Raw genomic sequence first — 283,814 nt, 5'->3', positions numbered from 1 at the left:
GCAGAGAGGCCGGAGAGGTGGGATGGAGGGCGGAAGGTTGGGAGCTGGACAGACCCCTGGGAAGCTGTGGGGGTGGGAAGAGGAGCTGGTGGCAGCTGACAGGAGTGAAGGGGTCTAGCCTCTGGCCCTGATCACACACCTGGGTGAGCCCAGCTTGGGGCTTCCAAGATGACAATGACCCTGCGATCCCAGCAACCAATCCTCTTAGGTCTAGTTCATGGAATACTCCAGGCCTTAAGGGCCAAGAGGTGTGCTGGGATCTGGTAGGACAGAAGGAGACAGACCCTTCCCCAGGCTGCAAACCCCAGGGCACCTGCAAAGGAGAGGGAGGGAGGGAGAGAGGGCAATGCTACCAGCAGGACCCCAGCTAGAGGAGGAGCTGGGGCCAGAGCCGGGCCAGCTCTGCAGGGCGAGGCAAGACTCCGCAGCAGGCAAAGGGGTCCCGGGCAGGGCAGCAGGAGGGGAGGGGAGGGCGGGAGCCACCGGGCATGGGTGGGTGGGTGCCTCTAACTGGCACCCTGCCTCCTTCCTAGTCACCATCATCATCGCCCTCACTGCAGCCATTTACTCTGTGTTAACCTTTAACCTTCGCACACTGCCAAAGTAGAAATGCTGGCTCCTCCCATGGCCTCTGGTTCTGGAAACCAAGACCTGAAAAAGCTAAGTTGCCTGCTGCCGGCCTGGAGGAGCCGTTCACAGTGTAGTCTAAATAAATGGGTCCCCTGGAGCTGGCTCTGAACAGTCGGCTTGACTGCACAGGACCGCACAGGACCGCCCTGTGTCCATGGTCACAGAGGAAGTGGAGAAGCTGGGCTGGCCCCCGGGGCCTGTGGCTCTGTGTCTGCTGCCCTTGCCACTAGGTCACAGGCCACTCGGAGTAAAGACCCATGACTCTGAGGAGGCAAGTAGGTGGACCCTTTCCTAGGAGGCCCAGCTCAATTCACTGTGACATTTCATCCCTCGATCTGAGCCATAACTACAGGGCATGCACTATACACCGGGCTCTGTGGGAGGAACGGGGGGCTCACTGAAGTGATTAAAGTCACTGATGTCATGAAACTTACAGTCTAGAGGGGTGACACAGGGAACAAACACAAACATAACCGGAAAATGCACCCTGTATCGGGTCAGATGATAAGGCCCTGTCTCTACCCACCAGTGAATGCACAGAAGGTGGAAGAAGCCTGTCCCAGGCTGGCTTTTGTCACCTGATGGCCTCATTGCCTGGAACACTGCGGGGGCTGCCACTCTGCCGTGAGGCTGGCTGGCCCAGAGAAGATGCACAGGAACCAATCAAAATGTGAATGGAAATGAGAGCCAGGCACCTCCTGCCCCCAAAGGGAACTGACGTGGCCTCCTGTGGTTTCAACGTGGGCAGGAAACCCTTTTCCTGGAGGCCGGGACAGCTACGTGCAGCTTGCAATGGTGTAAAATGCCTCGTCGGGACAGTCCGATGAGTTAGTTAGTGGACAGCTGGGACTGCCCTCTGGGGAGGGGCCTGGGGGGGGTGGCGGAGGCAGGCAATCAGGTTCCCATGACTCCACCCGTGGGATGCCTGTGGCTGGCCCTGTGGGGTCTGGTCCCCATCTCCTGAGGGGAAAGGGAATTGAAGGTGGCAACCTGGCTCTGCTCCGGGGTAGAGAATGGAGCAGCAAGGCCACCTGGGAGAGCAACACACTTTGCTGTTGGTGACACAGGAAGCTGAGGTGAGGTCACTACAGTGGGCATTGAGGAAACCTGGTTCCTGTCCCAGGTGTCCCCTCATGAGCAGCATGGTGGTCAGCTGTTTGCAGAAATGGTCAAGCTATTCCCTGTCCCACATCAATGCCCTCTGCCAGGTAACTGTGCAGCTAGCTTGTCCCTCATTCTTGGTTGGCCCTGTGACTTGCTGTGGCCAAAAGAATGTGGGGGAGGGGACAGTGGGACAGTTCTGAACCCCTGCTTCAAGAGGCTGTGTACCCTTCCACTCTCTCCCCCTCTCTCAAAGCCCTGCCACTGTCACATGAAGAAGCCCATGGTAGCCTGCTGGAGGGTCAGAGGCAAGTGGCCCAGGCACTTCATCACCCTAGCAGCAGCCAGCTGACCTCGAGAGCAGAGCCATCCAGCTCACCTATAGCCCCCACATGCAAAAGGGGGGCCAAAGGACCACTCTGGTTGAGCCCAACATATGTTTTAGACATGCTGCATTGTGAGCTAAACAAGTGGTAGGTGTTTTAGGTCCTTCAACTTGGGAGTAGTTATTACGCAGCAATAGCTAACTGATACGATGATGACCTTAGTTAGATAGTGATAATGACAGCTACCATTTGCAGGTGGCCTACTGTATGCCAGGCCCACGTCCCAGCTCTCGACATAGGTCACCCTATTTAATTCTCCAGCAGCTCTGAGAGCTGGTATTTGGACCCTCACGTTATAGACAAAAACTGAGGCTTGGAGAAGGCACAGGCCTCGTCTGAGGCTGCCTGACAGTAAGAGGCAGAGACAGGGTCGGAACCTCAAGTCTGTCTTTATGGGCTCAGTTCTAAATCTCCTTCGCAGACAAGCCTCAATGTCAGAGAAAGCCGGAGAGAGTGTAATGTATTCTGCACACAGGGGCTGACGTCATTGAGAATGTTCTCAGCCTTCCCTGCCCCAAGAATTATGCCATGTCTCACCCTGCTGTTCTCTCACCCCGGCCCATGCCTATAATTCCCAAGTGCTTTTAGAAAGAAAGACAAAGGCACAGATGTTGAGATCACTTTTTTTTTTAATTCCACCTCCTAGTTAATCAGTGAATATTTATTGGGAGCCTGTCCTGTGTTCATTTCTATGTTGATCTTTCTTTTGTGACATTTCCTGGATTCCTCTTGTGTACCAGGCCTTCACTCGGCACACGTAATCCTGACGGCAACACCAGGATAGTTAGGATCATCCCCCCTTTATAGATGGGGACACTGAGGTTCCAGAGGTGTGACATGACCACCCTGAGGCCACCTAACTCATAAGCAGTCGGGATTGAGTTCTGTTCCAGGTTGGGTGGACTTCAGGCAGGGCTTCTTCTTTCTCTATCACCATAGTTGTGGCTTTTTTAAAAGGGATTTTGAAATTTCACCTGGGTTCTGTGTATGACAGGTAAGGGGTGAGGAGGCTGAGAGGAGAAAGAAAGGGGAGTGGGGGTGTTGGAATGTGCTCCCCAACTCCGAGAGCTGTTAGCTCCCTGCCGAGATGAGGATGCTGGGGTACTGGGTCATGCTGTGAGCGGTGGCCGGTCGAGGAGAGGGTGGCGTGTGCTGGAGAGGCAGAGGTGACACAGGCTCCATCCTGCTCCCCATTGTCTGTAGCTGATGACACACAGCCATCCTCCACCCCACCCACCTCTGTGCCCCTCGGCTGAGCTGCTGGACCACAGACACCTTTCACTACCAGGCACCTGGCTGAATTGTTTACAAATGGGGATTTCATGGCCAGTCTGGACTGTCTCTTCCTACCAGGATGATCACAGTCCTGGAGTGGTGGGGGGGGGCAGGGAGGCATAGCCACAGTCCTCCCTAAAGTTCCCAGAGTCCAGCTCCACCAAGGCTGCCTCCTCCAGGCTGGCAGCAGGCCCCATCCTGGCCAGTCAGAATCTAGTTACCAGGGGCCTTTCTGTGGTCCAGGAGCTCCAGCAGATGTGTCTGTGAGAGCAGGAGAGGTACCCGGGGAGAGGCTAGGAGGCCTGAGGGTCTTCTAGGCTACAGGGAGAGTTTGTATCCCACAGCTACGCCACACATGGCTGCCCTCCTCTGGGACGCCTCCTCTGGGTGCCACAAAAATCCCTGCCCGGAGCTGAGAAATTTTAAACAGGTCACTCTGCAGCTCTGGCTCTCCGTTTCCTCGTCCTTAAATTGGAGAGAACGCTCAGAGCCACATACCACAGATGCTAATAACTAATGTTTCGTGTCAGCCCTCTGCATTCATTATTTTACTTATTCCCCGAAACAACACAAAGATCTAAGAATTCTTAGCATCATCCTCATTCTAACAGATGAGGCTGTAGCGAGGTTAAATAGCTGACCCAGGGTCATACAGCTGGTGAGGGGCTGGCCATGGGGCATTTGTATCCCAACCCTGGGCTCAGCCTCATGGCTGTTGGTCTCTGCAGAAAGGAGATATTTACAAATGCCTGGACGAGGCCCTGCCAGATGCAGCAGCTGCCGGTCAGGCCGCTCTCCCATGCATCCTTGCTGTACCTTCAGATCAGCCTTCTAAGAGCTTCCCTGACCACAGCCCGTAATGACATTGGAGGCTTTGCTGTGCCCTCCCATGGCCGTTTCCTCCAGTGCTACCTCCTGTCAGACCCCACATGACCCATTGGGTTCAAATCTGGACTCTGCCCTCCCGAGCTCTGTGACTATCAGCAAATGAGTTAACCTTTTAGTTCCTCCTCCCAAAAATGGGCGTCAGGATAGTCCCAGCCTCACAGGGTTGCTGCAAGGACTACCTGAGTTAGCATGTGGGCAGGCTTAGGACCCCTGCCTGATGAGCAGCAAGCTCTCAATGCTTGATTCCAGGCACCGTTCTCCCCATCAGGGCTCTCCTGGCAGTAATTATGATCGCTGGTTAGGGTTTGTGGCATCTCTGCTGAACCCTTGAGGGCAGGGAGGGCTTCTGGCTTGTTCCTTGCGCTGCCCCCAGCTTGGAGCACAATGCCTGACACATTAAAGCCATTTAATGCATATTTGTTGAATGAATGAATGAATGGATATAAAGGATCTCATTCTCAGTGCCAGAAGGAAATAAGGTGATGCAGAAAAGAACTTAGGCTACAGTCCTTCTAGCAGTGCCCCATGCTTGCTGTATTTAACAATCATTTGAGCTTTTTCTTAGAAATATAGTTTCCTGGGCACACCCCTGGGGAATCTGGTTCCTTGAGGGTGAAGGGCTCTGGGAATCTGTGCTTTCAGTAAGTACCTCTGCTGATTCCAATACATGGGCAGCTTGAGAAACACTTGCTTAAAGTAAGGCTCGGAGAAGAAATCAGCAGGAGGGGGGAACAGGTACACCACTAACATGTCACAGAGGGTTGGGGTCAAAAGTGTCCTGCTCTTTGAGCAGAGAGGCAGGAGGAGGGGAGCCTGGAGGGCTTCCTGAAGGAGACGGCACCAGAGCCAGCCTGAAGAATGAAGAGGGGAGGGTGGGGGTGGCCCAGAAGGAAGGAGCTCCAGCTCCCTCCTCATAATGACCACATCAGGAAGGCAGAGCAGCGTGGCTGCAGCCCTGTGTGTGCTAAGTCCAGGGTCCTGTGAACTGAGTTGCCCCCAGGAAGCACGAGGGAGTGAAGTCTTCCATCTGCCCTGTCTAGAAGGGGTGGGGGCAGCACTAGCTCAATGAGACCTTACATGGAAGAGTCACCCTGGGCTCTGGCAGGGCTGGCAGAGGGAGACGAGGTTGGTTACAGTCAACAGTCCCCATGTCTATCATGGTCCAGAGGAGAAGAGACCCACACAGAGTTACGTGGTAGGCATTAGAACTAAAATTCGGTGAAGGCATGCGGACTATATCCGGGAGCATGAGGAAGGTGAAGACACCATCTGCGCTAAAAAGAGTGGGAAGTCAGTGAGAGCGACATTTTAGTGCTAGGTTTTGGCCATGATCTAGGGTCTCATGAAGTCCAGCCCCCCAGAAAGCCATTGCAAGCGGAGGTCTTTGTTCAGGCCCAAGTCTGTGGGTCTGTGTGTGTGTGTGTGTCCCCAACAAGTACACTGTAGGGCTCCTGAATATATGGAGGGATGTTGTTGTTTCTTCACCACCATGTCCTGAGTGCCAGCACAGGGCCTGGCATGTAGTAGGTGCTACACTAATGAATGGCTGGGTTTCAGTGTGTCGACATACATGTCATTCCTGTGATCCAGGGTCAGATGAAACCAAAAGCTATCAGAGAACTCCAGGCAGGACAGGACCTGCTCATATTCTTAGAGTGTAGACTGTTTGGAGAAACAGGAAAGATTTGCATGTAGGAGATAGAGAGCTGCCCTTGACAATCAAGGGTTTCGTGAAAATGAGCAGTATTAGCCAGGCCCTGGAGGAGAGAGAAGGCAAGGGACACTAAAAGCCTAGAGGTGTGAGATGCTCCTCCAAGGAAATGGCTGGGGCAGGGAGCGCAGAACAGGGGACGGGGGAGAGGGGAGGAACAGAGTGAGTGAGGACCAAGTGAGGATGGGGGGTGGGGTGTCAGAGGGACATGACCATATCTGCATCTTTGAAGAATCACCCTGGTTGCTGTGTAGAGGACGGGGCCTGAGTTGGGGCAGGGCGACCAGTTGTCTGGATAAGAAGTACTTCCACCTGGGCCAGTTGCAGGAGAGCAGCGTGAATGGGGCGACCAGCCATCCAGTTCTGCCTGGGACTGAGGGACTCCCAAGGTTGTGGGACTATCAGTCCCAGGCAAATGGGATGAGTTGGTCACCTCAAGACAGGAGAGTCCCCAGAACAAGGGGACTGATGGGGTTAGAGAGCAGGGGTCAGAGAAGGCTCCCAGGGTCCAGTGTGAGCAACTGAGTATGATGAAGCCATTACAAGCTTGGGGACCATGGTGGAGGGGCATGACTGGGGACAGATAAGGGGTCATGCTGGAAGGAGAGCCACAGAGAAAGCTTGGGTCAAGAACACGTTGATGACATGCTGTGCTGAGGGTAGCAAAGGGTCGGGTGGGTACAGAAGAGGAGAGAGATTTTGTAAAAGGGCTTCTTTGGAGTGAGATATGGGGTGCTAGGATTTCTGTTCTTACAAGGGGGGTTCAGGAGGGAGCTCCTGCCCCTCCCTGTGGCTTGGTCAGTGGCTGCCCAGTGGACCGTGAGAATAGTTACATGTGTCTCGAAAGGGTCAGGCACACAGTGGCCTGGACATAGTTGGCTTCACCAGGAAAATCGAAAGAGGTCAGAAAAGGGCGGCTACCTGCTAGGGATGAGCAGAAGGAGGCATATCTGAGGTGGGATGGGTCGGGAACCCCAGAGCCGGTCAACCTACAGGACACATGTATGTGTCTGTGGCCCAAACATGGGCCTGTCTGCCGAGAAGTTTCACAAGACACAGAAGGTTGTCATCATCATCGGGGTAGTGTGGTCTAGTAAGTTTGGGGAACAATAAATGGTTCTCGCGGCCCTGGATAGCCAAAGGTAGATTGGGGAACAGTCACATGAAGGAGGTGCATGGGCCATGTTGTGGGAAGTACAGCTGAATGTTCCTCAGTGGGGAGGGGGCCTGAGGACCCCCGGTGTCAGTCTTACTCTCTGCCGGGCCCTGGGAGCAGAGGCCAGCTCACAACAGGACTGAATCAAGGCTTTTCTTCCCTTGACTTCTCCCTCCTTCTCTAGGTCCTGGCAGCCTCAGAAACTGCACGTAGCAGGGTGAGAAAAGAGGGGTGAGAGCAAGGACACATGCAGGGGTGAAGGGAGTCAAACCCCCTTCCCCAGCTCCCTGCCTGCAGAGGCGAGCAAGGGCAGAAGTATTAACTCCAAACCAAGTTCCAAGTTGTGACTATCACCTGGGACTAGATGCTTTTAATTGTCCATCTGACTCTGTGTTTGCAACTTCCAGTGACCTAAGAATTTTTGTCACTAACAGAGGTCAGAACACCTGTGGGACTGCCATAGTGTTCACCCAGGAATGGAGAAAGACTTCCTTCTGAGAATGAAACAGACACAGATGCCAGGAGGCAATAATAAAGCGGTTTTCCATTTTCAGCCCGTAAGTCCGGTTCGTCCAAGGCATTGGTTTCACTCATCATGGGTATGAATCTATCTCACCTCCGAGGATGTGAGCTCCTTAAAAACAGGCCCTTGTCATATTCAGCTATGTCCCTCGGCACCTGGCCGCCTGCAGATGTTCATTTTGTACCTTCCTTCCACCCGACCCTGGTTGTTCGGAAGGGCTAGCATCAGTCACCTGTGAGAGGTTAGCGAAAGGTCTCACAGACGTGGACAGAGATTCGGGCCACGCCTGCTGACATCTCCAAGTATCAGTCGCGTAAATCAGACAGTCCACCAACCAGCGAAGAAAGTAAGTAATCAGGCTGTCAGACAGTTGGGCATCGATCAAGGGACAGCTGGCCACTAGCCTGGCCAGTTACACAGACAGACAGACAGCCGACCATCACTCCACCCTCAATGTGATACCGACACTGCTTTCTAGAGTCCCCTCCCAGGACTCTGCAAACGTCTGTCCTCTGCTGGAGCCCCCTCTCCAGGAGGTCTGGTCCCGGGTGCTCCTGGCACACTGCCCATTCCTGATCACTGACTTGGCAGCCTCCTAGCTTCTGGCTCCAGCACTGCCCCTCCTCCTTCCTCTCCCTCCCAAGGTGGGAGCCTCAGGCTGTGCCAAAGCATTACTAAGAGTTGGGGGTGACGTCACCCTCCCTGGTCCCACCCCATCCCAGACCCTGCTTACCCTTCACCCTTGGCTGCCCCTGAGAATATGACACATCCTGGGAGGGGGAGGGGGCCATCCCTTGGGACAGTCACACTCAGGCTGCCTTGTCTCCCCCTGAGCTGGAGGCAGCTCTGCCTCACAGAAGCCAGCTCTGCCTCGCTAAAGTCGTCCTGGTCCCAGACACGAAGGCAGACAGACCCTAATGCACACACAGGTTCCTCCACTCACCAGCCTTGACCTCCTTGGGCCTCCTCTCTAGAATTCAGCTAACAATCAGATCTGCCTCAGAGAGCTGGTGTGAGGCTTACTTGAGGTCATGTCCACCAGGACCCTGCCCAGGGAAGGGAACTTGGGTCCATCTCACGTTTGCCTGTGGGATGCTTATTCCTAAGAGACACAGCAATACACACCACCCCCAAAACTAGGAAAAGAGTAGGGAGGGCACAAGGTCCACTAACCTTGAGGAATGATGCAAAGAACCTTGCCCACATACTCCCCATCTACCCAACCACACCTAAGTTTCTCACAATGAACACATCAAGTTCTCATTGGTGTTTTTATTATAAAAATAACACATGATTACTGTAAAAAGCCACAGTGGAGACAAATACAAAGCTGGGGATGAAGTTCCTCAGCTCACTTAAAAATATGAACGAGTAACAAGAGCCCATACAAATTAGATAGATTTGGAAATTGATCAAATACAACTTCTAGAAATCAAAAAACATCATCCTTGAAATTGCAGAATTCAAAGCCAAACAGGAGATTCTGTAAAGCTGACAACATAAGTAGTAAAATATAAGAGCTGCAGAAATTATTCTGAATGCAGCTCCAAGAGAAGAACAGTTAGCAAATATAAAGGAGACCTAAAAAGATGTATGATCATCTAACATGTTTAATTAGAGCACTGGACAGAAAGGGAAGTATAGGAAAGAGGGAATATGTGAAGACATCATAACCCAACATTTCAAGTGTTGTGGAAAGACAGCAAACCTTACACCCAGAAAACCCGGTAATCTTTAAGCACTAAAAGTGAAAAGGAAGCCATCTCTCTCTCTCTCTATATATATATATATATAGAGAGAGAGAGAGAGAGAGAGAGATTGTGAAAGCAGAGAGATGAAAGTCATCTCTAATGGAATATTATTTCAGCAGATGGCTGACTTCTCAACAGCAATGATTCAATCCAGAAGACAGTAGAATGATATTTTTAGTGTATCTGAAATTTATATTTCTGAAATAAAATAGTTGTTAACCTAGAATTCTCTATCAATGAATCTACTTTTCAAGAACAAAAATGTAATAAAACTGATAAGAATTACCACCATCAGACCTCACTACAGGACATCCTCCCTAAAGTCAAGAGCAAGAAAGACATCTCCTCTTAACACTTCTATTTAATATTGTGCTAGAGGCTTTAGCCAGAGTAATTAGGCAAGAAAAAAAATTTTTAATGTTCAGATTGGAAAGGAAGAAGTAAAACTCTTTATTTGCAGATAAACATGTTCTTGTATATAGAAAATCCTAATAAATTGACTCAAAAAAAAATTAGAACCAATAAACAAATTCAACAAGGTTGCAGATGTAAGATCAATGTATAAAAATTTGTAGTATTTCTATATATTAGTGAAAAATAATCCAGAAATGGATTTAAGAAAACAATGCCATTTAGAATAACATCAAAAAGAATACTATACTTTGAAATGCTTTAACAAAAGAAGGGCAAAAGTTGTGCTCTGAAAATTATAAAATAAATAAATGAAGGGAGATCTAAATAGTCAGGTTTCTCCTATTCATCAATTTGAAGACTTAATATTGTTAAGATGGTAATACATTCCAAATTGATTTATAAATTCAATGCAAACTCTATTAAAATTCAAGCTGGTTGTTTTACAGAAATCACCCTGATCCTAAATTTGGATTGATCCTAAAATTTATATGGAAATTTAAGGGATGAAGAATAGCTAAAACAACCTTGAAAAAGAACAAAGTTGGGTGGACTGCTGGAGGGAGAGGGGGTGCTGGGGGGGGGAATCAGAGGGAAAAAAATTGGAACAACTGTAACAGCATAATCAAAAAAAATACAAAAAATAAAAAAATAAAATAAAATAAATTCAGAAAAAGAAAAGAACCAAGTTGGAGGACTCACACTTTCTGGTTTCAAAACTTACTACAGACTTACTAAAAGACAATATAGTACTGGCATACAGAAAACATATAGATCAATGGAACAGAATTGAGAATCCAGAAATAAACTAGTACATTTATGCAAAAGGGAGACAAGGCAATTCAATGGCAGGGGTAGGGGTGAGGGGAAAAGTGTTTTCAACAAATGGTGTTGGGACAACTGGATAGTCACATTCAAAACAAAGAAGTTGGAACCCCTTCCTTACACCACATGAAAATTAACTTAGAATGGTTCATAAACCTACATGTAAGAGCTATAACTATAACACTCTCAGAAAAAAACATAGGTATAAATCTTAGTGACCTTGGGGTAGACAAAACCTTCTTAGATACATCACTAAAAGCACAAGATGCAAAAGAAAAATTGGATAAGTTAGACTTCATCAACATTTAAAACTTTGGGGCTTCAAAGGACACAGAATGAGAGAATTGCAAATCATATATCCGATTAAGAACTAGTGTCCAGAACGTATAAAGAACAATTGCAATTCAACACTGAAAAGACAAGTAGCCTAATTTAAAAATAGGCAGAGGACACACGGACATTTTTCTAAAGAATATGCAACTGGCCAATAAGTACATGAACACATGAGGATATGCTCCACATGATTAGCCATCAAGGAAATGAAAATAAAAACTGCAATAACATACCATTTCACACCCACTAGGGTGATTATAAGGAAATTTTTTTTAAAGAAGAAGAAAAGAATAAAGAAAGAAAATACCAAGTATTGGCAAGGACGTGGGGAAGCTAGAACCCTCCTACATTGCTGATAGGAATGTAAAATGAAGTAGTCACTTTGGAAAACAGTTTGGCAGTTCCTCAGAATATTGAACATGAGGTTTCCATATGACCCAGCAATTCTGCTCCTAGGTGTATACTCAAGAGAAATAAAAGCATACATCCATATAAAATTACATACAAGTGTTCGTAGTGGTATTATTCATTAAAAAAAAAAAAACAGATTTCCTTTGGCTGATGAATGGATAAATAAAATGTGATATATTCATACAATGGAACATTATTTGGTCATAAAAAGGAATGAAGTACTAATATATGTACAATTGTGAGGAACCTTGAAAACATTAAGCTGAGTGAAAGAAACCAGTCACGAAAAAACAAACAAACACATATTGCATGATTCAACTTATGTGAAATGTCCAAAATAGACAAATCTATAAAGACAGAAAATAAGTTAGTGGTTGCCTAGGGCTGGGGTATTTTGGGAAAATATGAAGTGACTACTAGTAATTACAGGATTTCTTACTGGGTTGATGAAAACCATTGAATCGTACCAAGTAAACAATGAATTATGTGGTATAAAAATTATAGCTCAATAAAGCTATTTCCAAAAATGTACCCTAGGTAGAAGGGAAAACGTCTCAGAGCTAGGAGACCTGAGAGGCAAGAGAGAACGGTGCCCAAAGGCGATGGTTAACAGGTGGTTAAATTCAAAACACAGTGACTGTAGTAATGTCTAATTCAGGGGAGTCTAATAAAATAGAACTTACTTAGCTTTGTTTTGCTAAGAATGTGAAAATGTTAAGGGTAACAACTGAAAGAATAAATAAAGAAGATAAAACTGCTTAACTAGCAAAGGAAGAGATGAAACTCAATACCTGAAGAAATCCGGACCTCATCTTATTACTGTTCACATAAGCAGGTCACAGAGCCGAGTGCTGCAGCGAAGGCAGAGCCTACGTCAGGGTGGTCAGATCTTCCCAGCGCTGGATTTGGGGGATGTTGGCGGGTCACATTACTCATTGTTCCTATTGTTTGTTTTTCTTCTGTAAATATGTTTTTCAGCAAGGACTAAGTCCATTTAATTCAAAGCGAGGCAAGAACCAAAAGAAACAGAAAAAGCTGTACAAATAGAAAACACAAAATAAGACGGTAGAAACCAGCTCAAATATTACAATCAATATAAATGGACTAAATGTTCTGCTTAGAAGACAAAATTTTCAGACTAAATTAAAAATTAAATTCCAGCTCGAAAGTAGTTATTTTTAAATCTTTGAGCCCATGTTTGTCTGTAATTTGTTTCTTTTTTATTTTCTAATAGCAGCTTGATTTAGATGTGTTTCACATACCACACAATTTACTGATGTAAAGTGTACAATTCAAGGTTTTTATTCATTTTTTAAAGTATATTTTATTGATTATGTTGTTACAATAGTTCCCTTTTTCCCCTTTGCTCATTAGTCCAGTACCCCCCTTTCCCCAGCAATCCCACCCCCTTTAGTTCATATCCATGAACTAAAGTTCCTTGTTTCACCCTTTCCTATATTATTTTTTTAATTAATTAATTAATTTTTTATAACAATAAAAAATAACAATTCCTCCCTCTCAGACTTAAGACCCTTTATAATCTTATAAAGGACAATGGGTGAAGGTCTCGTGCTCCTCTAGCTGCTTCAATCTGGACATGGTCGTCATCCTACCCACCCTTGGGTCCAGAAATCCCTAATAAGAGTGGGAGTGTGGCAGGGAGGGTGGCCTTCCCACATGGGGAAGGACTGTGCAGACTCCAGGTCAGTTGGCTGTCCCTGGACAATGGCGTGCTTGGTTTAAGAAGACAGACAACCCAATTAAAAAATGGGCAAAGGACCCAAACAAACACTTCTCCAAAGAGGACATACAGAGGGTCCAAAGGCATATGAAAAAATGCTCAACATCACTAGCCATCAGAGAAATGCAAATAAAAACCACAATGAGATACCACCTCACACCAGTCAGAATGGCCATCATCAGCAAATCAACAAACAAGTGCTGGTGAGGATGTGGAGAAAAGGGAACCCCAGTGCACTGCTGGTGGGAATGCAGACTGGTGCAGCCACTATGGAAAACAGTATGGAATTTCCTCAGAAAACTAAAAATGGAACTGCCTTTTGAACCAGAAATTCCATTGCTAGGATTATATCCGAAGAATCCTGAAACACCAATTCAAAAGCACCTGTGCACCCCTATGTTCATAGCAGCGCTATTTACAACAGCCAAGTGCTGGAAACTACCTAAGTGCCCATCTGTAGATGAGTGGATCAAAAAACTGTGGTACATTTCCACAATGGAATACTATGTAGCAGAACAACAGAAGAAACTTCTACTATTTGCAACAACATGGATGGAACTAGAGAGAATTATGCTTAGCGAAATAAGCCAGGCAATGAAAGACAAATACCATATAATATCACCTGATACAGGGGACTAATGAACAACACAAACAAATGAGCAAAATTGAACTGGAGGGCATAAACCTATGATCTTATTACCAGAGTGATTGTCTAATACAACAAGGATGCCAATTCAAGGTCTTTAGTATGTTCACAGAGTTGTGCCACTATCCGTGTGAGAACAGTTTCATCCCTCCAAAAGACACTTCATGCCCGTTAGCACTCACTTCCCGCTTCCCTCAACATCTCTCAGCCCTAGGCAGCCACTACTTTCTACTTTGCTTCTAGAGCTTTCCCTACTCTGGACATGTCATGTATTCAATAAATGGAATCACACAAGATGTAGTGTTTTGTGATTGGCTTCTTTCACTTTGCATAATCTTTCCACGGTTTACCCATGTTGTAGCATGGCTCGATATTTTTTTTTATTACAAAATAATATTACATTGTAAGGATATTATCCATCCTTTTATTTGTCCATTCATCAACCAAAGGACTTTTGAGCAATTTTTACTTTTTGGAGATTATGAATAATGCTGCTATGAATATTCATGCATTAGGCGATTTTGTCATGCGAGCACCTTGAGTGCACTTACACACACCTAGATGGCGCAGCCTGCTATACGCCCAGGCCGTGCGGTATAACCCACTGCTCCTGGGCTACAAGACTGTATAGCATGTTACTGTGCGAAACAACATGAGATTAAATCAGGCTCAAGAGAAAATGATGCGATTAAAAGACACAGTAAACACAAGATGTACGAGGCTGTTGCAGCAAACTTTTTCTGATAAGTATAAAGAAACAGCAAACTATAACATAACGATTAGCCTTTGCTAATTGGGGTCACAGGTTCGATTCCCAGTCAGGGTACGTACCTGGGTTTTGGGCCAGGTCCCCAGCTGTGGGTGCACAAGAGACAATCACACATTGATGTTTCTCTCCTTTATTTATTCTCTAAAAATAAATAAATAAAGTCTTTTTAAAAAATTAAAAGTGTAGTAAATATGTAAGCCAGCACCATAGTCATTTCTGATAATTATCATTATTAAGTACTATGTACTGTACATAACTTCATGTGCTTTACTTTCATACAACTGGCAGCTCAGTAAATTTGTTTACAACAGCAGCACCACAAACACATGAGCAGTGTGCTGTCCTAGGACATTACGACAATTACAACCTCTCAGCACCATTAAAATCCTGTGGGACCACTGTCACCCCTGTGGTCCATTGTTGACTAAACTGTCGTGATGCAGTGCATGAATGTATAAGCTTTTGTGGGGATGTGTTTTATTTTTCATGTTTTGCATGGGTATCTGTTTTTAGGACTGTAATTGTTGAGTTATACGGTAACTCTGTGTTGAACCTTTTGAGGAACTAATAGATTTTTCCAAAGTGGCCGCACCATTTCATATTCCCATTAGCAACACGTGAGGATCCCAATTTGTCCACATCTTCTCCAACACTTGTTGTTATGTGACTTTATTTTTAATCATACCTATTAAATTGATAATGTAGCATGACCAAGTAGGGTTTTCTTACAGAAACATAAAGTTAGCTTAACATTCAAAAATCCATCAATATAAGTTATCATTTTAAAAGACTAAAATATAAAAGCCATTTGATCGCCTGAATGGAAGCAATCAAAGAATTTGCCAAATCCAGCATCCATCCCTAATAAAAACTCTCAGCAATAGAATCAAATAGAAGGGAACTTTCTCAATATGATAAAGGGTCAATATACTAATCCTATAACTACCATTACCTTGAGTAATGAAGACTGAATGTTTTCCTTTAAAAGTGGGAAAAAGTCAAGGATGTTCACTGTCATTCCTCAATTCAATATTGTACTGGAGGTTTCTGGCCAGTGCATTTAGGCAAGAAAAAGAGAAAAACACATCCTGATAAGAAAGGAAGAAGTAAAACTGTCCTTATTTTGCGGATGACATGATGATCTATGCAACAAACACTCTGGAATCTACAAAAGTACTGTTCTAACTAACAGGTAAGTTAAGGAAGGTGACAAGATATATAAGATCAATAGACAAAAATCGATGGTATTTCTACATACTAGTCACAAGAGGAGACTGAAACAAAAGTTAGCATTTACAATCATATCTAAAAATATGAAATACTTAAGGACAAATCTGAGAAAAGATGTGAAAAACCTGTGTGCTGAAAACTATAAAACATTGTTGAGAGAAATGAAGAAGACCTACAATGAAGAGATATACTGTGTTCATGGATGGGAAGGCTCAATGTTGTTAAAATGTCAGTTCTCCCCGGATAGCTCTACAGGGTCAACTCAATCCCAATACAAAAATCCTGGCACGCTATTGTTTGTAGAAATTGACAAGCTATTTCTAAAATGTATTTGGACATGCAAAGAACCTAGAACAGCTAAAACGATTTTGAAAAAGAAGAACAAAGTTGGAGGACTTACACTACCTCACTTAATATAAAGCTACAATAATCAATACAGTGTGATACTAGCAACAAAATAGACAAAAAGACCAATGGAAAAAAATTAAAGGTCTATAACTAGACCCATATATATATATATGGTTAATTGAATTTGAATAAAGGTTCAAAGGCAAATCAATGGAGAAAGAATAGTTCTCGGGAATTTAGCTAAGCTCCTCTGTGGTATTGCTGCCTTGGCGTCCACTTTGTTTGGCCAAGTGGCCTTCAGGGGGGCCTTAAATCGACACTAGTCTCCTCACGCAAGCACATGCCCTAGGATCACAAGCAGATGTAATTTCCTGATGTGGTCTCCTTAACAGCCCTTGTGATCAACAGTCTTCCCAGCTACCCAAGGCCTTCCCTTGTGTGCCCCTTAAACACGACCCTCATAGGGCTTATCAAAATCTTGCTTTTTAAAATTTGAATTGGTGATCCAGCCTTAGGCCAGGAACTCCAAATCACACCCATGGACCCAAACAAAGGCATGTGCTCCAGTGTCTATTCCTCTATCTTCGCTCTGCGTTGACCTCCACATGGGGCTCCTCTACGCATATGGCATACTTCCTCCAAGACCTGTGAATAACAAACTTCTCTACTTCCGTTTCTCTTGTGATTTGCTGTTGAACCTTGACTCCCCCTGTGCTCCACGTAACAAATGCTAATTTAATGAAGGTAGAACAAGAGTCTTGTCACTCATGGAGCTGAAACAATGGGATGTTCATATTTAAAAAAAAATAACTTTGATCGGTATCTTACACCATATACAAAAATTAACTCAAAATGGAAAACAGACCTAAATGTGAAATATAAAATTATAAAACTATGAAAGAAAACATAACAAAAGATATGTGTGACCTTGGGCCATTAAAGAAAAAAACTGGAAAACTGTACTTCATGAAAATTGAGAACATTTGCTCTTTAAAAGACATTGTAAGAGAATGAAAATACAAGTCACAAGCAGGGAGAAAATGTTTGTCAATCGCTTATCTAATAAGGAACTTCTATCCAGAATACATAAAGAACACTTAAAACTCAGCCAATAAAAATGAGAAAAGGGCAAAAAATTTGCAGAGACACTTCACCAAGAACGATATACAGGTGTCAAATAGCACATGAAAAGATGTTCAGTAGCTTTGGCCAGAGAGGGAAATGCTGGTTAAAATCACAAGATACCATTAGAGACCATTAGAAAATCTAACGTGAAAAAGACTGATCATACCAAGTGTTGCGAGGGCACGTTAGAATTCTCAGACTCTGGTGGGAATGTAACATGGTACAACCACTCTGGAAAAGTTTGGCAGTCTCTTGAAAAGTTAATTATACATCAATTACACAACCTCGTCATTCCACCTCTATGTGCCTAGAAATAAAAGCATATGTGTCGTTCCAAGCTTTGTACACCAATAGTCACGGCGGCTTTATTTAGAGTAGCCCAAACTGGAAACAGCCCAAACGGTCATGGGAAGGTGAAAGGAGGAACGAGCGGCAGTATAGTGGACTATTACTCCACAGCAAACAGGGATGAATTATTGATACACAGCAACTTACATGAACTTCAAAATAATTATACTGAGTGTCAGAAACCAGACAAAACAGTGTATGTATTATTGTATGATTCCATTTTATAAAATTCTAGAAAATACAAACAAAGGCATGGAGATATAAGGCAGATCACAAGGTAGTTACCTGGAGGGGAGGTGAATGAAAGGGCATGAGAAAACGTTTGAAGGATGATAGTTCTCTTCTATCATTAAAGCGGTCATGGTTTCACAAGTGTATATGAAACTGGAAAAGCCGGTGTTTGTGCTGCCTGTCACCACCAGAACCAATAAGCAGAGACAGGTGTTGAATCTTTATGGGCATTTTAGTCTGATGGCCAGAGTTCTGAGAAGATGGCAGGCTATATACCCTAACAGACCATCTTACTTTCCATTTCAAACTGCCCCTTTTTATAAGGAGGAGAAAAGCGTAGGTAAGGGGTTAGGAATTCAGGGAAAAGGTTAATCAGATAAAAAAGCTGCAGCAGTCTTTCATCTGCCAGCCAGTGATTCTTTATCTGTGTCCTGGGTGGTAGACGTCTTACCCTGGAGTGCAATGGCTCAGCTACCATCTTGATTGCTTACAGTCCTCTTGGGGCACAAAAGTGGAACTGCCTGTGGCCTCCCCGAGTCAGGGTGGGTCATACCTCCAGTTCCTGAAGCAATAACTTTTTACACGTATTCATTACTAAGCTTATTGACTATTACCTAAAACTAAACTTTTCCAACTCTTGAGTCCATCATATACATGTGTCAAAGTCATTAAGTTGTATGCTTTGTATATGTAAAGTTAATTTGTCAATTACACATCAATTAAGCTGCTAAAATAATCAGAAGACATGATGAACTTTCCCCAAACACATATTCAAAATCATGGGACAGAAGTAAATTCTTAGAAAAATAAAACTTAAGAATTGGCAAAAGAAGAATACTACGCAAAACGGTGTCCTCTAAAGTTGGCCACGAGGGTCCCACCAAAGACACTGGGTCCAAAGTTTCAGACTCTCCACAGTTGAAAACCTCAGGCTCAGACAGTTTTACAGGCAAGGACTACTGAACAGTGAAGTTTCAGATCATGCCAATTTCACACAAAATACTCCAGAGATCAGAACAAAGAAGATAATCTCCGACTCATTTTTATGACATCAGTGGAACCTTGATACGATGGAAAAGGAAACTATCCCACCCGTGAACGTAGGGACAAAACTCTGGTCAACACGTTAGCAAACAGTCTTCTAATGGATACAAGTGACAACATATCACAATGTGTTCAGTTGATCCCAGGAGTGCAAAGTCGGTTTCCCTTGGGAAGACAGGTCAGTGTGATGCTCCCCATCAGACAAGTCAGAGGACAGCAGGTATGTAATAACCTCAACAGGTGCAGAAAAAGGGTGCAATAAATTTCAACATCCACTCAGGAAAAAGTCTTAGAAACCTAGGGAGAGAAGACATATTTTTTTAGCCTAATAATTAAGTATTTTTCTAGAGTGCACATTATAAAGCCTGAGAAAGGGCTGAAAACTTTAAAATCAGGCATAAGACCAAGATGCCACTTCCAGTCAGCATTGTACTGATGGTACCAGTCAGCGCAGGAAGACAGAAAATAAGAATAAATTTAAATTTTTTAAAGCTTAAAGGATATAAATATTGGAAAGAAAGGAAAAATAATAACTACTTGCAAATGATGATGGACCACCTAAGGAATTCATGGATACCGTATTAGGATTAACAAAAGAATTTAGCAAGGTTGCTGGTTACGAAATTGACATAGAAAAAGCCATTATATTTCTTTGTCTCAGTACAAACAATTAGAAAATGTAAACAATGAAAATGATAGTGTTTACAGCAGTTGTCTCATCTGTAAAGTGTGCAGGATAGTACCTGCCTCCCCATATTTGTGTGAAGATTAACGAAGTAGGTAAGTATGAGCAAAGGCAACGTTACTAAATGAGTACAGGTGGGCTCCTCTTGCTCCTCCCCGATGCCCTGGGTTAGGCACCTTCCGGGTACCACATGGCAGGACTCAGCTCACATCTTGGCCTCAAGAGCTGCAGGAAGGCAGCCATGACCCTCACCCAAGTATCTATCATATAAGGCAGAAAATGACCAGTGCCTGGGAGACAAGGTACCACGGTACCAGAGGATGGAGAGAGAGGTTTTTCATCTGGAAACACTTTACCGGGGGCCTTGGAAGTGGGCAGAATTTAGATGCTCAGAGAGAAGCGACAGAAGGAGACCGATGCGGACAATGGCTAGGGGCGGGGCTTCGGGGCGAGGGGCGGGGCTGCGGGGCGAGGGGGCGGAGCTGCAGCCAACACCTGTGGTCGGCTCCTCCTCCCCCACTCTTTCCTGTGCCTGCCTCGGAGCCCCACCCGGCCCTGCTGGCTTCCCCGGAGCTGGTGGCCTCTGAGGTTTAGCGAGGGGTCTCCTGCCTGGGGGAAGAGATCTCTGCAAGGTGTTTACTGCAGGGACCCAGGTGGCTGCGAGCCAGGCCTGAGCGCTGACTGGGGACTTTGGAAGGAAGAGGGAAGAGGGAAGAGGGCCTGGATGTTTGAACAGCTGGGCTGGATCAGGGGCCGCGTCCCCGTTGGCCTCTCCCACCCCCTGCTTCCGGGCTCAGGCTTGGATGCCCCTTCCTACCTGGGGGTCGGCCTGTGGAGCAGTCAGTTACCGGGGCTCTGCGGCGGGAGGGCGTTTTCTGCCCTCAAACAGGCAGACTGTTGAGGGCAAGTGTGCGTGTGTGCCCCTAAGCGGGTTTGTGGGTACGCTGTGCAGGCGCACAGGTAGGATTCTGCCATGGGGGGTCCCCAAATGCCTGGGCGGGAGACCCAGCCCCAACCACACACAGTGACATGGAAATCGTCACAAGTTCAGCTAACAAAGGATCGCTTCTGAGCAAAGGACACAGGAGATATTGTACTTCCTCTAGGAGACAGGCCAGGGAGGTGGCACTCAGGCCTGGAGGTTACGGGGAGTGCCCAGCCCCAAACTCCAATCACCTCTCCCAGAGGTGCCAGCTGAATCCTTTGCTCGGCTCAACAGCCTTTTACAAGCCATGTCTCCTGAACCTAGTCCTGGCACATTTCTTTGAACGGTGCCAGCGTCATCTTGCTTATCCTTCAAGGAACACATCCTGAGGACCGGGCATCTTCATGGACGGCCACTCTGCAGCCACCTGCCCGTGAACACACACCCTGCATTCTCTCCTCTGTGACCAGGCCTGGGAGGCACGGACCCCAGGAAGTTGTGTTCAGGTCATCCGTGTTACCCACACAAAACCCTCTCAGAGCATATGCAGTGACCAGAGTGGCTTTCGATGAGAGACCTCAGATGACATGATGTGAGACTCTCCAGGAAATTTCAGAGGCGGTCCAGCAGAGGCACTTGGACCCTCCTGGGCTCAGAACAAGCAGCAGGGCCTTAAGAAGTTCATGACAGAGAGTAACTTACACCACCCCAACCTAGGTGGGCAGGCTCAGACCCCAACCACCCCACTCCCCCACTGTGTAGTCTCACTGAACCTCAGTTTTCCCATCTGTAAAAGGGACGTAGTGACTCCTACCCATGGGGTTATTGTGAAGATCAGTGAGACGTAAAGGGCTTATTACATAAGAGGTTTGCTGAATGTTCCTTCCCTTCTGTGCCCCCACCTTGCCCCCCAGCTCAGTGGTGGGTGAGGGGCAGTTTTGGACATCCCCATGGTAGGCGCTGGCCTGAGAGCCGGTGTCCCTGCCTCCCAGCAGATTGCTTCCCTGACATTGTTTTCTGGGGCTTTCTAGCTCCATAGCTGCACGTAGCCCCTGGGGTATGGGAAGGGGGTGGCTGCAGAGCTGTGGGTGGATTCTGCTGACCTTGCCTTTCTCCTGCACTGGACCAAAGTGGGAGGAAGCTCCACAGGAGGGAAGCCGGGCTTGCTCTCTTGGTGTACCTGCCAGAGACTGTGAGATCCGCGGGGTAGAAAGTGCTTGGAAGCTGGGTAGGAGGAGAGGCAGGATATCATTTCCTGTTCAGGTCAGGTGTCTGGCTCCCCCAAAGAAACTTAAAAACCCGGCTCTCTTCATGCCTTTCCTCCTGCACACCTTCCCTCAGCAGGCAGACACAGTGGTAATGCTCCCCTGTGCCCTCTCTGGGCAGGCAATCTTGGGCACATGCAGTGGGTTAAGCTGGGGGTTCCTGCCTCCTTCCTGCCCTCCCTGGGGAGGAGGCCACAAAAGTGTGTCGCTGTCATCAAGGAACTTGGAGCCTAACGTCTGTGAGACATGCCTCCTGCTTGGGGCGCTGGGTGAGAAGTGAGTGGGCAGGGGCTCCTGGCAAAGCCAGGGCCTCTCCCGGGGGCCTTTAAGGCCTGGGAATTGGTTGTCCTCTCTCCTCTGGAAGCTCTTCTCCTTCCTGCTGACCCTGGCGGGGGGTGGTGGGGGAGGCTTTCCTGGCCAGTGCCTAGTGCTCACCCCTTGCCCTGTCACTGCCAACCTGAGCTTGCTGGTGCTGGGCACTGTCATTCATACATCAACATCAGACAGCACAGAGTACGGTAATGACAAGAGCCACACCACTGGAGCTGTGCCTCAGCTTGGCCTCTGTCCAGATGTGTGACCTGAGACAAGTTAGTCAGCCTCTCTGAGACTCCATCATTTCATTTGCCCAAGAGCCATGAAAATATTCAGCTTGCGAACCGAGAGCTAAGGTACAGAGTGAGCCTGGCCAGAAGAGCGCTAAGGAAACGGGCCCCATTGTCATGGTCTCAGCTCTCACCCTGGGCGCCGTGGTCCCTAGGGTGCCTGAGGAGCACGCATTGCCATTGCCAAGGGCCAGTGTCCGTGCTGTGGTCCAGGAGATGTCGGGCAGACTGCTATTCACTTGGCCCATCTCCTAGCTGGTGAGGGGTCCCCTCTTACTTGGCCGAGGTGCCTGTCCTGTTGGACCACCTGGGTGGAAGAGGGGACCTCAGAAGCCCACCCACTTTCCCACCCCATCCATGCCCAGCCTAGTTGCCCAGGTGCAGCACAGGGGACGGAGGAATGAGAGGACTAATGTCACTGTGTGCCTTCCATGGACCAGACAAGTGCTTTATCACATGTCCTCCCATTAAACCTGTGATGTAAAAATTATCACACTCATTTTACAGATAAATACTAAGGCTCAGGTTGTTAAGCCTCCTTGGTCTCACAGGCTGCCTTGCCATTTTGGTGGCAAAGCTGGGCTCCCAGCAGGGCTGGTACTGAAGACCCTGCAGGCACACAGGAGCCCCTTTCCAAATGGCGCTTGCAAATTCAACTCCCAAGAGTAGGAATGAGTGGCTGGAATGAGTGGCTTAGGCCTGGAGCCCAGCTCCATCCTTTCTCTTGTCCTAAAAGGTCCCCACCACCGCCTATGCCCAGGTTTCCTCTCAGTCTCTCCAAAGCCAGGGCAGAGGCATGGGCTGTCTTAACATCTCTTGAGTCCTGGGAGTCCCATTGCTTGTTCAACCCTGGCCACAGGCTTACTCATTGGGAAGTTTTGGGAAATTGCCTCATTTTTCCTGAGTTTCCTTTTTCTACCTGCAAGTAGGGGTAAAAATGATGCTCACCCTTCAGGGTGGTGTGGATTAAATGAGATGGTGCCTGTCAAGTCTCAGCCCCTAAAACAGAGGTAGCACTTGTCACACATTTGCTTTTATTATTTGATTCCCAGATTCTCCTCCTTCCTTCCCAGACTCCTATGTGGCCAGGACAGGGTTAGTTAGGACAGGGAAGGCAAGAGAAGGAGGCGCTGATCAAACCTGGGCTCCCCAAGTTCAGTCAGTACCCACCCCACCCCCAATCTCCCCAGCCTCTTTACCACATGGAGGAAGAAATCAGGTCAGGAGGGGCTGGGTGAAAGGTTGATGCTCTTTGGAAATTACAGCGATAATGCTCGTGGGTCTTCAACTTTCCAGCAATAGGTGTCCATACTCTGCTGGTGCTGAATAATTTTAATATCACCCTGGTTATAAGACTGGTTTAGCTAAACTTATTGCTTTCCCATTGTGCATGTGCTGATGTTAGGTTTTGTGTGTGTCTGTGGGTGGGGAGACCAAGGAGACTCAGACAGTAGGTCCCTACCCTGCTTAAGGAGCTCAGAGGGAGAAGACAAGAACACAAATCTTTCACTCAACGTATCTTCAGGCAACAGAGAATGTGGTATGTGTAAAGGGTGGTGTAAATAAAGTTTTGTGAGAGCAAGGGAAATAATTTAACTCTTGCTGAAGTTGGGAGAGATGGGAGCAATCTTGGAAGACCTCCCGAGGGAGGCATTTTTGGAAATGCATGTTAGTGAGTAGATAGGATTTCTTCTGGTGGAGAAGACTGGGGGATTCTGGGCTGTGGGCAGAAGTGAGAGCAAACAAATCAGCCTTGAAGTGTGGACTGTGTTTGGTGGAATATAGGATTGACTGGAGGAGGGGCGTACAGTGAAACCAGAAAAGACACGACACAGTTGATCCCCAAAGTGGAGCTGACAGTAGAGTCAAGATGCACTCAGATCTCCTTCCTGTACCAGGGCCTCTGGGCCCAGTTCCTCAGGCATCACGTGGGGTAAGTCATATCCTTCTGAGAGGACTTCTAGGAGGGAAAAGGAGAGAGGCCCCCAGCTCCCTGTAAGTGCTCATAAGAGTGGGGTTCTTCTAATGTCTCCTTTCTGTCCACCTGCTTCCCAAACACAGGCTCGGTTTCCACTGCAGACTCAGTTTCCACTGAAGATTGTTGTGGACTTAACACTCCCTGTAGTGAAAACTCTGGAGTGCGGGGCGCCATTAGGTCTAGTCAACAAACATGTATTGAGATATCATGGTGCGCAGCCCACTGGCCCCCTGAGGAGATGTACTGGTAGTGCCTGGTTCATTGAGAGCTCTCAGCAAGTGGACGGAGGGATGAAGGGGAATGGAGAGAGATGGAGGGGGAATGTAGAGAGGGCTGATTGACTAGATGAAGGATAAAGGGATGGTGGAATGGGCAAAGGGAGAAGGGAGGGAGGGAAGGAGGGAGGGAGGGATGGATGAAGAGATGGGCGGAGGAATGGAGAGAGAAATGGGTGGATGAGGGATGGAAGGGTAGGAAGTGGGTGGAGGAATGGAGGGATGGAGAGACTGAAAGAGGAAGAGAGAGGGATGGATGGATGGGTGGATGGATGATGAGATGGATGGGTGGTAGAATGAAGGGAGAAAGGGAAAGATGGATGATTGGCTGGATGAAGGGATAAAGGAGGGAGGGTTGGGTGGAGGGAAGAAGAAAGGATGGAGGAATAAAGAAATGGATGGACAAAAAGATGGAAAGGTAGAGAGGGAATGGAGGAATGAGCGAATCAAGAGATAGGGGAAGAGATAGAGGTGGAAAGAGAGAGAAGAATGGAGGAAAGGGTAGAGGGAGGAGGAGGACAGAGGGAGCAATGGAGAGGTGGGTGGGTGGATGGAGAAATGGACAATGGTGTGGAGACGTGGTGAATCCATGGTCATCCACTAAGGAGCTCACCTTTACCTGTCCCTGCAGCTCCTGGCAGGGCATATGTGTCTGATTTCTTGTTGATATCAGGGTATGCATGTTTGTTTCATTGAAAGCAATGCATGTGGACATTCTTTGGAAAGTTTGGGGGCCCCGCAAATGCTACGCTATCCCATTTTAATTCTTCCTGGTTCGGGAGGGGAGGTCCTTTGAGAAAGACAAAGAAAAGAGAGGCAGGGAACTGCTGAGGAAGAGGAGGAGAGGTCAGTTCAAATGTTCAGTGTAAACATCCCACCCTGATGGCATATGGGGAACATGTGGCCCCCTCCCTCCAGGCAGCAGAGAATCATGATGCCAGGGCTGCTGGCAGCCAAGGGCACAGAGCATTCCCGGAGGGAACTGCTGGCCGTGAGCAGGAGGCCTGGAGCTGGACTCTGGGGAGGGCCCTGAGGGATGGTGGGAAGCTGAGAATAGGTGGATTCTGTGCTCTTGCCCCACAGTGCTCAGGGAGCAGTCCCTCCTCCAAGTCTCCGGCAGGAGCCCAAGGGACCAGGCCCCCACTTGTCCAGGCCCTCAGAGCCCATCTAGCTGTGAGAAATCAGCGCTGTGGAAAGAGCCCTGGACTTGGAGATCACTCTGCCATGCATTTACCATGGGACGTCAAACACGTGACTCCTTTCTGGGCCTCAATTTCCACATTGTTCCAAAAACCATTCTGTACACACAGTCAGTCAGTGAGGAGCTGTTAATCAGCCAGTAAGGAAAACAAGCACCCCCACCTGGTGCCAATTCTTCCCATCTTGAAACTTGCAAAAGAGACATCAGGACTAGCGGAGACCTGCCAGCCAGCTCAGCAGTTTCTTGCTGCCCCATTCCCCAGCTCTGCGAGGTCTCTCCCTCCCAGCAGCTTGGGGGACGGGGAGCTGCAGACAGGCAGGGCCCAGCCGGGCTCTCTGGTTTCCTGGATCTGAGAGTTTGCACTCATTTATTATTTAGCAAATATATCTTAATCACAGACTAAGGGACGTGTAAAGCACCCCAGAGGGTGGGGAGGGAGTATGTGTCTTTGTGTGTGTCTGTGTGGTTGGGGAAGGGGTTCTGAGAGGAATCAAGTAGAGTCTCTGTGCTCCAAAAGCTCCAACCGGTATGTACGTCAGGAGGCTGGTGCATTTGCGGTCACGGTCATAGGACCCAATGTCGTGGGTGTTGGTAGAAGTTCCTGCTATGTGCCAGGTCAAGATGTTGCCACCCTGGCCTGTTTTTTTTTTTTTTTTTCACAGCACATGTCAATATCTGACATTCTATATATTTTTCTTATTCCTCTTTTTAAAAGATTTTATTTATTTATTTTTAGAGAGAGGGAAAGGGAGGGAGAAAGAGAGGGAGAGAGCCATCAATGTGTGGTGTCTCTTGTGTGCCCCTAGCCCGCAACCCAGGCATGTGTCCTGACTGGGAATTGAACTTGAGATCCTTTGGTTCGCAGGCTGGTACTCAATCCACTGAGCCACACCAGCCAGAGCCAGGGCTACTTTTCTTATTTCTTTATTATCTTTATTTTGTTAGAAGTTCCACGAGGACAGGGATTTTTAATTTTTTTTGTTCACTACAATTCCTCAGCACCCAGGAGGGTGCCTGGCACAGAGGAGATGCTCCTTGAAGATTCGTTGAATGAATGGATGAATGAATGAGCAAATAAATGTAGCATTTCAGCTTTGAACTGGACTACCCCACAGTGTCTCTGTAAAGAGCTGTGTCCTGAATGAGGGAGTAAGTGGAAAGGTTGGAAGCGAGCCTTGCCCTGAAGAATGTTAGGGTCTGGCAGGCAGGCCATCAGGAAGGCCTTCCGCTCCAGCAAGGATGACAAGGACTCACCTGGGCAGGGAAGCTGGGGGAGGGGCTCCCAGTCTCCAGCTAGGTCTCCAGACACTCGGGATGTGGCTACCCTCTACGCCATTGCCTGGGGCTGAGGACAGGCCTCGGAGTACCCCTTGCCCAGGACCATGGGTCCCAAAAGGTGGGACAACCTGGGAAGGCTATCCGCTCTGTGCCCCTGAGCCTCGTTATGCCTCTATAGCCCCTGACTGCCCAGCGCTGGCCACACCCCCATTACCACAGACTGCCAAGCTATGGGTCTCCCCATTTTGGGGGGGGCAGGGACCAGGGCCGATGGGTCATCACTCACCCAGGCCCTAGCATAGAATCCAGTTCTAGGGCCCCAGAGGATGTTGGAGGTGTGACTGCAGGAGGAATAAGTGCCCCCATCCCCCAAAACCTAGACTGTCAGCCTCGCACCAGCCACCTCATCTGGTCTTGCTGTCTGCCTCCTGCATCTTGGCCACTTACTCACTCAATGGGCAGCCTCCAGGAAGCTCACAAAGGCCCATCTGTGAGCACAGACCCTGCATCTTCTCCCCTCCCTTTTGCCTCCCCATCCCCAGGATTGCTCTTAGGCCCTCTCCCTTTACCTCCCATTAAAATAAACATTCATTTACCAGGATTTCCTCAGGGTGCCTCCCCCTCCCAGGGCAGCCTCAACCCTGGCTTCCTGCCTCTGGGTTTCCCCTTAATTGTCCTTTTCCTTTTCCTTACTGGGGATGGGGGTGGGGGTGCGGTAAGGGGAAAAATACAGCTGGGCTAGTCCAGCTGTTTCCCCAGCAGCCTGGAGCTGCTTCAGAAACTAGGTGACAGCTAGCTCCACCCCTCACCTCCCCCAGCTCCCCCCCAGACGGCTGAGGATTAAGTTAACAGGCTGCCAAATGTTCCTGGGCCTTGGGCCACCTTGCTCCCTGCAGCCTGTGGAGTGGTGAGAATAGGAGAAAAGGGGAGTCTGCCCCAGCCCAGTGAGGGCCTGACATGTTGCAGAGCAGGGATCCCTGGGATTCCTTCCAGCTGTGTGCCCACCCCCATCCCGCCCTTGATCTTGTTTCTGCTGCAGCTTCAGTCCCTAGCGCTGCTCTGCTGTGTGACCTGGGCAGACCTTCTAACCGCTCTGGCCTCTCATTTTACCTTCTGGAAGTGGGGGGAAATCACGAGGCTGAAAGCATGTTGGACTTCCACCCCTGGCAAAGTCCCTTTGGACTCTGGGATCCATCTATCAGTCCCTGCGTCCTGCATTGGTTCATTTAGCAAATGTTTTCTGGGCCTCAGAACGGGCCAGACCAGGTGCTGGGGACACAGGGATGCACGAAGCACAGAAATACACGCAGGGACGAAGAGACAGAGAGCTCAGTGTGATCAGGGCTCCTCACAGAGGGGACGCAGAGGGGTGCAGACACAGAGTGGGGTGTCTGCTCCAGGTGTTGGGAGACCAGGGGAGACTGAAATCTGAAAGACAGTCAGCAGTAGCTGGTAGGAGAAAGTCCCCATCAGACCTAAAACTGCCCTACACTATGGGTAGAGTGCTCATGCAGCTTCTCCCTGGAGGCCCACCTGGGCTTTCTGGTCTTCATCTTGCCTGATGAACAACCCCTGTTACAACCATCCATGAGCTTCACTGGGGTCTTGAGGGTCCTAATCCCTTGTATTAGTCAGGGTTCTCCAGAGAAATAGAACCAATAAGAGATAACTCTGTAAAAATAATATATATGCTTACTGTAAAAATTAATTACAGAATACGGACCTGTAAAAATGTAAAAAAAAATCACCTCAAATCCCATTACCCAGAAGCACTGTTATTACCATTTTGATCAATCAAAATTCCAGATGCCGCTTTATATATACATATGGATAAAAGGATGATAGATAAGAGAAAAAAGAGAGTAGTGTACTATAATAATATGGGAAAACAAATGTCTTATTTTAAAATTAAAAGTACTGCAATTAATTTTACTTAACTTTAGCAATAAAAAGAATAATAATTCAGTGAGGAAAAAGGAGCTGACCTAAGTAACTTAAAAAAAACAACAACACAATTTTGATTGGATACTAAAGCTGAGGAAGAAACACTGCACACAGACCCTGTGGTCTCCATAATGTGTTTCTCAGGGGGGCCAGGGTAGCCATCCTAAAAGTATAATAGTTTCCATGTACACTAAGGCAGAACAAATAAGTATATACATTCTAGATTATTAGAGCCAGGTTTTTCTCTGCCTAAGAAAGAAGTCACAAAGAAATAAAGGGGGAGGCTAGAATGAATGCTGTAATGATGGATTACAGTCAAAATGCCAGTACAAACTTGTTTATTAGAATATATACACAGGTAGGTACAGAAATAGAGTTATGTGTGTATACATGTTTTCTCTAGTTCTGTCTGCTGAGAAGACCTAGAACAGTGACACCCAGGAACAACAAGCATACCCAGCACCCAGATTTTTATCTATAAATACCATCCTCCAAAACAAACGAGCAAACAAAAAACAGGAGTCCCTGAAGAAATGGCTGATTCAAGGGCTGAGGGCTGAAACAGAAAAAATGTGAGTCTGGAGCATCTTGTGCCAGAAAGTAAGAAAGCGCTGACAAAGAAAAACTATGTCGTAGGAAACAAAAGTTATAAAACATCATAAGTCATTAGGGAATTGCAGATTAAAACAACCATGTGATACCGCTGCACGCCCATTGGAGTGGCTAAAGTCTAAAATACCTACAACACCAAACCGAGAGGATGTAGTGCAGAGGGAACCCTCATTCATTGCGGGTGGGAATGCAAGACGTTATAACCACTTTGGAAGACAATGTGGCAGTTCCTTACCAAGCTAAACATAGTCTTACCAAAGGATCCAGTAGTTGTGCTCTTAGGCATTTGCCCAATTTACTTGAAAACTATGTCCACACAAAAACCTGAACACCAATGTTTATAGTAGCTTTTTCATAATTGCCAAAATGTGGAAACAATCAAGATGTTCCAGACTTCTGGCCAATGTGGAGGCGTAGGCAGACATGCTTCACCACCCTCCACAATCATAAGAAGAAATACAACTACCTTGAAACTAAAAACAACCAGAACTACCAGAAAACTGAACTGCATGAAGTCCAACAGACAAAGATATGAAGAAGAAATACTCACGCACAGGTAGGGTGGGTGGAGCCGGGGCAGAGAGGATGCGGTGTGGCAGCAGTGGCAGTGGAGGCGGTGGTTGTGGCTAGCCGGTGGAAAGCACAGTCACACATTATAAAAGTAGGGAGGGACACCTGGGGAGCAATCTCAGACCCAGACCAGACCACAGAGCTCATGGTTCCAGCACTGAGGAAAATAAAGCCTCATTGCTTCTGATTGTGAAAACGAGTGGAGGTTGGGGCAGTGGAAGAAACTGTCAGTCTTTCAGCAGAGTTCATTTGTTTAAAGGGCCCCCACATGGTCCTAAAACATCTGCAAATCTACCCACTCTGGAAACCACCACCAAGCAACAGCTAGAGGGCTGCCAGTTCCATATGGGAAGTGGGTGAAGTGCCTGGAAAAGGGGCAAGTGCTGAGCAAGCAGCATTGTTCCCTCTCAGATTCCTCCCCATATACAGCACCACACCATGGTGAAACGAGTTGCCCCACACTGACGAATACCTAAGGTTCCGTCCCTTAAATGTAACAGGTGCGACAGCTCTACCTAAGACACAGATGCAAACACAGGAACCTGTCAAGTTGAGGAGGCAGAGAAGTATGGCCCAAAAGAGGGAGTAGATCAAGGCTCCAGTGGGAGAACTAAGCCACGAGGAGATAGCCAACCTCACAGATGAGGAGACAGCCAACCTAACAGATGCAGACCTCAAAACACTGGTGATAACAATGCTCACAGACTTGACAGACATGCTTGAGTATGGTGAAGGCATAAGGAAAGAAGTGAAGGCTAACTAAGTGGAACAAAGGAAGATTCACACAAAAACAATGGGGAAGGGAAGGAAGTAAGGGTTCAACTCAATGAATAGGAACATAAGGAAGAAACCAGTACCGAATGAAGAAACAAGAATTGAAAAAAATTGAGAAGAGGCCTAGGAACCTGTGGGACAACTTTAAACATGCCAACATCCAAATCATAGGGGTGCGAGAAGAAGGGAAGGAAGAGCAAGAAATTGAAAACTTATGTGAAAAAATAATAAAGGAAAACTTCCCTAATTTAGTAAAGGAAATAGATATACAAGTCCAGGAAGCCCAGAGTCCCAAACAAGCTAGACCCAAAGACACATCATACTTAAAATGCCAAAAGTTCAAGATAGAGAGAATCTTAAAAGCAGCAAGAGAAATACAGAGAGTTACCTACAAAGGAGTTCCCATAAGACTATCAGCTGATTTCTCATAAGAAACTTTGCAGGCAGGAAGGGACTGGCAAGAAGTATTCAAAGTGATGAAAAGCAATGACCTACAACCAAGATTACTCTATCCAGCAAAGCTATCATTTAGAAAGGAAGGGCAGATAAAGTGCTTCCCAACAACGTAAAGCTAAAGGAGTGCATCATCACCAAGCCATTATTATATGAAATGTTAAAGGGACTTATTTAAGAAAAAGAAGATCAAAACTATGAACATTAAAATGACAACAAACTATCAACAACTGAATCTAAAAAATAAAAATAAAAACAAGCTAAGCAAACAATCAGAATAGGAACAGAATCACAGGTATGGAGATTATTTGGAGGCTTATCAGCTGGGAGGGGGAAGGGGAGAAATGGGGAAATGGTGCAGGGATTAAGAAGAATAATTGATAGGAACAAAATAGACGGGGGATGTTAAGAATAGTATAAGAAAGGGTGAAGCTAACCAAAAAAAAAAAAAAAAAGAAAGGGTGAAGCCAAAGAACTGACATGTACAACCCATGGACAGGAACTAAGGGAGGTGGGACTGCTGGATGGAAGGTGAGTACTGGGTGGAGGAGAGCAAAGGGAAAAAATTGCATAACAGCATAATCAATAAAATATACTTTAAAACACTCTAGGAAAAAAAAATAGATGTTCCAATAGGTGACTAGATAAGTGAATGGATAAACAAAGAACAGAATATTATTCAGCACAAAAAGAAATGAGCTGTCAAGCCCGAAGGAGACATTCAGTAACTTTAAGTGCAGATTGCTTAGTCAAAGAAGCCAATCTGAAAAGACTACATACTACATGTTTCCAATTATATGACATCCAGGGAGAGGCAAATGATGGAGACAGTAAAAATATCAGTGGTTGCCAGGGCTTAGTGGGAGAAAGGGATGAACAGTTGGAGCACAGGGGACACTTAGGGCAGTGAAACAGTAATGAGGGACGCATGTCATTATACATTTGTCAAAACCCATAGAATACACAACACAAAGAGTGAACTCTAATGTAAACTAGTGTCTTTAGTTAATAATAAATTATGTGTCAATATTGTCTCATCTGCTGTGACAAATGTACCACTCTAATGCAAGATGTTAATAATAAAAGAAACTGGGCGGGGGGGGGGAGGCAGGGGTGACAGAGTATAATGGGAACTCTCTGTACTTTCTGCTCAATTTTTCTGTAAACCTAAAACTGCTCTAAAATATGAAGTTTATTAAGTTAAAAAGAGAGAGACACTGGACCCAACCTGATAAAGCTCCCAATGGCCAAGACTAGAATAATTTGAGCAATAAAATAGATGATAGAGTTGGTTATACCCCAAAGAATAAAATAACTATTCATGAGTCCATATTGAAATAAACAAATAATTGACTAAACAAATAAATGGAGGAGAAGGGAAGAATCTTCCTTATAGAAAGTTCCAAATAAGAAATGTAGAAGGAATGAGGCCAATAGAAAATTACCATGAGAACACAGAGTAATAATCACAGCAGGCAAGTTTCCCTGATGAATGTCCCCAGAGTATGTCTCCTAAAATATTTATTAATTGATTACTGTGGTGTTTTTAATATATGTCCACAAATTCTTTCATCCTCCTCCCTCTACAGGGGTCGGGGCTGAATTCCTCTCCCCTTCAGTAAGGGCTGGGCTTAGTGACTCCGTTCTGTCAAATAAAGGATGGAAAGGGATTTCTTTTCACAGAGAAACCTGGCAGACCCCACCTTAACCAAGGGATCAAGGTCACTATCACCAGTAATAAGTCATGTTGATATCATATGTGACCTGATATGCTATGAGAAGAGCATTTTAATTTTAATTTTGGCATTCTTCCCCAAAATCTATGTATAGTGTCACTCTAGGTCATGAGAAAACACCAGAGAAACTCAAATTGAGGAGCATTCTACAAAATAGCTCACCAGTGCTCCTCAAAAATGTCAAGGTCTTGAAAGACAGGGAAAGACTGAGAAACTATCACAAATTAGAGGACACTAAGGACACATGGCAACTATATGTAATGTGCTATCCTGGCTTAGATCATAAAACAGCAACAGAAGATTAGTGGGCAGACTGGTGAAGTCCTAATATAGTTAATAGCATTGTACCGCTGTTAGTGTTTTGGTTTAGATGAATGTGACATGGTTAGGTAAGACAGTAACCCCAGGAGACATTAGGGAAAGGGTGTATGGGGAACATTTTGTGATCGTTTTGTAAATCTAAAATTATTTCAAAATAACAGGCTTAAAAATAAATTGGTAAACTGATGCCCTGGCCGGTATGGCTCAGTTGGTTGGGTGTTGCCCTGCAAGGCATAAGGTCACTGATCTGGTTTCCAGTCGGGGAACATGCCTGGGTTGTGTGTTCAGGACGCCTATGAGAGGCAACCTATCCATGTTTCTTTCTTGCATCAATGTCTCTCTCCTTATTTCTTCCTTCCTTCCCCTCTCTCTAAATATAAATAAATAAAATCTTAAAAATAAATAAATAAATGGGTAAATGGAAGCAGAAGAAGTTGCTAAATTTTAGATTAAATGTTTTTAAAAAAAAAAAAAAAAAACACACAACTGATATTAGTTCCCATCAGTCCCTTTAAAGTTAAGAAACATAATTGTGTAAAATATTAATTAGGAGACTGGAATAGTTGTTATTTTAAAAATGATGCATTCCAAGTTATCCCAAATATCTATTAGTATTTGCTATGAAAAATGAGAAAGTTAACACATTTACATTTCTTGCCACCTTCTTGCCTCCATCTTCCAATTCTTGTTAGTCATATTAATATTATCATTTTATTGTTGCTATTTACAACACTTACACTGAGTTCTATGCTTCAAACTTACAGAGATTTTTATTTTTATATGTAAATGGACTTGTTGTTTATCACCAATATGTTTACCCTGGCTTCTCCATTCTGAGCTATCTATTTTGACAAAATCCTTTGTTGGCTAGACTCCATTGCCCACTAGTGTTTCAAGAAGAGCCTAAGCGGTACTCATTCCCTAAATTCCTGGATGCTTGGGAATGTCTCTCTGGGGCCTTTCTATTTGAAGGAAATGTACCTGGGTATAAATTCCTTGGGTCACAATTTGCCCACTGACCCAGGCGCAGCACAGTCTAAAGAGAGATGTCTGCAGCCAGCTTGGTTCCCCCCGTTTATGTGACTCTAGATTTTTGCCTGGATGCACATATGATTCTGTCTTTCTCCTTGAAGTTCAGTAGCTTTATTAGCATATCACACTTGATGCTGATGGCCCTGAATCAGTTTTGTACCTCCACATTCAAATCTTTATTCTGGGAAAGTTTTTTCCCATTTTGTCTAAATATTTTTCATCATTGTTCCATTTGTTTCTTCAGGAACACTAATGGTGAAGCTGTTGTTATTTCTTTGGTCTGTCTTCCATGTCATTTAGTCATCCCTGTAACTATTTGTTATGGACTGAGTTGTGACCCCCCAAAAGCTACATTGAAGTCTGTACCTCAGCATGTGACTTTATTGGGAAATAGGGTTGTTGCAGATGCAATTAGTTAGGAGGAGTTTATACTGGATTAAAATGGGCCCTTTATGCTTATAAGAAGAAGAGACACAGAAACACCGAGAGAAGAATGGCATGCAACGATGAAGACAGACATTGGAGAGTCCCAGCTGCCAGCCCTCACCAGAAAACTAGGAGTGAGCATGGAACAGTTTCTCCCTCGGAGCCCTCAGAAGGAGCTCACACTGCTAACAGCTGGGTGCCACACTTCTAGTCTCCAGAACTGTAAGAGAATAAAATTCTATCGTGTTCAACCATCCAGTTCCTGGTACTTTGTTACAGCAGCCTGAGGAAACTAATACACTATTTTTATATGTTTGTTTTATTGAAAATGAATAAGGGAAATCTCAACTAAAATTGGAGTTGGGAAGGGCTATGGAGGAGGCTCTCATGTCCTACCAGCCATGTCAATTACACTAAAGGAAGATATTAATACTGACCCCAAAAGGAAGAGGCTCAATAAAAGACCCCAGCAGGAAGAGATGGACCTTGTAGTCCCAAACAGGAGGTGCAGCTACTTACTACTCCAGCAGGTGGAGGAAAGATTTTTCTCTTGCCCAGCAACAAGCGCAGCCGATCGACACTCTGCAGCTCAGCCAATAAGAACCTACCATCACCTGACCTCTTACTTTCCCCCAATGAACTTTCATGTTCCTTTGACTGATTACGTCTTTGTCCCACCTTCCTTTCTATAAAAGCCTTCCCTTACGCATAACCCCTCAGAGTATCTCTCTGAGTGCTAGGTGAGATGCTGCCCAATTGCGAATTTTTAATAAAGCCAATTAGATCGTCAAGTTCACTCAGTTAAATTTTACTACCAGCTTGTTCCTTCCCATTTATTTTTGTGTGTTTTTCTCCAGGTGTTGTTTTGTGTCTCTGCTGATTGAGTTTTTCTTCTTTTCAATGTGTCTTTTAATTTCTAAGTGTCTTTATTTGTTGCTTTTATTTCTTTCCTGAGTGCTGCCAATTCTCTTCCGTCTGTTACTTTTCAGTCTCTTTGAGGAACCCTTGACATCTCTTAGCTCATTCAGAGAGGTCAGACTGCCTGCAATTTCGGAGTCCACAGAGAGCTGTGTGCTTGAACTCGCCCTCAGTTTTTTTGTTTTTTGAATAATTCCTCTTGTGCTGTAAGCTCTTTCGTCTTTTGCTTATGTTTCTCACCTTCATTTTCCTTTTTTTCCCCCCAGTTCCTTGATGTTCCTTTGTGATTATCATTGATCTTGGAAAAGACCAGCCATTTCTCGAAAGCTGATGTTGAAAAGAGCGAAGTAGGTATAATGGGGAAGTGATTAGCATTTGCGCGCTCCAACACAGTCTTACTAAATCCTTCATTTTCTTTCCCTGGAGTGCCCCCCCCCCCTCCAGTTTAAGCCCTAAGGCCTAGGGCTTCTGAGAGTCTCTCCAAAGGCCTCTAGGCTGCAGGGCTCTGGTGTTGGAATTTGCAACTTCTCACAGCATCTAACAGTCTTCCCAGGGCTGGGAGGTGTTGGATGCTGCCCAGGGAGATAGCAAGTCACAAGCTCCCTCCCTACCCCCATACTGCCCTGTGGCATTGAACTGGGTCTGAATGGAGACCTGCCTGGTGCCTGATGTCACCGTGGCCCAAACTCGGCCCAGACTCTGCCATCCACTGGGCAAGCCTCTCACATGTGCATTCTGGAGGGATATGCATGTCTTCCTCAGGGCTCTGTCTCGTCTCTGATTCGAGATCATATTTTACAACATTGAGCAGGTATGCTTTCTGGTTCAATAGCAGATGGAGGTCTTGCTCTTTTTTTTCTTCTTTTTCTCCTCCAAATTCATTGTTGTTTTCAGTGGGTCTTGGGTTCAAGGAGCAGAGTAAATAGGACTTTGATCTGCCATTTTAAACTCCTGCCTTCTTGGAAAGCCCTTGGCTCCTAGGACCTGAAATATATGCCTACTTTTCCTCTTTTATTGAAGATGTCACTTGACCTCCCTTTCTCTATCTTTCTCTATCGGGTCATGCAATGTAGACTGAGTGGAGGTGACTCGCTGAAGGCCACACAGCTGATAAGGGGAGAAGCCAGGATTCCAACCCCAGGCACTGTGGCTCTATCCCTAAGAACGGGAGCTTTGGGGGTATGAGTTCATTTTCGCTGGGCACTGCCTCACCTCAGCTCCCAAGAAACCACTATGCCATCCTTGCTCACGTCTCAGGTCAGCGCCCCAGGGGCTTGCACGGTGAAGAGGGGCTTATTTCACTTCCTTCCATCAGCTTCAGGGCCTGGGGTAGGTGATCTGTCAGCCTGGACATTGACTCCAGGAATATTACAGGGCTTGCTATGAAAGGACTATCTGTTTCCCAATATAAATAAGCTCTTGGGAAACTGTCCCCAGTCATGATCCCTCTAAGAGGTGTCAGGGGGTCCTCACCTTCCTATCTGGTGCCGGTACTCAGCCAAGGAACCGAAAATAGGGCCCTATGGCAGTGAGGATGGGGACAAACCCCAGAGCCTGAGACCTGCATCGAAGCCCAACTCTGCCACTGATGGTCGTGGGGCGCATTGAGTACCACAGCCCCCTCTTGCCTTTGTGTCTCCATTTGTCCAATGAGGGGGGTGGCCTGAAGGACCCCTGAGTTTCTGCCAATGTAGATGCTCCAGGATTCTGGGCCCTTCTCCAAGGGCTCTCCTAGGGGCTTACTCTGCTCCCCATTCCTCTTCTAATCCAGTTTAAGCAGCTGCATGGAGGTTATTCCCAGACTTCTCTAGGGTGTTTCTGAGAAGCCTTTCAGGGCCTGAGGCTAGGACCAGCTGGGCATTTGTTTCTGACACCCTCAGGCCACGGTGGCCATTCACTCTTCCTTTCCAGTGGAGGAGAGACTCAGGACTTCCCTTTCCCAAGGAGTAACTTTAGGGTCAGTAAACTGGGAGGTCGAAAGGCTTTGAGGGCACCTCTTTGGCCAAGAGCCCTTTTCTGGCCCAGTATTTGGTCCTTCAGGTGCTCCAAAGGAAGATTCTACTTACTCCAGGGACATGACCTCAACTTGTCCTAGGGACAGCCAATGGGAGGCTAAGTTGAAGCTTGGGCTGTTGTCAGAGGCTTGGGTGACAAGCAGACCTTCAGTCTTATCTCTAGTCACTGAAATATTTTGGTCTTTTTTGTCATTCTCTTGCCTCCCTTCTTCTGTCCTTACTTATGGAAGGAGAGGATAGCTTTTCATCTATCCATCCATCGGCTGTTTATTCAGTCACCCCTCCCTTACTCTGTACATCCTTCATTCAAAAAACCATAAGCTTAACAATAACAACAACAATACCACTATGAACAATAATGGCCACTACTACTGAAACTGACTATGCGTCAGGGGCTGTGCTAATTGCTTTATCTGCATTATCTCGTTTACTCTACCTTTTTCATGGATCCTTCTTGTGGAGCATTTGTTTTTGTTTTTTAATAATAAAGACAAAAAATAATAGTAATATCTCTATCCAATGGGTGCCATGTTATAGTTGAGGAAACTAAGATAGATACTCACCTAAAAACTTCCCTGGGGATACAAATCTGAAGAAGGCACTGTTTCTCTAGCTTCCTGTGCTTACCATGGAGTGAAGGAGACTGGTTTTTCAAAACACAGGGTATCCTTAAAGTCTAGAAGCATAGATGATATTTATTTATTTATTTATTTATTTATTTCACACATTGAAGATGTCCTTGACAGCATTCTATATCTGTATCTGTACAGTAGAAATGCCAAGTAATAGATGCTCCAACAGGACTTAAATAAAAGTCTGCACAGGCACTGCAAGAGGAAATGGGTGTGGGCAGGAGAGAGGGAAATCAGGGAAGGCTTCACTGCAGAGGCAACATCTGACTTGAGTATGGTGTTGCTAGGCAGAGAATGGCTTTACGAGTAGAAGGCACATCAAGTGTAAGGGCACGGGAGCATGAATTGAGCAGACCTGGTGGTTTTCAGTGTTTGGAGCTGAGGGATCATGTGAGAACCTGGACAGTGTGAGGCTATCAAGAGAGGCCACCCTATGCTGTGGGGTCATTAAAATGACATGGCCTCAGAAATAAATGCCCCAGTGCTGCCTGGCTGCCATGCTATATTTATGGAAGTCTATTCATTATTATCCTATTTTATGCTATTAAGTACATATATGTTTATAGGAAAAAAAAACTGGAGAGATATTCTAGAATCTTAGCAATGGAAGTTTCTGGGTAGTGGAATTTGGGATGGTTTTTATTTTCCTCTCCATGTTCTTTACAATGAGCATGGTAGAAGGAACCTGGGCTGGGGGCAGAACACCTGAGTTCGGGTCTCCTTTTGGCACCCGACTTGCTAGGAGACCTTGGGCAAGTCCTTTCACCCCCTGGCTCTCTGCTTCCTCATATGCAGAATGAAAATGGTCCCAGTGCACTTGAAGATCCCATCTGGACTGGCTGCTCTCAGATTGGGGGACTGGAAATGTGTTCTTGGGCATCCTTGCATCCTATGACATTTTTCAAAAAAATATTTGCCTGCTTTCATTTTGATGAGAAACTCTAAGAAATGAGCTTATACCCATGAAATATCAAGAATTATGTCAGGTTACGCAGTAAACCCTCCTTATATATGAGCTGCTTTTACTTTGGAAAAATGCTATTGCCATTCATAGAGAAAATGCCTCTCTTCCACAGTGATCACTTACAATGCAGAGACATTTTCTTAGACAAACACTTTGGTTCTTGGGCCAGTGTTTCTCAAATCAGGGCCTGTGGACCTCAGAATCCCCCATGACACATTTTCTCTCATAAAGGGGGGTACACATGAGTCAAGCTTGAATAAGAAACACAGGTTTGGAGGCCCCTGAAGAACAAGGAATATGGGTTCTGGATACCCCTCATCTCTGCTTTTACAGCTTCCCTTCGGCCGGGGTGACTTGCTTTTTCCTGACGCTGGCAGAGCCCCTGGAAACACACATACCTTCCCTGGGAAAATGAGTCCCTAGGGAGGTCTCCGGGCCCACTGGCTCACTCCAGCACCTGTGTTCTGTAACGTAGCCCTAATTGAAATCACATTAACATTATGATTCCATTACGATGAACAAGAGGCTGGCTGCAGGAACGTGCCTCATGAGGCCTAATCAGCTGGACTGGATCATTTATAAAGGGCTATGCATCTGCTTGGAGCTCAGTGTTAAGTAAGGCAGACAGGGGCCTATTCATTATTAACAAGGCTTTATACGTTTGGCCAGGCAAGAGTACAAAGCTGGCCGCAAGGGGCATCTGACAAAGAAGCATTAAGGTAGAATTGCAGCCCCTCCCCCACCCCACCCCATCTGCCTTGCCCATTGGGGGAGCCCGAAATGCCTTCACCGAGGTGGTGGTGACTCCTATCCCACAAGTCTTGCCTGTGGCAGCCCCTCCTACTGACGGGAGAGGCTGAGTGACTTGCCTGAGGTCCCAAAATTAATGGCAGAGTCAGAATTTGAACCCAGGCAAGTTGCACAGTCCACCCCTTGGCAGATCCCTCTTCTCCTGGGTTATGCCTTTGACCATTTATGGTTCCAGAAACTTCAGATCCTTGAGGCTGTGATGTAAAGGAAATAGCTCTGGAAATCAGGGTGTGTGTGTTGGGGGCGGTCAGAAAATGTAATTGAAGGTCAGCTTTTCCACTCATTTATTTCATTTCACTCACTGCTCTAGGTACCAGTCCTGTGCCAGGCACTGTGCTCAGTGCCACAACTGAAAAGGTAAGTGAGAGCCAGTCCTTGCTCCAAAGGAGCTCAGAACAACTTGGCCATCTCCTGATCTCTGTGGGAACCCTGTGCACTTAGCACTGTGCATGCGTGATCTTACCGAATCCTTAACTACCACAAATGAATCCTTGATTATAATGTAATGTGAAAGAACCATAAGTGAGAGATTGATAAGCTATGAGTATTCCACTATGATATTTAAGTATATAAGACTAAATACTAAGATAATTAAAGATGATTGGAGGCAATATTACACATTATTTAGGATTACAGACTCTGGAATCCGACAGACCTCATTCTAATCCTGAATTTGTTGCTTACCTGTTGTGTTGACCCTGCTTATGTAATCTCCCCTCTCTGCACCCACCCCTGCCTATTCCATCTGCCTTGACTTGTCCTGGGTATTGGGGGGTGAGGTAAAAAGACAAGCAATATTGACATCTTATAGGAACAAGTGTTATATGGTGAGCAAGCATGGCTTTGGAACTGGGAAAGAAAGTGTTGGTGAGTAGAGGGTGGTGAGTTCTGAAGGTTCTAGAAGGTTCTGAAGAATGGATCTGGTCCCAAGTCATGCCTCTGTTCTAATGACAATATAACCCTGGGCAAATAACTCTATATGAGGACCCTCATTTTCTACACCTGTAAAATGGGACAATAGTAGCACTTACTTTACAATGACATTAGAGGATTAAATGAGATGATGGATGTATAGCACATAGCACATGATCTGAGGCACAGTAGGGGTTAAAAAAAAACACTTCAGCTGTCACTCATTTTATAGAATATCCAAGGGTGACGGGAGCGTACTTGGCTCTCTCCCGCTGTGTGACCTTAGGCAAGTCTTCTGGTCCGTGAGAGCTGGGAAACCGGAAGTGGTAAAGCCAGTGCTATAGAGTTGAGAGGCAACAACAGATGTGGACAGGTTTTGTAAATGGTACCACCATACACAAATGTGCAATTCTTCTTATTGAGCACTGATTGTATACAACGCCGTGACTCAGATGTGGGAGACAGGGGTAGACATGGTCTCCCATTCTCCAGGGGTACCCACCCAGTTGGCTGGGGGGAGGCATTGTAGCAACTCAGACTGTTCTGTGTGTGTGTGTGTGTGTGTGTGTGTGTGTGTGATAACTAGGAAATGCAGGATCCTGGAGGGAAGAGGGTGAGCCTACATCTCCTGCCGATAGCATTTTGGAGGCAGTCTATTTAGTGGGTATAAGCGTGACCTCTCCCATGTCTTTTTATCCATCCTACAATTTACCTTGTGTGTGTGTGTATGTGTGTTTGTGAAGTTCTCCTCACTGCGAATTTCAATTATACAGTATAGTATTATCTACTCTAGGCACCACATTTTACATTAGATCTTCTGATCTTACTCATCTTATAATTGAAAGTTAATACCCTTTACCAATCTCTCTCTCTACCCCACCCCCCAACCCCTGGCAACAACCTTTCTACTTGGTTTCTATGAGTTTTCAATTCCAAATGTAAGTGATACCATGCAGCATTTACCTTTGTCTGGCTTATTTCACTTAGCATAATGCCCTCCAGGTTTATCCATATTGTCGCAAATGACAGGATTTCCTTCTCTTTTAAGGCTGAATAATATTCCATTGTGATATAACATTTTTTTGATCCATCCATCCATCAGTGAACACTTGGATTATTCTGTATCTTGGCTATTGTGAATACCCCTACAGTGAACACGAGAGTGCAGATATCTCTCTGAGATAATGGTTTCATTTCCTTTGCTTGTATACCCAGAAGGGAAATTGCTAGATCTATTCTTAATTTTTTTGAGAAGCCTCCATACCATTTTCCATAGTGGCTGCACCAATTTACAGTGTCACCCACAGTGTGTAAGGGTCCCCTTTTCTTCACATCCTTGCCAGTATTTGTTGTGTCTTGTCTTCTTGATAAAGGGCATCCGAACAGCTGTGAGGTGATACCTCATTATGGTTTTGATTTGCATTTCCCTGATGAGTAGCGATGTTGATTACGTGCCTTCTCTCCACATTTAAGGACAATTTGTTTTCCTTCCCTCCAAGGTGCTAAGGACCCTGACCTTGTCCAAGGAATAACTTCTCTTTTTGACAAAAACCACCCTTTATTATGAGCCCTTTCTAATGTAAGGCCCTAAATCCTTTACAGGCAACCATAACAGCTAGGCTGGGAGGAGCCCTACAGATGGAGAAACAGGCTCAGAGAGGTGCAATGACTTGTCCTGTGGCCCGCGGGTGGAGGCTGTCTGATGCCAAGGCTCCAGCTCATATTCACCAGGCTGACCTGACCAGGGCCCCCTCCCAACCCCAAGGAAACATTTCATGACTATGCGAGGCATCTTCCCATGGCGTTTCTTACTCTGATAATAAGATATGAAGGACTGGGATCCGTAGGGGTCCAGCTTACAACACCCTCCTCCCCAGTTCAGATCCCACCCTATACTGGTGACTTTGGAATGTTCTCATGAAATAACAACACTAACGATAACAGCTACCATCCACCCGGTGCTGACTGTAGGGCTGACACCGTGAGTCATCCCCTCTCCAGATCCTCACGTTCATGGCGTAGGAGGTGGACACAGTCAATGCGCGTATCTTACAGGTGAGAACACAAGCTTGGAGAGGCTGAGCCAAGCTAGGCTGTGCATCCAGGCAGCCTTCCCCTAGTATTTCAGCTCAGTTTCCCTTAACATTCACTGAGCCCTTCCTCTGCAGGTATAGCGTGTGCCAAACACTGCACATACTTGTTCCCATTGAATCCTCAAAATAGCTCTGCAAGGTAGGTACTGCTGATGAGATTCTGCAACATTAAATGATTTGCCCAGAAATGCATTCATTTAAGTGGCAGCAGTGGAGCTTGAACGCACCTCTTTCTGAGGTCCAAACCATGCTCTCCACCTCTCTTGCCTGAATAGCATGGGCTCCTGGTGACCTTTCTCATGCCGGGCTGGAGAGGAGAGGTCCTGGGGACAAGGCAAAAAGCAGCACAAGGAACACAGAGGCAGGACCTCCTTTCAAAGCAGCCCAAAGGGACCAGTGGTCTCCACTGAACTGTCCCTGATTAAAAATAGAGCCCATGAGCCCGCCTGGCTGCTCAGCAGCCGATCCGAGATCAGAAACCATTTCCAGCAAACCTGGGTCTTTTAAGTTATTTATCCATCTGCATTTTTCATCATTGGCCATTGATTTGCAAGGGCCCTTCCTGAGAGACCTTCTGGTGCCCGCCTGGCAGGGTAGCTGGCTCTTTGCCTCCCTCACCCCTAGGGTTCTCCCCTTTTCCTGTAAGGCAGCCCAGCACCAGTTGCCTGCTCAGTGGCCTCCCAACCTGGAGCCTCCATTACCAGAACTGCCCAGGGCAGAGGGGCTTTTGTCCCCCTCGCCCTCCCTGCACCTCCCACAATGTGAGGGCTTCGGAAGTTCTGGGACAAGGGGGTCTAAATGCAAATGTGATTCTTGCCTTTCTCTCTCTCACACGCACACACACACACACACACACACACACACACAAACACATGCCTTGGGAGGCTGACCTCTAAGGATTGCTTCCCCCAGGCTGCCTCACTCTCTTGATCATGGCTGACTGTAGGTAATGAGGGACCTGGCTGGAGACCAAATTCCACAGAGGTTTTGGCTGCATCCCTCCCCAGTGGCATCTCCTGTGGGTGGCCCCTGTCCCACACCCCAGTCCTTGCTGAGCTCTCTCCTCTGATGCCTTCAGACCCAGGGGAGCAATGGCTTCCCGCTACTGCTGACCCATGCGTGCCTCAGCCTCTATTGTGAGTTCCCTTAGCCCTGTCCGCACCTACATGAAGTCCCTTCATTAAGACCTCCTCAAAATCTTAGCTGATATGATTCTTTGCTTCCAGCACCTTGTGTGATCCATAGGAACCCCTGGTTCCATGAAATGTAAATCATGAATAGAACTTAAAGCTCACAGGGTAAGGCTGCCAGGAACCCAGGAGAGACTCGCGGTTTTCCTGGTTAGAGGAATAAACCCCACACCTTAGGTGGAATACCTTTTTTCTTCTCTTTCTCTCTCTCTGATGGATAAACAGGGAGTCCCTATTTTATCAAAACTCTTTTGACAGCAGCTATGTCTAAAAAGGCCTGAGGCTGGATTTGCACCTCCTGGATCTAAGGGACAGAACAGTTGATCAGAGAGTGGGCTGGGGTCACAAAGCTCCTCACTGAGGTTGTAGGTTTTCCCTGTCCCTGGCCAGGGTATGACTTAAGCAACTCCACCACAGACCTCATGGAGTACCTCATTTGCATACTTTGTCTGCAAGTCATGGAAAGACCAATGAAAACAGCTTGTATAGTGAGAAATGTATCTACCTAACAAGTGTCTAGAATGAGTATCGCTGAGCTGGCAAATTCCTCAGCTCAAAGGAAGTAGGACTCGCAGCTGGCTTTTCAACTATCTTGTTGGCTTCCCCCTCATGGTCACAGGATGGCTGCCACAGCTCTAGACATCACAGCTAGGTGTAAAGCAGGAAGACAAGATACCCTGTATTAGAAAGGACAGCTACTGTAACAAGACGCAAAATAGCAATGGGTTAAACAGAACAGAAATTTATTTTCCTGTCCTTTTAAAAAAATTTTAAAGTATATTTATTGATTATGTTGTTACAGTAGTCCCAGTTTTTTCTACTTTGCTCTCCTCTGCCCAGTACCCCACTTCCCTCCAACAATCCCACCCCCCTTAGTTCATGTCTATGGCTCGTGCGTTTAAGTTCTTTGGCTTCACCCTTTCCTACATTATTCTTAACTTCCCTCTGTCTATTTTGTAGCAAGCAATTATACTTCTTAGTCCCTGCACCATTTCCTCATTTCTCTCCCTTCCCCCTCCCAGCTGATAACCCTCCAAATGTCCCCATACCTATGATTCTGTTCCTTTTCTGGTTTGCTTAGTTGAATTTTGTTTTTGTTTTTTAGATTCAGTTGTTGATAGCTGAGACTTTTTTGTCATTTTCATGTTCATAATTTTGATCTTTTTCTTAAGTAAGTCTCTTCGACATTTCATATAATAAGGGCTTAGTGATGATGAACTACTTCAGTTTTACCTTGTCTGGGAAACACTTCATCTGCCCTTCCATTCTAAATAATAGTTTTGCTGGATAGAGTAATCTTGGTTGTAGGTCCTTGCTTTTCATCACATTGAATACTTCTTGCCAGTCCCTTCTTGCCTGCAATTTCTTTTGAGAAATCAGCTGATAGTCTTACAGGCACCCCTTTGTAGGTAACTCTCTGCTTTTCTCTTGCTGTTTTTAAGAGTCTTTTTATCTTGAAACTTTGACATTTTAATTATGATGTGTCTTGGTGTGGTCATCTCTCGGTCTAGCTTGTTTGGGACTCTCTGTGCTTCCTGGACTTGTATATCTATGTCCTTCACCAAATTAGGGAAGTTTTTCTTCATTATTTTTTTCACATAAGCTTTCAATTTCTTGTTCTTCCTCTTCTCGTTCTGGTACCCCTATGGTTTGGATGTTGGTATGTTTAAAGTTTTTCCAGAGGTTCCTAAGCCTCTCCTCATTTTTTTCAATTCTTGTTTCCTCATATTGTACTGGTTGACTTTTTTTTTTCCCTTATGTTCCAAATCATTGATTTGAACCCCAGTTTCCTTCCCTTCACCATTGTTTTTTTGTGGATTTTCCCTCATTTCATTTAGCATAATCTTCACTTTTTCCCTTATGCGTTTGCCATACTTAAGCATAGCTATCAAGCCTGTGAGCATCATTGTCACCACCATTTTGAACTCTACATCTGTTAGGTTGGCTATCTTCTCTTCTGTTAGGTTGCTTATCTTCTCGTCACTTAGTTCTCCCACTGGAACCTTGATCCATTCCCTCCTTTGGACCATACTTCTCTGTCTCTTCATCTTGACAGGCTCCTGTGTTTGTTTGCCTCTGTGTCTTAGGTAGAGCTATCGCACCTGTTACATTGTAAGGGGTGGAGCCTTAGGTATTTGTCAGTGCTGGGCGACCTGTTTCACCACGTTGTGGTGCTGTATGTGGGGGAGGGGTCTGAGAGGGAGCAATGCCACTTGCTCAGCACTCACCCCTTTTCCACTTCCGTATGGGACTGGCACCTCTCTAGCTGTTGCTCTGGCCATTGTTCCCAGAGTGAGTGGGTCTTTGGACACTCCAGGACCATGGGTGCCCTTCAAAGAAGCGGACTCCACTGAGAGACTGGCAGTCTCCTCCTCTGCCCCAACCCCTGCTAGTTTGCATAGTCAGAAGCAATGAGGCTTTATTTTCCCCAGTGCTGAAACTGCGAGCTATGCAGTCTGGTCTGGTGCTGGGAGCACTCCCCAGGTGTTCCTCCCTAGTTTTTAAAACATGTGACTGCACTTTCCGCCAGCCTGCTGCTGTCACTGCTGCTGCAACCACACTGCATCCTCTCCCCCCCAGCTCTGCCCCTCCTACCTGTCTGGATGAGTATTTTTTCTTTATATCTTCATTTGTTGGACTTCAGTGCAGCTCGATTTTCTGGAAGTTCTGGTTGTCTCTAGTTTTCAGGTAGTTGTATTCCTTCTTAGTTGTAGAGGGAGACACAGTGTGTCTGTCTATGCCTCCATCTTGGCCAGAAGTCTGTTTTCCTGTCCCTTTATAGTCCAGCCAGTTCAGGGTTTACATGGCAATCCAGAGGTATTGAAGACTAAGTTTCTCTATCATGTTGACCTTATCTGCAAGGATGGAGATAGTTTATCATTTTGTAAGTAACCTAATCATCAGGAAGGAAGAATAGAGGGAGGAGAGGACATGCCCCTCCTCTCTTACATGCACAGCCATAGAATTTGCTCATGTCATTTATATCATTGGTTATAACTTGGCTGTGTGGCCATATATAGGTGCAAGGGAGGCTGGGAAAAGCAGTCTTTAGCTGAATAGTCATCTGCACAGCTAAAAACTTCCCCTACATGGAAAAAGGGTAAAAAAGATACCTGGAACCACAAGCTATCTCTTCACAGACCCTGTCTCATGCCCCCTTTCCACAATAAGGAAAACCGCCCAGGTACCACCTATTACCACCATCAGACTCTCCCTTATATCTCTCTGGCCAAGGTTCATGTTAGGCCAGTTCCCTACCTGCAAGGAATCCTGGTTGGGATGCAGGAGGAGCAAGAATGTCTGCTGAGTAATCAACTCAAATTGTCTACCAAATGACCCAGCTAACACCTGAAAAGCAGCTTTATTCTTGTATTCTTTTTCCTCCTCCCACTTCTTTCTCAACTCTTGTTCTTCCTGTGGCCAACAGCAGAAACTGACTCTGTTTAACCAGAATGACAAAAAGAAGGCCTGACACATAGGAAGTGCTCAAACCTTGTTATTATTTTACATAAGGTATCATTGAAGTAAGCGTTCTATGGCTAAAGGAATTTGAAATGATTGGGCTATTAGAACAGAGAGGGCTCAGGAGTCTGAAGAGCTGTGCCCTTGTGCCAACTGGAGAACAGGCCCTTTTCACTCCATACCTGGGGACAGAGCCCCATGCCAGAGCATGTGACTGGGTGGTCTGTCAGCCTGGTTTGCAGCTCCTACCTGCCCCTTGAGTTGGAGGCCCTTGTGCAATGCTTACCATGCTCATCTGTCCGGGCCTTGGTTTCCTATTTGGCTGGGTGGAACTCCCATAGCATCCCACCTCTCTGTCAGCGTGGTTGTGACTGTTGATACAGTGATGATTACATCCGGGTTTTGAACCTGCTCTGTCCTTGTGAGGAGGAGGTGGAACTGTAGCTGGGGCGAGGTGACCAGCTGGGAGTCATGGGTGATGAGAGAGCAGGGGCTGGCGAGGGGTAAGCAGGAGCCCTGGGAAGATCAGCTGGGAAGAGCTCTTCCTGACCCCAGGGAGAGGCAGGGGCAGGGCAGGGTTTCTCTGCCACCCTTCCCCAGGCCTCACCCCAGGGCTGGCAGACCGCCATTGATTGACTGGGCCCTGAGAGCCCCACCTGAAAGGGCCTTTTAGATGCAGCCTTTGACCTCTCATTCTGCCCAGGCTCCCAGATGAAGGGGGAGCAGGGAAGGGACGCAGGGATGTAATGGTCCCCCACCTCCATCATCTCCAGGGAAGCCTCCCACCACCCATGACCCCTCCAAGATATCACAGAGAGCCCCTCTTCCCTCTTTTACAAGCTGCAGCTTCAGAAGCTGGACATTGTCACCTGGGCACTTTCTAGCTCTCTCTGGGTAGATGTCTTCAACAGCCTAGTGAAGAATTTTTCAAGCATGCCTGACCCCAAGAATCACCTGGGGCACTTGTCAAAAATATAGCTTCCAGAGCCTTACTTCCCTTACATTCTAATTTAGTGAATCAAGGTGGGAATCTGCATTTATCAACCCTTCAAATTATTTGATGGACAATGAAGTTGGAGAGTCACATAGCCATTGAGATTAAGGGGGTGGGTCATGGATCCCTCCTGACCTGGGTTAGATGCTGTGTGACCTTGGGAAAATGACTTGACTTCTCTGGTTCCATCTGAGACACAATGGGGATGGCATGGTATCTGCCTAACAGGGTCACTACAAAGCATGAGACAAAGCAGGGAAAGTTGGTGAGCCTGGTGAGCTTTGGCAGATTTATATATTTATTATTTTTGTTATTATTATTAGTATCATAGCTAACCCCTGCCTGCACTAGGACATCGTGCTTCATAAGTGAAGGGGGCAAGGGTACACAGGGCCCCTGTACCAGCTTCTAGTCCCACATTTTGTCCCCTCCCAGGGCCTCAGATGAGAGCTCAGCCCTGTCAGCCCTCAAGGTCTGTTAATGTCATTAGCTCTCCAGCCACAACCCCCTCCTGCCACACTCAACACCTCCCCTCCCCAGAGTCCCATTAGGCAGCCTGTCTGCTTCTCCCATCAGTGCAGCCCCGCATGCTGCCCGCTTTAGGGTGGGGAATAGTCAGTTCCACTTCAGGTGATGAGTGGAGAGCTGCCGCAGGCCCCTGGCTCCAGGCTGTTGAGAGGACAATGGGTAGGGACAGGGAGTAGGTGGGTAGGTGGGTGGGCGGGCGTCCTGCTCTTGCTCAGGGCCAGCCACTGAGTCCCAGACTCTCACCTGGGCTGTGTGGAGGTTGCCTGAGTGGAGAACAAGGTGGGAGGGATATGACAAGTCACCCATAAACCTCCTACCTCTTTACCTCGGCCTGAGGGTGGGGGGTCCCCAATCCAGATACCAGATGTTTTTGAGGCTCACAGCACACATGGGGCCTGCAAAGGAGCTGCCGGTTGTCTTCTCACCTCTGATAGGGTTTCTACAGGGAGAAGGATGGCTGAATGAGTCCTGCCCTGCTGCCAGGGCCTGTTCAGCCTCCCTGGACCTCAGCTTCCTCATCTGTAAAGTAGGGTCACAGAACCCCCAGCCAGATTCCTGTGAGGGTGAGTTACAACACTGGATCATGACACACAGTAGAGGCTCCACTCCTGTGGTGCCTCCTCTTCATACCTGCACCGTGTAAAACATGTGAGTGGAAAACAAAGCAAAATGGTCTCACAACCCCCCACTGATGTCCTCATTTTCCCTGACCCTTCGGTCCTTGTCCCCACTCAGATACAAAGCTTACAGAGTGTCATTTTATCTATTGCCAGTGTTACAGTCAGGACTTTTTTATTTTTTCCTACTTAACCTCATAAAATCGTAAAATGATTTCTATTCAACTGCAGTATTATATGTATCTCACTCAACTCAATAAAAATGCAACAGTCCTTGTACATGAGGCCCTGGGTTACCATCTTTAAGAACTTTGACTCATTAAAATTGAAAGTTTCTTAGGAGATGAGTACCTTTGTTGTTCCCATTTTGAGATGAGAAAACTGGGAACAAAGGAATGAAAGAAGTTGCCCAAGGCTCCCATAGTGGATGGTGGAGGTGGAACTTGAACCCAGAACCTGGGACTGACTGAGGCTAAAGCCTTGCCCTCAGCCTCCCATTCTGCCCTCATCAGATCAGACATGGTCCTCTCCACCAGCTTTTGACCTCTTGGTGCTTTAAAAAGCTCTAAGACTTGGATTTTTGAAGACTACATGCAATGCTTTTGAGATAGTTTGACCTCACCGTGACTCTAAGATGGGTCATAGTAGGCTGATTTTTGTTGTGATTGTTGTTACCTTTATGATTTTAATGATTCTGAACTGCCCCCATGGTCTGCTCTCTTCCCAGGTTGGGGATAGGCCCTTGGGTTCAGAATTTCCATGGCAGGCGAAAGATCAGTGTGGAATGTCTTGTTTGCTCCCATCCTCTCCCAGTCCTGTGGACGTTACAAGCCCTCTCCTGGGACAGCAGCAAAGAGCGTAGTCAAAACTGACATGAGTCCACAGATCACTGCTCCTGCCATGTAGTTAGGATGCAGACAAGGCAGAAGGCACGGGTGCTTTCCCATCTGAGTCCTAGACTCCCAGCCTCCTACAGGAAAGGGGCTAACAACATGGGCAGGGCCAGACTGCCTGGGTTCAAATCCCAGCTTTGCCACGTCTTAGCTGTGTGACCTCAGGCAAGTCGCTGAGTCTTGCCATGCCTTCGTCTCCCCATCTGTAAAACAATAGCAGGACTTCTCTCATAAAATTATTGTGAAGATTAATTGAGTTCATGGCCAGTGAGGCCTAAGTGCTTTCTAAGTATTTGCCATGATTCATGGCCTGGCTCAAGGACATCGCTAGCTAAAGTGGAACAGCCCTCGGGTCAGCTGTATCTGTTCCTAGAACAGAGGCTCCGCAGGTCTGAGAGGAGCTGGTACATGTCCCCGTGTTTCGCAGGAGTCCCCAAGCCATCGGGAGGCTGCTCTGGCTTTGACAGCATCTCACCATCTAACACTGTTTCTGATTCTGGGTCAGACCTTAACCAATGCCCGTGGGGTCAGGCCACCACTTTTCCAGCACGGGGCTCTGATTTTGTTTCCTGCTTCTGGTCATCACCAGCACAGTGGTAAAAACAATGACCGATTTGGACTAAGTTGTGGCCTCAACACCCTGTTGGTTCTCTTTCCTCTCTACATGCTGCGTCCAGATAGGCTCAGTATTCTGTGGATTGCCAGTGACAGAAAGCTTCTCCCAATCATGACCCCTGTGGGCTTCACCTTCACCCCCACTCACAGCACTCCTCCCTCTGTCCTCGCTGGAAAGACCGGACGTCCACATCTTGCTTTTCTTGCCTCCTTACCTCTCCACATTCTTGGAATTCCCTTCTACTTTTGTGCATGTGACCCAGTGCCTGCTCACCCTTCCAGACTTTCTCAGCTCAGATGTCACCTTCTTCAGCAAACCTTTCCTCAACTGCACTGAGAAGAGAGATGCTCCAGATAGGCTAGTATTCTGTGGATCGCCAGTGACAGAAAGGCAGACCAAACTGGATGGAGCAATAAAGAGAATCTTTGCTCATGGAAACGTCACCACCGGCACACAGGAAGTGTCAACATGTAGGGCTTCGGGCACAGTTGGATCCAGGGGTCATAGTTATGGTCTTTGCACTCAGTTCTTGCTGTCTCTCAGCTCTGTTCTCCCCTGGGTTGGGGAGTCTTACCCAAGGCCAAAGAGCCCCTGGCAGTTTTGGCTGACCCCTTCTGCGGCTTCCCTTTTCTGAGTTAAGTTACAGAGTTGTTGGGTTTTTTTGGTTTGTTTCCCTGTGTTAGACCTTGGGTCACAGAATTAGATTAATCATAATCCTTCCTGCATGACACCCTCTTGTTCATAATTGGTTTTCCTTGAATAAACACTCAGGACCTGATCACCCAACAGAAAAATCAGAACATTTACCCAAACTTGCATCTATCAGTTATCTTCTCCCCCATTCCCACTGTCAGTCGCCCCATCTGAGAAAGCCACAATCCTGAATCCTTGCTCAGGTCACTTGATCATCCCTAGTCCAGTCACCATGGCCTGGGGGGACAAAATGCGCTGATAGGCCAGGTCTGATCATGTGCCCATATCTGGAGTTAGGGACTAAGGGCAGAGCTAACCCCACTCAGTGCGTGGACAGAGTGGGGGATGATGGGTAGTTTCCCAAAGATGAACTGAGATGACCAATGTCAGATGGGAAAAACAAGAACTGTCAACCACACTGAGACCCAGGCTCAGTGTCACATGAACCATGTCCTTCACAGCTCCCTATAGGGCTCAGACCTGCCCACTTGCCCCAAAGCTAGGACCTGAGTTCCAGGACATGAGAGTTGACAGGCAAGGAGCCCTCCTCAGTGTCTCCCACAGTCTCCAAGCTCTTGTCCCTTTGCCCATGGAATGGGAAAAGGTTCCCCTCCTGGGGGGACTAGTATAAGAGAGGACCATAGGTTGGGTGGATGAGGTCTTGGGTTCTACTCCTGACTCCTCCTCCTCCCCAGCCCCCATTATGTGCTCAGGATGTTTCCCACGTCCCCTCATTTAACCCTCCCATGAACTCTGTGCAAAAGGGATCTTGTTATCCCTCTCCTATAGCTGAGGCAGCCGCATCTCAGGGAAGAGAAGGGACCTGCCCAAGATCACCCAGCTAAGAAGGATCAGACTGAACCACAGAGCTCTAGATTCAGGAGCTGCTGGGGTCCCCTTGACTGACTTGCTGACTTATTGAGGAACTTAAGGCCCAAAGAGACTGGGTTCCCTGCCTCAGATCACAGCCTAGGGCTCGCTGCATGATGCCACTGTCCTCTTCCTGTTCCTTAACCTCTCCCTCCATGTCCTCATCCCAAACAGGTCAGCCACCGGGCCCACTCAGGAGCTCATTGTGAAGGGGCTGTGCACAGTGGCTGGCATGTGAGAAATCTGGCAAATCCTCAGCAAATGAGGTTGTTTTTTTTTTTTTTAAAGATTATAACTTAGGCCTGTGTTTCTCCATCTGTAATATGGGAAGAAGAGAGGCTCAGAGAAGCTAAGAGGTGTGTCGTGCTTTGGAAAGTGTAAGATTGAAACAGTCACAGACAGAGGCCTGACACAAATCAGTCTCACTGACACCACTGGGCTTCCAGTCCCCACTGTGCCGTGCCGTAGCTGGGTCCTCCTGGGCAGAATCCTCAGCTTTCCTCTGCCTCCCTTTCCTCATCTGTAAAATGGGGGTAATATGACTTGCTGCTTCCTGGAGTTGTTGTGAGGACTGAACAAGTTCTCCGTCAAGTGCTTTGGAGGATATGGTTAAGGGCTTCATCAGTATTAGCTGTGACTAAAACTGCTTGGTTATTAGCTTTCACCTTTTACAGTCAATTCTAGTTACAGTGCTAAAATAGAACATAAGTGCTATTACACCTGGCAAAAATAAAAATAAAATTACTCAGCCAGCAGGCATTAGGGAATGGTCACCAATTTCCTCACTTTTCATGGTGGGGGTTGGGGATCATCAGTAGATAGTGCCTAAAACAAATAAATGAAGAAAAACAAAAAGCAAACTTGGAATGTTTGGGAAAATAGAGAATTTTCCTCTTTAAAATCATTTTTAACCATTTCATGTACTCCTTCCATGAGAAAAATTTAACTACAAAATTTAAAGCCAAATAAAGATATAGCCACAAAATGAATAGCACTTGCTCTTCATGTGCTGCCTTGGAAAGGGGTTCTCAACACATTATTTAGTATAAAACTAATTGCAGAACAATAGATTCAATCTGACCTGGATTTGTAAAGGAAGAACACGAGTGGATTGGGTATTCACATGCGGAGAAGGGCACGTGTTAAAATATCAACCACGCCCTCCTACCTCTGGTTAGTAAGAAAGAATAGATGGAAAAGAGAACCCATGTTCCTACACCATTTGGAGTCCTTTGACAACAAGGATAACATGTAAAGAGAAAATGTGTCAATGAAATAAATTGGAAGCTAATGCGATGACTTTTATTCCCAGCCGGAAGGATAGTGACACCCAGAACCATGGTCCCTACCTTTCCCCTCACTGGGTGGGAATTCCCACCCACATCTTGGGACTGCTGGGCCTTCCAGTCCAGGTGGCCTCTGCTCAGGGGCTCCAAAGGAAGGGCTAAAGTTATCCTGAGCCACTTCCTGACCCTGCAAGGAGCTGGCTGCTAGGATCAAGGAAGCCTTGTGCTTAGCGGGCCCGTGGAAGGTTCTGGAGCTGGAAGCAGATAGGGCCCAGGACAGCCCACACAAGAGGTCACCTGTGGCTGGTTCTTTAAGGGGCATATGAGGATGGTAGCATGAGGGGAACACGAGATTCTCCTTTAACAGCATGTCTCCAGGAATTCATTCATTCACCCATCAGGTGCGCATGAAGCCCCTACCAATGTCTGAATTCTTACAACTTCATCGGTGCTCTGCAGCACCTGCTCTCAGCCCTCTTGCCCCTTCTTTTTATAATCAACATATGCAATATCCTCTTTAGTACTCTGGGACGAACCCCATGGACACTGTAACTTGCCCATACACATCATTTTAAAAAATATCCATATATAATGCCCCAACTGTGACATAAAGGAGCAATAAAAAGAACTTCGTGTAAAATAAAATCTGTCCGAACCTGTAAGTGCTCAGGCCCAGCTGCTTCAGAAGACATAACGGAGTTGTCAGGAGCTCGTGGGCCCTGCAGAACCATCGCGAAGGGGACAGGTACACACGTGCAAAAGCGTTGAGTGCTGAGCGGAGACCAACAGTGTCATCAATCAAAATTGTGAGCAACTCTTGGCATGTTCTGAATAAAACTAAATAGAGACTTCTCTTGCTTCTGTCTTTAGTTCATCCCTGGAAAATTCATTGTATATTCAAACTGTGAAAAAATGCTTCATATTTATACGGAGAATCAAGTTAGGGTCTAGACTCATATAATTATAAACATCTCTTCTTCCCTACATGATGTCCGGCAGGACACAGGAGAGTCCTGTGGACCACGGGACAATTTTCACTGGTCAGGACTATCCTAATCTTTGCTCATCACCTGCCTTTCTCAGTCCACTCCCTCCTAAATAGAGTGGTGCTCCCCACCTTCCCCTGTCTTTGTGACCATCCAAAATGTCACCGTCCATCTCCAAAACATCCCTGGGTGCAGTGCTACCCAATGAAACACATCATTTAATCATCTCAACAAGCTGATGTAATAAGTACTAATGTTTTCCCCATTTTACAGATGAGGAAACTGAGAACACCTAGGTAGGAGTGGCAAGAGCCGGGACCCTCACCTGAGGTTATTTCAAGTCCACCCAGTTGGCTACACTGCCTTACCTCATTCCCATTAGTCCTGGACTGGTACTGGGGACCCAAATATGAAAAAGGCATCCCTCCTGGGGACAGCAACACCTAGACCACTCCCTACACAGCATGTGAGGAATGTGTGAAGTGCAGTGGCCATGCAGCAGAGGAGTGATCACAGGTAATGAAGGTGGAGGAGTAATGGGGGAATGGCATTCTGGGCAGGAGGAACAGCATGGGTAAAGTCATAGAGGAGAGGGAAGCATAATATGCTCTTTGTGAGAGGCAAAGGGTGGCGACAGGGACATAGGCCAGGGCAAGCAGGTTGTGATGTCATTAGGAAGTGTCCAGGAGGCCCAGGGAAATGGTGTGGTTTTAGGTGAGGAGGCAATGGGGAGCCATGGTAGCTATTAGAGCAGGGCAGCTGCCTGAGAGTGTTGGTTGTAGAACAATCCCTGGGAGCAGGGAAGAGGATGAACTGGAGGGTGGGACCAGAGAGCAGGTGTCTCAATAGTCCAGACCAGGGATGAGGGTGGGAACTTGATGACAGAACCGTTTCAGAGGCGGAATTGGCAGCCCAGTGGCAGAGGAACTATGGGGCCGGAGAACAGGAGCCTCAAGTGACTTGGGAAAGCAGGTAAAAGCTGGAGGAGAAACAAGTTGGAGCTGAACCACAGTCTGAACTGGGACACTTTGATTTTGAACTTTCTTCCCACAGCACCTCTCCACCTGCTGGAGCAATCTGCCCAGCTTTCAGGTGGCCAGGCTGTTAAGTGTCTCCTCTGGAGACAGGCTGTGACCACCCTGTCTAGAGTAGCCATGTCTTCTATTACTTCCTGTGCTCACACTCTGCTAGTTGCCCTTGTAACACGTGTCCCAGTTGGTAACTATTACTGCTATTGGCCTGCTAGTCTTCCGTTCACTCCTGTATCTCCAGGGCTTAGCAATATACCTGACAGAGTAGGTGCTTGAAAATGTTTGTTGAATGAATAAATGACATACCAAAGGGTCATCATGGGAGAAATGCCCAGGAACACTCAGACATGCCCCTGCTGCTGGAAGGCCACCATTTGGAGTCTTTCCTTTGATGTCGGCCCTGTCCACTCCTCATCGCAAGATCCTCTGTTAGGAAGGGGTGTGTGAGCTAGAAAGGGGTGTACCGGGCTCTTAGTGGAGCCTGGGGTGGGGGGTCTCTGTGGACCTTTCCCTCACTTGCTGCAAAAGGACAGTGGGAGGAGCTCCCTCCATCCCTGCTGTGTGTCGGGGTTGGGGAGGGGGAGCCTGGAGTCAGGAGCCTGCATCTTTCCTGGAAGCCAGAGGCAGGATGCCAGAGGCCCGCTTTCCCAAGCGATTCCCAGGCCCAGGGGAGTGAGCATTGGACCTGCGTTCGGCAGGTCTGAGATGCACCTGCTACCCAGCCCCTGCCCTGCTCAAGGTCCTGCTGGCCCAGCCGGCATCCCGTTCCCTCCCATAGAGCTCATGAAGGGATTGTCCCCCTTCATTATAAAAGTGAACCATTTCAGTCATACTGTGACTTCCATTGTGCCCTTTACTTCTCACACCAACCCTGGGAGATGGGCACCGTCCCCAGCTCTATTTCACAGATGGGGAAACTGAGGCTGAGGGAGGCTGTGACTCACCCAGGGAGGCGGACTAGGCAGAGGTAAATCACATGCTCTTAGTCATGTAGCAACAGGCATCGCCATCACCATCCCAGACCCTTGTCTGGGCATCCATGCCTGGGTGCTCCACACATCTGGACATTTCACTCTGGCAGAGGGAGCTGGCCAGGCTGGGGTTTTTGGGCCCTGAGCAGTGCACCCTACTCTGGAGCCTCTGAGACCCTTGCTCCCTCTCTTACAAGCCTCGCAGGAGGGTCTGCCTTTTTCTCTCTATCTCCTCAGGCAGGAAGCTCAGCCAGGAGAGAGATAAGGAGAAAAGAAAGGAGCGCGGGAAGTCTCTGTGGAACCAGGGCTACTACCTCCCACACACAGGGCAAAAGAATAGAAGGAAATGGCCAGAGAGAGGCAAGTGTCTGTGTTGGTGGTGGAGGGGGGCCGGGGGTTGGGGGTTGGCTATAAATAACCCTATCTCCAGAATTCCCAAGAGGGGGACAGAAAGGCTTGAGGCTGGGAGTCGGGGCAGTTCTCATTAGTGTCAGTCTGGGTTTCAGATCAAAGGGTCAATAGAGGATAACGGTGTGACCCAGGACCCTCCCCCTTGCCTCTTGCTCGAGGTGGCCGCTCTGACCTTAGAGCTGGCCAAGCAGGTTGTACCTCTTACATCTTCACGCATTCTTGGACCCATCTACCTACCCATTCATTCAGTCACGCCTCCAACCATCCATCCCCTCCATCCCATCTGCCCATCTACCTATCCTGCCTCCCTCCCTGTCTCTGAGCCTTTCCATTGCTGTTCCTTCTCTCCATAACACTCTCCCTTTCTACTTCACCTTGCTAACTTGTCCTTTAGGAGCCTCTTTGATTCTCTTGACCTCTTTTTTATGTTGGAAAGATGGCTGTCACACTTCCAACCTCAGGTTGTTGAAGATGGCAGGGAAGGTGGGGGTTGGGCATGATTTGGGGAACCAACTAGCAGTGTCTGGAACACCTGCTATTTTTATTCCATCCCCCTCCTTTTAAAAATTGTCTAAGAGCCACCAAGTCTTGTCCATTTTAACTCCATAATATCCTGCTTGTCATTCCTTTTGTGTGGCCTTTGTCAGGACTAGGCCACACAATAGCCTCCTGAGTGGTCTGTCAGGTTCCTGTCAATCCCCCTTCATCCTGCAAAGTTCACTGAACCACTGGGCTGTGGCAGGAATTGATCTAGGCACCTGGGCTATTCTGATGAACAAAACAAACCAGTCTTGCTCTTATGGAACTTATATTCTCACGGGAGGAGAGAAACAATAAACAATAACCATTACAAATAAGGATGCTATTTAGATGTGGGACTGTGATTATCAAACATAAACACATGGGTCAGGATTAGGGAGATCAGAGGTGATGGTATGATTTTAAATTTGGTGGCGGTAATGGCTTGAATTGTGTCCCCTTAAAAATTTTCATTTGGCCCTGGCTGGTGTGGCTCAGTGTATTGAGTGCTGGCCTGTGAACCAGAGGGTCGCTGGTTTGTTCCCAGTCAGGGCACATGTCTAGATTGTGGGCGGGTTCCCAGAGTGGGGGAATGTAAGAGGCAACCACACAAACGATGTTTCTCTCCCTCTCTTTCTTCCTCCTTTCCCCTCTCACTAAAAATAAATAAATAAAACAAGGCTTTAAAAAATGACACTGTTTAAAAAAAATTTTTTTTATTTGTTGAGGATGTGGCTTCCTTCTAATTTGTTTAGTCACAATTAGGTCATTCTGGGGTAGGTAGGCCCCTCCTGGGTCCTTGAAAATAAAAAGAAAATCTGGACACAGACGTATATATAGGGAGAACGTCACGTGAAGGAGAAGGTGGAAATCTTCAAGCCAAGGATTGTCAAAGATTGCAAGTACACCGCCAGAAGCTAGAAGGGAGTGTAGAACAGATTCTCCTCACAGCCCCTCAGAAGGAACCAACCCTGGACTCAAGAACTGAGACAATAAAGGTGTGCTGTTTAAACCACCCAGTTTGCATCGCTTTGTTATGGCAGTCTAGAAAATTTAATGCAAGAATCAGGTAGGCCTCGCTGAGGAGGTGGCCTTGAAGGAAGATGCGAAAGCAGTGAGGGCATCTGGGGGAAGAGCACACCAGAGAGTGGGAACACACCAGAGAGAGAGGCAAGCACTTGCCTAAAGTGTTTGAATTTGAGCAAGGAGGCCAGAGTGGAGTAAGTGTCGCATGTGGAGTTGTAGGAGAGGAAATGAAGAGGTGATGGGCTAACGGGTAGATCATGTAGGCACTCAGCCCATTGCATGTAGACTTTGGCATGTAGACTCAGCATGACAGGGAGCCATCATGGAGGTTTGAGCTAGAAAAATGACATGACCTGACTTACATTTTAACAGGATCATTCTGGCTGCTGCACAAGAAGAGACTTGGGGTGGGGGAGGTAACAGGAGAGGAAAACAGAATAGCCCAGGCCAGAGACAACGGTGTCTTGGATGAGGGTGGCGGAGGTGGAAGTGGGAAGAAGGGGGTGGATCCCAGGCACATTCTGAAAGTTCAGCTCACAGGATTTCCTGACAGATCAGCCGTAGGAGGTGAAAGAGAGGAGTCAGGGATGATGTCAGGGCTTTTAGCCTGAGCACCTGGAAGGATGAAGTTGCCATCAACTGGAGTGAGAAGGTCGCGGTTCTTCCTGCTTCTTACAGGTTTTAGGAGAAGGTGGGGAGGATCAAGAGTTCTGTTCTGGACATGTTAACTTTACAAGTTCAAACTCCTGTTCATCTTCAAAATAGCTGCCAGAGTGATATATCTTTAAAAAGCAAACAAACGAAAGAATGAAAATAACAAGCAAGAACCCTAGTTGGCTAAGGCACCAAGTCCCAACTCTTGAGCATGGGAGGGAGGGTCTTTCTTAAAACCTGCCTGGGGGGGTGGGCTGGGCGGAGGAGGGCAAAGGGGGGGATATTAATAACAAAAAAAAGCCTGTGCGAACACACCTTCCCAGTTCTTTTTCCTCATCCCCTTGCATGCTCCTTTATGCCTCCAGCCTCCAGTGAGCCTCTTCCAATTCGCTCATTCATTCATTCATTCATTCACTCAATATTTGTTTAGCACTTACTCTGCTGGACATTGAATTAGGCATCAAGGCTACAGCCCTCATGGAGGTCACTGTTACTGCACTGTCACATTCTCCCACACCCCAGGATGACCTTGGTACAAGCTGTCATTTGCCTCAGATCACAGTCACTCTGTTTCTCCTACTCCCCTATTTGCTTTCTAAGGCCCAGTCATGACCCTCTCCTCTGGAGCACCCTTTTGATGCCCTAGACTCAGGGAGGTTGGCATTTCAACCTCTGTCCATATCATCTGTGGGAGCTTCTCAAAGGCAGGGACCTGTCTTTATTCACCCCTCTCTCTCCAAATGTTTGAATGAGTAAGTATTGGAATGATTGAATGAATGTTAGTAAGGATTCAGCAGCTTTGGTCTTGGCCTGACCCATAGTTGGCTGATGGTGTCCCAGTCATGAACCCAGCTGAGATGAGTCGACCATGGATTTAACTTCTCTTTCAAAGGAACTGCCAGCAATGTCCTTTTGATAACTATATGGCCTCTTAGAGAATTGTAGTGGGTCCTGCAGGCTGAAGTCCCTTGGGTAGGAGGAGAGAGAACAGTCGAAGAGGAGCACAGGAGCCAGAGAAGTGTTTCTGGTCCCAGTTAGTCCAAGCCACTAGTGCCAGCCATCCCCTGTGGCCTCCTAGGAGAGCCGAGGTAACCATGGCAACCAGGCACTGGCGCCAGGCATGGAAGGGAGTCAGGCCCACAGAGAGACCTGCAGGTCAGGCTGGGCTCCAAGGCCACACTATATGTGTTGGGGTGGAGGGACAGGGGGAGATGAGGGGCTATCCCAGAGACCAGAGGGTGAACTGGCTGTGGGAAAGGGGGGATGTGTAAGGCACAGATGCAGGGTCCTGAGCTGCTTAACTGTCCTTGTGCTTCATACAGCACAGGGTTCTCTGGACCCCAGCCCCCTTCTCTGAGAATCAGGAAAGAAAGGCTGAGTGAGAGTATGGAGAAAGCACTGCTAAAATGAGAAACAGAGATTTGGGGGTCGGGGTGGGGAGAGAGAGAGTCAAGTACCTGTATAAAGTACTGACAGAAAGCAGAGGGAAAAACAATGGCACAGCATCGGGGAGACACACAGGGAGACGGATGGAGACACAAAGGGACAGAGCTAATAAAAGAGGTAGAATGAAAAAAGGTCAAAGAGATAGAGGGAGAAACAGATACAAAAAGCCAGGAGGTGGTGACAAACAGGGGCAGAGTCGGAATCAACGAGAGAAGAACGTAAGTGATGAGAGACCAGAAAAGGAAAAAAGAGAGAGAGAGACAGACAGAAAAAATATGAATGGTCAAAAGCAAGATAAAGGGGAGTCAGAAATAGAGAAATCAGCAGGAAAGGGGGAGGGAAGAAATGGAGGCAGAAATACGATCAGATCGGCGGCAGAGGGGCCGGCTAAGACCCAGTGGAGGCCCCAGCCCTGCCCCACGCAGGACTTGAGGCTTCTGCCAGATGATGCACCTGGAGACAACACTCATCTGCTCCAGGAAAGGTCACCAGGACTCTGTCCCTTGCCTTCCCAGGAGAGCAGCCAGGTAGGGTGTCCTCATGCCCAGATGTCCCTGGGTTGTTCGCAGGGCCAGCTGCAGTGGCCGCAGGAGCGGCAGCAGGTTGGCTGCTGGAAGGTCTCCTGGTGGTGGCTGCACCCCCAGGGTCCTCCATATGTCCTGTGCATATGTTTAGCAACCTGCCTCCAAACTAGGAGCTGTGTTTACTCCAAGGGCGGGTGACAGTCTATTGTTGCAGAAAGGAAGCTGGCAATGTTTTACATTTCAAGGTGGTGTGTTGCCACGTTTGCAGGTTGGGATTCCCAGGCAACCTGCAGTCCCTGCTTAATGGAAAAATAAAAGCTACTGTTTTGCCTCCGAGACATAAATTCTTCACAGATGATGGTGGGACTTAATATACTTTTATTTCCCCTGAAGACAAATGGGAATTATAGAACCCAGTATCTGTTTTTGCTTTGACTGTCAGAAAGTTCAGAGATAAATTGCAGTAATTAATGCATTTATGACCAGTTGCTAAACAGAGGATTCTGAACTTGAAGGCCATGGGTTCCAAAGGCTTTCTAGAGCCCCTGAAATTGTATACAAACTTATTGTCTTAGTCAACTTGGGCTGCTATAACAAAATGCCATAGACTAGGTGACTTAAACAACAGACATTTATTTCTCACAGTTCTGAAGGCTGGAAAATACAATATCAAGGGGCCAGCAGATTCAGTGAATGGTAAGGGTTCTCTTTCTGGTCTTAAAAAGGCTGCTTTCTTGCTATATCCTCAAGTGAGGAAGAGAGAAAGATCTAGTGTCTCTTTCTCTTCTTATAAGGGCACTAATCCCATCATGGGGGCTTCACCCTCATGACCTCATGTAAACTTAATCACCTCCCAAAACCCAGCCTCCTAATATACCACATTGGAGATTAGGGCTTCAGTGAACTTTTTTTGGGGGGGGGGGGCATTCAATCTACAACAATTACATGTTTGAATATATTTCTGGAGAGGGGGTCTTCAGCTTTCTGATGGTTCTCAAAAATGTTAGTTACCTTTAAAATGTTTTTTAAAAGGGACAGCCTGGATTGAAATTATAATATTCTGTCTGTTGGATCAAGCCACACTTAGTAACCCCCTTTTTCAGAGTCTGTTGGTGGTCCACCAAAATCCCTCTCCTCTTCCTCTATAGTAACACAGCTGTAGGTATGCACATCGCTGCTCACTTGGACTCTGTTTCCCAGCCTTCTCTGCACCTGGACATGGCCACTGAGCAAGTGCTGGCCAAAAGCCTATAAGTGGAGGTCATGATGCTAATCCCAGGCCATGCCGTAAGACACTGGGTGGACCTATTTTACATTCCCTTTCCCTTTTCCACTGGCTAGAACCTGGAAATGCCAGGAATTTATTTTCAAATGATTATGACTTCAGTGGAAAAGCAACTAGACAGAACTTAACAATCTTGGAGCTATTACATGAAAGAGAAATACATTTCTATAGTATGTCATTGTATTTGAGGGTCTCTTTGTTACAGCAGCTGAGAGTTACCCCACCAAATGGCCATCCTTGAGTTCCTGCAGCAGAATCACATACTTTGAATCTCAGTCATGTACTTCCTGGGGATACTTAGCATCATGTGAAGGTGTCCCTGCCCCCATCATGACCACCCAGAGGACCTTTGCCCATTGCTGGACTTGCAAGCCTTGTAGCCCTCCAGCTCTTCCAGCTCTTCCTTTCCCCAGCTGTAGTCAGACACAACCCACTTGGTCCTCACTCATTTTCACACCCTTCTGAGTACCTGGCTTTCCTGGGTTCTGTCTAAAAACACAGTGTCATGGTTGAAGGACACAGCTTTGGGCTCTATGTGCCTCTGGCCAAATCCTAACTCTGCTCTGCATGGACTTTGTAACCTCAGGGAGCTCATTTGATCCCTCTGAGCCCCAGGCTCCTCATCTTTCAATAGAGGATGATAAATAATACCCACAACATAGGGTCAGTGCAAAGACGACATGAGCAACTGTATATGAGGCTCACAGAGTACATGGTAACACTGGTCATTGTCACCACTGTGGTCACTTTACATACAAACCATTCACTTGATAGACAGCTGTCCTTCATGGAGCCCCTTCCTCTGACTTCCTCACCCTGAGTCCTCAGAAACCCCTCTCCCCTAAGGCCAGTTCATGCTCCATGAATTTTCTAATGCTGCAAAACAAATCACTCCCATCGTTAGCATCATAAAATAATATCTCACACACAGCTCTATGGGCCAAAAATTCATGGTGTTTGGCTAAGTTGTTTTGGTTTGTGGTGTCTTCTGAACTTGGAGTCAAGGTGTCAGCTAGGGCTGCTGTTATCTGAAGGCTTGACAGAGGCTAGAGGATCCGTTCCCCAGATGGCACACCCACATGGCTGTTGTTTGGAGGCCTCAGGTCCTCACCAGGTGGCCCTCTTATCATGGCAGCTGGTTTCCCCAGAGTGAGGAGAGAGAGAGAAAGAGAGAGAATTGAAATGCATTTTGTGATCTAGTCCCAGAACTCACACAGTCACTTCTACCACAAGCAGAAGGAGATGATGTAAAGCAATGGGTAAGAGACAGATCATGTAGGGCCTGGTAGATCACCGTGAAAACTTCAGCTTTTTCGTTAGGAAGCAGTAAGGACAAATGCAGGCCTGCCCTTTGATCAATATTCTGCTCGATCTGTGTCTCCTAGTAGAAGTGAAGACCCCTTTGGAGAGAAAGGGCCTGGATCCCAGTCTCTGGCAAGCCACATGGTGGCCACATGTGGAGAGGCAGGGGTCTACTGAGCCTTAAGCCCCGGTGCTCCCTGTGTCCCTGGACCACCAGCACTGGCATCTTTGCCCTTCAACTTTTGAGTCCAACACTGAAAGTTCCCTCCCCAGGCCTGGGGCTGGCTCAATCTGTTGTGCATGACTCAGCCAGTGACTGCCTAGAAAACTTTCTTTTAAGAGCAAGAGTACATTATTAAGAATTACACAGGAGAATCCAGGCATAAATACGTTCCTAAGTGGGGGTGGGGGGTGGCGAAAGGGGTGGAGAGCAGGCAGAGAGGGTCAGAGAAGACAGAGAAGAGAGAAGTATTTATGGAGACTTAGAAAGTCTGAGCTGGAAGGGACTCTTGGCTCATCTCATAGAATCCAGAGCACTCAGAAACTCAGAGCCTTGTCCAGGCCATCAGCATGTCACCAGGAACGTTGAAACCAAAGTCTTGATCTACTGATGTCCAGCTCTGTGGCGCCCTCTTAGGGTTCAACTGTTCCACTGTTCCCTTGAGTTCTTGTTTGTTTGTTTTTTTTAATTTATTTTTTAGTGATCCCCCTCCCTCCATTTGTCCCCCCTCCTTAGTCCATGTCCATTGGTTGTGCATATAGTTCTTCTCAACATCTTCCTGTCTACTCCACTCCCTCCTACTATGCTTCTTAATTCCTGTACCATCTCCCTCCCTTTCCCTCCTTCCCCCTCCCTGCTGACCCCCCACCCCCAGTATGGTTCCCATACCTATAATTCTTTTCCCACTCTCGTTGCTTACTTAGTTTGCCTTTGTTTTGGTTCCCTAGCTTCTGTTGTTGGTGGTTGTGATACTGTTTTCATTTTAATGTTCATAGTTTTGATCCTCTTTCTCCTAAACAAGTCCCTTTAACATTTCATATAACAGTGGTTTGGATCTGATGAACTCCTTCAGTTTTACTCTGTCCTGGAAGCACTTCCTCTGCCCTTCTATTCTGAATGACAGCTTTGCTGGATAGACTAATCATGGTCGTAGGTTTTTGCCTTTCATTATTTTGAATATTTCTTGCCAGTCCCTTCTTGCATGCAGAGTTTCTTTTGAGAAATCAGCTGACAGTCTTATTGGGACCCCCTTTGTACACAATTCTCTTCTTCTCTCTTGCTGCTTTTAAGATTCTCTTTATCCTTAATTTTTGACATTTTGATTATAATGTGTCTTGGTGTGGTTCTCCCTGGGTCCAGTTATTTTGGAACTCTCTGTACTTCCTAGACCTATAAGTCTATTTTCTTCCCCAAGTTAGGGAACTTCTGCTTCATTATTTTTTCACATAAGTTTTCAATTTCTAGTTCTTCTTCACCTTCTGGCAACCCTATGATTTGGATGTTGGCCCGCTGATAGCTGTCCCATACGTTTCTGAGCCTCTCCTCATTTTCCTCACTTTTCATTTCCTTTTTCTGCACTGGTTGACTGTTTGTTCCTTCCCTATGTTCCGATTTGTTGATTTTATCCCTGGTTTTCTTTCCCTCCCCACTAGTTTTGTATGTGTTTTCATTCATTTCAGCAGGACCAGCCTTCATTCCTTCCTTGTCTTGCTTAAGATCTGCTATTAGGTCTGTAAACATTCATATAACCAAAACTCTGAACTGTGCCTCAGAAAGATTTCCTATCTGCTGCTTCATTAGCTTAGATATTTGCTGTATGGTCAGCTGCGTCACCGGGATCTCTACCATGATCTGTGCCATCCTGACCTTTGCTTCCTGGGCAGGGCTGTCACACCTCCTATGCTATAGGGGGTGAGCCCCATGCACTCGTCACTACCGGGCGACCCTTATCACCACACTCTGGCATTTTGTGTGGGGATCCAAGATGAATTACTGCCGTTCACTCTCCACTGAGAGACAGGGAGCCTCCTCCTCCGTCTCCAAGGCAATGGGAGTCTGCCTTCCCTGGGACTGGAATCACAAGCTGATGGGTCTGCAGCTGGGGGTGCTCCCCAGGCGCTTCTTGCCTCCCCTTAAATACGGGTGTCTGTGCTTACCGCTGTCCTGCTGCCATCGCTGCTGCTGCCACCGCCAGCACAGCTTGACCTCTCCACCCCAGCTTCACCCCACCTACCCACCAGACGAGCACCACTTCTTTATAATTTCATACATTGGACTTCCATTTATCTTCTGGAACTTCTGGTTATTTCTGGTTTTGCAGTAGTTGTATTCCTTCTTAGTTGTGGAGGGAGATGGAGCGTGTCAGTCTAGGCTTTCATCTTGGCCAGAAGTCTCGAGTTCTTGTTATTTAGTTTTGGGAGGCAGTGATTCTAGGGAACAGGCTATGGAAAATGGGGTACAGATTATTCAGTGTGTTTTTATCTCTAATAAAGTGCTCTTGCTCTCCTTGGCTGGGGTCCTTAGGAGGGGTGAACTGTTACCCATTATTCCTGTAGGTGGGCCCTGGGGGTCTTTCTTTGTCTTGGAAAGTGTGGAGGGACTGGGCCACTTCTACATTCACAGGGCAGCTTTGTGTTTAGTAAGTCCCAAAGGAGACAGCCTTCCCTGTGACCTGTGAGTGCCATAAACACAGGGGCCACAGCTGTTGGATTTACTGTGCTGTGCCCAGCGTTCGCCTAGCATAGTTACTGGCACACATGCGCTACTCTGATATTGGCTAGATGAACAAAAGCTCTGATCTGAGGGATTACATCCCAGAATACACACTGTGTCTCTGATAACAGGTGCTCCACAACACAGATAATCAGAAAAGATCTCTTTGGCTGGAGAAGATATGCTATTTGATATTTTTCCCTTTAGAGGATTTAATCACCTAATTCTGTTTTGCTAAAGCTAATATTTATTGATTACCTAATTCATTTCTTTAGTCACTAGATAGGTATTGAGCCCCTACCAGTTGCTAGGTGCTGTGAATTCAATACTGGACAAGGCCATCCCAGAGTGCCTGGTTCACGCACACTCAGTCACAGGCTACTGAGATTTTTTTCTGTTGCAATCCTCTGAGTAGACTCAATGTCTTGTAGCAAAGGTCAGCTTCTTTAGAAATGGAGCCACTAAGCAAACATTCTCGGGGAGCTTTAGGAGTTAAGCTGTTTATGCTGGGGAAGCATTTCTAAAAACAGCACACGGGGCCTTTTATCCACCTTCTAATTGGCTCCTGCTCCTGTGTAACTGGGAAATAAATAAGGCATAAGCCTGCCTCTAGGTTTATTAGAGGTTTACATATTTGGAATAAAAAGCAAGGAACCAGGCAGGCAGTAGTAGAGAAGGAAAACCTGGGAAGAAGAGACGCTGGAAGGAGAGAAGTGGAGAGCTGGGCTCCACTTGGCCCCGGTTCTGCTGCAAATCAGTGAATGAACTTGGCTGCCCCTTACCCACTGCGCTCTGTGAGGTTCCTCATCTGCGAAGAAAGTCAGTTGGGAAAATTGCTTTTGATAAGTGAACTAACCACTCCCCTCTCCCTCTCTACTGCGAGGCTTATTCCCTGTCTACCTTCGCAAGCTCTCACATGCCTGCTTTTGTCCACATGCTGGATGGAGGTCAGCAGGCATCGCTGTGAAAAACAAGAGAAAGTCTCATGAAAGCTGGTCACTGTCCAGTGCTTGTTAATGCAGGGACAAGATACGTTCCATATTTTTTTCGGTGAAAGGGTCCTGAGGGTCAGTTCACATATTGGCACACGAACTAGCTGTTCCCATTAAATGAGTCAGGCAAAATGTGAACATTAATTTGAGTAAGTGACTCAGCCTCACTCTGAAAAATAAAAAGATGCCATTAGGGAGTGTGGATGTGTACCAACACACACACACACACACACACAGACATATACACAGCACAGACATGCACCACCACACACACATACACAGCCTAGACATGCACCATCACACACACCATTACATTTACATGCGTGCACACACAAGTATAGACATATATACATACACATAAGCATAAACACATACCATACATACACACACACAAGCACTGACATGTACCCTCACAGATGTACACACGTGCATACACCTATACACACAAGCACATACACACTCAAGCAGAGGGCTAGCTGATCATCACATTTCCTTCCACATCCAAGGCCCTGTGAGCTCCGTGATGGGAACTAGAATCCCAGGGCATGCAACAGGATGTTAGCTGTTAGTTGTTCCCATTTAGCAGATGGGGAGGCTGACAGAACAGGATAACGCTACTAGCAGCAGCAAGATGAAGTGGTCAAAAGCTCAGGCCTAGGAGCTGATCGCCCAAGTTTGAGTCCCAGCTCTGCCACTTACTTAGCTGTGCAACATTTGTCAAGTTACTTAACCATTCTGTGCTTCAATGTTCCCATCTGTGAAGTGGGGATAATGACAGCAGTAAATAGTCTGAACGTTCTTAGAAAACCAGTTGGAACACAGCAAGTGCTCTGTGATATTACTAAAGCAAAGAACCCCATTTCTAAGGAGCTGGGGAAGCCTCTAGAGTTTTACTGGTTTGGACACAGAGCACATTTATCAGTGAAAACTTGAGGTAGGGTCCTTTCTTTTGAGCCTCGTCACCTTGACGAGTATGTTTAGAATATGGAGGTTAAGTGGGGGAGTGAAGAGAGAGAAGGGGTCCTAGTTTCCTAGGGCTGCCATAAAAAAGTACCACAGACCAGATGGCTTAAAAGGACAGAAATGTATTGTCTCACAGTTCAGAAGGCTGGCAGTCTAATCAAGGTGTCGACAGGGTTACGCTCCTTCTGAGATTCTGGCTGGAATCTTTCCTAGCCTCTTGCTGGCTTCTGATGGTGGCCGGCAGTCCTTGGTTTTCTTGGTCTTGCAGCTGCACAAGTCCAACCTCTGACTCTGTCACCACACGGCTTCTCTTTGTGTGTCTTCACACTGTCTTCCCTCTGGTCTATCTCTGTATCTGAACTTCTTCCTCTTTTTTTTTTTTTTTTTTTTTTTTTTTAATAAGGGTACCAGCCACACTGGATTAGGGCCCACTCTAATGAACTCATCTTAACGAGATCATCTATAGAGACACTATTTTCAAATAAGGTCCCATTCACATTTATTGGGGGTTAGGACTTCAATATCTTTTGGGGGAACACAATTTAACACATAACAGAGGGAGAGGGAAGGAAGGTGGTAGGAGGAAGGAAAAAAAGGTTGAAGAGAGCCAGGGAGGAGAAGCCAGCCTGTGCTACCTAGGTAACAGGAGCAGGGCCTGTGTTGACACACAGCTCTGTCACTGTGGCAGCAGGTGCAGATCTATCCTGGCACCCGAGATGGCCAGTCTGGACTCAGGGTCCTTGGTCTCACTCTCTGCAGCTGACTGGCACCGCAGACCAAGAAACAGATATCAAATTCAATGATCAGGAGAAAAACTACCATTCTTGTCACCACACCCAACATACCCCAGTGGCATGAGAGTCCTGCATGACTCCTTAGGGTCACTTAGCTTCAAAGCAGGCACCCCTTCCTGGCTAGAGGGAACCAGTAGGCCAGTCACATTTCATTGTCTCAAAAGTCATGGCATTGCAGTCAGAATATCTGGGGTTCTTCCTCGCTCTGCCCCGTGTTCTGCTCAATGAGTGACTCCACCTCCCTGAACCTTGCTTTACTCGTCTGTAAAATGGGGACAATGCTAATTACCGCAGGGTTATTGGGAAGAATTTACCAAGCAGTGTGAGTTAAGACAGACAGTCTGGGCTCTGGAACTCGACTGCCACTCACCAGCCGAGTGATCAAGGAGAGGTAACTTTAACTCTCTGAGGCTCAGTTTTCCTTTCTGTAGAATGGGGATAATAATAGACCCTTCCTTATAGGATTGTTGGGAGGAATAAATAGAGGTACAGTGTTTAGTGAAGTGCTGGGATTTAGTAAAAGCTTCATGAAGTTCTCGGCTCCCCCTCCCTTTAAGCACACAGTAGTCTGTCAATGCTTCATGTATTGAGACTTTGTCTGCAGGAAAAGCAGGGACCGCTGTCTTGAATACTTACTGTATGCTTTCTGTAGGCACTTTACGTGGGTTATTTCAATTCACCATCTCAAACCTCAAGAGGTAGTTACTATCTCCGTTCTGCAGAGGAGGAAACTGAGCTTCAGTGAGGTCAAGTGACTCTCCCAGAGTCACAATGGGCTAAGGTTTCAGCCCAGGTCTAATCTACTCCAGACAAAAGCTGCCATGTTGCCCAGAAATTGATCTTAATCACCATTACTCCCACAGCGTGAATCTTAGCAATTCAGATGATGGGTGTCGTCTGCTCAGGGTCAGAAGAGCCCTGGGCCATGAACCCACCTCTTGGGCTTTCTGGGGCAACTCCAGGCTGTTGTCCGAGGCCCCTGCTTGACCAATAATGTGTTTATGCCTTTCCGTTTCTTTCTCTTTGGGAGTTGTCTGCATCAGAGTACAGAAAGGGAGGGACATAAGAGGCTCTGGGGTTGAGAGCAGAGGTATGGGGACTAATAGTTAACAGAGGAGAGACGGTATCTGAGGGCAGCTGAGGATCACAGGGCAAAAAATGAGGCACTGGGGTGGGAAGCAGGGCCCAAACTCCCCTACACTCTGATGTCAGCGTGCTGGCAGATCTTGGATAAGTTGTCCCTGCCCATACCGAGCTTAACCTCAGTGCGTTCAGCTATACAATGGGAGAGCTGTCATATGAGATGAGTCTTACATTTAAAATCAGCAGATGGCATTAACCATTCCCCATCAATCATTCAAGCGAGGGCCAGCACCACGCACAGTCTTTTCTTACTCGGGCGAGGGTGTCCAGGTACGGAGCCAGTTCCTGGCCCACAATGGTGCAGTCACAAATGTTTGTTATGTGACTGAGTTGTAATTGGGGAACCCTGAGCTTCAAACTTGTAATCTCAGCAGCCCTACATGGGTGATGATGGTGATTTAATCAAAGACTTACGTTTGTTATACCCTTTCTGGTTCTCAAAGCCCCTTTGCAGACATCATCTCCTTCAACAGCTACGCTCTGTGGGGTAGCTGTTACCATCTCCTTTTACAGAGGAGGAGGGAGGCTCAGAAAAGTTGGGACACTTGCCCAAGGTCATGGAGCCAGAATGTTCAATGCCAGGAGGGCCCCAGGACTCCTGACCTTTTCCCGGCCCACCTCTCTCGCCTTCTCTCATGAGCATATGGTCCTGCTGGAAGTGAAAACAGAAATGTTTGAACCTCAGTTCTTTATTTTCTGAGAGACTTGAGGCAGGTCTCCCTGGGTTCCTTTCTCTGTGAAACAAGTTCCCCAGCCATCCCTACCTAGCAGAGTTGTTTGGAGGTTTAAGTGAGCTGCTGCTCTAAAGGCCTCATCACAGTGCCTGACACATACGAAACCCATTTCTCTTGCTATGGATTAGGAGTCTAAAGCACACAGAGGTCAAGAAACTTGCCCAAAGCCACATAGCTGGTAAAAAAAAGGAGCCGGGCCTAGAATCAGGGTTTATCTAACTTCACAACCTGAGCTTCTACCCACGTAAGCATTCTATGAATGGTAGTTTTTAGTGTTTTGTTATTTACTGTCAGTTAATACAGGAAATAAAGGTGGATAATGGAAGTTCAGCAGTCACTTTATCTGGCAGCATCTATTCCCCAGGCTCTGCTTTCTGGAAAGCCAGGCTACCAGCACCCAGCAGAAGCTGGGCCCTGGCTCCCCACTCCTCCCGCCTGCCAGCACAGACACCCAGAACCTACTCTCTTCCTGTAGAGGGATGGGGGAGGAAGTGAGCACCATCCCTTTCTTCCAGCTGCCAGCCAGCAGCATTCCTGGGGGTGGAGGAGGACCTTGGCAGGCAGGCCCTTGGGCCTTTTGCTGAAAACACGCAGAGAGGCTGGCCATGGCCTTTAAGTGTCTCCTTGGGGTGAAAAAAGAGAGAAAGAGGGGGCATGCCTACAACTGGTCCAGGCCTTGGAGGATCAGGACCATATTCTTCAAACCCCTCAAGGACAGTGTTAGGATTGGCAAATTTATTTCTCTGAAAATCATTGCAATGATAAACAGATTCAATCTCACTCAGTTGTACTTTTAATGAACGTCATTTTAATTTTGGGGGAAACGATAGCAAAATACATATAAAAAGAGATCATTCAGAAAAAATTCAGGAAGGCAATGATTAAATATTTTAAATGCAGCCTGCCTTGGAAAAGCTATGTTATAATGTCCAGATGTCTCTTGGGGAGAAGATCTGGTCAGTCTGGTATCATCCAGCCATACATTTACGCTGGTCAGGCTCACCTTTATCCTGTGCCGGGAACTGTGCCGAAAGCTTTCTGTGAGACTGTCACAGCCACCCAATGCCAGAGGTGTGGTTATGATCCCTGTTTTACAAATCCCTCAACCAAGCCTCAGAGTGTTTAAGTGGCTGGATCAAGGTGCCTCCCAACACCCCTTGAGAAACTCACAGTCTAATCAGCCATAAATTTGTAAACGTTAAGAGTAAAAGGTCATCCCTGCAAGTGATTTTAAATTCTTTTTAGGGGAAGGGCACTTTCTCTTTGAAGTCGCTGTGGGACACCATCACACAAAATGGTTGGAAAGGTAAACTGCTTCTGGCCAAAGCAGGGAGGGAGATTTCCCTCCCTCTCTGATATCCTTGGGTACCTGGGATCAGGAACTGCCAGCCCAACTGGAAACCAAATGTCTCATTTTACAGATGGGGCCACTGAGGCCCAGCAAGGGAAGGGTGTTAGCCTTCTGGCCTGTGGATTCCTGGTTTGCGGCTCTTTGCTCTGCATTGGTGCCCCCAGGATGCCAGTGTATGGGTGCTCACCCCAGGTGTCCTGTGCCCAGTGACTGGGCTGCTCAGCACTGGCCACACCCTGGTGAGTTTGGGGCTTTCAGACCAATTCAAGGTTTCTTCCAGGAGCCTGCCAAAGCCAAGTCTAAGAGCCCCTTGGAGGAAAGGTGAGCATTTTTAAAAGAACAGTTTCTACTAGACCCCCAAATACCAAGGGAGTTGAAAGGCCCATGGCCTGGGAATCACAAGGCCTCAGTTCACATCCAGCTTTCTGACATGACTAAGATCCAGTCTGTGTTCCTTCCTCAGTGTCCCCATCTGTAAAATGAGGTGGTTGGATTACAATGAATTGTCACAAGGTTCCTTCCAGAATGGGCAACTGGGGAGTCTAGAACCTTGTGCGCCAGGCCACTTCTGGATTTCTGACAACCTAGACTCCAATCAGTAAACAGTGTGGCCTTAACACCACCTTCACCACCACCACCCCTGTCCCCAAGGCCTACTGACCCTGTTCATGCCCTGCTCCTGTTTTTTCCCTTTCCCAGTCCCTCCCCTCCCCATCCCTTCTCCTCGGTTTCCCTACAAGTCACAACTTCTGTTCCTTTCTTGCTTTTATCAGTGAATAGCAAAAGGGATCCTAGACAAATGGGCCATTTGTCCATTGCTCCTCGTTGTACAGGTGGAGACACAGGCCAGAGAAAGGAGGGGCTTCCCCAAGGTCGCCCTCTGTGAGGGAGGCCCGCTCTCTGCAATAGTGATCACCTTCTCTTGCCCAGGACTAAACTCTTGCAGTTTCTAACTTTTGGCAAATAGGACATCTTGCCTAATACAGTTAGAATCATGTTTCCCAATGGCAGGATATCAGAGGCCTTCAAGGAGATTTAAGGTCATGCATCCATGGTCTTTCAGAACCCGGACTGACTTCCCCAGCAATTAAGGGTAGAAAGTCCCTTTCCAGTTCTCTTTCAATCCTTTTGGTCACAATATGGTGTTAAAGACACAGTTTGTTGCTGTGTTTTTAACACCCTTTTAGCCCTTACTAACCTTCCTTTCCAGTAGAGAGTGGGCATCAGCTCAGCACCTTCTGTAGGCAGTAGTATCTTGTTGGAATTTTTAAAAATTGTGGTTAAATATACATTGTTAGAATTTAATAACACTTTTATTGTCATTGTATTTATTTTTACAGTTACCTTCTATTTATAGTAATGTGATGCTGGTTTTCCATTTATGGTAATGATATAACATTTCTTTGTAAAAACAAGCACATTTAAGTAAAACAATAACAATACAAGAAGTGATTTAAAGAAAGCTGTTAAACAAATGTTTCTATCTGGTGTGCAGATATGGCCAGAATCTCGATGGCGGCAGGGGAATGGCTGAGGTCTGGGGAACTTGGACTTGGAACTGGAGCTATATTCCCAGCTGGATGTCCAGTTGGCCTGTTGGGTCCCCATCTCCTTGCATTCTCTCCCCCCACTCCCTTCTGCATGCTTCAACCTTTCCCCCAGACCCTCAGAAACTCCCACCCTCCCTCCCTCCTGCTCTCTCTGGCCTCCACCTCCCAGGCCCCAGCACCCTCCTGTAGGTCCATGCTTTTTCCCTCTTTAAATTTATGTGGCGCCTCGTGTCCAAGAAGGCCCACACAGATGGCCTCTTCCAACGGCATTCCACAAACGCAGGGCCTGTGGGGTTTCTCAGCTCAAAGGGTCAGCCTCTCCCTCAACCCTGTTTTGGCAGCTAAAGGGGTGAGTGTGGAGCCTGAGGTCCTTTAGCATTTTCCCATCCTTGTGTTACAGAACTTGCATTATTAGAGATTTCTTTCTCTTGGTTGAAGCATTGCTCTCACTCTGGGTCCCTTTAAAAACTACAGATCCTTTTTTTTTTTTTCCCTCCCAACTTCATCTCTACTCTATTGACCCCTTCTCAATTTACCCAATGACTCAGTGAAATGGCTGACAGGACCAGACATCCCCAAAGTCCTGAGAGGGTTGCATGCTTTTCCTGGAATGTGGGCAAGGAAAGGCAGCGACTTCCTGCCCCTTAAAACTCTGCCCTGACATCACCAACAGTCATACCCAAGACTGAAGTAGGTTCAGCGCCTATCAGTCAGTCACTCGCTCCTCAGGGCGAATCAGTTGACCAAGGGGCCTCCTGCAGAGCTTGTGCGTGCCTGAGTGTCTAGGGCCAGCAAACACTGGGTAAGAAAGCTTCAGCGAGGGGACTCAAAAAAAAAAAAAAAAAGGAGAAGAAGCTGCCCAGGGAAGAGGAATGGACAACATGAGCCTTTCTCATCTAGGGTTTAGTAAACACTTTCACTTGGGCTGTCTACTTTGATCTGCTTGCTTGCCCACTTTGTCTGAGGCAAGTGGAGTGCGTAGCTGCTTTACAGAAGAGGTTCAGAGGTTAAATGTCTCAGTGAAGTCATGTGTCAGGGGGCCGAGCATGGGGTGTGAGGCTGTGGCAGAAGTACAAAGATGAAAAGACAGTCCTGAGGTTGGAGACACAGATCTGGCCTCTTGCAATCAAGTCATTTGCATCTGGTCTGGGGTCAGGCACCTCCCTGCTGCAACTGCCCCAGTGGCCTCTATTATCTGCCACAATGTAAGAGCAGCGCAGGGAGGGTGAGTTCCCCTGGCTTTCCGCAGGTACTCTCAGGGCATTGAAACTAAGGAGCAAGGTCTGGATGGAGGGGTCACCCCCTCCAGCCCTGCAGGCGGTCCAGGAGGCAGTGTAGAGTTTCCCTGGAATAAACGTTCCAGAGGTCCAGCGTGCCACTCTGCCCACTTCTCCAACGGAAGTGGGCCCATAAGCAGAAGGGGGAGGCAGGCATGGGGCGAAGGAAGAGGAGAAGGACAGAAGTTGGCCCCAGTGCCCCCCTGAGCAAGGCCTGGATGCTGGACTAAAGGCAGAGAGCAAGGCAGGGAGGAGGCGAGGGGCAGCCCACGGGAGCAGACGTTGTTTCAAGGCGGCCGCCAAGGCAGCAGCGGCGGCGGCGGCGGCGGCGACTGGAGACTGAAGGGGAGGAGGTTTGGGGAGGGGAGGGAGCAAGGGAGAGAGGGAGGGACGGAGCGGTGGTTGGGAGGTGGGGCCCGGGGACGGGCAGGCGACGGCTGCAGCTGCCACCGGCATCTCCCGGGCTCCAGGCTGCGGGGCGGACGCAGCGTGGAGCGATCCACAGCGGAGCCGCGCGAGGCCGCCCGAGCCTCGGCCTAGAGCCCCAAGCCGCGAGCCGCGAGCCCCGAGCCCCGAGCGAGCACAGCCGCCGCCGCCTCGAGCCAGCGGGTCCCCGGACACGCCGCCGCCAGGAAGCCAGCAGGCGCCCAGCAAGTTGCGAGCGCGCCTGTCTGCCCGGGGAAAGTTTCCCCCGCGGCTGGAGTTGGCCCGGGGTCCCGCCGCTGCAGCTGCAGCTGAAAGGTAAGGGGTTCTGCACCTTCATTTTACTCAGTGCGTCCCGCCGCTGCGCCCAGGGACTTGGAGACTCCATGCGCGCTTCCCCCGGGAGACTGTTGGGCTCTGTGGGTAGGATGGGGTTGGAATTAGGAGGATCCCAGGACGGTCCCGGGGAAGCCCTGGAACCAAGTTTTACTTACTGGCATGGGTAGTAGGCAGGGAAGACGTGCTCGTCTCTAATCCTGCTCCGAATCCGCCTAGGACTGGGACTTCCCCGCGGACAGGTGCAGCGCCAGGCAGCTCTGGGACCTCTGGGTGGGTGACTGGGGGGCGCCAGGAGAATGGAGGAGGGTGGCAGGTGTGGTTACGAGGTTGGGGTCTCAGTGAAGGCTGCGCCCAGAGGGAAGGTGTGCGCGCCACGCCACTCTGTAGAAGGGCAGGTGGGAACTGAGGATTAGGAGCGAAAATCCGGGCTGGGCAGATTTCTGGGCACAGCAGGGGCACCGAGGGCCTGCCGCCTTCGGGGTCCCCAGCAAGGAGGCGGAGCGGGGGCTCCACCCGTTCCTTCGGGGGCCCCTTGATCCCCTACACGATGTGTGCGGTTTGGGAAAGCAGAGATTCTGTGGGGGTTCTCGGTGGATCCGAAGCTCGGTTATGTCCAGATTTAGGGGGTGTAGTGGGAGTCCGCTTGTAGGGCTGGCGGGCTCGGGTGGGTTCACCCCTGCTTTGGGACACGGCTGGATTGAGGTGATTTGGCTCCCGCCAGGGGGCGCCCTTCCCTGGCCCTTTCACCCATTAGAAAGGCGAGTCCTGGTTCTTTGGAGACAAATGTACAGACACCCAGGACAACCACAGACCCTCCGGCACACGCGGGACCCCTCCCAGAGGAGCACCCCGCCGCACAGCCGGACTCGGGGACAGGCTCGAGTGTGAGGCTGGGGTGCCTCAGTTGTAACTGCACCCTGTGCTGGGAAGCTTGACTGTCAGGGGCTGGTTTTTCTTGGGGAAGGGGATGATTGGCAGGTTGTCTTGGTGAATGAAAAGTCACCTCCAGCAAAATAAAAACGAGAGAAACGGTACACTAACAGCAAATTGGTGTGGAGAAAAGTGAATGGGAAAATTAACTTTTAGAGGTTTGTTTGGAGAGAAACTCAAACCTCTGAATGCACCCTTTCTGTAGAAGTTGTACCTTTGTTCCCTGGATCTGGCCAGATCCTCGCCTGCTTGTGGGTGGGTGAGGGTCCTCTGGCATATCACATGCCCTCCTATCCACGCTTTCTGGACACAAATAAAGGGGGAGGCACAGGGTGGGGGTGATTGGGGACCCTCAAAGACTTGAGCAGTCAAGGCTCAAGTGTGATTTTCTCAGCAGTCCAGAAGAGCCCCAATCTGTGGTCTACAGACTGCCTTCATCGGTCATTTCACTATTACTGGTGGAGACGCTTGTCTGACCTCAGGGACCCTGCGTGTTGAGTCTGTGTGTCCCTGCTGAGTACTCGGGAAGCAAGGCAGCTTCTGGCATCTGCTAGGAGTGTCTACTTTGTCATGTGGGGGGCTGTTCAACATTGAAGGGACACTGAAGGGACTGTTACCTCATCTTTCTCCCTAATTCCCTCCCTCCTCCCTGCACTGCAAGTTAGTACAAATGAGCAAATCAAAGATGGTGGGAGTTTTCATCCTTCTCTTGGCTAGAAACTGTATGTTCATCAGGAAGTTCCCCCTCTTGTGTCCCCTGCAAAGGTGATGGAAACGGGGGGTGGGGGCTGAAAGAGAGTTGAGATTCTTGCTTTCCATGTAGCCCACCCATGCTGTAGGACGGACTGGCCATCAAGAAAGATGGGCATGACTTATTTTGAGGAGAAGAGAAGAGGAGAGACAGAGGAAAGGGTGGAGGAGCCTCTGTTTCTGGATGTGTCTTCAAGACATTCCATGGGGCCAGAAAACAAAAGGGTTTTTTTTTTTTTTTTTTTTTTTTTTTTTTGCTTTGTTTATAGTGACTCTTGTTTCTCTGAGGCGGGAAGCCTGCCTGGAACAGCCAGCCCTGCCCTTGGAACCTGGATGTGCGTACAGGGCCCCAGAGGGTTGGCAGTTCCCGAGTCCCACTCATTCTCTCTGCACTGCCCCACCCCTTCCCACATGTCCTGAAGAGAAGCGGGAACTGAGACCCCATGTTTGGACTTAGCATATCATGTGTGGACTCAAACTGCTCCCTGGAAAACTTCGAGAGCTCGATTCAGCAATATTTCAAGTCTTGGTCACTCTGCATCCTTGTTGCCCGGTCCCAGGATACATTTCCAATGCCTGACTCTTGGCGGTGTCCTACGCCACCTGGGGTCAAAATGGCAGTGCATCATTGAAAGTTCCAGGGCCTTTTCTAGCGGCAGACGTCCATCTGGAGTTGGAGTTAGGACACTGTGGATTGATCCAAAGTGTCCCCCTCCCCGGTAAAAAGTCCCATGTGAGCTTGGAAATAGCTCTGTGAGTTACTGAATGAGGTTTTAGTGGTCCGAGGGGTGGGCTGGAGGACAGGGTGCTGGGCAGGGACAGGTGTGCCCAGAGGTATCAAAACAAGGGCTGATGGCAGGGGTTTGTGAAGGGGGTCAGGAAGGGAGGAAACGGCATATCCAAGAGCCACCTCTTCTGGATCATCAGTATCACCTTGGGCAAGTCACTTCCCCACTCATTCTTGAACCTGCTTTCCCAGCTTGTGAAGTGAGGGTGCTGGCCCAGGAGATCTGAGAGGCTTTGCAACTTAAAGTCAGACGAGTCTAACCTTTTAGGGTGCTAGGGAGCCCTGCTCTGTATTCAGTCCAGCGGAGGGCACCTCTCCAGGCTGTCTTGCCTCGCTCTGCCCCACCCTACACAGCAAAGTGTATTAGGCTTCTGGCTTCCATCAGTTTTTGGTAGAGGGGTAATGTGGGTGCCTGCCAGGAGCCCCATATCTGTCTGTGGGTTCACACACTGCTTCTCTCCTGATGCCTGTCAGGTGCTCACTCTCTCCCCTTCCTTGGCTGGGCTGTCCCTTTTAGGGACCCCTCTTTCCAGAGAGCTGCTCTTCTGGCCTGTTTCATCAGCCGTTGAGAAGAAAATCAGGAACATTTGTTCATGCTCAGCTGGGACACAGCAAAGGGAGGGGCCTTGGAAACCAGCACTTTGGCAGCCCCCTTCCCCCCAGGAGCAGATGATGGGTTGAGTGGGTATTTCTGCAACCTGATGCCATTGAACAAACCTGCCAGCTTGGGCTCCTCCTGCTGCACAGACTGGCACCTTGGACCCGCATCAGCGCTCTGATCGAGGGAGTGGGAGCAGATAATGAAACACTTATTAAAATAAGAAAGTGAGATGATGGGCCCCCAGTGTTTGCAGCTGGCAAAGCAGGTCTTTCATCTTGGTGCTTATCTTAAGGTCCCACCCTTACCCCTTGTCTGCACCCCACACTGCTGCTTTCATTAGTGACTTCAGCAGCTCGGAGATGAGCAGAAGCATGTTCACCATTGTGTGCGTGTGTGTAAACACTGAGAAGCAGCAGGATGGAGTGGAAAGGCCACCAAACCAGGAGTTAGGAACACTTGTGTTCTAGCCTTAATTCTGTTACAAACGGAGCTGTGTGAGCTCAAGTGAGTCACTGCACCTCTCTGAGCTTCAGTTTCCCTGTTTCTGTAAAGACAGCATTGCATGGGGGTTAGGTTGCTTGAGTTGGAATGTTAGCTTTCTCCTAGTTATTAGCTCTGCAATACTAGGCTATTCAATCTCTGGTGCCTCAGTTTCCTGATACGTAAAATGGGACTAATAATACCTCATCAGATTGTTGTGAATTGTCAATGAATCGTATAAAAACACTTAGCACAGTGTCACATGGTAAATGCTCAGTAGGTATCATTATCATAGTCGTCATCATCCTCCTCATCATTATTATTATTGTTACTGTGAAATGGGGGGATCAGCTTTGATCCTTTCCAGCTCTGATCTTCTGAAGCACAGTGTGTACATGTGTGTCCGCTTTGGGGATAGAAGACAGGAATACATAAAATAAATTGCTTTTTTTGTTTTTCTTTCTTTCACTGCTTCACTGAGGACTTCTGAGTTAAAATCTTGTGAGTATTCTCACGATAGCCCTATCCTTGTGGCAGGAAGCCCAGTTTGACGTCACTGAAAATATCCCAGTTTCTGGCACTTGAGGGATGATATTTCATCAGCTCGTATTTGCCCATCCTTTCTCTTCCACCCTTTGTTTCCCACCCTGAACCAGAGTACGAAGACCATATGTGCAGATAATGAGTTTAAGCTGATACACAACCCCCAGATTCACCCGAATAAAAGGCCGTCCTCCTGGAAGACACTCAGGACTTTAAAATATCCTGGCTCCTCTGCTATGTTGCATTATGTCTGGCCGGCCTTGCTTCTCTCTCTGTGTTCTGCCCCTGGGTGTTTTGCAGGGACGTGGGCTGGGTCAGGTCTGCAGTCTGAGGTTCTGAGCTCTATCTGCCATCCTGGCTGGGGCAGCCTCCCCGGGCTGTACCACTGCCTGGGTCCCCTCCAGCAAGGCTGGTGCTCTGAGTCATCTCAGTGCTGATCTCCATGGTGGCAGACACCTGGAGAGTGCTCACTGTCAGCCAGCGGCTAAAGAGTGCTTCTTCTCACCTCCCCAGTCACGGCTGGTTCAGATGCTGTCCCCATTTTACAGATTAGAAAATAAAGCTCAGAAAAGTCAAGAGAGTAAGTAGTGGGACTGGGATGTGCTCCTAGGCTCATCTGATTCCCCATCTCGTGCTCTAAACTACTATGTAATCTTTCCTCTTGTATCAAAACCTCCTGTGAGCCCCAAAGCCCCAGGGAAGATATCCCTGAGATTCAGTCAGCCCCCCTTCCTACTTTGATCATCTTCCAGGCTCAGAATGCTTTACAAGATTCCCTTTTTTCATCCTGGATTGATTGCTGAGCCATCCTGGGGACAAGGAGGGGTAGGAGTCTTTTTTTTTTTTTTTTTTTTTGGCAAGACTACCTCCAAGAGGAGAATGATCTTATTAAGCAACAAAAGGTTGTGATTTAAAGAGGTTGTGTGTTGGAGTCACAAATCTGCATTTGAATCTTATTTCTGCCACTTCCCGATTATATGGCTTTGGTCTCCTTATCTGTGAAAAATTAGAATAATGGCAACAATGATACTGTTAAGCTAAGTACACTAGCTGCCACAGCACGTGACCCCAAACTCTCAGTGGCTTAACACGGCAGGTTTAATTCTTGCTCCCATTATTCATCTCACGTGGCTCTCTGCTCCACATGGTTACTCAGGGACCCAGGCCGATAGTAACTCCGCCATCTTTGTGGCTGCACCCTCTGGATTATGTGGCATCCACAGTTACTGCAGATGGGGAAGAGAGACGGAAAAGGCACACTTAACACTCAACTGCTTCAGCCAGGAGGTGACCCACATCACTTCAGCTCCAGTACATTGGTTATAACTGTCACCTGGCCCCCAACCTGCTGCAAGGGAGGCTGAGAATGTAAGGAAACTAGTGGATGTTTGCTGAGCGCTAGCTTCCTGCATTTCCATTTCCTGAATAGAAGATTAATTGAGATGATATCTTTAAAGCTTCTAGCATAGGCCTGGTATTTAGTCCTTGAAACATGGATGCTTCTGTCCTGACCAGTGTGGCTCAGTTGGTTGGGTGTAATCTTGCAAAGTGAAAGGTCACTGGTTCAATTCTCGTCACGACACATGCCTGGGTTATGGGTTCAGTCCCCAGTTGGGGCATATACAAGAGGCAACCCCTCAATGTTTTTTTCACTTCTATATTTATCTCCCTCCCTTCCCCCTCTAAATATTAAAAAAAAAAAAAAACCCAAAAAACCCACCATGGAGGCTTCCTCTCCTTAATAACCCCTGATATACATTACTGTTTATAGATTACAGACTGCTACATGGAAATGATCTCTGTGTACATGGGCAGATGCTATAGTACCCATAACACACTGGAGTGAAGAGGTCAAGGGACTGGCAAGTGAATGAATATACAGCAAGGGCACTAAGCCATGCCCTTGACCTTCAGCCCATTGACCCTATGGCCTTCTTTGGCTTAGTGAACCTTCTATAACCTTCTTTTGCTCCTATCTTGCCCTCCCCCACCCAAATGGTGTGGAGTTTCTGTATTCATCTTCTGCGTGTGCAGGGGCAGGAAGAGATAGGGTTGGGGGGGAGGCTGCAGGAACTATCTGGAAGCTGGGGGAGAAGCATATGTCATGAGGTGAGATAAACTGTAGTTTTTGATACTCATTGTGAAAACCATAGGAATTTGGGTCCCACGTGTACTGCTTTGGGAACTGCTGTGTGCATTCAGGCTTTGGGGTACCTCCCAACTGATAAACAAGGTTAGCTGTGTTACCTGTCCCATCTATGCAGCCCCATGCTGGCCTATACAGTGTTGGGCAGAGAGGGAGAGGGGGTCTGATGAGGCTCTCCAGCCTGTTTCTCTGTGGACGGTAAGATGGCCAGACCTAGGTTTGAATCCTGACCCTTCCACTTAGCACTTGTTCATCTCTCTGAGCCTCAGTGTGCTCCTCTGCAAAATGGGAAGAATAAGGGAAAGCTGTAAAGCTAATCAAGTGCCTGGCACATAGTAGGTCAGCATGTTTGCATATCTTTCTTCTCCCTCTTGAGTAAGAAAGAAGACATGCTTTGGAAAGAGACCAGTGCTGAGGGGAGGCTAGAGGCAGCCCTGCACCCCCACCCATATCATGTTGGACAAAGAGGCACTGGGCTCCCATCCCCCATGGCTTCAGGCTGAGCTCTCATGTTGAACTAATAAGGCTTCTATTTGAAATAAGAGAAGAATTTGGAGTTCTGGCCCTTGGATTTAGGCCCATCTTTTCATGTGTAATTACCACTGTGGGCTCAGGGCCCGGGGGTGCTGCTGGGAGAGACCCCCTCCGTGCTGCTGCCTCCAAGGCTGTGACAGATTGCAGCGCACTTGCTGGCCAAGTGCACCTTGGCTCCTGGGGGAACCGCCCCACCACCACGTGGTGCCTGAGAGTCAGGGCTCCCTCCAGCAGGACCCGTCCAGGGCACGGCACTCGTCTGCTGTGGGTTCTTAGCACCCAGGGGAATGAGGTACTTCTCCAGCCAATACACAAATACCTCCGGAATAAGGGAGATTAGCTGTCCCCCTGAAAGGACCCCACAGAAGTAGCTGGTGGGCTGGAAACCAGAGTGGAGAGGTCTTTGGGAGAGGATGGTCCTAAGGTCACCCATTGCCCCCCTGGTTATGGTGGACAGTTGTTCCTGGGAACACCGCAGAGGGTGGGTGACCTTCCACCGCAGCTACTGCCAAGACACTAGGGAGGCCCTGTTGACACCCAGCTTCTCTGAGAATCACGGGAAGGCATGCTAGTCAGTTGAGCCTGTAAGTCAGCTACCACAGGTCTCATTCCCCCCTGCCCCCAGACCTCAGCTTCTGCAGCCCTCCCACCTGAAATAGTTGGGGTAGAGCTTTGGACCAGCCCGCTAGCCTCAGGAGGTGGTGCATTGGTTTCCTAGAGCTGCTGTAACAAAGTGCCACAGACTGGGGGCTTAACACAACACACGTTTATTCTCTCACAGTTCTGGAGGTTAGAAGTCCAAAACGAGGCGTTGGCAGGGCTCGAGAGGAGGGCCCCTCCTTGCTCCTTCCTAGCTTCTGATGGCTATTGGCAGTTCTTGGTGTTCCTTGGCTTGTGAACACACCAGTCCCTTCCTCTGTCATCACATGGCATCGTTCCACTTGTGCTTGTCTTTCCTCTTATGAGGACATCAGTCATATTGGACGAGGGCCTAATGATCTCATCTTTAGTAGATTACATCTGCAAAGACCCTATCTCAAATAAGGTCATATTCACAAGTACCAGGGGCTAGATCTTCAGCATGTCTTTCTTGGGTTTACAGTTCAACTCATAACAGGTGGGTACTGTTATTGCCCCATTTCACAACCAAGAAAACCAACCCAAAGAGGATAAGTAATTTGCCCAAGTTCGTATACCCTAATACAACTAATAAATGATTGGTAAGTTAATCTCTGTTCATTTTAGTTTTCTTATCCATAAAGTAGGGATTTATACCCACCTCGTGCCCTGGTTATAAGCATGAAAGGAGTTAAATGTCTGCATCCAACATGCTTTGCACACAGCTAAACATTGGTCAATTGTAGACTGGAAAGGTGCTGGGTGTTCAGTCTGGGCTCGGGAAACAGCAACGTATATGAATTGTAACCAATTGAAGGTAAAATGTTTTCCAGAAATAATGATTTGAAAGGACTGTATGAAAGGCACCATTTACAGTCTTTCAACGTGTCTTCTGGAGTTGTCTGCTATTTCCATCTCCTCTCAAGTTGAGACTCTGGTTGAGATGAATTGTTCTTGCTTGCTATTTATCCTGGGCTCACCTTTAGCACTGGAAATCACCGTGACTTTTGCAGATTAGGCTTCCCCCTCCAGGGGCAGCATCTGGGCATCTCTGCATAAGGAGAGGGCCCAGGAGGGAAAACAGATGGCTCCCAGCTCCACAGCCCATCCCGAGGGAGGCCCAGGAGGGTTTGCGGGCTCAGAGGTGGAGGCTGAGGGTTCATTCAGACATGCAGCCTCATGCGCAGGTAACAAAAGCAGAAAAGGCACCATGCCATTGAGGATTAGGAGGGTGGCTTCTAAACATAAAGCCTGGGTTCAAATCCCAGTTCAGCCACGTTTCTTGACCTTTGACGAATTATTTCTCTGTGCCACCATTTTACCTCATTGGGTTTTACGAAGATAAAATGAGCTTAAAATGCATAAATGTTTCTCTTAGGATTGAATGCGGCACTTCAAAACTAGTCAATGAGTTAGAATTAGTCTTCTTATTTTATTTATTATCTTTTTCCTTCAATGGAATGAGGGAAGAGACCTGTCTGTTTTGTTTTCCATGGAACCTGCAGGGGGTACCTCAGTGCCTGGGGTGGAATAGATGCTCAGTCCGTACATGCTGAATGAATGCGTGAATGAATGATTGAATTCTTATTAACAGCTTCTTTGAAATCACATCCTTGCTATGCACCAAAGTCTCTTCCTCTTATCTGGGAATACTACTGGAAACCAACCCAGTGAGGAGCCCCAGGGCACCATATAAATTCAGAGAAGGTTCTTACTTGTGGGGATGGGGGCAGCGCGGGCCTCCCCATGAAGTAAAGGACAAGTGGAAGCTTGGAGGATGAGGAAAAGCTGGGGAAGGGGAGCCTGGAAGATTTTGGTTGCCACAGGAAACAGGCTGTGTGGTGGCCCAGTGGGGAGAGCCGCATTTGCGGTGTGGGCTTTTCCCACGACTTGTGTGGGAACAGGCGGACAGGGCCAGAAGAGACACTGCCCCACACTCTGACACACGGAAGGAAGGCCAGTCCTTCTCCAGGGTTATTACCTAACAGGTGTACCTCACTCGAGGCAGCCCAGATCTATAAAATGCCAGCTGGGTCAGAGGGTCCTCATTCAATTTACAGACAAATGAACTCTCAGACTCCCGTTGATCCCTACTGCCTTAAAAATAAAATTCGATTTACCAAAGTTCAACTTACACACTTTCGTTAGGGAAAACATCTGCTGTGTAACATGATCATGTTAGCTGCCTGGAAGGAAACTCTTCAGTGGATTCTCACTTGTGTTCAAAAGACTTTCCTGAAGCCTCTGCCCCCTCCCCCATCCAAGCCTGTTCCTGCCCACCTGCTACTTTGCTTCCTTCTCCTGCCTCCACCCCGACAGGGCCACTCTATATGCTCTTCCCAAAATTTCCTGAAATGCTTCCTCTTCCCTCTTTAGCTACCTAGCTCTTCATCCTTTGGATCCCAGTCCCTGTCTCACCACATTCGGGAAGTCCTCCTTGACTGCTGATTTAGTCAAATCTCCACTTATTAACTCTGATTTCTCCATCATACCCTCATTAATGGGTGATTGTTGACTTATCTGTGTGATTATTTAATGTCTATCTCCTTCACTTTAGTGTAAGTCCCAGAGGGCAGGGACCCTGTCTGTCTTTGCTCATCCCTGTATCCCAGGTACCTGGCAGGTGTTCAGAGGCACCTCCCTTCATTTTCTCCTCTGCAGCCCAGTCTTTTCCAGGTTGTTCTGGGTAATGAGCATGGCTAACATGTATTGGTCACTTGCTGTGTGCCAGGTACTTACAAGTCTGATCTTAACCAGTAGAATGCCTAACAGTCCCAGCTTTACCACTCATCAGCTCCAAAGCCTTGGGCAAATCACTTAGTCCCTCTGTGCCTATTTTCCTCATCCATAAAAGGGACTAAAAATAATACCTAATTTATTGAGTTGTGAGGATTAAATAAATTAACCCATGTCAAATTTATTTTCTCACAGTTTTGGAGGCTACAAGTTCATGATCAAGGTGCTAGCAGGTTTGGTTTCTTCTGCGGTCTCTTCTGGCTCACATGTTCGTTCTTCTGTGTGTGGTCATCCCTGGCATCTCCTGGGTGTCTAGGTCCTCTCTTCTTATAAGACTATCAGTTAGATTAGATTTGTGCCTTCCCTAAAGCTTTATTTTATCGTAATTACCCCTTTAGAGGCCCTATCTCCAAATACAGTTACATTTCAGAGGTAGTGGGTTAGGGCTTTGACTTTCTGGGGAAGCACAATTCAGCCTATAATGTCTTCTAACTTGGTACTATGATTATTCCCATTTTATGGTTGAGGAAACTGGGGCACAGAGAGGTTAAGTCTTTTGCCTAAGATCACATAACTGATAAGCAGATACAAATGTAGGTGGTCTGAACCCCGGAGCCACCCTCAAACATTAGATGGTTGGTTTCTGGTCTTGCTCTTCTGCGGGATACTAGAGTCTTCCCCACTGGAGCCAGCTGTGTCTTAACAGCCAGGGAGGAAATCAGGATCCAGAGGTCCCAGAGGCCTCTCAACTGGCCCTTTTCTCCCTCCCAGCTCTTATCCCATTTCCTATTTGCTCCAAGAATATTCACTGGAGGCACTTGCGGCTGCAGCGTTTACCTTGAGGTAACTTGCAGATGACAGTCCTAACCTTACCCATGAAACATCTTTCTTTTATTATTATTTTCGCATCGCTCTAGTATATCGATAGTCTTTGGTAACAAATGACATCATTCTGTTCACAGCATTCTGTTTTTAGTAGTGGCAGCGAGCTGCACTGTTCTTTTTCTAAACAGGAAATGGGTTAATCCCTTGTTCAGTGGCAGCTACCAAACCTTTGAGGGAATTGGGACCTACCTACCTTCCTACATTGGGGCTGAGAGGGAGGCAGTGACAGGATGGGAAGGAAGTGAGTGAGAGGATCCCAGACAGTGAGGGAGATTACCGATCCCAGATCCCAGGGTTTTCTCCCTCTACAGTGGGCATTTATTTGATTTTCCAATTCTCAGGAGCTCTTTGAAAAGAACCATGTTTTATGGGTGGAAGGCTTAGGAAGAAAATAATCAGAAAACATTGCAGTACAGGTATTCCCTGTATAACATGGTACTTCTAAAACACGGTTAGAGAATTGGGGAACCCCCATATAACACGGTACTTCTTTAACACGGTTTTGCTCTAACACAATATGACTACAGAAGATGTTCGAGAGTTGCTGGTAGAAGAAGAAACTGATGAAGCAATTTTGGTGGAAGTGGCATCTGGAATGTGCCAAGATAACTTAGGGGATGATAACAGTGATGAAAACAAAGAAGTTAATCATTTTATCCTACAAAGCATAAAGAAAGGCCCAGACTTAGCCGAAGAGTTAGTCATATTTCTTATATGCAGATCCTTATACTGAAAGGAGCACAAAGTTTAAGAGAGAACTTCAAAAGTGTTTAGCACCGTATAACAAAATTTATGAATATCTCTCAGCTAAAGCAAGCAATCTAAAATAACAGATTTTTTGCAAAAAGTAGAGCATAGAAATCAAGATAATGCTGATGAAAGTTCAGAGGATGAGGATATCTTATCAAAAAGAAAATGCACTTGGTTAATGGAGCTTAGTAATGATGATGAAGAAAACATTACTTAATTCATATTAATATGTAATACTTTTGATGAAAATTGCTTTAATAAAGATATTCTTCTTAATTATAAAAATAGTATGTTTTTTTTAATTTTTGGAACCTAACCCCCCTTTTTGTACTAGTTCTTTGTTTTTGTATAACACGGATTTGCATAACACAGCATTCGTTAGGAACCTAACAACTGTGTTATACGGGGTTACCTGTAGAACAAAAAGCATATTCAGTGGAAACCTGACTCTCAGCCTTAACCCAGTCTCCTAGCCCAGAGACAACCTGTCTCCCTTAAGTGGTTCTCTCAGTAGGCAAGCACATCTGTGTAGCCAGCACCCTTCATTTTATATACCTGGTGATGCTCTATCCTGCATCTTGCAAGTTTTCACTTGTTCTGCATTAGCGCATACACTTCTGTCCTGTTTTAGTTGGTTGTCTCCAAAAGCAGACTCTGAGCAAGGATTTGGGTGCAAATAGTTTAGATATGATGCTGGTCCCAGAGAGGTGAGTGGGCTGGGAGGGGAGGAAAGCCAATCAAAGGTGCACCAATGAGCTGCCCACCTCTGTGGGCAACTGGGGTTCCTTCCCTCCCATCAGGGACCCTCCCAGTTATTTGTGGAGTTCACCTCAGAGTCTTCCCAGCGAGTGGTCACTAACTTCCATCTCTCATGAGCCAAGGGCTGCTCCTGGGGACACGGACATCAGATTCTTCCAGCCTGCCTTCCAGCCAAGAGACAGAAGAGGGGCTTGAATAGGGGCTACCAGAGTGAACAGAACTGTTTCCTGAGGCTGCAGGGGCCTCCAGGGTGGACCATAAGGTATGGGAGAGGCACAGCTCACGTAGTTCTTACTTAGCACATCCTTTCATGATGGATGCCTAGTATTCCTGCATGGGTTGCTGTGACGCTTTGTCTGACTCCCTAGTGATGGACTGGAATGTCTTCCACACATGCACATCTTTCCCAGTGCTCCACAGTCTGTGGAGACCACCTGTGTGCAGAGGCCAGCTGGGTCAATGGCTATCTCCTCTCTTCCACAATTGCTCGACCCTCACTGGCCTCTTTCTGCCCCTGCCCATCCCTGCTTCGTCCTCACAGATGTCACTGACCCTTTCATCTCCAGGTGCCTAGGCCAGGTACGGTCTGTGAAAGAACCTTGGGACCCTTTGCAGAGAACTTAGGAAAGGGAAGCCAGCAGGTCATGACAGAGGGTCATCTCCACCTTCCTCCTGGGTTGCCTGTTGGCAGATCAAAGGGCTTTCTGTTGTTTTATTTTCCTTTCTAGTGGCTTCTTGCTGAGGAGGCAGGCCTGGGAGCCAAGGCAAACAGAGCGACCTCTGAGGCCGCTGCCTGTTTGTTGTGAAAGGCTGAGCGAGATGGCAGGCTGACCATGGTGCTGCAGAGGGGCTATAGCTGGGGCTACAGCGGGGTCCACAGGTGGAAGTTTCCCAGCCCTTCCCTCCTCTGAGCCCAGAGACCAGATGGGAACACTGGGTGCCATCCTCAGAGCCTGATGAGCCCCACAAGGCCTGGGAATGTGGTAAAACCATGGAATTGGAGGAGTGGGGGTGGAGGTGCTGAGAGAGCTGGATTGCAGCCTAGACCCATCCTGTGAATTACTGTCCCCATTGTTCCCCAGCTGAAGTGCTGGGGAGAGCACGGGACTGGGGGTCCAGAAAGTCAGAGTTTAGATCCTAGTTCTGCTCTGGCTTGAACTGCTCTCATTTCTGCTGTGGACTTCTGTCATCTCCATCTGCACACTGGGGAGTGAGGCTGCTTGCTCTCTGGGTTTCTTTCTGATGCTAGAATTGCCCCTTGGAGTCTTGACCAGGAACTGTAACCAAAAATCTTTGAATTCCTTGGAGCAGAGTGCTTAGGAACACTCAGGAAGCCAGACATGGTTGTTGATGGAAATAGGGGTGTTGTTTAAATAAATTAAGAGCAAAGGAGGAAAATCCATCAGTATTATTTTCAATAGCTGGGATGATATGCATAACATTTCCTCCCTTTCATTTGATAATTTTTCCTTCTTGAAGTAGTTTGAAGAAAAAAAGCGTATGATGATTTGCTGCACAATGAGCTCAAATAAAAATATTCTTTTAAAAAGGTGGTTGGTTGCTATGTAATTGAATTTAAATAATGGGCAATTTTTGTTTCTAAGTAGTCCAAGCAGTATTAAAACATTATTCTGACTAGTCGAGAGGTATGCGTATGTTTGTGTAAGAATGTAAGGAAGAAAAGATCTCACTGATACAGTCTTTTTGACAAAACAATAATAAATATAATATGTTAAAGTTGTGTGCATAAAGTCAATGTGTGTCTGCTAGTGAGAAATGTATGGGATTAAAATTAAATGCTCTTCTAAGAGGGAAGAGATCTAAAGGCATCTCTAGAGTCCAAATGGCATTTGAATGGGGCTGTTAAGTGAGAATTCTGTTTTCTGAGTCTCACGGATCTGAGTTCAAATTCTGGGTATCTGGGTATGCCCCTCACCAGCCACATGATATTTGGCAAATTTTTTATCCTGAACCTCAGTTTCTCCATTTGGAAAAAAAGGATAGCAAAGGCTAGATCAAGTGTCTAGCCTTGTGCTGGGCGTGAAGTGACCTACCATGTTGGCTCTGTTTCTTTCCCTTTCTCTCCAGGAGCACAGCACAGTTTCTCCATGTGTGTGCTAGACCCATAGACACAACCTCATTTGATGCCCAGCAATCCGATTGTGGTGAGATTTTTAATCCCCATTTTATGGAGGGGAAACCTGCTTTGCTGAAATAATGGAGTTCCATACATCACCCAGTTGGTGGAGGGGCACATGTGAAATTGGAAAGGTTTGTCTGAACCATGGAAAGGCCTGGTCTTTTCCATTCTAAGGAGCTTTTGGCTTCTGAGCTCTATAGAATGCAGAAAGGGGCTTCTGGTGTTGCTTGGTATAGGTGTTCATTCATTCTTTTCTTCTTCCGTGCGTACTAGACTTTCACTGAAGATTTCAGGTGGAGGACGGTTCACCCAGAGATGGTATAACCATCCAGCCTAACACTGCATAATGGAGATTTTCTGGGTTTTAAAGCCCCTGAGCATATTCAGGCTGGGCCCTCTTGCCCACTCCTCTCATCTCCCAAGCTTCTTCCCAGTCTCAGGCCCCCTCTGAGGACACAGAGAGTTTCTTTCTCTTGGTCTTCCCTAGAGGTACCCTTGGGTGGATGACTCAGGTGGTCCTCTTGCTATGCAGTGATGGAGGACAGGGCCTGTCCAGCACCCAGTAACCCTCTTTTCCTGCCATACAAACTCTCCCTCTGCCAGAGGCCCTTTCTTACGGGTCCTGGCGCGGCTGCCCCAAGACTAAACTATGCCTTGGTACATGGAGATTCCTCAGAAGACATGGTTCTTAACGAGCATCCTGTAAGGAGTGGCCGGTGATCTTAGTTCACTTGTATTCTTGTCTCCTGTTAGTTAACCAGAGGCTGTGAACAGAGTTGGCACTTTTTCCCCCTAAAAAGAATTCAAGAGCTGATGATGCATGTATGTGTACCAGGTGCGCTTTTATGGATTCTGCCTGCCTTCAGGTGTCACCAAGGGCTGTGTCTGAAATAGATGCCGTGTTGAAGGCCATGGATGACTCTCTGTGAGGCGAGGAGCAACAGGGTTAGGTCAAGGACCGTCCTGGCAGCTCAGTGGGTAATGGGAAGGGAGCCCGGTGATGCAGTGGTTAAGAGCTGGGGCCTGGGGTCAGGCCTCGCGGGTGGGCTCTGGCCCTGCCACTTTCTCGTGTGTATAACCTTGGACTGGTGAAGTCTTCATGCTTCCTTTCCTTCTGTGTGGCACTGGATAGCAGCCACGCAAGTTGGTGGGAGCCCGAGGTAACAGCGCAGCGCCGGAGAGGCCTCTGTTGGGTATCGTGCCCCGCCATGAACAGACAGAGAGTCCCCAGAAGTTGGGGAGGCCTCGTGGGAAAACATGCGCAGGAGCCAGGAAGACCCTCACGTTTTGGATTGTACTTGGGGCCTTTTTACGTCACATCAGTTCTGCCACCTCTAGGACTAGCCAGAAGTCCCCCAAAGATGACAGCCACTTCCGGAGACCTGCCTTCACTTCCGGAAGTAGAGGTGCATGCTGGGTACCTTCCATTCCGGAAGTGGAGGGGTGTACTGGGTGCCTTCCTCTGCCACCCCAGAAGCCACAAACTCCACAGAATGAAGAGACTTCACAGGTGAAGATAAAGCAGCCCTGGGGAAGAAATGCCCTTATAACAGACTGAGAACCTAATTTTGGGCATATTTTGCTCAAAATGGCTCAAAAGGCAGATTTGCAGATGTTAAGGAGCTTTTAGTTTTTTTTTGTTTTTAATTTCTAGCATCAGCGAGGGGCGAAGAACAAGAAGGAGCCATCTGGCCTGGTGGAAGGGAGAATGTGAGATTGCTTGGTTTTCATTTGCAGTAAAATGCCTTGTGAGTTTTCCTGCAAACTTTAATAAAGATGGAAAGCAGTAAGACACCAGAGACCTCCTGGGCTGCTGTTGGAAACACCTTCACATTGGAGCCCCTCCCTGGGTTTGTGTGTATCATCACTTCGGAAGAGGGCAATTTGCAGCGATGTCAGATCACCGATCTGAGCTGCATTAGGGAAAATCTCTGACTCGTAGCCAGGGATCAGCGTGAGAACGTCCTTTTGCCTGCTCTTGGCTGCAGCCAAGAGTCCCAGCCTGCAGCCAGCCTGGGCGCTGTTTCCACTCTTTACTACTTAGTGGGGAGGAAGTAAAACAAATGTGATAGGTTTGAGATGAATGAGGTTACCATCGTATTTCTGGCTTTTCCAGTGGTTCCTAATTGGTTTTGAGAGTTCCCACGGAGTGGAGAGAAAGAGGCCTGGACTAGGAATGGGAGGTAGGTTCATGTTCCAGCTTTGCTATAGCTTTGCTGTGTGACCCTGGGTAAGGCACTGTCCTTCTCTGGGCTTGTTTACTATATATAAAACCCCTGTGTGGTAAGAATAGACTGGGGATGAGCAGCAGCTGCCCCCTTTAACTGGGGTGTGCCTCTCTCCCATTCTGCTTCAGGATCTTTGTTGGGATTTGCATTTTAAACTCACAACAAAATGCTGCCCTCTGGGACTCCCAACTTGCACCAGAGGTGAGGGCTTTAAAGATGAGTTAGAAGGAGCAAAGGTCTCCTGGTCATGCTGTGGTTCAATCTTGACTCTGCCTAAACTTACTATCTTGGTGACTTTGGATGAGGTATTTAGTCTCTCCAAGCCTCAGTTTACCCATTTGTAAAGAGAAGAGTAGCACCTACCTCAAAGGATTGTTTTGGGGTTAGGACAAGACTAAGATTCAAAAGTGCACAGCATGCCTGCTGGCTGTGACTGCATGGCAGAGCACAGCTGGCCTGGTGGTGTCCCCTCATGCCCATTTGGAGGGGAGACTCATGGTTACTGATGTATAGCCACCTGGACCCAGTGCTCCTTTTGCTGATGTTGGGGTGCAAGATGGAAGTTCTCTGGGGCTCTGGCAGTGCCCTCCTCCCTGGCCCACCCTGTGCACCAGAACTTGGCTTGCATGGAAGGGCAGGGTGTTCCTCTGGCCAGTCAGGGACAGGTGCCAGGTGGGGTGCTGCACAGGTGGGCATCTGCTTTGCCTTGTGAGGCAGCTGGTGCTTGGGAACATGCTGTGTTCCCTCCCGGCTCCTTGGTACCTTCCTTCTTCATTCTGCTCACAGCGAGGAGCAGCCCTGTCTGAAGGGGATGGTTCACAGGTCCATGGTGTTTCCACAAAAAGCTTGCTGGTTGGATCTTAGCTGTCTTCCAGGCTTCCTTATCCCAGAAACCAGTTGTGTGGGGAGGTGTGGGGACCAAGTGACTTCTTCTCTCCATGCCTCAATAGCCCTATCTGGAAAATGGGCATTAATCATACCGGGCTCGTCATTGCTGCTCAAGAACCCTAAATATGACTTTGCATATTACTGTTGCTATTGTTATTGGTTAGGAGAGAGCATCTAGTGGGCCGTTTGGGACTAACTTTGGTAAAGGATGTGGTTTTAAATGGCCTCTTTGTCTTAAAACAATCTGTTTTGATTTATTCAACTGTGGGAATTTGAAAATGGCCCAAATGTTTTTCTCCCCTTGCTCTCTCTTTCTCTTCAGCCCTCGGATTTCCTCTCACTCATTCATTTACTTGCTTTCCCTCACATCCATCTTGCTCATGCATCCACCTTCATGTTTGTTCACACTCATCTTCTCACTCAATTTAAGTGCAGGTGAAACTTCAAATGGCCCAAATGTTTTTCCTTCTACCTCAGAGGCCCACAGTCTCTTAAGTCCACATACTCAGACATGTGTGCAGTCAAACTCACACTCAAACTCCTCTTTTTCTTTCCACCTCCCCCACTCCGCCCCTTCCCCAGCAGGGCCTGAGGTGAGGAGACCTGGATCTCACTTCATCTCTTTTACTGACCTGCTCCATGGCTGTGTGACATGGGCCAAATCACTCAACCTCTCTGGGTCTCAGTTTCCTCCCTCCCAACAGAGGCCAAATTATCAGTTTACATTTAGAGAGAGGATCACTTTCTTATGCGGGACCTCAGATGCTCAAGATAAGGTCCTTTCTGCAAATGAGTGGATCAGACCTTATTAGGCAGACTATTTGCCAACCTAGAATTACTTTTTAGCCTTTTCCTGGCACTGAAGAGACATCATTTTATTTTGAGCTAGAAATTAACTTGAGGTCAGGATAAAACAGAAAGTTCAAGAGGATGATGATTCACTCTTGACTTGAGACACAGCATCAGTCTCAGTTGGTCTCATTCCTCTTCCTCCCGATGTCCCTGGCAGAGGTGACTAGGGAAACTGGGGCAGTGGTCATTTTGCCTCTGCCAATGGGGGAGCAGTGGTGGAACTCAGCCTAGAGACCCTATGTTTTCTGTCCCAAGTCCACCAAAAGGATTCATTGCATTCAGTGACTCCCTCTCGCCCTGCCCCAGGGCAGAGATGGTAGAATTTTCAGAACACACCACAGGGGAATACACTGTCATGTTCAATCCTTGCAACAGCCCTACAGGTTAAGTGCTGCCATCATTCGCATTTTAGAGGTGGTGAAGCTGGGGCATGATGAGGCTGAGTGTGTCACACAGTGTGTCCTTGGCAGAGCTGGGTCTGCATCTGAGCAGTGGCCTGTACTGGAGCTAAGCGTCTGACCACCAAATTAGGCTGTCCGTCCTGAGTGGCCCAGTGATGCCAAGGTAGAGTGGAAAGAAATGGGATTTCAAGATGGGAGCCTGAGTTTTAACCCTGCTCTGCCACAATCTCATTTGGAACCTTGGGTGAGTCCCTTACCCTCGCTGGGCCTCAGTCACCGATTGTAAAATGGAGAGGGACCAGTGATCCCCAAGTTCCCTTCCAGCATGGTATTTTGGGGGTTTTCTGGGGTTTGAGATTTTAGGCAGTGATTAAGAATCAGGCTGCTGGGGTTAAGTTCTGGCTTAGGAGCTGTGTGGCCTTGGACACTTACCCAAGTCCTCTGGTGCTGAGGTTCTCCATCTGCAAAATGGAGAGAAGATTAATACCTGTTAGGCCAGGTTGCGTGAGGACTGAGCAGTAAGGCACCTGGGACAATGTAAGTGCTCCCGTTCATGCTAGCTCTTACTGTGGCTTTCTGATTTGTCTTGGAAGACACTTTTGCTAAGGACAGGAGCTTGCTGCCTGAGATGGAGAACCCTGTCCCAGAGTTAGAGTGACATTGTACACGAGTCGCCATGATGTCTTGGGATAAAAACCATTTGGCCACTAGAATACCCTGAGATTCCTTAACCAAGGTACCGTCTTGGGCATCCAAAGTATGGAAGTGAAAAGGACTGGGGTGATTTAGTCTGGGGGCATTTAACTTACCTGTAGCCATAGGAGTCAAAGAAAGTTCAACATGGAGCAGCCAATATGAAATATAATGGAGCTTTCACAAGGAAGCAGGATAGGGTCTGCCTTGCCCTACCTCCCCTCCACTTTGGTAGCTTTTAAGGAACCCATGGGGAACTCATTTTCAGCAGGCCAAGAGGTGACAGATAATGGAACTGAGATTCCCCAAAGGGGCAGAAACTCACCTAGGGATCAGAAGCAAGCACGTTTGCTAGAGTAATTTTCATTAGCAGTATCATTTTCCATTTTTATAAGAGATCTCTCCTGTGTTTCTTTTGGCCATTGATCTTAACCACCTGGAGACGTGTCTTTCAATATTGACACTTACTTAGGGGATGATATTTCTCAATTATTCTCTCTCTTGCTTCCTCACAGCCATAGGTAAAAGGCTGGGTGGATTATTTATTGTTCAATCAAGGAAAATGGAGCTTTTTATTTGGAAGCTTTTGAAACACAGTATTTACCCAATAACTCTGCCTGAGTATGAAGGTGTTTGGAGATCTAGGAAAATGTAATTGACCAAAATAAATAAATAAATTGTGACCAGAGTGAACCCACAGATGGAGTGGTTTGTAAGGGTTCTCGAGAGCTTGATTTAAATGAAGCATCTTTCCCTGCTCCCCACATTCCCCCTTTTGCTGCTCCCCAATTTGGTTTTTCAAGTCACATGGTAGTCCTCCCTTAAAACCTAATTTCTGCACAGATTTAGCCCACAGTGACCTGCCAGATGAAGTGCTTTAGTGAGAATCAATAGGCGTGGGTCGCTGGTGAAGGCTTCTTGCCTGTTGCATGTAAAATACCCCAGCGGCCAAAATGAGATTGATGCTGGCAAAATATCTGGGGTGTCGTAGCACAGTGGGGCCCCCTACCCATTTTAAATGCACGGTGCTGTGGCCCAGAGAGGCTTGCTGACTTGCCCAAGGTCACGCAGTGATTTAGAGGCACAGCCCTTGACTTCTCATGTTCCGAGGCTGGGGCCCTTTCAAACACACCAAACCCCAACTTTGTTGAAGCCAGCCTCCCCTTTGCTTTATAATCTAGGTAATAAACCAGTTCTGTAGTGCCTGTGTGGGCAAAGGAAGATGGAATGAACTATTAATTCCAGCCTGGCTTTTAGAGGGCATAGACAGGTTTAGCTATCAGAACAGGTGGGGAGGTGTCCCAAGACATTTGCCCAACACCCTTGTGCCCCCATCCCAATGTGATGGGAGGTTCAAGAACAGAGAAGACCGGGTCCCCACCTACAAGTGTGGAAGAGACACATGTGAATTCAATTCAAGGCTGGCGAAGTCTATGCTTGGCTTCCGAGCACACTGTGTGTTCTGGGAGTGGGTGGGAACAAGGCCTTCTCCCGGCCGGACCCTGGCAGCCCAGCAGATATGTTTATTTCTTCCTTTTCTTCATGGGAGGCCAGTGTCTGGCCGGGTGGTTAAGCAGGCAGCTTCAGAGCAGGACTGCGTGGGGTTCAGATCCCCTTCTTACTGTTCAGACCTCTGACCTGAGGCTAACTCCTTGTGCTTCCATTTCCTCAGTTGTAGAATGGGGATAGTGATAGTGCTGTTCCCGTGGGGTGGTGGTGAGACCTCAAGTGAGATAATTGACAGAAAGTGCTTGGCACCCTGTCTCACAGAAAGGCTTAGCAAGCAGTGTGTGCATCAGCTATTAATTTGGGGGATTTTAGATGGAAATGTTTAGATTTGAGAGGCTATTTCTCCATTTAAAAGCTAACATTTATCATTTTTTTCCATGATTATAAAAGTCGCATGTAAATATATGGCAACTACCTAAAGACACCTGTTAGTAACATTGCTATGCTTCTCTGTGGTTTGCATTGTGAGTGTGTGTGTGCATGTGTGTGTGTGCAGTTGTGCGGGTACTATTAAAGTATCAACTTCAAAAAATTGTAAATCCTATAAAGACTCATATAAATGTAAAATGAACATGGGCCAAAGGTAGATTTAGCTGATACAGGGAGCCAGCAGGATGGCAAAGCTGGTTCCCAGGAGAATTAGAGAAGGAGGGGTTAGATAGGCAGTGGGGAAAGAATGCAGAGTAGGTGGCCTCAATGGATGCAGAACGTGTTTATATTCTTCAAGAATCCCTTAGATAATCCAGGGTGCACCTGCTAAACAATGGTCCAACACAGTGTGGAAAAGATGGGCCTCTCCTTGCCTTATTTTTCCAGGTTTGGATCAATTTTCTCAACACTATCGATATACTCTTTTCAGACATTAGAAAATATCACACACTTCCCCTTCTACACTTACTATTACATCCCATTCATTTTCAAAAGAAAGTTTTGAAGGAGGACCCAGAGTTTCCCAGAATGTGACCTGCTCATAAACACCCCCTGATGGAGGTACCCCAACCCCTCCTTGGGGTCCCAGGGCAGCAGCACTTGCGTCTGTCACCACCATGTTTTATTGTAATCGTCAGTTTCCCTGTCTGTCTAGACAGAGCTTCTTGGACTTGAGCCTTTGTTGAGCTGAACTGTCTCCCAGATCCTTCTCTCCCAAGCACCTAATACGCAATTCACTTTGGAGACACTTGCAGAGTGAGTGACCGTGAGTGTTAAGAGGAATGGCCTTTGTTGGTTGCAAAAGGTGAACCTTGCTGTTAGGACCTTGCAGCCTCTCCTGCGTCCTTCTGTTGAGTCAGACACTCCCAACCCCCACATAGCGTCCCAGCCTTTTCATCACCACCACCCTGATTCTGCCATTTAATTGTGTTTGGAGGGCTCTACATGTGCACTCAGTCTAGAAAACCCATCTTGTCTCTTCTCTGTAAGACTCTTAAGACTGAGCTCTCTGAGTTCCTGACTTTTTTTCCTAATCAAGGTCTTAAAGGGGTAAAACTTCTTGGCCACCTCCAGCTGGGGAGGGAGAAGTGTGGCTGGAAGGATTAATCGCTTCACTATGAATTTTAAAGCTCTCTTGTTCCCCATGTTGGGAAAACGCATCAAAATGCTAATGCCTCTGCGGTCCTACCTCCTGCAGAACCTTTCCTGCATTAAAATATATTTACATGGACTGAGCAGGGCAGAATTACAAAGAACTGGGGTGCCGTTTTCCCCATTCCACCACAACCCCGTGGGTTGTAAAGTCTGAATTAATGGCCCCAGGTTGAGGAGGAAAACTGTGGTTGGCCTAGGGGTCGGCCATTTCACTCAGCTCTGGTTATGAGTTTTCGGCTTTCAGCTTCCTTGCTTAGCTGCAGGCTGGCCAGTTTGGAAACATTTCTATTACTATCCTGTGGCTTTTTAATACAGTCATGTGTCACTTAACGACAGGGAGACGTTCTGAGCAATGCGTGGTTAGGCGATTTTGTCATTGTGTGAACATCATAAAGCGCCCTTACACATGCTTACATGGTCTACCCTACTACACAGCCAGGCTCTAAGGTGTAGCCTACTGCTCCTGTTACAGAGCAGGGCCCCCCAAATCCCCAGAGCCTGCCCTTTTCAAGCCAGCCTTTTTCTAAGGAGAAAAAAGTATAGTTAAGAAATTTGGAATTAAGGGCGAAAAAAGTGTAGGTTAGGGACTTGGGATTTAGGAAAGAGGTTAATCAGATAAAAGTTGCAGTCTGCATCCTTTCATCTGTTGACCGGTGATTTTCTGTCTGGGTCCCGGGTCCTGTGTCCTGTGTCCTGGGTGATTTTCTTATCCATGTCCTGGGTAGGGGGCTGTGTCTCCCTGGAACTCAATGGCTCAGATACCATCTTGGTTGCTTTTGGTCTCTTCTGGAGCACAAAGGTCAAATTGCTTGTGGTCTCCTCGAGGAAGCCTTCTTGCCATTGTGGAAGAGGTGAAGCAAAAAAAAAAAAACGGCAGAAGCACTATATGGCAGCAAGACCGATGAGTTCAAAAACTGCTTTGAGCAGTGGAAAAGAGGTCTCGATAGGTGTATTGCAGCAAATGGAGAGTACTTTGAAGGTGACTGAAGTCTAAACATGTCAGATTAAACACACGATTTTTTATAAATAAATTTCAGGTTTTTGTTTGGGTTCCCCCTGGTAGCATCGTAAACACATACACCAGTAACATGATCGTCTACTACCATTATCAATTCTTATATACTGTATATCATTGTGCGTGCGGTCCTTGTGTATGACTGGCAGTGCCGTAGGCTTGTTGGAGGGAAAAGTGTAGATTTGGAATTTGGGAGAGCACCACGAACACGCGGGGGAACGCGACGCTTTACTACGGGTCCGGCAGTTACAACCTCGGTAGTGGACGTTACGATGGTTACAACCTCACTAGGCAATAGATGTTTTTTGGCGCCATTATAACCTTATGGGACCCACATTGTATCTGTGTGGTTTGTCACTGACCAGAAAGCATCGTTAGGCAGTGCATGACTGTACTGCTTCTCTCAGAGGTGGGGCATCCTTGGGAATTCATCCCTGTATGTGTAAGACTGCGCAGTGGATCCATGTTGAGTTCAAGATCTGGCATGTGTGGAGGCAGAGTTCGTATCAAAGTCAACTTCAGCACTGAGACAGTTTCTGCCTTTCCTGAGCCAGGTACTAGAAGCCATGGTTATTCTCGTAGCCTTTGAATTCCAGGCATCTTTGCACAACAGCCCAGTGGCCCAAGAACCTCTCAGGTTCATCCCTATGGGTTGGCCCAGTGCAGGCTGGACACAGGGGGAGTGGCTCTGAGGGCGTTGGCTACAAACCAAATCATGGGTTCTGGTCCTCAGCCTGACTCAGCTCTGTGACTGTGGCTGAGCCAGCCGCCAGACCACTTTGAGCCTTGGGTCCCTCCTTTGCTAGAGAGAAGGAGGACACTGGCCATGTGGTAGAAGAGGTATGTCTTCATGTATTTTATTTGTTTGTTCATTCAGGTGACACTGTGGAGTACAGGCGGGCAGGTTGGGCTCCACCTTCAGGGACAGACCCCTTAAACCGTCATGTTTCTAGGCGTGCTGGGCACCCCATCCTTGCGAGAGCAAGTGAGCCTTACTTAGTGGACATTGTGGATAGAATCCTTGTATTTTCTGTTTCTCTTTCTCCACCAGCAATGCCTGTTAGTTAACCTAAAAATGCTGCTGCTCACTTTCCTCTTCTGCAAAATGGGAAGAGAGATAACCCTCCCTCACAATGTGGGAGGGAGGAAGAGAGAAGATCAAGTTTAACATGAGCTCCAGGGGATGGGTGCGATGGATAGCCCCTGTCTTTACCTCCTTCAGGGAATAAGAAAGTGCTTCTAGACAGGGCAGAGCAGGAGCAAATGCAGGGCAGTGCCCACTGGTGACAGGCTCCCAGAGACTACCCATTGTCCTTCCTGCTCAGCTGAGCATCTTGGCGGTGTCTGTCTCACACAGGTACTACTGAGGAGGACACGGGAGACCTTGGCTAACATGTGCTGCCTGCAGAAAAGCTGCAGACCTGACAGGGGAGTGGGGAGAGAGGGGAGATGATTACTAATGACGGTTGCATTAAGAATAAACAGCTTCACGTGTTAACTTCCAGGGTTGGTACGTCCCCTTCACTCCTGCCCGTTCACCCTGCCCAGGCCACCAAGAGCTAATGGGCTCTGGTTGGGAGTTCCTTGCCCACTGGGATCCTTACTAGCTGTGCCAACACCCTCTGGGCTCTGCCCAATTAAATGTAGGGTGTGGCTCTCCCTTTATGGAGGGAAAATAAATACCAGTTTTTTTTTTTTTTGTTTTTTTTTTTGAGGATGTCTTGGCTCCCACGTCAGCCCCACAGTGACCCTAGGCACAGTTAACAGGCCCATTCAGGGACTCATTATGGGAACTGGGTGATGGGGGCTGAGTGACAGGGTGGAATGGTGCTGGGGAGTTAAGTGGAAGTGGAGAGAAGATGCAGAGAAGGGATGTGGCTTCAGTAAGAACTGCCCCGGGATAGTGGAGATGCAGGACACAGCAGGAACTCCTCCTGAGCGCCCTTGGCTCCTCTCCCTCTCCCCACCCCCATACCAACCCCCTGTGTTGCTAATTTAAAACAAAACAAAACAAAGCTCTGGCTTTGCTTTGGAGCCATAAACTGCAGAGCTTTTATCTGTCGGCAAGCCCTGCATCAGCTGGCAGTGCCTCAGTCTGGATCCTGTGGCTTGGCATTGGTGTGGGGACAGGGGGCCCAGGGCTGAGCCACCTCACTGAATTCTCCCCCTTTTGGGGGCACAAGACCAAGAGTCCTTGTGACCGCAGGGATCAGGAGGATGGCAGTTCCACCTAAGAGCCAGGGAGCGATGTAGGGTGGCTGGAGCAGAGAGGGAGAGAGAGAGAGAGAGAGAGAGAGAGAGAGAGAGAGAGAGAGAGAGAGAGAGAGAGAGAGAGAGAGAGAGAGAAGATCATAGAGGAGCTAGCCAGGAAAAGGCTCACCATTGGGCTGATCACCTCCCTTCATCCTTTCCTTGCTGCCTTTTCCAGGAAGCCTTCCAGCTCTCCTCCCCGTCTGAAATTCTGCTGACTCGGGATCTAGTATATCAAGAGATTCTACTAAACTAGTGGTCTTCAGTGTTATCTGGAAACTCAATATATAAAATCAGAAAGTCCAGCTGTTGTGAATGAAGTGTTAGCATATGTCTGGGGTGTAGACCCCATCTGTTCTTTGTGTGAATTCCTGAGGGAGGGTGGGAGGGAAGGATCTGAGAACTATAACTTGGAACCACTAATCACGGCCACTACCAATGTTACAGAAAGTAGCAAGCAGGTTCTATTTTATATAATTGCTCCTTCCTTTATTTATTGACTGCTTATTTTATGCCTGGTACCGTGGGAACCACCTTCAATCTGTTAGCTCATCTCATCCCCAGCTCGGGCCAGCAAGGCAGGACTATAAGTGTCCACACTTTGCAGGTGAGTTCATTTCGACTGTGGCGTCTGTGTATATTCTGAGGACCTGAAGGAGGGCCTCGAAAGGTGGGCAAGCAGGGATAAGGTAATAAAAGTCTACATGTACAGGCAAAGGGAGACCAGGGAACCTGCAGAAGCAGGTCTTACAGCAGAGGAGAGAGCAGGTTGGGGGAGCAGAGGCTACTGACCACCCAGTAGCCTGTTTACAACAGGCAGACAGGCAACAGGAGGCTGATCCCAGGCAAGACGGGCAGGGCCAGTGGGGTTGGTGGAGAATCAGGGATCATTTGAGAGACATGGGATGAAAGAGAAACAATGCCTGGGAAAATTGGGAAGAGTCTTTGATGTGGGTGTGAGTTACGCAGAAGAGCTCTCTTTGTGAAAACTCAGTAGGCTCTCTACCCATGGTGTGTGCACTGCTGTGGATGTACGTTCTATTTTAATTTAAAAACAGAGTAGGAAACATGAGGGTAGACATTAGAATCTCTCAGCTGGGCCTCATCCAGGACACCAAAGTGGCTCTCAGAATTTTTCTTATAACTTGAGAGCTAGTTTTCCTTACACTGTGCAGGTTCTCTTTGGAAGAAGAGGAGGAAAAAGATCCGAGTTTTGATCTGGACTTTACAAAATGGAAGGACTTGGTCAATAGTCATCACGTTTGCTGCCATTGATTAAGTTATTATATTTCACAGAGTGTGAGTCACACTTTATTTTTTAATATCTTAATATCTCTGAAGCCAGGATGCATCATACAAGAAGTGACCTGTCATAATTAATTAACTGGCAGTGTTTTCTTTCTTAGAAGTTCATAAAATATAATCCAGAGTCTTAGATTCAAGAAATAGGATGTTGATTGGCAGGCTTTCTGCTAAGTCCTGTGCATACATTTCTCATGTACAACATCTTAGAAGTTATCAGAGTTGTCAGCCATGTTTCCCAGACAAGAAGTGGAGGAATGGAGTAGGAAGGTCACTTGCTCAAGGTCACAGAACTAATTAGGGGTGAACTGGGGATTTCAACCTGTGCCACTTCAAACCTGGAGGATCTTAGTACAATGCAAGACCAAGTCTGGGACCTGGAGGGTGGTGGCCTTTCCTTCCCGTGGCCCGGGACAACCAGGTCAACAAGGAACGCCATCGCCCAGCTCACCGTCATTCATTGCTACCTCTTGTCACCCAACACCAGTCCCCCTCTTGGCCCTAAATCCTGGGATTCTTTTCTCCCTCCCAGGAGGACTCTGGGTCCAACATCTGCATTGACCTCCCCCCTCCACGAAGAGGGGCAGGGTGTGTGTGTGCTGGAATGAGATCTCAGGGAAAAGTGGGGAGAAATTCCAAGCCCAGCTGGTTTCTCTCACATAAAGCAGATTTGCTTAAATGGGAATTAGGATTAGTGCTGGATTTTGCCCCTCCTGGCAGGCTGGTAATAAACTAATCTCTCAGGCTTCAAGAAGGCAGGATTCCTCTGAAGACGGGAGACAGCTTCCGGCTTGGGAATGTGCAAAGCCTGGAAAGTAATTTTGTTATTGACGGGCCTACGCACACCGCCTGACATGCAGCCCCCAGCTCCTTCCCCATGTGGCTGCGGCCTTTAATTTCGTTAATGTGTGACATTCACTCAGGCTGCGTGGCTGACAGGCATGCTTGACATTAATACGTGTTCCTCATGGTCCTTGAGGTCCTCAGAGCTCATAAAAGCTCATTATCAGTTCTGAGCCTATAAATGTAGTTGCTGGCCAAGGTGGGCCCGAGTTCCTCAGAGAATCAGCAGCCATCTACTTGAGCTAAGAAACCAACTCCTTCCTTTGTCCAAGACACTCATCCTGCCAGGCCACTGGGAGATGACCAGAAAAGCACTTCTGTAGGCAGAACCCTGGATTCTGCTTTGTATCCAAGAAAAGGGACTCTTCTAACCCTGCTGTGTGAGGGGAACTGACCCAGCATTTGGGGAGGGCGTGAGTCTGCCTCTATTCAGAAGTGGAGTGTGCAGAGCCGCTGCCTGGCTGTCCATGTCTAGGCTTTGGAATTGAACAGACATCTCCACACACAGCCATGGGGATTATTGCAAGTCTGTAAATGGCCGGAGACAGAAATACCCCACATATCCATGGGAGCAGGAACATATACTATGGTCCATACCTTCTGTGGGGAATTGCACAGCTGTGAAAAAGACTCAGAAGGTCTATGTAGTCTCTCAGTCATGGTAGACATGATATCTCTGATAAGTGGCATTGTAGAACATCTGTGGTAAGATCCCATTTGTATAAAGTCACACTGTCTGCATGTGGGCTTACGGAGGCACATGTTCACACATATGTGATTACATAGAATGTGATCTAGAAGGTCATAGTACAAAGTCCTTGCAGTGGTTCTAGCTGTTAAATAGGATGCATGGATAAGGAAGAACTTAAATTCTAGTTAATGAAAATTGTATGATATATATGTATATGTAAAAGTATGCAGCCATGTAATATGAAAAATAGAGACATTTATTGAAGAAGATGTAAGATAAAAGAAACATTGTACATAGGACAAGGATGCTTCAGTCCCCTTCAAAGTAGGCACCTTGGGACCTCACACAGTTCTTCCAATGTCTCTTCCAATGTTCAAAACATTCTGCAAAATCCTAGGTTGGACTCACCATCAGTGACCCCGTCATATTTTTCTGAATCTCATTGACAGTCTGAAATCTCTTCCCTTTCAAAGGTGATTTTAGTTTTGGGAAAAAACAGAAGTGCAGGACATCAAATCTGGGCTGTAGGAAGGCTAAGTTCAACATTCTCAGGTGTCCTGCTAGTTGCAGGATGTGGGTCACTTTCAACAGATTCTCAACCATTTTTAAAGCATTTGTGCCACACTTTTACTTGCTCTGCACTCATTGCATTGTTCCCAAAAGACTTCTGAATCATCTACGGAGGAATGTTCAAGCTTAACACAAAATTTGATGCAGTTCATAGCTCTACTTGCTCAGTCATTTTGAATGTGATGGCCACACAGTACACATGCTCACTCAAAGGCGTCTGCCACCCCCACTGACTAGTACAGTGAAGTCGTCATTGTTCATGCATGCTCATTCCAGTCCACTTTCCTTGGCTGCCAGGTTACATCGATGATCAATGTCACAACAAACCATTCTTGTTATATTAACAATGGCTGGACCTTTTCTGGACAGGCGTCATATATATATATCAATCATGAATTCCTCTGATTGTAGCCTTAGTCTGGCCCCCAATGCATGTGACTCCCCAGGCTGATGCTGCCTGGGTAAATGAGGTAGAGATAGAGGTACTATCCTTCTGTGAAGCCCTGTTCCCTATCACAGAGAATGTCCTCTGTTAGTATGGTGACTGATGCTGGGATCTGTAGAGCAGACCTTGAACTCACTGCTCTCCTGCTTGCACCTCTCTCACTGTGGAGATGACCCTTGCACCAGGCGTGACTTCCCAGGGACCCGAGTTCTAGTCCTGGTTCTCTCCCATTTCAACTGTACGACCCTGAGCAAGTTATTTAATGAGTTCATGGTCCTCATCCCTGAATTGGTGATACTTTCTCATAGCATTGGAGAGGGTATCGGGATTATTGTCATATTCATTTGAGGAAAGCTGAAACTCAGTCAGGGCTTCCACTGTGCAGCCTGGTCACTGAGGGCAGAAGGAGTTGGGAGGGACACATCGGGGAACTTGGCTCTCACCTGTCTGCTGTAAGTTTTGCTTTTGTTTCTCAGCTGTGCATGTGAATAACCTGGTCCCCTGGGACTGGCCTAACCTTGGCAGGCAGGTATGTGGCCTGGACACCGTGAATTTGATCCTTCTCCTATGACCTGGGGACTCAGACTGACAGAGAGGAAGCAGGGGAGGGGCTGGACTTTGGCCTTTGCATTCTGGGGCTGAGTTGTTTTTTTTTCACCACCCAAGACCTCCTCATCTTATTTCTTATCTTTTCATGCATACCAGAGCTTGAAAGTTTTGTTCTGCCTCCATTTATTAGGCAATGATTAATTCTCTTTCATATTTTCAAAATTACTCAGAAAGCCTTTTTACCGCCTAAGGAAAACGGAGTTTCACACCAAGTTTATAATATTCTAGCTAGAAGCAAAGAAACTGATGCGATGTTGTGATTAGCATGCTCGATGTCAGCACACAGACATTGCACAGGCTCCTGGGCTGATTTTAGAAGACTAAAAATATGTCCCAGTCCACAGGCACCAGGGACGCCGTCCTGGGAGCCTGTGTGGGGCTGGGGGCTTAGCTCTGTCTTTCAGGTCGCAGAGGCCCTGTTTGGCTGCTGTACCTCCTGAGGTGGAGGGAGGGGGTGGGCACTTCAGGGAGTGGGTGCACATCTAGACTGAGCTGGCCTGCAGAAGCCCCATGCCCCATTAATTCACCCATGGCTTCTTAAAATTTATTTCTCTCTTCTTCATCTAGAGTTTCTCCTGAAGCCACTGCCAGAAAGAGACCTCAGGAGAATCTTGACACACCTGAAAGGAAAAGATACCCGTTGAAAGAGGTATGATTTTGGCAACATGGTGGAGTGGCATCGCAACTTTTTCCCATAAGAGGACCTGATCTCCTCTCCCCTCCCTACCTGACAAACCCTCCCTTTCTCGGCAAGAGAGCTCTCGGCTCCAGCTGGGGAGTGCAGGGCAGGTGAAGGGCGGCTTTACTCTTGTCCCCGCCTCCAGATGTTTGTTCGGGGATGGGGAGCAAACATGAGGTGCCAGGAGAGAGAGGCTGATGCTCAAGTGGGGTCTTGGAGGCTGGTTGCTCGCTGCCCCATGGAGGGGGCTGCAAGTCATGGTTGCTCCTGAGTCCATCTGGGAAGTGAGTGCTGAGGGACTGGAAGGAGTGAGCCCTCCAAGGGAAAGCAGAGACCTGGCCTCTATTGAGGCCCCTCCCAGGCCTCCCCTTCCCCCACATCTACTGTGGTCTTGGCATTGGGGGAAGGAAATACTGTCCTGAAGTGATTCATCCACCTCCTCATCTTAAGGCTCCTTGGGATACAGTTCCCATTCCATGATGGAATTGAGAATGGAAAGGCCCTGGTAAACTTCTGGGGTTCTGGGAGCTTCTTGGGCTGCCCATGATCCCAGGACATGTGAAGCTCTGGAGGCCTCACGGAAGGTTTCTCAATGAGGAGCCAGGACCACGGGCTCTGGCCCAGCCTGTGCCACGATTGTGCCTCACGAGTCTTCATAAGCCATTTTCCTCGTTGGGCCTCATTTTCTTATGTGTCAAGTGGGGCATCAGTGATGTGAATCTGATTCAACCCTCATGTCTTCAGTTTCTGAGGTTCCAAGGCCAGGGCTAAACTACAAGAGGTGCAGCGGGACAGCAGAGAGGCGGAGTGGAGCTGGACTCAGGGAAGGCTGTGGAGAGGGCATTTGAAAGCTCTGAGGCCATCTGACTGCCAGGCTCAGGCAAAGGGTGACCTAGACCCGCAGTGGAATGACTGTAGGGTCTGAGGGGCATGTGGAGCTGAGTTTGAGCCCCAGCTACTAAGATGAGTGAGATTAACCAGCGTTGAGGGCTGTCCTTGCCAGGCGCAGCGCTAAGTACACTCCCTGCATCATCTCGTTTGATCCTCCCAGCAGCCCCATGGTCTTGGCACTAGTATCAACACCATCTCAGAAAGGAGAAAATGGGTCTTCGAGAAGTTAAGTGACTTGCCCAAGGTCTCACAGCAGTGAGTAAGTAACACCACTGAGATTTGAAGCCTTTGTCTGAACGACCCTACGATTCTAATGTGTTTTGCCTAGCAGTTCTGTGAGGCAGGGCTTAAGTTTCAAAGAGAAAAAAGAAACATTTGTTTTCTTGATCTAGAATTTTTAAAAGAACTTTGGGCTCTTCATCAAACCTCTGTGAGTCTTGGTTGTCTGATCTCTAAAATGGGGGCATAACACCTACCCATGGAGTTGTTGAGGGGAGAAGATGGAATGAGATGCAGAAAGGTCCCTACTCTGTTCTTTCCTCCACACCCCCTCCATCTGCCCACCTACCCTTAGGGCTGCTGCGCAGGTGGGTAGGGGGTAAACACACTGCACAGTGCCGCACCAGCTGCCTGATGGCACTTGCAATTTTGGTTGCCTCTGGTGCCCATGGTTGGGAAGCACTTGGCCTCCATGCCAGTCACTGATCTGATAGTCCCCAGGTCTCCCAGCTCATCCTCTCACTTGCAGACTGTGCTGCTGGCGGGCGAGGGTTTTTCCAGCTGGAATCCAAGGCATGTAGTTGACTCCCAGAGGCAGATAAAGCAGGGCCAGACCAAGTGGACAGTGGCATAGGAGTGGTGAGGCCTGGGAGCTGCGTGGGCTTTCCCTCCCCTTCAGTGGCCCTGTACCCTATAGTTCCCCCATGCAGCCACCAGCCCGCCCAGGCCATAATCTTAATTGCAAGCCTCCTGGCATCGGCCGCACTGATCCCCACAGGAAGCTATTGCCTTATCACAGAGCCTGGGTCTTTCGTGCTTTTCTTAATCAGGAGAAGGCTCAGAAGTGAGTCAGAAAAAGCTTAGCTTCCCCAGGACCTTCCTGTTACGGATGTTTCTCTAATCGGGAAGCCGTGGGCCCATGTGAACAGAGGGAAAGAATCTCTTTAAGTACAGAAAAAAGAAGCAAGCGAGCTGTTGTTCCTGGATTACCTTCAGGAGGGTTGCCAAGGGAGCAGAGTGATTTAGCCTTGTCCCCTCTTGTTAGCCAGGAAACAGATCAATGTCATAGAGTCACAGGAAAAATGCCAAGATGACCATATGGCCACAGGCAGACAAGCATGTACACTTTCAGGAATCGTCGGCTGGGGTTTGGGAGCCAGACTGATGAGGCTGAGTCCTAGCTCTGCCTTTTCAGTAGCTGCTTAACTCCAGGTGTGTGATTTGACCTCCCAGAGCCTCAGTTTTTGGCAAATAGCATGCACCCCACTGGGTGGCTGTGAGGGCGAGGAAACAGCCAGCAGGCATACCTGCTTGCTCTGAGTGCTGGCAGTCCCCTGGAATAATGTAGCCTCCCAAGGTGACCTCCCTGAAGAGGCTCGGGCTCTTGAGATGTGAGAGCTGGGTGTTTGTGACCAAACAGTGGGGTTACCCTGGAGACACATACCTCTTCCCGTGCCTGGTCTAAAAAAGGTCTGAGTTTGGGGCCTGGGTTGTGTCAACTCTCTGTTCTGGCACCCCTGGGATGTGGGGTCACCTCAGGTATGAACAGTTCTTTCTGAGCCTTTATCCCATGGCTTACTCTTGACCTGGATAACCTTTATTGCACCCTTTCTGTAGATAAGAGCTAATCTCCCCACAACTCAAGAAGCAAGTATTAATAAAAATTGTATAGGTAAGGACAACTGGGGTTCAGAGAAGTTGTAAATTACTCTAGGCTTCCCCTCTAAAAAGTAGCAGGTTTAGGACACAAACACAGGGCTCTTACACTAAGGACAGTGTGTTTGCCATAGCAGCGCTCAGCACCCCCAGTGCTATGGCGTAACCCTGTGTGCACCCATAGTTGCATCCCACAGCACCACAGTGGCTTCCTATGGTACCAATGACAGCACCTGCACTGTGGCTCCCCACAGGGCCCATGGTGTCCATGAAGCACCCGCAGGACTCAGCATCGCCCCTTGGCACTCATGGTAGTGCCCCAAGTGTCCACAGAGCCTCCCGCATGCCCACAAGGACACTCCATGGTGCCCATAATGGCACTCTTCCCATGTTCTCCACACAGCTTTACGTGGACTTCGGAGCTCAGGCAGAAAGGGAAGTCCCTGGTGTCTTTACGCCCCTGCAACAGGCTGAGCTAGGAAGTGAAGACAATATCTAGGAAGCATTGGAATCTTCCTCCTGCCGAGATCTGACAGTGGGATCTTATTTAGGTCACTGATCCAATTTGAGTTAATTTCTGCAGTATATGGTGTGAGGTACGGGCCCAGATTTTTCTCTAGCATGTGGTTCTCCAGTTGTCTCAGCACCACTTGTTGAAGGGACTATTCTTCCCCCACTGAAGAGTCTTGGCACCCTTGTTGAAAATCAGTTGGCTATAGATGTATAAATTTTGTTTCTGGATTCTCAATTCCATTCTATTGGTCTATACGTAGATCTTTATGCCAGCACCATGCTGCATTGACTACTGTAGCTTCATGCATAGCTTTTGGAGGAGCATTAGTATATTTTAAGGCTCCCCAGGTGAGTCCAAGGTGGAGCACCACTGGTTTTTAGAGCAGGAGGCACTGTTAGGGTGGCCAGTTAAGAGCCTGCTGGAATGGCCCCGGGCGGTGCAGGGGGAGAGGACGCAGCCAAGGCAAAGCTGCAATCACGGCAGTGAGGCCATTATGGAGATGAGAGAGGTGAGTGAGGGAGATGTCCTCATCCTCCCTGATTCTGGGAAGGCCTTGGAGATGACAAAGGTGAGAGCAGAGGCCAGTGGTCCTGGTTGGCTTGATTAACCCATACCCAGTATGGTTTGCAGGAAGACCTGGGTCCCAGTCACAGCTCAGCTCAGCTCCACTGTGTGACCTTGGGCAAGTTGCTCCACCTCTCTGAGCACCCTCATTGTCTCTGTGAGGTGGATCCATATTCTCTGCTACTCACACAAAGGGTCCAGGTGAGGATTAAATGGATCAGCTCTACAAAGGCTGAAGGGCTTAAGGGCCACTGGATGCTTGGTAGAACCCCCAGCCCAAAGTTCTTGCCGGGTGGTTGTCAGTATCAGCCTAACCGCCTCCGGGGACTTGGGGCTCATGGCCTCCATTGCAGCCTGTGCCACCTTGGGCTGGCTTGGGCTGGCTCTGCTAGGTTGGAGTGTCACCCTGTGTTGAAGTGACATCTATTTTCTTGTACCCTCCATCCTCTTGCCCCAAATCTGCGGTGTGGGGCTGCATCACCCCTTTTCCTCCAGGCTGCTCTCCTGCATCTCCACCCTGCACCTCCTCATCTGCTGGCTGAAAGTTCGTCATCCCCTCTCCCTCTCCCTGAGGATGCAGGAGGGAGAGCATAGCTTTGGCATTAGAGGAATTTCAGGGCTGTTTTGTAGCTAGTTATCAGCTTGGGCAATAACTCAGTTTACTCTCCCATTAGGTGAGGAGAGTCAGGGTGATCACAGACTCGTGGTCAAGGTTAAGTGAGATGACGGATGTCAGGCATGTTGCCCCTGCCTGGGAAGGAGTCAGCTTTCCAGAAAGTGGTGGATATCCTTGCCATTGTCACCACAAACACCACCCTTCAAGTTTCTCTAGTTCTGACTGGTAGGGCACAAGCCCTGAGGTGAGTACAGGAAGGGGCAGCAGCCCCAGGCCTCATCTCCCTTCCTGGCATCCCCCTCACTCTGTCTGTGACGCATACGCGAGAGGACAGGATGACAGGTTCTCACCACCCCAGTTTCCTGCTCACTCAGCCCGACTTCTGCCAGAACGTTCTGGCCTCAGGCCAGGCCCACATCCACATGTGACTCATGACAGCTCCCTGGTCCTTTTCTCCCTTCTTGGATATTTTCCATCCCAAATCTCTGCCTTCTTTCCTCTATCAAGTTGTTTCAAATTTACTCAAGAAGGTTCATCCCAGGGCCGCATACCTGTTGGCCCTTTAGGAGGCTAAGTCAATGGAGTGTTCCCCTCGGGGATACCCCCTCTCGGCATGGGTGGCCGGGAGAGCGAGGCCAGGTGGACCTGGGTGACGGCTGCTTGACAGCATGGAGAGGTAATAAGTTTTTGTTTTCCTCATCTAAACAATGAACAAATTATTGCTTTTCTGTTTATACAGCAAAAATTAGCAGAAAATTCCCCTAAAAGGCTTTATTATTGTTTTTTAATAATGACATATATTTACATTGTGAATCACAGCTGAACTTTCAAACAGTCAGGAAGGGTGGAGAGGGAGGGACAGGAACCCCAGCGGCAGATGCCATGTTTGTATCGGAGAGGGGCAGTGACTTACTCAAGGTCACACAGCTCTGCAGTGGTAGATATGGGCCTAGTGTGTCAGTCTTCAGGACTGGTGGTCACTTTGCCCACCCAGCTGGTTCTTTTAATAGTTAAAAGTGTAAAATAATATACTTTCATGAATAGCCCTGAAATTAAGGGGAAAGTCCAAATCCACTGGCAATGCTTCTTTCTTAGCAGCGGGAGCTTGTTACCTGCCCAGAGCTGCAGATGTGAGGAGAAATGACCGACGCCATTCCCTGTGCTTGGCAGTTAGCTAGGGTGTCTCCCTTTCTGGGGCCTGGGCAGGGCTGTGTTATGAAAGAAAGGCGTGATGGGGTTGAGGAAGGAGACTGGGCTCTGGACTCTGAAGCCCTTTTTTAAAAAAAAAATCAGCTTATTTTGTAGAGCAGTTTTAGGTTCACGGCAAAATTGAGGGAGAAGTACTGAGAGTCATCACATTCTCCCCACACCCCTACACAGAGAACCACCCCTGCTCTTGACATCCATACCACAGTGGTACATGTATTGCAATCAGTGAACCCACATTGACACATCGTTATACCCAAAGCCCACAGTTTGCATTATGGTTCGCTGTTGGTGTTGTACCCTCTACGGGCTCTGACAAATGTACAATGACAGGCGTCCATCATTAGAGTATCATACAGAATAGTTTCACTGCCCTAAAAATCCTCTGTGCTCTGCCAATTCATTCTTCTCTCCCTCCTAAGCCCTGGCAACCAGTGATTGTTTTACTGCTTTCCTAGTTTTGCCTTTTCCAGAATGTCATATAGTTGGAATCATATAATATGTAGCCTTTTGAGCTTGGCTTCTTTTAACCAAATTTACTGTCTTAGCCATTTTTTAGTGTACAGTTTAGTATAAAGTATATTCACATTGTTGTGCAACTATCACCACTATTCATCCCCAGAATTCTTTTTATCTTGTGAAACGAAAACTCTACACCCATTTAACAAGAGATCCCTGTTTCCCTCTTTACCCAGCTCCTGGCAACCACCAATATACTTTCTGTCTCTATGGTTTTTATTACTCTAAGTATCTTATATAAGTGTAATCACACAGTATTTTTTTTTTTTTGGTTAATGATTTATTTCACTTGGCATAATAGCCTCAAGGTTCATCCATGCTGTAGCATATGTCAGAATTTCCTTCCTTTTTAAGGCTGAATAATATTCCTTTGTACATGTAAACTATATTTTGTTTATCCATTCATCGTCAATGGACACTTGGGTTGCTTCATGATTTAGCTCTAGTGAAGAAAGCTGCTGAGCTCATTTCTTTTAAATGCTGAATAATATTCCATTGTCTGGATGTATTGTACTACGGTTTATTTATCCATTCACCTCCCGAAGGGCATCTGGGCTGCTTCCAAGTTTTGGCAATTATAAATAAAGTTGCTATAAATATCTGTGTGGTAAAGCTTTTTGTGTGGACATAAGTTTTCAACAGATTTGGGGAAATACCAAGAAGCGCGATTGCTGGGTCATATGGTAAAATTATGCTCAATTTTGTGAGAAACTGCCAGTCTATCTTCCAAAGTGACTGTACCATTCTGCATTCCCACCAGCAATGAATGAGAGTTCCTGCTGCTGCACATCCTCTCCAGCATTTAGTGTTGTCTGGGTTTTGGATTTTGGCCATCCTAATAGCTGTGTGGTGGTATCTCATTATCGTTTTGATCTGCAATTTCCTAATGATGGATGATGTTGAGCATCTTCTTGTATGCGTATTTTCCACTTTTGTATCTTTGGTCAGTTGTCTGTTCAGATCGCTTGTCATTTTGTAATCAGTTGTTTATTTACTTATTGTGGAATTTCATGAGTTCTTTGTATAGTTTGGGTAACAGTTCTTTAACTATATATCTTTTGCAATTATTTTCTCCTCTTACCAGTGTCTTTCACAGAGCAGAATTTTTAAAAATTTTGCCCTGGCTGGTGTGGCTCAGTGGATTGAGCTCTGGCCTGTGAACCAAAGGGTCGCTAATTGAGTCCCAGTCAGGGCACGTGCCTGGGTTGTGGCCCAGGTCCCCAGTTGGGGGCGCTTGAGAGGCAACCACATTTTTCCCCTCCCTTCCCCTCTAAAAATAAATAAATAAAATCTTTAAAAAAAATTTTAGTGAAGATCAGCTTATCAATTATTTTTAATGGATTGTGCCTTCGGTGTTGTATCTAAAAAGTTATTGCCATACCAAAAAGTCATCTAGATTTTTCTTCTGGGTTATTTTTTTTTAGGAGTTTGAGAGTTTTGCATTTTACATTTAGGTTTGTGATCCATTTTGAGTTAACTTTCGTGAGGTTTGTAAGATCTGTGTCTAAGTTCACTGTTACCTGTGACTGTCTAGTTATTCTAGCACAATTTGTTAAAAGGACTACCTCTTCTCTACCCTATTACCTTGGCTCATTTGTCAAAGATCAGGTGACTGTATTTATAAGGGCCTGTCTCTGCACTCTGTTCTGTTTTATTGATCTACTTATATCTATTCTTTCACTAATACCACACTCTCTTGATTATTGTAGCTTTATAGTAAATCTTGAAGTCAGGTAGTGACAGTCCTCCAGCTTGTTCTTCTTCAATATTGTGTTGGCTCTTCTGGGCCTTTTGCCTCTCCATGGAAGTTTTAGAATTAGTGTGTTGGTATCCACAAAACAACTTGCTGGGACTTTGATAGAGATTGCATTGAATTTGTAGGACCCATTGGGAGAAACTGACGTCTTGACATGAACATGGAATATCCCCAATTTTTTAGTTCTTCTTTGATGTCTTTCATCATAGTTTTATAGCTTTCCTCATACAGATCTTGTGCATACTTTGTTACATTTATACCTGAATATTTTATTTCTTTTGGTGCTGATGGAAATGGCATTGTGTTTTAAATTCAAATTTCACTTGTTCTTTGCTGGTATATAGAGAAACAACTGATTTTTGTATATTAATGTTGTATTCTGCAACCTTGCTTTGCTACAAACGCTTATTTGCTCCATGAATTTTTGTCACTTATTTCAGATTTTCTAGACAGACATACAGGTTATCTGTGAATAAAGAAGTTTTTATTTCTTCCTTCCCAATTTGTAAAAACAAAACCCTGTTTTTTAAAAAAGCTTCCTCTTCAATCTGTAATAATAATAAAAAAACAACTTTGTCTTATTGTGTTAGCTAGGGCCTCAGTACAAGCCCCAGTGAGAGGGGACAGCCTTGCCTTGTTTCTGTCTTAATGGGAGAGCGTCTAGTTTCTCACCACAGGTCTGATGTTATCAGTATGTTCTTTGCAGATGTTCTTTATCAAGGGGAGGAAATGACCCTCTGTTCCTAGTTTTGCCAAGCTTTTAAAATCCTGAATGCTGTTGGATTTTGTCAGATGCTTTTTCTGCATCTATTGATATGATCATGTGACTTTTCCTCATTAGCCTGTTGAGGTGATGGATTGATTACCTTACCTGATTTTTAAATGTTAAACTGGTCTTGGATACCTGGGATAAATTTCTTGGCTCTGGTTTATAATTCTTTTTATATATTATTGGATTTGATTTGCTATAATTTGTTGAGAATTTTTATATCTATATTAATGAGAGATATTGTCTATAGTTTTCTTTGTTTGGTATTAGGGTAATTAATGCTGACCTTATAGAATGAGTTATTAAGTATTCATTCTCATATCTTCTGGAAGAGATTGTAGAGAACTGATATAATTTCTTACTTAGGTTTTTGGTAGAATTCACCAGCGAACCTAATGCTCTCTGTTTTGAAAGGTAATTAATTATTGATTCAATTTATTTAATAGATAGAAGTCTATTCAGATTGCCTATCTCTTTTTGTATGAGTTTTGGAAGATTATATCTTTCAGAGAATTGCTCTATTTTATTTAAGTTAATAATTTCTGAGCATAGAATTATTCATAGTATTCTTTTATTATACTTTTAATGTTCATGGGAACTACAGTCTTGTCCCCACTTTCATTTCTGATATTTAGCAATTTGTATCTTTTTTAGCTCTCTCTCTCTTTCTCTCTTGTTAGCTTGGTTAGAGGCCCTTTTATTTTATCTATCTTTCCAGAGAATTAGCTTTAGATTATATCAATTTTCTCTATCGAATTCTTATCCTCTGAAACCTACATTTTAATCATGGATCTATCATGAATTTTATGAGAGATCTTGAAGGCTAAATCCCTTTCATTCTCTGAGTCCCAGTTTCTACATCTACAGAATGGGTGGTGATAATGCTACCTGGCCCAAAGTTAGTTTGAAGGCAGATGTCAAATATGAGTCCATATTCATTGATTTAATATATATTTGTTGAGCCCCTGCTATGTATCAGGTGCTGCTCTGCATGCTTGGAATATCATAGTGAACGAAACAACAAAGCCCCTGTCTTCATGGAGCTTGTCTTCTAGTTAGGGAGACAGAGACCAAACAAACTGAATGCCAGGTAGTGTTAGGTGCAGGAAAGGACAGGGTCTATGTGACCAAGGGAGTTACTCTGTTGGATAGGGGCCACTTGGAAAGCCTTCCTGATCAGATGTCATTTGAGCAGAGACCTGAAGGCAGTAAGGAGTGAGCCTTAACTTCATCGGAGGGAAGAGTCTTCCTGGTAGAGGGAACAGCAAGAGTCAGGACCATTAGGTGGGCAGGTAGGTGGCATGTTGAAGTACCAGCCAGGAGGCCAGGGTGCTAGAGCGAAGGTGGTGTGGAAGGAGAGGAGGCCTGAAGGGAGCTGGCAGCCAAGTTGAGGACTTGGGATTTTGATTCTAAGTGTCATGGGGAGTCAGTGAACAAGGAAGAAACAGGATCAGATGTACATATTACCAAGATCATGCTGGCTGCTGTGTGGAGAACAGAAGGCACAGGACAGGGAGACCAGTGTGGAGACTGATGTTGGAATCCAGGCAAGAGGTGAGGTGCTTTGGAAGGACGGGATGGTGGCGGAGGTGCTGAGGAGCCAAAACGTTCAGCACTTATTTTGGCAGTATTGCTGGCAGACTCACTGATGGGTTGGGTGAGGCGGGAGAGGAAGAAAAGGGTCAAGGATGCCCACAAGTTTGTGCCTGAGTCGGAGGGACCTGGGTGGGCTTGGCTTTGGTGCCAGGTGAGGGGAACATACAGAGTTCTATTTGGGTGCATTTACAGTTGAGACATTTCTGAACCGTCCCTGTGGAGGTGGCAAGAACGTGGATGGAGATATGATACAAACCAGGAGTTTCGGTGTGAGGTCGGGGCTGGGGAGATCATCTGGGAGCCATCAGCTTATAGAGAGCATTACAAACCGTAGACCTGAATGCGATCACCTAGCGAGTGAGTGTCGTTGGAGAAGATGAGGGGGCACTGCAGGATCTTGGAGACCTGTGGAAGGTGCCCATTGGAGGCCACCTGGAGCTACCCAGAGGGCGGCCTATCCAGGACACCAGGGCAAACAGATATTATTTTTGCAGTGCTCTGGGAGCTATTGAATGGCATGGGATGAGGAAGAGAAACCAACTGCAAAGGAAAGCCCTAGACTCAGTGCCCACCCCGAGGGAGAGCACTGCTCAGCTGCCGGTGCCCGACAGGAAATAGGACAGGTGCAGCCGGGCATAGCTAGGCACCCGACCCCTGGGGAAGACGGTTTCTCAGGACCTCATCAATACAACAGAAGTATTTCCAGTAGTATCAGAATCAGTGAAATAATATCGATTCTAATATTGGCCAGAAAAGAAACACGGACAGTAAACTTTTCTTTTAGTGAATTTCATAGAATAACACCAGTCGACAAGCAAACACAAAAAAGGGAGAAAGAAGTAAGGGGTTCATACTTTTTAATTATAATAATGGATATTTGGAGAAGAGAAAAATACATGAAGAAAGTTGCAAAAGAGTGTACCCCGCAAGGTTGGGAGAATGACTTGGACAGAGGTGGCCGGATTGGCAGTGACCCAGTTCCTGTTTCCTGTCCTTATGTACGACCACTGAGCTACCATGGCTTAGTCCAGACCTACTTATTGTTCAAGTGTAGGAAGATCTAGTGGCATCGGGGATGGAGATGTGAACTGAGTGCAGAGAACTTCAGTGATCCCGAATCCTTCTTCTCGAGACAGAGACAAATGTGTGTAGCGGAATGAGCTCGTGTTGGGGTCTGGCTGCATACATGGGTATTCCTGGAACTAACTGCCGTGTAGACATGATTTTATTAAAGGTTAGTAATAACAATGTGTTCCTTTGAAGCTTACCTACGTATTATTAAAACTCACGCATGACTACAGCAATTGTTAAGAACTTAGAACAACACACACACACAAATTTTAAAGGCAGAATGTTTTATCACTGACATTGTTTAGAACTGCCAGCTTTTTGTGGGTTTTTTGTTTGTTTTTTAATTCTCTACAGACAATTCCCCCCCTGTTGCCTACAAATGGTTCCCACTGCCCCACCTTGGAACGCCAACACGGAGGTGTTTCCAAAAGGGTTATTGCTGGGGGTGAGGCGGGGGGTAGGGGGGAAGCAGGTGGGGCGGAGGGGAGGGGGCCGAAGGTGCGTAGAAGACCCTGAGGAGAGACCCTGTGGCTGGTCCTACAGTGTGACCAGGTAGCTCCCAAGTGGAATAGGTGCAGCAGGGCCTTCTAAGGGACCAGTGTATGCTCACGCAGGAGGTAGCACAGAACCTGGTGTCCTGGGGGACCCCGAGTCGGCAGGTACTTGGCTCCAGTTCCTGACAGCTCCAGCTCTGAGTGCCATCTGTGTACAGTGTTTAGCATTACAGAGAGTCGGGCACTGAAATCTCCATCCTCAGGGTGGCAATTTGCCCTGGTGGATGTGAGGCTGCAGCCTCCTGGGGACACATCCAGCCCTGCTCAATGGGATGCCCACCTTCCCTCCTCTCTCCTTCCCTTTCCCTTTCGGACATGCAGTCCTTAGAGGCAGCTGTTCTAATGAAAAAATCTCCTAAATACCAGGAGATAAGAATCCAGGGTTTTTGGTTTTTATTCCTGCCCAGACTCCCCGGAGAGCCTTTTCAGTAGAAATGTCCCTTTGGAGCTGAGATTTTTCTCCCAGACTTCAAAGACAAGGTTCTTAGGAACACAGCATCTGTTTAAACTGAACTTGAACCAAGAAGGCGGCATGCCCCACAGGAGCAGGATGGGGGAGAGCAGGAGGGTGCAGAATCTGCTTTCTGTCTCGGGGGAAGCTCCCAGGCCTGTTCCACGTCCTGCAGTGCATCCCCTTGCTGGGCAGTGGCTCTTAGTGAATGCAGACAACTGGGGAGCAAAGGACCTCAGGCCGGAGCCTGGGCTTTGTGCTGCCTGATGTACAAATAACACCCAGGCCCATGACCATAGAGGCCTCCCCTGCCACGAGAGGTAGCAAGGAGGGAGACTCAGGGTGATAGAGGAACTTCTCCGGTCTGGGAGGGCCCCTGACCCTGTGAAGTCACTTTCCAGTGGGACTTTCCCACCTCCTGACATTTGGACTGGCAGGTCCTTCATTACTCTCTCCATCCCTTCCTCCCTGTCTCTCTCCATTCTTGCCCTCTCCTTTATTTCCTGAGTGTCTGTTGGGATACCAAGATTTAAAATTTCCAATCCTCAACTTCAATGGGCTCAAAATACAGTCCACTCAAAGGTAAGAAAAGTTGAGAGCCTTGTGTACGTGTGTGCGTGTGTACGTGGTGATTGTTAAGACAATTAAACACCATTTCAGACAGCTTGGAAGTGGAGGAAGAAGTCATTCAGTCCCCCTCTCAGGACAAGGGGCCCACTTGTTTCCTGCTTTTGTTCTCACTCAGGCGCACGTTCAACAGAGTTGCCTCTAGAAAGTCCACGCAGTCTGACTTCCTGCTTTTCTTTGCTCACCATCGCGGCAGCATCACAGCTGTGTGGGACCCCCTTCCTGGGCAGCACTGGGCCAGAGGGACTACAGCTTGTGTCTGCCGTCCGGTGCATGCCTCCTGCAAAGGAAACTACAGGACACCTAGTTAAATTGGAACTTCATGTAGATGATGAATAATTTTTTTCTGTATATGTCCCATGCGATATCAGTCCCACGCCCTATTTGGAGCATACACTAAAGCATTATTTGTTGTTTATGCGAGATTTCAACTTAACTGAGCATCCTGTATTTTATCTGGCAATTCTGTGTCCGGAGTGCCTTTTTGCATGTGTATAGTGAATGCTGCTTTATTTTTCATGACAGAGAAAACTATCTGACTGATGAGTTTTCTTTCCCATTTGGTGGGGAACACGCTTCCCCAACTTGAACCTCTCCCTTCTCTTGCTCATGCCTTCCTGTCCATTCTGATCTCCGCTGCTCTGTGGCTTAGCACACTTGGAGGTCACAGAGTCCAGCCCCTACTGTCCCCTATAAGCACATCCCTTCCCCAGCCTCTTTCTGGGAGCTTTCAATGACCGCAGATATTGGGTCCGCTGCCTGTGGCGGGAGAAGGGGATGGTGGGAGGTGTGGATGAGCACTCCCTCTTGGGCCCCGCAAGCTGCTTTCTCCAAAGCCCATGAGCATCTTCGGCAGTGATGGGTCTAAGCAGTGTGTCCTTGGATCAGAGGGAGCAAAGGTTTGAGGGCGTGGGCCCAGGGCTGCACACCCACAGTGGTTTTTCTCTCCACTCCCCATATCTTTCTCTCCATCAATGGACTTATTTTTCATTCTAAGGCAGCTTCAGGGTGATAAAAATAAAAGTCTAAGTGGCAGACAGAAAAAAAAAAAAGAGAGAGAGAGAGAGATTGCCTGGAGATTGGGGGGAAGACAGTGTTGCCTTGTGGTTAAGTGGATTTTCTGTTTAACAGAGGGTTAAGTAGAAGACTCGTTTTGATTCAACCTCTGTTGCTGCAAATCTTTCTAAAACGTATTAGCCAGCTCCCTGGTTTTCCTAAGTGCACCATAATGACCATAATTGAATCTCTTTGCTGGCAGAGCATCCTGTGTGGCGTCGGGCACCCTGTTGGAAATGTCAGCCTGCTCGGTGCAGCCAGTTCTCAGACTTTAGAGCCTGTGGCATAGGCTGTGTGCTTGGCAGTGGTCCTTTGTATTCACTGCCATCTCCTTATATCGTCCCAGTTCCCCTGGGCTGGGGCTCAAGGAGGGGCCATTTTACAGATGTGGAAACTGAGGTCCAGCCGGTGAAGGACTTGTCCCAAGTCACCCTCTGACTGGTGGAGAAGCTGGACCCAAAGGCAGCAGAGGTGGCGGTGGTGAGCTGGCCCAGATTCCAATCCTGGCTCTCACTTGCTGGCTGGAAGATGGCCATTAAGCTTCATGAGCCTTGGTGTCTTCATCTGTGAATAGAGCGTAATAACCTTTCCTTGCAGTGCTGTGCTGAGATTAAGTGAGGTAATGATGTGGGTGGGCTGCACACCAGGGCCTTCGTATAGTGAAAAGAAAAATGGCACACACATACGCTCTTCCCCAACAAAATCAAACATACCCTGGTCCTGGGACACTGCGTCTTTCCACATTCCTGCCTTCCCTCCTCCACACACTAGTGGCTTTGCATACAGACCCCGGAACCAGCATGTCTGGGTTGGAATCCTGACTCTATTTGCCACTCCCCATGCAACTACATTTCTGGGCCTCAGTTTTCCTATCTATAGGTTGGGGATGATCATAGTAACGTGCCTCCTAGGGATGCCACAAGGAATAAAAACAAGAGAGCTGGCCAGGGGTTTGCTACAGTCATTATGCTCGGGCTTGGATTAAGTGAGTCCAGGTTAACCAAGCTTTCCTGGATGCAGTTCATATCCTGAGCACGTTAGCAGTCTTGGGCTCGGAGCCTGAGCTCCCTGTTGGTGCCCCTGGAGTTTGCACGGTCAGTCTGGAGAGCGAGAAAGACAGCCCGCTCTCCTGAGCCTGCTTCCTGCCACTGTCTGCCAGAGGTGGACCCTTCCTGGGGAGCTCAGGGAAGGACACCAAAAGGACCTGTGGGTAACTGATGAGGGGCCCTGGTCACTGAGTGGAAGACTTCTACCCTGACAGGGCCCCCTGCCCAGGGGACGCTGGCCTCAAACAGCCTCTCAGTCTGGGACCGCCTGTGCTCCCTCTCCGTGTGGCATGCATTTCTAGCGTTTTAAGAAGCCATGTGTTTTATGCTTATCAAGGGCTCCACTTGGAACATGGAGGCCTATCTGTGTGACCTCTGGATCCTGCAATGGGTGGTTGTGGTGGGGGTGGGAGGACAATTTGCCAAGTCAAATCCTGGCCAGCAAGGCCACCTGTTCTGGCCTCTGGGCTGCTGGGTCAGCTACTCCCAGGGCTTTGCAGACAAGTCGACTTCAGCTCCTGGGTGACCAGCCCTGACTTCTGCCAAGCCACCTCCTCGCTCTCCAGGTGCGCCGCTTCCGGACACCCTCTGGGACTCTTTGTGGGTCGAGGGTAGTTGGCAGCTAGATAAATAGTCACCCAGGTATTTTAGGGCAGAAGCAGCCGCCTGTGTGCAAAGTGTGGTGGCTGGCTTATTTATGTGTTTCCTTTTAATGGTAGGGCTGAGAGAAATTACGTGGTTTGTGAATATTTACAGGCAAATTACTTCAGGGAGGAAATGAATTCATTCTCTCTCACTGTTAACAGATCACACTGTGGTTCCTGCCGCCTGCCTCCCACGTCCCCCTCTTTCCTTTCTTGCAACTCCTGGAGGTCTGACCAGTTCCAGAAGGAGCGGCTGGGTGGGTCTGTCACTGTAAAGCGCTATGCGTCTGTTGCGCCCCTACGGGATTCCGAGGCCTGGTTCGGGCACTAGGGACACCAGACCACATCTGCTGTCACGGGTCCCCTGTTGAGGGGACGTGTGGATGGAGAAAAGCATCGCTCTGTCTGAGGCCCCAGGTCCTGCCGAGCTAAAGGAGGAAGTGAAGGAGGAAGTGGTGTGGCCGCTGTGGGCCTCGGGAGGGCTTCAGTGAGGGGGACTGTCCTGGGACCCCAAACCCGGATTGACCGCTGGGCCCCTCTCAGTGGGAGGAGCTTTCATTGGTCTCTCTTTCCTTCCGGCTTTGCGTGTGCCTCCTCCCTTCTCCTCCCTACCCCCAGGTTCCCTGTTGGCTATGTCCTCAGTTTACCCCAGGTCACGGGAAGTGAGACCAGCCACTTACCCTCGGGACTTGAAATGCAGCTAGGGAGAAAGTAGACATTTCAGAACTGTCCAGAGCAGTGGTTCTCAACCTTCCTAATGCCGCGACCCTTTAATACAGCTCCTCATGTTGTGGTGACCCCCAACCATAAAATTATGTTCGTTGCTACTTCATAACTGTAATTTTGCTACTGTTATGAATCGTAATGTAAATATCTGATATGTGGGATGTATTTTCATTGTTACAAATTGGACATAATTAAAGCATAGTGATTAATCACAAAAACAATTATATATGTGGTTTCCAATGGTCTTAGGCGACCCTTGTGAAAGGGTTGTTGGACCCCCAAAGGGGTCAAGACCCACAGGTTGGCTGGTCTAGAGCCTTCTCAGGCCTGGCTGCCCTCAGAAGCTTATAAAAAGCATTGGGCCCTTTGTGGGGCTGTGAGGGTCCCTCCTTGACTTGCTACAGGAAGGAAGGAGTGGGTCAGACCAGCTGGGTCAGATCCTAGGGAGGCTTAATCAGGGGGAACACCCATTCTGGGCTGGAGAACTTCAGGATCAGGGCTGTGGCTGACATTTGTCACCCTGCGAGCAGATGGAATACACCATCGTGGTCTTTTTAGACAGACTGCCTTCAACTGCTCCTAATGCACACACACACTTGTCGTATACTATGCCTTCACACTCTCCTTGCACACACCTGGACCCACATACCTGTGCACACCTATGCACATGCCTACACATACCTATTCACACTCCTTGTACACTCAGCCCTGCTCCCACTTAACCCACATGTCCTTCCCTATGCAGATTTCCCCACTCCAAACATACGTCATGCCTATGCCTCCCCTTTCCTCTCTCTCATGCTGCAATCTGACTTTTGGATGATCTTGCTTGTTTCTCAACTCAACATCTACAGAACTTTGGATTATCTGGGAACCATTACTCAGATGCTGAGCCCCTTTGGAGTTATGGGAAGAGTAAGAAGATTGAGTCAGGGAGTAATCCTAGACCCAGTGCAAATACCCTCTGAGGCTGGGTACAATCCCTGACGCTTCCTGTATCACACATTCATTCATCCACTCATTCATTCATTCCAGCACATAGCAATAGCAGTGACCCAGGCAAAAACATGGCCTGTGCCCTAATGGGGCTTACCTTCTTGCTACAGCCCACCTACTTCCTCATTTTCTTCATGGTTTGCAGTGGGTTAAGGGGAAACTGACATGGAACCTTATACTTTTTTGGAACCAGAAGCTCTGAAATACAGTTTCTGCCACTTGCTAGCTGTGTGACCTTGGACATGTCATATCATTCTCCAAACCTCAATTTTCTCATCTGTAAAATGGGGATCATGGTGCCTCTCTCCCAGGAAGAGCTCTGGGCCCTGTGGACAGCAGTCATGATCACTAACTTGGAGACTTCTGTCTATCAACTAAACCCTCCTTAAAGGCAAGATGGAGTGAAGTAAACTGCCTATGACCTGCCAGCTTTCTGGGGCTGGAATGAGAGGTGGAGATGTTGGTGAATAACGTGTTTCTAAGTACTGGTGGGTCTTTGAACCTCTCTGTGGAATACCTACTTTTCAGCTATGTTTTTTTTTTCCCCCTGTCCCTTTAAGAGAAAGCAATTGAGAAAGGACTTGCTTATCACACACGTTAAGGAAATATGATGCTCTAGAGGTTTCTGCAAAGGGCAAGAGGAGTAGCCAGAAGCTGATGGCTTAGCTATCACGTGGCTGCACTGGAGGGCACCCAGCCAGTCTTGTCGCCTGTAGAATAGAGATAGTGAAGCCTGTTGAAGGCTTGGAAGAGCTCCCTGGCATCCGTGTGCTGCGCCTCGCCAAAGGGCATCCCCCCCGTCACCAGCTTCCCCTGAGTGGCCCCTCCGCTTCTCACCTTTTCTCCTACCCCCGGCGGGGTGGGTGGTGCTTCTTGAGGCAGAGCCAGATGTTGGAGCTGCCAAAAGCCTGGGGGGTCAAGGGATGGCTGAGTGGCTTTTTCTCTTTGTTTGTTTTTCTTTTCTTCAATTGGTCATTAGAGAATGATCAATTCAAGAGACTTCAAGAGACTTCTAGAGACATCTCTCTCTCTCTCTCTCTCTCTCTCTCTCTCTCTCTCTCTGTCACACACACACATATAGAACAACTGTTAGCTCCTTGATGGATGGGACACTATCTTATCTGCGTTTGTTGCTCCAGAGACTGTAACAGCACACAGTAGGGTCAACAGATCTTGGTTGGATGATGAATGAATGGAACCTTCCGGCAGTGTGCTCGTGCCTCTGTCTGTCTACCACTTCTCTGGGCTTGCTTGGTACATAGGACTGTAGAGCCTTTTAAAATATTGAGGCACACTTTATATACAGAGCTCAGGTGCTCTGCACATTGACCTGTGTACACCCATGTAATCCACACTCCCAGCAAGATAGAGAACTTTTCCAACAGCCCCGAAAGTTCCCATGTGCCCTCCCAGCCAGCCAGTCTTTCTTCACTCCCCAGGAGCAACCACTGATCTCCTTTCTGTCACTGTGGGTGAGCTTTGCCTCTTCTCGACCTTTCGACAGGTGGAATCCTATGTTTGCACTCTTGTATCTGGCTTCCTTTACCCAATTTCATGCTTCTGAGATTCATCCATGTTGTTGCCTCTATGGGTAGGTCTTTACTTTTCTTTTTCTTTCTTTCTTTCTTTTTTTTTTTTTTTTTTTTTTTTTGCTGCGTAGTATTCCATTTATAAAAATACTGTGCCCATCCATTCACCCTTTGATGGACATTTGGTTGTTTCTAATTTCAGGCTATGGTGTAATCAAGCTACTTTGGGCATTTGAGTACAAGTCTTTGTGTGGACGCGTGCTTTCTTTTCTCTTGGGACAATACCAAGGAGTAACATGAATGCATCATAGCTCAGGTGTGTGTTTCACTTACAAGAAACTACCAAGCTGTTTTCTAAACGGCTGTACCATTTCACACCTCCGCCAGCTCTGTATGAGAATTCCACTTCTTCCCCAACCTGTTGGCACTTGGTGTGGTCAGCTTTTTAATTTTCCAAACTCTTATCATTGTGTAGCGTTAACTCATCGTGGTTTTAACCCGCACTTTCCTGTTTGGCTAGTGAAGTTGAGCATGTTTTCATAGGCTTATTATCATTTTTTAAATATCTTCATTTGTGAAATATCCTCTGAAGTCTTTTGCCCATTTTTTAAATTGGATCGTCTGTCCTTTTATTATTGAGTTAAAGGATTCTTTAATTTCTAGAAGAAAACAGGAGAATATCTCCACAGCCTTGTATCAGGCAAAGATTTTTGAGACAGACCAGTAAACATAGTAACCATAGAAGTAAAATGTGATGAATTGGACTTGATCAACACAGAAAACTTCTGCTCATCAAAAGCACTATTAAGAAAAGGAATAGGAAGCCCCAGACTGGAATAAGAAAATCACAGTGCATGTATCCTGACTATTGCACAAGTGTTTCTGAGGACTTGCCGCTGCCAGGCCCTTGACTGCTCCTAGGCAGTCCTATGGACACCGCTCCCACTGCAGTCAGAGCGGTCTCCATGGAGCCCCCATCAGATCGTGACCATCCCTAATGAACTCCGCGCACTCGCAGGATAAGTCCCTGCGTACTCCACGTGGCCTCAGGGTTCTGCCGGTCCCCTTGCTGACTGCCAGTGTGTGTGGCTGCCTTCTCTCCGTCCCCCCAGGCTCTGAGCTCTTTTCCCGGGAGCTTCCTTCACACAGCTGTTCCTCAAGACCACCTTCCTGGTCTTTTCCACCATCTCACCTTGCCCTGCAGTGTGCCCGCATGAGGCATGGGCACGCAGGAAACTTGTTTGGATCCCAGAGACGTAGTCTGGCTCTATGGCGGAGGGCTCTGGTGGGTGAGAGGGGATTCAGGCCCAGCCCGCATTATTGACTTAGGGGGAAAGATTGGAGTACCATGCAGAAGCCCATCCTTTGACTCGGTGCTAGCGCTAAGCCAGCTGGAGTGGACAGTGGTCATAGTGCTGGGTCCCAGTGGCCCCTCCTGGGCTGGATGTCCCCCCTTTAGCTTCTGGGTATGGGGAGGGGTTGGGGAGGCAGTGGGAAGAATCTGGGGCCCAGAGCAGCACTGATGACCAACCAGTGCCAACCAGCATAGGGCAGGATTTGTCCTGCTGTGTGTGGTGAGCTGTGGGCCCTATGTCAGCCTTCTGGTTCTGGCTTACGACCTTGCTTTTACCTCATTTTTTCTAAAGTCTTTTTATTCTTTATGACAGTCAGGTCCACCCATTATCTTCCCAGCAAGACCACACATTTGGAGAATGTGGCTGGGCATTAAAGGCTCAGTTCTGCCCCTCAGACCTGTGGAGCCCCTTGCCATAAGCTCTCTGGGGGACCCTGTGCCATCACTCCTCAAATTTATCTCAGTGTCATGAGGTGCTATGACAATATTCTTTGTCCACTCTCCATCTCTGTCCCTTGACAGCAGACTCTGAAGATGGCCACTGGTGCTGCCATGCCTACTGCTGTGTCCGTGACAGCCAGGGCTATGCTGGCCCACAGGAATTGCCTGATGACTGCTTGACCAATTAGTGAGGGTTAACGAACGTTAACGAACAAGCAGCTGGCAGGGCAGACAGCCCAGGGACACGCTCCCATTTTCCCAGTTAGGAAACTGAGGCTCCCTGGAATTCGGTGGCTTCTTCAGAGTGTCACAGCTGGTAAGAGGCCGAGTTGTGAATGAACAGCAGATCTGGTTTCTAGCATTTTCTGCTCTAGGACAGCTGCCATCATTCCTTCTAAGTTTAAAGCCAATAATGTGCGTAGTGAATGCTATAAAAATGCGGAGTGCTGTATAAATAAGAGGTATCATTAAAAATATCTATGGTGAGTTTAATCATCCCTAACCATGGTAATGAGACAAAGCATTGTTCTTACTATGGGCAAGGCTAGTGCTAAAATCCAGATGTTTCCTAGGGGCTTGATAAATTTCACGTGTGAGTGCTTCTGTTAAACGTGCATGATTGCAAAAATACATTTATAAAATAAATGTCGAGAATGAATTATAACAATACATTAAGCTTGTGAGCACCCACCACCTAAACCCAGAAATACCAAAGGTCCCGTGTGCCCTGCCTGAGCCTGTCTTTTCCCATCCTATGTTTTCCATTTACCCTCCTCCTGCTTCTTTTTTTATGGTTTTTCCACATCCGTTACTTTAATATTTCCTCCTCACATATATACTCATTCAGCAAATGCTTGCGGAGCTTTACTGCCGTGGGTAGAGTTGCAGAGCTCCCGGTCCCAGCCCTGCAGCCCTCCAGTTGTTACAAGGGCAGGAAGATAGAGGCTCTGTTTTTCCTCCGCCCCCCCCAAAATTCTCCTGGTGGGATATGCACCCTGCCCCCCACCGGCTCCTGGAGTCAATTTTCCCCTTCAAATGCCTCGTTTGCGTTTTGGCCCCACTGCAGCCCGCTGTGAGTTTTTTCCACAAAATATCTGTGGCTTTGGCAAGGTGGTTGATACCATTAATAGTGTTCGCTTTGTCTGGAGGCTTTCCCCCTCTGTTTCACTCTGTTTGCATCGGGGTGTTGGCTGGACCTGGCAAAGCAGAGCCTTGCTCCAGGGGCCTCTGACCCTTGCCGCGGGCTCCGCGGGGGGTGCCAGGGCAGCTGGGGCACTTGGATGGTTGCGGTCAGAGGGCAGGAGTGGCAGGCAGAGGATGGCTGGCAGAGGGTTGTGAACACTGACCATTTAATATTTGCATGAACTTGGGCAAGCCACTTAACTCCTCATATTCCCTGTCTGCAGGGTGTGTTCAACAATGTTGCCCACAGACTGGGCCACTTCAAGAATCAGGCGCGGAAAGCCAGTGAAGCGCTCAGCACTGGGGGCGGGCCTTACTAGTTAGCTGCTTTGGTCAGGTGAGACCAGGGCACTTGTGCATGCCACCCACAGGCCTTCACAGTGTGCGACAGTTTGGGCTCTGCAGACCTTTGCACAGCCACCATGCCTGTGTGTTATATCCCCATATAGCAGATGAGCAGGCTGAGGCTCAGAGGATGGGCTCTGCTTATGGTCCCCCACTGGTAACTGACAGGGTCGACTGGTGCCTCCTGTCTGTTCTGGGGGCTGTTCACCCAAGCCCTCCTCATAGGGAGGGGCGAGGTGAGTCTCGGGGGCTGGGGGGCTGAGATACGCTGGTGGAAAAAGAGGCTCTGTGGTTCTGTGCTTTGAGACCTGGCATTGGATGAAATTCGATGATATCCTCAGCATCTCTTCCTGCCAGTGTTTTGGCATCTGTTATTCCTGAGGACAATGGTTAGGGCGCTCCTTCCCTGTCCCCCCTACCCCCGCTGGCGGGTAGGGACCTCGTGTGGTGTCGGGTTTGCCTGCACGTCCCCATTACCTGCACTTATATTTTTAACCCTTGCCCCATTTCCCTCCATCACTGTCCAGGGCGATCTTAGGAATACCAACCATTTTTACTACAGTAGTCCCTCTTTACATCGCGGTTCACTTATCACAACCTCACTGTATTGCGGGATTTTAAAAAATATTATATTTAATTATTTATCGCGTGTTTTGCGCTGTTTTGCAGGATTTTGCGGTACTGTATATGTATGTTGTTAAAGTTACGTAGGTTTAAGAGTGTAGAATATGTTTAAGAACATAAGTAGTGTTTATAAAGGTGTGGAAAAGGTTAATAAGGGAGTGAGAAAGGTTAATAAGGGACTGGGAATGGTTTATAAGTGTATGGGAAGGGTTTATGAAGCCTTAAAATATATATAAATACTAAGATAAATGTAAGGTTCCTACTTCGCGAATTTTCACCTATCGCGGGGATCTAGAATGTAATACCCACGATAAGTGAGGGAATACTGTATTAACCAGAGCAGGGCCTATTTAGGAAGGTGTATCTGCTGTTTGGGAGGGTGAGGACAAGACAGAGGCGGGGGGTGGGGAGTCCAGCAAAGACTGAATGGATTCTAAAGCTGAATAACCTGGGACAAAAATTTCAACTCTTGAAAAATGACAGAAGCAAAAATTTCTGAGTGCTTCCTAGGTGTTAAGCTAATATTACCTGCAGTGACTCAATTCTCACGTCAACTCTGTGATGTGTGTACTTTCAGGATTCCCATTTTACAGATAAGGAAACTGAGGCTCAGAAAGCAGAACTAGCTCTCACTCAGCCAGTGAGGAACACAGCTGGGCTCCACAGCCAGCCCTGTCGGGTTCTAGAACCTGGAATTAGATCCCCTTTCCTACCTATAGTTTGGATCTTTCCGCAGCCATGGGTGGTGCAGAGCTGGCAAAATTCAAACCGGGGGGCTCCTGTGGCAGTTCCCTGTGCCAGCTGCTGGCTGCTGGAGGTTGATTCTCGTCTTCCTAGTACAGGAAGATGGGATGAGGCAGGCAGTGGCTTAGAGGGTAGAAGCCAGGCTGCCTGCCTTTCTTAGCTGCCCTGTGCCTCAGTTTCCTCATCTGTAAAATAGAAATATTAACCTGCTCTTCTGAGAGTTAAAGGGTATAAAACCTTTAGCACCTTCAGCACCTGGTCAGGTCCTATGCAGACACTGACTAGATACTGGCAGGTGTAAATATAACCTCTGTGCAGACAGAATCCAGGCATCAGGCTGGCCCACCCTCCAGCTAGTTTGGAACACTTTTGAGCTGATCGCTCATTGCCCATTCTTTGCTGAGGCTACTCTCTGGAGCTCTCAGAAGCCTCCCAGGCTCAGCTAACTCACCATTACCATGCTGTGTGTCCACCTGAAAGCCCCTAATTGTAGCACAAGGCAGGCAGGCAGACTGTGGACCTACTAGGAGCCTGGCCAAGGCCAGGGTCCATTTCACCTTCTGTCTCTGGCAGAGAAGTTATCTTTCATTATCCTCATTTTGCAAATGAAGAAAAGATTGAGAAGCTGGAGTGTGTAAATAGGAGCTGACTGGGTATACCTTTTCATACCTCTTCTCCTCTGTAAACAGTTGGCAGATAGACGCTCTCAGAGAGCTGGGAGCCAGGGAGCAGCTGCATCCCAAGACCCCTACTCCCCAGACGGCTGTGACTGTTGGCGCGTGTGTACAGTCTCAGCAGCTCCCATAACAGTGCTGCTCCGTGGACCTTTCTGTGAAGACCAAAATGTTCTTTGCGTGCGCTGTCCCGTATGAGAGCTGCTTGCCACACTGAACACTTGCAGTGTGACTAGTGTGATGGAGGGACTGCCATTTTAATTGTATTTAATTTTTATTGATTTAAATAGCCACACGTGACTAGTGGCTGCTCTATCAGAAAGTGTACATTGGAGGAGGGATTTCCTGCAAAGGGTGTGTTTTACAAGAACTGGGGGCACCTCGCTGGTGGGTTTGTTTCTCTTGGACTTAGAGAAGCTGGCCAGGATTAAGGAGGTCACGTCTGAGTTGATTTTATACTAATTCACTGCCCACCCGCTCCAAGGAGAGGAGCGAGCCAAGGGAGAGGAGAAATCCACACATCTGGCTGCCGTTGCCTTTCTGCAAACAAGGCTGTGCAGGGCACCTGGGCACGACATATGGATCAAACCACACGGGCGCTGCAGTCACGCCTGGTGGAGGGGATTTCTCCCCAGCTTCCTGTTAAAGCCACGAGTGGCCTCCAGAGAGGAAAGAGAACAGCCAAGGAAGAAAGCTGTGCTGATCTTCCCTGAGCCACAACCTTACAATAACACCTCGTGTCAATCTCTGGATTTCATTCACCCAGGGAGAGGAGCGTTGCATGAATTCATCAATGAATTCTTTTCACAGTTTACGAATGTTTACACAAGACAGAGCTAGGCTCATCAGAGAAGCTGAGGTTCCCACTTCCCAATAGCAATAAGTCACAGGCGGGGGGGATTAAACAGCCAAACCAATGTCAACTCTTGCAGGGCTCTTCCTACCTTTAGCCAATGGCAGGATTAAGTTGTCCAATTTGGAGCCCTTTGGAAGGAAAATAGCTCTATTTGCATTCATTTCTGCTAAGTGAAAAGAAAAGCTTTCCACAATGTGTTCCTTTGTGAACTTGCTCTGTGGCCTAAGACAAGTTCCTTAGCTTCTGTGTGCCTCAGCCTCCTCACCTGACAGAGGTGGGCAGTGACGCCTAGCAGGGGCTTGTAGGAATTTGGACAGGCCTTGGCAAACAGCGGAGCTCCGTGGGCCGGCAGAGTGGCTGTGATACCGCCGAGGTAGGTGTCTCTTGGGGGGGTTTCAAGCTTAGTGAGGCTGATCCAGGAGCAAGCCAGGTGTTGATGGAGTGCCATAAGTGCAGAATTGTGGTATTTGTGGAATGGAAAGAATAAAACACCCCAGATCAGTAGGAAGTGAGTCTTTATTTTTCATGGCCTGTCAGGAAGATACCGCAAGCATTGGAAAAGGAAACACAATATTAGTTCATGTTCAAAATGTAGTCCTTCCCACCTTCGCCACCAGTTCTTGTCTGTGTGGGACTGTGCACGGTGCATGGAGCTGAAAGACCCTTCTGGAGACCTCAGCCCACCCTACTGCTCCTTTATGAGTGCTTTGGGGACCTGGGGATATCAATAGCCTACAGGTATCAATAGGCTGTTTCTCAGCTATGAGTGAGGGGCAGGCATTTTATTCATTCATTCAGAAATATTTATTGGGCATAAAGGTTTTTCCTTGTGGACCTTACACACTCTAGTGGGGGAGACAGACAACTAAATATATAGTTGGTGAGAATTGATTTAGATCTTATATAAATACTATAATTTAATTGTATGCATATAATTAAACATACATTTATTACTGACTTGTGCGTGATATAAATAACTGTATATTTAAGGTAGTGGTAAATTTAATGAGCAGTGATAAGGGAAGCTGATGGAGAGGTTGAGGGACCTCTCAGGGTGACATTTCAGCAGAGACATGGGGAAGTGAGGGAACAAGCCCAGAGTGTCTGTGACAAAGAGAGCTTCTGGCAGAGGGAACAGCAGGCATCGAGGGCTCGGCACTCTGGCGGGCTGGTGAACCCTGGACCTGGAGTGGAGTGATGGGGGCAGAGGGTGGAAAGAAGTGGGGAGGCAGTGAGAGGCCCTCACGTAGGGGTTGCGGGCCTTGCAGGGACTGTGGGGTTTGTCTCCCCGACTGCATGACACAGAGTGGGTGCCACCTAAGTGCTTCCATTCGCTCACTCAGTGTTCATTAGCACTTCCTCAGGGACAGGGCCTGAGCAGGGCGTGAGGATGCGGAGACAGAGACGCAGCGTCTGCCCCGGGAGGCTCCCCGTTGGCTCTGGGCCAGTGAGCGCAGCCCCTCCACACCAGGGCTTTGGTGGGGCTGTGTGGGGGTGATGGAGAAACCCTGAGGTTACCGTGCCCCTCTGAGCCCTTTCAGTGGTGGTGGAGGACCAAGAAGGCTTCCCAGACAAGGTGATGCCTCAGCTCGCTCTGGACAGATGAGCGGACCTCCACCTGGGAAGCAGCTCGGGAAGGAGGCGCCAACCTGGGCTGAGTGCACAAGTGAACGGAAGGTTCCGAGGCCCAGGGATCCGAGAGAGTGTGGCTCTGGGGAAGGGAGGGCTTTCAGTGTGGTTGGAAGGCCAGGCTTTGCAGGGGGATTAGGAAGTCATGGGAGCAAGATGGGTGTGGGAGCAGCTCCAGCATGTCCTACTGTGTGACCCTAGATCAGGCCGTCCCAGGAGCAGACCCTGAGAGGAGGATTTCTGTGCAAGCAACTTGTTAAGGATCCACTCCCAGGGGGACTGGTAAGGGAGTGGGGAAGTCTGGGAGGGAAGGGGATCTCCCAGGCACAGATAGTCCTGCAAAGGCGGATTCAGCTCTACCCCACGGGCAAGCTTAGAGCTTGTCTTCAACCGCCTTTCCTGTGCCCAAACCTGTCAATCACTGGCTCAGGGCCCCTGGCAGGGAGGTGGTGGCACCAAGCACTTCCAATTCTGCTGGAGGCAGAGCAGTTCCAGGGGTCCAACCACCTGCTGAAGAAGAGTCACAGGTGCAGGTGTCAGAAGCAAATGCACAGGAGGCAGATGCCTGCGATGTCTGTGGGGAGATGGGAAGTGGGTGGAGCTAAGGTGACTCGCCACCCCCCATTTGCCTGGGACCAGGGGGTTTCCTGGGATGTGGCACTTTGAGTACTAAACCTAAACCCGGGACGATAGGTCACCCGGAGCACTGACAGTATTCCCCACAATGACCTTACCTCCTTGAATCTTAGTTTCCTCTTCTGTAAAATGGAGGTTGAAAAAGGGACAACTGCATGGGGATTCATCACACATCACCCAAGCAGAGCCATTGCCCCACCTTGGAACCCCTTGAAGAATGTTCTCGAAGCCTCTCCGTCACTTGACAGGCACAAAAGATGAGAGCCGACATTTGCAAAACCAGGGGTTTTCCCAGTTCCTCACCTCTCACAACAGGACCCCTCCCACCCCCACCTCCACCATTTGACAACTGCCCATGGACTGAGGGCTCAAAGCAGAGGCGGCTGTGTCTTTAAGTGTTCCGAGCAGCACTGAAATGTTATGACAGTGCATCTCACAAGGGATGCAGTTTCCACGGCAACCCCACACTAAGATAAGCAAGTCGCCTGTATTTTTTTCTGAAAGGTTCAGGAACAGTGGGGGGAATTAGGTGATCTGTCAGCGGGTGCGACTTGAAAGCAAGAGCCACGTCCATTAATCCTTGAGCTCTGATTGCATTATCCGGGAATGAACGTGCACCATCAGAGGAGGGGGAAGCAGGGCCCCTTTTCCCTGCACCCCATCTTCTGGACTCATGGCAAGAAGAAGAAAGAGAAAGAGCCGTGGTCAACTTTTGTTTGAGAAATGACAGCCCTCTAGTCTCTACCAGTTCGACCCCCATCAAGTATTTCCTAGTACCTGGGGAGTTAAAGCCCAGGCAGCTGGGGGGGGGGGTGTGCGTACGCATGTGCATGCATGTGTGTGTCTGCGCACGCACATGTGTGTGTGTGTAGAGCGCAGGGTGGGGCTTAGTATTAAGGACTCAGGCTTTTCACCCAGACAGGAACAGCTTCAAACTCTGGCTCTTCCAGTGGCTGGGATATCAGACAAGCTGTTAACCTGTTGGAGCCTCAGTTTCTTCACCTGTGAAATGGGATATTAATGACAGTACCTGTGTCATGGGGTAGGTGTGAGGATTTAATGAGCGAATGAATAGATGAAACAATGCTTGGCACAGAGCCTGGGACACAGTAGGTGCTTAATAACTGCTAGTTATTATCATTTATTATTATTAACTGAATCAGTTGGGGAAAAGGGTGCCTCTTTGGTTGGTGCATGGATAAGAGGTTGTAACTAGCTTTGGGCAGAAGTTGGCATTATCTAAGCCCACATGCTGAGGAGCTGCTGCCATATCTGCTGTTGGGACCCTTTCAGGGTCTTCCCATCACCCTTCAAGTCAGATTCAAACTCCTTACCATGGGCAGGCTCCTGCCAACCTCATCTACATTGGCTTTCCCTTGCCTACTGTACCCCAGCCTCACTGGCCTCCCTGGGTTCCTCCAACCCACAGGCCAGGGCCATGACTGGCCTCACACAAGCTGCTTCTCTGCTGAGACCACCTTCCTCACTGGTCCACTCCAATCAGAAGTGTTTGACATTGTCCAGCTGATGCTTTGCCCAGTCCCCTAGTCCTGATATTTATGATGCCTGCCCTAGAGCCATTCTGCTGGAGTTCAAATTCAGGGTCCTATTGCCCACCCTAGTAAATATGGGCCTGGTGAACTCTCTAAACCCCAGCTGCCCCATCGTAAGACGGGCTGAATGATGATCCTGCCTCTCTACTCATTCGTTCCAAACACCAAACGGTAGGGTAGTGGTACAGCAGGAGACCAGGTAGGAGGCTGCAGCAATCCCAGCAGGTGATGGTGGTGGGCACCTGTGGCACACAGGTGTCAAGGTCAGACATACCCCAAACTTGCAGTAGGTTTACACCCAGTAACTGCCACCCCCTGGCTCCTTCCACTTTTGATTGTCTAGCTCCCTGGGGCCTGAGACCCTGTTTTCTGCTATAGGAGCAGAATCAGTCTTTACCTTCTGGGATCTGATTAGTTTCCGGCTGGTTTGGAGCCTTAGGATGTGTAGCTGTGGGACACACCTACTTTTTTTAGGGAGACACATGGAGCCACCTCCATGCCCTGAGCCCACTGCAGACTTGCTCCAAGGCCCTTCTGTGACTCTGGCATGATCTGGGACCTGCTGGAAGTAGAGTCGTAGCCCACAGACATGACCTGTGACCTGCACTGCCCACCCCAAACCACAAGGCTATGCCACGGCTACACCTGCACCCGGAAGCCCTTCTGCACGCCCCCTCACCCCCCTCAGTCGCCTCTCTTGCCCCTGCTGTGTCACAACTGCATCTCACCCGTTTGTCTCAGTGTCCAGGGGACCCGTGGCCCATGGTCATCAGCTCTCACAGAACAGCCATCTGGGAACTCCCCAGATGTCAAGAAGGAGGAGAATGTGGAGGCTCCTGGTTCTTGCTCACTTATTTTGACAACTATAATGTCATTTTAAATTATTTATGCTCATACTTCAGAGTTCACTGGCAAATGACCCGGGGTGTGTTTTATGCCATGGAGGAGGCATGCAATGAGAGAGTTGCTCTCAGCTTTCATGTTGTTGTTTTTTTGCTGATTTGTGGGAAATGGATGTCAGGGTCCTCTGCCCCACCGCCACCCCATGGGTTCCTTCACCATCACCAAGGAAGTGTTCTATTTTCACTCCACGGAGACAGAAAACAAGAGCCCAGCACTCAGAGTCACGTGGGCGGGCTGATCCACTGTCCCTGTTTCGGGCTGGGACTCTCTTGTTTGAGTTTTATTGCCAGCCCCTCTGGGGTGTGTTCTGCTCACAGTGTCCACAGTGGAATCCAGAATGTCAGGGGAGGCAGAATGCTGGTGGTGACTCATCTCTCCCCACTCCCCGCCTTGTGTGCACAAGAGAAATAATGACCAGAGGAGAACAGGGATAGCCTCAGTCACTCAGGAACAAGGGTACCCCAGACCTGCTGGCCCAGGCCAGTGTGCACTCGCTCACCCCTCCTCTGTCTGCCCCGTGCACTCTTGCCCTGGCTTGCAAATTAAAGCAACAGCAGGGCATACGTTAACATGCATATTCCTGCGTCTGCAAGAGCTTTCTCAAGCCAACAGTCACTCTTGAGACACTGGCTTGGAGGCTGTGGTCAGGACTGGGCAGGGCTATGGCTGGTGGACTTCGTACATTATTGGCTTTGAGGGTGCCAAGAATATCCCTCGCCCCCAAGTAGCATCCTCATGTCTTAGAGATGTCACTGGACCTAAAATTCTACTACTGGATGAACATTCCTTTGGTATTTCCAGTGTGGGTATTCCTGGGAACAGTTGCTCATTAAGGCCACAAGGAAGTCCCCAATAATGACCCCTCATGTCTGATTTCTCACCACCATCCAGGAAGGCAGGTGGAGCAAGGCTTGCTCTGCCCATTTCACAGATGAGAACGAGAGGCTCCAAGAAGTGGACTCCTTTGAGGGCACATGGCCAGGGAGTCCACAAACCAGACTGGGCAGTTGAGCTTCCGCTGTACCCTGAGGAGGGTGGGAGATTAAGGAATATGAGAGGAGGGGCTGAGGATCAGGGTGAGGGACTCCTCGTTCTGGCAGATTAGAAGGTCCATTCATTCATTCATTCATTCATTCCTCACAGCCTACAGCGGTGGACTGGTTCTGGAGTAAAAGACTCATGCGTAATCTGCTGCTTTAGGACTGGCTGTGTGACCTCTGCTAAAATTAGGGGGATGAAACCAACCTCTCAGGGTTGACATGAAGGGTTTTAAAGTTACCTCCTTCATGTAAAGGTGCCTAGCACAGCGCTTGGCACAATGCACGGTCCGAGTTACAACTTTCCGAGGGGGGCAGACTCCTGCCTGTTTGCTCAGGACCTGGAGCCTGGGTCCTTGTCATTGGGCCCAGAGATCATGCTCAGTGATTACAACCCAGTGACAGCCCCCACCACTCTGCTGAATGCCGTCCTTCACTCATCCTTTCGGCACTTACTTCTGGAACATTGAGTACAGATAGGCATTATTCCATGTACAGAGACTAGAATGATGCCTAAGAAAAACACCCTCCCCTCATGGAGCTTCTAACCTTCCAGTGCAAGGGGAGAGAAAAGAAATGAGGAAACAATAAAATATAAAACTTTCCAGTGGAGGTAGTGCTTTGAAGGAACAGGCAGGGGAATGTGTTAGTGACTGATTGGAATGGGAGGAGTGACTTGAATGGGATGGGCAGGGAAGGGCTCGCTGAAGAGGGGGACCATTAGGCAGACCCCTGATATCTTTGTAAAGCTCCAGAGGAAAAACATGGCAGCCAGAGGGACCAGCAAGTGCAAAGGCCCGGGGGTGAGACCTGCGAGGTGAACTGTGTGCACGTGGTGTGGAGAGGTAGGGTTGTGGGGGCTTTGCAAGACAGAACAGAATTTGGTCTTAGTTTAGTGTGATGGGAAGCAGTTAGGTGGTTTCACACAAGGGATTAGAAGGATCTAATTGTATTTAACTGTGGAGAAGATGGGGAGGCCAGAGTGGAAGCAGGAGATCAGTGAGGAGGGAACGGCCACAGCATCCAGGCCGGAGATGATGGGGACTGGCCCAGCGCCATAGTATTGAGAAATGCTGAGCAAGGGTTGCATTTGGGACATATTTTAGGGTAGATATGGTAGAACTTACTGATGGATGTCAGGGATGATGGACAAGAGGGATAAAGAGTGACAAACAGATTTGGGGCCTAAACATCCGGGAGAAGAGTCTTCCCATTAAGGAAACTGGGGGAGGGGTAGACACCTGCGATGTCATGCTGATGAGACTAAAAGATTCTTAAGGACTGTTTCTGTGCCCGAGTTGTCATTTTATCGCCCCTGGGCTTAGTGCAGGGCCTGAGATGATGAGGTTCTCAGGAATGGTGTGTGGGGTGCATGTGCCATGAGAGATGGGAAGGGCTCAGGAAGACATGAAAGTGTGAATAGATGAAAGGAAGAATGAATAATGCTCCCCTGCCTACGGGGAATAGCATCCAGCCTTTCCCTAAGTGGGTGACGCAGAACGCGAACACTTGGCTCTAAACGACTCTACAGCAGAGAGTTTGGAAACCAGTGTGTGTTCTGCCTCCATTTCAAGCGATTCAAGATGCATATTGGGTCCCAAAAGGGCTCTGATAAGTCTTGCAGAAAAGATCCTGTTTAACTTGGGTTAAGCCAGTATTTCCCAGATTTCAGTGAATTTTTTTTTCAGGTCCCCTAATTAACATCTGAACACACTTCCAGAAAGGCTCTTCAAGCCACCGGCCCCCTCCTATCTGCTCAGTTGCTGGCTGTCACTGAAGAGGGTCAGAGGGGCAGAGTGCCCTCCCACACTGAGCTCTTGGGAAATCTCTCTCCGTGGTTGAGGATTATTCTGAAGACAGGACCATTATTAGCATCATAATGATGGCTAGCCCTTACTCAGGCCAGGCTCTGTCGTCAGGAGCATCCAGGCATCTTTCATTGAAAGGTCATAGCAGCCCTGTGACCTGGGTATTGTCATCACCATCCTCATTTTACAGACAAGGAAAGTGAGACTTGGAAGCTTTAGGTGGCTTTGCTCAAGTCACACAGCTGGGAAGTCTCAGAACCAGGATGTAGTCACATGAAGGTTCCTGAGGACACCCCAACCTAACCACTACTCTATCGTGCCAAGGGCCAGGGACCCTCCCATATCTGTCTGGGACCCTGGCCCAGCCACACTGGGGCCCCCAATTTGGTGTCTGCATTGCTAGCTTGAGACTGGACACCCCTGGGCAGCAGCCCCTCACCCCCGCCCTGCCCCCAGCCACCCTGGAGCCAAGGCTGAGCATCTCAGAAGCCTGTGGAATTGGAGAATTTTAAACAGGAAACTGGTATAATTTTGGTCAGGAGCTCAGGCAAGAGGGAGAAGCTCTGCCAGGCCCAGACACATCCAAAAGAAATAGAAAGGGAGGGTTTAAGGTTTCAAGTTTGTGCACTTAAGGAATATTAAGGCAAATAAAGGACTTTTATTCGGCCCTGTCCAAGCTTGGCCATCTCTTGCTTTTCTAGTCTACCATGTTCCTTCTTATTGAATTGAATGGGACGGGGTGGACCAGGGGAGCCGAGGGTAGAGCAGCCCCACCTCCCACCCTGGCCTTTATGACTTGGCATATGAGCCCCCTCCTCCCCCTCTCCCAGGCTCTGTCCCAGCCAGTGTGTCCCCCGCCTCACCCTTCCCTTCCCTCGGTTTTTGTTCTTGTGGGAGCTCCCCAGAGACTGGGCCACTGTCGGGGGCAGCCGGTGCAGAGAAGACACAATGGAACCCTTGTGAAGCTGTAGACCCCTCCTGCCCCCTCTCCAGGGTCCCTGTGGAACATTCCTCAGCCTTGCCCAAGACCTCCCTGAACCTTGTCCCCTGGAAAACCAGACTAAACTGGTCTGGTGGGGAGAGGGATTTTCTTGGTCCCAGGAGCCTGTCCCCTACCCCCACTCCACTGCCCCTGCACATCCACACCCATGATCCATCCAAACAACAGTGGCAGCCTTGGATTTTAGTGGTTTTGTTAGATATCAGTTCATTCTTCCCTCAGGTTTCCCCAGCCCATATTCAATTCATTTTAATTCCACAAACATCTGTTAGCCCCTCAAGTGTGAGAGAACAATGAACAAGCAATGGCTTCTGGGTGGGGAGGGAGCATGGTGGCGTGGGAAGCAGATAGTGACCACCACTGCTAGGCACATCGTCGGGAGTAGCATTTATTGAGTGTTTATTAAGTGCTGGCTGTGATCTATGTGGTCACAACAACCCCCTGAGGCAGCTGCTAGTATTCTCGCAGGAGAAGACACTGAGGCAGGAAGAGTGATGCTCCTTGCCCGTGGTTACAGTCAGCAAGGGGCAGTCAGGATTTTAACCTGGGCAGGCTGCTTACAGGGCTGCCCTTAGCCACCCCCTGCATTTATCAGAATGTGTAATCACCCCATCTTCAGCACCAGAACAGCCTCTCCACAGGGCATGTGCTTTAAGATGCATGACGCACTTTCCATCAACAGTCTTCAGGGTGAGCATGCAGGTGTTAGAGCTCGTGCGTCCTGCACATCTGGGATTGGAACCTCTCCTGGCTCAACTGAATTTCATGGAAGCCCACAGTTCAGCATCAACACAGTATGTGTGGTGTGAGTGAAAGTCCAGTTATTGCCAGAGACCGGGGGCCCAGTCCAGACAAGCCAGTATGTCTGTGAGAGCCAGCCACCTGGTCCAGGGCTTTTCCTGTCTGACCAATGGCTTTGTATCTGTACAGTGTTGGGGACCTTTGCTCAGAGTGCATTTGAGACATCTCCTCAGGACGCCTCTTCCTGGGCCAACCCACAGGACTCTGGTGGCACCTGTCTGCAGAGTTTCTGGTCTCCCTACCTGTGCCAGATATCTTCCAGGCCTCTTGTGCACCACCCCTTCTCTGAGAGGGGGGCTGCCCAGGATTGGGTAGGGGTGGGCAGGGACTTCTCAGGCAGTTTGTCAGATCATAAATCAGGGCTAATTGCAGAGCTTCCCCCACAGAGGCGGAGTGTCTGCCCGGAAGGCTATCTCCTGGGAAAGCAGACTTCGGGAAGGCCACAATGGCTGTCTGCCATGCGGGGACCCCTCCCGGGCTGCAGGCTGCTGGCTTCGGGGGCTGACCTATGGCCCCAGGCCACACAGCCAGTCTGTGGTGGTGCCAGGACCTAACCACAGATATTCTAATGCCCCCTCTGCTGCTCTTTAAACTACATGGGCTTATTTATTTATTTTAAAATAGCATCAGAATAAGAACAGCAGGATTGCTGCAGCTGAGGGCTTGGTACATGGGGGTTCATTGTGGTATCCTGCCTGTCTGCGTGTATGTTAGAAAATTTCCAACATCATCAGTTAAAGCCATAAACTAACTGTCACCGTCTCTGAAAGAACATATTAGATTCATTCTCCACTACGGCCCCCTTTTGCTTCCTCCACAGAATGGAGGATACCTTTCAATTTTTTAATGATTCTTCTGTTGACATCTGTCTCAGTGGAGCGAGCGTCTGCACTGATTCTGTTGGCTCAGCTTCGTTGCCTGGTGTGTGTGTGTCTGCCAGCGCAGAGCCGGGCATATAGGAGGCACCCAGGAAAAAAACTGCTATGAATTAGTGTGCATGTGGCGTCCAGAGAAACCTCGTCAGCTTTGGGGAGGCACTCTGGGGCACAGCGGCAGAAAATGAAACGTACCTGCGGGAGTCAGGCACCTCAGGGCAGGGATTAAGGGTGTGGAAGACAAAGGAACCCATCTCATTGGAAGCCCACCTCCAGTTTCCCCTGCTCAGAGCCCCCATTTCTTCATCTGTAGAATGGTGATCATAACGGTTCTGGTGTCAGAGCCCATGTCTCCACGCGGGTGCGCCCGGCACATGCCGAGACTACCGCTTCCATGAAGGTGGGCGGTCTTCTCGCTCCATCCAGGTCCCCCAAACTACCCACCCGGTGGCCTGGGAGCATCGGCTAATCTCCCTGGACCTTGTTGGCCGCCTTCACAAAGCAGGGCTTATTTATTTAAAGGAAGAAGCAGGCTACCTCTTTGGGCCTGGGGCTTTGGAGAAGCACTGCTTTCCTCTGCACAGGTTTTATTTCTGGCTTGGATCTGGCTGGAAAGGGCCCCACTATGTTTCCCAAAGTCCCAAGTCCCAGGTCCACCCCTCATCTCCATGAATAAAGGAGTTGTGCCGCTGAAATAGTCCCTGGCCAGGACAGGAAAGAGGGGCAGGGTGCTGAGTGATCCTGGATTCTGAGCAAGGACAGGCTCTCGAAGATGTACGCCAGGGGCCAACAAGGCCTGAGACATCTGCTTCTGTCCATCACCCCAGGCACTGGAGTCCAGAGTGGAGGCTGGCTAGGTCTCTCTCACTGTCACGTGACTTGGGGCCACCCCCATACACCCTGAGAGCTGTTTGCGCCTCTGCAGACCTGATGTAGTATGTTTCATGGGTGAAGGGGCCAGCTCTGTGCCGGGGATGAGGTCTGCAGTGCCTTTTAGGCCTGTGCTCTTTCTAAGCTAGCCAGGACATGCAGGCTGTGGAGAGCCAGGGTGGGCGGACTGCAGCAGGACTTGCTGAGTGGGCACGCAGCCCCTTGTGGGTGGTGTCTTGTTAATAAGGTCACCTTAGTGCTCATCAGAGATGAGTTCCCATCTTCATTCCTGATTTATACATGAGGAAACTGAGGCACACAAAGATGGAGTAATGGCCCGTGTTACACAGCTACGAAGAGGTAAAATGGGATCTGAATGCAGGCCCAGTGGCCACCTCTAGACATGAAAAAATTAATGATAGTTTATTCTTAGCACCAGTCAAGTGTAGGACAAAGACAAATCCCCTCCCTCCCTTTTCTACTTGAAGTCCCTCATCAGGAAGGGGGAGAGTCCCTCACAGGTGCAGAGGCAATAGAGGGGTGTTCAGGAGCACTGGTGTTGGGCAGACCCCCGGAGGTCTTCCCATGAGAGGAAGCAGCAAACCCCAAGTCTCTGAGGTGTGTTCAGGGACCCAGAGAAGCCAAGCTGGATGTGGCTGGGTCAGTAGGGAAAGCCCTGGGGGACAGAGTGAGAGGGGTCGGGATGGGGGCTGCAGGCCTTTGAAGAGTTTAGATTTTATTCTAACTGCAATTAGAAGCCATCCAAGGGTTTAAGCAGAGGAGCTCTGGGTTCTAATTTGCATTTTAAGTAAATCTCTGGCTACTGCATGGAGAATGGATTACAGGAGCCAAAGCAGGAGCTGAGAGACCAGCGGAGATGGGATTCAGGACTGCCACCCAGGAAGGGCTGTGGCGTGTGGGTATCACACACACACACACACACACACACACACACACACACACACACACCCTTCCAGACTTAAGGACCCAGGGGAGAGGTGGTTGGGGTCTGTAGGTGGGGGTACCCCAGCATCTAGTTGGGAGGTAGAGAAACCTCAGGTTGTCCCAAAAATAGTGAGAGAGGAGAGGAAATGGTGAAAAAAAATTATACTGAGAACTTTATTAAGGAAGCCCTCCCCTGAGTCTGCTCAAACCCATGATTTCATTATTGCTGCTGTTCACATTATTTGTAATGTTATTACTTAAACATTAATCAAGAATAAATAAACAATACTTTAAATGTTATTACTTTAACATTGAGCTGCATGATAAACTGGCACACCCTCCCCCCTTGATGGTAGGGGGTGGCAGTGGAGGGAGACGGTGTATGGGAGAGGACTGTAGGGGTAATTTTATTTACCTCCCATCAATTGGCTCCTTGATGTTCCCTGGTCCAACCAGGCATGAAAAATTATTCACTGGTCTATATGACCATGTTTCTGCCCCCTAGGAGTTCAGCCTCTTAAGAAAATGAAGGAAGTAAGCACAGACTGGAACACAGAGTAGGTAGGGTATGAATAGTGTGAGAAGCAAAATCCATGAGGACAGTTAAGGCTTCTCAGAGGACACAAGTGAGAAGGGGGAGGAGAAAGCCTTTACTGAGGTGGCTTCAACGACCGGGGCACGGAGGGAGGCATTCCAGGTGGCAGGGCAGCCTTTGCCAGTGCTTGATGTGGGAAAGCACAGGGGTATATTTTCATCAAAGAAGGGGTAATCCCTTTTGGTGGTAATTCTGGGGACATGTCAAGGAGTAATGGAATATTAAGTTTGAAAGGCAGGTTGGAGCCAGATTAGAGAAGTCCTTGAATGCTGAATTTGGGCTTAATTATTCAGCTTTGGAGAGTCCTTAAAGGTTTGGATCAGGCCAGTGGCCTAGGGATGTTGCTCTGATAGGTGTGCAGAAGACGGGCTGAAGAGGTGAGAGGCTAGAACAACCTGTCTACTGCAGCAGTCCATGCAATAGAAGATGCCGGCCTGATGTGGAGTAGGGTCACTCAGAGGGAGATACGGGGGCGGATGCACAAGGCAATGGGAAGACTCTATAGGACTACGGAACGAATTGAATGGGCCAAGAGCAGAAATGATGATGTCTCTGAGCTTTTGAGGTGAGGTGCCTAGGAGATTATTGGGGCTGCTAAGAAAAAGGATGGAAATTCAGAGGAGTTCGAAAGAGCTAGTGGAGGGGCCAGAGAGATGATGAACTCAGCACTGGGCGAAGAACTTACGATTCTTACTGCGTCACACTTCGTACATCAGAGTCCCATTCCAGCCGTGTTCTCTCAGCACTCAGAGGGACATTTGACCAGCATTTAATAAACCTGGAAAAGAAGAATACTGTAGTATGTTGTCAGCCCAGAGCCTGTCTGCCTGGTCTTGATCAGATTACATTGTTATTTGTCTTTATTCTGCTTCCTTGACTCTTTCTGCCTCTAGATGTTGAATTCACTTAGAGCCACAGGCAGGGGCCGTATCTGAATACCCAGAATACAGTAAGGTGCCTGGCAATAGAAGAATTTGATAAGTTTATGTGGATGGAAGAGAGGAGTAAAAGAGGAAGGGAGGAAGGAAGCGAGGGAGGGAGAGGAGGCCTTATTTGTCTCGGTTCAGCCCTGAGCCTAACCTCGGAAACCCTGTAACTAATATTTGGGGACCAGTGTGCTGTGAACGAGTGATTCTTTGCAGGCTAGGCTTTCAAAGCTCCCTTCTGGTAGCTGTCATGCTTGCAGCGGTATGTTTACCTTTAAGGTTTGGATCTAAATTTTTCTTTCAAGTCCAAAGGCATTTACAATCCTCAGCCTAAAACAACAAGTGAACCGCATTTCTGAGGACTGGTTGGGCCGGGGAAAAGATAGAGTGGAAAGCAGGAGAACCTTCCCCCGCCCCGCACCCACCCTTATGATTTCTGGGGTGGAGGTTAGAGCTACAAAAACAGTGTGAGGTGAGCCACAAGCCCAGCCCCCTCGGGCACCTGGGAAACACTCGGGGAGAAATCAGTTTATGGAGAAATAATAGAGCTTCTCGTGGTCAGCTGCATTTAGCAATGGAACTGCAGCCATCCTTGTGGGCTGTTAGAAATACTTCTCTGACTAAAGTCCTGGAAATGTGAGTGGTTCTTTCTGACCGCAGCAGATTGAAGCAGCCCAGAGATGTCCGCCCAGAAGAAACCGTGCAGCTCACCACTTTCCATAAAGGTCAGTCTGGCCGATGCCTAGGCGAGGCTTCTTGGCAGAATAAAAGCTGGTGTCTCCGAACCTGGATCCAGAGAACAGCTGTAGTGATGAACAGGCCTGATGCAGGAAAGGAGACAGGAAATTGACCAGAAAATCCTGCATCTCGAAAGGATTCCCTAAGTAAAGGCATCCCACCGACTTTTACTCTTCACCTGTCTTTCTAGGAAGGAGACACCGGTGTTTATCACCTGATCTCTGACTTTCACATTTTCTTGGCAGCTTACCAGCCAGTGATATTGTCCAAAGGCATCCTCTAGAGACCACAGAGGTGGAGGGTGAGGGATGCAATCTCATGGGATTAAAAAGCAATTTGAACATGAAATTACTCCCTGGGGCCTGGCAGCTACACAGGGAGAAGGATATAATTTGACATTTCTTAGAAATTGATATTTGCATTTCCCAGTGGACCTGGGTTTGTGGACAGTCTTCTGGGTTATGTTTCCCTCACCGTGGTTAGTGGTGACTACTGATTGCCCTTATTCATGCAGGGCTCACATTTCTACACAGACTTTCGCTTGACAACAGGCCTGAGTTAGTTTGGCATTTGGATCTATTGTGTCTTTCTTGAACTTTGTGCCTTAACTTCTCCCCATGTCTGAACACTACACAGGCAGAGACCATGGTAATAATAAGAGCTAGTGCTAGTCATATATCAATGGCTGTGTGTCAGGCCCTGCTAAGCTCTTCACATGTCCTCAATTATTCAATCCTCAGTACAGTCCTCTGAGGCAAGTACGGTTAGTTTCATTCTATAAATGAGGAACAGAGAGGTTAGGTGACTCGCCCAAGGTCACACAGCTGGGCTCAGGCAGAAGCAGGATTAGAACCAGAGTCTGCCTTCTTAACAAACACTGTGCCACACTGAATAGCCTATGAGTTCCCTTGACACACAACCCAGCATACCCTGAGCAGATGCCTATCACTGAGTTTATAATACTTGAGAATACTCATTTATTTTTCTGTTTATCTCCACTGTGAGTTCTTTGAAGCTGGGGCAAGGGCTTATTCAGTTCTTCTTCCCCAGGACTCAGCATGGTACTTGGCACGTGGAGAATGTTCAATAATGTTGTTTTTGTAACAAAAGGATTTGAATTTGAAGTTCACTTTCAGGGAAGTTTACATCAGTGGGTGCCAAGAAATCAGGAAGCCATCTGAGAAGCAAAGAGCGCTGGGTGGGTGAGACATGAGGCGGAATGATCCAGCTCCTTGCTCGATGCTAAACTAATGCAGAGGTGGGTTTGTGAATCTGGAGAGGGTTGGTGCTGGGGGTTTATCTTGAGATGGGGGCTGAGCACAGTTTAGCCAGCTCTCCTGAATGATGGTACCTAGTATGGCAGTGTGACGTTATGGTTAGAGCAGCGTGGGCTGGAAACCTGGCTCTAGCCCTGACTTTCTATAAACCTCAGCTTCCTCTTCTGTAAAGTGGGTTTGTTATGAGGGTTAAAGGAGACAGACAGTGAAAAGTGCTCAGGGCAGGAGCTCGACCTTCAATAAATATCAGCTTCATACACCTCACATCTTCAAAATCGTTTTCCCAAATAAGCACCCGCTGGTCCCCACACAGCTTGGTGAGTCCCTGTTCTATACGGGAGGAAACTGAGGCAGAGGGAGCGCAGCAGTGGTTGCTTAGGCCCCAGGGTTAGAAAGAGAGCGAGCGAGTAGGGCAGGGCTGACTCGGTTGCCCGTGCCCTGCCCACATCACCCTGCTGCCTTTGTACAGAGGAAAGCTCAGGCTTTCCTTAAATTAAAAAAAAAATAATTTATTAAAGTGAATGCATGTAACATAACATCAACCATTTCAAGTGAACAAGTCAGTGGCACTCAGTTCATTCATGATGTTGTGCAGCCACTTCGCTGGTTCTAAAACATGTTCATCCTTCCAAAGTGACACCCTCGGCTGGGGAGCAGTCTCTCCCTGTTCGCCTCTTCCTCCAGTGCATCTGCTTGCTTTCTCCATGCATTTCCCTATTGTGGATACTGCACATACCTGGCAACATGCAGTACATGGCCTCTTATGTCTGGCTTCTTTTATTTAGCATAATGTTTTTGAGGTTCATTCATGCTGCGGAATGTATCAGTACTTAGTTCCTTTTTATGGCTGAATAATATGCCATTTATGGATATGTCATGATTTGTTTCTCCATCTATCCGTTGATAGACATTTGGGTTGTTTCCACCCTTTGGCTATTGTGAAGAGTACTGCTGTGAGCATGTGTGGACATGTGCTTGTTTGAGTACCTGTTTTCCAATTTGGGGAAACTTCTCTTCAATTTTAAAGCAAGAGGCAGAAATGTCATTTTTTAGATGTTACTAAACCAGCAGATATTTGTAATTAAGGAATTTGTTTAATATCTGTCTATCCCCCAAAATAACAGACTTCTGGTTCTACAAATATAGTTTAAATACCTCCATTTCCCTTGTGTGCACACACACACACATGTCACACACATGCCTGTACCTTCTCACACTGTAGCCACTGCTTTCCCACTGGTTGCTCTCCAACTAAGAGATTGCATCCCTGTTGATGGTTATTGACATAATCTGATGTTCGGGGTTTTTAACTGCCTCCATTAGGCACTCAGCACCCTTCGGGGGATGTGAGAAAAGAGAGAGGGAGAGAAAGGCACACGCTACAATTAGCCTTGGAAATAGAATCAGAGCTACAAGTACAGTTAGTCCTTTAGTGATAAACTTCTGGATGTCATGTGCCATGTTTTAAGCCTTTTGGAAAACATTTTCTTTAGCTCCAAGTGTAAAATTTGGGGTTCTGCAAACATTTGTTCAATGAGTTGATCACAGCACTATTTTGACGTGCTGACAAGCTCCTTAATGAAGACGGCTGCTGTGGGTGAAATAAAGAACCCCCAGAAGGAGAATAAAGGGTTAGCTCACTTCCCAGGATGACAACTGTCACAGTTTACCCCATGAATGAGCAGGGCCAGCAACACACTGTATGGCCGTGGGCCTGTTTTTCCATGCCGCACCTGGGGAAAGTCCACTCTCGTGATTAATCAAAACACGCCTCCCCGATCTTTACCAGGTGGGCCTTCAGGCAGAGCCAGGCTTACCCAGCGCTAACACCATGTACTTTGCAGGTCTACAGGCCTGGGTTCCAATTCCAACCTGGCTGCTTCCTGACTATGTGACCTTGGACAAATGACTTCACCTCTCTGGGTGCAGTTCCCTCATGAGCTTTCAGTGATCATGAATGAACTCGAGCTTCTAATGAGCTTAGCGAGGTGCCTAATCTGCATTATGGGCTCAGCTCTGTGATTGTGGTTACTGTGTCCTTCCTTCCTCCCTGCAGGAGATGAACATTTTCCGTTTCTGATGTACACACACACACAGCATGCAAAAGGGCACAAACTGCTTAATGTATTCTGTGACAGAGATAAATCCTCTGTGTGTGTGTGAGTTAATTACTAAGTGACAGAGCACAGCCGTGACTCTCTATGTAGCCCCACAGCCCAAGGCCTGGCCTTTTAGAGGCCCCCACATCCTCCTCACCTTGCAGGAGCTGCTGGCCTTCTCTGCTTGGCTCCCTAACTCCCACACAGCATCCCGAAGGTTCTCCACCTCCAAGCCCCTGATTTCCTCCAGCCCTGCCAACTCTGCTCCTGGTCTCAGCAGCCTTGTGCTTCCTTATTCTGCAAGACAGGAGCTCAGCCAGCTGCTTTTAGAAAGGTGACCCCAAGCAGAGAAAGGCCAGCTGAACACCTGTGGGCAGGGACCTGGGGCCAGGACATGGGGACAGACACAAAGGAAGAGGCTGCACTTGGAGCAGATGCAGCCCCAATCCCGGTTTGGCCACTGTGACTCCTGTGGGATCATGGGCAACTGACAGAACCTCTCTGAGCCTCAGTTTCCACAGGGTAAAGTGGGGAGCATAGCACAAGCTTGCATTTGTGGGTTGAGATAATGGACTAAAGCGCCTGGCACAGCCCCAGTGCCTAGTGCCCAGCACCGGCATTTATGGGCACAGCGTAAGCTGGAGATGGGCTGATGTTTCCCAGGTTCGGGACAGGTTGCCAAAGCACTCTTGAAATTTCCACTTAGCAGGTGCTTTAGGGAGAAAGACCTCTAAGAACTGGCTTTGCGCCTTTCTTTGCTGTGTGACCTTGAATAAGACACTGTGTCTTTCTGAATGAGGCTAAAATGGGGTACAACCACTCCCAGCAGCAGAGCCCCAGTTGCATGCATGGCAAATACACCTCAAGGGCTGTGATTTTACTGTATTATTTTTTTGTGTGCACAAAACCTGGCTCTGAGAGGCCTAGGAAGGACCGTGTGGCCAGAGGACAGTGGGTGTTAGCAGACCATCATGTAGGGTTGAAATGGGCTGGGCAGAGCCCTCCTGGGTCCTCTGGATCCATCAGCGGAGGTCTGAACACCTGGGAGGTAAGCAACCCAGACCTGGAGAAAAATCAAGCAACTCCCCCAAGCTGTGAAAGGAGGAGTCAAGGAAGGGCACAGAGACCCTGGGAAAGTGGGATCTTGGAGATAGAGCCTTCAGAAGTCATCAAACTTTATAAAGCTGCAAAACCACTCTTTCAAAGGAAGCCCCAAATAGGAAACAGACAAAAGCAAAGAAGAAGTCCTCAGGCGATTTAATTCTTCATTGTGTGGTGGAAAATGCCTCATTGTTTGTGGCATGTTAGCAGAGCTCCAGGGTGGAGGGTCCCAGACTTCATTTCCTTTACCAATAAAAAGAAAAAAGAAGAAAAAAAAAATCAGGACTGACATCTGCATCTGGTTGACAACCTCTTCCTGTTACAGAATAAGGACGTTTAAAAAAAAAAAAAAAAGACAGCTACCATCTCCCAGCACCATGATTGCAATGAAGAAAGAAAATTCATGATTGCAACGAAGAAAGAAAATGTGTCCCCTCCTCGCCCGAAATAGGAAGGAAAGGGCTTTAGGAGGGGGGTTCGCTCTGCTTCATGAAACCTCTTTCTCATCCCGAGTTTGCTCATTTGCTTATTTAAAACCTACAGCAGCAAAGCAGCAGGTGGGAACCCCCTCCAAAGGGTTTCCTCCAGTCCCAGTGTGAAGTGTATTGACTTATCTGCAGCACCTCATTTCACAGACGTGGGAACTGAGGCCCTGAAAACAAGAAACTTGTTCATGGAGTGACACTTCGGGAAGTGTCTCTTCCAATGCCGTGCACCCTGCCCGTGTTTGTGCTGCGGCCTCAGAGAGAAATTCTCCCCAGGAGGACTGGATCCCATGGGGGTTCATTCACCAATAGCTTACTGAGCCGCTAGAGCAGATGGGAAAGCAAACTACGAACAGGGCCTAGAAGATAGAGCCTGATAGGGTTTAAATCTGGTGGAGCAGACAGATAAAAGAAAAACTAAAGAAAGCAAATAAGTAAGATGATTTTACAGAGGTAAAGTGATACAAGGACATAAGTCTCTCTGATGAAGTAATGTTTGTGTGAGGACCTGAACCATCAGAAGAACCTGGCCGCGCAAAGCAGTGGCGGGAAAACATCCCAGATAGAGGAAATGGCAAGAGCCAAGCTTCTGAGGTGGAAATGGGTGGAGTGTCGGGGCGCAGCAGCAGGAAGGTTCCCGGGTGGTGGCTGGTGGTGGTGAGTGGGAGAGGGGGAGGAGGGGCGAGAGCAGGCCCAGAGGGTTGATCTACAGACTCTCAGGGAGAAGGCCCAGGTCTGGAGTGCTCAGGTGGGGCTCCCAGCGGCCTCTCCCTGGAGGTCTGCCCCTGGACTCCAGCCTGTGACATTGGGTGGGCACTCCTAGGGGGCTTCTGGCCTGACACATATACCGGGTACAGGGTTGGGCGAACTGGGACCTGAGAGCGTGTTTCCCATCTTCTCTGTGTCTTCTCAGTTCATCTTGGGTCTGAAACCAAGGGACCGGAATAAACTTGTCCCCATTCCCAGAAGATGACTGAGGTTACAGAGGCCAGAGTTTCCATCCCACAGCACCAGTGCTGACCAGCGCGCGGCGGGGGCTGCTGGATGCAAGGGGCACCCTCCAAGTTAGGTCAGGGGTCTGGAGGCCTGCCCAGCTGAGGTCGCACCTCCTGCTCTTGGCGGGTGTGGGTGTGTGTAAAGGGGGATGTCGGTGTGGGGGGACTGATGAGATTCACTGAGCAAATATTTCTTGAGCACCTACTTGATGCTGGGGGTTGTTCTGGGCCCTGAGAGTGCCATGATGATAAATACATACCTTAGATAGATCCAGGTCACGGTGAGTACATGAGAGGAAGTTAAAAGAGATGATGGAGCAGAATGATGGGGCTGAGGGGTGGGAGCCATTCAGATAGAGCAATCAGGGAAGACTTCCTTTGAGGAGGGGCAGGTGAGAGTCCAGCTTGAGAGCCCACCAGCCACAGGACATTAGGAGGCTAGCAAAGGCACCAAAGTAGGAAGAAGACTGCATGTTCCAGGGACATAAGGAAGGCTAGGTGGCTGGAGCAGAGGAAATGGGGAGGGGAGGATACAGCAGAAAGTGGAGGGTCTCGCTGAACTGCACAAGTCAGGGATGAAGGAGACAGACAAGACCAGTCCCTTCCTCTCCCCAAGTAGGTCCAGAAAACAAAATCCATGTCAGTGTGATAAAAGCTGATGAGGTAAAGAAAGCACCAGAATCTAAATACCTGCGTTACTGTCATGCCTTCCTGTGTGGCCTGGGGCAAGTCTGCTGCCCACTCTGGGCTTCTGTGTAAAACAAGACAGCCTGTCTAGACCAGGAAGGTAAGGAGGTTTTCCCGTTAGTGCCTGTTCAGACCAGTGACAGTGGCTGCGGGTGCACTGGGCTGCAAGGATGCTGAGGTCCCTTCTGGCTTGATCATCAAAGAGCGCTGAAACCGATTAGTGACGTCTGCCAGGGTGAGAATTAAACGGCAGTTGCACGTTTGCCATTCCTGGGTCACACGGGACATGCTTGTGCTTGAACCCGTCTTCAGCATCTGTATTTTCCCCTCTGGTTCATGTGAATGGAATGCTGTGTGCGCCCCTGGCACAGACCAGCATCAGAGCGTAATAGTAGCTAACGTGTTACACTGCCTTAGAGTTCACACCCAGGCCCGGGTGCACCTGACCCCTGAAGTCCTCCTAGCAACCGTGGGGGTGGGTCTTTAAGTCTTTTCTCTGTACTCCGGGTGTTGAGGCCCAGAGAACTTATTTCTGGCCATGCAGCCAGCGAGGGGCATAGCCAGAACTGGAACCCATTCCACTGCAAACCCCATATACTTTCTGCTGTACCAGCTGCCTTCTCAGGGAAGGTGAGGACACTGCCCCGGCAGAGAATCACCTGGGGACCAAGTGAGAGTCAACACCGACTTCTCCTGTCCCTCCCTGCTCTCCCGGAGCCTGGGGTATCCAGTGACTTCTGCCTCCTACTCCAAGTGGAAGTAGATTTTCTGGAAGGAGGCCGATCCCAAGCTGCCTGCTGTCTAGGTGCAGGAGGGAGGCTGGCCCAGCAAGAGCCTGGCAGCTCTCCCTTCCGTCTGCTGTTTGCTTTCCCTCTTCCCCCATTTCACGTCCATCCTGTCCTGCAAGGAAGCATGAGAGAGCGACGAAGCAGAGTGCAGAGTACCCAGGCCCAGGGGAGGGTGAGACCGTTAGGGCAGCGGATGCTGCGGCTGGCTGGGCTCTGGCGTGGCGCTGTGGTTGGTGGCCCGGCAGTCGGATGGGGCCACTCTAGTGAAGGCCCCCTCTCAGGGAAGCGTGGGACCTGAGGGGCAGGTATTTGGGGCCTGCTTAGCACCTGCTGAGCATGGTAAGTCAGCTTGTGGAGAGGCTGCTGAGGGCATGCCTTAGGGGGCTGTCTGGGGTTTCAGCCCTGGCTATGCTGCCCACCAGCATCATGAGCTGGAGCAGCTCACTTAGCCTGTCCTTCTCATAGTAAAATGCGATTTATATTATTGCCAAAATAATGCCACATAGCAAAAGACCTCAAGTTTCACTATGGCTTAAAATAACATTTATCTTCAGGTCATAGGGCTGTGGAGTGGACTGCCATTTGGCTGGGTTGGCCTGGACTCCAGGCTCCAGATGCAGATTGAGTTGGGGTCTGCTCCATGGGTCTCTTGCAGTTGCTGGGGTCTATGCTCAGCTCTGGGGTCTATGTTCAGCTCTGCACATGCATTCTGGGACAGGGGCTACTGAGACATGTTCTCCTCACAGCAGTTGACCAGAGCACAAGAGGGCCCATCTAGGGATGTGCAGGAACATCTATGCCTTTGCTCTGACATCTCAGTGGTCAGAGCCAGCCTCATGGTCAGGCCCAAGGTCAAGGGGTGGGCAGTCACGGCCCACATGAGGTCGTGGTAAGGATATGGATGCGTAATTCTGTTACAAGGAGGGAAGACTTGGGATCTAATTCAAGCTATTAGAGGTGCAGAAGGACTCCTATAGCAACCACTGCTCATACTCACAGAGCAATACCATGTGCCAGGAGCAATGCAAAATGCCTCAGGTGCAGCCCGCAGGAGGTGGCCATTCCCCACCCCCTCTACTTCACAGACGGGAAAGTGAGGCGCTGGGAGCTGAAGTCTCACCAGGACACTTGATCACGGGTCCAAACTCTTAGCCGCCGTGATCCAGGCACTTCCCCCAATGTGGTTTTGCTTGCATACAGGCGGACAGTGGTCTCCAAGGGTACATGCACTTACTCCTGCTTTGTACATGGGATATCTGAGGCCAGAGAGGAGAATCCCATAGCCAGGCGCAGCCATCCAGGAAGCTGGCAGGTCTGTCTGCAGACCTCTGATCCTTTTCATGCTGAGTGCTAAGATCTGTTCTTTTGGCTTTAAACATTTGTTGGGCCAGGAGGGCAGGGAGCATCAGCCTGCAGGCCAGGATGTCCACGTGTTGCCTCTGTTAGGTGGTGATGCGGGCAAGTCCTCGCTGTTTAACTTGGCCCCTGCAGAGCTGACGGTGAATGGCAGGAAAGCCCGTTTCCTCCGGAGCTGTGCCCGTGCCCACGCCGCCCTGCCCATGCAGGGGACGCTATTTCTATATATCCTTCCCTCCTGGACCCTGACCCTGACCTTCCTCCGCCCCCAGCTCTGAGCCCAGGGAGAGCCCGGGGCCCCAAGGCCAGAGGATTTCCTGGCTCAACCCTGCCAGTTGGCCAGAGAGCATTTAGCAGGGCCCCCACTCCAGCTCCTTGCCTGGGTTCTCTGGTGGCCGGTCCAGTGTCCCATGTTTGTCTTTCTGCTTCTCTCCTGAAAAGCAAGAGCGGAGGCCAGTGCTGGCTTCACTCCTGGCAGAGCTGGAACGCCCTCTTTCCCCTGGCCCTCCCCACTGCCTTACCTGCCTCCCACCAATCCCTCAGGGCTCAGAAACACAGCAGCCAATGTCTGCCTCTTATCCTTGCGGTGGAGGGGGTGGGGGAGGAGAAATGAATTATTATTCATTGACCTTCTTTCATGTGCCAGACACAATAGAGCAATAGTTATTATATTGATATTGTATATAGGTAAAATCATATATATATAATATCATGTATTTTATAATGTGTCCTAGAATGACCTATAATGTCACTAGAAGAAACCCCTGGCTGGGGCTCAAGAGGCCTCGGCCTGAGTCTTGGCCCTGTTGCTAACAGAACATGGCCTGACTTCCCTGAGCCTCAGTCTCCCCATTTGCTGGGTGATCTCTTGCACCACTCCCAAACCCCGTATTCCAGAGTCAGGCCTGACAGGCCCCCCTTGAGCAAACACTGTGGGCCTCTGTCTGTCTGAACAGGGAAGATCATCTTAGATTGAGGTTTCATGGATTGTGTTAGAATGTTCACTGGTGTCTAAGCCATTGATGTTTCTGGTTTCTAGATATGAGACTGGTTCTGAGAATGGATTCAGCTTATTCTGAACCCTCTTCCTTCTGTGTTGCCTTAAGACAGGTTGGGGCCTGTCTTGCCAGTGGCAGGGGTCTGCGCAAGATACCCTTCTTCTTCCTTCCGTTTGTTACGTGCTTTTGTGTAGGACTTTGCACCCTGACAGGCTTCTCGGTGCTAATTAGAGATCAGAGAGGGGCAGGTAATTATAAGGATGGGGTTGGGGTATTTTGACTTCTGTGGAGTGGGGATGGGGACTGCAGAGACTGTTGCATTTAATGCCAATCACAGGGGTCCAGGGAACGTGACTCTGTGTGTGTGTGTTTCTTTAAAACTGCTAATTGTCAGGGTGAAAATATTTTTGCATAGTTTGCTCTCCAGGAGAGCGTTATTACTGAGCACACTGGCAGCCTCCTTAAAGTCAACCGGCCACAGCCAACATGGAAATCCTAATTAATAGACGTTCATGCTGCTCTTAGGCATGGCAGCGGAAGTAATTATCATGATTTAATTGACTTTTCTCTCCTCTGTTATGCCCTCTGCTTTTTCCATTTTCTTGATCTGGGAAGGGTTTTTTGTTTTCTGTTTTTTAATTTTTTTTCTCTCTCTCTTTTTCCCTTTTGTACAGATTGTCTCTCACACTAGTGCTCTGCTCATCAAACCCTTTTACAGTAAATATTGTGATAGCACAAATCTCTATATTACAGAAACGTCCAGAGCCTGAGCCAATGGCTCACTTATTGGGAGCATATTGGTTTTGTAAAGGTGCAGTCAGACCCAGCAAAGTGTCTGGCAAGGAGGCAGGGAATCGATTTGCCCAGAGGTTCTGATTTTGGCAAGCTCCTTCAGACTACAGGGGACAGAGGTGCCACCTGTACTAGTGCCACGCAAGGGCTGTGGCTGTCAAAACACACTCAGGTCTCAAGGAAATCCAAGGGACAAAAATAGGGGCATCTCTGAGCTTCTGGAGCCAGAAAACCATCTGAAGAAATCTCTCTCTGGCCAGGCTCTCTCAGGATGGCTTATTGCTCTCTCTGCTTTGACTAGTGTGGTCTGCTCATTTATCTTGGCCGTAACCATCTGGGGAGTGGATGCTGAGCCCTCATAGGTTTCAGGTCAGTTCCTCACACCAACTGGCCATGCATGCCCTCTGAGCCTCCCTGTGCAAGCCTGATTGCCTTCCACCCCCAACCATACGTTACACTCTAAAGGTCAAGGAGTTGGCTGCCCTGACACAGATGTCATCTCTGGATCAATCAGCTGTGGCCAGTAGGCGGGGGATCACGTGGTCCACTATTCACTCCCCAGGAGCTATGGTCAAAGCCTTTTGCAAGTAGTTGAGACTGTGGGAGGTACCAACATAGCACTGGAGAGCTAGGCTGCTTGGGTTCAAATCCAGGGTCAGCCTCTTACTGGCTCTGCATCCCTGGGCAAATTACTTAAATTCCTGCCTCATGATATTCGCATCTATAAAATGATAGCATCTACTTCATAGGGTGGTTATGAAAGATCGATGACTTTGATCTTGAGACATACCAGATAAGCACTCAATAAAATGTTAACTTATTAGTAGGGCCAGGTGGACATGTGAGGCCACTTCCGATGCCTGATAAGCAAGTAAGAATATCCTAGAGTTACAGACATTGAGGACTGCAAGGAGCCCAAGCAGTCACTTAATTGAACCCTCTCATTGTACACAAGGGGAAACTGAAGCACAGAGAGGGGGTGTAACCCTTTTTAAGGTTAAATGGTTTTGACTAATGTGATATTGGACTACTTTCGCATGTAGCAAAACTTAAAGAGCAAAGCGTTCCTTAGGTCCCACTGGGGATTATTGGGCGCAGTTGGCTTTGACTTAGAACATTACAGATAATAAAAGAAGGAGGAAGAGAAGATGAACTTGGGATTCTTATTTTCTCTGTGCCCATATGGGAATTCTGAGTTAGGCTCATGATGAGCTTTTAACCTTTTAAAGTACATCATTTTCATTGATCATCCTTTCCAGATGATTCCTGTCTGTTAAGTCAATAAGCAAGATGTCGCCAATCAGCTGTTATCTATTTTATTTTTTTCCTCTTTTTTTTTAATTGTATTTTTTTTCCCTTTACTAGTCAGCTGTTATTTTAGATACTTAGCTTCTCTGAGCCTCAGTTTCCTCCTCAGGGGTAGGGATTACTTCCTTCTTTACCTCCTCTTCCTCTCCTAGAATGTTGCCTGGCACATAATAGATGCCCACAGAAATTTCTAGAAATGAGCTGAATGATCCCTCAAGATAGTAGTGAGGGTCAGAAGTAGTCGGTTGCATAGACCCACTGTGTGGACAGCTGTACTCCTGAAAGGTGAGGCCATTAGATCCAGGAACTGAAGTTCTAAGCAGTTTCAGATGCTCCAAACCATGATGGTACTAGAGAATGGATGAGCTTTGCTGGGTCTGTTTCTTAGGATGTTTGCAGATGGAGGCCAGGCTGGAGGGGGTGAGAAGAGAGTGGAAGCTGTAGAAATGGCAACGGGAGGTGCAGACAACTGCTTTGAGAAGTCTGGCTGAGGAAGGCAGGAGAGAGACAGGGTCACCGCAGTGCAGGGGGGTGGCACTGAAGTGATGAAGATACCAGAGAACTTTCACACATTGATGAGCTGGGACGAAGTAGAGGAGGTGAGTTAAAGGAACTTCTCTCTGAGCTCTCAGGGCCGCCAGGATCTTTCCTAGTATTCTTAAGAATGGTTGTGGATGACATGGTTGGTAATGATTGAGAGCCTGAGACTAGTGCATTGGTCAAGGCAGTGCCGTGTGCTGTAGAAGCTCAATTCTGGATCTCAGTGGCTTACCATAATGTGAATTTATTTCTCACTCAGGATCAGTTTAGTGAAAGTGGAAGCAGCTTTCCATACCCCTCATTCCTTCCCTCTTCAATGTGTGGCTTCTAAGGTCACCACAGGAGAAAGAAAAGGTAGAGAGCAGTCATCTGCTACCTCATCACATTGGCCTGGAAGAGCGCACATCATTCCCAGTCCCATTGGTGCAAGCATATCACATGGTCACATACATGCAAAGGAGGCTGGGAAATGTAGTTCCTGGCTGGGCAGCCCTTTCCCAGCCACAGCTCTTCACTCTGGAACGGGAGGGAGCACGAATGCTGGGGGCAGCCAGTCTCCTCTGCACTGGAATTACAACCCCTTTCAGTGTCTGAGGAGACACAGTCTAACTCTGGGAACACACCAGGCCCCAAATGAAGACGAAGACCCTGCTCCTGAGGGCTAAGGAGAGATAAGTCATTCACCTGAGCCTCAGTTTTCCCAGTTGTAGAATATTAAGTCTTGCTGGACGAAGTTTAGGAGATTAAAAGAGCAGGGTTGGCACAAGCAGACGGAGCTGAGTTTGAGTACTCGCTCTTTCACCCACTAGCTGCATCACATCGGGCAGCCTCTGATCTTTCGGAGTCTTAGGAAAAACCCTCCCTGAGTTGCTCATGAGGATGAGCTGAGTAAATGTGAGCCGTTTCTGTTAGTACCCCTGTCGGCTCTCCCTTGATTACATCATCAGAAATGAAAGGTCTGCACTTCGGTTTAGGACCAAAGTGAATAGAGTTGAAATTGCTGTGAGATATTTTTGTCTTCAGCATTCAACACCTGAGGCAGACAAACTCACCTGAGTCAAGTAGCTAGAGGAGGGACAGGAAGAGAAGGAGAAAGAAGTCGTCATCCTCTTGGGGTTGGGTTTTTCTGTCCCGCTCACATGGGGACACCAGGAACCGAGGGACTTCTTTTTTCTAAGAACAGATACTGGAGTTCTGCTCTGGCCAGCTGCTGTCGATCGGTTAAAGCACCTGGCTTGGTATTGGCCACCCCACCCCCTATGTCCCGCACTCACAGGACCCAAGCACTTTTTAAAAAAAATGTGCTCTTATTGTTGAGATAATTATTCCATTTCAGGAGAAGTCCTCCCTCACTGTTAAGACCTGTCTCGCCCTCACACTTGGGGGTTTGGAGCTAAGACCTTTGAGTTGGAGTTCAGCTGAGTTCTAAGGAATCTCTCTAGGCTCCCTGTGCTTTTTTGCAGTCTCTCCGCCAAGGTTTTCCCCCCTCTGCTCGGGAGGGGTGGATTGATGCCTCTCATTCCATGCCCCTCCTAACTGACATTATTTAGCATTCCAAGTTGCTGGTCCTGGGTATTTATTTAGCGTGGTGATTTGTTGCCTTCCCCCTCTTTGGGGGCCTCTGATCACCCCTCGTGTGTGTTGGGGACTGGGACGGGGGATGTGGTGACCTCAAAGTCTCTCGGGAAACCAAGCTATGGGAGGGGAGGGTACCTGGGAAAGATCTGAAAGGAATGTTTCCCAGGAGGGGAATGGCTCTTCTGCTCTACCTTGCATCTTGGGGCAGTCAGGGCTCCTCTGTGACATGCAGACAAGGCTGGGCCCTTGGCCTGGGGCTGTGGGAAGCCAGGCAGGACAATGGGAGGAAGGAGAAAGCAGGGAGATAAAGCCCAGGGCCCAAGGGTCTGTGCCTGGGATTCCTGAGGCCGGCTCCTCAAACCCCAGCCAAGAGTAGTCTTCAGTGTAAACATGGGCTGGGTTTCCTGCACACAGAGGGCCCATGCCCGTTTTTTTATTGTGCTGTTATTGTTGAGATAATTATTCCATTTCAGGAGAAGCTTGAGCAAGGACAGACATGCCTGATGCTTCCACAGGGACACTGCTATCATCCATTCATTCATGACACAGATATTTATTAGCTTTGCTTTGCTCAGTACTGAGAATATAAAAAAAGTCTGCCCACCCCGCTTCTCAATAAACTCTTCTCTAGTCCTGGACATGGATACCAAACAGATTCCCACAGTTCAGTGAGACCAGAAAAACAGTAGTAGGAGTGTGTCCAGGGTTTAGACGTGGGGCTAAGAATGGAGAGGCTGACTGCCTTTTGGGGGATTGGTCAGGGCCCAGGGCTGGGAGACCAGGTGTGTTCTAGAGGCTCCCTGAATATCAAAAGTGGGCGAAGAGTTCCCTGTGTTCTTCTTTAAAAAAAATCTCTACTGACTCTAAAGCAAAGGGCTCTTAGGTCATAAGGTGGGGGTGTGGGGCTGACGTTTGTCCAGCACCTTCCATGTGCTAGAAACTGTGTAAGAGCTTTTATAGATTGCCCCAGTGATCCTTTAATACCCAGGATACCCTATGAGGTAGAGCTGGCTTTTATCCCCATTTTACAGATGAGGAGACTGAGGCCCATCCTGGTTAAGTAACTGGCCCAGTTCAGATCACTAGGAAGTGGGCAGCTGGGTGGGAGCCCAGGTCTGCGTCACTGTAGTGCCCATGGACTTCTCATGGGGTCCTGCTGCCTTTTGTAATTCTTGCTCTACTTGGGGTGCTCTACTGCAGGTTCTCAGACACCAGGCTGAGCCTCTCCTAGGACAGGTCAGGTCTTGCCTGACTTGATGTGTTCAAGTGAAATCCCCTTCTGTGGGGGCCCTCCTGACGGATCTGAGCTGGGAATAGGACTCGGGGTCTGGCTGTCTTGTTTAAGGTGTCTGGATCAGCCCTTGAGCCTGATAGAAATGAGTCAGGGAGGGTTGTCTGGTTTTCCACATCACCTGGGGCCTGTATGCTTTTACAACACAGATTCGTGGAGTCTCCAACTTCCCCAGATTACACAACAGAGAGCCTTCTGGGCTTGTTTTCCTATTAGTATGTTAGAGTTAGGTCCTCGCTTGCACATCTTGTAGCTCATATCAGGCAAGGTGGCCTTGGAAACATGGGAGCGTGCCCTCGCTTTGCCTTCCTGGCTCTGGGGTCTCCTCTCAGCCTGCATGCCCATCCTTAAAATGGAATGAGGATAAAATCTACCTTTAACAGGTTGGAGGAAAGACAGCATGGGATAGGAGCTCTAAAACCCTTTTTGTACCACAAAATTAGGAAGATAAAGTAGATAAAAGGGCTTTCCTGGAACAGGGAAAGCTAAAACAGTTTGTCCCCACAAGTACACGAGCAGGCATTTTCGGATTGTCCGCACATCTGCTGCCTGGCGTGGCACCTGCATTAGCCTCCAAGTGTGCTGTGTGCCAGCCCCTGTGCCCAGGGCTTTGCACATCTCCTCTGCTCTCATGGTCTAGAGATGAGGAAGCATGCACAGGGTGGTCAAGCAGTTTGCCTAGGGTCACACAGCTAGTAGGTGGTAGACGGAGGCGAATTTAATGGCGGGTGCACCAGGCACGTACCCTGGGTCCCGATTTCTGAAGGGTCCCACAAGTTTGCAACTTGTATGTAATTAAAATGGCACATATGAAACCAAACTTGGTGTCGTTAGAAAAAAGTGTAAAGTTGCGGTTTTGCAGGGCCCTTCAGAAGTCGGGGCCCAGGGCGCGCACTCCGCGCGCCTGGTGCACCTGCCGTTAAATCCACCTCTGGTGGTAAAGCCATGATTGGTAACTCCAAAGCCAGGATTCTTCCTGTCTGTGTGGCCTGTGGCTGGACACACACAGGTGCTTGTGACCCGAGAAGAGCCTGAATCAGCCATAGTGCAGGCCATCGCTCAGGGAGTTTAGGGAAAGGGCATGGCTTTATTCTCTGGATAAGGTTATTTCTCCTATATGCCTTTTACCCCCCTCCCTAACCTTTAGGCCCTTGTGCCCAGCTGGCCAGAGCCTCATCTGGTTGGAGGTTCTTTTTGCCGCACATGAGGATGCTTGGGTTCTTGGGTACCTCCTACTATGGCTGGACCAGGAGCCTTGGTTTCTCAAGGACCCTGCCTGGGTGACGGGCTCCTCTGGGCTGGGCTGGAGCCATGGGTGGAGCCAGCCAGCTCTGCCACGATAGTCCTGTCCCAGGTCACTGCTCTCACCTAACCTTTCCAGGGGGCTTAATGATTTCTCAGACTGGCTCCTATAATCTGACCTTGGGTCCATCCTGTGAGCCCCAGGCTCTGGGATTGCTTTTTCAAGTTCCTGATGTTCCATAACACATGGCAGGCAGCCCAGTGCGGGAAGCCCAGAGATAGACCAAGACCATTGCCAAAAGGTCTGAGAGCTCAGGAGGGGCCTCACCCTTGGCGAGCTCATGTCTTGAATGGCTTCTGATGACAAACTCATGTTGGGGGGCAGAGGTGCGACGGAGCTGGAGAGAGAAGGAAACAGTGACTTGGTACCTGAGAACCGGCTCTGGGCTCTGCTCTGAGACTGAAGCCACGTGACCCTGGGAGTCCCTTACCACTCCCTGAGCCTCCATTTCCTCATCTGTGAAATGGAGAGATGGGGTGCAGCAGCTGAATTAGATACAACTGTCTCTACCTTCTCTGCTCTGAATCCCTAGAAGTCAGGGGACGGGGCTCGTTGAAGAAACGTAGCGGGGGAAAGCACTGAGGCAGAAACTAGGCCTGTACTCTGGGATTGTGAGATAAAGTAGCCAGGGAACTGCAAGGAATGAGAATTTATGATGCACTAGTTTACTCTGCTGTCTGTTGCCAGCTCTATCACCTGGCCAGGATGCCAACATCTAGAAAGGATGGGTTCCTGATACCCTGGCTCTGTTTCCATCCCGTCCTGGACCCTCCCCTCAGTTTGTGTCCCACTCCATTCGAACATGTCCCAAGTTTTTCTCCTCGTTCCTTAATCACAGCGCCCCCTTCTTCCTCGCCCCTCCCCCGCTTGAGTCCTGACTCTGCATGTCTGTGCTGGAACAAAGGAGGAGGTCCAGCTTTGTCATCTTTGTTCATCTTTATTACTGTCTCAGACCGAACTCAGGCTAAAATGATCCACCTTTCAAAACGTGGTCTTATCCAACTGTATGTGGTTTAGAATATTGCCCAAGGGACCCTTTTCCACATTTCAAAGCACTACAGAAGGCATCTTTCTGGTTAGGAGATTCATGTGTGTGCTGGAGAGAAGGTATGCAAGGTACACCTAGAAACAGGTGCACGAGAAAAGGACAGAGTGCAATCCTGCCAAAGGAGATGGCAAAGAGGTGGGAGCCTCATGATCGCCTTCCATGGGCTGGCCGAAGGGTCTTTGGCAATTCTCCCGATTTCTTGGGGACCCAGGTCCCACAACTGTTAAGGGTTGAGGAGGTACTCAAAGCCTTCGCAGGGCTGATATCTTCACGAGTACATCCACAATGCCACACTGAGGTGGGGCCCCAGAAAGCCCGGCTAAACTAAATTCAGTTGACAAACATGAGTTCACTTCCCTAGGGAGAAGATTCCTAAATTTCTAGAAAACACCAGACCCACATGTCCAGTGTCTGAATTTCCCACCGTCTCCTTATTGACTTCACAGCTTCCCACCCCCTCCACCCACCTCCCTTTCTGCAGCCTGACTCCAGTAAATGGAGCCTCAGTTTACCCTGGGTCCAAAGCCATCCCCAGGGAATCCTCCTCGACTCTCTCCTTCTCCCCCCACACCCAGCCCATCACCAGGTCCTCTTTTCTCCACCTCCTAAATAACTGGAATGCACCTCCTTCTCTCCATCGCCGCCCTCACAGAAGCCACCGTCATCTCCTCCTTGGACAGCTGGTCTCCCCATCTGCTCTCAGGCCCCTCCCACTAACCCAGTCTCTCACTGACATTTTTAAAGGTATGTTTATGTTTTAATTTATAGACTTTTTTTTTTTTAGAGCAGTTTTACGTTTATAAAAAAAATTTGATCGGAAAAGCAGAGTTCCCAAACACTTCCCTGCCAGCACACACTGTTTCCCCCATTATTTACATGTCCTATTATTGTAGAAGATTTATTACAATTGATGAGCCAGTGTTGATACTTTATTACTAATTAAAGTTCATAGTTTACCTTAGGTGTCACTCTTTGTGTCCTCCATTCTGTGGGTTTTGACAAATGTAAGCTGACTGTGCCCATTATTTCTGTTTAGTACTGAGTAGTTTCCCTGGCCTAAAAAAACCCTGTGCTCTGCCTGTTCATCCCTCCTTCACCTGCTAACCCTTGATAACCATTGCTCTTAATATATATATATATATATATATATATATATATATATATATTTATTTATTTATTTATTTATTTATAGAGAGAGGGGAAAGGAGAGAGAAAGAGAGGGAGAGAAACATCAATGTGCAAGGGATACGTCCATCGGTTGCCTCTCACACACCCCCACCTGGGGACCTGGCCCACAACCCAGGCATGTGCCCTGACTGGGAATCGAACTGGCAACCTTTTAGTTTACAGCAACCCACTTAGCCACACCAGCCAGCACACCATTGCTCTTTTTAATGTCTCCATCATTTTGCCTTTTCCAGTATGTTGTATAGTTGGGAGTCATACAGTAGATAGCCTTTTCTAACTGGTTTCTTTCACTAAGCAACATACACTTAACGTTCGTGCCTGTCTCTTTGTGGCTTGATAACTCATTTTTTTTTATTGCTGAATAATATGCCATTGTATGAATGACCAGAGTTTGCTTATTCTATTTGTGTATCCTGCTGAAGGACATCTTGTTGATTCTAGTTTTTTGGCAATAATGATCATGAGTAAGCTGCTATAGATATTCATGTGCAGGTTTTTGTGTGGACACAAGTTTTCGACTCATTTAGGTAAACACCAAGGAACATGATTGCTGGATTATAATGTTAGAGTGTATTTAGTTTTCTAAGAATTAACAAACCATCTTCCAAGGTGATTGTACCAGCTGCATTTCTACCAGCAATGAATGAGAGTCCCTATTACTCCACACCCTTGCTGGCATTTGGTGTTACAAGTTTTTTGGGTTTTGATAGGTTTGAATTTTTTGGATTTTAATAGTTTACAGTAGCATCTTACTGCTGTTTTACAGCCCCAAAATTTTTGAAAAAGGCAATTTGGATTAACAATACTTCACCCAGCATTCTATGCTCCCACGGCTCTTAGAAAAAAAAATCCCCACTCCTTTGATTGTCTGCCTCTGCCCCCTCCCCAGGTCACACACACCCCCAGCCCGTTGCCCACCCCACACCATCCACACCAGCCTTATTTCAGTGCCTAGGACAGTGTGAGCCTTGCTTGCCTGGGGGCCATGCACAAGCTGTCCCCTCTGGTTAGAGCACTTGTCCAGCCCTCTCTGCACCCAGCAGGTCCCTTTCATTCTTCCATGTTCAGCTCAGAGACACCTCCTTGGAGATCCCCTTTTCTCCTCTCTCATTCTTCAGCATGTATTGCTTTCATGGTACATATTTCAAACTGGATATATAGATTTATATGCTGGATTATTTATTTAATAAGAGTCTGTGCATGCCATGGGGGCAGGGACCATGTCAGTTTGTTCTCCATCACATCCCTGTGTTTTGCTCTGCACTTGGCATTGAGGCGTTACTCAATATTTATTTGCCAGTTAGAGAATAAATGATTGGGTCAGTTTAGCTGGACAGGAAAAGGAAGGGAAAATATTTACTGAGAATCAGTTAGGTACCAGCTATAGTCTGGTTGCATTCATGTTCACTTCTTCTTTGATTTTAGGAGGGAAGATCATGTGTACAGATGAGGAAACTAAGGAAGAGGGGGCTGAGACCAGAAATGACTCAGATTCCTATAGGCGCCAGGCAGCTAGCACAAATAACTGAGCAGGTTGAGTGACAAACAAACAAATTGGCAGCCCAGGCTTGATGATAATGAGCATTTACCCATGACTGTATTGTCTGGGAGACATCAGGGAGTGGTGGAGACTGCGATAAACTTTAACACATACTTCATCTAAAAAGAGAAACTACTTTTCAGCTCCAGTATTTTCATATCTTTTGAAATTAAAAGAAAAAGAAGTTGAAAACTCAGGTTTTTAAAAGAAACATTTCCCAGTTATTAAATATTGCCAGCTCATTCACAATTTTAAGAAGAATTTCAAATGCCACTGTGCTGTTGCTGTATTAGGCCAGTGGAAGTATGGTCCAGCAGACACTGGCTTTGGCTCTGACTTTGAGAACAGGAAGCAGATAAGCAGGGGAGGTCTTGTGGGAATCCCAATCTGTCCTGCCCCATCAGACCTGCTGAGAGGTCCTCTCCTACCTTAGGAACTGATGAAAAGATACTGTGCGCTCAGAGCAGGTAGGCGTGGTTTTCCTTTGAAAGGAGATTTATGATGGCAGCCAGGGGATCATTAATTACTGCCCAGCCACGTGCAGCCCAGGGATCAGCTGTGTTTCCAAGGCTTAACCAGGCGGGAGCCCTGAGATTGCCAGGAGCCAAGAGAGGTGGGGGTGGGTGGTGGGTAGCTTTTTATAATTCTTTTATCTCCATTTCAAAAGGGCCCATGGGGAGACGCGGGTATTGGGGTACTGCACATTAGCTCCTTTCCTGCCTGAATGCCAGGCTCCATGGGTGTCTTCTGCTGGAGGGGAAGCAGCAGTCCCAGGGAGAGGCCCCACAGTTGGGGTTCAGATCCCACTGTCTGAATGGGCAAATGATGAATCTTTTTTCACTTTGATGAACCCCAAGGCCCCACAAGGAGGTTTCACCCATCGTCCTTCACTAAGTGCATCTCCCCAGTCCCCTTCCTCCCTTTCCTCATGTCTCCAAGGAATTGGGAGTCACACGGAGGGTCTGGCATGCAGGCTTGGTGCCAGGCCGGTGAGGGTTCAAATCCCACGTAGCTGCTTACTAATTCCGTAACTGGGGCATATATATGAACTTGTCTGGCCTCAGTTTCCTCCTCTGAGAGGTGGGAATAATCACAGCAGTTACCTCCATCTCTTTCCCTCCCATGGTGTCTCCTTGTGTGACCTTGTGTTTCTCTCTGTCTCCCCTGCACCTCTCCTCTCAAATCCAAACCCCTCCACTGTCCTCTCCTCTCATCTAGCCTCCCTCTCTCCCCCATCCTCTCTCCCCACCCCCTGGAGTCTCAGCCCCAGGGGTCTCCTTCTGCCCACTCTTCACCACTACCACCACCTACCCACCTTCCCTCGGCCCCCTTCATTTTGCCTAATTGCTTCCTGGAGCCAAGACGGGCACCACCAGAGCTGAGCATGCGATAGAAAGTCGTTGGGGAGCAGGCAGGGGCAGTGACAGAGTGATGGGAATGGGGGAGATGTTTGGGGGCCACTTAGGGCTCAAGGGCATGTTGGCCAGCAAGGAGCAGCCAGAGGGCAGGGTGACCCAGCGACTGTCTGTCTAGGGAGGCTGAAGTGAGCGTGATTTGTTGATTTCTGGGGCCCAGAGCTGACTCCTGTCCTCCCAGGGATACTCCCTGTCCTGTGTGCATGCTCCCAGGTGCCAGCTCAGTGAGTGGCCATCCTCAGTCCCCGTAGAACAGTGACTGGGGCACACAGCCAGGACCTCTCCAACGTGCACAGCTACCTCAGGTGAACCTGGTCTTTGCTCCAAAGGTACTACCTTCTCCAAGTCCTTCACAGGGAGGAAATGCTGCCACCATCACCAGGGATCCTGGAACAAGGTTACTGGAGCCTCAATTTACCCCCCTATATATAATGGGGCTGGGACTGATGCAAAAGTCACTTCTGGGAGCCGCTTTAGGAGACTGCTTGCAGAGGGTGTCCCACAGTCCCTGGCACACAGGAGGGCTCTGTGAGGACTCGCCAGTGTTGTCACCAGGGAGTGAAGGTGGAGCAGGCAGACTTGAGTGTCCTTGCCCATTTCACCTGGGCAGGTGTCTCTCCCGCTTTAGGGAGAGTTAGTATTCTAATACCTAGATGTCATAAGACATCAAAAGATGAAGCAACATTTGCACAGTGCTTTGGAAGGAATAAAACCCTTTCCGTAGGTGATTTCCCTTAATGCTCCCAATAGCCTTGGGGTGAGTGAATTATTCTTCTCATTTTGCAGAGGAGAAAACTAAAGTTCAAAGGACCGAAACCTCCTGTGCACCTGAGGGCGGGCACCCAGCTCTGAGCTGGGACTAGCAGGATTCCAGCCCAGGGCAGGCTGGCTCCAGACGGTGCTCTTTCCACTCCTTGGGCACCTCCCAGAGGGGCAGGCACAGACTCCAATGGGCAAAGCAACCTCAGGCTCTGTGTCAGTTTCAACATCCTTGCAGCTGCATGCTGCTTGACAGGGTGCGAAGCACATGACGTTAATGACCCTGCTTGATCATGACACAGCTTGCAGCTCGGGTGGGAGACTATAGCCCCACTTTACAGATGAGAAAAGCAGAGCCTGGAGGAGGAAGTCCAGGCAGCATGACTATCTTTTTGTAGATGGGGTGATGAGGCCAGGAGTGGCGGGTGGATTTTCACAAAGACAGAGAGCTAGAGGAAGCGAGAGAAGGGGCCTCTCTGGGCAAACCACATGGTGAGAAAGCGGAGAAAATGGCCGAACTGAGCCCAAACCCCCCGAATTCCAGCGTTGGAACCTGAGAACCATTCTCCAGGGCTGGTAGACCTTCAAGATGGTTTGATCCAAACTGTTCTCTACTCTAGTAATGTTTTTTGGTTTTTTCTTTTTAATCCTATTTAGGAATAATATGTATATAGTAAAGTGCATCCATCTCCAGTGCACAGCTCAATGATTTTTTTTTTTATATATATACCAAGTAACCACCATCCAGACCAAAATACAGAACATCCCCTCCATCAACCCAGGGGGCTGTCTATGCCCCAATCCCAGTCAATACTCTCCTTTCCCCATCCCCCTCCACCCCCGCTCACTGTTCTGGCTTCGGTCACCATCAGACTGTTTTTCTTGTACCTTGAACTTCAATGTACATGGAATCATACAGCATGAACTCCTCCAGGTCTGGCTTCTTGAGCTCAACACAATGATTTTATAACCCATTCGTGTTGTTGCATACAAGCAGTAGTTTGTTGTTTTTTTATGGCTGGGTACCATTCCATTGTATGAATGTCTATGACAGTTGATCCATTCTTCTGTGGCTAGACATCGGGTTGTTTCCCACTTTGGCATGCTTATGAATGAAACTGCAGCATACATTCTTGTCCAAGTCTTTTCCTGGGCATATGCAGGCATTTCTCTTGGGTAAGTGACTGGGAGTAGAAATGTTGAGTTGCCATGGCGTAGGCAAAGGTTTAGCTTTAATAGACTCTGCCCGATAGAATGGTTGTGCTATTGGTCAGGGCTGACAGTCGCGTATGAATGTTCTGTTTGTTCCACCTGCTCACTCACACTTGGCATCACCTGTCTGTTCAGTTTTAGGCAACTGATGGCTCTGTACTGATGCATTGTTGTGGTTTTTATTTGCGTTTCTCTCATGAGTAGAGACCGAACACCTTTTCATGTGTTTATTGGCTATTTAGACATCATCTTTTGGGATGTGTCCCCTATTTGCCCAATTTTAAACTCAGTTGATTTTTTTTTGTTTTCTTACTGGTTTGTAGCTCTTTATATATACTGGATTTGAGTCTTGTGTCATTCATAGGTATTGCAAATATGTCTCCCAGTCTGTGGTTTGCTCTTTCACTGTCCTGATTGTGTCCAAAGATAAATAAGAGAGTTTGAGAGGAAAGAGCATATATGTTTATCAGGAGCTTTCATGTGCCAGGCCTGGTGCTTGTCATGTCTGACCACCTCGTGGCCTAATGCTCACCACCACGCAGTGTGGTGGGCACTGTCACCCTCCACCCCTCCACACCGCCACACCACCTGACAGCGAGGGATTTAAGGAGCTCGCCCAAGATCTCAAGTTCACCAGTGGCTGGGCTGGATTTTTCCAGTCCCAAAGCTCCCTCTTTCTGCTTTGAGTGTCCGTGGCAGAGGAGGTTCCTGGTCCCCTACTCCCTGCCCCCTTAGCCAACATTAACAGCCCCCGAGGTGTGTGATCAGGGAAGTTTCTGTCTCTCTGCCTTCTCTGGAGTGAGAGCTTCCTAATTGTCTGCCTTATTTTGTTTGAAGTGAATTTCTTGGCATCAACAACTCCATTCCATTGCAGATTCAAAAGAGTTTCTAAAAGTGTATTGAAAAGGTTGGCAGTCTCTGGTGTTTGGGATTATTCTTAATGCCAATGCCTTACATGTATATGATTCCTTTGATTTATAAAGTACTTTCCTGATGGTTGTCTTATTGCATATTCATTAGCTTAAACCAGTGAAGTAAGCAGGGCAACAATGATTAGAGAGATCGTGTCCCATAGATTTTTACTGAGGACTGACCCAGTACCTGGCAGGGGGACGCAGTTGAATGAGTTCTGTGCTTGGACATTCAAACTCCAGAGGATAAGATGCATGCCTCAGGTCAATGTCCAACGCAAGGGTGCAGTAATAGAGACTCATTTGTCATTCATTGCGGTTTCACTACGTGGCAGGCACCATGTTCAGTGGACATTGCAGAGAACAAACCAGAAAACAAGACACAGTCCTCATGGAGCTTGCAGAGATGGAGAAGTTGCATTGGGAGCATAGCACTTTGCCCTGGGAGAGATGGGGAGCTTCACATAGGAGGCAACATGTGAATTGGGTCTTGAAGGATGAATAGAAGTTCATTAGGTGGGGGGGTGGGGGGGTATGGCATTCCAAACCAGAGAACCACATGGACAAAAGCCTAAATCTGTGACATCCAAGGTCTCCTAGGCAGGAAATGGGTGAGTCTTCTGCTTCTCAGCCCTATGTTCTCCCACCCTCCATGCTGCCTCCCTTGACACTCCCTGGGGCCACAGTCCACAGAGAAGCAAGTGAGGAAGCGCAGCCTGTGGCATTTCCACCCAGTGGCTAAGACATCACCGATGCCAGGCTCGGGCAGTTTGCCAAGGCAGCACTGGCTGTTCTGGGTGTGTCTTGTCTAACAACCAGAGTACTTTACCAGCTTAGTGATCCTGTGACTTCCCCAGACTCTTACTGGCCTTCCTAGGCCTTAGTTATTGCATCTGTAAAGCAGGAATAGTAATAACAATAATAGCTACATTGATGGAACCTTTGCTTTGTGCCAGGCACTATGCTAGCACTTTGCACACAGCATCTCCTTTAATCTCCACAACAGCCCTGTGAGATGTGGGTCTTCTCATTATCCCACTTCACAGATGGCGAAACTGAGGCTCAGAGGGTTACACACCTTGTCCAGCATTTCACAGAGCCAGGAAGTGGCAGAATCCGAATCCCTTTCAGCTCTGAAGCTAAGAGGTCTTCCTATTCACACCTCTGTCCCCACCTCCAACATACGTCTCAGGTGTTTAATCCGTATCTGTTTCCTGCATGTCCTTGTCCCTGACAGCTGGGGTTTGGGGGTAGGTCTATGATTTGATGGGGGGAGCACATGGCAGGGGCCCATCTCCTGAGAGGTCAGGCTGATCTTTCTGACCTGCAGAATCTGGCAGTGGAGGTGCATCATACAGCAAAACACCACCACTCAGCCGGGGTTTGGCTGGTCCAAGGAGCCTCAGACATTCCACAGGAACAGCCGGCTCTGGGTGTGTGCGGGGCCAGCACCGCTGAGAGGAAGTGGAGTTGCATTTATTATAAACTGTGAACCAAGACAGGCTTCCTGCTCAGCAGGAAAACAGGTAGGAAAGTGCCCCCCTGTCGGGGGATTTTGTCTCTGCCTCCATTCCGCACGCATTTGAGGAGTTCTGCTGGGAGCAGACCTGTGCTGGGCAAGCAGAGCGGAGGCAGCAGGCCCAGCCCTGGCCCATGAACAACCACCATTAACTGAGTGCTTCCTGCGTGCCAAGCACAGAGCTGAGCACTCCGCAGACGTTCACGTTATTTAACCCTCAGAAGAACCCTGCCAGGGTGATCATTCCCTCAGGCTGGTGGGGCAGAGGAAAGCCCTGTGCAGTGCTAACTCTGGCCGGAGGCAGAAGCAGGAACTTGCTGCGTGTGTGTTGGGGGTGGGCACAGGGTTGTGGGCTCCAAGGTGGAGCAGACATGAAAGAGATCAAGGGATGGGGTGGCTTTTAACCAAGGCCCTTGAAGAGGGGTGGGGTTCTGACAGAAGAAATGGGGCAAGTGGGCCTTCCTGGGAGAGGCATCAGCAGAGGCAAAGGCTGAGAGGTGGGAAGGCACAGAGCAGGCAACAGAGGACAGTGGCCAAGGGCACGCCCTGCAGTCAGCAGGGTCAGGTGTGAATCTGGGCTCCCTCACTTACCGGGGCTTTAACCTTCAGTGAATTACATTGCCTCCCTGCCAGCTCCTCCATGCTTTTTTAAAAAATCAAGATGAAACTCACATAACATTAGCTACTTTAAAGGGCACACTTAAATAGCATTTAGTGCATTTGTAGCGTTGTGCAAGCACCATTTCTATCTAGTTCCAGAACATTTTTATCGCCCTAAAGAAAACCCCACACACACCAAGACCCTTCAGCACTAGACTCTGGCAACTGCTAATTTGCTTTCTGTCTGTATCCGTTTACCTGTTCTAGAGATTTCATATGAGTGGAAGTATACAATGCATGGCCTTTTGTGTCTGGCTTCTTTGACGTAGTATCCTGTTATGCAGGGTCATCACTCATATAGAGTATGTATTTCAGTGTTGTGCATTCCTTTTCCTGGCTGAATAATATTCCATTGTAGGGATCTATCACATTTATCTGTTTATCCATTCAAAGGCTGATGGACATCTGGGCTGTTGACGGCTTCTGTGATTAGTGCTGCTATGTGCATGCGTGTACAAGTATCCCAGTCTCCATTTCTTTGGGGGTACACACCTAGAATTGGAATTGCAAGGTCATATGGCAGTGCTATGTAGAACTTGTTGAGGAAACATCACTTTTTTGAACCTCAGTTTCTACATCTGTAGAATGGGTAACAACAATAGCTATCTCATGCGTGGTGGATGGGAAAGGATTCAGTGATTAAATGAAGTACAATGTCCAGGGTAGCAAAGGCTCCAGGTACTTAGGGAGAGGCCAGGTTGAAGAAGGCTGACAGTTGTGGGAAGGCAGAATGAGGGGACACGGGTCCCCTGTGCCTGGCTGGACTCAGCTCTGCCCCTGAGCAGCAGGGTCTTTCTGTAAGCCATGGGGCAGAGCGAGCAGGTGGCTGGCGCCCTGAGAACCAGGCCCCCTTTCTGCTTTCAGATTCAGGGAGACTGGCTCCCCAGCCCCCCTGGGCAGCCCCCACCCTCAAGGAAGCCCCCAGCACCTGCCAATGTAATTGTCCCCCATTTGCCGCTTGCTCCTCTCCCCCCACCCTTTGCCTGCCAGGGAGTTGTTCAGGCTTGGCACGCAACAGGGGTTCAGAAATCAAATTAACAGGTGAACGTTTGCATTCTCTGCCTGTTACTCACCTGGCTGAGCCGCAAAGTCTGTGACATAACAGGAATTGGAGTTGTGGGGCAGGGAGGGGCCCGCATCAATGAGCATCATTTGAGAGGGAAAGAGCCTCAGGCTTTTGATGTGGAGAGAGGCAGAATGGCACCAGAGGAGCAGTTGATGGTGAATCCCACCTCCATTCTTTCAAATTTGCCTCCCCCAGTCTGTGGTCCGAGCCACTTGGCCCAGGAGTTGCAGGGGGTGGCAGAGACAGACAGCGAGCTTTGTCCAGGGATGACCCTGACAACAGAGCTTCCCCCCACCCTATCTCTGTGGCTATATTCAGGTCCCCTTTGGTAGTGGGAGGCAGTGCTTGCGGCCCAATGGTCATGCAGAACTGAGTTCCCATATGAGCGTGGCCATATAGGCGTTGCAAGTGACCATGGGCAAATTATAATCTCTCTGAGCCTCAGCTTCTTCTATAAAAAGGGAGATAACAAACCCTCTTGGCTGGGTTGTTATTGTTATTCAGTGAGATCGGGAGGGAAAACAAGTTGTCATAAGCTCTTAATATTAGATGGGGGGTGAGATGGGGGGATGGTCATGGTCATGGTCATGGTCATGGTCAGTCCGAGTCTCAGGTTTGACTCCTGCTGCGCATTGAGGCCCATGATGGCAGGACCCATGTCTGTCTCCTTTATGTCTCTGTGCTTTTGGTCAGGTTCCCTAACAGCAGAACCTGAGCAGATGGTTGTACAAGTAAATTATTGAGGGAGGATTCTCAGGAGAGGAACCTAAGTAACCATGGAGTCCAAGAACAGTCTTGCCTCAGCCCAATCACACAGGGAGCTCTGAAGTGTGAAGGGCACCATGGAGATTGTGCCCAGTGTATTCCATCTGGGCTACGGTTATGCCTGGAGTGGGGACAGGGGTATGTGGCCTTCCAGGCATCTCTGGATGACAAGGCTCCAAATAGCCAGGAGCCAGCAGTCTTCCCAGAGAAGGTGCAGGTGGGGCCTTTAGCAGCCAGCACTGCTGAGGGTGGGGGAGGGGTGCACCAGCCAGGAAAGGGGTGAGGGTGCAGCACCAGTGTACCCCTCTAATCCCTTACTTTAGAATCAGAAAGAAAACATAGGTTGTAACACCCAATAGACCTAGGTGTGCAATCCCTTTCTGCCACTTCCTGGAATCATTGACTTCCCAGGGTCTCCATTTAACAAACCCCTCCCACTTAGGGCCCATGTGAAGATGCATCAGATGCCCTGTGGACTCCAGCAGCTCCTTGGGGCCTGGGACACAGTAGGCCCTCAGCACCTGTTGGGTGGGTGGAGTCAGGCTTCCTGCTCTTATCATCTGCATCTGCATGGAGGCCCTCCCAGGATGAGGTCTCTCCTGTCTGTCCTGGCCCTGGTGAGGTCCTTCCCTGGCACAGGTGGGCGGGAGATGGACTGTGTGATCCCTAACAGCCCCTGTCCCCAGGGCAAAGAGAGGAGAAGGCCATTGTTCTTGGTCCCCTTCTCCCAGTAATGAGAAACATAGCCAGAGCCTTTAGCATTGGGGTCAGCCAAGGCCTGGGATTTCCCCACAGGTATTTGTCCAGAGTGATTGACTTATTCCCATTGTTATTTTGTAAGGCTACATAGATATGCTCTGTTTGTAAAAAATGACACATTTCAGGTGAGATTTTAACTCCTAATGCCAGGCTCCTTCCCCCACTGTTTGTCCAGGGGACTGATGTCATTAAAAAAAAAACTGAGTAAACTTAAAGATCTAATTTGTGAATTGGGCAGCATCCCATCTAGCAGATAGACAGGAATTCCCAGGAGTTGTACAAAATAGAAGGCTTTTATAGGCAGAAGTGGGTGGGAAAAGAAAATTTCTAGCAAAGAGTGCATAGTTCTAGGCTTAGATCACCCTCCTTTGTGGGTGCTGACCAGGAAATTCCAGACTGACCAGTTAAGATTACATTCCTGGGAGAGCCTGAAACTATAATTAGGTTAGGTATTAAGTCTTGGTTTGCTGACATGGGCTTAGCATAAGTGACTCCATTTTGGGCCTTAGCATAAGTGACTCCATTTTGGGCCTGTCATCTCTTTTTTTTTTTTTTAGTGATGTCAGCAATTCAGAGCAGTGTCTGAGTGTGGCTTGGGTGTGGTCAGAAAAGTGCCCCTTCAGGGCTGGGGCTGCCAGGGGTCCCAGTGTGGACCAGGATGAAGGTAAACCACTTCCTAGAGTCCCTGCCTGTCTGAGGTTAGCACTGAGGGTAGAGTGAGCTGCTGGGCAGGGGTTTCCCGGGGATGTAAATGGACTATAATTATAATGATAATAATAGCTTCCACTTACTGAAGCTTACCCAGAGCAGACACCATGCTGGGCAAGCTCCCATGTCTTCTCATTTTACTCTGCAAGTGAGAAGTGTCATTATCCACATTTCACAGATGAGGAAACTGAGGCTCAGAGAGGTTCGAAGAAGATGTCCAAAGCCACATGATGGTGGGCATTTAAATTCAGCCTCGCCCACTGTTGAGACAAGGCACAGGGGACCCCACCCACGTCTTGCTCCAGTTGGTGTCCAGCTGGTTTCCTCCCAAGCACAGATGATTTCATCCCTGGGACTTCAGTCTTGGATTCCTTCTCACCTCACCTCCACCCATCTGAGGGGCCTGAGCTCCTTCCTTTCACTCAAGGGTTGAAAATTATTGAATACCTCTGTCTCATCTTACAGAAGAGAAAGTAGAAACCCAGAGAGGGCACAGGACCTGCCCAGGGCACACAGCAAAGCTGTCCCAGAGCTGTGAACCAAGGTTTCCTGCCTCTTGGTCAACAGTCCTCAAACCATTAATCCAACCCATTCTTTGCCGTACATGCATGCACACGTACGTGTCTGTGTGTAAGGGTGGAAGGGAGTGTGTGCCTGTGTGTGAGTGAAGAGCTAAAACCTGGTGGGGAGAGGGAACACGGAGGCCCACAGGGAGAGGAAGGAAGCTTCTGTCCTCTGCTACCTTCATCACAGACAGTCCAAGTGCAGGCCAGCAGAGGAATGGCCTCAGCCTGGCCAGCTCTGCATGAAAACAACTGCATCCAGGCAGTGAGTACCCCTCCCTATTTTACCTGGAGGGGTCCTGCTTCCTCTTTTCCATCTGGGCTCGTCTGAAACCACTGCCACCCAGAGGTTGGTGGCCTGAACACTTGCCCTGTGACTGAGCAGAAGCTTTATGTAAGTATCAGGCAAGAGAAACAGAACAAACGCTCCCTGGAAACCTTTTCATCAGCATTCCAAAGATCAAGGCTTGAACTCCAGACAAAGAAGGAAAGCCCGGGACCTCAATGGCCCCTGTTGCCCCTCCATGGGTTTCCTCTGGCTTCCTATAAGCCCAAGCTTCCGTCTCAGCACCGGTGGCCCACCGCCTCCCTCTCCTCTCATGCCTCTGCCGGAGCACAGCTGTGCACTGCATCCCGCACCGGTCACGCAGGCCGAGGCTCCTGTGCTATGCACTCTGCTTAGAATGCCTTCCTTCCTTTTCTCCACCCTTCAGCTGAGCCTACTCATCCAGGCGCTACCTCCTGATCTTCAACACTGCTGTTATCCATTCATTTAGCACCTACGTGTGACAGGCAGTTGGGGCACTGGGGATACAGCAGTAAGTGGTTTGGAACTTTCCCCAGTCTCCACCCTCTCCCAGCTGTTGGTAAACTGCATGTCCCACTTGGCCTCACTGCAGACAGTGCCACAGTTCCTTTGCCTTCCCTTGGCCACTTATAGTGTGGGCTCCCAATGAGTGCTTGAACGATGAATGCATGAATGAATATACAATGCACAAATATTACTTTACTGCCTTCTATTGTAATGTTTCTGCAGGGACATCTCTACACATCGGTCTAGCACTGTATGCCATGTTCTGCTTTAGACATCAAGTTCGTTATTCCCATGGGTTATTATTTCTGTTAATAACAAAATGCCAGGCATTGATCAAAGTGTGCACTGCATTCTCACAATAACACTGTCAGTAGCAAGATTGGCCCCATTTTACAGGTAAGACCTAAGGCTCAGAGAAGTTAAGGCATTTGCCCTAAGTCACAGCTAGCCAGAGGTAGAGACAGGACTCTTAGCACCAGAGCCCAGCATCATAGGAGTGATTGAGTGAATGGTTCATGCTATTTGATGTCTTGGTAACTGAAAAAGTTGATTCATACTCAGGAGTGGCCACTCTGGCCTTGCTCGTGCTCACACATGGACACTTGCACACACCCTTTGCTGTCTCTCAACGTGTGCTGTGTGCTTGAGTCCATCACCATGTCCCTTCCATGCGCCTCTCAAGAAGACCACATGCCTGAGGGTCCTTATATGGTCTCTTTGCTTAGCTAGACAGGAGGTCACTGTGTCCTAAAAGACGGACTGTTTTTAAATGCAGTTGGATTTAGGCAAGACACTTGTCAGCGGAAGTGGGAGGAAACCAAGATGATCTGGAAATGAACAATGAAGGATAAACCCTACGTTCTGGGATGAACACTAAGTCTGCGGAGACATGCAGACTTATTAAATGTTCTGGGACATCCCAGCTTGGTGAGCATGGAGGCCTCTAAAACCTAGCAAGATACTCGTTCGTTCATTCATTCATCCATCTAAAACATCAGTGCTACAGCTTTAAGGGACGAAGGTGGAATCTGAGGCAGTAGTGATCTTCCAGGGCCTAAAACACCAGAGTGGGAGGTCCTTGCTGCATAGGCAGTGGGGAGCTGCAGAAGGTTGTTGAGATGCAGAGTGGCGTGGGCCAAGCCCCACTCCTGGAGATCTGTCTCCCCGCCTAGTGGGAGATGATATGGGGGCAGGGGTTGGCAGCAGGGACAACTGTGTGGAGGGGAGGCTGTGGCTGTGGGGAAGAGCACGAAGGCTTGGATTAGGGAAGATGGTGGAAGTGGCAGAGAGAGGGGAGGGGCCAACGTAAGGAGATGTTTCCAGGTAGATGGGACTGAGCTGTTGGGGGAGGGTCAAAAGAGAGAGTGGAATCCAAAGACCTGAACATTTGGGAGACGCTGTGATTGGCAGGATTCCTGGAGGGGCCGTTTCTGGGTAAATAACAACAATAATAATTGTAATAGGCATTACTGAAGCCTTACTCTGTGCCAGGCACGGTGCTAAGGACTGTGCATTCTCTCACATTAAATACTCATAAGAAACCCTTAAGGGGATTACTGTCATCTCCACTGTACACATGGGGAAATTGAGGCATAGCTGACTTGACATAGAGCACACAGCCAGTAACTGGCAGAGTTAGGCTTCAACTCCAGGCAGCTGCTGGGGCTTCCAGGCGTGACACCTGCCTGACACTGCCTTTCCATGATTGGCCTGCAGAAGGCCAGCTTTATTTCTGGAAAGGCCATGCTTTTCCAAGCTAGAGAACTGAGAGGAGAGGGCAGGATGATTTCGGGTTCACATTAAAACCAACGTAAGTGCAGAAGCAGCACCTCGGGGAGGAGGCCGGCAGCCTGTCTGGGCTGCCCGTCCTGAGTTGGGGGATATCAGCCCAGAAGATTAATGAGAGGGCAGGGGAGAAAGGAAAGGAAGAAAGAAAAATTGCTCCCCATTATACCTGTCCTTTGGCAAGGCCTGGTAATTAGCAAACCCTCAGCAGTAAAATATTTCGTTTTGGTGTAATTGCAAAGTAATTATGTGGTATGGGTTGTGTATTAATCGTGTTGATTAATAACACTCAGGTAGTAATTAAACATCTGCTTCATAATTATATGCAGGCTGAAGCTGAACATACATGCACTCACACATGCATGCCTGTGCCACATGTGAGGCTCCTTGGTTGTTGTGGTGCCCATTCATGTGTGTGTGTGAGACAGAGACAGAGAGAGAGAGAGAGAGAGAGAGCAAGACTGGCTGAGTTGAGACCTCCGAGGCCTTTCTGTCCTCACCCTCACCTGGGACCCAGGGAAGAAATGACCTGGCCCTGGAGCTATGCCACCCTGAAGCCTCTCTCAGAATAGATACCACCCCTCACCCCCTGTGGGTCTCCTTCCCAGTGGTTGGCATCAGGTTCAAGGGCTCCTCCATATGTGATGATATGCTAGTGCCTTAGAACTCTCCGTGCTCACAGCGTTAGACCTTTAGCTCCTCGGGTCCTTTCTTGGGCAGGTTAATTTTCCTAGCAGCAGGGAGAGAAAGCCATTGTAGGAGCCACCTGCGCTGAGGCTCATGTAACACCCTTGAGGCCTAGATTTAATGGTGTGATCCCAGAGGCTGCAGGGACCAGAGCAGGACTCTGCGGGGGGGGGGGGGGGGGAGCAGGAGCCCTGCTTCTAGCTTAGAGTCTACCCCGCTTGTCCATGTTGGTCAAGTTGCTCTCCTCTGACCCTCAGCTTCCAGGTCTTATAAAACAAGGAAAACGGAGTGAGTTTAGAGGCCTCCAAGGGCCTTTCCAGTTCTGCTATACCCGGATTCTAATTTGGTTTGTACTAATTAGGAATCGGAGACAATTTAAATTCAATACATCCGATCCTTAGTGAGTAAACAATCAGAAATAATTCCTTCCTTTATGACTTCTCAAAGACTCACTCATGAGCAATGAGAACCCAAGCTAAAATCAATAGCTTTTATTTCTCAGACAGAGAAATTGCAGAATCCCCGAGCTGCTGTGCGTTGCAATTCATTCTTGTATTTTAAATTTTTATGTTTATGTTTATGGACTGCCATTAGGTAATATGGATGTATCCTGAAGGTTGATTTTTTTCATTAACTTAACTCATTTTACTTATTAGTTCACATTTATAGCTTGGGTTTAATAAGCGCACAGTGCAAAAGTCATAAAACAGTCCTTTTCTTAAGCCATATTTTAAAATCAGGACTCTTCTCTGAGTCATCCCAGGTTATTTGCTCATAACTTGCTTCTCCTGTGATTTGAGGCCCAGCATTGCCAATTCCAGCCAGTCATTTGACCTTGAGCTTCAGTGTATCTCATTTGTAATAGGGAAGGGAGCCACTGATTAATAAAAGCAATAAATGTTTTAATTTTAGAAAACAAGCCTCCAACAATCGCTTACTGTGTTCTAAGTGCTCCTCATATGTTATCTGGTAAACTTCTACATCCCTGTGAAGTGGCTTTTTCTTTTTCACTTTGTAGGGAAGGAAAGTGAGGCCCAGAAAGGTTAAATGACCTGCCTGAGGCCACACAGTTGGTGGCCGTGGAAGAGCTGGGATGCAAACGCACTGTGTCTAACAAAGTCCAGTCACCATCTTTCCTCTTATTTCCATCTCTTCCCCCATCCTCCCTGCACTGCTCCATCATTTCTTTACTCTCCACCACTACCACACCATTCCCTCATCGTCTGTTCCCCCTCCTGCTTTTGTCTACCTGGAGAATACCTCTGCTCTATGACATTCAGTGGCTCCCCATTGCCTGTGGATGAAGTTTGTCAGCCTTAGCCTGGCATTCAAGGACCTTAACCATCCAGCCCCTGCCTTCCCTTCCTGTCTCATTTCCTACTCTGCCCCAACAGGCATTCTTGGCTCATGGTTCTGAAAACCCACCCTACACCTGGGTGCCTCCATGCCTTTGCTCACCCTGGTCCCTTTGCCCACAGTGCCTCCCTCTCCTTTCTATACATCCAAATCTGCCCCCTCCTCCAGGAAGCCTTCCATGGGGCTCAAGAAGGAAGGGGTCCTCCTCTCCTCTGAATTCAGAACCAGGTGATGAGCCCTCCTTAGCCTCCTTGAACTAAGAAAACAAGGTCATTGCCTTCTGCATAACAGTGAGCTCCTATGAAGGCATACTCTATGCCTTCCTCATCCCTGGCACCTGCAGAGTTCCAGGTGCACAGCAGGTATCCAGTTAACACTCACCAAAATGAGCACATGCCCGTGTTGCTTGTGATATACAAGGAAGTGGAATGCCTGGGTCTTCTCTGTGACATTCAGGGACAGCCCAGTGTAAACGCAAATGCAGGGAGAGACTTCGTCCAGGTTTTATCAACTTTCAGTGTAAAGCACTGACCACAGGGCTCTTCCATCTCATTTCCCGCTCTGCTCCAGGCCCCCACCTGGGTATCTCTATGTCTTCGCTTACCCTGGCCCCCCTGCCCACAGCACCCTCCTCTTATCTCCAGACACACATGTCTGCCCTCCACTCCAGGAAGCCTTCATGTGCCTGCTGGGGTCATCAGTACTGTTATCATAAGGAAATTAAAGGAGAAGGAGCCTTATATTGGTTTCTCTACCTGTGAGTTATTGGAGCCCCAGGTTTTAGACCTGAGCCTGAGGGACAATATAGGGACTGGCAGTGGGTCCAACACCCCCTTCACAGATGGGGAAACCAGGCCCTACAAAGAAGCGGATGTGTCTGGGTGCTCACAACAGGTTATTCTGGCTTGGGACTGGAACCCAGGAGTTCCGTCTGCAGGTCCATGGGGCTCTCCTGGAAATGAAGGTCCCCCACCCCCAGCCATGGGTCTGTTAATAGGGTGGGTGGTCTGCTTCTCTTAGTTGGTTTGAGGGAGCACAGACTGGGGTATAAGTGAAAAGTAGAGAATGGGGGTCCCTCAGATGAGCCTCTTCACCAAGTGTGTGTGAGGAGGAGGCCCAGAGAGGCTGACGCACACATGTCATGCGGATGGGGCTGGAGCAGGGACCACAGGCAGCTCCAGCCAGCATGCTGCTAAAGCAGTCTTCGTTGTCACCTCTTTCCTGCAACCGTTAACTTATTTTTTTATCATACCTTTCTGGGAAAAGGGGAGAGTGCCACCCCTCCTAGGGATTTGTCCCACCCCCACATCCCCACCCCCTCCAGTGCTCACGCGCTGGCTGTGCTGGCTGCTGTCTGGCGTGACATTAGCGTTCACCAGCTTGCAGAGTGCTAATGACATTTGCATTTTGCCGGCTGGTGACATGTGGGCTGGGGTTTGGGGTCCCGTGGGCAGGTGTGGAGTTTGCAGCGCAGAGGGAGAAGCAGATACGCTGGGTGGGGGCCCAACTGGTCTGTGAGAGGCAGAGACGTGGGGAACACTGGGATCAGAGGGAACAAATAAGTGGTGGGATTGAGAGACTTTTGTCTGAAGATGTGATAAGGACAAAAAGCAACCCCCGGTCCAGTGCTCCACCTCCCCCGCAGGCACTCACGATATCCTCTCTTATGTTGCCTCCCTGACATTTATGGAGCGCTTGCGATGTGCCAAATGCTCTGCTGTGGGCTTCAGACTTCGGAAAGTCATTTTAACTCCCTGCAGTTCTTAAAGAGAGATGCACTCATGATCCCTGTTTTACAGACCAGGAGACTGACGCCCTGAGAGGCCCCACTTCTGGGAAGAGGTTGCCTCAGCATGTGGCGAGGCCCACCTGCCTCCAAAGCCCATGCTTCCGACCCCTGTGTGCACTGCCTCCCACACCTCGTCCAGCTTGAACCCAGCCAGGAAACCATTCTCTGCTCTGGCCTGTCCCAGCGTCCGCCTGACAGGCATGCAGCAGACCCTGGCTGGGTGCCCTTGGCTGCCCCAGGGGCTGCAAGGCTGGCACCTATGAAGGAAGGAGCATCCCTAGAGGGAGCACTCAGCCATGAATCCGGGGACATCCCGGGTTGAGGCCTCACTTGGCCACCAAATTGCTGTGTGCCTCTGGACAAGTCCCTGCCCCTCCCTGGGTGTCATTCTCCTGGTTCGTAAAATGAAGCCATTGGTCTGGCTTGATGGAGCATTCCGAGAATGCTTTTGTACATGAGAAAGGAGCTTTCCTCCAATGTACTTAACTCTCCCAGAGTTTCCACCCACTCATTCAGGCATATAAAATTGTTTTTATATCAAAGCAAACCATGAACATTTGTCAGGTATCTCCACTCTGCAAGGTGCACTGTGCTAGACACAGTGGGCGTGATACTTACGTGTGTTTTCGGGACATACACACACAGGCATGTGCATACCTCTGGCTTCCAACCAGGTACGTAAGCCCAGGCTTCTGCATCTTTGCCCCATCACACTGCATCCTGGGGCACAGAGAGCATTTCAGGCAAAAACAAGGGACCTCAGGCAGCACGAGCGGTAAGATCTCTGTCAGCTGGGCAGTCATGGCCGGCTCCGTTGGTCTCTGACAGGTGAGCATCTGCTGGACAGCCCTGAGCTTGTAGCCGCAAGACCTTCTGACACTGTCATCAAAGCAACTTGAACCCTTGGAATTTGGCTTCTAGAAACGCGGGCACCATCCTTTTCCAGACACCCGACGCCCAGGTAAGGGATGTGATGCTGCTTCTGTTGTGGTGGTGGCTAATGGTAACCGTGGGCAGGGCACCCCATCGTTCTTTATCACAGTGCCCTGTTTTGGTACCTTCATTATCAGGAAGGCCCAGTGGCTAAGGCTCTAAAGTCCAACAGATGGGGTGGGGTTCAAATCCTGGCATCACCGATTGCTAGGAGTGTGGCCTTGAGTCCTTTCTGTGTTTCAGCTGCCTCATCAGTCAGCCAAGGAAGCAACAGCACCCATCTTTTGGATTTGGGGTAAAGATAAAGTAAGGTAATAAATGAAAAAGGCTTAAAACAGGATGGACACAGAGTAAGCTCAGAACCCATAAATGTTAGCTATTACTAATAGTATGCCTGCACCCATGACAATTTGTAGTTTATTCTCACATTGATGGAGTGGAGTCCACAGTCACGCGTGAAGGCAGGCGTTTTTCTGTCTTAGCTGAATCCCCGATCCCAACAGAGTAAACTGACCATTATTTGTTGAATGAATGGATATGTGAAGATGCTTTACTTACCTACATTATGCAAAATTCTCCAAACAGTCCTTGAAGATCCTTGGATTGGTGGGAAAATGGGTTCTGTTGTGTGTGACAAAAATCCAAAATAACAGTCCCTTAAACAAAGGAGAGGTTGCTTTCTTCCTAAGTAAAATTCTGAGCTCGGGATTCTCATCTACGAAAACGTTAGAGGCCAGGCTTTCTTTTGTCCTGTGACCCACCATCACTTTTCTACATGACCCACAATGGCACATGGCAGCTCTCCATTCTACTCCGCAAGAAGGGGAAGTCAGAGGGGAGGGTGCCCCGTCCTCTAAGAGAATGCACCGTCACGGTCACTGCCATTCACGTCCCATGGCCAGAATGTTGATATATGATACATGTGGTTGCCGGGGAGGCTGGAAATTAGTCTTTATTCTGGGTGGCCATCTGCCCAAGTACAATTCTATTTCAATGGAAGAAGAGGAAAATGGATCTGGGGGACCCTCCACCTTGCCAGATAAGATCGTTTAGTCCCCTTTTTTTGGTCATCCTTCTTTCCTTCCTTCTTCTACTCCCTGCCAACCAGTGGTCTTTTTACTGCTCTCCTAGTTTTGCCTTTTCCAGAATGTCATATATTTGAAATCATACAGTATGCGGCCTTTTCATCTTGGCTTCTTTCACTTAACAGTGTGCATTTAAAGTTCCTCCATGTGCTTGCATGGCTTGATCGCTCATTCCTTTTTATTGCTGGATAGCACTCCATTGGGGGTCCTCCAGTTTGTTTCTCCCTTCACTTATCGAAAGACATCTTGGTTGCTTCCAGTTGGGGGTGATTATGAATAAAGCTTCTATCAACATTCATGTGCAGGTTTTGTGTGGTCATAAGTTTTTAACCAGTTGGGTAAGTAGCTAGGAGCTTTTTAAAGAAACTGCCAAGCTGTGGTCCAAAGTGGTTGTACCATTTTGCATTCCCACCAGCAATGAGTTAGAGTTTCTATCACTCCACATCCTCGTCAGCAATGGGTGCTGTCAATTTTGTGGATTTTTGTCCTTCTGTTAGGTATGTAGTGGCATGATCTTCCTTTTAAAGTTGAAGATGATGAAACTAGAGAGGGCAACTTGCCTAAGGTGCTACAGCAGGTAAGAGATCCAGGAACCTTTTTGGGCCTGCTTGACCCCGGAGGTCAATACCCTCATGCTATACCCCGCAGCCTCTACCATGGCAGGCCTCTCTGAGACCGCAGACCAATGCCCTGGGTGGCTCTCTCACCCCAACCTCAGGGGTGGCTGGATTCCAGGGCCTTGTTCATTGTTTAGTGCCTATCTTTCCCAGCAGGACAATGAGGCAGGAAAATGAGGCAGAGTGAGTGGGTCCAGGCCAAGTTGGGAGGGGTCTCACTAGATCAGCCAAAATACAACCCTAGGAGGGGTCAGGCAGCTGGGAAGGCTGGGGCACAGGAGAGCTCAGCAGGCTGCTGTCCTGTGCCCAGTCCTTGGGTCCAAGGGGAAGACTGGAGCTGCTGCCCAGCTCAGCAAGAACCAGTGATGGCCCAGAAGTGAAGGCTGGTTTCAGGGGAGACCCAGGGATAAGAGGCAGGCAAAGGCAGAACTGAGATCCGATGCTGTATCAGTTGGGAGTCAAAACTCAACTCAAACCTGATTAAGCAAGACAGGCAGTTTGTTAGCTTTTTACATATTGGCAATTTGAAATCTGTTTATTGGTATCTAAGGCAGGGCTGAATCCAAGGCTTGAATGATGCTTATGTCTGTGCCCTCTCCTTTCCGCCTTGTGGGCTTCAGTCACTGGCAGGCCCTCCCTATGTGGCTGTGAGTCAGTGACCAGCAGCTCTGGACTGACATCCTGCTCATTTCAAAATCCAGTGGAAGGAGAGCTTCTTTTCCTTAGGAGTTACAACGGAAGTCCCAGAGTTGAAGCTTATTGGCTGGTCTTGGGTCACATGACCACCTATGACCAGTCACTGAAACTAGGAGGAGAGAATACGTTGATCGGTCAGACTAGGTCATTGTTGGGTGATGGGTGGTGAGGGTGTGTGTGGGTAGGGGAGTGGACCTGGAAGTACCAAGGGGCTGGTAGCCCAAAGGGAAAAACCAGGTGTTATTGTCAGAAGAAGGAAGGAATGCTGGGCAGACAAAACCACAGATGCTCCCTCTTGGAGCCAGAGCAGGAAGTGGGGAACAGGGAGCAAGCAGGAGGGCTGACTTGTCCCAAACAGGTCCTTCCTGTGGCTTACGGCACCAAGGGTGGCCTCTGACAGGTACCCCTCAGTTTCAGTAGATCTGGTATCTGAAAGTCTGGTTTGCACATACACTCACATTCACACACACACACACACACACGTGCATGCACGATGTTTCTGCAGGGGGGTGCTTCATTTTTCCAAAAGGCTGTCCCCTAAAGTGCTGCCCGCATTGAGTCTCTGCTGCCTAGCAGCCACCCCACTATTTCAACCCCACCATATCTGGCTGCCTTGGGTTCCCCTCCAGTGGCTTAAAGGACCTTCTCCTCCCCTTCGCCCCTGTTCCCTGCCCACCCCCCACTCCCTCACGGCTGGAGAAAGCTTCTTGAGCTACTTTAGCATTTATTTGCGCTCGGTGGCCTTCTAGAAGACCAAGCCTATGAGAGTCCCCTTTCCAGAGGAGCAATGGCAGCCCTCCCCTCAGCCACCACCTTCCCAAGGTCTCTGGTACTAAGCAGGAGCCCGATCTGCGAGAGGCCCCAGGGGCCTGCGCGGGGTTCCAGGGCACAGGCCGGCGGGCCAGCCTGGCAGTCCCAGCTGACATTTACCATGGCAGCTCTTTTATGCATTTAGGGTGCGGTGTATGATTTCATTTGAAAAAAGATTGCTCTGCAGAAAAGAAGATGGAAAACCACAACGTATGCTTCTGCCTCCCAGGCAACTGGCCGAGTGCTTTTAAAGATATATCCTTTGCTTGATTTTGGTCAACCACAGACCTGGCCCTTCATCAGTCTCCCTCTCTCTCCCCCAGTCTCTCTTGCCTGTGGATTCTACAGCTCTGACTCACCAGGCAGACAGCTCAGTGTTCAGCATCACCCTGCCTTATATGGTGTGCTCAGTGCTCCTGGGGCAATGAGTATTCATTCACTCGTTTCTTCAGCCAGTAGCTGTTCATTTCTTATTCTGTGCCAGGCACTGTTTTATTTGCTCGGGACTGAGAGGGAGCGAAGCTGAAAGAGCCCCACCCTTGGGGGGGTCCCTGCCTTCTCTGGGAGATCCTCTGAGAGCAAGACCCTTCCTCTGCTTGTCTTGCCCCAGCCGCTTGTCCAGTGTCTTCAATGCTGAACCCCAGTCGGACTTGGTGGGTGTTTTGTAAAGCCCCCCACTATGACTGGTGCTGCAGAGGTCACCACTAGACCACAGTGATCCCCTCTAGACTACTAGAATGGCTTGGTCCTCATGCTCTAGGACTTAAAGTTTAAAATGCTGCTTGTGATGGGTCCTGGAGAGAGAGGGGAGGCTACAGTTACAGATCTGGGCGCAAACCTGGTCAGGGGATTACGTAAATAAGCAAAAAAAGATGTGGCCAACCTCCACTCTCAGTTATTCTCCATTCATTCAGCAGCGCCTTGGAGACCAGCGCTGAGAGGCCTCGCAGAGGGCTCCTGGCTTGTTATAGGGGAAGCAGACATGGGAGTACATCCCTGTCATCTAAGGGAGACAATGAGAGGGCCTGGAGTAGAAATGTAAAGCAAGGCTGGGGGGTTCCAGGACCAGATCGAGAAGCCATTTCTGGGTGGTGACAGTGGTGAGAGATCAGGGAATGGAGTGCACTCGAGCTGGCCTTTGAAACTGGGGGGGACATGGGACAGGCGAGGATGCTGGGAAGGGTGACACAGGAGAAGGAACAGTGAGAACAAAGGCCTGGAGCTGGGACCCTGGGACTTGGAAGCCTTCCTGGCAGGAAGTGAGATAAACACAGTCGGCTTCTTCCCCGCAGTCCTCCAGGCTTGGCCACGCAGGCCCGTGGCCATCTTCAAGATTACCTTAAAGGACAACCTGGGCTTGGAGTTGAGTAGCAGTTTCATTTTCCTTTTTTTCCCCCCTTTATCCCTTGGGAAGGGATTTTGGAGGGACTCTTTAGAAGAAAGTTTCTGCACAGGGACCGGGAGTCGTTAATCCCCCCATATCCGAGGTTCTTTACAGAACGTAGAAACCACATTCACTTATAGCTTCACAAGCAGCACACCCTAAGGCCCACCCTGGGCTGGGAGTCAGCAGGCTTGGATTCTGTCCCTGCCCTGCTACTGAGGTCCTCAGCCTCCCTGTCCAGTAGTAAAAGAAGGGGTGAGGCCCCTTCCAGCTTTAAACTTTTTATTCTAAGTCAGACCTGGGCTCAGGTCCCAGCTCTGCTAGTAGCATGATCTTGGCTTTCTGAGCCTCTGTTTTCTCTCTGTTTTCTCACATCTCACAGGCCTGTGTGAATAGTAGAATTAAGTGAGGTACAATGCTTAATAGCGTATCTGCCAGGAGGTCAGTACTTCATGATAGCACGGATGCCAACAGTGTCATATTTATATTTTCAACCCTATAACTCTGGGAGAATCCTCATAGGGTCTTTGGTGTACAGGCACCTGCAGGGCAGCCCAAGTCCATGTCCCCGAAAATTTGGTGATGGGGCTCAAGAGCCATAGCCCTCCCATCTCCAAATGGGGGTAGAGCTGCCTACCTCAAAGTCACATTTATTCATTCATTCGTCAGGTATCTACTGAGCACTTGCTTTGTGCCTGGTCCCCTAAGAGGCACGTGGGAGCCTGTTGAGAGGACACCCAAGCTGCCTGCTCTCAGCAGCTCAGGCTGCACTGAGGCCACTTCTGCCCTCCAGCTGTCCTCACCAACGACGCTGGCCACAGCATCTCACGCCAAGCCACCATGTGCTCGGGTCTGCAGGCTGGAGCCCTGGGGAGAAGTCCCACCCCTGCCTCTGATGGCCCCTGGAGCCCTGCATAACCCATCTCTTCCCATCTTGGGGCTAAGAGTCCAGGGAAATGCCAGAGAATCCACCGCAATGGGCTGGTCTGGCCGTGTACCTGGGCAGACTGAAGAGATGGGCTGAATTTCCTGGTTCAGCTAAGCTAAGGTATTTGGAGAGGAAGGATGGCTCGCCGCTGGGCATGGATTATAGGGCTGTGTTTCATCTCCCGTCCTTTAATGCCTCTTTGGATCCCAAACTGCAAGGCCTTTTGGATATTTCTGGAGGACACAGAACCTGCAGATTAGAAGGGGCCGAGGGGTTCAATCTGCCTTGTGCTCACCTGGTTCTTTCCTGGTGGCTGTGAACATCTCACCCTCATTCGCCAGCAGCCAGCACAGAGCCAGGCAAGCTGGGGGCTTCAGTCAGTGGTTGGTGAATGGGTGGGCAGATGGCCGGATCATACTGGATTCACTGTAATACATGCTCTCCTAGCTTCAGTCTAAGCTTCCAAGGTGGTTGGAGGCGCAAGGCTCTGGGTTTATTTTCCAGTGACAATTTGATTTTGGCTTCTGTGCAACATCAGTAGTTTTCAAGGCATGGAGTGGACGCACGACAGACGGCTTGGAGCTCGTCAATTCTTTGTTTCAGTTGCGGGAGGCAGAGTGGCGTTTGCTCCGACCTAAGGATAAGATCTTGCTGTCAGACGTGAGGATTCAGACCCCAGCTCCAAGTCTGAGTGACCTTGGGCATGTGATTTAGTCTCTCTTTAATTCTCTTTTCTCATCTAGAAAATGATAGCACTAATAGCAGCCCACTCACGGGCCTCTGATGAGCATTGGATTGAATAATGGTTGCTAAAACAAGGAGCAGAGCTCTGAGCCCGTGGTAAACACTCAAGAAAGGATGATGATGGTATATTTAAATGACCCCCTTAAGCTATTTGTTGAATAAACTTCTCTCTTCCAGACATATTTTTTGCAGACTGCTTTGCATTTTCAAGACAAAAGTTATTTTTTAAAGTTGTTATTACAGAAGTAAAACATGCTCCTTAAAAATTCAAATGATCCAGAAGGATTTAAATTAAAAAGCAAATGCAGCCCTCCTACCTCCTGCTTCCATGGCCAGCTCTCTCATTCCCTTCCCCAGCAACATTCTCAAGTCTGGGACTTTTCTCCTTTCTTTTTTTTCTTTCATCCTAAGGGAAGGGGGCAGGTAGGCAGTTAGGAAGGGAGAGTGACCAGGTAGCTGTTATGTTGAACTACCATCCTGGGGGAGGTGCTGGGGATTATGAATGACTTAAAGATGGACAAAGAAATCGGGTGTGTGACTTGGGGGAGGCGAGTAGATTCCTAGCAGTGGGATCGGCATGTGCAAAGTCCCTGAGGCTGGTGCCTGTGGTCCCACTGGCTCCAGGGACAGCCTGTGTCCTCAGGGCAGCCTAGCAGCCCTGGCTTCTTTGCTCAGATCTTGAGGGTCTTCACTGTTCTGTGTCCTGGAGTCCTGGGGAGTGGTGTGAGGCGAGCCACATGAGGGCCAGGCCTGGAGGGACAGGCTCGCAGACACTATCTGGCCACGTGCCTGGGCTCCTTCAGTCAGAGCTCCAGGGCTCAGTTCAGCCCAAGCTCCCGTGTTCCTGGCAGGGCGATCACTCACGTCCACACCTGTGCCCTCTGCTGCCCCCTCCTTCCCTCATCAGGAAGAGGCCAGGGCCTCCGCAGCACATGGCCCAGTGTATCTTCAGCGCTCATGGACTTGAGGCAGGTTTGAGTTTTACCAACACTACGGTGCAAAATGTGCCATCTGCCTCTATTTCTCTAGATCTGACTTGATCGGTTGCTGAGCCCTCTCTGCCCATTTGAAGGACATTCGATCCCAGTCACATTGGGGTGACTTGCCCCCTAGGACTGTGTATGAGATCCAGCAGCCTGGGCTTTGCCAAGCTCTCCAGGGGACTCAGATGCAAGCTCAAGTTTGGAATCACTGAGAGCAACAGGCAGGTGGCAGGAGGTCTAGTATACTGTGACGCTGCGGCACCTAGAAGGTGTGCTGGGGCCCATGCCGGGGAACAGGGCGGTGCTGGGGGTTATGAATGACTTAGAGGTGGACAAAGACATCAAGTGTGTGACTTGGGGGAGGGGAGGGGAGTCCTAGCCCTGGGATCAGCACGTGCAAAGTCCCTGCGGCCTGACAGCAGAAGCATCCCAGGAGCTATGCTGGTGCCGCAGGGGTGGAGGGAAAAGAGGGCCTGAGGAAGGGAAGGGATAATCACTAGGCCTCTTGTGCTCTGAGGTTGGGCTGTTCCCCAGAAGTGTTGGGGACCCTTGCAAGGGTTTATGCAGAGGAGGTGGGAAGATCCGTGCCCGGGCAAGATGGTGGGGAGGATGGAGCCTGAGGCTTCTGGATCACAGCAAGTGACAGACTATCTCCTGGAGGGCAGGACTGGGATACCCTGGGTCCTGCAGCGAACATTTCCCCAGGGGAGCTGAGCCAGTTGAGTGCTGGAGCCCAGGGGCCCATCTCTGTCCCTCTCTGTCTCAGCAGGTCAAGAGGACCCCTGCCATCCCTGCCTCAGTGCCAGCTGGGGAGCCCCATAGGAAAGGAGGTGGCCAGGGAAGGCCCTAGCGCAGACCAGTGCAGCCCCTTCTCGGAGGCCCAGCTTCCCTCGCTGGGGCTCTTGTTTGGGAAGGGGCCTCCTCTGAGCTCATCCTGTGACGAATCCAGGGCTGAGCGGAGGGAACTTGTAAGCCAAAGCCAGGATCCTGAGCCCCTGGGGAGGCCAGCATTGGGGGGGGGGGGCAGATATGAAACAGGCCACCGGCTAGAGGGCCCGACTGGGTCCCCTTTGACTGGCTGGGCAGCTGCTTCAGGTTGGCGGCGTCTGTTTCTTCTGCACCCACTCCTGGCTCTACTTTAGGCTAACGTGGGGCTGCTGGGAGCCCTGCAATGCCAGCCCTGGCCTAGCCCATGTGCATTCAAGTATCACATTAGGCCCAAGCAGTAGTCAGTGTTAATTTGTGGTGATCATTCAGAGCAGCTGTGGTTCCTGCCGAGGAGGTGCCAGCTAGGCCCTGCCCATCGGGTACCCTCCCTCAGGGCTTCTCAGGCCTTTCTGCTTTACTCTGTGTGCAGATTTAACACCCACGGAAAATAATCAGCAAGGACTTGTGGCCTCAAGGACTAAACTAGGCTGGGAGGGGATTCAAAGTCATGTTTTCACATCTTGAGAGGTCATCATTGAACCTCTACTCACATACCTCTCGTTGTGGGGAGCTCACTACCAACTAAGAGCGATGTTTGGATTGCCCTGAAAGTTATTCTCTGCTTTGCACATGTCCTGGGTTCATATCCTAGCCCTGCCACCTACTATGTGGCTTAAAGGAAGTGACTTAACCTTCCAGAGCTCTGGTCTCCTTTTGGTCTAAAGTGGGTTTGATAAATACCCACCTTTTGCTTGTGGCGAGGTTTAAACCAGATATCTTCACCACCATCAGCAATTTAAAATCTCTCCTCAGTGCATAGCTCTGGAGCCCAGACAGGTCTTCTCTGCTAATCTCCAGGTCCCACAGCCAGTCACATCACCGTCCCTCCCTGGCACATAGTAGCTGCTCAGGATCAGATTGGTTTCCTTGCCTCGCCTCTCAAGCAGACCCACGTATGCCTTGGAGACAAGGCCAGACCAAGTCCATGCCTTTTATCCTCACTCGGAGACCCCAGATCACAAGATGCCCTGAGCTGCCGCCCAGCCCTGCCCTCCAGGGGCTTCTGGGAGACATAGTTTTGCACAGGCCTCCTCCCTCACACTGCCCTACGCCCAGGCTCCCCGCCCTTCTGCAGAACCCCACCTCCTCATGGCGCCTGGGCTTTGTCTCTGGGTCTTAAAGACATCAGCTGGTGGGTTTGTTTCCTTTCCTCACATCTTACAGGGCAAGAAATAACAAGAAAGTACCAGTGTGAAGCCCCACGGAGGGAAGGAGCCATGGAGACTGGCAGTGACCACAGGTCAGCCTGCCACTGCCACTGCCACCATGGGCCCCCAGCATCCCTGGCCCCTGCGTGGCCGTCTCCCTCAGCCATGGCCTTGGCCCCTTGGACTCCTACTTTGTTGGTGATTGTGCTCTTTTGGTGGTGTTTTGCTTTGTTTTGTTTTTTAACAGCTTTAAGGAGGTAGAATTTACACACCATAAAATTTGCCCGTTTTGTGGATATGATTCAATGATTTAGAGTAAATTTACAGTTGTGCAACCATCCCTGCAATCTAATTTTAGAATATTTCCATCACCCCCAGAAGAAATCTGGTACCTATTTGTCATCGTTCCCATGCCACCCCCAGCCTTAGACAACTGCCAGCCTACTCTCTGTCTCTGTAGATTTTACCTTTCCCGGACATTTCATATGAATGGGCCACCATGTGTGCTCTCCTGTTTTTCACACCCTGGTGGAGGCGGGGAGACTGTCCTCTCAGTGATAAGCCCATCTTCCCACAGGCAGCTCGGGCCAAGGCACGTGTTTCCTTAGAGTTGGAAAACCTCAGAGAGACGCTGAGTGCAATCTTTACCTCAGTGCAAGAAGTAAGTGCAGGATTGCACCCAGTCCCACACTAGCAGCCTCTGGCTGCTTTAACACATACAGTGTCAGGCCGCTCACCGTCCCCAGGAGACTAAAGGAAATTCCCGTGTCCTGATCATATGCAAAGTGCCAGGATTGCTGATGTCATGTGATCTCTGGTTCCATGCTCTGAGATGGATCATTGCACAGCTGAGAAAACTGAAGCTCTGAGGGGTTGAAGCGCTCACCTGAAGTCAAACAGGGGAAGCAGGGGAAGCCAGGATGAACCCAGAGTCTCTTTGATTTCAAATCCATCTTTGAACACCCACTCCACATTTCCACTCTTCTTGTGGGAGCGAACTCTGTCTTTCTGTAACTTCCATCCATTGTGCCTAGTTTGGTTGACAAGACCCACACAGACATCCAGCCTGGACATGGGAGGTGGGAAGAGGAGGGAGTCAAGGAAGACTTCTTGGAGGAAACGATGTCTGAGTAGGTTCTTGAAAGATGAACAGAAATTCACAGGCAGTGCTAATATGGAACCCTTTTAATATTTCACAGCTGCTTGGGGCTAAAGGGAACTGTTGAGAATATCTATGCTTGCTGTTCATTCTCCTCTAAAACTGATCAGTAAGGGATGGTCCGGCAGCAGTGCTTGAATACCTCCGGGGACAGGGAGCTTACCACCTTACCTGGTCCTTTGCCAGCTAGTCACATTTCATTGTGGAGCAGCTCTGACTCTTGGCTGGGCTGAAGATGGCCTCTCTGTAGCCACAACCAGCTTATAACCTCACAGGATATGGCTGGTCCCTCTTCTTACCACCAGCCTTCAGGACGCTGAGCACAGCAGACGTGGTCCTGGAGGCAGCCTGAAAGTCATGGCCGAAACACTTGCAGTTCTTCCATCCATTTTCCTTGGTGTAGACAGTGCAGGCTGCTCAGGTCTGGACACCTGCCTCTGGGATGCCCAGCCCATGTCCTTGGACTTGCAGGCAAGTTCCTAGTGGTTAAGAGCACAGACCTGGGAGCCAATGCCTAGTGTATATCCTGGCTCTGCCACCCACCAGGTGTGACCTTGGACGAGTCTCTTACACTCATTGTTCATGCCTTAAATGGGATTAAAAATAGTGCTATACTGTCTTATCCCGCTTGGGCTGCAATAACAAAAGATCACAGGCTGGGGGCCGAAACAACAGAGTTATTTTCTGACAGTTCTAAAGGCAAAAAGACCATGATCAAAGTGCTGGAAACTTTGATTTCTGGTAAGGTGTCTCTTCCAGGCTTGCAGGCTACCACCCTCTCACTGTGTCCTCACGTGGTCTTTTCTCTCTGTGCACAGAAAGGGATCTCTGGTATCTCTTCCTCTTCTTATGGGGACACCAGTCCTATTAAATGAGACCCTGCCCTTATGACCTCATTTTGCCTTAATTACCTCCCTAATGACCCTATCTCCCTAATGATCCTATCTCCATATGAGTTTGGGGGGACACAATTCAGTCCATAGCATGCACCGACCTTACAGGGTGGTTATAAGACCAAGTGAATGCGTGTGAAGTGTCAAGAGCTCTGCCCAATGCATGGTCAGTGGTATATTAATGTGAACTATTATTGCAGCGGTTAGTGTTAAATGTGGTGGGTGGGTGGGGGATCCCCTTTCCATCCTTGCTGCAAGTCTAGACCCTGTGAATAAAAGCCTCATGAGCACACACAGTGGATAATAGCAGATATTTGTATCCAGCCATGAGAAAGAAGGTGATTCTGCCATTTGTAACAACATGGGTAGACCTTGAGGTCATTGCATTAAGTGAAATAAACCAGACAGAGAAAGACAGATCCTGTATGATCTCACTCACATGTGGAATCTAGAAGAGGCTAACTCATGGAAACAGAGTAGATCAGTGGTAACCTAGGGCTGACGGTGGGGGAAGTGGGGAGATGTTGGTGAAAGGGTACAAACTTCCAGTTAGGAGATGCATAAGTTCTGGCATCTAATATACAGCATAGTGACTATAGTTAAAAATACCATATATTGTACTTGAAGCTTGCTGAGATAGTAGAACGTAAATGTTCTCATCACACAAACACACACACACACACAATGGTTAAAAAAATAAATAACAGCATATATTTATGTTGTACTTACTGTACATCAGGCCCCATCTCAAATGCTTTGTACAACTTATTATACTTAAGCCTCACCCTAACTTTATGAGATAGATATTCTTAGTATCCCAGGTGTGCAGATGAGGAAATCGAGGCACAGAGAGGTAACAAGGTCACACAGCCATCAAGTGCCTAGTGAGTTAATAGCATACAGTTATTTATTCAAGTGATATTCATTAAGGTCCATCTGCCCATGCTGGGCACCGTGCCCCTGACCTCCAGTTCATTCTGGTGGAGGAGACAGGCTCATGGCCAGATAGTGGCAGTCCCGTGTGCTGAGTGCTCCAATGGGGTAAACCCAGGGAGCTGTCACGGAGCTCCCGACACCTAGCAAGGCCTGGGGAGATAAGGGAGGGCTTCCTGCAGGAAGAAACTGTTAAGCTAAGGTCAGGAAGAAGGTGGAAAAACAGTTTGAATGAGGTTCTAGGAGGGAGAGGGCATGCAATTGGGGTTGTTGGAGGATTTATCAGCCGGAAATTTGCATTCTAAGACATTCCCCAAGTCTCTGGCATCACAGGGTTCTCCATCATTTAGAGATCCTGGGGCAGCCTAGCACCCGTGGCAGGCAGGGTTCAGGGTATTTTATGGTGGCCCAGAATTTTTTCTGGTCCCCAAGGGTCCCATGTCCTATACACTTTGATGACCCAGGGATCTGGACACCCCCAGGAGTACTGTAGCAGCTTCTGAGGATTCCAGACCTTTTGGACCCTAGGGATTCTGTGACGGTCCCTGGGACTGCATCGTCCCGAGTCCCATGGCTCTAGTTTTATGGCTACAGAAAGAGGAACATGCATTCACAGTAGACAAACCCCTTGACGGGAAAAAGGAACCAGCATGGAAGCAGACTGTACCGGAGGCGCATTTACAAGCTTATGCAGTAGGAACGTCCAAGGAGATATGGCTGGAAGCCTCCTCCTTCTAGGGTCTGGGGAGCCAAGGGGTCTGGACTCCTTAGGGTTTATTTCCCCTGGAAAGCAGAAAATGAGCCACTTCAGGGAGGTCTGCAGGAGCGCTGCCCTGACTTGCAGGCCTGTGACTTGAAGAGGACTGAGGCTGCGCCTGTTGCCTGGATACGAAGCACCATCCCTCAGAGCCCTCCAAACAGGTGCAGCTCACAAGGGTGCTGGCATGTCTCACTCTCGGGCCTCCAGGGGCTCACCTGAGCTAGGCCTACCCTGTGGCATAGCGGGGCCCATGCCAGCCCCACTGCTTCAGGCCAATTGGGGGACTTGTCTGGACCTTGGGTCCCGCACTTGCGGAATGGGGTGGCATTACCACCTGCTTCATGGCAGGGTTGGGGAGGGTTGAGGTGATCAGTTGGGTAAGGGAGAGAGCCCTATATGAAAGCGTGAGAATACGCTCCCCCGCTACACGGGAGCTGTGCATTCCTGGGCACACTCCATATCATGGAGCCTCAATTTCCTCCTCTGTAAAAAGGGGAGGGGCCTAGCACAGTGGAGGACACACCGTGGCTTCTCAACAAATGTTAGTGCCACCCCCAACTACCACGCCTTTAGCCAGAGATGGCAGCCAGGCACCCTGGGCACGCGGGAGAGGATGGTCCTCAAGAGACGGGGCCCACCTAGCCCCATAAATGTCAGCGATCTTTGTGCCTTTATCTCTGAGTGAAACCCTTCTTTCTACCCTGGGAAGAACCAACGCGATAGCTTGGCTGTCTTGGTCAGGCACTGTGCCAAGAGTATTAATTACATCTGTGATCACAGTCATCCCCGTGAGACTACAGTGATCCCATTTCCCGGGTCACAGGACTAGGACAGAGCAGGAATTCACACCCAGGTCTCTCTTGGCCTCCAAGCCAGGACACGAATCACCTCTCTTCTCAAGGACCCTTCTAGAAATTTCCAGGGAAGAAAGAAGAAAATGGTGAGATGGGAGCTAGCCAGCAAACTAATTGGACAGCTGGCTTCCCAGGTTGCCCTTCCAGGCTTCATCTGGCCTAACTGGCACTTCCCAGTTGGCAGCTGCGTGGAGAGCATTTGAGCAGGAGAGGGTAGGCTGGGGCTGGGCTTGACCCAGGATGGCCCCTGGGACCATTTGAAGATTCCTACCCCTAAACAGCATGGAAATTGGACCCCTCCCCTCTGGTGGCCCTGTTCTTAGAGCAACTGCGGAGTGGGAGGTGGGGAGTGCTGGGGTCCCTGGTCTGAACAAGAACCATTCTGCCCACATGTCACAGGAAGAGGCAGATGGAAGCCAGCCTGGTAACTGGGAAAGGAGGGCCCAGCACCACCAACCCATTTTGCTTTTGCAGCCAAGTGGGGCTCAGCATGCAACAGGGGGCCAGGATTCATTTCGCCACCCCCACTGTAGCTAGATTGTTCTGGGGCAGAGGTGGCAGGCTCTGGGCAGAACTGGGACCCTTGGACTCAGCCTCTGTGCTCCGGCCTTCTTTTGCCCTCGTGGGGCTCCCAGCTCAGAGTGGGCCTGGAAGGCCGACAGCCAGCCCAGAGCCAGCCTCTTTAATGCTTCTGCCAAGTACCAGACCACTTATCAGGCTTTTCCAGAGAGCTGATGTCCCCAAACAGAGCTCCAGGCTGCAATTAGGAAAGTAGCGAAGGGCTTAACTTTCTCTGGCTGTGGGCTTTTTGGTGGGAAAAATAATCTTGGTCTGGAGGGTAAAATAATATTTACTCTCAAAGGATACTCTGGCTAGGAGCAAGCCTGTGCCTTGGGGGCTTCAGGGTAGGAGCTGCCAGGGCATCTGCCAACTCCTGCCTGGTTCCCCAGAAGTCTCACCTCCCCTCCCCCCCAGCCCCCCACCGCCGCCCTCAGCCAGTCTGATTCCACAGCTTAATTCACTACAGCGCTTACTCTCATTATGAAATGAAAATGAGAAGCTATAACATTCAGTGTGTTATTATCTGTGGAGCACTTGGCCTGGGCAATGAGCTCATCCAATCTGTATAGTTGTCTTGGGAGTCGGGCGTATGACCTCCAATAGATCCAGACTCCAGTCCCAGCTCAGTAGAGTAGCTTCTGGCTCTTGACCTTGGGGAAGTGGTTTCATTTCCTGTGAGCCTTGATTTTTCACCTGTGGAATGGGAGTGAGGCTAGCTGCCTCAGGTGTGTCAGGGCGGTGAGCCGTGGTGCACAGAGAACACCCAATCAGTGCCCTGGCTCCTAGCGGTGCCTAATACATGGTAGGTTGTTTCACTATAGATAAGGCTCAGATATGTGAAATGACAGCTATTCAGTGGCAAGGCTGAGATTCAGACCCAGGGTGACATGACACAGTGTGGCCCAGGCCTCTGACTGATCAGCCCAGGAGGGGCCCAGGGCAGGAGCTGAGGGGGCAGGGAGGCCCTGCCTGGCCCTCAGACACAGCCGTGAGCTTCAGAGAGGGAGGGAAGGCCCCAGTGCCTCTGTCCCCACTCCCCTTTGTGGAAAAACAACCAGGCTTCTTGTCCCATGCCACAGTGATGTGTACCCCTGAAGGCTGGAAGAAGAATACCCTGGCTCATTCCCGGGGAGAACAAAGACGGAGGTCAAAGCTGTCAGCAACAGGGCAGGCTCTAGCGATAGAGAAGGAAAGGGGAATTGAGAGTCAAGTAGGGTATGTATGGGCCAACCCCCGCCACCCCCCAACACACACAGAGTAAAAGGAGCCCTTCTGGGTTCTAGTGCAGACTTCATCACTGGTGAACCTGTGTGAGGCCTGGGGAGGCCCTGCCCCTCTCTGGGCTTTGTCTGCTCATCTTCAAAACAAGGGCGTGTGAACTGAAGAGGAAAGGCAGGGGCTGGGCCTAGGCTGGAGAAATCAGGGAAGGCTTCCTGGCAGAGAAGACGTCAAGCCGGGCTGTGAAGAGTGAAAAGAGGTTCTCCAGGCAGACAAAGGGAGAAAAGATATTGTAGGCCCAGGTTTAGCACCTGAAAAGACCTGGCAGCTTCAGAGTGTGGGGCTTAAATTGTCCTTTCACAATGATTTGTTTCAATTCCGTCAATAATACATGTTCTTTGTAAGAAAAAAAAAAAAAAAAAATAGAAATCACCTGAGTATAAAGAAGAAAAGAAAATCACCCACAGTCAGTTAGTTCATTTTGGTACAATGTCAGTCCTTTTTAATATGATTAAGAAAGTGTTCTTTAAACTCCCTCATATACGGAGCATCTGAGATTCTGGGCAGACAGGAAAGAACAAAGAACTGTCTTCTGAAAGTGGAGCCAGGCCCCAAGCCCTAGACAGACGGACAGCATTTCCTGGGGGTGGGGCAGAGGCACAGGGAGACACTGGGGGGCTGGGGGAAGGGGACAGCAGCGGGGGGTGAGGGGCTGCCAGGGCTGAGGAAGGGGGGCCGAGGGGAGGGTCTGCGTGAATGGGGCTTCTGGGAAGTCCCTGCGCCTGTCATCTGGCAGAAGTGGCCATCCTGCCGCCAAGCAGCTGAGGGGGTCCCTGTAATGGCCTCACTGTGGTTTCCTAAGACGTCTGTCTGCAGCGCACGGCAGGCTGGGGAAGGGCCTAATGACGCTGTGAAGTCACTGCCGTGATCTTGGCAGCTCTTGGGAGGTGCCTTTAAAATATGATTCATCTTAATGGACAGGGCCTAAGAGGGAGGGAGGGTGGGCCGTCCAGGTCTGGTGGCCTGAGCCAGCGGCTGTGGGTCAACATCAGCACAGGAGGGACTGTCCACTGCTCGACCTCCAGGCCCAAGGTCCAGTTGGGGGTCTCTTTCTGGGGTAACTCCACACCCTCCTTTGGCTTCTGCCTTGAACCAGCCGCTAACACCAGCACGTTTTGCCCAGAGGTCTCACCCTTAACGGTCTCACCCAGAGGCCCTCCTCACCTTAACGAGGCAGTGGAAGCAGCCCATGAGGGAGCCCCAGCCCCCTGCATTAGACTGTCATCCTGGTCATCTGGGGTCTCTGGGGGGAATGCCAGTGCCTTGGAGGGTTGGAGGAGTGTGAAGGTCATAGTGACCACCTGAGCCATTATCACCTTAGCTATGAAAACAGGATGGGGTGTCCCATTTCCTTCATGGCCCCTGTGAAGTCTGTTAACAGTAATTATGAAGTTACGGGAATTCCCAGCCCTCCTAATTAGTGTTAATAGGGGCCGGGTGAGTTAGTCATGGGAAAAGAGATGCCTTTGTTTGTGTTCTCCAAATTAGACCACTGACGTCTGCCTTTAGATGTGAGACAGCCATGTTCTTGTCCCACCCCCTCCCCATGGCTTACACCCTGCACCGTGCATAGGCCCACTGACCGTGCTATCCCCGGGTGCACACACATGCACACACATGCACACACACTCAAAACCAGCAGCACAATAGACTTCAAGTCTTTGGATCCTTGGATCCTTAATCCTTTGGATTAAGATATCATTTTGCAAAGCATTTCAACCACATTCCCAGTTCCCCTTGGCAATATCATTAGCGGCCCTCCTCCCCCATGCCGCACCCCACCCCAGAGACCTCGTGCACCCGCCTCCCCAAATTAGATTGTATTAACACACCATTACGTGCTCCAATTAGCGTGGTGAATGAACCTGGCTGGGCAATAACGCCCTCCTCTTCCCGCTAACAGGCTGGGGCACATCCCCCAGGAGGGAACGAGCCAAGCCCCCTCCCCTCTCTCTCTGATGAAATAATGAGCTCTGGAGTCTCCACTGAGCCTGTGGAAGGCTCCCCGCCACCTGGGTCTGTGGCCATCCTGGAGGTGGTTTCCTCCGGAGCAAGCAGGAGGGAGGGAGTGAAACTCACATTTATTGTGCAGCACTGGCTGTTGGGCCTGTGCTAGGATTCTCTGCCTAGGATGGTGCTTTTTCAACTGAGTTGTGAGTACCCGTAGGGCCTGGGGCTCCTTGCTGAAGCAGAGGACACACCAAGTCTCAGGACGTGTCATAACAGATCATCAGTTCTTAAAGATTTGGAAGATTATACCTTATTTTTATATTAAAACAATTGTAAACATATTTTGAAGTAAAATGCAAAAAAGAAAAAGCATATACAATATAGGAGAGTCATAGGCGAGCTTGCTCCTTTCTTCTCAAGAGCTGGGTCCCCAGATGTGCAGGAGCTGATAGGATTCCTTTCGTAACCACCACAAGGACTGGGGAGGGAGTGAGGTTCTAAGTCATAGTATAATGCTGTGTGATATTGGACAAGGCACTACAGCTCTCTGATCTTCTGATTCCCTGAATGAATGGCACAATGGTAATGGTGATAACACCTCCCCAAGGCTGGCTTTCCAGGTATACAACCTGGGCTGTCACACAGGGCCTTGTGTGCATGGAAGGGTCCGACATTTGGTTTAATTCTCTGCTGTTGTGGCTTGGAATTCTTAACTTTAAAGTAAGATTCCCTCATTTTTACTGGGCCCTGCAAATTATGTCGATGGCCCTGCATCTTTCAATAAAGTTTTAGCAAGTTTTCATAAGAAATGTGTGAAAGAGACCCACACAGATATTCATGCCTCCCTCCCTTCCTACTTTCCTTCCTTTCCCAAACATCCACTGAGCATTCACTCTGCGGCATGCACTGTATTAGGTGCTGGGATTCATCAATGAATCAGACAAAGTTGCCGCTCCCCTGCATTTGAGGGAAGAGGAGAGAAGATGCATCAACCACAAGGAGATGGACAGTAACTGGGGAGAGGGAGGGGCTGTTTTAGGCTGGTGAGGGGTGGAGGTAGGGTGTTCAGGGAAGGACTCCCTGAGGAATTTGATCAGAGACCTGAATGTAAGAGGGAATATGCCATGAGGAATCTCTAAAGGAAAGGGAGTCCCAGGCAGGAGGACCAGCATGTGCAAAGGGCCTGAGGTAGGAATGTGCTTATCATGTGGAAGACACCAGTGTGACTCAAGCTGTCTAGAGTGGGGTGAGAGAGGAGTGGTCAGAGATGGGTTCATTGTGGGGGAGGGGCTTGTAAGCTGTGGTGAGGGTGTGGCAGGAGTAAGTGCCAGGGTAGAGGACTTCTTCAACCAGAGCTGGATGTTAGTGGTCCCCCATGGATAGTTTCCTGGAGGCCAGAATGTCAGGGGGTGAAAGGACAGCAGTGTCCCATTGTCCTCTGCAAACTTAAGGGCAAGTGGCTGCCTCGGAGTCGGGCCCTCTGCCTATTTTTCTAGAGCCTCCCTATCACTGGCCCATTGTCCAGTCCTGGGCCTCTGAGGCTCCATCTCAGACAAGCCGTGCCATCCAAAAGCTGACCCAGAGGCACCCCTAATAGTGCCCCTGCCAGAAGAGCCTCCAGGCGCCCAGTGCAATGCAGCTTCCTTCGCAAACCTGTTCCCTGTCCCCTTCTTCCAAACGAAGTCCAAGATGTGGGGCGTGAATGCCAGGAGGAGGACAGCCGGATCAGCAGGGCTGGAAGCTGTCTCTGTGCTTGCCTGCCGGCAGTCCAAGAACCATGGCTTCTCCTCTGCTCAGCCATATAACCGTGGAGGAGGGTGTCACTGCCCTGTCACCCCATCTCCTCGTCTGCAAATGGGGAGATTATTAGTGATGTTGTGGGGATTAAAGGAGAGTGCAGACGAAGCACTGAGAACGTCTCCTAAACATGGGAAATTTTCACTTCCTGAGACATCTTGGGTGCAGGGGCCCAGCCTGAGGGTCACCTCTGAGCCACAGAGCACCTGAGAAGTGAGCTGCAGAGAGAGGGCAACAGAATCATAAGATCATACCAGCCCATGATGTGATGACCTCAGAATATGTGGTGTGACTAGGGGCAGGTCCTTGGAGCCATCATCTCTATAATGATGGGGACTTGAAGGACCTTGGGGTCCTTCAAGCCTTGACATTCTCTGGGATGAGAAAGCAATGGATTCCTCCATGAGAGCCCACCCACCAGGACAACACCACTCCACTCTGGTTGGGGGCAGCAGGCTACCAGCCTCCCTCTTCACCTTGCGGTCCCAGGAGGCTGCCCAGAAAAGGGATTAGCCTGCAGGCCTGGGGCTCCTGCTGTCACAGATGGGAGAGGGACAGTGTTGAGCACTTGTTAAGAGCCCAGGCTGCTGGGTTCAAATCCAGCCCTGCCATTGTCTAGCTGACAGTGACTTCACTTTTCTGAGTCTAGGTTTTGACAATTAAATAATGAACATAATAATAGCATCGAGCACACAGAGTCATGGGAGTCAGAACTGCGTCTGGCATGCGCAGCTCTGTAAAGTACACCAGGTTCTGGTGAGCCGCTCCACAGCACCTTCCCAAGCCCTGGCTTCTGGCCCCAGCCTCCCTCTGAACCTCTGCCACTGACCCTGAAGGCCAGTCTGCCCAGCGCCCTCTGGGAACAGCTGGGGAGCGGTGACCTGGTGATAAGAGCAAAGCATGATGGGAAGAAAGGATTTCTTTGAGCCTCACTGATGGAGCCAAGCAAAGGATCCTTAAATCCATATTTCAGAGGGAAACATGCCTTTAAACTGGTGTGAAGTAACTGAAAAGTAGCAGAGAGCCAGGCAAAAGCCTGGGGCTTTAGCGTGCCCACAAGTCAGCTCATCTGCAAACCAAGGATATTAATACCTTTCCAGGTGGCAGGAGGGCTTCAATGAGATATAAATGAAACTGTGCATCCCACCCCCGGAACCCAGCAATGCATGCAGGTGTTCGTTGAGCTTGCGCTGTTCTAAGCGCACCCCTATTCCATCCACTCCCGCTGACCCGGGAACCTTGCCCACCCTGGGGCGCACAGCTGGGAGGGGGCTGATACCGTCAGTGACTAAGGTAGTGGGATCCAGGGTCTCTCTCAGGTTTATCTCTTACTGGAACATTTACCTTGGAAAGTCCAATTTGATGTCACCGCTGATGACTCTTTCCCATAGAATCTCTTCTCTAACATTTGCTTTTCAGAATCACACCCTGGAAGAGGCAGCTGTTCACATTAGCCCTGCTGCTTAGGTCTGCCTGTATGTGACCCGAACCTGCACGAGTGGTCAGGGCCCTTGTGGCTCTGGAGTCACCTTACAGGGGTTCAGAGGTGCTTGTTCAAGGTCACACAGCATCTAGGGATGGGGTCTGACTGGAGCCCAGGACAGCCATGTTCTCAAGCCTGCTCCAGACACCCACCCCTCCCCACCCCACGTCCCTGGAAATCCTGACCTTGCCCTGTGAACTTGCTGAGTCTTTCCCTAGCTTAATTAATTACCGGGCAGCCAGGGGGAAATGAAACACCTGCCAGGCTCTTCCTTTTCCCAGCAAGGAGGCTCCCCAGAACCCCTGTTCTCAGCAGGGCCCCAACAGTCCTGAAGTTGCCTTGGGCAAGCCGGCGTTATACAGTGGTCCGCACATGCTGGGCCTCCAAATTAAATGTGACCTCTGCCTGCTGGGGGTCAGGGTCCCAGGGCAGAGATTTACATCCAGGCCTCTGAATGAGGTGTGCTTTAACAGAAGCGTTCCAGCTGACGTAAGCAGGTAGCCTTCCACCTCTCCAGGAAACAGTCGGAGTGTGTGTGTGTGTATGCGCATGCGTGCCCATGTATACACATGTACATGTGGGCATTGAGAGAGGGGAAGGAGAACGGACAGAGACAGAGGGACAAGGCCTGTAATGGAGAGTCAGAGGAACAGCCGGGCAGAAGGCAGAAGGAGGGGGACTTGGTCCAATGGCAAAGCTAGCCGGCTGACTGTGCATCCTAGACTTAAACCCAGATCTCCAGACCCAAGGGCGTTACATTATATCTTTACTTCCTCGGGCACTGAGGAAAGGTACCAGGCTGACTGATTTGAGTCTGGCCCAAATCCTCCTTCCATGGCCCTCGTCTCAGCACTCCCGACCTGGCCCCATAGGGGACACACAGGTGACCAGCATCATTTCTGTCTGTGCTCCGCAGGGCAGCTTAAGTGCGTGGGAGTGGGTGCGTGGTCTTCGCTGCTGAGCTCAGGCATAGCCCGCACACCCTGAGGTCTGGTGTTCCTAGGAGCCACCTTCCTTCCCTCTGCTCCCCGAGTTCTCAGTGTTCCAGCAGGGCCTTCTTAAACCCCAACCCCTTTACCTCACTGACATTTCTTAGCTCTGGATGCCGCAGATAGAGCTGTATTCGCATTTTTAAATGATGAGGACTGCTCATCAAATATTCAGACAGTCATTTCCATTAGGAAAAGGACTGAATTCTTTCCACCCACGAATGGAGCCAGTGACACCCAGAGGTTTGCTCAGCTTTGGCACTGGGTCTAGGGCAGACGAGCTGGCTTCCAGATGACGCTGTGGTCTCAGTGGACGTTCACATGACCCATGAGATCACAGGGTACATGAGACTCAGAGGCCAAGGCCACACAGGTAGCAAGTGGGGAAGACAGTTGCACCTGGTTACTCTGATGCCTTTGGTCACTATGCTTGCTGCCTCCCTAGAGAAGCTCAGGGAGGGCGAGGGACTTGCTCAGTGTCACATTGTTGGTTAGTGGCAGAGCAAGGACTAGCCCCTGAGCCCCCTGATGCCTACCGCAACACTTTTCTAGCCGTTTTCCTGATTCTGGAGAGGTCCATGCTTTGACCCACAAACTCAGGGAGATCTTCAACATCCTCTGAGCCCAGATGTTGGAACTAACTGCCTAGGTTCAAATGCCAGCTTAATAGCTATGTGACTCTGGGCAAGTGACTTTACTTCTCTGTGCCTTGTTTTCCTAATTATAAAATGGGCATGACAATTATACCCACTTCGTAGCTTGTTGTGAAAATTGAGTTAATAGATGCAAAGTGTTTAGAACTGTGCCTGGCATGTAGTAAGCCCTCTAAGTGTTAACTCTTCTCATTGCAAACATCACCATCCTCCTCCCCTCCCAGACCCTGCCACGGGGTCCGCCAGCCTCCCTGTGCCTTGGAATTGCTATTGGGCCTCAGCAGAACAGAGGAGAGACCTATCCAGGCGCAGCCGGCTAATCAAAGGGCACACCCTTGGCTTACAATGCACTCGGCATCGGTCGTCGGTCCTCTCTCACCCACGAGAACCTCCGAGAGGGGACCAAGGCCTGCAGCAGGCAGGCTGAAAAGGGCTGCCCAGACACATTGCCATGCGCCAGCCTTGGTGGTGGCTGCAGCTGAAGGGTCAGCCTTCTCCGGCCCTCCAGCAACCCTTATGCAGCAGAGTCCTGCTCCCAAGAGTTCTTGGCAAAGGATGCAATCCAGGGGGGCTTCTTCCTGCGATCTGACAGGGCAGTGGGGTCGGGCCCTGGCCCCGGAGGGTGACCAGCACCAGCTTCTCTGGTTCTATTCAGCCGCCCCCCACCCCAAGTTGGACAGCTCCACACTGTGCTGTTCAGACCCTGGCACCCCACTTGGAGCTCTTAGCCAGGCCACATCGGCTCCCAAGAGGCATGGCCAGAGCCCCTCTTCATACAGTTTGAGTTAGCCTTTCACCCAGTATGTTTTGGTTGCTGAGGGCACTGCCCATCACCCATGAGGGCATCCTTTGATCCCCACGACAACCCTGTTCTGTCTTTATCCCTGTGTTTGCAGTGAAGCTGGTGAGACTCAGAGAGGTGCTGGGACTTGGCAGAAGCTGCACAGCCTGAATACAGGGCTGGAACCCAGCTGTCTGCATACCCAGTTCTATAGTCTCTCTCCTTCGCCCTACCCCCCACAGCTGGGGGAAACACATTCACGTCCACTCCTCTACTTTAGCCCAAGGCGAGTCCCTAAATATTCCTTAAGGTCAGGGATTTGCAAACCTTTTGGAAAATAAAGTGCGCTGGCCTACAGCCATGTCCCCTCATTAATGTGCAATTGGTGACTGCTTTCTCCAACAAAGCAGGGTTGAGTCCTTGTGGCAGAAACCATATAGCTACAAAGCCTAAAATAGTTACTACCTAGCCCTTAATGGAAAGAGTTCCCAACCCTGCTGTAGACGAGTGTTTGGCACATCCTCTCATGTCCCCTCCAAGTTCATGTCCCTTCTCTTGGCTCCTCCACTCCTGCCCGCCACCCCTGGCCCAATGGAAGAGCAAGGGGAGATGAAGAAACCAAGACCTGGAGAAGTTTTATTTCTTCATGCTATTATTTGTTATTATTTTGTCAAAAGGCAGTAAAGATTTTCTTGAGCTCAGTAAGACCAATACTTGCGCATCCCCGAGGATCCTGGCAGGATTGCCAGTATCCTTCCTGGCCGGAATAATGCTGTTTAGTGGAACTGGTGAGCCGGCCTTCTGTGGAGGGATGGAGCAGCTCCTTGTTCCCCTTAGTCTGAGACCCCTGTCTCCTTCCAAGACCAGCCTTTTCCCTGCCTCCACCCCTGACCTGCATCTTTCTTTAGGGCTCTTAGAGGCAGCTGGGATGATGTTTTATGGGGAGGAAAGAAAACAGGGCTCTCTGGCTCCTTCCTGTCCGTCTACTTAAACCCCGGCCCCCGCTTTTCCCTTTAAGTCATTTTCTCGCAGACTTTTCTCAAGCCAGGTGGAGCCCTCTGTCACGGTCTCTCTGCTTTAAATACCTGTAGTCATTCCTCCCTAATTTGGACCAGGTGACTAGAATCAATTGTAGTTGCCCTGGGAAGACCTGGTGTCTCTGATATTTATTGCCAAGCAAATGTAACCATGAGGCTGCAGGGTGGAGGGGGCACTTGATTGCTGCTCCAATGGCAGTTCCTGGGCCCTGGGGGGTTCAGGAGGAAGCCTTGCCATTCTGTCCTCCACATAGAAAACCTACTCTCGCTTGTGGGGAAGCTTCAGGACAGCCCTGGATCACCCCGCTCTGAGAGGCCACCCCTTCGTGCCACATGCAAAGGCAGGAGGGAAGTGAGTCCAGACGGGTGAAGTCCCCTCACTAAACACAGACAGGCCGAGGCCCAGGAACTTCATTGCAGAGAGGAGCAGACAAAGTGAAATTGACAGGACATTGACAGCAGCCTGGGGTCATTGAAGGAGCCCTGAAATCAGCAGCAGAAACAGGGCACAACAGCCAGGTTGAAGCCATCTCAAAGAGTAGCCGTGTCATCTCAGGCAAGTTCCTTAACTTCTCTGGGCCCCATTCCCCATAAATATAATCATCTCTGCCCTGCTTGCCTTGCTGGATCGCTGTGAGGATCAAGCAAGAACGTAAAAATAAAAGGGCTTTGGGAGCTGTAAAGCCTCCGAGTGTTGATGGAAAGAGCTGTGTTGTGAGTAACATAAAGCAGAAGGGGATTTGATTAGATGCCAGGAGGAGCTTCCCTGCTTAAGGAAGAGACATCAGAATGAGGTTGTACCTATGTGTGTGGCTATGTCTGTCTGTGTTTATATCCATATATGTCTGTGTATATATCTGTACATTATCTAGGTGCATGTATCTATTTGTCTGTGTGTGTGTGTCTGCGTAGCTGCGTCTGTATTGCGGTCAGTATGGGTTTCTGTGTTTGGGTCTTGTGTATAGAGTAAGTCACTGAAGCCAGACCTTGAGTTGACAAATCTTTATTGCTAACTTGTTAGAAGAATTTCCTCTTGCCGTCCCAACCAACTTGGGAGGATGTGGACAAAGCACCAGGGTAAAAAGGACTTTAAATTTGATCGATTGATCGATTGATCGATTGATTTGTTATTGTTGCTAACGTCTTTCTAAATTTGGGCTAAGAAGAGCTAGAGGAAGAGCACTGGCTCTGGAGTGGGCGACTGCAGCCTGAATCCAGGCGCCCCTGCTTACCTGTGACCTTGGTGTGTGTTGTTCCCCTCTCGGGACCTCAGTTTCCACTTCTGTAACATGGGGGTAATAGAGCCTACCTCACAAGGTCGTTGTGAGGGTTCAGTGGATTAGCCCTTAGCCCAGCGTCTGGCCTGTAGAAAGGAATTCTTACATGCCAGCCATTACTGCCGTTAGCTGTAAGCAGTGTTACCAGCACTGACTCCTGATAGATGTAGCAGAAAGAGCACTGACTTGGAGCCACAACATCTTGGGTTCAAGTTTGCCATTCAGTGGCTGTGTGCCCTTGGGCAAATCTCTTCATCTCTCTGATCCCAATTTTCTCAGCTGAAAATTGGAAATAATATAATAGGCCTGCCTCATAGCATTACAGTGAGGTTCAAAGGAAATACATGAGAAGTGCACACAGTAGATACTTTGTCTACCTGCCGAAGAAAATTCCCCCCGAACCATATCTCTCATTACCCCCAACAGTGGAATTCTGTATCTTACCCACATGCCCCAGCTCTGGTCAGGATGTTTTGACCTGTATGATCTGATCAGGCTAAGTACAGCAACAGAAGCCAGGAACCCTGGGCACCCTTTTCTGCATTGTGGGGATGTGGCATGGGGGCTGCCTTGGCAGGAGTTTCAAGGCTCCCCTGGCCCCGTCACCCCAGTTCAGACCTGTGACCTTTTCCCACCTAGTTCCCAGGCCCCCTTAATATCCACGAAGTCATTAAATATTTAAATCCAGGCTGTGTAGCAGCCAAGTTGCCCCAGCAACAACCCTGAATATTTTAGGATGGATTGCCAAGTTTTTCAAAGGGTCTCTTGCAGCTCCAGGCCCTGAGAGCTTGCTTGCCTGTGGGGAGGGTGGGCTGGAGTTCCTGCTCCACGCAGAGGCTCAGAGTGGCAGTTGTCTGTGGGAACAGGGACAGGACTTGAGGGTCAGAGCAGAGGGCAGGCTCCACCCAAGTTCTCAGAATCCGTTCTCGACCCCAGGACTCATGTTTGCCAGTTCTTTCTCTTCACCACTTGCTTATGCCTTGTGGGCACGTTGGCTAATAGCCTGCCAGCCAGCAGGTTTCCTGGCACTTAGCAGCAGTGTGCCTTCTGCGGTCTGACCCCCGTGCTGCCCCTCACAGCTGGGCCACCACGGGAAGCCTACTCACGGTCTCTGAGCCTCAGTAACTCGGGGATAATTTGCCCTTTGTAGATGACATTGGAACCCTGTTCAGCATGGTTCCTGGCACATGTGAAGCAGGAGCAGGTATTATATTGATAATATTATTTCCAGTGCCCCCTTGTGCCCTGAGATTCTGTCTGGTGGGGAAGGTCCGATGGCAATGATACATTCAGAGGACACGTCCCTGCCCCCTTCAATCCTGGGAGGCTGAGTTGGCCTCCTTTCCTGTACCCTTGATGCCCACGGTATCTCCCAGAACCCGAGTGTCCCCTCCACAATCTGAGAGGGCTTCCCAGGTGTGCCCGCCTGCACCTGTCCTCGCTGGGCCCTGGGAGCTCTGCTGTTGTACTTGGAGTGTCTGCTGGTGTCCTTCTTACGCCGACCTTTCCCCAGACTACTAGGCTGGTAGTCAGGGAAGCTTCCCTGGAGGGCATGGCAGGGGCAAAGCACAGTGCAGGGTCAGCCTCAGGACGCGAGAGGATGTCCTCCCTGGCCCTCCTTGTCCCTCTCAACCCTGGGACTCAGTCCCTCTTCCTGCCTCAGCTACGCTTCGCTGTTGGGCACCACACTGGACTTGGACTCATGTTCTGAGATCAAATCCTGTTCCTGACACACACACAGTGACCTCCACTCTTCTTGCGCATGCCCAAGTTCAAATTGTCCAGGTTGCCTTGCCTTCAGCATCTAGATCATGGCAAGTAAAATTCTCTGCAAGAGGATGTAGAACCTTTATTCCTAGAGGCCTTTGCAATAGGGCCGTCTCAGCTCGAAGGCAGGAACCCAGGAACAATAGACTCATTGCTTGTGTCTGGGATGAGCACTTTCTGTGGCTCAAGTCTAGCCCAGGTCCTTATGGGGGATGGGAGCTATGGACTTGGTCACTTTGGGGATCAGCAGGCCCTAGGTCCCGGGGTCACCCCTCTGAAGGGCAGCCAGGGCAGAAGGACGAGGAATCCTGCTTTGTCCTAGCAATTCCTCCAACCTACTGTGTTACTTCAAGCTAATGATTTCATATCTCTGAGCCTCAGTTTCCTCACTTGTAAAGCAGCAGTGCCTGGCTTCCGAGGTGGTTGAGAAGAGTCAGTGAGGAAATATATGTAAAGTGCTTTGGAAGTTAACCCTCAAGGTGCCACTCCCAGGAGCCTAATTAGATTTTATCCCCCACTCAGCTTTGTCCCATGTTCCCCATGTTCACGCCATTGCCAGGCATGCCAGGATTTAGGGCCAATTGCTTGTTTACCAGACCGTCTGTCTCCGGGATGAGGCCCAGCTCTGGAGGGGAAGACCAGAAGCCGGCACAGCCTGAGAGAGATCAGCTAAGTCCTTTGCACTCATCTTTGGACCTGATGGCAAGAATCATTGTTATTCTGACCACCCCGAGCCTCCGCCCCCAGCCTGATGAAGGAACACATCAGTCTTAGCGTCAGGCTGACCTGGGTGTCAGTTCTGGCTTGGAGGCCTTTCTAGCCTGTTGGTGACTTAGTTTCCTCCTCTGTAAAGGGAACAAGGATAGTATCTATTTTGCAGAGCTTTTTGGAGGATCAGGAAAGATAGTTACAGGTAACTGCTCATGGCACAGTGCATTATCATTGGGGCCCAAGGAATGTTGGCCCTGCCCTATCCTCCCCACACACGGGCCTCCCCAGCTTCTCGTCTCCCCCTCCAGTGCTTGTTTCTCTTTCTCACTGGGCATGCCCAGAGCACTTGGTGGATGTGGCTGTTAACACTCCTCTCCAAGTACCAGGTTATTGACTCTCACTGGACTTGAGTGAGTCCTTAGTCTCCGTGCCTTGAACCAAGCCCAGGGCTGGCACTAGTTGGTGTCTGGCACGCACAGGAAGGAAGGAACTGGACGTGCCGCCGCTAAAGTGCTTTCACCAACATTATCTCCTTCACATCTCTGAGTGAGCGTGGGAGTTAGATTGAGAATCCCCATGGCACAGAGGAGGAAACATAGGCTCAGGAGCTGGGGAGGGTAGCCCAGGCCCCACAGCTTGTCAGGGCAGAGCCCCTGCAGGTTAGAACCCAGGTTTTTGGAGGTGAGGCCGCTCCTGCACCACAGCACCCTCACCTGACAGGGGCACGTACCGCACTATTCTCACTCCACAACAACCCAGATGTGCCATACATTTGCTTCCTCTGACGGGGGCTTCTCCCATCACTCATGCCCACCTGCCTCCTTTTCTCTCTTTCCAGAAAGCATGCCCAGGGGCTGGGGGCAGTGAAAGTAAAAGGAGTGATTTATGAACTGAGCTGTTTTTCTTAATCAGAGAACCTCCTCCTGGGCCCACTCTGTGCAGATGGGATTGAGGCGCTATCTGGGGCAATGGGAGGGGCAAGATTAATAAAGCTGTCTGGCCCTTGCAGGAGCCTGCAGAGGAGAACCCTGCATGACCTCGCCCCTCTCTGGGCCTCAGGGCTCCCATCTGTCAAGGGATGGCAGGATCGGGTCGTCCCCCAGAGGCCTCTTGCTGGCATGAGGGAGGAAGCTAGCTGGCTCCCTGGGCATCTGCCTTTCTGCCTGTTTCAGGGCAGAGCAGAACTGGCTTGAAGACTTTGGGGACTGAAGCATAAGAGTCGTTCTTTCTGGTGTCTTCTCTCGGGCACCACATCCACAGACTGGTATTTTATCAGGAGCTCTGCTTTGGAGTCCAGCAAACTTGGGCCTGAATCATGGGCATGTCTCACTCACCATGGGAATAAAGTCAGGCCAGTTCATTACAGTCTGCAAGCCTCAGTTTCCTCATCTGTAAAATAAGATGATGCACCTACCTCCTAGGTGAGGATTATATAAGAGAATACAGGAGAAAGTCTTAGCATAGTCTGGTACATGGTAAATGTTATTATTAGCTTCAGTTGTCATAAAACCATAAGAATTCACTTGAGTTTGGGGCCATTTAATGGAAAGATGTTTCTATACATCCTGAGTAAGCAACATGTCCATGGTTCTCTCCCACACTTACCCCCATTGATAACTGGTGAATGTGGTTTGAGCACCCCCTTACTTTCAATATCGATGATGCCGGTAATAGTAGCTGCTCATGGCAACAGTGCTTTACAGGTTTCCAAGTGTTTTCCTATCGTATCACTTCATTTTATGTGTTTCATATCATGAATTCCTATCACCACCTTTGGCTTCAACACTGAGAATCGCAGTTTTCAGAGGAGAACCTAGCATCTCAGGGAGGGTAGTTACTTTCTAAAGGCCTCAAGGGATCTGGCCAAGGCAGGTATGGCCCAGGCTGGGCAGAAGCAGCAGTGACGGAGTCAGCATGGACTGATGCGGATGGGAAGAAGGAATCTGAACTGGCACCACAGCCCCAGAAGTCCTCCCTTCCTCCCCACTGAGCTCAAGCTCCCCCAGGCCTCAGATCTTTCCTGGAACTTGTCCTCTAGCCTGGTGTTGGAGCAGGACCTGGCCATGGAATTCCCCGAAAGTGTGGTAGAACAGGACTCTCCTCCTGGGTCCATTTGACTTCTGGAACCAAACATTCATTTCCACTGCTGGGAGCTGACTTTCTAAAGGACCCTTCTGGCAAATCCATATGCAAAGCTAAGGAGTCATTTCCAACTCCTAATTTCTCTCTCCTTGGCATCAGGGTGCCGGGGAGGAGGGGGTTCATGAACAGGGCCCTGCTGGCATTCTCCACTGAGTCATCACTATAGATGTCCAGGAGGCATCTAGGTGGCATCCAGGGGTATGGGCCACCCACGCCCATTGTCCCCTCCCAGTTCATCAGCCACATGCAGTACAGCAGCACAGATGAAGTCGTGCCAGAAACTGCAGGTCTTTTGAAGATGTGGTTCTTTGTGCAGCCCCAGCAAGGGCAGCTAGAGCTGCCATCTGGGCACATGCGGGTGCCCCACGCAGGCCTCCCGAGCTGGAGGAGCACTTTTCGTTAGCTTTCATGCACCCAGATTAGCAAGGCTCTTGCCCTGAGTTTGTATCCGGAGGGTGGGTTTTCATAAACAGCTTCCTGAAATCTGGTTGTTCTTTAGTGACTTCCTACAGTAAATGAATATTTTTTCTTATAGGACAAGCTGGGCCAATAAAGGAAATATACAGCAGCACCTCTGACCAGGAGACCCCGTCCTGCTTACACCTAAAGAACTGCCCAGGTGACAAGTCAGCAGTTGCTCCCCCACCCCACTCTATGCCCCCCTACCCCGCCACGGCACAGCTGCCTCACTCCCTCAATTCTGCCTCTCTGTCTGCCTCTTCTTTTATCACTTCCTGCTGTCTCACTCTCTTTCCCTGTCTTTCTCCATCTCTCTCTCTCTCTCTCTCTCTCTCTGATGTGTCTTTCTCTGTTTCTCTGATTTGCTGACTCTTTTGTCTTCTTTCTCTCTTTGCTCTTTCCCCACCATTCATTCATTCATTCATTCATTCATTCATTCCCACATGTTAACTGAGGGCCCACCAAGTGCCAGGCACTGCTCTGGACACTAGGAACATGGCACTAAACAGATCCATGCCTTTATGAAGCGCACATTCTAATAGAGGAAGATGCGTGCTACCAAATTAAATAAGCAAGACATCGAGCTTGTAGTGTTTCCATGGGCACTGGCCTGGGCTTCAAGAAACAAGGCTCCAGTTTCATTCAGATCCCTCCCGAACTGGTTTTGTAACGTGGCCAAACCCCCTTTCCATTTCTCAGCCTCAGTTTTGTCGTTTCCAACGTGAGGGTGTTGGCCGGATCAGTGCTGCCCTGACTTTTCTTGACCAAGAACTTCTTTTACTGAAAGCTGATGACCTATATACAAGCGCGAGGCTCTGAATCAGCACTCCCATGAACAGTAGTGTGAAACGAAACTTCCCCTTAAACCTCAGCGCTCTGAAACACATGGTTTTGTTCTACAAGAAACAACGGGTTGCCTCTGGGGGAAACACATCTACCTGTAAGCCCAGAACCCTCACTTGCCCAGGTACGGGGACACTGTGACAGGTCCAGGAACCCTGAGACCGTGCGATCCACAGCAGCAGGTGTGGGGCTCCCACCCATGCTCATCCTGGGCCAGATGCCCACATGGAAGGGCAGCTGGAACACAGCACTCGACGGCCCTCCTGCACGCTTTCCAGTTGTATGTGGGGAGTTGAATTCACAGGAAGTCAAGAGATATTTGATATCCTGAAAATAGCTTTAGGACATGGTTAGTCTCGGGGAACCCAGTTTGAGAACCATTGCACACACATTCCCCTGGCTCAGAAATCCTCCGCGCCCGAGTCCTCACCCCTTCTGACGTGGAGAACTGCACCTATGTATCTGGTCGGTGTCTGGAAGGGCAGGTAGAGGTGCCGCGTGTGGCTGGGCAGTAGGAAAAAAGAAGGAACAGAGCCACCATATGTCAGGCATGGCGTGAGGAGTGCTACACATATCATTTAATCCTCAGTCCATACAATTTGCTAAGGAAGTCAGCATTCCTGGCCCCATTCTGCAAGGCATGAAAGCAAAGGCCCAGAGAAACCATGTGCTTTGACCTAGGAGGTGGGAGAGCCAGGTCCAGTCCGACTCTGCAGCCTCCATCCATACGGATACTCTCCCTTCGGGGTCCCTGTTGGCTCTCTGGAATGGGGGAATCTCTGTGGGCCTTTTTTGCCCTGGTCCCAGGGAAGGAGTGCCATTTCCGTGTAGCAGAGAGGCCCCAGTCTCTTTCATAAGTGCCCTTTGAACATCTTTTTTGAGAAAAAAACTAAGCCCTTGAACTTCATGGTCTCAGTTGTCTTCTCAGCCCACCTTCCAGAGATTGTCAATGTTCCCATTCTCATATGAGGTAAGTTAGGAACTGTGTGGTGATACTAACTTCCAAAAGGCTCTGTGGGTAGGCAGAGCTAAGAGCCAGATCCAGGTAGGGACTGGAGAGTCCATGCGTCTGTCACTTTTGTCTGGCCAATTGGCTATAGAGCTGTGTCCCCATGATGAGAAGCCCCTTGTGGGGAATGGAGCAGGCAGGCATTGGTCTTTTGACCATCCTGGCAGTGGATTATGGCCTAGGAGGCTCTTTCCCCTGGACAGTGGGAAAGAAATTGGTATAGGAGGTATGAAGGCAGGCTTGAATTTTGAAAGATGGGTGAATGGGGCAAAGAATTAGCATTCCCTGAAAGTGGTGAGGAAGAGTTTTAGCTCCAGATGAAGACAGGCCTGGGTTCAAATCCTTCCTTAGGCACTTCTATGCTGTGTGACCGCAGATAAGTGATTCCACCCCTCTGAGCCTCATTTCTCTCACCTAAAAAATGGAGATGACATTACCTGTATCCTGGAGCTTTATGAGGAAGGAGATAGTGCATGTTTCTTGGCACATAGTAAGAACTCAGGGTATGCCCGGTGTGATTAGCTGTTGTTGTTATTAGCTTCCACGTGCCAAGGCCTGTGCTCGGTATTCCCCACGCATTATCAGGAAGCCATTATTTTTATACTAAATTTAAAGACAAGGAAACTCAGGTGCATGCATTTGCCCCAGGCCACCAGCTGAGCCTGCCAGATCTGGGATTTGATTCACTGTCAGACACAAAGCCCTCTTTCTAGTCCTGTACCCTGCCCTGAAATTGGAGCCCAGGTCCCTGTCTCCATCCACCTTCCAGCTCACATCATCTGTTTTTATGCCTGCCTCACTTTTGAGGCTGTTGGAGGCTCTTCCCCAGAGACACGTCTCCTTTTATTGCATTTGTCTGGGAGTCCAGCACACCACAAGCCTCCCATACAACGTAATCTCTAATGAATGTGGGACATAATAAATACAGGTAGCCCGTTTATGAGCTGACATATTTATTATGCCCCTTACTTGCTAAATTGCTAAAGCCCGCTGCAAACTGGATCCTACTCTGAAGAGCAGCTTTGCCTGGGTGGGCAGAGCGGAGGGACGCCCGAGCCCCGCCCCCTGCGGGCTTCTCAGCATCTCACTGGGGCAGACCCTCCTGTCCTCCCGGGGCCTGTCCATGTCTGAGCCCGACAGAGGAAGAGCCTGGGCTTGGGGATGATGGTCAAGATGTTTAACACCTGGTGGGCACTAGCACGGGCCAAGCAGAAGAGTGCTAGCTAGATGTCAGGCCAGCTGCACCCCTAGGTTCCTGGTGAACCTCAGCCCCCCTAACTGGCTGCCAGAGGCACGGGGCCTGGAACAAGCGCAAGGGTAGGTCCTCCTGGCCCCACCCATCTTCTCTCCAGGGCTCTCATGAAGAAAACACGAAACTATTGAATATGAATGTGCCTTGTGCACCTTGAGGTCGGACTTGTGATAGCAGATGCTCTCTGCTTCTCCCGGGGATGGGGACGGACTATATCTCATTGGCTTCAAGCCCCAGTGCCAGGCTCTTGGTCAATGTACAATAAATGTTGGCTGAAATAGAATTGTGTTCAATGACTCACTAGGCCCCGGAGGGAGGTGGGATCCTGTAGGCGGCATGCGGGAGGTATCAGGGCATGGGGAGGGACTGGCCCCAGCAGCAGATCTTGGGCCCGCAGCTAGGTGCCCTCACCTCTTCTCCCTGCAGCACCCCTCCTTGCTGGGCATTCCTGTGGGCCAGAGGGAGTGCACGGTGGTGGGAAGTGTGTCGGGCCTGGGCTCTGAGTCTCAGTTGCTCATCTACCAGATGGAAGGCCCACCTCACCAATCACGTGGTATCATCATGTTGCATCGTTGAGCCCCTGCCACGTGCTGATGTCAGGCTAAGCATGTTACTGCGTTATTTCAGTTCATCCTCACAACACCACTTGGGAGGAAGCTTCTGTTTTTAATTTCCATTTTGAAGTTAAGAGAGAACAAGATTCAGAGAGGTAGAGTAATTTGCCCAAAGCCACACAGCAAATGAGTAGTAGACATGAGCTTGAACTCAGGCATTCTGGTTCCCAAGTTCTCACTCCTAACTCTGGCTCCACAGGACAGAGTGCCTTCCTTGGGAATAGAAGCTGTTATCAGCTTCCATCTTTCCCCTCCCACTACAAGGGCAGGCTGGGACACCACCCCCCACCATGGAGGAGACAAGGGAACTGGGTTCTTTCCGTGTGGGGTCCCCCACGGGGAAGACTGAGGAGCCTTAATGTTTTGTAGGTGGAGCATCATGGAAGGTGACTGTCTGAGCTGCATGAAGTATCTGATGTTTGTTTTCAATTTATTCATATTTGTAAGTATTTCCAGAACAGGCCTGGGGGCTCCCTAAACCTCTGCTGGGTGGGCAGAACTGATTGCTGCTTGGAAATAGTCACAACAGGTTGAGTCTCAAGGGGGGGAACCGGGACCAGTGCAAGAAGCCGATCTACCTGCCCAGCCAGGATTTTCTGGGTGGGAGGCCCCCAGCAAGCCCACTGCACTCCAAAGAGCCCACCGTGCTCAGGGGGACATTTCACACGGACCGAGATGGTCCAGCTGCTCGGACAGAGGGTGACGGCCTCAGTTCCGGCTACTGTCTTAGGATCTGACCCCTGGTGGGTGTTGGGGGAAAGGAGGAAACGAGGGTGATCAGAGGGTGCCCCACCTAGCCTGACCCCCAGGGCATTATAGACAGCAGAGCTGGAGGTGAACCTGAGGGAATTAGAAACCTCTGTGGAACTAGGAGGCCTGGATGCAAAGCCAAGCTTTGCATCCCTCCAGCTATGTGATTTGAAACATTGCACCTCTCTGAACCTCAGTGTCTTCATCCCTTCATTACCTACCTCAACAGGTTTTGTTTTTAAATTAAGGAAGATTAGGAAATGCCTGCAATGTGTCGGCACCCAGTGGCTGAGCTCCATCCCCACCCCACCTGAGTGCTCAGGTGACAGCCCCGTGTCCTGCAGCACAGCCCACCTGCTGGCAGCCCACCGAGGGCCAGAGCACGCGGCCTTCCACAGGAGAGAGCCACTCTCCTGGTGTCCTGAGCCCCTGAAGGCTTTCCTGACCCCACCTGAACCTTTGACCTTGGTGCAGCCGAGGCCTAGATGAATAAACGTCCACTAATGTCCTTCAGGGCAGGGTCACTGTGAAAAAGAGGCCCCTTTCTGGTCAAGGCTGACTCTGTCTGCCTCTCTCCATCTCTTTTCTATACATCTCAGCCGCTGTCCTGGATTCCCTCCCTGGGCCCATAATCCTGAAGAACAGGGAGCCCAACGGACTTGAATTGTAAACCCAACTTCCAAGCTAGTGACCTCAGGCAAGCCCCAGTGTCCCCACCTGAAACGGGGCTGGGTCACCTGGGCAGCTCAGTCTGTGCACAGGCCCTCCTTGCAGCAGACCTCAGCACCCCGTTGTTGAACTCCATAACCTCCAACAGCCATGGGGAGGGTCACAGGCTTTACTGCAGGTTGGTAAGGAGACCAGGGACAGAGGGCAAAATGGTAGCCTCTGTCACTGGCCGTCTCTGTTGGTTTTCCCTGTCTCTCTCCCCTGCTGCTGTGTTCCTTGAGCCTCTCTACCCCATCCCTGCCCCAGCTGTACCTAAAATATCATCTTTTGCCCCAAACTGTGCAGCTCTTCCCCGCAGCTTACGGTCCCCTCTCAGCCAAGCCAGAGCTCAGCAGTTTGCTCTTAGCCACCATCTGTCCTTCCTCCCAGCACACTGGGATTGCAAACATGTCAGACTCCAGTGATGCCAGACTGGCTATCCTGCCGCTGATCTGCTTCCAGTACTTGTCTATGCCCAGGACAAATGGAACAGATATTTATTGAAACCTGCTCAGTATATTCATGTCCCTCCTGTCCTTTCTTCCTCGGGGCTGCTTTGGGAGGTGGGAATTTGTATCTTTTTTTAATCACAAGGAAGCTAAAAAGTTCAGAGAGGTTAAGCCACTTTCCCAAGATCACACCGCTAATGAGTACCACAGCCCTTTCTCCAAGCTGAGTAAGCATGGAGAGATGGGCCCTGCAGATGAAGACATTAACACGAAGACTTCTAAGGTGCAGATTTGAGAGTGGATTGCCCAGTCTGACTGAGAGCTCCGGTTGAGGACAGAGGGGGTGGCTTTTGTCTGTTTTCTGGTCCCTGGCAGGGTGCAGGCCCTGCGTCGGCGTCCGTGCATGTACACAGAGTTTGGGGAGTGTCCTTGGAGCTGGAGTCAGGGAGGCCAGGGATTCAGCCTGAGGTCTGCCTCAAAATTGCTGAGTGACCTTCAGCAAGTCATTGGCCCCCTCTGGGGCTCTGTGTGGAATCCAAATGTTGGACTAGGTGACCTCATTATCCTGCAGCTCTGACATTTAAGGAGAATTTAAACTCCACATGATATGGTTCCCAGCAGGCTGAGGTGGAACCTGGGTCAAAGACTGGGTTTAGAGGATGGGGCTGCTCTTAAGGTCATTCGAAACAGTGACAAGCGGTGCTGGGACGCTGGTTCCTGCAGCACACGGAGTCCCCGTCCAGCTCACCGGGGCTCCCCACCTCTGCCGGGACCTCGCTCAGGGGAATGTGTGTGCGGAGGATCTAATATCTCACCTCCATGTCCGCCCATTTTTTCTCTTCCCTCCTGACTGGACCTGTGAGCAGCTAGGCGGGGCCTGTCTGCTGGGCCTCGGCATCTGGGTCATGGTGGACCCCACCGGCTTCCGAGAGATTGTGGCTGCCAACCCCTTGCTCATCACAGGCGCCTACATCCTCCTGGCCATGGGGGGCCTGCTTTTCCTGCTCGGCTTCCTGGGCTGCTGCGGGGCCATCCGGGAGAACAAATGTCTGCTGCTGTTTGTGAGTAGTATCATCCCCCACCCTACCCCCATGGGTGCCCCGAGGCAGGAGGTGGAGGCCCTGTGCCTACACTGCAGGGGACTCACACCATGGTCTGAGCCAAGGAGGCTCATAGGGTGGAATGGCCACCAACCTTCCCCATTTGTATCTGCAGCCCCAGCTTCTGGAGCCTGCTCTCTGTGCTGGGCCCGTGCCTGCCTGTGTGTGGGCAAGCTGCCCCCATGTGGAGCATGGCCTTGGCCTCTAGGTCTGAACAGCCAGGCTTCTCCATGGCATGGGCAATTGAGAGCGATGGCCATGATGACTTTCACTCGCCTGCTTACTTGCTTTTAAGAACTCAGATATAGAATACCTTGGTAAAAGAGCTAAGATAGCTTTTGGATAAATCATTCGCCTTTTACTTTTCCAGTTCTAAAACAGAAATGATATGATCTTGGAAGGTCCTTTATTCATTAAATAAATAGTCCTTGAACTGCTTACTATGGGCTGCCTAGTTCACTAGGTGCTGAAGATGCATCAGGGGCCAGGAGTGGCTGTCCCCTCCTTCATGGACAGGTAGACCTAGTTTGAGCATGTGCCCCACTCTGTCTCCTAATGAATGATATGACTCCCATTTAGTTTCTTAATCTTTCTGAGCCTCAGTGTCTTTGCTTGTTAAGCAAGGAGCCAACCAGCTCAGCTGTAGGTGGAAGCCAAGCGAAATAAGGGGTAGATGTCCTGTTTCTCTGGTCTGTGTATTCCTGTGAGCTGTGGTCCTTTGGGCTTCTGACATTCCTGGCCTTGGCGGATGGGTCTTCTTCCCCTGTGAGGTCCCATGGGCCCCCAGGGCTAGGAGAACTTATGAATTGAGCCCAGACCTGCTATGGGTTAAGTTAAAAGCAGCCCTGCTCAGAGAAGTGTGTGTGTGGATGGCTGAGTGGGTGGGTGGGGAGTTAAGCACCAGGAAGGCCTGGGCTGGTCACCCAGAGGACCTCCTTGCAAGGCTTCTGTCTGCTCCTGCCCATGAGCCAGCACCCAGCGCTTTGGGAGAGAGCCGAGAGCCGGCACAGTGCCTCCTCCCAAGATTAGAACACACTCCACGGTCCCCATTCATGTCACAGTGAGACGCGCCACATCACAGAGAGAAATCAGCCATGAAGTGTGTAACGCGGAGCCTTGGGTCCCTTTGGCCTTCAGCAGCATGCACGCTGCAAACTTGGCATTGGAAAACAAAGAAACCCGTGGGCGCCCCCTGGTGGAAAGCTGTGTCCGATGGTTCAGGGGAAATTGGGCTTGTGGAACCCCAGGGGACCTTAGGAGCTGGGTATGGGTTCCAGGACACACGGAACGGCTTCCCACTGAGCCCCTACCGAGCCTCCCAGGGCTTATCCATTGTTAATGGGCTCATCTCTGAAGCCAAGACAAGAAGCCAGGCTGGGGCTCTGGGCTGGGGAGGAGGTGAGCTAAGTGGCTCCTTTTGAGCCTGCCAGCTGGTTGAGGACATCGCTCTCCTCAAGTGCTTAGGAGATGAGGCCACGGGTGAGGTTGGCCCCAAGGCCCCCGAGAGGGAATTCAGTCCTGGCTGTGGCCACGTCCAGCCCATCAAACCTTAAAGTAGCCCCTTCCTCTCCTGCTCTTTTTGCTGCCCTTTTCCCTCTCGTTACTCATCTCTCTGTTGCTCCCTCTCTTTGCTCGCTCTTTTTCTGCCTCTGTCCCTCTGTCTCTGCCTTGCTCTTTACCTCTTGGTTTCTATTCCCACTGTCTTTCCTTACCCCTCTCCTGAGTGCTCCTTGCCTATGTCCAGTCTCCCTCCCTCTTTCTCTTTACTTTCCCCGTGTTCTCTCCCCTCCCCTCTCCTCCCTTCCCTCTTCTCCCTCCCTTGCCTCTTCTCCCCTTCCCTTTCTGATACCCAGCATAGACAAGCTTGAGGTCACAGCGCAGGTCAAAGGCAGGGGACCAGGGCCCCTACCCTGGCATGGACTCAAGTGGTTCAAAATTCACCTGAAATAACATGTAAAATATTACATCAGGGCCTGCATGCATGTGCCTGCACATGTGGGCTGTGTAAGTATGTGTGTATATTATGTGCACATACATGTTTCTGTAAAGAGATGCCACAGCTTCTGGAAAGTTATCAAAAAGACTCATGACCTAAAAAATAAGAACCACTTCCTCTTCCAATCTGGACCTGGTTGTGTGGGGGTTCCAGCAGAAGAGAGGCTACGTGTCTCACCCCTGGTAGTTGCTAGGGTCCCTAGGGAAACCTGAGACTGCTTTCCCAGCCTGCCAGGAGGGAGGGAAGACTCGCCTTGGGAGGGGCCAAGAAGGAGCGCGTTAGCCTCCTCAGGAACCCTGGCTCAAAGGCCTGCGGGGAGAGGGGGGCTTGTGGATGGAGGTTAACTGAGCCTTCCCTCCCCCTGCTCCAAGGCCAAAACCCACAGGGTGCCAGGGACCCTGAGTCCAGGGACAATGAGCCTAACGACCACATCACCTAATGATCAATTGTTCTCAGGATACATTTATCAGAGACTCCTGTTGATCAATTTTACAGCATTTTCCCATACAATAGGACAAGTCAAGCCCAGTATTGACATTTTATGGCACTCCTTTTCCCTAGTTGCTTACCTCTGGGTAGTTCAAGGAATTTTTTTGGCCCAGTTACTTGATTCAAATTTTTAAAAACATTTTGTATAAAAAGTATGCTAAATTGGAAATGAGAACAGCAAGAAGAGATAAGTATATTTAAAAGTGATCAATGAGCTGAATGGCACATGAAATATGTAAGTCTGGTAAATATTTATTAGAAATGAGGGCTGCAAGCAGATGTGCCTGTAGGCAGATGGGTGAGGAGAGTCTGGAAATGCTCACCAGTAGCCAAAATAGCAGTTTCCACCTCTTTGCTAATTTTCCCATCCTATGCAAGGCGTTGGAAGTTTCATGCTCAGGAATTACTGGCAAATGTGTCCCTGGGCAGATGGATTGAAGTTAGGTGAACCCAAGGCAAACAAATTCTGAGAAAGGCCCAGATCAGGGGAAGCCCCAGGAAGTATGGACAGGCCCTGTGGCTGGGCCCAGGGGGATCCCCTCCAAATGACCAGTGGTAAACCTGTTAAGCAGGAGGAAACAATTGCAGGCTGGAGAAGGCTAGTGGCCAGAAGTGGTATTGTTGCGATGTTGGAACCACACCTGGCACTTTCCTTCAGGTGACTCACACTCACCGCACACTCAAGTCACCCCTTGGTCCTCATGCTTAAGGAAACGCTGTTCCAGGCAGGAATAACAAATGGCAACGAGGTCTGCAGACCCCCTTCTTCTAGGGAGGCCCACTTTCCCCGACAGTGAGTTACCAGGGTCATTCTTTAATTTCATCCCGTGAATTTCATTTCTTGAATCATGGAACTCAGCTCAATGTAAGCTTCATAAGAATGGGGACTACATCTGCCCTGTGTATGTGTTTGCCAGTACCTAGTGCCATGCCTGGCATAGAGTAGGTGCTCAGTAAACAGCCCTGGAATGAAGAAACAGAGAGAAGGCTGTGTCACAGATGTGGGCAACAGCGTTCACTTTGGAGTCAGAGAAGCCTGGTTCTGATCGCTGCACTGCCACTTCCTGGCTGTGTGACCTAGGGCTGGTTACTTAACCTCTCTGAGCCTCAGACTCCTTCTACATAAAATGAAGGTAATAATGCCTCCTTCCCATACCTTGCTTTGCTCTGTTCCTGGCACATACAAACACCTGATAAATGGGAAACTAAAGGGACTGGGGCTGATCCACAAGAGACCCTGCAGGCCATTGGAAAGTCTTAAGACCCAGAGGCTTTTATGGGTTTCAGGATAACTTAGTGTTAAAAGGCCATGTTCTGGAATCAGAGATTCCACATTTCTCCCAGGTGTACTGCCTACCTGCTGTGCCCTGCTACCTCTCTCAGGGTCCCAATTTCCGCATCAGTAAAATGGGGGTGTTGATGACAACAGCAGCGGCTTCTCCAGGCTGCCAAGAGGGTTCGATGACATGATCCACATGAGACCCCCAGGGCCCAGGCAGTCAGCACTCTGTAGACAGTAGCACTTGTCTTCAGGAGGGCCACACTTCCTCCTGGCTCAGAGCCACCGTCTGAGCAGCTCCTCCATCGCACCAGCCTGCGTGCAGGGCTTCGCCGGCCTCGGCTCACTGCAGCTGTGCTAAGTCATCCTGGGTGGTGCACACACTCCCAGAGCGATGGGCATGCGGAGGGCACAAGGCTGGAGCTCGGCCTCATCCATAGTTTATAACTGTCTCAGCCACGGCGATCAATAGTGAGAGCCAGCTGAATCACGTCGTGAAGAATGGAGACCATTTCTGAGGCCACCCTTGGCCAGCCTGAGGACTGCAGCCACTCCGCCAAGAGGGCACAGGGCAGGGAGGGGCTCCCGTGGAAACAGCCAGATGACCATCATCCATCACTAGCCAAATGGAAGTGCCAGGAGCCCTGCCAGGAGCTTCCATCACTGTCTGGGGAAGAGACCACAGAAGTGGAAAGCACATCGCTCAGCCCAAGAGCCAACCTATGCATCGGGGAGGGGCCGTGGGGGTGTTGGAAGAGACTGCAGAGGTTACAGCCAGGGGCACAGGAGGCACTCCGCCACGGTCCCCTCTGGCTGGGGAACTGCCCCAACCCCTTGCTCAGGCCAAGGTCACCTTGCACAGCTGACCCCAGCAAGGCTAACATGTCGGAAGCAGGCCCCTAGTGAAAGTTCAGCAGAGCTGCTGGTGTGTTGGTCCTGGACCACGCTCCTTGGCACAGAGGCAAGGCGGCATGGCACTCTGGAAGGAGCTGGGGTAGACGGAGGGATTTGCTCAGAAAATTATGAGCTGCCCACCTTTGGAGCAGCCATTTCCTTCCCCAGCTTATTTTCTCCACTGTAGAAATGGGGGAACTAAGCAGGAAAGAGACATGGGAACAGTGTCAGGCTCCAGTGCTGAAGACGCCTCTTTGAGACCAGAGCCCGTGCTGGGGCAGCTTAAACCTGGCGCGACTCCTGTGGCCACAGAAGACCATTTGGGATGAGGAGGGACAGAGCCACGCTCTGTGCTGGCTGACCTGTTTAAGCCACGGGTTCTTCTTGGGTTTAGACATTTAAAAGAAACAAAACAAAACCATTTGGCAGGCCTAGGAGATGTTTTCATCGTCCTGAGCTGGTCTTTTTGAAACCCATTCCAATAGTCTCCCCCAAGGTGGCCTGTAGCCCAAGCAATTTGGAGGGATCTTGGGACAGACCTCTAGGGGGCAGCTGCTGTTCATGCTGAAAAGTCAGGGAGGGAACATGACCGGGCTCTTCCCGAGGGGAGGGTAAAGTGACAGAAACTTTCTTCTGACCGGAAGAAACAGGATCCAGGAGAGAGACACTGAAGGTGTCGTTATGGGCAGCACTAAGGAATGAAGGCACAGCCATTGCCCTTTTCTTCTGCCAACAGCTGTCACCCAAAACAGTGCCCATGACAGCCAGGGCCTGAGATGCAGTGGACAGTAAGGTCCTGATGGCGAGTTGGTCACTGCTGGCTTTATTCACTCGTTGGGTAGCCACGAACCAATCAAATCTGTGCTGTCCGGGCATGGGGAGAGTCTTGCTGAATTACAGCCTCTGTGCTTAAGTTAGGGACCCTGTGGGGACACAGCAGCTGCGATGAGGACATCTCTGTGGGGCACTGTGATGTGGGGGAGCCGGGAAAGGCCTCTGAACAGGAGAGCGGCTGGGGCTAAACCTGGTCTGGGAAACCAGGAGCAAGTGGGTGAGGTAGGGAGTGGCCTTCCTGGAGGAGGAGGCCCGAGACGAGAGTCATCATGGGTGAGTTGGGGAGCAGCAGGAAATGCAGTAAGCGAGGCAGAGGAGGGGCTTCTGTTAGATTTCAAATTCCTGGCCCCTGGGTTTTCACAGTTTGATAGACATACTACTTTCCCTCCCATCTTGCTCCATTACTGCAGTTGAAGATCAACATCACCTTCCCGCTCCCCATGGGGAGGAGAGGCTGCAGCAGGGAGAGGTGGAGTGGGTGGGCGGGGGGCAGGATTCCCACAGCGTGGACCATCAGCATCTTCTCCCTCCAGGTCTGCCAGGCAGGGCTTTTCAGTTGGAACGCTGCACGCGGGGGGGGGGGGGGGGGGGGGTCTCGGCTAAGGGCTGCCATTTGCTTCTTTGTTTACTTTTCCCCCATTCACATTAGAACTTTGTTAACCCCCAACCCCCCAGATGGATTGCTGGTATGTTCATTGTGAAAAATGTCTGGTTTATGGCAGCAAAGTGCCTGAGTTTTATAAAATCGATACATTGCATCCATTGTATAACGGGTGGAAGGAAGCTTCCCTGAGCCGCCTGCCCTCAGGACTCACGAGGCTGCCTCTTCTCTTTGCAGTTCTTCCTGTTCATCCTGATCATCTTCTTGGCGGAGCTCTCGGCAGCCATCCTGGCCTTCATCTTCAGGGAAAATGTACGTACCAGGCCCCCCACACACTGGCTCTCTGCTACCAGCAAGGGATTGGTGGCCTCTGGAGAATATTTTGAGGGCACGAGTGGCTTTCAGGGACATCTCGGGAAACTAGATGTGCAAAGACTACCTGCTCCATACCATGTTTTTTTTAGGGCCTGGGGCCCAGGGCATCTGCCTAGTTCTGTCTGAGGCACTGCTCGGGGTGGAGGGGGTGACATGAAGGCAGGCCCCCTACCTTGTGTTAGCTCTCTGCCTGAGAAGAGCTGCCAGCAGAGCAAGGCTCCCAGCATGCCCTGGCCTTCGGGTTGCCCAAGGGTGTGTGTAGACTTTATACGGGAGTGATCCCATGATGGCGGGAGGCCACAGGCCTTGGTTAAGAGACCCACCCAAAGCTTGGGAGCATGCCAGGAGCCTGGGACCAGGACCCTGAGGCCTCCCCTCCCTCACCCCAAAGTTGATGGATAGAGAGACCAGGGAGAGGCAGGGGCAGCACCCAGCTGCCAGGTGGGGGGTCTCAGCCACCTTCTCCCTCTGCCCCCAGCTCACCCGTGAATTCTTCACCAAGGAGCTCACCAAGCATTATCAGGGCAACAATGACACAGACGTCTTCTCTGCCACCTGGAACTCAGTCATGATCACAGTGAGTGACATCCCCCTGCACCCTGGGATGCTATGAGCTTTCAGAGCCAAGGTGCCCAGCATTGCAAAGGTCTGGCCTCAGAGCCCCCTCTGCTCCTGTGCTGATGCTCGACCAGGGCACTGGCCCCCAAGCCCACACCCGCCTCGGAATCACATCCACACAGCATCCTGGCCACCGCTGTCCCTCAACCACAGTCCACACTCTGAATGAAACCTGTTGGCCATCCCTGACTTGAATCCTCAAGAGGTTGTCATTGTCTTCAATGATAGTAAGCATAGCAACTATTTATCAAATGCTAAGTGCCTAGCGAGGTAGGAACTGTTACCACTGCCCCCGTTTTACAGATGAGGACACTGGAGGCTCAGAGAAGCTGAGTGACTTTCCCGGGGTCACACAGGTGGAGTGGGGGGAGCCAGCCCACCCCTGAGTCTCAACCCTGATCCTCACTGTGGCCTTTAGAGAGCTGTCTGTCCACCCCTGTCCTGCAGGGACAGTTCCCACCCACCAGACTCTTCCCTTTGCTTTCCTCCTAGTTTGGTTGCTGTGGGGTCAACGGGCCTGAGGACTTCAAATTTGCATCTGTTTTTCGACTCCTGACTTTGGATAGTGACGAGGTGCCCGAGGCCTGCTGCCGGAGAGAACCCCAGGCCCGGGACGGGGTCCTGCTGAGCAGGGAGGAGTGCCTCCTGGGCAGGGACTTGTTCCTGAACAAGCAGGTACAGGTCCTGCTCCCCAAGGCAGGGGGCTGGGTGCCGAGAGCTGGGCGGGTGGCAGTGTTTTCCTGGAGGGTCTGAGGCACCCTGGGATCCCATGGGACTGTTGGCCATGATGTGGGTGGCACTGAATAGAGGCTAAGGAAGCTCCATTCAGGCTCCTGAGATCCAACCAAAGGGGCAAAGGATGAAGGTGGCAGACAGCTCAGAGATGGCACAGGCCAGAGGAGTGGGCATTTTGGCTGGGGTTAAAGGGTGAGTAGGAGTTTTCCAGTGTCCCAGGCAGAACATTCCTTCAGCTTCTTATAATATAGTTGGGAGCCAGAACTAGAATCACACAGCAGGGGCCCTCATCTATTACGGGGGCAGCTCCCATTTGCCATGTGGGAGCACCACCTGGCTCTAAGGGAGCAAGGCCAGGGAAGCTCCTAGACTTTGCTTCCCTCGCCACCCTAGGAGTTCATCCCAGTTTCAGAGAAGCTCTTTCCCTTCCTGTGTCTGGTGACCAGTGCTCTGCCCCTCGGTGTGTGTGTGAGACCAGAGGGAGGGGCAGAGGGAGGGTTGACCGCACCTGCTCCTCATGCCTCTCGCTTGATTAGACCTTCAGTGAGAACCTCATGGGAGAGTTCCAGATGCAAGGGGCCCCTCCGTGGACAGGAGACAGGCCCCTGTTCCTGTGGGGCTCCTGGTTTAGTTACAGGAAGCAGATGACAAACGAGCAGCAAACGAACTGGAAGGGATCATGTCACATGGCAATAATTACTATGAAGGAAATAAAACCAGATGACAGCCTAGAAGGGACTGGGGTAGAGGGCTCAAGGCAGGCCTCTTAGAGTCCCATGGGAGGGGACAGTTGAGCTGAGGCCGGACACTGGCCATCTGGTGAATCTCTTTCCAGCCTCAGCTTGCCTCATAAACTCAGCACTGCCATCCCCTGCACCTGCCCACATCATGTCAAAGGGTACACAAAGGCCCCAAGAGCCAAGTTCCTCTGACCCACACAGCCCTGGCCCCAGCACAGAAGAAGAGAGACATCAAGAAAGAGGCCAAAGCCCTGGGATCAGGTTGCTGCAGAACTGGGGAGGGTAGACCACTCTAGGGGTTGGGTCTCTGCCGTGGGGAGAGGCTGCAGGACATGGAGGCAGTTTCAGGCTGTGATGTCAGCCTGGCCTGGGCTGTTAACCAGTATGTCACCTTGACCAGGACACACTCTAGGCCACTGATCCCCTATACAGTGGCAGACACTGCTGGTTGCCCCCATACTCCATTTACCCCTTCCTCCTTGGAAAGAGGGGGGCTTTATAAGGCTCATGACCACCAGTTAAAGGCTGCCCTTCCCAGCCTCCCTTGCAGCTAAGCCATGTGACCAACTTCTGGCCAAGGGGAAATAAACGGTTGTGATCTGTGCAACTGAGTCACATCCTTAAGAGAAAGCGCTGTGCCCACCCCTCCTCCTTTCCCCCTGGCTGGAATACTGCTCTGGTGACAACCATCTCTGACCTTGCAGAGGAGGGTGGCCCCCTAGGGTGCCAGAGTATCAGGAGAGAAGGAGACAGGACCACTGACAACTCCCCGGGCCAGAGCTGCCACCACAGCTCAGGATATGATATGAAAGACAAATGAACTTCGAAGTTGTTCACATAGTTGCTGTTAGGAATGGCTGATGCACATGGCCAAACCTGAGTCCTAAGGCCACTTGCAAGTTGTTCTGGGAGGCTCTCCATGGGCCCTGGTCCTTCAGGGCTTCATCCTGACATGCTTCCCATTTCTGACTCAAACTCTGTAATGATGCCTCCTTCCATCTCCTGGGTATAGCTTTTACATTGGCAGCTCACCAGACAGGCCCCTGCACAGCTGTTTAGTTCTTCAGGATGACTCTTCCTCTGTTCCTTGGGAGGATCACTGAGGTTGACTTCTGGGACTCCACTTCTGAGACACGTCCCTCTGAACATTCTTCCCTTTTAAAAGTCTCTGCCAAGGGACTCCGTTGTTTTTTCTTTCCAGAACCCACTTCCCTAAAGCCCGGGATGCATTTCGGACTTGGCCTGATATCCCATTATAGTCTTCTGATAGCCCCATCACAGGCCAGCAACTCATTTCATTGTAAGTTCCTGAAATCCCAACTAAAGGGGCGTAAGCAAAACCTTTGTGTTTCACACATGGCAAGAATTCTATGAGATGGTGGCTTCTACATTGTATCAGTGGCTCTGTCATGTCAGTCAAGGCTTTGTCCCGTCAGTCCAGGCCTGGTGTCTGTGTGATCTTTGTGGTCTTTCCTTGTGTTTACCACTTCTTGATGGCAAAATGGCTGCCATGGCTCCAGACATCTCACCCCTTTTCAACGTGGGAAAAGGGGAAAGAGTGATACTAGCTTCTTTCCCATAAACCTCTGCTTAGGTTTCACTAGCTAGGACGTGGTCATATGGCCACCAGGAGCCAAGGCAAAGGGCACTTGTCTATGGCTTTTGAGTTAGTCCACCAGCCCTGTTTACCATTGAACTTCAATGAGAAATCAGGAAATCTCAAAAAAAGATAACCCATGATGAATACTTGGACTCCCCCATAAATATGATTCAAACCCATGTGGCAGCTTCTCCAGCTTATTCTTCAGCCTTCCCTGGGTCAAGACAGTCGCCCAAGAGAGTCAGGAGTGTGTTCTTCTAGAAACACATCAGGGAGTCTCCTAGTAGATAGTCACCTAGCTAGACCTTGACTCTGGGCCGTATGGTGACCATCAATACACCATCCATATTCTCCATTTGTCCAGGTCATCTTGAGTCTTTGCTGTTTCTCTCCTTTATCCCCACTGTTCGTCACCTGCTTCATAGTGGGTTGTGAGTGTGGGTGCTACTGTGACTCTTGAGAAAAAGTGCCACACCCTCACCCTCTTAGAAAGGGGAAAGCAATGCAGCCAGAGAGTAAGAGCAGCATGTGCAAAGCCCTGGGGCGGGAGAAGGCCAGTGGGGCTGGAGTGCAGTGACTAGGACAAGACTAGCTCAAGGCGAGGGCATCAGCAGGTTCATGGTGAGGATGCTGGGAGAGCAATGGAAACCCCAACCCTGTTCTGCCTGGGGGATGGGGGGACTTGGCCATGATGGTGTTCTGGCTGTTCAGTGGCCAGGGGTCCGAAGTAGGCCTGAGTGGACAGGAGGAAGTTTTACGCTAAGCTCCAGCAAAGTTCCTGAAAGGGTGGACACTCCCAAAGTGTTGGTGGCATCATCCCAGCCATTCCCCCTGCCCTCCCTGCTCCCCCTGGGGGTCTCAGTATCTCAGGCCTCCATGGGCCAGCCTAGTCAGCTTGGTTCAGTCTAAGGACCCAAAGGGTCTCGGGTGCCAGAGCCAGACAGATGAGTAATTAAGGCCCTGGGCGCACCGCCCTCAGCAGAGACGGGGCACACACGTGTCTTCTCTCTACTGGGTGAGGCATATCAAAGTCAACTTCATGCTCAGGAAGGATCTACTGCTTTTCCTGTCCCTTGTGGGTGTGGGTATGGAAAGAGACCTGGAAACCTAGGGGCCGAAGCCCCCCACACAACTCTCTGCTCGTCCTGGCTGGTGGATGTGCTTCGAGGGCCACAGAGAGGGAGACAGGCCTGCAGGGACTGAAGCCTTGCTCCATGCCAACAATGCTGCCTGAGCTTTGGGGCCACAGGCCAGTTCCCCTGCTTCACACCCTGGTCCTGATGCTGGTCCCCGACCCCTGATGCCAGGCCATCCCTTGGCCCGTGGCTTCACCTCTGGTCCTTCCCGCAGGGCTGTTACACCGTGATCCTCAACGCCTTCGAAACCTACGTCTACCTTGCCGGAGCCCTCGCCATAGGGGCGCTGGCCATCGAGGTGAGTGAAGACCCCCCGCCTGTGGCTCCCAGAAGCAGGGCCCACATGGGGCCCGGGGCACACTCCCCATGGCCTGCAATCCCCAGACCACCTCCGTCCCCACGTCCTTAACTGAGGTCCCATGGGTCCCCCACTGCGGACACTCTGGGGTGGTAAGACCAGCCAAGTCTGTCTGCTGCCCGAGAGTCATTGCACCCTGCACGTGTCTGAGCAAGTCTCTGGGCAGTGGGGATAGGTGGGTCCTGAAAGCCCCCCCCCCTCCACCTCCACTCCTCTCCCACCCCCACCCCGCCTTGTACTCCAACCCCACCCGAGGTCTGCAGTGAACTCTTGAACAAAGGATCAAAACAGCTGACTTGAGGGCAGGCTGCTGTCTGTGCTTCTAGCTCAGGCCCTTTCTCTTCGATGTGTTCAGGGCTCCTGCGGCCTTGTTAACCTCACATGGCCTTTCGTAGCCCCTTTTACCTGAAGGTCCCAGCACCCCCACAGGGAAGGCAGCTGCAGACCCTCGCAGACGCCAAAAGGGGGTGCTTTAGCCAAAGGGTGTAGCTGCCCCTCTCTTTGTCCCCTCTCCTCATCTCAATCCCGCTGCTCAGGGAGGTTAGAGGGGCAGCGGTGCCCCCACCCACCCATCTCCAGGACTTCTGGGAAGTGACCCTGGGCAGCCTCCCACCTGGCACCATAGCCATTGTGGCCTTGCTCAGCTCCTTACTGTGCCCTACAGCCCCGCATAGAGCAGCTTGTTGGGGTTGGGGGAGAGGGAAGGGTCATTTATTCATTCAGTCAGTCCTTCAGCTACTCAGCAAGCATAGACTGAGCCCCTACTATGTGTCAGCACTGTTCAAGGTGAACCAGTCCTCTCAGGGGAAGAAGAAACATACATCTGCACCGGGCTGGGGAAATTGCAGGCATGTGTCTGGGGCAGGAAGAATGCAGGCCTTTGGAGTCCCGCTCTCTGGCCCCCGTGGGAGGCAGAAACCTGGTCCTGACGGGGACCTTTACTATGGTCCCCAGCCACTGTCCCTCCTGGAGAGCTGTCCATGAGCCTGTGGTCCAGGGACTGTTCCTTGTGTTACTTGTAAGAAGAGCTCTGGTCATGGGGGCGTCTGCCATTCTGGTCAGAGGGACATCGCCGAGTCAGTCTGTGCCTGCCCCACCGCCCAGGGCCCTTCGTGCTGGTGCTCCCGCTCTGGGAAGGGCTCTGTCTTCCTTACCTGTTACTAACAGTCCTGGGGACTTTTCACTAAGCATCTACTACATAACAGGCACCATTACATTGGTAGATGATCGCCTTATATTTCAATCTGATGACCTTCCTGTGAACTAAAAGGGGGAGAGTGTGGGTCAGGAAGCCTGGACTCAAACCCCAGCTCCCCCACGCGTAGCTGTGTGACCTTAGGCAGGTCACATGTCCTCTCTATTCCTCACTTCCTGGTCTGACGTTTCACTGTGCCTGGCATGCGGTGAGCTCTGGAGACACACTCAGGCCCAGAGAAGGGAAGTGTTCGGCCCAAGGTCGCCACTGGCAAGTAAGAAAGCTGGATTTGAACTCAGGTCTCCGGGTTTCCAAAGCTCCCTTCTCTCCCTGGCTGCAAGGCATGAGGGGGACCAAGCTGGGGAGTATCAGGAGCCCCTACAGCAGGAATGTGCTGAGAGTGCTGGGCCGGCCGCCTTCCTGCCGCAGGGCAGATAGCCCCTTCCCCTCCGGGTGGCGGCTGGTAAGGGGGCTGTGGGCCCAGCCTTACCACCAACTCCTACTTTCTGTGCAGCTTCTCGTCATGATCTTCGCCATGTGTCTCTTCCGGGGCATCCAGTAGAGGCCACGGCCTGAAGCCTGAAGACTCAACCCACCCACCAACTGCCCAGCACCCAATGCCCTCCCCTCCCACACAGCCCTCTCCCCTTGGTCCCAAGGGAGGAGGTGAGGCCACCATAAGTGGCCAGGAGAAGGGGCAGAGGAAAATAGCTATTTTTTTAACAAAAATATGGACTGATGTACCCCACCTGGATTTTGGGGGTGGGCATGGGCTCTCTGCACCTGGGATGCACTCTGCACTGGAGACCAAAGGAATGCCAGTCCCAGGTCCCCTCCTCTGCCCAGCCAGACTCCGGCAGCCCTGGGCCTGGGGCATCTCCTCAGCTTCAGAACCTGGTGCCAAGGAAGTATTTTAGGCAACAAAGAGGCAAAAGCAAATCTCCAAGGCCCCCAGGAGCCTCAGTCACCACATCCTTGAAAATTCAGCACCCACCCGCAGTCCCTGGTCCCCTGGTCGATGGAGTTGTCCCTGCTCCTGCTCAGGACGAGGGTGGGCTGCGGACACTGGACCCGAGAATGACCCAGCTGCGGGGTCCTTGCTCTCCCCAGCTGTTGGACCAAGTCACCCAGAAGGCCCAGAGTCTTACCCATGGTCACACCACACACTCATGACATTCTGAACAAGCACTGGGTTGTCTCCAGGCTGCTGGTCACTCTGTCCAGGGCTCTGTCAGTGCGGCAGATGTGTGACTCACACCCCTCCCTGGCCTGGGCATTACAGCTTCAGAAGAGACAGGGCAGGCTGGCCAGGAACAGTCTCTTCCAGTTCCATAGTTAAGAAAACTCCGGACTGTCCTCCCTGCCCTCCCTCCCACCTCCCCTCACTTCTAAGCCCCCAGGAACACATGTACACACACCAGAGCCCCTTTTCCACGCTACCCACCTCTCCTTGTGAGCCCATCCCCTTCCCTGCTCTTCATCAACTGTGGCTCCCAGGGCTAGAAGGAGCCCTCCAAGATCATCTGGTTCTCTCCCCACCCAGAGCCGTGGCCTGGATATCGTCTGTAAGATCCCTGCCAAGTTATCTCCACCCTCTTGCACACCTCCAGGGACGGGGAGCTTACTACCTTCCAGGACAGCATTCTGCCTTTGGGCTGCTGACTTGAGCATCAGCTCAATACACAGAAGACACTTCTTTTTTCCTGTGGTTCCATCCAAGGCATATAGCCCTTGCTCCTTATGTGTTAAAGCCACACAGTCTCCCCTGAGCCCCGTTGTGTCCAGGCTAAAGAACTCCAGGGCATCTCATCATTTCTGCTATGACGTGGTTTCCTGTCCCTCCATTGTCCATAGCGCATTTCTGAGTGCTCCCTCCAGGCTCTCTGACACCCACACATCCTCCCCTCATCACACAGACCTCAAATTATAGACCAGTGTTGGCACGTGGATTGCAAGTTGCCTCAACCCTAATCAGTCAGGAGTGGCTGGTGGAGGCTGCACAGAGGATCCGAGGTTTGGTCTTGATCAGTGCTGTCTGCCACGGGGGGGGGGGGGGGGGGGGCAGTGGTGCCTGTCCTCCTCCGCTGTCCCTCATCAGGGTTTGGGGCAAGGCCCTGTGCCAGCTTCCAGCCTCCCCTCCTGCTTTCCAGCTACTGGGGCAGAGCTGTGGCCTAGCGCCCGGTGTCCCCTGCTCTGCCACCCACCCACTCCTGAGGTACAGCCAGAGCTCTATGCCTGCTGTCAAGATTTGGTTAGACCTTGTTTCTCTACCTTTCCCCCTCCCATCCTCCCTCTGTCCCCACCAACTGGGCCTTTCCAAATCCCCCCTTAACAGCCTGCCCTGGCGATTCCATGATGCCCCTGCTCCCTAGAAATGGCATCTCGGGATCCAAGGGGCCCTGCAGCTGGTAACCCAGCCCGATCTGAGGCCTGGGGCCTGCCCTTCAAGATCCACCAGCTTCCTGGAAGAGCCAAACAATTAGTCTGAGGTTGACAAAATAAGTCATTCTGGGCAGCCGTGTGGGAGTTCAGAGGTGGCCCAGGAGGATCAGGGCCTTGGAGGTAAGAAGGGCCGACTGGGCACCATTGCACCTCCAGCCTCTTCCCCTTCACCCCTCCTGGGCCCCATAGGAGTTGGAAGTCACAGAGAACCTTTCAGGTCAATATGACCCTGCTGACCTCCCCAGCCCCCGGCCACCCTCAAGCTGGAAAGGGGACCTGCTCAGGCAGGCAGCTCTCTGCAATGCTGCCGTGGGCCGTCCTAAGGCATGGGGCACAGAAAAAGTACGTCCTCCCCTGAGACTGTTAGGCTGCAGCTCAGCTGGGCTGGTCCAGGTAGATGCACACCGCCCCCCCCCCCCATACATGATGGGTGCTGATGGCAGTTGTCAGCTGATACAGGGGAAGGGGACGGTGGGTAGGGTGCCTCTGCAGGCTGCGTGTGACCTGATGACAGGGCAAGGCCCAGGGTGGACCTCACACTGAGCTGGGTACCCGCCCTGCTCCCAAATTAGTGCCTCGGGGAGGAGGGATACATCTTGGGGGCTGGGGCCCACCCCCAGCCTCCCGTGCCCCTCTCCTATCCATGCCGAAGGGGCCCAGGCAGGATCCCCCAAACTAGCTGAGGCCCTAGCACCCCAAGAAGTCCCCTCCCCCACAGACCCTATCTTGAAAGTCTATTTTGAAAACTGTAAATGTTCTTTGCAGTAGATAGCAGAGCTAATTTATCATGTTTATTTCCTGTGAGCCCCCTTTTTTATATTATATATCAAGAGTTTTTGTAATATAAAACAAGACACCCACACTGATGGTTTTGCACTGGTTTTTGTGACCGTTTCTTACAAAAAGAAAAAGGAACGAAGAATAAATAGTGGCCATGAAGAAAAGTGGTCTTGATTTGGGGTTGGGCTGGGGCATAAGCTTGGAAAGAAGGTACTGGGCTCTGGTGGCAAAGGGCACGTAGGGGGACCGGGAAGGGTCATTCTGGGCCTTTGTGACTGTCTCCAACCCAAACCAACAGGGACTCCTCCTTAACAACCCCTCACACCCTCAGGCCATGTCTGCCTGCCAGACCCCCTCTCTCCAAGCATCACGGAATTTTGAACACACTGTGCCAGAGCGGAGACAGCGCCATCCCTGCAGGCCCTCCCTACACCCCCAAGTGGACTGGCTTGGCCAGCTCGGCCCAGCTACCAGATGCCCAACACAGCCCATGTCACCCCTTCCTTGCCTCTGGGGGGTCTACCTGCCACGCCCATCTGGTATCAGGGCAAATCATCCATCACCCGTGGGAGGACTAGCCAGACACGGGTCAGATGGAGGATGTGGCCTTGGCCTCAGGAGCACTGCCCACCAGCCACCAACACTTCCCCAACTTAGCAGTGGGCTCCCGCCTGCCCAGGACTCTCCCTGGGGACAGGCACAAACTTCAGCGGCAAGAGATGGGTGCCAGGAGAGAGCAGGCCGGCCCTTCCTTAGAGCCCAGGTCCCCCTCTGCTTGGCCACGGTCACCAGCAGGATAGCCTCAGGCCCCTGACCCACTGGGCCTCTCTCTTCAGCTGTGCTGCACACGAGACACGTGACTGCAGGGACAGCTGTGCACGGCAGCGTGAGGTTCCCAGACACGGGCCCACCTGGCAGTAGCCAGAGCTGGGCTGCCCTGGAGGCCCATCGACCTCGCCCCCCAAGACACTCTATTCCAGGACAGAGAGTGAGACTGGGGCTCGGCCGCTTCTCTCCACACCTGTCCCCAGAGCACGGGGCTGCCATGCTTGGTGGCCACACTTGTGTCCCGGAGGGAGAACACGGGGATGGAGGGAGCACTGGGGGACACCACAAAGGCCGGTGGCTCTGCAAGGGGTCCTCAGCTCCGAGGAAGCCAGGTGTCGGCCTTCTCTAGGGCATCTGTGCAGGGTGAAGGGACATGACAGGAGGTCTCCTGAAATACTTCTTTGTTCCCCTGCTGAGTTTGAAGGGCACCCAGTCCTATCCCGCCAGGCCCTGGGGCAGCCCCCGGGGAGGAGGCGAGGGTGGGTGAGGGGCTCAGCCAGGCCAGCAGCAGACCTGCAGAGCATGGCCAAGGGACAAAGCAGTGTCGCTGCCTTTCCTTCTTCCTCATCTCCAAATGCTGTCCCTTGCAGGTAGCCTCTGTCTGGGGTTACCTGTGTGTCTGTGTCAGGGTCGGCTTGTGGCTGAGGCTGCTGGTAGCCTCTGGACCCAGGCCAGTTGGGGGAAGGGGCTCCTGGGAGCCCCCAGGAGCAGGGAAGGCAGAGCAGCCTGGAGCGAAGCCCCAGCAGAGCCTGCGGGGGCCAGGACAGGGCTCTGCTCACAGGAAGGCTAGAAGGCAAGTGCCAGCTCAGAGGCTGCCACCTCTGCCTGTCAGCCTGCGGCTGGGCTCTGGGGAGGGCAGGTGCATGGGTTTGGGGGTGAAGAGAGGCCCCCACATGGAGGGAGGGCCCACAACAAGGAGTAAGGACGCAAGGTCAAGTTCTTGGGTTTTCCAGGCATAGACAGAAGCCAAGTTCAGTTGCTTGGGCACTAGATGGGCTGGGGGTGAAGGGGAAGGACAAGGAGGCAGCCCACAGCCTCTCTCAGAAGAAAGAAGGGCCTCCAGGCAGAAGGGACAGGGGCCTCGCCTCAGCCCCACACCCTGTGGGGCGGGCCCTTCAGTCAGTGTCTGTCCGGGGATCCACAGGCCAAGAGGCCCAAGAAAAGGAGGCGTCACTGTGTGAGGCAAAGAGCAGGGGTGCAGAGGCCTTGTGCCTCCCCAAACCTGAAAGCCTCCATAGCATTCGGGAGTGCCCAGGAGGGAAGGAAGGAGGCCACTCCTGTCTGCCCGGGGCAGGGCAGGTCCTTCCTGCCTTCGTGAACCATCGAAGCTGAGGCCCAGGGCCGCCCTGCCCCGGGGGCCCCAGCCCAGCGGTCCGCTAGACTTTCTTGGGTTTTCGGCCAAGTTGGTAATAGTAGTAAACGCTGATGGCAACGAAAAGGAGGCGGCTGGCCAGGAGCAGCAGGGTCCCCAGGGACATGAGGCCCGTCTCGGCCAGTGTGGCGGTGACCACTGTGGGAGAAAGGCCAGGAAGGAATAGGGGTCAGCGGACGGATGCGCCAGCAGTCCTGGGGGCCTGCCCATTATCTGAGCCCACAGACACATCTGTTTGGATGCCCCCCACCTGGTAGGGACTGGGGGGGGTAGCAGGTGGGAGGCTGCAGGTGCACCTGTGCAGCCGAGGCTGTGGGAAGGCCCATGTGTGTGTTCCGAAGATACAGGTATGTGGCAGGTGTGACGCACAGGTGTGCAGGCACACAGGTAAACACAGCCACATGGGTCCCTCCCGGTTAAGACAGGTTTCCATCACTTCCCAGAAGCCCAAGTGGCAAGAGCTGCCCTGTCCACATCCCGCCTTCAGCCTCCCCTCATTGCCCACCTCAGGACTCACCCAAGAACTGGACCCCAAAGTAACAGGCTTCGGTGAGCAGAGTCCACCGAATGATGACCTTCTCAGCCGTGTAGAGCGCGTTCCACATGATCAGGGAGATGCCTGGTGGAGACAAAGAGGGGGCTGGGGGCAGGACAGCCAGACCCACCCGCCCCTTTGGGACCAAGGCAAGGGGCCTGGTCCTTGTCCTTTTGGCCCCACACAGCAAGGGAGCCAGGATCCTATTTATTGACATCTGCCCCCACACAGTTCCTCAACTAAAACTCCTCTGTCCCTCCCTGTCCCATTCCCTCTCCCGTTCCCTCCAGGTTCAACTCTGCTGTGTCAGCCAGCAAGTTCGTTCCCGTTCATGCAGAGTTCCACACACTGGACACTGGGAAAGTCGCATCCCCTCACTGAGACTCAGTCTTTTCACCTGTAAAACGGACACCTGAGCTCCAGATACCCTGCCCCTTCCAGGTTCTGTTCTGCTTCTGGGTGGATGGGAGTCTGAGTTAATGGGTTACTGGGTCCTACAATCACATTTTATTCTCAGATGGACTCCTGGAGACAGAAAACCTGAGCCCATTGAGGAATCCCACTAAGGAATTCCCCGGGGGGAGGCAGGCAGACCACATTTGCAGGGGAAGAACCCCCTTCTTACCCTCTACTGGGCCAAGCTTACCCAGTCTCTGCTGGCTCCGAACACCAGGTAGGTACTCACTTTACTTCAACAAACCTAACCCATAACCCTCGCGCTCCAGCTGTGTGGGCAAAGTGCTTGAACCCACCCCAATCTCCACCACCCCCTGCGCCAGAGGTATTGGAACCGGTCCTTGAGGGTTGAGTAGACGTGCAATCAGCACAAGGCTGGGGAAACCGCATGTGCAAAGGCACAGAGGCCTTCTGAAGTGAGGACGGGGCATCACAAGGTGTGGCTGGAAGCGGGGAGGCAGGTTTGGGAAGGCCGACTGGACCTTCCCCACAATGACCCTGAATGCCAGGTGGTAGAGCTGGGACTTTAATCCAAAGGCAATAGGGAGCCATAGAATGTTTTGGAGAAGAAGAGGAATACCATCTGTTCTAGGTTTTTAAAACTGTTATTCAGCTTCCTAACAGGCATGTGTGTGACTCAGACTAGAGAAAACAGAAGTGGTTCAAATGAGAGGCCCGAGGACGTGAGGGGTTTTGCAGACACAGTGCCGGGTTTGCCTGCTTCTCTAGGCTGTGAGGCCCTGGAGAGCAGGGCCTTGGCCTCATTCACCTCTGCACCCCAGCTCTGCAGTGGGGCACTACACCCAGCAAGTGCTCAGTAAGTGCATGTCCCGGAGGATGGCCCAGGCACAGCTCCAATCCACTGGGTGCATTCTACCTTCAGCCACAAGATGGCAGCATACGCCCAGCAGAAGCATACTGCTGGAGGGGGTTATCTGGGGCGCAGAGCCCAAGCACAGAGGAAGGCTCCCCGTGTTCCCTTCAACCCAGTTAATCTCCCAGCTGCCCATCATCTCCCCTAGAGTCCTCCCAGCAATACTCACTGAGGAGGGCACCCCCGTAGAGGCGGATGGGGGTCTTGCTGGTCACCTGGGCTCCATCAAAGACCACGTCATAGAGCTGGTCAGGGAAGGCCAGGGCCTGAGGACGGCAAGTGGGATGCTTAGAGTGAAGTGGGGAATCACTGTGAAAACCGCCTGGACATCTTCCTTCCCACCAGGAACGGGGCCAGGGTCCCTGGGGCAGCCCAGGGATAGGACTTTGAGTGCCCCCACCCCTCCATGGCAGGACAGAAGGCACTGGGGTTGCCGGGGGCAAGGAGTAAGGACCATGGCCAGGGGTCCAGGATGCTCCAGGGCAGCACAGGTGGGATGAGGGTCAGGAGCCAGGACAGGGAGGCTGCCAATGAGCCTTGACAGACGGGGCCTCAGCAGGATGGCCATGCCGGGGGCAGGGGGAAGTCGGGGAGGGAGGTGGGGGGGCTGGAGGTGGGGGAGGAAGCCCTAGCAGAGGCCCAGGGTCCCCGGGGTAGGGCAGGGGCTCACCATGATGGCAATGCCGGAGAAGAGCACAGCAGACACAAACTGCCAGACCCTGGGGAGGCAGCAATAGGAGGTCAGAGCCAGGCCACTAGCTGTCACCCCCGAGACCTCAGGGGGCCCTCCCCTCTCCAGCCAAGATGCCCAGGGATGGGTGGTCTTGGGGGAGGGAATGAGATGGGATGGAATCGGGGGCAAGACCAAGGCAGGGCCCTCCACAGCCCTGCCCCATAACCCTGCTCCCCACCAACACTCACACGGAATGCTCACCTCAGTCCCAAAGGCTCCCGAACAGCAAACTTGATTTCATTGCCCAGGACCTGGCTGATCTGTAGACACAGAGGTGTCAGAGGCAGCCAAGGTGAAGGCATGCCCAGCCCACTTGACTCCCAGACTCCTGACCTTGGCGTGCTCAGGTGCCGACCTGGGTACCACTGCTTAGCCAAATGGCCACTCAGGCTGTAAGGGTCATGCTGAGGCCACCCCCTCGCTGCATCCTGACACCAGGGCTCAGGGGTCTGCCAGACGTGGACTTGAAGACTTCAGCAAGTCACCTAACCTCTCTGAGCCTCGGTTTCCTCATCTACAAAATGGGTTGATAACTGTACCTGCATCTTCCAGGATTAGCGAGATGAAGTAATGCTTATAAAACGGTGCTACAGTAAGTGGCATACAACCAGCACCCAGCTAATTCTAACGATCTGTTTTCATTTCTGTTTTTAGTCCCCCGACATCTCCATTAAGTTTCTAGAAAACTGGGGTAAGTCCTGGGGCTCCTGCAGCTACATGGGTCATAGCGATTCTTCTCCGAAATGGTGGGCCTGACCTGCCTCCCGACACTGGCGCCAGAGGCGGAGCCCACCTTAGAGCGGTGCACCTCCCCGTCGTCATCCTCCCCGCCCACACCGAGGATCTTGCGGGTCTTCAGACGGCTCACGAGGTCCGTCTGGCTGTGCTTCTTCATGAGAGGTGGGGGCTGCTTGGCCGCCATCCTGTCCTGGAGCCTGGCCTCCTCGGAAGGGCTGCAGGGAGACACCGGCCTAAGGCCATGAGTTGTGCCCAGCTTCCAGACCTCAGAGGGTGGCCATCCCCCAGCCCAGGGTCCCATGAAACTGTCCCTCAGCCTGCCTGGTGCAGCGGGTGGATCACAGGATGAGGAACCTGAGGCCCCAGGCTCAGTACCCAGCTCCCTAACCATGAAAAAGGGACAAGTCCTGCCATTTTCTGACCTCAGGCTCCTCATCTATAAAATATGCAGAGGTGGGTGCTCCTAAGGCCCCTCCAGCTTGGCCTGCCCATCTGGTCAGGTGACCGGGCTAGATGGGTGGAGACTTACAGATGGCCCTGAAGGACGGGGCCCAGGACAAGCATTTGGACTGAGACCACACTCAGAGGTTCCCAGGGGGTGGGGGTAAGTGGGGCCTTGAGGTCAGCAGGCAAAGGAGGTGATGAAGAAAGAAGGGTGAGCCCAAGCAGGGGTTCCTGAGCTCCAGGGCCCAGGGTCTCCACTGAACTCTTGCCCAGACAATCCCTGTAGCCCCGCAAGCCCTCCCGTCCTCCCTCCCTCATGCCCTCCCTCCCTCATACCCCCAGACAACCTCCTTCAAACCTGCAAGGACTGAAAGAAGGGGAAGGGACTGGCCACAGGACCCAGCTGAGCCAGAGGAGGGAGGGCCAGAGGTGTGGACAGGGCTTTGTCCCCTTTCTGCCATCAGCACTCACCACCAGCCTCTCCCCCTACCCCATGTCTGCCCACGACTTTCTACAACCCCGCAGCCCCCAGCCACCCCCCAAGTCTACCTTGGGCCAGGTCTTAAGCACCTACTGTGTGCCAGGTACCGTGCTGGGCGATAGAGATGCAGAGATGAGCTGAATGCCCGGTCTCGCCTTCAGTCAGAACAAAACCTATGCAGAAGAGACCGGGGTATAAACCATAATGAAGCAAAGCCTTCCGGAAGCTGGCCCTGGGGTGGCAGTAGGCTCTGCTAATCATAGCCACTCTACCCTGCAGGATGGGTGCTGTTTACACCCATTTCTCAGTTGAGGAAACCAAGTTCAATGAGGTTCGACAGAGACGGGTCAAAGAACAGTAGCAGCAGTAGCGGTGCCTCCCGTTTTCCACCGTCTCATCCCCACCCATGGGCACCCTCTGGGGAGGCAGGAAAACCACTGCCGTTTACAGACAAGGCTCAGAAGTCACCCCCCACCCCACCCCCCGTCTCAGTCAGGAACCTGAGCCGGACTGACCAGACCTCCCTGACCAGGGCCTCAGACCCTGGTCCCAGGGCTGTGTGGCCTCAGGCAAGTCTTCTTCTCCAGGGCTGCCAACGGCAGAGCGCAGAAAGGTCCCCCAAGTCACCTCCAGGTTTCCAGCCCCCCACTGCCATAAAGCAAACTAAAGCACCAGGCCAGCCAACATCAGAACAGAGACTCACGCCGGGGGATGTTTGGATAATGAGGCTTTAGGCTTAGAGTCACTAGGCAGGACGCGCCCTAGCTCAAGCCTGGAAATAAGGGCAACTTCAGCGAGGGAGGCCCTGCGCTCCATCCTAAGCTCCCTGGCCCAGTCCCGCCCCTGTGGGACTCCCACAGCTGGGGGCATGGGAGGTGGCTGGTGGTGACCAGAAGGGGCCAGCCCCACTGTGGCAGCCAGTTTAACTGCTCCTCGGGGACCTAGGAGCTGTCACAACACCTCAGCCACTTGCCTCCACCTTCCTGTGCATCCAGACAGAAGCTGTAATCAGCCTGGCATCACTCCCGCTGCCAGGTGGGCCAAGAGCCTCCGCCCCATGGTATTCCATGGGACAGACACACCAGTGTCATTATCTGGCCACTTGCCGAGGAACAGCTGGTTTGATTCCAGAGTTTGATGACTGTGAACAAAGATGCATATGCAGGCCTTTGTCCAGCCGCAAGTTTTCATTTCTCTGAGGAAAACACCCAGGAGTGGGATGGTATTGAGTTACATGGTAATTCTACGCTTCACTCCAGGAGAAGGTGCCAAACGTGTTCCACAGCGGTGACCCACACGCCGTCCCCCACAACGCACAAGCGTTCCCGTTTCTCCACGTCCTCCCGAGCGCCAGGCCTGGTCAGTCTTCCAACAGGTCCCCTGGCTTTTTAATCCTCTCTCCCAGGCCAGCCGTGTTGCCTGGCTCAGTCCTCACTTCTCTGAGCCTCGGTTTTCCCCATCTGTGAAATGGAGCTATACTTCCCACCCCGTAGGGACTTAGGGGCAGAGAGGGAAGCTTGGTCAGAGCACACAGTGCAGCCCCTGCCCATTTAAATGAAGAAACCGCATTCAGTGAGGATGTGCTGTGAGCCAGGTACGGGGTGGTGGGACGGGGCCCCCGCCCTTCACTAGCTCACAGCCTGAGTGGGGAGGGGGTGCTGCTCAATCAGAGCAAGTCACTTCTCCTCTGAGCCCCAGCACTCTCATCCAGGCTGGGCTAAGGAGAAACAAAATGACAGACAGGAAGCTCTTCATGAAGTGCCAGCTCACTGCTAAAGTGACCTCACAGGGAAGAGCTTAATTGCTGAAGTCAAACCCCGAGTTTAAACCCTGGATCCACCGCTTCTCAGCTGCGTGTCCGAGGGCCAAGCCACTTCATCCCTCTGCGCCTCAGTCTCCCACCTGCAGCTGAGAAAATAAAAGCTCCTACGTGAAGGGGACGTTGTGAGAATACAAGATACAGCCGCGAAGGGCACAGGCAGTGTCTGGCTTGGAAAGAGCTCAGCTGAGATGGGCACTTAGCACTCCATCCACCCCCCACCCCCATGTTCCCATGCCACAGTGGCTCTGGGATGGAAGCGGGACAAGTCGAAAGAAGGGCCCAACCTGCATTTCCTAGTAGCTCCGCCCCATTGGGCAGAGTCCCCAGACCTCAGTCCCATGGCATAAGGTTGACTCTCAAGCCATAGCCCACAAGGCCTGGGCTGCATCAGTGACCCCAGTTGCCTTCCTCTGCCCAATGACCTCTCAATGCTCGACTCCTCTCTGCAGCACAGGCAGTAACCACACATCGAAGGCCGTGAGCTGGGCAGCACCTGCCTACGGGGCTGGGTGCAGAAAGGGGCTCCATCTGACGCTGGCATCCTTTGTAGGAGGGACCAGCTTCATCCACAGACACTGCCATCAGGTCCCTGGGCTGGTGGGACCCACTGCAGCCACTCCCAGAGCCCAGCCCTAGCACAAAGTTCACCACCAGCAAAGAAAGGGCCCTGAGGACTCCCACAGAGAGTAAAATCTTGAACTTGACCTCCAAGCCACGGATCCCTTGCACCTGCCTCTGCACAGTTAGCTGCTTGAGACTAAAAGTTCTGTCCCTCCTTCACCTGAAGGACTGGGCCCTGCCTTGGGAAGGCAGGTGGGTAGCTGCAAACACTAGACACCCATCAGCCTCTAGGCACACCCCACTCCTAAGACAAGCCCTCTACTCATAACACACCCCAGACCTGCTCTTGAACTTTCCTCCCCTTCAAGGCCACGCTATATGCTGCTTTTAGGTTTGGCCCCATTTTAACCTAAGAGAGGACAGAGAGGACGTCCCATCACTGCTCTCCCTGCACTTGGGCTGGACACTGGCTTTGGGGCAGCCAGACCTGGGTTCGAATCCGGTTCTGTTCTCTTACCAGCTGCAGGGCTTTGGGCAAGCCTCCCAGCCTCAGCTTCTGCTCCTGAGAAATGGGGGCCATGAGAAGGCCCACACTGCAGGACTGGAAGCGAGGGAGTGCAGCAGAGCCTCCAGCAAAGCGCCTGCCTGGGAGGGGCCTGGCCCATGCTCCCTCTGCTTCCCTGTCTTCATTCATTCAGCCATGCACAGTGGAAAAAGCCTGCCTGGCCAGGCTGTCACGCTCCCTTTCCCAGATCTGCATGCTGTCTGAGGGCCCCAGGGCTTCCCCGGGTGCCTTTCCCCCTTGGAGAAGAGGTGAGAAGGGCTGCCCCTCCCCCTACATGCTTGCTTGGGGTGGGGAGCTACTAAGCAAGAAGGGAAAATGTGGCATGCAGGCTCCCCCACTCAGACTTGAGTTCGTGACCCTCTGCATTCTACCTCTTGCCAGCTTCTTTGACCTCAAATCTCAAAAAAGCTGGCAAGTCTCTGTTCTTTTAATAGCTGTTCCCTCTTTCAGACAACCGCCCAGCCAGGAAGACCCTCCTTGCCCTCTGACCCCCACCCCGCCCCCATGTTTCTTGCTCGTCAAGCCTCTCTGCATGGCTGTCATCCAGCGAGTGGGTCATCCCACAACATTGCTGTCCTCCTCTGGACTCACAGGTTTCAGTGCAGGTGGCCGCTGCCACTTCCTGCCCATACTCCTAGACACATCATGGGCAGCTGGCCTCCCTGAGACTTATTGCTCTGAAGGCAGGGCTGGTATTGTGCCCATCTGAGAGTCTCCCTGCTGGGCCCTGGCACACAGTAGGCACTTTGTCAGCACCCACCCAGAACACTCAGGAACACACTCAGTTCCATATGGCAGGGCCCAAGGGGAGGCTCTGCTCCAAACACACAGGGCAGAAAGCCGAGGCCCAGAGGGGACAGGAACTGCCCCAGGCCACACATGAGCTGGTGGCAGAGGAAGGCAGGAAGGGGCTTTGCAGTCAGGCAGCGCTGGATTTGAATTTGGACCCCCGCTACCGGGCAGGTGGCCTTGGACAAGGGGTACATGGGGCACTAGACTTCAGGAGAGGTGTCAACACTCTTGGCAGAGGGCCTGGCACACAGAGTGCCCAGGACATACATGGTGGGGTTCGAGGACTGGGTGAAAATACGGGGTGAAACCTCACCCCCACTGCCTCAGAAAGCAACGGCAGCACTAGAGGGGAGTGCCAAGAGGCAGGCGTCAACAGGGCCTGGGACCATTCCTGGCACCTGAGCTCAACAAATATTTGAGACAATTAGTAGGGAGAGGGGTTGAAAGGCCCCTGCTGGCTAAGGTCTGACTCCTTGCAGCCCATCCCACCCCCACTGGCCCCTTCCTCACATGCTGTGACATCTGAGGCCAGGGAAGAACATCCCTGAAGAGCTCTCAGTGGCAGCAAGACGGAGGGGCCAGGACAGGACCGAGGCCAAGCAAACCCCTCCCCCGCCAGACTGAACCAGGCAGGAGGAGAGGGTGCGTGTCCTTAATGATTGGTAAACTTGGGCTCGAACCTCAATGCTTTATCTTAATTACGCTGTGACCTCAGGAAAGTTTCTTAGCCTCACTGAACCTCTGTTTCCTCCCCTGCAAAACCACACTACTACTTCTCAGCTTCCTGGGTCGTGACGTGGCACACTGAGAAAAGGCAGCCGCGGGCCCAGGCGCCCGACATGGGCCGAGTAAAGGACAGCAATCAGGAAGATTGCGGGGCGGTACCCAGGCCCTGCTCCAGCAGCAGAGCAGATGGGCCGGGGCATCCTTCTGCCCGTCCTACAGGACCTCTCCCAACCTCTGTAGCCTTCCCAGGAAGCCTGGTTTCCATAGAAACAGATGGACTACAGAGCTGTCCTGGTCATGGAACCTGACAGGAGAGGAAGGGGCCTGGGGCCCAGCACACCCACCAGCTTCTGAGCCACCCCATGACTCAAGGGGGAGTCACTGCTACCGAATGTCACAGCCAAGAACCACTTCCTTTTCAAACAAGACCCTCTGCTGGAAAGGCAGCATACCCGTCCCTCTCAGTCTGGTAAGGAGAGCCGCCCTCAGGGGCATCCACCCCAGGGCTGGAGGTGGGGGAAAAGTACTTCCAGACCAGGAATTCCCTGTAACCCCCACCACAACCCCATGAGATTTCCCCCATTTTACAGATGAGGAAACTAAGGCCGACTGAAATATCGCCTGGGGTAAGTGGCAGAGCTGAAATTCAAACCATGGGAACTGAGCTATACCTGGACATCCTGAGAGGAGTTAGGGTGCATGTGGGGGTGGGGGGATGGGCTGGTGAGCCTGACCCCCAAAAAGAACTAAGCTCTAAGCACTCTTCCTCATCCCCCATCCCCCCCACCCCCCCCACCCCCCCCACCCCCCGTGTCGCCAGCCTCTGCCCTCCTCCCTGGGGTCCAGCCTCCCTCCGGTTAAAGCCCTGTGACTCCAGCAGGACCTGGGAAGGGCTGCAGGGAGACCCATTGTTCTGTTATCACATTCGTGCAAAATAGCTGGAAATGGAACTGGTACAGGGCAGTACCCGGGGGTGGGAGACAGTGAGAGTGACCCAGGGCCCTGGCCAGAGAGAAAGGGAGGCAGGGGCCAGAGTCCACACCATCCACTCTGGGGTGCCTTCCTGGGGCAGCCCATCACCCCCTTGGACAAAAATGGGGTTCAAAGACCACCCCCCCCCAGCCCAGGACCCACTACCTGGTACATCAGGCAGTGAATCTTGGGGGTTAAGGGGACCTGTGCTCACTTCTTGGCTGTGCATTACTAGCTAGCCCTGTGCTTTTGGCAGATGGCCCTCTCCGTTCCTTTATTATAAATGGGGGTGACAAGGCCTGACTTAACAGGTTGTGGGTGGGTAAGAGCTAAACCAGGAAGGTACAGGACACAAGGGAGGCTGGATGGACACAGCCACATTACCGACATCATCACAGCAGCCCCTGGGTGCAGGTTTGGGGGGGAGGCCTCAGGGCCCACTGGCTAAGGGAGGAAGCCAAGGCCAAGCTGCCACGTGGCAGGGCTCCTTGCTGCATGTCCCCGGAGAGCATACTTATTCTAAATGCCAGGCCAGCCTTAGTCAGCCTTGTCTTTCCTGGAGCCGGTGAGCCAGTGTCGGGTGGGGCTGCATCATCCATCTCTGTCACATCCCACCATCACCGTGTCCAGGCTGCAGCAAAGGGCGAGGATGACAGAGTAGAACCGGCAGGGAGAGGAGGGAGCATGATGGGAATCCTGCAGTAGCAGCGAGCCCAGTTCCCACGACAAAGCTCTGTAGTCAAGAAAGGGATTCCACGCCCCATTTGCATGAACCTCCAGGAATGTAGGAGCTGGCAGCTGATGGCTGGGACTGAAGCTGGAAGGCTGGTGGGGGGGCCCTGAGTCACCAGGCTGAGAGGCAAGTCAGCTGAGGCCACCGGCAGATTCTGCCACAGGGCCAGACTCTGGGACTCAGTCTCCTCATCTGAAAAGTGGGAGTGTGGGCCCTAGGGCCCATCCTAGCTGTCACATTCCTGATTTGGCTTTCAAACCCCGCCATCCACGAGCCATACTCTAGCTGCCTGCCAGGCCCTGGCTCCAGCTGCCTGGCCCCCCACAAAGGCAGAGGGGCAGCCCAAACTTTCATCACAAACTAATATCTGCAAAGCTTCAGGGACAGAACACTGCCTGCTGAGCTGGAGAAGGGGGAGGGAGGGCAGGGCAGAGGGCCAGGAGGGGACATCCCTGGGGGCCTCAACCAGGGGTCTGAAGCTGCTGCTGTGTACAAGGATGGTGGGGGCGTCCAGCTATCCGTCACCCCTCAGAAGCCACTGAGAGGGTTTTCCTTGTCCCTGCTGTCATTCACAAAGGACAGATCACATGGAGAATTCCTGTTCTTTTCAGGCCAGGCATGGGCCAGTCTCCCCCTTGGCCCAGTGACCATGTCAGGGCCCTCGAAGGCAGCTGGTGCTTTCGGGTCCCATGGGACCACGGTCATTGAAACGGCCTGGCTTCTGGGTCACATGCAGCCAGACCTCTGTTGAGAAGGCAGCAGACACACCCTTCTCTTCCCATCCCTCCCACCTCACCCCACCCCACCCCTGTAGCAACTCAGGAACTCAGCAGGGAAGGAGGGGAGGAGAGGAGTTTTCTTGAAGGGACGCTGCACCATTTTAAGTCAACTTTTTCAGAGGTAAGGACCTTCTAGTGGGTTGGGGGAAGCAGACAGAATGGTTCCTATAACTTTCCCAGGACGCGGATGGGCCAGAACCGCAGTCCAGGACTGACGGTTGGCCCCAGGGTTTGGGGCTCTGGCCTAGTGGTTGAAAGAGGAGGTCACAACTGTAAGGCCTGTGCTCACCACTTATTAGCTGCATGGCCACGGTCCAGTGACACCACCTCTCTGAGCCTCAATTTTTCATCTGTCAAATGGGCGTAATGACGACACCTACCTCCCCCAGTGGAAAGATACACAAAAAACACCTAGGAAAGTACCTGTTTCATAGTGAATGCTCAATAATAACATCGCTGTTGTTATCTGCAGACTAGGAGACTCAATTCTTTGCTCCAGTTTCCCCCATTGACCATACCAGCTTCAGAAGAGGTACCCTCCCAGGGGCTATATTATAATTAACTACTGAGTGGGGTACTTAAAAGGGGACAGCCATGAAAAGAAATGGGAAGAGAGAGAACCAGGGTCTCTCTGGGTCAGCAGGAAGATGCTGCCTGGGTGCACTGACCACAGGTGGACAGGAACTGGCAACAGGCTGTGGAGATATGGAGCCCCCTGGGGAACTAAGCCTGGGTGGCTCCCCTCCATGTCCCTGGCCCTGGGAGGGGCACAACCAGTGCTGTGAATGAGTGGTTGAGATGCAGGGTGAAGGGAAAGTATTGTGGGCCCAGAGTCAGAACATTAGGCACCCCACCTACAGCTGCTCCCCCGCCCCCACCTCGGGACTGTATGTCCTGGAGTGACTTATATGCAGTTTCTGGGCATCCCTTCCCTCATCTATGAAATGGAGAGGTTCCAGCCTTGCGTCCCAGCTCTTCCTCCCTGCCTCACTCCACGCTAGCGGCACCCGTTCTGTACCCATCCTCCAACTCAGCAGACACATCCCAGCCCCAGGACCTTTGCACTGGCTGTTCTGTGCAGAACCTTTGCTTCCCAAAGATATCCCCACAGCTCACTCCCTCAAAGCCTTACTGCAAAAGTCACCTCCTCAAGGAGGCCTCCCTGACCACCCTACTTAAAATACCAGTCCCACCCCTGGCCTCAACACTCAACTTTACCCCCTCACCTCCCAATACATTAGACAATTTGCTTATTGATGTTTTAGGTATTTGCCTCTCCCCCTTAAGTGTCAGCTCCATGAGGACAGGAATCTTTATTTTGCTCCCAGCTGTCTTCCAGTGTGTGGCACTGTGCTCACGAAATCATTTTTGGTGCACAACTCACATTTTGTTCAATGGGTGGAAGTAAAGAAGAGTCCAGGGATTTACAAAATATAATTGCATTCCCCCTCTTACCCCCCCCCCCCAGGGGCAGACCGTTTCTCCAGCACAGGATGTGGGGGTAGCTATCATAAGATCTTGCGGGAGGGGAGGCAGCAGAGTGTGGGCTTGGTGAAGCTGGAGGGGTCCTGAGAACACCCTGCAGAGAACACCCTTGGGCAGTGGACCCCAGCTGGTGCTGACAGCCACATATGGGTGAAGGGCTTTGAGCCTGGGCTCTCTACTCCAAATTTGAAAGGACTGATTAAGCTGATAGCATGTGGTCTGCAAAGGAGAAGCCAGGATATTGGGGGTGGAGCGTACCTCAGGGACCACACTGCCCATTTTGCAGATGGGATCACAGAGGCCTGGAGAGTACGCAGTACATTATTTCCTAACAACCAACAAGAAAAGGCTTTCCTCCTCCTCGTCTGAGTGTGGGGCTTCGGATATGGTGTCAACAGTGCCCCCTCCCGTCTCTCCAACAATGGCTCCCCACCTCCAGTGTCCCTGGGATTTGAAGGCTGTCCACAGGCCACCAGGTGCTGAGGTTCAAGAGGCCGCACAGTTGGGGTGGGCATCTGTGCAGCCCTGGGGCCTTCAAATCCCGCTGGACGGCCCTGCCAGAAAAAAGTTTGAAGGAAATCAACCAGGAACTGTGGAACGGAGGAGCAGCGAGGCGGCCAGGCAGCCAGGCGACCTTGGCTTTGGAGAAACCTCGAGATTTTCGGCCTCCGCCTGGCTCCTGCCCGCCTCCCCCCACCCCCTCCCCAAGGCTCCCGCAGAGAAATCCGCACGCCAGGGCTCGCAAGGAGGCAGCGGGGGCGTGGAGAATGGAGTGAGGGGACCCCAGCGAGCGCCAGACCCTGCTGGGCGCGCCGGGGATGGGCTCCGCGTTCTGGCGGTTTCTCTACAAACCCCCAGCATGGGTGAGAATATTGTGCCAACCGCCGGAGACTCAGCCCACCCTGCGCCCAGCCAATAGCCCCACACTGCCCCCTTCCTGCAGAGCACGCGACTTACGGGAGAGTGGGGGCGTCGGTCTCCACCTGTGTTCTACCCCGCCCCCAATAACTGGGGCTTAGGCGGGGGTTCCGTTTCTGCCAGCTCACCCTCACCACCAGCCTTGAGACTGGGGTCTTTCCAGCCTTGCTCCTACCCCCTCCAATGTGTCCTTTATCTCCCAACTCCAGCCACTCACGCACTTTCTAAGACTCCAAGCAGGGAGCTCCGGCTGTTAGGCGCCCCCGGGTCCTCTGGCCCAGTGCCTCCGCCCCCGGGACCCCCGGGACCCCCCGAACCAGAAGGTCGCGCCAGACTTGTGAGCAGCGGGAACTCTGCCACCTCCTCCCGCGGCCCTGCGGGGGTGAAGAGGAAAGGACAGGGACTCGCAAGTTTTTGCCGCTCACTCCCCGGACTCAGGAACAATGGCGGGGGTAGGGATCAGGGGCACAGATGGAGGGGGAGGGGAAAGAGAACTGAGCGCCGGTACAGAGTCAGACCCAAGCGAGAGAAAAACTGCTTTTCGTTCCGTTTCTCTCTTGTTCCGAAGCAGGGAGCGCGAGCCCGGGAGGGGGAGGCCGAGAGCGAAATAAACAGCCCAAGAGGGAGAAGACGGCGGAGGGACAAAGCCGGCGAAAGGGAAACCGAGTCAGAGGGCAGGGCAGCGAGCCGAGAGCGCAAAGGAGAAAAGGAACAGAGGGGCTGGGGATGGCGCCTTCGAGAGACAGGGAAGTGATCCCTGGAGTCCCGCCTAAATCCGCTGGTGCCAAAAGGTCCTGGGGCGCCCGGCTCGCGCGCAAGGGGTCCTCACTGTCCCCAGCGGTCCCTGCGGCCGCAGGAGCACCGCTGAGCTGCGCTGCGCAGTCCCCGGCCGGCTGGCGGCGGGAGGGGAAAGTGCGAGGCTCCGAAGCGGAGGTGGGGAGCAGAACTTACGTTCCTAGCGCATGCTGGCGCCGGCTGCGCTGAGCTGGCGTGCAAGGGGACCTCGGAACCTCGGGCGCTCACATCACGTCTATCGCGCCGAACAGGGCAGGGCAGGGCCGGGCTGGACTGCGCGCGGCCGGGGTTTGCCCGAGTCTGGCGGCCCGCGCTGGTCCCTCCTCTCGGTGCCGAGCTGAAGCCAATGGCGCGCCGTCCCCTCCCACGCACCGGGCTGCCTCGCCCCCAGGGTGGCCGCCGGGGTGGGCGGGAGAGAGGGGTTGTGGGGGACTGGGCTCCAGGCTCCCCAGCTGAGGCCTTCCTGAAAACCGCCGGCGGGGGGCGCGCTCACTCCCCGAGAGAAAGCGCTTGGGGATCAAAATCGAGGGCCCCTGACGCCCAGGATGACTTTCTTGGCAAGTTCTGAAGACTCTGCCTCTTTTGTGAGACTATCAACATCCCCCAAAGTTGGCAAACCACACTGTCTTAAATACCCTTGGGTTGTTCCCTGGAGCCTAGGCCAGCACCTAAAATGGAAGGGGCTGCTTGGCTGGTAGAGACTGAAGTGTGTAGTAACACAGTTACAGTGGTCACGCCGGTCAGTGCCAGGCACCTGTGCTCAAGCACTTACAAGTATTAACTCGTTTGATTCTCACAACCAGCTATCAGGTCAGGGTGATCAATCCCATTTTACAGATGACTGTCATTAATGTTTGATTTCATTTAACCTTCTGGCTTCCTGCTTAGGCCCGCTCTTCGCTCCCCCTGCTTGATGAGACTTTGCCAAATAATATGACACCACACACATGCATCTTCATCCTCCACCTGACCTCAGCCATGCTGCTGTCACTTGCACTGTCACCGACTAAGATAGTATCTGGGGCTCCTAGACATGTGGAGGGGGGAAGGGTGCACAGTTGTCAAACTGTGGGGGCTGGAGGTGGTGAAAATGGGATTTGAGAGTCCTGGAGGCTCTCTGGGGACGTTTGAGCCTGAAGATCAGGTTCCTATAAATAACACCCCTCCTCCCAGATTCTGGACTCATTTCAACCCCCTGTGACCAGGAATGGGCTCAACCCAACTCCCAACACCCAGCACCCTCCTTCTTAGAAAGCCGCCTGCATCTCTTCATCTTGTCTTATGGTCACTACTAGGGGCAGGAGGTGGAGGGAAGAGGAAGGCAAGGTTGATAACATGCTCCATTTCACAAGACAAGTAAATGGGGCGGAGAGAGGTGAGTGGTGCTCCAGGAGTTTAGCTAGGTGGGCATTTTGACTCCAGGTCTGAGTTCCTTCAAGATTGATCAAGCAGGCTCTGGACCTAGACTGCTAGGTTCAAATCCAGGACCAGCCTTTTGGTGACTGTGTGGCGTTGGGCACACACACACACACACACACACACACACACACACACAGGTAGCAGCAGATGACACAGCTCGGAATAACACAAAGTGCTTGGGGGGCCGGTGTAGAAGGAAGAAACTTCACCACCACCACCCCAGCACCCACTTTCCCTTAAAGCGCCCATTAGAAGCTCTTGTTCTCCTTCCTACACTTTTCTAAAGCGATGCGCATCTAGTTCAGGAACATTCCTTAGGTTGCCATTCTGCCCTTAACTTTTCTGAGTTACCTCATCTTTACATTGAGCATTAAAAAGTACACCTCGCTGGGCTATTGTGTGGATTAGAACTGATATTCATAAAGTACACCCCAAATCTAAGCAAGAACAGGTTCTCCGTGCATAAGCTGTTGTCACTATTTATGATGCAGGAGACAGAGAATGAAATGAGAGGGCGTGAGAAGGGGGTTAGGGCCCCGGTTCTGCCTCTAACTGGCTATGTGACCCTCTCCTGCACCTGCAACATAAAATATAAAAACACCTGCCTCTCAGAGCTTGGCAGAGTCGAGTGGGGCCAATTAGATGAAAAAGGTGTGTAAACTGGAAAAGCTGATTCCTGTTATTATCATTATTGCTGTGGTTCTTATTGTGAAATGTTTCCCTCAAAGGGGGCAGGGAAGGGGGTGGAGCAGGAAGGCCAGCGGGGGGGAGGGTCACTTGCCTCCAGCCTCCACAAGAGCTGGGAGCACCTGGGCTTCCATCTGCCCTGCAGGGATGGTTACACCTTTGTGCCTGGGTGTGAGTGAGTGCACCTGTACCTGTGTGTCTGTGTGTGTCTGTGCAGGTGGGTGCTGGAAGATGGCCTGGGCACAGGGAATGCCAGTGTCTGTGGCAGGAAGTCATTTGTGGATTGTGAGTTCCCCCCAGGAAAAATACAAATGCCATCGGATTTCTAAGATGCTGGCAGTGGGCCTAGTTTTGGCACCTGGGAGACGGACGAGAGAGGCTGGGGTAGGGGTTTGGGCCTGGTCTTAGGGCTAGCGCCTGGGGATAGGTCTCAGCAGTGATCCCCTCTGTGGGGATCAGGGACACATTCAGGAAGAGGATGTTGTCAGAGACCCCTGTGGTTGAACCCAGGGGTTTTGGACCTGATGGACCTGGGTTCAAATCCTAGTTATAGAACCATGGGCCAGTCCTCTCTTTTCTCTAAGCCTCAGTTCCCTGGTCTCTAAAATGGGGATATTAGCAGAGCCTAGCTCCTAGAGCTTATTGGGAGTTTAACAGAATGGATGCATGCAAATCAAGAACAGACACATAGTAAATTATTGTTGCCATTATTATTAATAGGCAGCCCAGAAGGAGGGAGGGAGAGGGCCTCAGGAGGTACTTGTGCTTTGTATACTGTAAAAGGTAGCTCTGGGGTTGTCAGGCCAGGGTGGTTGAAGTGGCTACAAGGAGCAACATTTTGGTCCAAGACAAAAGGGCCACTCTTCCAGGGAGTGAGGCAGAGGAGCTGGGCTTATATCACTCCTGCCAGTTCCCCTTCCTGGTTCCCCTCACTTCCTCTAGAGCTTCCTCCCCTAGGAGCCTGCCTGCCTGATCAGACCTCTGGGGCTTTCCTCTCCACCCCTGGTGGTTCCCAGGCTAAGCAAAGCTTTGGGGACTGGGAGAAGCAAGCAGCTGGGAGCTCAGGAAATCTGAGGCAGGCCTCCTTCCCTCCACCCCACTCCCTCCAGGCTACTCTCCGTCCTGTGAATCATCCTCATGTTGCTGTTGATACTCCAGGACCTTGGAATGTCAAGTAGTTCCTCATCTAGGGTCGAGACATCAGGATGGGGTGGAAACCATGAGGTTCAGCCTTTCCTAGAGGAGAGATATGACAGCTCTAGAGCCAGAGAACCACAGTGAGCCCTTTTCTGCATCCAATGGGGCAGAACTCAAGGGTAAGAACAGGACTTGGGAGTTAGAGCATCAGGGATTTAGAGTCAAAGCACTAGTCCTCCCTAACTAGCTCTGCAACCTTACGCAAATTCTCAGCCTCTCTGAGCCTCAGTTTCTTCATCTGTCAAATGGAAAGAGGGAAACTGGGTACTGGAAAGATAAAAGGAGACTCTACATGTCTGTCCTGGGCTCAGGGCCTGGCTCACAGTAAGAGCTCAGTATATGTTCACTGGCTTGGTGAACGAACATGTGGATAGGGCAGTGAGTGGGGGTGGAGGGGGGTGCGTGTGGCGATCTGCAGGAAAGCCGTCCTCCACCAGCTAGCAAGGGGAGGGCGCGCCTGAGGACCTTGTCTCCTAGGCCCCGGACACCCATGGCTCTGTGATGGCGTGGAGGGGGCAGCTTCCAAAACTCAGACAGGATGGAGTGTGGGTTATTCCTTGTGGCACAGCCAACACTTCTACAAACCAAACAAGAGCCTCAGGCAGGGTCTGCATTCAAAGTGCTTGAGCACCACCTGTGCCAACAGAGTCTAATTCATAAAATCACTGTGTTAGCAGAGCAAAATCTCAGTCCCACTTCAGACCACAGGATTGGAAACTGGAGGGAGGGAGGGAGTAGCCTGGGCAGCAGTCTGCATTTCAGCAAGCCCTCCAGGAGATTCTGATAGGAGCTCGAGTTGGAGAGCGCAGATTCCTAGTTGTAAAACGGACACTTAGCTATTATTTCAGCCCATCCTACAGGTAAGACGAATGAGGGTCTCTTTGCTAGATAGCATCCTGGAAGTGAAAGTGAGGGGTCCGGGACCCACAGCTTTCGGTTCTCGAGTAATTTTGCTTGTGATCTCAAGATCAGACTGCTGACTCAGGTGGAGAAGGGGCAGGCTCTGGGCTGAGGGGCTGGCTCGCACTCCGGAGAGGAGGCTGGCATATTTGTTTATTTTTCCCTTAGAGATGCCTCAACCCTAATCTACATAAATAAAGCCCAGCCTGGCACCTTTGAGTGATCGGTTTATTAGTACTCGGGGGCCGCTGCCGAGGCGGATTGCAATAACAAAGGCGGCTCCACCGCCTCGCGCCGAGGCATCATTATGTAACGGCTCGGAGGAGCAGCGGAGGGCCTGGGCGCCAGAGGCCCTGAGCGCACTTGGCGGGCTCGGGTCGGGGCTCCCGGCTCGGGAGGCTGCACTTCTGAGCGCTGGGGCTCTGGGCACGGCGGTGGCGGGTGGAAGGAGCCCCTGCTCAGGAATCTTTATCTCCTTCACCCCGCGCTCTCCTTCTCCCATGCTCAGAGGCAAAGAGGCCCCTAAAGGCAGCTGCACCTGGGGACCCCGGAGGCCCAGCAAGGGCTTCCGCTCCCGCACTCCTCACCGCCCCTCCTTGCCCCACCCTCGCTTTGATTTCGAGGAGAGTGAGAGGAAAAAACAACACTTCGGGCTACTTCAGGGGGCGAGACAAGCAGCTTGTACATCGGGCTCATGTCCACCTCTGTGAGGTGGCCCAGTTTATAGATGGGAATCTGAGGCCCAGAAAGGGCTGGTTCATACCCTGAGAATTCCACTCCCTCTAGAGCCCTGGTTTTTTACCTCACACTCCCCTAGGGGTCTTCATAACCCCCATGCATCAGTTGTTGCCTCAGTTTCCCCATTGGGGGTCAGGGTGACAGGATGAGAAGCACTGTGTGCATCTCTACATTAGGGGCACAGGCAGCACTGCAGCTGGGATGCTGGTGCCCACTGAGCAAATGGTGTCAAGGACGCAGCCATGGCTGTTTGTGTTGGGGGGGGGGTCAGCACGCCAGTCCCTGCCCCCACAGTCCCCACCATGCCCAGGCTCTCAGAGTCCAGCACTTCAGGCCTCCTGGCCTTCGTCCAGGTGGGCCCTGTGTCGGGAATGCCCTTCTTCCATCACAAGGCAGTCTCATCTCAGAAGTCTTCCCAGCATTCCCTCCCCTCCCCCATCCTCACCGAACACACACACGCACACACACACACCAGGAAGCCTTCAAGTCTGTTTCCTCCAGCTCTGGGAGCACCTGGTGACAGCACCTGACAACTGCATTAGGGGAGCTATTGTTATCTGTCTGCCTCCACGAGTCCATGCGCTCTGTGTCTGACTCATCTTCATGGAGCCGCCCTGCTTCTCAGCACAGGTCCTAGCACACAGTAGGCCTCTTCCAGCACTGAGTATCTTTGAGATGAAGGATGGAGCTGTCCTCAGATGGATTTAATGTTTGGTGACAGTCTTCAGACTATGGCTTCAGAACTCCACAGACCTGCCCATGGCTCTGCCAATTCCTAGCTCTGTGGCCTTGGCAATTTTTGTAACCTCCTGGGCCTTCATTTCCAATTATTAAACAGGGATGATGGCAAACCCAGACTCATGGTGCTAATTAGTGGTTATTAAGCACTTACTATATGCTGGGCTCTGCAGTCCAGCCCTGAGGAGGTGGGTACTACTATTACCTCCATTTTGTAGATATGTCACTCTCCCAAATCACCAGCTGATAAGGGACAGAGCCTGGATTCAAACCCTGGTTTCTCTGTCTCCCGTGTTTCCAGTCTTCCTTTCCCAGGATTATTTTGACAATCAGATGAGAAGAAGTTAAGGACAACCATACAGTTCATGCTCCATAACGCCTATGACCCTCGCTGTAAGGCTCCCAGGGCAGCTCTCCTTTTGCCCTTCAGGCTTCCCCCAACCTCTGTGGCCCTAGGGCATTCTGGGAGCCCTTCTGTGGAGGTGGGGCTGAAGGAGGGGGTTGCAGGAAGCATTCTGTTTCTGAGTACAAATAATTGTTTCATGTCCTTATATTAAGGGAAGGGCATAGTGTGCAATTGACAATCCAAGCATGTGGAGCTGCAGCTCCCTGCACTTGCCAATTGTTAAAATGTGTTTCCAGCCCAAAGCAGTAAACAGAAGCCCACTCTGCCTGGCTGCTCCCACCGTCCTGGGGTCAAGGAGGAAATTGACCCCAGCCAGACCTACAGAAAGAGGAGGTGTCAGCGGGGATGCTGTGGCAGGGAGACAGTTCCAATGAGTGTCCCCCAGGCCCTAAAAACTTCAGAGGGCTCTTCACCTCTCTCGGCCTCAGTATACACAGCTGAAAATGGGCCTGCAACTAGCGCCCTGTCCATTTCATAGGGGAGAAAAGTGGCTGTAAAGGTGCTTTGTACTCATGAATATTATGACTGCCGCTATTAATAAGGAGAACAGTGAGAGTACCCAATTCCATCTTGTCCCTTCCGTGTCTCTTCAACTCAGCTGCCTCCACCTACCCTAACATGTGACCTAACCCTAACCCCAGCCACCTTCCTCTCTCCCTGGGACTGCTGTCTTCCCTCCTACCTGGCTCCCCAGCTCTTAACTCTGCCACTAGGCAGCTCTCCACACAGCAGTCCAAGAGAGCTTTGAAAAAGCTGATCAGAGATCATGAATCATGCCTTTCCCTGTTGCTTAGGATAAAATCCAGAATAAAAAGGTCACCGTAGCCAGCAAGGGCCTGCCTTTCCTGATCCCCTCCAGTACAGCCACACCACATCCACCTTCCTAGTTCTAGCCACTGAACTTGATCCCACCTTGGGCCCTTAGCACATGCTGTTCCCTCCACCTGGAATGCTCTTCCCCTCAGGCCTTCACTGCCTCTCCTTCACCACTGACGTCAGCTAAAAGACCACCTTGGAGACACTTCCCAGACCACACAAAATCACAGTAGACCCCTGTCACTCACCTGCTTCACCCTGTCTCACTGCGCTTATGGCATGTGTCACCATCTAAGATTTTCTTTAATTTTTTTTTTATTTATTGATTTGAGAGAAAGAGAGAGAGGAAAGGGGAGAGAGAGAGAGAGAAACATTGCTTTGTTGTTCCACTTATTCATGCATTCACTGATTGTTTCTTCTATGTGCCCTGACCAGGGTTCAAACCCACAACCTTGGTGTATTGGAATATCTCCAACCAACTGAGCTAGCCAGTCAGAGCCTCCTTTAAATTTTTAAATTTACCTGTTTATGTTATCTGCCTCTTCTGGAATATACCTTTCTGGAGGATACAAACTTCATTTATCTCACTTACCACTGTATCCCCAGCACCTTACTCTACTGTGAGAGAGAGGGAGAGAGAGAAATCACTACTAATAAATGGCTGTGGAGAGCAGAGCCTGGGCCTCACTGCTGTCGCAGAAGGGCCTGGCCTGTGCAGCAGTGACAGCAGCCCAGGCAGAAAGGCTAGCACAGCTCTCCATTCCGCAACATTTTTCCATTGTTCCAGCTAAAACGAAGGAAGGAAGGAAGGAATGCCTGCCTGTATACATATGTATATACGCACAGGAAATGAGTGACGAGTGGAACCCATTTCTGCATCAGGGAAGCTTGTAATCTGGTGAAGGAGGCAGGCATCTGAGCTGACACTCCTCCCAGCTGCGCTCTTGCGCGTCCCTCTGTCCTGCGTCTGGCCCTGTCCTGCGTGCTGTGCCCTCTGCTGGGACTTTCTCCCCCACCATGCCACAGTCTTCAGCTGCCAGCGCTTGCTCATGCTTCTCTGATCTCAGCACATTCACTCTGGAAACCTTTCCGAAGTCCCCACCTGCACCCCTCATACCCTAAACCAGGGTTAGACCCCATAGACCCCGAAGGGACCCCAGCAGCTCAGAAGTGGATTTCACAGCTGGGTTCTGAGTGCTCAGGGCTGGCTGAGCACCCCTTCCAGGCGGAACTGTGCCAGTTCCCAGCTGCATCTTTGTGCCCAGCACAGAGCCAGAGCCTGGTAGGTGTCTGGAAAGTGTGAGAAAGTGTGGGGGTTGCGGGGAGACTCAGAGCAGACGTGGCCTCAGCTGCCCCCTCCTGCATGCACACAGCTCCCTGGCTGGGGCCTTAATCCCTGAGGCCCAAGAAGCCTGTTTAGAATGCCCCACAGGTGCATCTACCCTCTGACCTACCCCCCACTCACCTGCTGTCCTCATGCCTACTTTCCCATCCCCAACCCCCTCCAAGACAGGGCAGCCTGGGAGATGGTGAGGAACCCCAGCCACCCTGGCCTCTCTCCTCTGCCCAGCCCTCCCACCCCTCTGTCTTCCTTTCTTTCCCTTCTGCTTTGTTTCATAGTCAATCCCCTCCCCCTGCCTGCTGAATGTTAACTGAAAAGAAAAGGAAAAAAAAAAAAAGGCCCACACAGCAGAGTCAACAGTGAAAAATAACCAATTTAAGGAGTAATCACTGCTGTAATGATGGTCGAAGCCCTGAGTCACCGCGGAGAATCAGGCGGCTCTGCGGCTGGTGTTGCAGGGCTTGTTTCACGCCCAGGACCTCAGCGTCTCCACCTGTGAAGTGGAGGGAATAACACTGGCCCAAGAGAACTGATGGAGTGTCGCCTTAACCTCATGATTCCCCCTGGAGCTGCAATGGGAGGTTAAGGTAGCATGCACAGCCCGGGGCTCATGTTTCCTGCAGGGCGCCCAGTGGGAGGAAGGGAGTTGGGTAGGAGTGGGGCCAGGGCTTTCCCAGAAAGGCCCACCGCTTAGGGTGCTTGGGAGAGGCTTCCTAGAAGCCTTAACTGAGCGGGGAAGGATGAATGGGAGCCATATGAAGTGATGGAGTGATGGACAGTCAGCCTTGGAAGGAGCTAGGGATGTACTCTGGTCCCACACTCTTGCCCAAAAGCCATGAACTACGAAGCCAGAAGCATTCAGTACCAGTCCTGGCTTTGGCAAGACTTTATTATGTGAAGTATAGTTGGTGAAACTGTGTGCCTTTCGGGGCTTCAATATCTTCACCCTTGAAATGGGGATAATTAGTCCTGTCCTGCCTGTGTCACAGATGTTCAACTGCCATTCAGGCTTGAAATAAACAGAGGCTGCAAGCAGGATGGCAGTGCCTTTGAGACCTTCTGGAAATCACCTATGAAGTATATCAAGAATGCAGATTAACAGGGCCCTTTTGGGACCTCCTGGGTCAGAATCTATGATGGCGGGGCCTGCGGATCTTCATTCCAAATGCTCACCCCCATGTTGTCTGGGATTGCAGCCTTAAGGCAGTGAACTCTCACCAGAAGCCAGGGACTCGGGTTCCAGTCTGGCTGATCCTCTGAGGAGCTGTGTGGACTCAGGGGTCCTCTGAGTTTGTCACCTTGGAGGGGCCTCTCTGAATGGTCAGGGGTGGTGTTGGCTGGGCAGTGGGAGGTAGAGAGAGCCTCAAGCCTGGCCACAGAGGCCCAGTGAAGCAGGGTCCCAGGGCCTGGAATCTGGTGCTGACCTTTCTGTAAAAGAAGGACAAACCCCACTGCCCCCAGATCCAGCTGGGCCTCAAGGAGCCCGAGCTCTGTGGAGGGCTAGCAGGTGGGCCATCTGCTCAGGCCTGGGCCTGGGGAGAGGGAGTGGCCCAGGCACAGCGCTGAATGGCCTCTCTGTTGGGGCCCAGGCTGAAGAACAGATGGCCTGGGGGCCGCTGGCAGAGGAGGGGGCAGACAGAGGCCAGGCCTGCCTCCTGTCCCTGCCAAGTCACAAAGTCCTCTTCTTGTGAGAGGCGCCCCCGCCCACCCCCAGCCACTCGTGGCAACAGCCATCAGGAAGAAACAGGTCTGACATGACAGGTCTAAGGGGTATTCGCAGCAAGCTGCCAGTGGCCCGAGAAGTGGCCAGACACCTTCCACTTCAGCTAGAGCACAAAGGAGGTGGCCCGGTGGGTCAAGGAGGGGCTCTCAGACCCCATCAGCCCAGGGGAGCTCAGAGTTTACTCAATCTAAACCTGTCCCACCAGTTTCACCAAGGGGGAAACCGTGGCCTGGGAAGGGGGCCGAGGTCTCACCCCACATCACCCAGCACATCAGCAGCAGAGCTGGGATAGGAGCCCTCGTGTCCTGATTCATGGTTTGAGGCTCTTTCTACTGCTTCCCTCCAACCGCCTCCTCCCTCCCCTGCAAGGAGGCCCAGGGCTGCCTGGGGCCTGGTCCTGCCCACCCACCTTTGACTTCCATCCTGCCCTGCCTCCTGCAAACTCCTTAGAGGCCCAAAGCAAGTCCCTCCTCTTAGGAACCTTCTAGCTCTTCCTTGGTGCCCACCCTCCAGAAACAGGAGGCCGTCCACTGTCTTCGGGTTCCCAAGGCCAATCCTTTCATTGTAACTGAGACCCAAAGAGGGAAGGACGTTTAGAAATGGTCCCTAGCACCTCCTGCCCCAGCTATTCTCCTGTGCTTCAGTTTTCTTTAAAATGATATTTAAAAGAGCTTCTTTAAAAAGAGACTATCAAGGAAACTGGTAAAACAAGGGTCCCTCTGGGTCGCTTTCTTGAAAAGAGGTATTTTCTCCTGCTTTCTCTCAAAGGTGTCCTAGAGGCTGAGCTTTCATTTCTTTTCAGCGGCTGGCCCTGAGCGGGGGTGGGGAGGGGTTGGTGCCAGGGGAGGAGCCACACCTGTTGACAATTGGGTGAGGCTGGTGATGTTTCTGCCTTGTGTGCTAGCTCCCTCCAGGGTGATCAAGGTCTGCAATCACCTCACAACTGTTGTTGGGCCTGACCAGAAGGGGCCTGAGGGGCAGGTGGAGGGGTGGGGGAGGAGGGGCGGTGGCCCCTTGTGCAGGAGAGATCAGGTATGAAACCAGGCTTCAGGTGTGAACTTAGATCAGTCTCTGAGCCTCACCTGGGCCTCCTTGACCAGCCTATGGGGATACCAGGAGGATCCCCAGGAAAGTCGGATGTGTCCAAACTCCAGTCCCCAGAGAGGGTGAGGTCAGGCCTCAACCCTTGGCCCTCACAGGGGCCCAGCCCAGTTGAAAGCACCCCTGCCCCCAACAACCACACACTTCCCAGGGTGCCTCAGTTCACTTAGCCAAGAGAACCCTGATTCTCCCCTTCACCAGTGTTCCTGGCAGGACTCTCTGTCCAGCCTCGCTGTGTGTCTTTAGGTACAGCCCTACCCCCCTCTGACACTCAAGGTTCCCAGCCCTCAAAGGAGTGGACTTGGACCCCTCACTCTCCATACCATCTTCCACCGCTGGGAAACCACTCCAGGCTTCCTCTGAACACGTGGGACAGGGCCTGCCTGGTGTAAGGAAGGCTGGAGAGGTCCGAGGCCAGGGAGTGAGGAGGACAGGTCCCAATACCCAGTAGCTTCTAGTGGTGACCAAGAGACAAGCCCAGTCCAGGAAAAATTTGAAGATGCTCTGAGACCTGCTTCATTCCTTCCATTATTCATTTATTCATTGAGAACCTGTAATATACCAGGAACATCCTGGGCTCTGGGCACACAGCGGAGAAAGAAGCAGGTGTGCATGCTGTCTGGTTGTCCCCAAGACTATCACCTGGTGGAGGAGACAGCAGCGTCCACCAGCAGATTCATGTAGTGACCAAATGTGACTGATGCCTTAAAGGTTGTAAAGGGGCCCTCAGAGAGAAAGAGTAATGGCAGTGAGGAGGGGAGGAATATTCTCCAGATGAGAGGCAGACCCTGGCCTCTCTGAGAGGTGACAGAGCTGGGACCTGAAGGATGACAGAGGGCCGCCACATATTATATCAGGTGGAGGTACGGATTGGGCCAAGGAGCTCCAAGAGGCCTTCCTGGCTGATGCAGGGTGGTGGCAGGCGCACGTGGGCATGGGCACAGCGCAGAGGAAATTTGAGAAGTAGCCAGGCCTGGGAAGAAGTTTTCCTTCTTCCCAAGACCCATGGGACGCAACGTGGGGCAGTGACTTGATAGAATCCATGTCGTCCACATTTTCACCAGCTCCTCTGGCTACTGTTTGCCATAGCGATTGGCTAGGAAGTAAGGGAGGCGGCGAAGAGCCTGATACAGGGGTCTCCTGAGGGGGCTTATTTCTATGTCCACTTTGTCCCCCTCAAAAAAGAAAGAGTAAAGTTGTACTAGTAGTTCTAGACTGACCCTGATGTCCCCATTTGGTCCCTATGTCCACTGTGGCCCAGGGACGAGGGGACTTGGATCACACAGGGAAGCTGGCAGTAAGGTCCTTTTCTTCTCTTCCAGCTTCTTGAAGAATTTTTCTTCTCATGTGAGATGAGTTCCGTGAATTTATAGATAATAATACCCTTCAACTGATTTTTCACCAGGGAGACAAAGGACTTAAAAAGAAATGAGAAAAAGAAGTAAAAAACTCCGACCCTAACGCAAACCCTGGAGCCCAGAGCTGGACTCAGTGGGGGTCCTCCCCTCCTCCTGCGGTCACTGTGACAGTCCCAGGTGAGGAAAAGGCGATAACCATGGAGTGGGGTCGGACGAGAATGAGAACCTGGCCCCCAAACTCCAAGTGTAAGTGAGAAGACCATTTGCAGTAGGAGTTTCTGTCCACGATTAATGCTAATGAGCCTAAGCAGAAATATAGATTTTTGCTTTGCGATCTTAGCTAATGAGAGCATAAAACCATTCACAATCGTTAAAGCACTTAAAAAGACTGTTTTATTTTCATCTAATTTAATTTTTCATTTATTTCTCTGCATGCTCAATAACATTCATAATATAGCAGTATGGCAGTGCGTGATTATTGTTGATAAGTGAGTAAATACACTGAGTATGTGTGATCACATGTTTTTGCTGGGTGAAAGGGCATGAGCAAACTTGCTGGAGTGCCTTGGGCTGCGATGTGAGGAGCCCAGGATTGGGTACCCTGGGCTCTGCTGGCTTCCTGCAGAAGGTGACAGTCCAGGTGGTGCCAAGGACACCTCCCACCAGGCCTACTTGGGGGGAAGGCACCCTCACCTGGGAGTCCTTGGGTGCCTATCAGCCCCACACCATCCTCTAGCTCATTCCATAACAAGGATTCGCAGAAACACTCCCCCCAGCCCAGGCTCTTGTCTGGGAGGCTGTTTTTTTTTTTAACTCCCCAAGTGAACCAGAAGTTCATTCCCTTAAAGGGTAAACGGCAGATCCTGGCAAGGCCTCCCGATTACTTATTCACTGGCCAGTAATAGAAGAGCACACACATCCTGGCTAGAGAGGGGCATTTCTGTGCCCACACGTGAAGCCCTGGAGGCCAGGAGGCTTGGAGCATGCCTCCTGCCAGGTTTTCCACCAGCTGCTTCCGCACCAAGGCTCACTTTTCTGGCCTGTCTGTATTGGGCACATTGTTTCTCAGTATTTCTCTTTACAGCATCCTGGAAAGGTGCAGTAATGCTAGGTGGGCACTGAGGGTCTGCTATGTGCCAGGCTTGGGCCCCCTACTTCACGTGTGTGATGGAGGCTCCCTCCCACGGAGCCCAGCTTCAGGCCAAGATGCCCTTCATTGCTCTGGGGTTTAAGATCCTCTGCAGGATGTACTGTTGCCATCGACCACCCAACCCTGACACCATGCTGTACACCCAGGGTCCCACCACACCCAGGGGAAGATGTGTCTGGCTGCCTGCAGCTGAGCTAGGCAAGGCCTTCAACCCCAAGCAGCTTAAAGTCCTCTGGCTAGAGGTTCAGAGCACCAGGTTTTTTCCCATCCAAGTCCTCCCAATTCTCCTTTTCCCAAAAAGGTCTTTACAAACCCAGAGGTCCTTGGATGCCCCCAGATGCCCTAAATTCATCCATTTGACCACCTGCCCCCCTTCTCCCCATACATCCCTGTCACGAGGACCCCGCCGGACAGCTCCCCAGAGCACATTCCCACTCCTGTTCCCAGGCAGCAGTTTTCCATGAGTTGACATCACTGCACATTTATTAATAAAACGAGCAAAATAACCAAAGGCTTTGGCAGCTCCTGACATTTGTCAGAGGCTCTCTGTATGCCCAGTGGCACCAGGGTGCCCTGGAGAGGAAGTCTGTGAGGACCCACTGGGGAATAGGTCCCTGGTCATTGGAGGAACCATCCAGAATCCACAAGGGTAGACGGCCCCACTGCTGTCTTGGCTCAGGGTGGCTTTCGGGAAAGGAAGCCATGACGGAGCGGAGTAGCCTGCACATGGCTGCTGGGAGCAACTTGCTCATGAGACCCTGCAGTGCTCCGCCTTGGACAGAGGGCCAGGCCAGAGTCCCTCAGCCCTCAGGAGTGGCAGAGAGTGGGTCAGTGCCCACCCACCAGGGGAAGTACTCTTTGTGCTAATAGTGCTGGTTTAAGATCCTACTTCAATGTTTAAATCCTGCCTCTGCCCCTCACTGGCTATGGGGCCTTTGCCAAATCACCTAACCCAGCTCCCCAGGTCTAAGTCATCCAGCCTGCTGCACCCACTGCAAACGCATCGCTGGGCCCATCCTAGAAGAGGACAGTTGTTCCTACCATTCAGGTCAGTGTGAAGATTAAATTGATGAGCATATATAAATAATACCAAAATCTAGCCAACATTCACTAAGACTGCTGCTCCTCTAACTCATTTAATCCTCACATAACCCAACAAGGTCGGCAACATTATTAAACCCATCTCGCAGATGAGGAGACTGAAGCTCAGAGCGTTAAGTAATTTTCCGGAGGCTGTACAAATGGTAGTGGCTGGGATCCACCTCATCTGCTTGGCACAGTGCCTGGAAATAACTACACGTTAATTGGTGGTTTGTTTACAAGAAAAAAAAGTGCGAGTGGAGCTCAGGTCTGTTGCTCGGTCTTCGGGAGGGGAATGTTGTCTCTGCTCTGCCACCCAGAACATTCTGTCCTATCCCTGGTCAACCTGACCAAGGGATATCCTTGCTGAAGTGCCCCACGGTCCAGATCTGCAGCCACAGCTGGCTGCCTCTGTCCCATTACCTGCACCTCCAGGCTCCAAGAAGAATCTCAGAAGCTGCATCCAGCATGATCCCCCCCAGGCGCACCCACTCAGCCCTTGACCGTTTTATCCTGAAGCCTGTGGCGCTCCCCCACCAGTGGGAGAGGGAAAATGCTGTGTGCTTTCTCAGCTCATGCCTGTACGTTCAAGTTCACAGGCGGGGCTTTTCTTAGACCAGTGCATCATTTATGTTAGAAGAGTACTTTTGACATGAGGGAGAATTTCAGGGGGAAGGAAGGCACCGGGACGGGACTTGGGCGTGTTATCTTTCACCTTTCCAACTGACCTGTTCAGGATACCTCCTCCTCTTGGGAACCCTCCCAGTCGTGCCTTGTGCTCAACCAGTCCTGGCCCCGAGTTTCTTGCTTGGCGGGAGGCCTCGCTCACTAACCGGAAGCCCCAGAGCTCTGTGTCCTGGCAGCCTCCAGCGCAGAGCGGAGCACCCCCGAATGAGCATTCCTCCACTTTGGGATGACATCGACAGAGGCCCTCACTTTTCTGTGCCTCAGTTTCTCATTCTGTAAAGGAAAGATAATAATGGCATCTGCTTCATAGTGTTTTCATGATGATTAAGCGGGGGAACAATGTTGTAAAGGACTATGCGCGGTGCCTAGAATATAGGAAGCCTTCAGTAAGTGATAGTGACAATGATAAGGATGGAAATATTATTAACTCCGTTGATGGGATAAAGCTTTAGCTAATGACTTACAGATTGCTTGAGACCTAGAGCCAGTTGTACATTTAAAAAAAAAAAAAAATTCTCTGTGGGCATTAGGCTAGAGTGGGGGGTGAGGGGGAGAGAAGGTAGGAGGTGGCCACAGAGGTAGGTCCCTGGCTATGGCCACTGTCAGGGAGGTTAGCACAGCCTATGAGCCAAAGCCCCTTCTGTCTACAGCAGAATTCCTTCCTCCCCACCCCACCGCAGGTGGGGGGGTAGGGGCAGGGGTGGGACTGTACTACATCCCACACCCTAACTGTGGGTGATTAGACTCAGGCTGGACATACGACCTAATCTGGGCCAATCAGTTCTCTCTCCCAAACGTTTGAATTTGAAGGAAAGAAGAGGGAAGGACACAGCCAGCTGGCCTCGCAGCATGGCGGGGCTGGAGCCAGAAGAGTGGATACAGTTGCTCAGGGTAGCCATGGGCTCTGAGGAATGGAAGGCTCTGTTTGGCAGAGAGACAGAGGAACTAAGCCAGCTGGCAGAGTGGAGCTGAGATGAGGAGAGAGATGATCCTGACAGCTCTCCGCCCCGCCCTCATCTCCCCAGACCTAGCCCTTCCCACCAGCCCATGGTGAACAATCTGGAAGACACTATCTGAGCCTCATAAAGAAGTCCTCCCTTTTTGCCGAACCCAGCTTGAGTGGGTGTCTCTGACTCAAAACCCGGGAGACCAAGCAATACAGCCTTACTTCCAACCAGGCCAGAAATACCCATGTCGGCCCTGCACCCAGGGCTCCTACATCGGAGAAGAGGAGCTGAGACAGGCGTGTTTGCTTGCGTTCTGGTTCTGTAATCCGGGGAGCTGCTGAAGTCTGGGGCTGCCCTCTGAGCATGGGGTAGTGGCTAGAGCTCATGCTTGCTCTAATCTGTTATCTTGAGCCATTTCTGAAAAGTTGCTTCCAAGACAGAGCCCTCATTATAGATGCTTAATAATAACCTAACCATGGTTCACATTTATGCAGCCCTTTCCACATATAGATTCTCTTGTCACTGGTCTGGGAAGCTTACCCACATCTTCCCACTAGCCAAACTGGTCTCCTCTGAACCTTGGACATCCTCCTGCTGAGGCTGTCGCACTCTCAAAACAAGCAGACTGCAGACAAGGGCAGAGCACATACTTCAGAGGGAGGGAAGGTGGGTTCAAATCCCAGCCCTACCATCTATTTCCATTAGTGATCTTCTGATACGGTGGATTTTAAGAGCTCAGTACAAAGCCTGGCATTTAATGAAATCTCAAAAAGTGGCTTTGTTACTAGTAATTTGGTTAGAATCAGGTCTAGCTAAGCCAAAACACAGGCCTAGTCCTCACGTTTGCCAGGTTGTGTTTCAGCTTGAGACTTGATTAATCCCTGCTTATTTGTCACGAGACCAACTGAGGGATCTGATGTTCTGCTCGAGGACATACACAATCCTGAGCCTGAGCAGGGGACAGGTGGGGACCATGAGCCCAGCCTTAGTCCCTGCTCTAACTGGTCAATGAGTGATTTGCTGAATTATAGGGGTTCAATGCTCAAAATTTCAGTGGAGTCTTGGCCTCCTAGATTCTCAGAATCATCTACCAGAGTGTCCTCATCTCAGGGTTCGATTGTGTCCCCAGCAGGGCTCTGACTTTGTTAGGAGATCTGTGCACTCATGCTCGTCAGCAGCCCTGCTTCCCCTCCAAGTCCACCCTGAGTCTGATGTTCAACCCAGGGTACCCTGTGGCTGGAGGAGGACCACGGAGGATTTGGGTCTTTGCAGCATGCATGTGTGGAATTGATCTCGATTGACCTGAGCCTGATACTTTCTGTCTTTAAAGCTTCCATATCAGTTAACGGAAGCCAGCTGACCCCACCACCCTTATAAAGGTCACTGTCCCACATCCTTCGAGTGCTAGAGCTTCCACGTAACCTCAAGCTTCGCCTTCCACCCGCATCTCATCCCAACGCATCAGAGGTGACAGTGTTAATAACTGTGATGCTCAGTGTGCCAGAGGTTACCATTACCCCTCATCCCACTACAAGAGTCCCTACTGCCTCTCACCAGGTGATCCAGGTCTACACGCCATCATGCAATGTTGCTCTCAGGCCTGTTCTGGTGGCAACCCTCTTAGCCCAGGGTCCCCTCAAAGCAGAACCCATTGCAAGAATGTGTGTTTATTTTGGAAGGTAATTTTAGTGAGCAGAAATGAGGGACAAATACGAGTGGAAAAAAGAAAGCAGAAAACTCCACAGTGCATCATCAGGTCACTGCTGCAGGTGACTGCATCCCAGCGCTGCTGGGACCTTCTGAGCTGTGTACAGAAGGACCCTTGGACTTCTCAGCCAGATGGCAGACTGGCAGGAACACTCCCCTAGCAATTGCCATGGCCCATGGGTTGAGGTTGGCCCAGCGGAAGCCAACATTCTCCCACATGCCTTCACGCTGAGCATGAGCCCCAAGGCAGAAAAGGAGAAACGCTTTGTGCGCACGTGAAGCGAGAGGCTGTTGGTGCAAAGGAAGATGGAGCCTGCGCAGAACCATCTGTCACAGCATGGCTGGAAACAGAGATGCCACTGAGCGCCTGGGAGGCTGTGAATATGGGCTCTTGAGTCAGGCAGTCTGGGTTCAAATCTTTTGAGAGACTTCATTTTCCTCCACGCTTATAATAGGGAGAGTAGTAAGAGGAAAATACTTCATTGGGTTTTTATGAGGAAAATGAGAAAATCCACAGTGCCTGGCACATATAACCCTTTCATAAGAGTGACTTCTATTACTCCCGTTTTACGGTTGAAGAAATTGAGATGGAATTTCTAAGGGATCGAGAGAGAAGGGAGGAAGAGAGAAGGAGAGACTTCATTTAGAATTAGCTCAACCCTCCAGAGAAACGTTGGTTTGCTACTCTCAGAAAGACCTGGTATTTCCAGGCTGAGTCCCTCGCCCTCTTGACGTTTCTACACCCACTTTCCCTATCGCATAAGGGGATCCAGGAGTGGGAGAAGATACCCTTTTTCCCCCTAAACGTGCATTCATGCTTTTTCACTCTGGCTAAAGGGTTCGGAGCTTCCTGGTGATGTCACAGTGAGTTGCTATGGAGACCAGGTTGCTGTGAATGTCAGTCTGGGTCCATGAGGAACACAGTGATTAGCATCCCAGCTAGGCCCAGGGAGAGAGGAAATGAGGCACCCTGGCAGGTCTCATAAACACCTCTTCCTGCACCCCAAACACAGATGCACACAACAGAGCCAGCCAGCCACACATACATCCCACACAGCCCCCCGGTCCGCCCTGCTGGGCTGAGATCTGACTACATATGTTTGGGGGGAAAATAGCCCCCGCAACCAGGAGCAGGGTGACCGTAGTCAACATCAGCCACTCTCTCCGTCCATTCCCTCTGGGGGAAAGGTGCTGCTCACAGGTGACCGTGGCATCCTGAGCGTCTCCATAGCAACACTGAGGGCAGACCTCACTGAGCTGACCTCACTCTGGGGCCACTGGGTTCAGGCTGAGCTGTCATCACTAACAGGAGGAACAGCTATGAGGAATCTCTCCAGAAAAAACACAAACAGATCTGCCCTTTTAGGGTACAGGCTCTGGGTGAACCCATCCCAGGCCTCTTCTGGCTGAAAGGAAGGAGAGGGCGGTGGCCCAAGGCTTGGTTTTTCATTGGGCATAGATGGAGCCACAGGAAGAGGCTTTCCTGCCTCTGGAAACAGGAGACAGCCTCCCTGTAAAGAGCTCTGTCACCCGTTAGGCATAAGTCCTAGATAGGTAGCTCTGACCCGAGGCATGCGGAATGTCTTCCGGGAGACGGGCAGAGGCAGGGGGTGCCCCTCTGTCCTTCTCTGGACCCAAGGGGGGATCCTCCCTTGGGCCCTCGCCGGGTTCTGCCCCCTCCCAGGAAAGCCTGACTCCAGGCAGTGTCTGGCTGCTCCTGCTGCCGGTTCATCAGCTGCCTGCCTGCCTGCCCCTAAGCCAGGCCCTTCTCCAATTCAGGGGCTGGCTGGAGCATCTGCTTATTTGGAATGACTCTTCAGGAGGGACTCTCACCTTTCTCTGCCAGACCATCTAAGGAAATAGTTACTCTTGACCTTGACCCCATAGCCGGGGCCCTTCATTCTGCTGATGTGCAGTCTGGGAAGAGGGGAGAGAAACCACAAGTTGTGGTGGATGCAAAGCCCATTGCCACCCCTTTCTAGAAGTGTCTTGTCACATCCTCTCCACGAGACTCTTGTTTTCTCGGGGTTGTTGTGAGAATTAAATGGCCCCATAATTGTTCACATCCTTCTTCCCCTGCCCGGATCCCCCAGATGCCACCTCTTGCCTCAGAGGCCCTATACCTGTGCTCTGCACACATGTCGTATCATCTGTTGCTTCCCCTGGGCCCCCAAGGCTGACAGTTTTTCTACACTTTGCTTTTGCTGCCTCAACAAATGTGTCTCTCTAGTTAGTCCTGATCACTTTCCACCTGTCCCTTCCAGCAAGGAGGACTGCCAAAGCCTGTGGCCTGTTCTGTGTTAGTATCTGTGATGGACACTTCACAGCCATTATTTTTTTTAAGATTTTTAAAATGTATTCTTAGAGAGCAGAGAAGGGAGGGAGAAAGAGAGGGAGAGAAACATTGACGTGTGAGAGAAACATCGATTGGCTGCCTCTTGTACACGCCCCAACCATGGACTAGTCCCGCAACCTAGGCATGTGCCCTGACCGGGGATCAAAGAGGCGAACTTTTGCTTCATGGGACGATGCCCAACCAACTGAGCCACACTGGTCAGGGCACACAGCCATTATTTATGGAATTCTCACTACAAATCTGTCAGAAAAGTATCACTAGTCCCATTTCAGGGATTTTTTTTAAAATGGAGACTTACAGAAGTAAAATGATGTAGCCAAGGTCACACAGTAACCACAGCTGCCATTCATTACACATTTCCCTTTGTACACTAAAATACTTTATACACATGATCTCAGTATGGAGTAGGAAGTGAGTTAAGAGCATAAACTCTAGGGCCAGCCTTCCTGGTTTGAGTCCTGTCTCTTAAAAGCCGTGTGTAATATGTTATTCCAAATTTTTAATTTTATTTCATATTTTTAAAAAGCTGTGTGACCTTGGATTAGTTAATTAACCTCTCTGTGCCTTATCTGTAAAATAAGATAGTCATAGTGCTTCCCCCATCAGGTTGTTATGAGGATTAAATTAGGAATAAATAGTTTACAAAACTACCAGGAGCAAAGTAAGTGCTATATAAATCATGTTCACTGAAAATTGAAAAAAAAAGGGGGGGGGGGGCCAGCGTAGGGCTGGGGTAAAGAAAGCTTCACATCATTTTTGGGTCTAGTACTACTGTTGGTTGCATCGTAAGGGGCAAACAGCCTTGGAGAGGTGAGAGGATGTGTGTGGCAGGTCTGGGAGTTATGCCTGAGGTCCTGGTACCCGAGGCTTTGCTGGTTCCACCCCGCTAGATCCCCTGCTGGAGAGGACAACAGAGATCCTGCCAGAGGGCTAGAAAAAGTAAGGTCCATGGGGACTTAGAACCAGGAGGGAGGGCTGCCTGCTGACCCAGGAGTGACCCAGGACCTTGGCTGGGGCAGGACAGCTCAGAGGCTAGTGGAGGAGGGAGGGGAAAGGGGCCTGACAGAGGCTTACCAGGACCCTGGCGTTCCAAATTCCTGCTCTAGCTGAGACCAAGAAAAGGACCAGTTGTGAGTCAACTGGGCTGCTGACAGAGCCGGGCTCCCGGCCACCTCCCAAAGCCCTGTACTTCTTGCCTAGATTAGGCTTGAGCCCTTGTAAATCCGTGAATTGACTGTAGTTACTGGGGCAAAGCTCTCAGAGAGTTAGGAACTGCTGCGTTTGCTCATTTCCTCCTCCAGACAGTCTGGAAGAACAGAGGGATGCAGGCTCTCTCAGCCACTCCCTGACCTGGGTCCCAGCGCTGCCTCCAACCAGCCGGGTGATCTTAAACAAATCACTTACCCTCTCTGAGCTTCAATTTACTCATCTGAGAAACGGGGGCAATGATAGCATCTGACGCTTTACTGCTGTTTTAGGAGGGTCCAGCGCTATCACATTATATAATATGGATTAGCTTCCCACCCGGCACAGAGAAGGTTCCATCAGGAGAGCTATTATTTCCAACTTTGTGACCTTAGATAAGGAACTTGACATATCTGTGCCTTGTATCATGAGTTAATGATGTGAAGCTCAGAGCCCAGGGCCTGTGCCGGGGAGGAATGGTCAGTACATGGAAGTCCCTTTCCTCCCTGCTCGATGCCTGTGGACCACAGTTGACCCTTAGTTGGAAGAGAGTGTGCAGAAACGTGCTTGTCTGTCCAGGATGGGCAGGTGTCCTTGTGGTTACCTTAGGATGAAGAATCAGAGGCCCCAGAACGTCTTTGCTGCTTCCTCAGAGTCTTGGCACCAGAAACCAGGCCTTAAGCGATAATTATGGGGCAGACAGCGAGCAGAAATAATAATCTGGTTTTCACCTTGTTCTTCCTGCAAAATCATTCTGGAAGTGACAGCCAATCTCTCTGCACAGTTGAAGGGAACTAGGCAAAAGGGGCTCAGGCCAAGCCAGGAGTGACCTCTTGGATCCAGCATGGTGGTGGCAGCAAGACAGAGCAGCTACATGTGACCCCAAGGGAGGGAGGAGACTCAGCAGGATGTTCCCACCACACACCTCCCTATTCTCACCTCTCAGTCAGATGTGCGCACACGCACCTGTATCCCTTCACACACATGCCTGAAGATTGTCAGATGACTCCATTCCCGCTGCCCCCTTCATTCTCCAGCAGCACCCAAACTGCAAGGCTTGGCGAGCTTCTTCTCCAAAGTGCTCTGACAGCTGAGGAGAGCAAAGGTCTCCTTAGGGTGGTCTGAGGGCTCAGCATAAAGCAGCCTCCAGTGAGTGTAGCCTCCCCAGGTGAAAATGTGGGCTGAGCTTCACCTGCATTATCTCATTTAATCGCACGGACAGGAAATGCCTTGGCAGCCTTGTGTTTGAACTTGAGACTTCATGACCATTTTAGCCCTTGGTAAAGCTGAGCTTCTTTTAATTTGAAACAAGACCGAGACATGGGTAGTCATTGGTGTTCCCTTCAGGGACCAAGGCCGGTGAGGTCTCTGGGTTGGCGGGGAGTGGGTGATGGTAGCGGTGGTGGCAGTGGGGGGACGCGAGGGGACATTCAAGCAATAGAAAGTGAAACAGGAGGAATGTGGAGTGTGTGAGGAGTGGGGAACCAGGGCATGCGTGGGGGGCAGGATCTAGGAGAGAGGAGATTGAAGCAAGGGAGGCTGGGGACTGCTTCCGGAGGAGGAGGAGGGGAGGGCAAGAGAGAAGGAGCGAGCAGAAGCAGCAATGTCGGCGGGATTCATGGAGGGGAAGGAGATACACACGCTGCATGATGCGCCACTCCCTGCAGAAGCCTGGGAGATCTGCAGGTGCGCTGTGTGTCGGTGCACCTGGGTGCGGGGCGCCCTGGCCTTGAGCCTCCTGGTACTGGAGCCCTCCCGACCCTCTCTCCCACCAGACTGTGACAGTGCAGCAGCGGGAGGGAGCATGTGCCTCCACTCCTGAGCCCAGCCACAGCCCAGAGCCAGGGCCCGTCAGCATCGCCAGCATCGCTGGGACTCCGACAGCAACCTGTGCTTGGCTGAGTTCCATTTGGGTGGGTTTGGAGGCTTTTACTCTTTGTTTTCTAGTTTGGTTTCATTTAACAAAGGAGGTGATTCAGGTTCAAACCCAGCCCTCACCTGTACAGTGAAAATGAATTGGCTCCAGTCACCTTTGGTTGGCCCAGTGCCCAGCTGAGGTCCTGGGATCACAGGAGGTGATGGGGGGGGGGGGGGGGGAGTGCTTCTGGCCTGGCCATTGGATTTTGCCTACTGGGAGGAAGGCCAGGCTCACTGTTGAGAAGGCCAGGGGGCCGAAAGGGCCCCCTCCTCTCAGCAGTCTGTCTAACTCTGGGCTGCCCCCTGAGTCCCGGGCATTTGAGCCCAGGGAGGGAGGAGAATGGACTCCGCAGTCCAGGTCTATTTAGTCCAGGAAAAGATTAGTCAAAACCGCCACAGCTGATGTTTCCAGTACCATAGGTGCCAGACTGAGATTCTGGAAGCTGCTTCTCTCTGTTTGGACAGGAAAGCACCAAGGCAAACATAGAGTCAAGAGTGTGGGACAGGTGTCTGCAGGACATTGCAAGGAGCCTTTCCACCCGGAATGGGCTCCATACTAGACTGTTCTTTGGGGAGAAGGGGCATATAGCACCCCTGAGGGTCCCAGAGGTGGGCAAACTTTCAGAGATGGCTGACAGTGTGCCCGCAGGAGCTTTGGGAAGGTACATGTCTGTGGGGAGGCCGGCACACTTACTGCAGTGTTGGCCCAGCTCTACTGTGAGGCACCAGATTAACTGATGGAGGGCGGGGAACGGGGCAGGGGGAGGCTGGGCCCTGGGGTGGGGAGAGGAGAGAACAGAAGAGGTGTGTTTGGGGCAAGAGCTGGAGGCATGAAAAGTCTCCTAAAAGGTGAAGAGGGTTGGGGGGTGGGGGGTCCGTGCTCTGCACAAAATCAACTCTATCCAACCGGCTTGAGCCCAATAACCAATGCACTGGGGGTCTGGGAGATTGGGGATGGAAGCCATAGGGCCGTGGAGGTGTCTGGAGGTGACCTTCCTCACTATAAGGGCCCGGAAACTCCAATAATAAAGCAGCTATTGTTTACCGAGTACTTCCAATGTACGAAGTGCTGGCCAAGCTCTTAGCATATGTGATAACAAGAGCACTTACTTATGCTGGGCACTCTTCTGAGCAATTCACTTGTATTCCCTCATACAGTGCTCACAAACCGGGGGAGGAAATGGGGGCACAGAGAGGTTAAGTGAGTAGTCCAAGGTCACCCAGGAGTGGGACTCCAGAGGCCATACTCCTGACCCCCAGTGCAGCCTCTCAGGATGTTGAGTCATTTTTCACTATTATTGTGTGGCAGGTAAAAATAGTCCCTCTTATTTGGGGGATACATTCTTCCAAGACCCTGTGTGGATGCATGAAATGGTGGATAGTATAGAACCCTGTATACACTATGTTTTTTCCTATGCATACATGCCTCTGATAAAGTTTAATTTATAAGTTAGGCCATTTCACAAGCAGATTTGTTCTTACTATGGATCTTAGCGACTTCAGTGTACAATTCTCCTTCCTTTCCTCATTAAGTAGAGAATTTTCACCTTTTCACTGGAAGGGAGCACTTTAGAGTTTCTCTCTGACATATTTGAATTGCCAGCATCACTGCTCCGGCACTTTGGGACCATTATTCAGTAAAATAACGGTTACTTGACCACAGCTCTGCTACACCAGGATGTGGGTCTGATAACGGGGATGGGCAGGGAGTGAGAGCTGAGGGGACAAAGGGATGATTCACACCCCTCGCAGGATGCAGCGGGAGGGCGAGAGATTTAATCACCCTTCTCAGGACGGGGCATGCAATTTAAAATTTAAGAATTATTTCTGGAATTTTCCACTTCATAAATTCAGACTGCAATTAGAAGCTGTTAGAAGCACTGCGGGTAACTGAAGCTGCAGAGAGCAAAACACAGAGAAGCGAGGGCTATTGTAAAATTACCTCCATTTTACAGATGAAACTGGGGCTCAGAGAGATTCATGGAGCAGAGAACAGGCCCCCAGCAGGCCAGGCTTGGTCCTGGTCACGTTTCCACCTGTTAATCCTTCTGCTCTTCCTGCCCACAGCCACGTGAGGTGGAAGGTACTCATGGAGGAGAAGACGAAGTGGGACAGGGGTGACTCATTAGCCAGGATTTGTCCCAAGAATCAATATAAAGTCTATGCAGTTTTTCAATAGTTCTCATGGCCTCAGGGGTACACAGCGTCAGGACCCACATTTCAGGGTCCAACAGGATCTTCAAAGCTCCCCCCATTCCATTTTGGGGACCCAGGCTGGGACCAGAAGGGAGAGATGTACAGCCCCTCTCCTGCACCCAGCTCATGGACCCAACCATCCTTGCCTGCAGAAAAGGCAGATGATTATTCCGTTTCCCAAGGGCTGGAGAGAGGGGCCCAGGGAGAGGACTTGGAGAGGTGGTGGAATCCATGGGATAAAAGCACCACCTTCAGTGTCTGGATGCAGGTGCTGGTTAACCCTGGGTGGTCCTGAGCTGGTCAGAGTCTGGAAAATGAGAACCAGCATCCTGCCTGCCCCAGGGCGGGCATGATTGTGAGGACTGACAGACAAGTTCCCTGCACATGGCTCCTTGGGTCGGCTCCCCTGAGATGAGGATTTGTGAGTATGCAATGGATGCATTAGGAACATGATCCCAGGGGAACTGGGAGGGGGGACAGGGGAGTTGGGGGACAGGGCAGGGCAGGGCAGGATCCAAGCCAGGATGTCACAGCTGGGTTCTCTCCAATGCAGGTTTCACTTCGGAGTGGCTCAGACTCAAGGCGAGCCCTCAGTCCCTGGCTGAGAGTCACTCTGGCTTCGGGCTCTCTCCACCTGAAGTCAGAGGCTCCAGGCCTGAGGACTGGTAAAAGCTCATAGAAGTAGAAGGTGAGGTGGCACAATCAGAACTGGCAAGAGGCATCCAAGGGGATCAGAGACTCCTGCATGACACGTGGCAGGTGCTCATTAAGCAGGAGCAGTGAGGGCTCATGCTGCAGATTGGGACCAGGACCCTTGAGCCTGGACCAGTCATGTGGCCACTGAGCTTTGGCAGCCATATTAGTTTCAAATTGCCACTCGCAATTGGCTTGACACCACACAAATGCATTCTCTTACGGGTCTGGAGGTCGGAAGTTAAAAATCAAGGTGTCAGCTGTGCTGAGTTCCTTCCAGAGGCTGCAGGAGAAGAATCCCTTTCCCTGCCTTTCCAGCTTCTAGAAAGCACTACCACCTTCCTTGGCTTGTGGCACCTTCCTTGCATCATTCCAGCCTCTTGCCCCCATTGGCACCTCTCCCACTACTGACTCCGATCCTCCTGATTCCCCTTATAAGGACACTAGTCCTTCTCAGCTAACCTAGAATAATCTCCCTGTACCAAAACCCTTAACAGTAAAGTCCCTTTTTAACCTAGAAGGTAACATACCAACAGGTCCAGGGGATGAGGATGTGGACATCTTTGGGGCCAGTATTCAGATGACCACGGCAGAGGAACGATGGGGACATGTGCCTCCCCCATGACAGGTAGAAAAGCCCTGCCTTGGTCTCAAAGTAACAACTGCACAGTGCTCTCCAGACTCCAGAGCTCCCTGCCAAGACCAGACTCCAGCTGAACCCATGGCCTTGCCTACCTTCTCCCAAAGCCAACCTGTTTCTTTCGTTCCCCCCTCCCCAGGCTTCTCCCACTACATCACTCACACACGAGAACCCTTGTCTCAGGCTCTGCTTCTAGGGAATTTGACCGAAGCCACTGGCTGCCATTATCCCCATTTTACAGAAGAGGAAACAGGGGTGCAGAGAGGATGGCTACAACGTGCTCAAGGTCACATAGTGAGTCAATGCCTGAGCTGGATAGACTGTGTCCCAGCCTCTGGATTCCCAGTCCCGGGCCCGCCGCCCCCACCGCAGAGCTGCCAGCTCACTGCAGGAGTTGGTTTAAGGGTCGGTGAGGGGTTCTGTAGAGGATCAGAGCCTGCGGGCTCTAATTGCCTCCTCATATAGCTCACCTTTCTCCAGGGACTGTCATGGCTCAGGCCGAGGAGCCACCCCCTGCTGGCCAGCGCCTTTTCCTTTCTTCCTCCTCTCAAGTCTTTTGTTAGAGCTGGACTTTGAAGAGCCTGCAGGCTGTTTGGCTTTGAATTTCCCCAGGCACTCTTTTGCCCCACTTTCTGACAATGCGGCTCGGGATGTTTGCCCGCATGGTGGGGGGCAGCTCTGCGGGATGGGGGACGGGGAGGCCGGACAGAGGCAGGCAGCACCGGGCCCTGGGCGCTCTGCAGAAGACCAGGCCTCAAACTCAGTAATAGCTGAGCGGGGCAAGCTGCAGTCCTGTGCTGCTTATTTACTAAATGTGCTTCAATAAAACTGGTG

At 50.2% G+C, this 283,814-nt stretch overlaps 2 protein-coding genes across 8 annotated transcripts; one reads left to right on the top strand and one right to left on the bottom strand.

Annotated features, from left to right (window-relative positions):
* The first annotated feature begins 76,590 nt into the window (after positions 1–76,590).
* TSPAN18 (tetraspanin 18) lies at positions 76,591–238,110 on the top strand. Of its 2 annotated transcripts, XM_090267568.1 has the most exons (11): positions 76,591–76,869; positions 107,997–108,078; positions 185,621–185,753; positions 216,668–216,751; positions 220,679–220,751; positions 223,083–223,277; positions 229,647–229,721; positions 230,263–230,361; positions 230,895–231,077; positions 234,828–234,911; positions 236,681–238,110. In XM_090267568.1, the coding sequence occupies exons 5-11, from the start codon at positions 220,689–220,691 to the stop codon at positions 236,726–236,728; spliced, it is 747 nt and encodes a 248-aa protein (XP_090123694.1). In that variant the 5' UTR covers positions 76,591–76,869; positions 107,997–108,078; positions 185,621–185,753; positions 216,668–216,751; positions 220,679–220,688; the 3' UTR covers positions 236,729–238,110. The 2 variants fall into 2 exon arrangements, with proteins under 2 accessions (XP_090123694.1, XP_090123695.1); XM_090267569.1 differs by lacking the exon at positions 185,621–185,753.
* A 3,218-nt stretch (positions 238,111–241,328) lies between these two features.
* Positions 241,329–256,380, bottom strand: TP53I11 (tumor protein p53 inducible protein 11). 6 transcript variants are annotated; one of them, XM_090262357.1, is made up of 9 exons: positions 256,154–256,379; positions 254,718–254,838; positions 245,943–246,022; positions 244,980–245,139; positions 244,388–244,446; positions 244,124–244,172; positions 243,623–243,719; positions 242,106–242,207; positions 241,329–241,726 (listed from the first exon to the last, which is right to left on the bottom strand). In XM_090262357.1, exons 4-9 carry the CDS (start codon positions 245,106–245,108, stop codon positions 241,593–241,595), a joined length of 570 nt encoding a protein of 189 aa, XP_090118483.1. In that variant the 5' UTR covers positions 245,109–245,139; positions 245,943–246,022; positions 254,718–254,838; positions 256,154–256,379; the 3' UTR covers positions 241,329–241,592. The 6 variants fall into 6 exon arrangements, with proteins under 6 accessions (XP_090118483.1, XP_090118475.1, XP_090118466.1 ...); XM_090262349.1 differs by lacking the exon at positions 254,718–254,838 and having other exon boundaries at positions 245,939–246,022; positions 256,154–256,380; XM_090262340.1 differs by lacking the exon at positions 254,718–254,838 and having other exon boundaries at positions 244,980–245,157; positions 256,154–256,380.
* Between the last annotated feature and the right edge of the window lie 27,434 nt (positions 256,381–283,814).

The sequence above is a fragment of the Furipterus horrens genome, unplaced genomic scaffold (assembly GCF_987537825.1).
Source record: "Furipterus horrens unplaced genomic scaffold, mFurHor1.1.pri manual_scaffold_2, whole genome shotgun sequence".
Taxonomy (NCBI): Eukaryota; Metazoa; Chordata; class Mammalia; order Chiroptera; family Furipteridae; genus Furipterus; species Furipterus horrens.
The sequence above is the reverse complement of the archived record's forward strand: the minus strand, read 5'-3'. Positions and strand labels throughout refer to the sequence as shown.

Bases quoted from the DNA above. Each gene is read 5' to 3' on its own strand.
- TSPAN18 (XM_090267569.1), top strand. From the start codon at position 220,689: ATGGAAGGTGACTGTCTGAGCTGCATGAAGTATCTGATGTTTGTTTTC. The intron at 230,362-230,894 runs GTGAGTGACATC...CTTTCCTCCTAG, and splicing joins GGAACTCAGTCATGATCACA to TTTGGTTGCTGTGGGGTCAA. The intron at 231,078-234,827 runs GTACAGGTCCTG...TCCTTCCCGCAG, and splicing joins ACTTGTTCCTGAACAAGCAG to GGCTGTTACACCGTGATCCT.
- TP53I11 (XM_090262349.1), bottom strand. From the start codon at position 245,108: ATGGCGGCCAAGCAGCCCCCACCTCTCATGAAGAAGCACAGCCAGACG. The intron at 244,447-244,979 runs GTGGGCTCCGCC...CTGTGTCTACAG, and splicing joins GGGAGGTGCACCGCTCTAAG to ATCAGCCAGGTCCTGGGCAA. The intron at 244,173-244,387 runs GTGAGCATTCCG...CTGCCTCCCCAG, and splicing joins CGGGAGCCTTTGGGACTGAG to GGTCTGGCAGTTTGTGTCTG.